The 227574-nt window shown below is 48.8% G+C and overlaps 11 protein-coding genes and 1 long non-coding RNA gene across 32 annotated transcripts; 7 read left to right on the top strand and 5 right to left on the bottom strand.

Moving 5' to 3' along the window:
* The first annotated feature begins 4980 nt into the window (after positions 1–4980).
* Positions 4981–21282, top strand: TFRC (transferrin receptor). 2 transcript variants are annotated; one of them, XM_083868930.1, is made up of 19 exons: positions 4981–5052; positions 6609–6679; positions 8648–8861; positions 9452–9671; positions 9869–10012; positions 10730–10823; positions 11204–11326; positions 12529–12624; positions 12783–12922; positions 13302–13471; positions 13780–13899; positions 14495–14580; positions 14695–14758; positions 15090–15157; positions 15525–15592; positions 15944–16025; positions 16923–17147; positions 17576–17716; positions 17998–21282. In XM_083868930.1, the coding sequence occupies exons 2-19, from the start codon at positions 6647–6649 to the stop codon at positions 18238–18240; spliced, it is 2331 nt and encodes a 776-aa protein (XP_083725056.1). In that variant the 5' UTR covers positions 4981–5052; positions 6609–6646; the 3' UTR covers positions 18241–21282. The 2 variants fall into 2 exon arrangements, with proteins under 2 accessions (XP_083725056.1, XP_083725057.1); XM_083868931.1 differs by lacking the exon at positions 6609–6679 and having other exon boundaries at positions 4982–5052.
* On the bottom strand, positions 20949–22480 carry LOC310913482. The gene is made up of 2 exons (XR_014590825.1): positions 21961–22480; positions 20949–21461 (listed from the first exon to the last, which is right to left on the bottom strand). It is a non-coding gene; the product is annotated as an uncharacterized lncRNA (long non-coding RNA).
* A 921-nt stretch (positions 22481–23401) lies between these two features.
* On the top strand, positions 23402–43901 carry TNK2 (tyrosine kinase non receptor 2). 2 transcript variants are annotated; one of them, XM_083868672.1, is made up of 16 exons: positions 23402–23513; positions 32680–32857; positions 33002–33072; positions 34256–34468; positions 34559–34711; positions 34908–35185; positions 35262–35388; positions 35480–35626; positions 35980–36074; positions 38805–38999; positions 40435–40526; positions 41033–41077; positions 41290–42605; positions 43048–43143; positions 43233–43360; positions 43467–43901. In XM_083868672.1, the coding sequence occupies exons 2-16, from the start codon at positions 32695–32697 to the stop codon at positions 43471–43473; spliced, it is 3126 nt and encodes a 1041-aa protein (XP_083724798.1). In that variant the 5' UTR covers positions 23402–23513; positions 32680–32694; the 3' UTR covers positions 43474–43901. The 2 variants fall into 2 exon arrangements, with proteins under 2 accessions (XP_083724798.1, XP_083724797.1); XM_083868671.1 differs by lacking the exons at positions 23402–23513; positions 41033–41077 and having other exon boundaries at positions 43467–43899.
* A 1582-nt stretch (positions 43902–45483) lies between these two features.
* Positions 45484–60014, top strand: MUC4 (mucin 4, cell surface associated). 2 transcript variants are annotated; one of them, XM_083868962.1, is made up of 28 exons: positions 45484–45682; positions 49136–49780; positions 50095–50234; positions 50429–50593; positions 50675–50830; positions 50944–51074; positions 51303–51391; positions 51705–51881; positions 51974–52117; positions 52215–52334; positions 52537–52739; positions 53450–53528; positions 53765–53935; positions 54125–54226; positions 54431–54667; positions 55054–55188; positions 55278–55456; positions 55581–55740; positions 55820–55918; positions 56489–56671; positions 56760–56833; positions 57154–57218; positions 57509–57708; positions 57915–58083; positions 58168–58341; positions 59153–59190; positions 59273–59370; positions 59563–60014. In XM_083868962.1, exons 1-28 carry the CDS (start codon positions 45619–45621, stop codon positions 59617–59619), a joined length of 4254 nt encoding a protein of 1417 aa, XP_083725088.1. In that variant the 5' UTR covers positions 45484–45618; the 3' UTR covers positions 59620–60014. The 2 variants fall into 2 exon arrangements, with proteins under 2 accessions (XP_083725088.1, XP_083725087.1); XM_083868961.1 differs by lacking the exon at positions 45484–45682 and having other exon boundaries at positions 46392–49780.
* Positions 60015–60501: 487 nt separating this feature from the next.
* LOC310913479 (uncharacterized protein) lies at positions 60502–73513 on the bottom strand. 3 transcript variants are annotated; one of them, XM_083868927.1, is made up of 12 exons: positions 73318–73512; positions 66387–71429; positions 65571–65710; positions 65117–65281; positions 64681–64836; positions 64081–64211; positions 63150–63238; positions 62556–62739; positions 61993–62141; positions 61664–61783; positions 61316–61357; positions 60502–61192 (listed from the first exon to the last, which is right to left on the bottom strand). In XM_083868927.1, exons 1-12 carry the CDS (start codon positions 73376–73378, stop codon positions 61176–61178), a joined length of 6297 nt encoding a protein of 2098 aa, XP_083725053.1. In that variant the 5' UTR covers positions 73379–73512; the 3' UTR covers positions 60502–61175. The 3 variants fall into 3 exon arrangements, with proteins under 3 accessions (XP_083725053.1, XP_083725054.1, XP_083725055.1); XM_083868928.1 differs by having other exon boundaries at positions 67059–71429; XM_083868929.1 differs by lacking the exons at positions 60502–61192; positions 61316–61357; positions 61664–61783; ... (2 more) ...; positions 63150–63238; positions 64081–64211 and having other exon boundaries at positions 64681–64833; positions 65113–65281; positions 73318–73513.
* Positions 73514–77384: 3871 nt separating this feature from the next.
* MUC20 (mucin 20, cell surface associated) lies at positions 77385–84271 on the bottom strand. Of its 3 annotated transcripts, none has more exons than XM_083868572.1 (6): positions 83940–84251; positions 81821–82861; positions 78848–79219; positions 78513–78632; positions 78139–78224; positions 77385–77914 (listed from the first exon to the last, which is right to left on the bottom strand). In XM_083868572.1, the coding sequence occupies exons 1-6, from the start codon at positions 84211–84213 to the stop codon at positions 77840–77842; spliced, it is 1968 nt and encodes a 655-aa protein (XP_083724698.1). In that variant the 5' UTR covers positions 84214–84251; the 3' UTR covers positions 77385–77839. The 3 variants fall into 3 exon arrangements, with proteins under 3 accessions (XP_083724698.1, XP_083724699.1, XP_083724700.1); XM_083868573.1 differs by having other exon boundaries at positions 81821–82795; positions 83940–84249; XM_083868574.1 differs by lacking the exon at positions 78513–78632 and having other exon boundaries at positions 83940–84271.
* A 54-nt stretch (positions 84272–84325) lies between these two features.
* On the top strand, positions 84326–87973 carry LOC310913281 (deoxyribodipyrimidine photo-lyase-like). Of its 2 annotated transcripts, none has more exons than XM_083868575.1 (10): positions 84326–84433; positions 84601–84883; positions 85063–85208; positions 85350–85532; positions 85693–85851; positions 86199–86397; positions 86483–86635; positions 86864–86985; positions 87086–87241; positions 87422–87973. In XM_083868575.1, the coding sequence occupies exons 2-10, from the start codon at positions 84652–84654 to the stop codon at positions 87497–87499; spliced, it is 1428 nt and encodes a 475-aa protein (XP_083724701.1). In that variant the 5' UTR covers positions 84326–84433; positions 84601–84651; the 3' UTR covers positions 87500–87973. The 2 variants fall into 2 exon arrangements, with proteins under 2 accessions (XP_083724701.1, XP_083724702.1); XM_083868576.1 differs by having other exon boundaries at positions 87086–87245.
* A 440-nt stretch (positions 87974–88413) lies between these two features.
* RUBCN (rubicon autophagy regulator) lies at positions 88414–118738 on the bottom strand. Of its 4 annotated transcripts, none has more exons than XM_083868538.1 (22): positions 118690–118738; positions 107840–107993; positions 105958–106041; positions 104852–105011; positions 104575–104681; positions 103863–104003; positions 103495–103651; positions 102705–103253; positions 100158–100253; positions 99869–99984; positions 99416–99617; positions 98954–99055; positions 98096–98170; positions 95345–95405; positions 94701–94833; positions 94200–94345; positions 93817–93881; positions 93030–93268; positions 92567–92628; positions 92228–92381; positions 91756–91849; positions 88414–90980 (listed from the first exon to the last, which is right to left on the bottom strand). In XM_083868538.1, exons 2-22 carry the CDS (start codon positions 107876–107878, stop codon positions 90817–90819), a joined length of 2946 nt encoding a protein of 981 aa, XP_083724664.1. In that variant the 5' UTR covers positions 107879–107993; positions 118690–118738; the 3' UTR covers positions 88414–90816. The 4 variants fall into 4 exon arrangements, with proteins under 4 accessions (XP_083724664.1, XP_083724662.1, XP_083724665.1 ...); XM_083868536.1 differs by lacking the exon at positions 118690–118738 and adding an exon at positions 114028–114093; XM_083868539.1 differs by lacking the exon at positions 118690–118738 and adding an exon at positions 113843–113863.
* Positions 118739–118809: 71 nt separating this feature from the next.
* Positions 118810–131694, top strand: FYTTD1 (forty-two-three domain containing 1). Its single transcript, XM_083869045.1, has 9 exons — positions 118810–118935; positions 121992–122123; positions 125136–125281; positions 126037–126149; positions 127096–127192; positions 128081–128142; positions 128991–129065; positions 129872–129998; positions 131074–131694. Exons 1-9 carry the CDS (start codon positions 118833–118835, stop codon positions 131167–131169), a joined length of 951 nt encoding a protein of 316 aa, XP_083725171.1. The 5' UTR covers positions 118810–118832; the 3' UTR covers positions 131170–131694.
* A 2232-nt stretch (positions 131695–133926) lies between these two features.
* Positions 133927–195720, top strand: LRCH3 (leucine rich repeats and calponin homology domain containing 3). Of its 9 annotated transcripts, XM_083868826.1 has the most exons (23): positions 133927–134340; positions 158223–158367; positions 159474–159600; positions 160139–160244; positions 160421–160557; positions 161512–161621; positions 165755–165848; positions 166711–166831; positions 169362–169510; positions 170849–170925; positions 173606–173701; positions 174120–174171; positions 174307–174444; positions 175624–175671; positions 176779–176832; positions 179799–179879; positions 181216–181287; positions 182134–182182; positions 182681–182794; positions 183369–183487; positions 185003–185140; positions 187235–187312; positions 189614–192731. In XM_083868826.1, the coding sequence occupies exons 1-23, from the start codon at positions 134130–134132 to the stop codon at positions 189812–189814; spliced, it is 2517 nt and encodes an 838-aa protein (XP_083724952.1). In that variant the 5' UTR covers positions 133927–134129; the 3' UTR covers positions 189815–192731. The 9 variants fall into 9 exon arrangements, with proteins under 9 accessions (XP_083724952.1, XP_083724953.1, XP_083724947.1 ...); XM_083868827.1 differs by lacking the exon at positions 173606–173701 and having other exon boundaries at positions 133928–134340; XM_083868820.1 differs by lacking the exons at positions 179799–179879; positions 181216–181287 and having other exon boundaries at positions 133958–134340; positions 183420–183487.
* A 2711-nt stretch (positions 195721–198431) lies between these two features.
* Positions 198432–219734, bottom strand: DRC9 (dynein regulatory complex subunit 9). 2 transcript variants are annotated; one of them, XM_083868278.1, is made up of 11 exons: positions 219693–219734; positions 217666–217700; positions 215758–215905; positions 212047–212273; positions 210866–210994; positions 208907–208988; positions 202725–202886; positions 202030–202104; positions 200399–200530; positions 199094–199195; positions 198432–198613 (listed from the first exon to the last, which is right to left on the bottom strand). In XM_083868278.1, the coding sequence occupies exons 3-11, from the start codon at positions 215881–215883 to the stop codon at positions 198485–198487; spliced, it is 1164 nt and encodes a 387-aa protein (XP_083724404.1). In that variant the 5' UTR covers positions 215884–215905; positions 217666–217700; positions 219693–219734; the 3' UTR covers positions 198432–198484. The 2 variants fall into 2 exon arrangements, with proteins under 2 accessions (XP_083724404.1, XP_083724403.1); XM_083868277.1 differs by lacking the exon at positions 219693–219734 and adding an exon at positions 219519–219586.
* Positions 219735–219953: 219 nt separating this feature from the next.
* RPL35A (ribosomal protein L35a) lies at positions 219954–223422 on the top strand. The gene is made up of 5 exons (XM_083868249.1): positions 219954–220012; positions 220342–220384; positions 221401–221553; positions 222389–222533; positions 223364–223422. Exons 2-5 carry the CDS (start codon positions 220374–220376, stop codon positions 223385–223387), a joined length of 333 nt encoding a protein of 110 aa, XP_083724375.1. The 5' UTR covers positions 219954–220012; positions 220342–220373; the 3' UTR covers positions 223388–223422.
* Positions 223423–227574: the final 4152 nt, after the last annotated feature.

Genomic DNA, 227574 nt, shown 5'->3' with positions numbered 1-227574 from the left:
TTTTCAAGGAAGAGACCCACACGACTGTGTCCCAGCTCCTGTGTTCTCTCCCTGCTGCTTTCTTTTCCCTTTCCAGTTCCCCTCACTCAAACCCTTGGCCCCTTGTGCCGGGGCCGGTCTGTGGGTCGCCATCAAACACAGGGGCTCTTTCAGCATTGCAGAGTGCGAGGAGCCTTTGATGTGCCCCAGGGCGGCCACGCTGCATCCCCCTGCTTTTCAAAGGCAGGTCCCTGGCCATTGTGTTCACATCCTGAGCTTGTTTGTACACTTGCTGGGGGGCCCAGCCCCGCAGCCCCCCTGCCACAGCCGCAGCCGCCCTGACCCCCAGATAAAAGCAGCCAGGCTCATGGGGCAGAGCTGCTATCAGAGCAGGGGCAAACGGCACCGGCTGAGGTGCAGTTGCCAAGATAGGGAGCTCAGCCGGGTCAAGCCCGCAGGGGTGAAGGCTCCAGGTCAACAACCCAGCCCCAGAGACCGGCACCGGCCGCGGCTGCTGCCACGGGGCACTGGGGCTGTTGGCAGGAGCGGTATCAGTGCCATGCACGCCAAGGGATGTCCTTGTGCTGCTGCTCTCCCCCTCGGCTGCATCTGGGGAGGGCCAGCATCTTGCCAAAAGAGGTAACTGCCATGCGGGAGGGAAGGCTGAAGTGTTGCTCTTTGATCACACCTCATGGCTCCGTGCCCTCTGGGCGGGCATAAAGCGGGATAACCGTCAACCCTCCTCCCTGTAGGTGAAGTCGGGTCATGCAAGGAGCACAGAGAGGTCCCCAGGACACGGTGGTTAAAACCCCAGTGAAACCCAGTCTTTGCAAGCAAGGAAGGCCCTTTAAAAGAGCTAGACTGTTTTAGTCCCACTGGGGCAGTGTCCAAGGATGAGCCTCTCTGCTGGGCCTCCATGCCAGCCCCTGGTAAGCAGAGCAGCAGTAATGAGCATCACTGCATCCACATCCCTCCTTGTGTGATGGGAGAGATGGGGAGATGAGCCTCCACACTGCAGCAAGGCAAAAAAAAGTCCCAGATGACTTTAAGGGGGTGGTCCATGGGATACCCCAGGTCAGCATCTTTACAGGAGTAAGAGCACACACTGTCCTCAGGTCCACATCTCTCTTCCAGGTGCTTGGTGCTCTGTCTCCTCTCCAGCTAACTGGAGGGAGTACCAGGCCAGCTGTGGAAAATGTGGAGACCAGCCCAGCCCCAGGTGCTTCCTCAGGAAGGATGCAAAGACAGGTGTTATTTTGAAGGGACAACAAAGCTGTGGCCAGCAGTCAGCTTTTACCCACTGCATTTTGATTCTCCCAAGTGCTTTTTCCCTCACCTCCTCCACAGCCTCTTTGCTACAGGACAAGAGGCATCAGATCCTCTCCCAGATGCCAGTGCCTGTCACAGTCCCTCTCCTTCCTCAGCCTGCATGCCAGCACATGTCAGGGTTGTGGCCAAGGAAGAACAGCTCTCGAGCATGGCTGTGTGTGCCTGGATTGCTGGGAGAGAGCAGGATGGAATGACATCCTCTAAGGCAGCATGATGGCTTTTCCTGAGAGGATCATACCCAACTACTTCCCCTACATTTGTCAGGGCAATTGGGAAATGCAGCAGTAAAGGCGAAAACACGTGGTCTTCTGGAGGATGGGGGTACTCATGGTGTTGTGAAATTCTTGGCAATTGCACTCTTGGCTTGGTGAGACAGGAGCAGAGGGCAGGCTCTCCTGGGAGCCATGCCTGCCAGCCCTAACCTGGAAGGTTATGGTAGTAGAGGGTAGATAGATTAGTAGGGTAGATTAGTAGAAGATAGATTAGTAGAGTATGATTCTCACACTGAAAAAACTTAGAATTCTCAGCTTTCTGGGACCTATAATAGCTGACTGCACCCATGAGGTGACCAGGGAGCACAGACAGTATATGCCTCAAACCTGCTCCCAGGAAGGCAGGAGCTGGCGCTGTCTCTCCCATGAATAGCTGGGATCCAGAGGAAGCAGTTGCCACTCAGAGCAGAAGTTCAAAGTCTTTCTTTTGTCCCCAGAGACTTGCTCTGGCCCTGCACCCTGGGGTGCCTGGAGTGCCCCACAGCCCCTGTTCCATGGAGTGCACAGCCAATGGGAGCCCTATAACCACCTCCCACCTCACAGACCACTGCATGTCCCACAACCCTTGGCCTCAGCCCAACAGCAGATTCAATTTAGTACCACACTCCAGAACTTGGTTCAAGGCTTTTCCATCCCTTCCAGACTGAAGAGCCACATTAGTCACAGTATATCTTGCCATAGAAGTGTTCAAGTCACCTCACAACATTGTTCATGATAAGCTGCTGGAAAAGCAACTTTTCACAGAATATTCTGAGTTGGAAGAGACCAACAAGAATCACCAAATCCAACCCTTAAGTGAATGGCCTGTGCAGGGATCAAACTCACACCTTGGCATTACTAGAACCATGCTCTAAGCAGCTAACCTCAGAGCTGCATGTGTTTTTAAAAAAAATAAACAGAGGAAGGAACCCTGCCACATCATGAGATATTGTACAAAAGCATGTGGAGTCATTTGAGTCGAGTCAGAGGACTCACAAGCCCCCCAGGAGTTCAGAGGACAGAAGATGTCTCCTAAAATAGCCAAGCCACAATGAGGAGGAACACCCTGTTGCTGGGAAGACAAATCAAAACTCAGCAGTAAACCAATCCGACATCCTCTTTCCTCTTCATCTATTTCCCAGTTTTTGTTCTATGCTCCCCGGAGAGATTTTTGGTTGGGCTGGGCAGCCTGAGCTCCTGGGCTCGGCATTGCCAGCAGTACAGGCACCTCTGTGTGGACAACAGGTGTCCCTGAGAGAGGTGGCACAGCCACAAAGCACCAATGGCCAGCCAACTCCCAGTCACTTGCAAGGTGCTCCACCGCTCATGGGTACACAATATTGACTTTGAATAAACCTCATTTTAAGGTATTTCACTGCCAACACCAGCTGAGGTGCAAAAAAAGTCTGAGTTTCTAGAACATCAGCTTTCTTCTCTTTTTCCGGGCACGTGTAGAAATGGGGAACTGAGTGCTCAGCACACGCGTGTTGTGATTGGGAACGGAAAACACCTGCAGCAAGTCCCTGCCAGGGCAGGTCGGGGCTGGCACGGCATGGTGCAGCACCTCCCCTGCTATAGCCAGAAGGGAGGCACAGCCAACCGAGGCCACGGGGAGGAATAAATCCGACTGCCGCCTTCCTTGCTTGCATTGCAGCATTGCTCCAGGGAACGTCCAGAACCTCAGCTCTCCTGCAAGTGTCTCTCCTTTGGCAGGACCTCGGTGTGGAACCACTGCCCTGCACCTGGCACGGTGTGCACAGGTAAAAGAAGGTGAGGGCTTGGTGGGAGGAGCCCAGGAGGAACATAAAAAATAGGGCAAAGCCGTGACTGCTTTCCCCAGGTTACACTTTCCTGAGCAGCAGGCTGCAGCCAGGCTGTTGTGGTGAGAAACGATCAGAGCATCTGGCCTGCAGGACTGATCTAAACTTTTTCTGAACCCTCTTACACCCTGGGCTTTCACCAAGGCACCAGCCAGCACCACAACCCACGGGTCAGTCACACGCTAAGTGACAATAGTTTTCCTTCCCATGACTGGCATCACCACAGCTGGTGAGGGATGACTCTGGAGGACAGAGAGCCTGGGCACTGGAGCCTGGCTCAGACCTCCTCTGGTAAACAGAACTGGCAGGTCCACCAGTACAACTGGCCTGAGAGATGCTTTAAAGACTTGTCTCCAGACATCCGTGCCGAATTTCAGGTCTAGTTAATCCCCCTTTTATAAGCACAGGAAGGTATTGCTTTTCACCAAACGTAATCCTCTTTGCAATCATGTGTTCTCTCAAAGTACAAATTTTCTGCTCCCATTCTTTCCTGGGAGAGGATTTGAGCAATAATCCGGGCCAACTGATTTATTTTTCTAATGAGCAAGGGACAAATGAGCACAGTACTGCAGAACACATGCACACATGAACCTTGAAGCATTCCCTAGTTGTGACATGCTTTTGAGGGATACCCTGAGCTGAAGGACTGAGGCTGAAAGCAGTGACCTTCTCTCATGGTGGGCCACAGGCAGCCTGTGTCCTGATGTGGGCTGTCCATACTTCTTGTGTTTAGGAGCTGGAAGTCACACTTTCCATTGTACAAATAAAATGGCAATCTGTGCAGCCCAACACAAAAGAAAGGCATCTTGGGTGTCTCTGCCCATCCAGATCTAAAAAGGCATCCCTGAGCATGTGTGACTTCCTGAGGATGCTGAGAGCTTCCCAAGCCACAGCAAGTCCTGTGCCTGGTTTGCACCACCCAGGGAGGAAAATATTTTCCCTGTCCTCATCCCACAAAATGCTGAGAGGGTGGGAATGCTGATCCTCTGACCCGCTCCTGCTGCGGCACAAGCTTTCCCACGAAGAGTCGTTAACCTCATCTCCCTGCCCCACTTTCCTGGGGGGAAGCTGGGACTTGGTGTGGACCCAGTGAAACATATCCCACTTGGCAAGTGGCTCCTCCGTCGTACCAAGGGCACCTAAGGGCAATTTATAAAACATGCAGCTTCATTCTTTATAAAGGAAGTAGGTCTGGTGAGGAGAGGACCAGTCTCTTCTACCGTGCCTACAGGAGAGGACAGAGAAAATGGCCTTTAGTTGAGATGGGAGATTCAGATAAGGTGTTAGAAAATTGTTTTTCTCTGTTAAGGTGGTCAGGCACTGAAACAAGTTTCCTAGAGGGGTGATGGAGTGGATCTGTGGAAACGCTTAAAAGGTGCCTGGATCCGGCGCTGGGTCACACGGTTTAGCGGTTACAGTGTTGGGGCTGGGTGACGGATGCACTGGATGATCTTGGAGATCTCTTCTACGATTCTGTGCCTCTTTACTCTGCCTCTCCGCAGCAGGGACACGGACTGGCACCGCCGCACCGAACGTGCCGCTCCCCGCGCCCGGAGTGGCGCCTTTATAAATGGGGCGGGGCTGGGCGGCGATGGGGCGGTCCCCGGGCCGGGTCGGGCGGGAGAGGCTGAGGGCTCCGCAGAGGAGCGGGCGCGGGTGCGCAGCGGCTGCGGGTGAGCGGAGCGGGGCCGCGGAAGGCCCGGGAGCGGGGAGGGACGGGCGGGACGGAGGAAAGGACGGAGGGAAGGAAGGACGGAGGGAAGGGAGGAAGGAAGGCAGGAGGAAGGCGGCGCGGGAGGCGCTGCAGGAGGCGCTGCAGGAGCGGCGTCAGGCGCCGGGGCCCTGGCAGCACACGCGGCACTCCGCATGCGGCGGTGACCTTGGATGGGGAGCGCGGCCCGGCGCGGCCCCGCGCGTTTTCCGCGGCAGGGACGGACAGGGGAAGGACAGGCGGACAGACAGGCGGACAGACAGGCGGGCGGACGGACGTGCCCGCGGCCCGCGGAGTATCGCCCGCGCCCCTTATCAGGCTGTCCGCACCTGGGCCCTGCGGGCGATAGCGAGCCCGCCCAGCCCCAGAGCGAGCACTGCTCTCTTTTCTTCTCTTCGCCATATTTTCCATAGATTGGGGCCTGGCTGGAGGGGCTCGGGGAGGCAAAGCGCGCCCGGCCAGCAGCATCCCTACCGGGTGCGATGCCCCCAGGCCTTTTGTGCTTTCTCCCCTTCCGTCTGCCTGGCTTTTCTAGTAGCAAACCCTCCCGCCTGCTCAGGCCTCTCGTGCCCTGGGGGGGCCCGCGGCCTCAGGCTGTCACTGGGGAAAGGCTTCTCACGTCTGTCGGGGTTTCATCTCCGTGTGTTCTTGCCCTAAATAAAAGGTGAAATAAGCAACGGCCACCGTTAACCTTTGATCTCCAAACAGAACCTTGCAGAGCTCCCAGGTGAAGCGCTAATCCACGTGCACCTGAAGACCTGGGCCATTGCTCAGAAGCTGCTTGAGGGCACACTCAGGCTGCTTGCTCCCAGCCTTAACACCCGTCTGGTCACTCACTAAATTGCAAACCCTTTTCGAGAAGAAATGGAGAAGTAAATCAGTTGCAATTTGCGTTTCAGATATTCAGAGAACTGAGAATTTTAAAAGCTGCTGAAATGATTTTGGAGAGACGCTCTTAGCGGTTTTCAGAGATTTTTCAAAACAGAAATTGCCTTCACAAGGTTGTAGAGAACATAGCCTTCTAGGAGGTGTGTTCGTATTGGAAGTGTCGTGTCGAGGTTGGAATTTGTTCTGCTTTGCCTTATGGCCTTGTGCCGCTTCTCTCTTCCAGCTGGACTCCTCTGTCATTGAGACAGACCCCAGAAACCTTAGATATCTGGAGTCCATTGTCAGAGTTGAGTAAATGTCTCTTGCCAGCACTCCCTGAATGGAGATGTCCCCACCATTAATAACACCCTTAGCTGAACTTGGCCATTGGAGACTATTCCTCGTTTATACACCTGTCACTATACCCAAATGTCAACGGAAAGAGTTGGTGTGTTCATTGGAGCTTATAATTGCCATGGAAACTTTTAGGTTGCATTCGAGGTTTGTATAGGTTCACTAATGTAGTGACTTAAGTAGAAGTATGCACAGAAAATCCATGGGCAAACAGTGCAGTAGTGGCAGTAATTGACCTCAGGTGATGTAGTGGCAGAGGAACAGCCTAACCTGATTTGTTATGTTCTGAACTTCTAGGGCTTTGGTGAAGTTGGTTTACATTTGTCCAGGAGGCAATGGATCATGCCAGAGCAGCAATCTCTAACTTGGTAAGACACAGTATCCCAATGTTGATGGTCTCTTGGTGGGCTGATGATACTACAGAAGAAAGGTTCAATAGCATCTGTGTGTAAGATTGTATAATTTTCTTTTTTTTTCATGTAGTTTGTTATCTATTTGAACATACATGGATTGTAGAATTGAGTACAGCTATCCTGTGCAACAGGTGGCTGTGTTGATGGAACTGTATGAAAGATACTTGATGAGTTGTGAGCTATATTTATTTTAAAAAATATCATTACTTATCAGTATTGGAGAAGATGATGAATCCAAAGCAGCGCGAGGTGCTGCTGTGTGGGTGGTCAGCCAAATGTCACTGGAAGTAACTGCCCATGGTAAGCGAGTATCTCGAGCAGTTCAGTGCTGGTGGAATTATCACTAACTGCTATCGAGTTTTGGATCTCTGAGAGCTGGTAAGAAAGGGGGGCTGGGCTTGAACAAAGTTGCAGAAGGAAGTGCTGCTGAGGAAGCTGCTCATGCCTACTGGGACAATCAACATGTGTTCTATTGTTATTTGGGGAGTGGGAATTCAGCCATAAGTCCAGCTTTTGAAAGCAACCTGTCCTTGAAACCAGTGTACAGGAGGAGGTACTTCTGAACTTGTTCAGCCAAGCCTGCTGGTCCTAGAGAGTTTGGATTGTGAAATGACCTGAGGCTAGGACTGCAAGTGTGGTGGTTTGGTCTCTGAACAAGAATGGAGATATGTGGGGTTGGGGCATGTCCTCTGTTAGGACATGCCTCAAGTGTGAGGGAAGCCAAGCTGTGGAGCAGCTGAGCAGGGAGAGTGTTAGAACAGACTGCAGTGTTGCCCTTTCTGAAATATGATCAGGCAGCCACTTCATTGTGGGTAGTGTGGTGAAACTGCAGGTCTGAAATGACAGTGTTTTCCAAGGAAGCTGATATTTGGTCTCTTCGCTTCTAGCTCTGACATGTAGTTTGAGAATGAGCTGAGAACTGTGGATGAGCTGCTGAGGTTGTAACAGGGCTTGGGTGCTTGGTACCAGCTGCTTCTCCAGTACAGAGGAGAGTGCTGCTCCCAAAGCTATTCCATTGGCCTTTTAGCCAGTCTCACTCTACTCCCCAGTACAACCATAGCTGCAGGCAATTTCAGCGTCTCTAATGGAAGCTGAGTGGTTCAGCCAGTGCCTGGCTATGCCTGAAATTGAGTTAATCTGAGCAGCTGCCTTGTGCACAGGCTGCTGTTCTGTAGGGGGGCTGGGCTGTGCTTTGCATCTGTGTAGAAAAGTGGGCTCCAGACTCGAAGCTCTGCTTTGCACTGGTAAAAACCTGTCAAACAGTGCCAGTTTTTGGTGAGTGCAAGAGGTGTAGCCTCATCTTTCATGTTAGCTGAGGTAGCATAATGCCCATGGGTCAACTCTCTTCAGCCTAGCTGCTTTGTAATGCTACCATAATGTGTAATAGTGTAATTTAAGGGTAGCCTTAAGGCAGTTAAATACAGAATTATCCGGGTGCTGGATGAGAGTGTTTACATCAAAGTGGATGTAGCTCAAAGGCACAGCCATGGACGGTTGCTTTCCCTTTCCTCTGTCTTCATCAGAGTGTAAATTGTACACATGCAAGTCCGATCTGTGCTCTGCTGATTAAGACCAGGAGTTTCTGCTTGAATCAGCCTCAGCCATGGGGGTCACGTGGGAAATGCCGAAACCATTGGCTCCATCATATCTGTAACAGACTCCAGGCTAGACTCAGATCAGTGTGGCTCCAAACTTGTGCAGGGTAAATGGAATCTAAATAGACTCTGGAGACCCTGAGTAGGTCTGAGTCTTAACTGTGTTTAAAGTATCCAGCTTGACTTACTGACAGACCAGACGCTGCACTGGAGCAGATGCAGATGGACCAGCAGTGTTTGGGTTGGAACACAGGTGCAGCTGGCTGCAAGGACTGTAGGCTGGCATAGCCAACTTTTCCATCACATGACTGACTGCCTTTCCACACAGTTTGGTGGGGAACCAACATCCTACACACGCTTCAGCATTGCCCGGCAAATGGATGGAGACAACAGCCATGTGGAGATGAAGCTGGCTGCTGATGAGGAGGACGGAGGGGAAATTGGGAGACCAGAGCACCTGCATGCCAGCATGCCCCCTCCACGGAGGAATGGCAAGAACCTCTGCTTCATAATCTTAGCAGCTGTCCTCCTCCTTTTGATTGGTAAGGAAGAGTGGGAGGCAACTGCATGAAGTGGTCTCTAGTATTGAATGTGGTGTGAGGTTGTTAAATTTGAATCTGTATTGTTTTGGGAGATAATTCAACAACTGGGATCCAGGCCGCAGCCTCTTGTCACTAAGTATGTCTAGCTCAGACTTATGGTGCATCACTGGTACAAAGAATTGTGGAGTTTGACAGTGTAACTGTGACTTAGCTAAAAGGAAAACTGGTCCATGTCAAAGTTTTGGTTTTCCCTCCATTAATTCCTAACACTTCTGTAGAGATGTGAGTCAAAAGATGAGTAAAGCCTTTGGTACTTGTCTCTTAAGGTTTTAACAATGCCATTGGCCTAAAGTGAGCATTCTCCTTCCCAAGTGGTGCTGGAGGGAGTCTGCCAAGCACAAGATCAGATTTACAGTGCCCCTTAAAACATGCCAGCTCAGGCAAAATGTCAGGCTGCATATTTCTGCCTGTCCTTGGGTAAGCCAGCTCTTTAAAAATGGTGAGAGCAGAGATGCATCTTCAGTCTGAAGCTCTGTGGTGGGGTTCAGTCATCTTTCTGCAGCACAAAGAAATACCTGTTCTGTCCACAGGGATTCTGATCGGCTACTTGAGTAATCGTGGACGAATGCAGAGGGTTAACAGGTGTCTGGATGGAAGTGGCAACTGCGAGATGACTCCTACTGCATCTTACTTCTCAGATGAAGGAACGGAGGAAGAAGAGGTTCTCGGGCCACGTATCTTATACTGGCCTGAACTCAGGAACATGTTGTCAGCTAAACTGTCAGTCTCACGTCTTGAGAGCAACCTGAGGTAACAGTTCCAGGAAGTTTATCTAAAGCTTTAAGAGAGGCACAGCCTGTGAGCAGAACTTGAGCTCATTCGGGGAATAAGGGCCTTACAGGTGATGTAGGGTGGCGTGTTTTAAACTCAGGCTTAAATGGCTTTGCAGGCTGTAGTGCAACCTGGTGCTGTAGCCTAAGCTATATATATATACCTGTCACCTACAGGCAAAGAGAAGGTAAGAGTTCTTTTGAAGCTGGCAAGGGTGAAGATGAGGACACTGCCCGCTACATTCATGAGCAGTTCGCCAGCTTCCGCTTGGATGACGTATGGAATGATGAGCACTATGTCAGGCTGCAGGATAAAGGCCGGTATGTTAATGAAGGGATGCACATCTCCTCCATATAGCAAGGGATGCCTGTAGTCTTGAGCAAATGTGTAATTTCTGCTTAAAATGATGTGAAAATTGTGAGCCAGTTACCACTCTTCAATGTCAACCCCAGTCTAGCCAAGCAGTAACTGTTCCTGCCTCTTCTAAATCCAGCAGGTCTCGTAGCAGCCTCTCTGGATATTTTCTGGGGCAGCTGTTTCTTCCAAGTATGCTTAGGAAGAAAACAAACATGTGAAAACTCAGCTGAAAGGCAGATTCCCTGTGTCTAAAACTGCTAGCACAGCTGACTGTGTCTTGTCACCCAGACAGGCTGCACACCTGGCAGTGGCTCCTCCAGTAGCTCAGGAGGGTGTCAACAGGCATTATGTTGTCTGACAGCTCACACCTTCATGTCTTACTTGCTCCTTTTTGTCAGGGGAAATGAGTTTGCTTAGCTTCTCTTAAAAAGTGACTGAGAGACTTGGAAGCAGAGATTCTTTCTGCTACTTGTCCTAGAAATCAGCCTTCATTAATGTCTCTGACCAACTCCAGAGATTTTTGCATGGAAGTGCTGGGATGAGTCTGCCTGTTTCAGGCTCCGTTGACTTGATCAGAATTGTTAGAGCACAGACTGAATATAGTCAATACTGACTCAGAATACTGAGCTAGTTAAATTCCTGTTTGAAAGAGTATAATGCTGTCTCTCTATGTTTAACAGCAGCAAGAACCAAGTGTTCATTGTAGAAAATAGTGAAGAAGAGTTGGACAGTCCTGATGCATATGTGGCATACAGCAAGAACGGCACAGTTACTGTAAGTGACTCCAGGAGGATCCTGGAAATTTGTCTGAACACTTGAAAAAAATAAATCCCTTTAAGATACAGAGTGTATAAAGCCTTCCCCAGTTAAGAGAGCTGGGTGGGGTGGTCAGAGTGGGGAGAGGAATGGGCCCACATAGTATTCTTACTGCAGCAAGATGCAGGAGTAACTTTAAACTTCCCTGATGGAATCCAGGAATACAGGAGCCTTGGCAGAAGTGCTGCTCCAACAGGCATCTTGCACTGGATCAGTTTACATTGCTGAGCTTCAGCTCCCTACTGTTAGCAGGAGTCACTGTTACAGTGACTCTAGGCTGTTTCAGATATCTTACTGACTTAAGACTGCTGCACTCCTAACGAGTGTTTCTGTTGTAGGGCAAACCTATCTATGTGAACTATGGACGCAAAGAGGATTTTCAGAAAATACGAAATATGCAGGTTCCAATAAATGGATCTATAGTCATCTTCAGAGCTGGAGAAATAACCCTTGCTGAGAAGGTAAGCAGTGTCTGCCCCAACGCCTGGCTAGATTTGGCAAGGGGAAGCTATGCTTCCTAGTCTTTGAGGTGCAGTGGTGTGTCTTTCTTCAGGTCTGTAGAACTCACATATGTAGGACTGTTCTGCAGGCCTGTTCTTGCCTCTTTGCACTAAGGCTCCACGTGCAGGTCTGGACGCTGAGGCTGAGCAGAGCTTGTTACTACTGTTAATGGTGCCATTCTCCGTGGCCTCGGGCAGTTTGCTGGAACAACCAGGTCTCTGGTGTGGTGGGGCTGGGAGGCAACCTGGGAGCAGAGCTGGCTAATATCACTAGATACAGCCTTGCCTCCAGGATACCTCTTGCTGCTGTAGCCAGAAACTTTCAAAGCTTGGCTGTAGTGTGTCACTTGGGCCCTTGCTGGCTGTTCCCTTGGACCATGTGGCAGTGCTGGCACCGTGTGTCTAGCTGGTGGCCTTGCATGCTGCTGTAGAGTTCGTTCTGTAGAGAACAGAACCAAATAGCCAAGGAGCCTAAAGGATGCAAGTGTTTCTCTATACAAGCCTGTTCCATATCTGACCCAGAGCTGCCCTCAAGATGGGTGCTCCTGGGGGGACTGGACACAAAGGGCACAGGACCCTTTGCAGTTGGACTCAGTGTGTCTGCAGGCATCTGACAGAGGCGGTGCTGGAAAGTGCTTCCAAAAAATATGGTCACTGGTTCTCCAATCCTATTCCCACTTTCCAAACTGCTGTCTAGCCTTACGAGAGTGTTTGTACCAGGGGCATGCCAGAGCTGGGTTGTAGATGTGTTAAACAGGGACCTGGCTGGTCCACTCTGCCTCCATTTTCCATGTGAAGATGAGCCTCCAGTAGCTGCTTGTCTTGAGACTAACCTTGTCTTGGGAAGACAGATGGAGCATAATCAAAATTAAATAATATTATTTTTTAAGCTGCTTCAAGGAGCAAGTATGAGCTGAAAGAATCATAGAGTGAGACACTGCAGTGTGTCCTAACTGCTCAAAAGGGTGTTAGACACAGTTTGCCTGGAGTGGGGCTCAGCTGCTAGGATTTAGCTGCCTTGTGTATCTTTCAGGTAGCTGTTAAAATCTCTTGTGGAGCTGGGCACTGAGAAGCACAACCCTTTACACCATTACTCCATATTCTCACCTGGACTCCCCTTGCTTGCAGTGCAGATGTGCAGTTAATGTTTCTCTTTGCTGCAGGTTGCAAATGCCAGAAAGGAAGGAGCAGTTGGTGCCCTGATGTACCTGAGCTCCTCAAGTAACAAGAAGGCAGATTCATGTGCCCCCTTTGGACATGTGAGTATGTAACTGGTTCCCCTGTTTGTTCTTGAGAACCTCTGGCTGTGGGCTGCAGCCTGGGGCAGTCCTACAGGCCTCTGTTTCAGCAGTGCCTTTGTGTACAGGAAAACTGTTTGACTCCATGGAGACTTGAGGACTCCTCTTGCTTTTCACAGGCCCACTTTGGAACTGGAGACCCTTTCACACCAGGCTTCCCTTCTTTCAACCACACTCAGTTCCCACCAGTGGAATCTTCTGGACTACCTGACATTCCTGTTCAAACTATCTCTAGAAACGCAGCAGCCAAACTGTTTGCGTAAGTATTTTTCCTGTCTTGCAGGCTGAGGTGCTGTGGCCTCCTGCAGGGATGAGGATGGTGTGAGGTGCTGTGAGACAGAGCTCTCTGCTGCTCTCTGCTGTGTGTGGCAGGGAGCATGTTCTGGAGCTGGCTGGAGAAGAGTCACTTGTGTCCATGTCTCATGTCTTAAAGATTGAACTTAGTCTAGTGTTTGATTCCTCTTGGCCTCTGCATTCTACCCCTCCCTGCATAATTAGTGGTACAGAACTGCAAACTCTCTCTTAGGCAGGCCCTGAACAAGGCTGCACCTGCAGTTGCAGGTGTGCATTTTTCATACACTAGCTAAACAAGCTCAGAGCTGGATAATGAGTTCAAAGGCTCTTCCTTTTTCTCTCAGAAAAATGGATGGAGAAAAATGCATTCAGGAGTGGATGTCTGGTATCATGGGATGTAAGGTGACCGTGAGCAGCAGCAGCAAGATGACAGTGAAACTGACTGTGAACAACGTTATGGTGGATAGGAAGATTCTGAACATCTTTGGTGTTATCAAGGGATTTGAAGAACCAGGTAATTGCAGCTGCATTGTGGCTCAGTCTTGAGAGGAACCCTTCCTCTTGTGTGGTCACTGGAATGTGACAGCTGCTCCCAGAGAGACGCCAGTTCTTTCACAGCAGAACCAAGGCCTTCCCCTAAGGATCAAAGAGAAATCTGAACCGTGCTGCCAGGGAAAAGCTAAATGAAAGCACTCGGTGTGCCAGATTCAGGGATCAGACTGCAGACTCTTCCTAGTACAGAAGCTGAAAGCTGCTCTTCTCATAAATGGTATTTTCACTCTGAGGCTTGCAGCTCAGGTCTTGATCTTGTCTCCTTTACAGATCGGTACGTTGTGCTCGGAGCCCAGAGAGACTCTTGGGGGCCCGGAGCAGCCAAGGCTGGTGTTGGCACTGCCATCTTGTTGGAGCTTGCCCGTGTGATCTCGGACATAGTGAAATATGGTAAATACGTGTGAACAAAAGCACGAGGGTGGGAGGTGATGCAGGTCTAGCTCTCTGTGTGTTAACACTGGAGAGCCCAGTTGCAAAGCAGTCCTTTAGAAGGTGTAGGGAATCTGACAGAGCTTCCTGAGAAGCTATTAGTTGTCCAGTACAACTTGTCTGCAGTGAGCATTCATTTCCAAGGGACTGCCTTGCCTGTATCTGGTATGGCTCAAATGCAAAAGTGTCCTTGGATAACACAGGATGCAAACCTTAAACTTGAGCTGTCTGTTGGACAGCCAGGTCCAAAGGGGGAGAATTTTAAGTGTCTGGAGCAGTGGGGACTGACTGCATGGTGGCAATTAGTGTGAGAACAGTTGTCTCCAGGGTTAATTTTGTGCTCCGGCAGCTAAACAAAACAGAGTGGAAATGCAGACAGCATTGTTCTCCTGCACAGTTCTGCAGCATGTGGGGGCAGGGTACAGTGCAACGTGCACATTTCTCTGCAGCAGCGCTGTCTGAGGAGAGGGCAATTCATCATCCCAGGCCCGCAGTGCTAATCTGCATCTCCATGGGGGAAGGGCAGACATCTCAGTCAGTCTCTCTCTCTTCACAGATGACTACAAACCACGGCGCAGCATTATCTTTGCCAGCTGGAGTGCAGGAGAATATGGAGCTGTGGGTGCTACCGAGTGGCTGGAGGTATTGGGTTGTTTAATAGAGTTCTGCAGGATGGCTGTGCAGTTTTTCCTGTGCATTAAACATCCTGATGTTGGACTGCTACTGCACATTATTAAAATACTTGTTTTGTTCTAGGGGTACTCCACCACGCTGCATGCCAAAGCCTTCACTTACATCAACTTGGATACTGCAGTCCTGGGTAATCTGCTACTTTTTGAGTTCATTGAAATTGGGTGGGACTAGAACAGCTTGAACAGACATCCCTTAACCTCTAGGAATGGGAACTGCCAGAGGTGGCTGGTGGATGTTTGGCTGAAGACTGGCATGACTCCATTTACTCCCCTGCTGTCACTGAAGCTGGGAGGCTGATACAGCCTAAGCTATGAGGAGTCAGCTCTGCTAAATCCCAGTAGACTGTCCTGTCTCTGCTGAAGGTCCTTTGGCAATTGTAGCTGTAGATCAGGAGCAGGCAGCTCTAGCAGTAGTGGTTGATTGTGCCAGTATGTCAAATACCCTTTCATTTTCTGCAGGCTCCAAACATGTGAAGATTTCTGCCAGCCCATTGCTGTACTCATTGCTGGAGGCGACTGTGAAGAGGGTGAGTTCAAGGACCTTGGTCTGATCAAGGTGACTGGGGTTTTAAGGAGGAACTGAAGGCAGACAGAGCTGTGCTGGGTCACTTTGCCCACTTCACACCTTCTGAGGAGAAAGACCCATTTAGGACAAAAACCTGGAATATTCTGAAGGGCTCTGTCTGAAATCAGCTGGGCTCTGGGAATTGCAGTTCACCCATGCAGAATCCAAAATCAGCAAATGCTGCAGTTCAGTGGCGGATGTGCTAGTGTGGAGAAAGGTCGGGAGAGCACACCTGCCTCTGGCATATGCACAGCAGTGTAAGCTCCAGGATAGTCCTGGAAGCCCAAGCAGAGGTCAGAACAAGTGCAGTGACTGTCATCTCTGTGCAGGTAAAGGACCCCATAAAGGATTCGGAATACCTGTACAACAGAGTTGGCTCTGACTGGATAAAGAGAGTGTAAGTATTGTCATCCATCTCTTTGGGAAAGCACATCTCCATAAAGGAGCAAACTGCTGTCTGTGGTGGGCTCCACCTTCTGATGTGGGGTCAGGCAAGCATGAACAGTACAGCACTGACTGTGCTGCCCCAAGCTGTCTGAGACAGCCCCAACACCTTCCTGCAGGACAGGAGCAGCCTTTTACCAAGTCCAGTGGCAGGGAATGGACAAGTAGGACCAGGGATTTGGTTAGGACTCCTTCAGTCTTGTCTAGAGTTCTGTTGGCTCAGAGCTTCAATTGTAGAGCTTGTAGCTTTTCTCCTGGGGTTGCCCATACCAGTTGGTAACTACTCAGTCCTTATCTTCTGCAGCGTTCCCCTTGATCTGGATAATGCAGCGTTCCCTTTTCTGGCCTACTCAGGAATCCCAGTGGTTTCCTTTGGTTTCTACGATGTAAGTAATGTGTGCTTGCCTGGTGTGCTCATTCCATGCAGAGTGCTGTAAGGATATCTGCTCGCCAGGATGGCAGAGCAAAAACTGCTATCCAAGCTCAATGTCCTGGCAAGAGCCTTTCAGAGGGAGGATGTGCAGCCTCTGGACCTGGTAGCTGTGGCAGTACTTGCTGTCAAGACTGCTCCTGGGACAAGGCTGGCCTACAGTCTCTATTCTAAAGTACTGAATGCTTGCAGGTTTTTGGGGAGAGGGGTCACTTGTTTTTCTGGAGGCTCAGATGTCAATGAAACAGAAGCTAAAAGCAATAGAAAGATGTCAAGCTGTTGCTGCATGAACGACTGTTCCACAGCCTGCTGGTCAGCAAGCAGAGAGGGCATTCTGGAAGCAATATCATTGCCCGGAGCAAGTACTTACCTCAAACTGTTCTGGTCTGCTGCTACAGCTTGGGGGTAACTGCAGGTGTGCAGCTGGGAGCCTTAGTGATAGCAGCACCCTCTCTTAGGAATGCTTGGGGTTTGTTAGTGTCAGACGTGTTTCACAAAAACACTTGAGTTATCCTGATGGAAGGGTTGAAGGGTGCTGCAAGCACATACCAGACCGGGTGGTCAGATTTGCCCACCTGCACTTCTGCAGTGAACTGAGGGGATAAAGGTCTGTATGTCTTCAGGTCTAAATAACAAGCAGAACATCCTGCTGGTCACTGGAAGCTGTCAGGGATGACATACAAGAGCTTCATTTCCTTCCCAGTGCTTTGGAGTTTTGCCACTTGAGTCTTTGCTCCTTAGCAGCACAGGGAGATGGGATGTGGGGGAGGTAACAAGTAACCTGTGGTGGGGGATGAAAAAAGTCTAACTGGAAAAGCATTCTTGGCTAATTTCAATACCTTCTTTCCTGCAGCAAGATGATGAATATTCCTTTTTGGGCACTACTGAGGACACTTTGGCTAACCTGAAAGAGAAGACTGACATGTTGTATCCTCTCATGCATACTGCTGCAGAAGTTGCTGGACAAATAGCTCTCAGGCTGACCCATGACCACGAGCTCTTCCTGGACTTCGATAGATACACTGACGAATTGCTGTCATTCCAGGAGAAGATTCGGCACTTCGAATCCGATGTGAAGGTTAGAAGGACTCTGATTTTACCAAATCCTTGATGATTATGAGGCCATGTGCTAATAATGCCCCATGCCAGTGGATACAGCAGGATGGACACCTTTCCCCTTTAGACATAAAAGGGTAGTGAAGTGTGACCAGAATTGATGTTCCTTATGGAGCAGTGCAGGCAGAGTAGCTGTGGCAGACAGATTTGTGAACAGTTTCTTCTCTGGTTATCATTCACAGTATAGTGCAGCTTTGCATCTCATTTAAACCTCTGGTGAAAATCGACAAGAAACTGTGGGTAGGGAGTGACCTCAGAAGAGCCTGCCAGGAACTTGTTCTGCTACTTGGCCAAACTGCCAAAAAAAACCCCAAAAAGCTCAACACTTTATTTTGGTAAGAGAGCAGCAAAAGAAGAAAATCAGGTTTGCTAACAACTCCTCCCTTGCAGGCACTGGGGCTGACCTTGAACTGGCTGTATTTTGCCCGTGGAGACTTCCAGCGAGCTGCAGATGCACTGAGAAGAGACATCGCAAACAGTGACAGGGAGAACAGGATTGTCCGCAGAGGCCTGAATGACAGGATGATGAAGGTGGGTATCTTCAACTGGTTTTTCTTCCTCCACAAAGGAAGAGAGTACTGCCTGGGATGGGCCTTTCCCTAAGGGGCCATGGGCACTGTGCAGACTGGTGTCTCTTCCACTTGCTTAGTGGCAACATGATGACTTGCTCACAAGGAAGGGTCTGGCCCTTGAAGAGCTGCTGTGGGAAAGGGCTGAGTGTGGATCAGAGGTTGGCAGCTTGTGTTGGGGCAGATAAGGAAAGAAAAATTTCGGAGGTGAGAATATAACCCTAAATTTGCACCTCTCCTCAGGTGGAATACGACTTCCTCTCCCCATACCTCTCAACAAAAGATGCTCCCTTCCGCCACATCTTCTTTGGCAAAGGCAGCCACACCCTGAAAAGTCTGCTGGAGAACCTGGAGCAGCTGGGAGCCGACAACACCAGCGTGGATGTGAACGAGGTGAAAGAGCAGCTGGCCCTGGTCACCTGGACCATTAAAGGGGCTGCCAATGCTTTAGTAGGTGATATCTGGAATACAGACAACGAAATCTAGACACAGCAAACACCTGGATTACCTGTCTAAGGTACAGGAGAGCTGTGTGCTCTCACGGGGAGCACAGTGTCCTTCCTGGCCGCAGCCCCAGCAGAGGGCCTTGCTGGGTAGATCTAGTTCCACCTGTAGCAACACACACAAACTCCCTGTACCTCAGATTAGGCATTGGCATGATTTTTAAATGGCAACTTCTTGCAGACTTCCAGTACCTTATATATTGTGAAACCCAACCAAAACCCCCTGAAATCTAAATGAAACCCACTCCCTAACAGAGCATTACTTTCCTGCAGATATTCTGGCAACAAAATGTTTTTGACCAAAGTTGAGCATAAAATTTAAATTTCACCTTGACAAATTCACAGGAGGCAGTTTTAAAGCAGTACTAAGATTACCATGAAGTCTCTTCTGACCAGGCTCCCATCTAACCCAGTCCAAACCAGTCATGTACAGCTGCTTATGGGGTTTCCTGCCTCCAGTGTACTTAAAAACTAAGAGCTCAGGTGTTTCCTGAACTGGTACCTTGAGTGGGGAGGTACCTCATCTATTCAGGCTTTTAATTGTTGGCCGCCTAAACCTAGTGACAAAACAGGGAACGGATTCCTCTGAACACTTGTAATGAGGATCCCTTCTCTGGCAGGAAGCTGCAGAGAGCTGCAGTTCAAAAATTAAACTATGTAGTAATAGCCCGCAAGTGCTGGATTATCAACAAGCTCTGAAGTGCCCGGCCTGCCTTTACTTAACAGCAGGGTCCCAGTGACATCTTGCAGGCATGCTTCTGCCAAGGCAGATATCATTGCCCACAGAAAATGACCCAAAGATTATCCAAATCCATTATCCTTGATACCCTCGGCTGGCACCTCAGCGAGTCCTGCAACATTGAGAAATGGCTTTAGACTGGCACTTCAGACCTTGTTGCTCAGGGGCCTTGTGTGAAATCAAGTCTCTTGCTGGCCAAACCCTGTTTGACTGATGTCATTTTGCAGGTTGGCTCTTGTTTGGCACTGAGATATTTATTTCTTTATTTATTTATCAGTGACAGTGTTCACTATAAATGGTGTGTTTTTTTATAGAAGATAATTATCGGAAGCAGTGCCTTCCATAATTATGACAGTTATACTGTCGTTTTTGAATAAAGCAGCATCTGCTATTACAATCAAACATGATACTGGAACTTTGCATTTAAAATAATCAAAACAAGCCCCTCAAAAAGTTTTGGAAAACTAGCAATTAAGCTTTCTGTGGCGAAAACACCCCTCTGGAAGAAACTAGCAAATCTGCTAGTGAGTCTCCAGGTTGCACGCCAAAAGAATTATTGAAATGCTGAAAACCTGGGTGGAAATTCCATTACTAGAAATTTGTCTTCCTCGCAGGGTCTGTAGGCTTCAGACTTCTTCCTGCTCCCCTGTCTGGATGCTGTGTGCTCTCACAGGGAGCACAGCTTCCTTCCTGGCCCTGGTCCCAGCAGAGGGCCTTGCTGTGTAGCCCTAGTTCCACCTGTAGCAACACACACAAAAGTCCCTGTACTCAGATTAGGCATTGGCACGATTTTTAAATGGCAGCTTCCTGCAAACTTCCAGTACCTTATGTATCATGAAACCTAACTGACATTATCGGGGGCAGTGTCTCCCATAATGTGTAAAGAACCAAGGTAGTTTTTGCCTACCACAGTGTTATATCGGAGGCAGTGACCTCCATATGTTGCACTATGGGTGTACGTAATTATCGGGGACAGTGTTTCCCATAATTGTTCTATGCTTATCACGCAATGTCATCTGCGAAGCTTGATGGTTAGTATCTAACATGGATTAATTTCCTGCAGTTCTATTTTTTCACTCTCCTGTGGTGATGCAGATACAAACTTCAGTCTGTTATGTACATCCTTACACTTCCTTCTCCATAGGCTGAACTGTTTCAAATAGCTGTGCTGTCTTTAATTGGCTTCCTGCCTCCAGTCAAGGGAGTGGTGCTTGAGTGTTTAGTGGAAACTAGGCTAGTTAGACTGTGTGTTCTGTGGTGTAGTAAACTTCCTTCAAATCAGTTACAAAGACCTGAGGAGTTAAAGGTGAATGTAGGGCTTGGGGCTGACAGCTGTCCAGAGGGCTGTGGTCACTGCTCTGGATGGGTGCCTGTAACACTTGAAGAAGCTGGCCTGCTGTGGCACTGGAAGGGTGCTGGTTTGTGTGCACTCTCCAGTTCTCGCTGGAAATTCCAATCTTGCTCCCCTGGGTGTTGCAAGGAGGGAAGAAAATCAGTGGCAGCTTTCTCATGGTGCCACTCTGCTGCGTGACCTGAAGCTGAGCACTGCTGATGTGTGACACCTGCTAAACTGTGCTGCCTGTTCCCAGCGGCTGTTACCAACCCTGTACTTTGCAGTTTGATCTGGCATTTAAACCTAACATGCAGCTTAGTTCTAACCTAAACTCTGCAGTTTGATCTGGTGTTTAAACCTAACCTGAGCAAGTGACCTGAGCCCCAGCAGTAATCCTTGAGGGAAGGAACACTGTTCAGCTGGAGCTCCACAAGGAGTGGGCAGGGACTGGCTCCCAGCCTAGTTACTGAGCTCAGTGCTCACTAGCTTGGAGGGCTGGATTTTCATCTGTCCCTAAGAAACCTGATGCCCAGGCTTGTGCAACTTGTTGCTCTTCCTTAACTTTTCTTAACTCTTTAACTTCCTACAACCCTGTCTGTGTTAGTGTTTCCTAGTGACATTTTTCTTGATGGCATCTAAGAGCTGCTGTCTGGAAGTCCTCACTGTGGTGTTTGCATGCATCTTGATGTCAGAGTTAATCTTGTGTTTTGTAGCCAGCAGAGAGAGACAAAAGACAAAGTCCTCTTGCTAGGCAGCACGGCTGTGACTACTGGGATGTTGGGATGCCTTCCTCAGTGCTGGCATCTGACTGCTGTGGGGTGCTAAACTGTTTCTGGATTATCTGCCGTTTGCTGGAATAAAGTGTTTTTGAAGCTTGAACACTCAGCTTCTTTTTTGGAGTTCTGGATTACCTGCTGTCTGCTTTAATAAAGATTTTGAAGCTTGAACATTCACCTTGTCTTGTGACTTCTTGCAAAGCCATGATGCTGTTGTGGCATTGTGGCCATGGGTGAGCTTGGGCAGCTGGAGGGAGGCTGTTGTCTTGTTTCCATCAGGGCTGGTATGCAGCAGCTCCAGCACCACTTAGCTGATGTGCAGTAGCAAATCTCAGTGCTGCTCAGCTGAGTCCTGCCTTATCACAGACAGCTGGAATAAGGACTCTGGTGATGAGGTGGAGGAGCACAACTGTGTGCAAGTCCCTGAACCTCCCTCTCCTTTCATGCCTTACTTCCTGCCTCTCCATCACAGCACTGACTCTGAACAGCCTGCGCTGTACGGGTGAATGAATGATGGGAGAAGGATGAAATGTCAGGTTTTCCTCCTGGCCGTGGCCCTGCAGGTCTCTGCTGTTGAGAAGGTGGCTGGACAGGCCTGTGGGTGGCTGTGTCCCAGGAAGCCAGCACTTGCTCCTGCCTTGTCCCTGCCCCTCATCATCCTGGAGGTGCTGTGGGCCAAGGCAGAGATGCAGATGTGGACACTGCTTAGAGCCCGGGGCAGCTCTGGGGAGGGCAGGAGCTGCCTCCTCAGCCCCAGAGGCCTGCTCAGGTAAGACTGTATGGGTTTGGGGCTCTGCATTTAAATACGTTCAGTTTGTCTGTCCTATCCGCCCCCCTCCCTCATGCCGGTCTCACCTACTTTACTAACACCACATCCCGATAAGTCGCATTATTCGGATGAGTGGCAGGTTCTCCAGGATCCCAGCTCGCACTTTATGGGCTGTCCCGGCATAGCTCTGGTCCCTCCTCTTCCCCCGGGGATGATTTACTTGTTGGAGAGACGTCGTTTCCCGCAGCTCCTGCCCGCGCCTGGCAGGGCTCTCTTCCTGCGGTAACTGAACAAAGTGTCCCGAGAGGCCGGGCCGGGCTGCGGGAGCCCCGCCGGGGCAGAGGGCACAGCCCCTTCAGCTCACCTGGGAGCGGGATTTGGGCAGCGCGGGGCAGCCCGCGTCCCGGTGCAGCGGATCGGTCCCGGGGCCTGGCGCTGCTCCGCGGTGAGTCCGTCTGTCCGTCCGCCGTGCCCATCCATCCGCCCGTCCGTCTGTCCGTCCTCACCCCGCCGTTACGTAAAGCGGCGGGGCGGCGCCTTTAAGAGCGGGGCCGGGGGCGGGTCGGGGGCCGTCCGGACTCCGGCGGCGGCGGCGGGAGGAGCGGGGGGGCAGGAGGGGAGGAAGGGGCGGCGGAGCCGGAGCTCGGGAGCCCCAGGGGCGCGGCGCGGGGCGGGGGCGCTTCCCCGGCGTGCGGGGCCGGGGCGGGGCCCGCTCCGCGTGCACCATCCGGGGGCAGGGGGCGAGCGGGGCGCCGGGGGTGCCGGAGGGCGGGGGCTTGAGCCCGGCGGTGCCGGAGGGCGGCGGGGTGGCCCCGGGCGTGCAGGAGCAGGGGGGCTTCACTCGCGGCGTGCAGGAGGCGGGGCTGGGGGCGCTGCCCCGCGGGCAGGAGCTGGTGGCCGGCGGCGCGGAGCCGAGGGGCGGCGGGGGGCCGGGCCGGTGGCACTGGGTGCCGCTGGGCGAGCGGACCAGCCTGCAGGAGTGGGGCGAGCGGCCCGGGCCCGTCACCGCCCTCGGCGGCCCCAAGGCGGGCGCGGAGCCGCGGCGGCCCCGGGAGCGGGGGGCGGCCCGGGCGCGGCGGCGGGCGCGGGGCGCGGAGGAGGCGGCGGCGGGCGGCAGCCCCGGGGCGCGGCGGGCGCGGGCGGCGGTGCGGGGGGTGCAGGAGCACGGCCCCAGGGTCCGGCAGGAGCAGGGCCTGGCCCGGCGGGCGCAGCAGGAGCGCGGCGGGGGGCGGCGGGACGCGGGGAGCCCCCCGGGCCGCGCCCGCTGGTGGGTGCGGAGGGGCCGGCAGGAGGAGGGGGAGGCCCGCGGCGGGGTGCAGGAGGAGGGCGAGCTCTACCCGGGCGAGCAGGAGCACCCCGGCGGTAACCCCGGCACACGGACCCCGGCGCACCGCCCGAGCCGCAGGAGGTCCGCCCGGGTGTGAGGCCGCGCCCCGAGCCCGCTGCCCGCCGCCCCGGGGGGATCCCAGCGCCTCCCGGACCTCCCCGGCGTCGATCGTCGCACCCCGCCCCGGCAGGTGTGCGGGCTCGTCCCGCCAGCTATGCCGGCCGTCTGGAGTGCCGCCGTGCCCGTCCTCGCCCTCCGGTGACCGCTGCAGACTCGGCGCAGGATGCGGTGGCAGTGGCGGTGAGCGCACAGGTAAGAAACGAGGCGCGACCCCGCGGCTGGGGGTGCTGCGAGGGGCGGGGGGGTTCGGGGCTTGGCGCTGTGTTGCTGCCCGGGTGACATGTGAGCGTGCCGGTGTGTTGGCTCCGTGCCCCGCGTACCGCGGGCTGCGGTGCTGCCCTGGTGCCCGGGCACTGCGGGACTGCTCAGCCCCGGCCGGCAGCGTGCCCGACCTCCCGCTCCAGCTGCCAGGACAGAGCAGGCGGCAGGGGCTGGTGTGGGTGGGTGCCTGGTGCCCTTGAACTCTCCTAAACCACAGCGGAAGCTGGGGGAAGGTTATTTTTTCTTTTCCTGGAGAAAAGGCAGCTTTGCTCTTCCTCTTCCCTGGGCTCGTGGGAGCTGTGGCACTGAACAGAGGACCCTTGTCCTCCGGGGCCAGCCCTGTGCCTCGGGCTGTTGCACTGCGGCCGAAACCCCGAGCGGCAGTGAGGTCCAGGGAGCCTCTGACCACCTCATGCCCGGCACGCAGCACCGTGGCCGTGTCCAGCTGTGATGTGGCAATTTTTCTCTAAACAGCCCAGGATCGTTGGGTACATTTGGTCTTTGTCGGTTTTGCTTTTTAAAATAAAAGTTTTAAGTTAAACTTAAGGTGGTGCTGACAGTCCAGACAAGGATCCCACCGTGCCAGGCAAACCCTGCTCGGTTTCTCCCAGCGTGATCAGACTCCTTGCCCACTCTGAAGCAGCAGCTGGGGAGGAGGTCTGGAGGTGGCCGGAGGAGCCCAGGCAGGGACAGTGTCTCTGGCGGCAGTGCTGGGGCTGGGCTGTCTGGGCAGGACAGGCTGGGGCAGAGCCTGGCGCTGGCACTTCCCCACGCCCTCCCCTCCCTGGGGCCGCCTGGTGCAGCGGGAGCACCGAGATGTCCCGGTGCTGCTGGGCCGGGCACCAGCTCAACACGCTGCAAAGGGCGCCCCTCCTGCCAGGTGCTGTGGGCTCTGGAGGCTGTGCATTCCCCCCTCTCACTCAGTTGTTCATTGAGCTGGCTCAGGGCAAAGCTTTGAACAAAGTTTCTTCACTCTGGGCTTGAAAAAGTCTCCTAAAAACAGGACCTGCCTCGTGGGGTGTCTTTGAGCAGGTCTGTGCTACCAGGAACCTCTTTAGGGCGAGGGTCCGTGTGCTGCCCACCCATCCTCAGCTGCGGCCCCGCTCCCCCTGCCCGCCCCGAGCCCGCTGGTCCCCGCAGGGAGTGGGGCGGTAAAGCAGCTTCCGCATCCCCCGCCGGCCGCGCCGAGGCCTGGGGGTGCAGGGTGGGGGCTGTGCAGGCTGTGCAACCTGTTACCAGCCCCTGGAGCTACCGGAGCCTCGTTAGCCAGGTATTTGTTAGTGCAGGGTGGGGTGTAGTGGGTATGGCTGGGGGGGCTGGCGATGCCTCCCTCCTCCTCGGGTCGCTGCCAGCCTGCTGTCCCACCATGACTCAGCCTCCCCGGGGCAAGGGGGGCCCTCATAAGCAGAGGAGCAGCCCCCACGGCACCATGAACTACTGTGAGCTTGTAGCAGAGCCCTGTCCTAACCAACTGCAGCCTAGACTTGACGCTATGCCTCAGTTTCCCCCCAAGAGGTCCCATCCTGCTCCTGGAGCCACCTGGGTTATGACTTCAGTTGTGTCCATGAAGGATTGATAGGTGTCAGGGGAAAAGTATCCTGAGGGGCATTGTCCACTTGTATGGGTTTTGGGGGACAGGAGGAGGCTCTGCTTCATGCACAGCCCCTGCCAGGACAGACTGGAGGAAGTCTTGTTCCATCCCTGTGTTGAGCAGCCCTGGGGGGAGGGCCACTGCTCCCGCTGCAGTCTAGCTAATTAGGGTGCTGTCAGTTAGTGCTAATGACCGGCAAAGACTGAATGGTCTGGCCAGGATACTGCGCTGCTCTGGTGCTGGCGAACTGCAGGGAATGAGCCTTCATTCCCACTTCCAGCTCTAGGGGTCCCAACTCGCCTGCTCCCAGCCTGAAGGGAAGATGCTGCTGTGTGGATGTGGCTTTGTGCCAGTCTGGCCTGAGACCTGACAAACTCGTTTTGTGCCAGCTGCAGCCTGGCCCAAGTGCACATCCTGAACTGGGGGGGAGATGGGGGTACTGCTGGCAGCACGCCCGGGGTGGAGGGGCTGCTTGGACTCAGGGCTCAGGGTGGTCCTGGTGCCCCCCTTCCCTGGCAGGGCTGGGGACAAAGCTCACTTGGGGGGTGAGTCCACAAAGGCTCTTCCAACTGCCTTGGCAGAGTGGGTCACGACTCTGGATGCAGAGAGACTTCCTTAACCTTTCCCTGGAAATCTGGAGTGTCTGGGGTGGACAGATGGGGGTGCCAGGTGGGGAGGCCTATTCTGAGCTCTCCCACTTCACCCCAGGGGAACCCTGTGACTGGTGTCACCTGAGCCTTGACAGTTTGACCCCTCACACACTGCCCATTTCGCTGTGACACTGGGGCTGGCACTGCTAAGGGACCCCACAGTGCTGTCCCTGTGGCCCAGGTGAGGTCAGTCTGGGGGGCTAGCAGGCACAAACCAGCCTTGCACTGGGGCAAGGTGACAGGTCCCTACTGTGGCAGTGACATCAGGGCTCAGTGATGCCAAGCCTGCTGCCTCCTCCACCTCCCCAACAATGAGACTGCCAGGGACTGTTGCTTTGCATGTTTGTCCCCCAAAACACTGCACTGTGACCCTGCCGTGGTGGGAGAGCTCGGGGCTGGGGTGAGGATCAGTTATGGGGTCAGCAATTGCTGCCCATGCCGGCGAGCTGGGAGGTGCAAGACAAGCTAAGCCCGCCCCAGCTCGACCTGCGGAGCGGATTTAGCAGAGGAAAGAGGCTTAGGGAGAGGATTGGGTTGTGCCAGGATGGGGGGGCCCCCACATGCCTATGTCTTTCCTGCCCTCACAGCCACTGCTGCAGGCAGGGGCTCAGAGCAGGGGATGCTCTGTGCTGGGCAGCAGGATCAGGCCATGGGGCCAGGCTCAGGGAGCCCAGAGATGGCAGCAAGGAGGAACCTGGCACCTCGGCCTCCCCGGCCACCCCTGCCACGGGGGTCACCAGCCCTCCATGCTGGCCCCCTGAGACCTCCTGCTTGCTCCATCCAGCCAACCAGGCAGCATCTGGTGCCTGCACCGAGGGAGGTAAAGCACCCACTGGTATGGGGGTATGTGGGGCAGCACAGTCTAGAGAGGGGCTGGGGATGGTCCCTGGGGAGCTGGGTGGCAGCAGATCCCACAGGTGGGCAGGATGCAGGCGGCAGCCGTGGCTCTGGTGGGAGCAGGATGTGTTTGTACACATGGATATGTGCGTGTCTGCACACCTGCGCCGTGGCAGCCGGGCCGGGGAGTGTGTCACCACAATTTGGGGCCGCCCTCGGGGCCCTGCCAGGGCTGAACAAGCCAGCCCGGGGTGACGGCGCGGCTGCCCCGCTGCCGCCGCAGTCGGTGAGATCACTTCCAGGCGACACAGCTGCCAGGAAGGTGGCAGGCAGGCTGTGACAGTGAGCAGGGTGATGTGATGGAGGTGAGTGGGGGACCCCATCCCCCTCTGGGAGCTTGTTTCTGGGACTCAGCACTTTCTGGGGCCCTCTGTGCGGGGTGGTGGGCATGGGGGATGCTGTGGCACTGGTCCCAGGGATGTGGGGCCAAGTGTGGTGTCCCAGAGGGCTGGGGAACGCCAGTGTCCCCACAGAGGGGAGGGACACCTTGTGTTCAGTGTGACTGTCCCACCCTGGAGGGTAGAAGACAGTGCAGCCCATCCAGTGGTTGTCCTTGTGGTGGGACCCCCCGCAGGGTGGGGAATTGCAGGCAGGTGAGTCAAGGCTGGCAGGGCACAATGCCATTTGTCCCCTTGTGAGGTACCTAATCATTCTGGTGTCAGTTAAGCCTGGGCAGGCCAGAAGGACCCGACGTGTGGGTGTGTGACCCAAATCCTTGCCTAGGGCTGCGGGGACAGGGGCCGTCCATACTCGTCCCCACAGCATCGCCTTCACTGGGCAGGCCGGTGAGGGTTTTGGGGTGGCACAGGGCGGTGGGTCCGGAGGGAAGGTGGCATAGCACGTGCATCAGTCACCGTCCCGTGGCGTGCCAGCGCGGTGACGCCGGCGGGCCGTGCGCGGGGGCGGCTCGCTGCTCCCACGCCGCAGGCTCGGCCCGCCTCGGCTCCACGGCTGAGCTCACCTCCGTGGTATGGCAGGAGGAGCCGCCGAGGGGTGTCCCTGCCCGGCCCCTCAGCCAGGGCACACGCCCACCGGGATTGGGGGTGTTTGTTTCTCCGGAGCAGGGAGAGGGGAAGGGGAGGCAGGACACGCTCTGGCCCCCTGCCTTGGCACGGTGACAGCCCGGTGTCACTCCTGTGGCTGCGCCAGGCTCTCAGGGCTCTGGGGGGGAGCAGTGATGGGTCATGAGGGTGCTTCTGGGGGTCAGAATGGGGCATCGTGCCCTGTGGCGTTGGCATGAAGAGAAAATTGGTCCCTGGGGACTCTGCTGTGCCCCAAAGGACAGGCAGGTCACAGGGGTCTTTGAGGGAGCTGCAGCCCCCCCTCCCCCCCTCCCGATTTCAAACTGCTTTTGCAGCTCTGGTCCGGAGGCTGGGAGAGGGACTGTGCCTGGTCACCGTGGGGGCACAGGCCAGTCCCGGTGTGCACGAATTGGGGGTTCCCCATCCAGGGGGGTGGGTTCCTGCTGGGGGCTGTGCCAGCTGCAGCAGCGCCTGGAGAGGTCCAGGAGACCCCCAGCCCCCTGCGAGGAGGTGGGGGGAGAGGATTGATCCTGGCGTGGCTCTCGGACCCCCATCCCAGCGGCACCCCCGGGGCCTGGCTGCTGTCCCAGCCGTGCCGTGCCTGCGCCAGCGCCGCCGGTCGCCGCGGAGCAGCCATCTTCCCGGTGCATCCCATCCCCCGCCGCCTGCGCAGGGAAACGGGAGGGATGCTGGGGATACTGCCAGCGCCAGAGCACCCCCATCCCTCTGCAGGTGCCTCCCTACCCATCCTGCCTGCCATCGAGCCCCGGCTGCTTGGCGATGGTCCCCCCTCATCCTCCTCCTCCGCCCGGCTGCCTGGTGCACCGCGCCGGGGTGCGGGGAGAAGGGGGCAGCGAGCGCGGCGCTGGTGGCGATGCCACCACCTCTCCACTCAGGAGCCGGAGCAGGGACAGAAGGTGGGCGGTTGGGCTGCCGCGCCGGGAGGAAGACGGTGGTGCCAGGCTGGGATCGGGGTGAGGACAAGCGCTCAAGGAGCTTCTCTTTTCCCTTTTCGCCTGCATCCTTCCATCCATCTTCCCTCCCCCCCAGCCCCCACCGTTGCCATCGCGGTCACCTTCACCCTCTCGCTGTTTTCCGGAACTGCAGCAACTTTCTGCCATGTGATCCCAAAGCCGGCTCCAGCCCTCGCCGCCCCCAGGCAGACGCGGGCGTCTCCGCAGAGCCCCCCGCTCGCCGCTGCGCCGCAGCCGCCGCCTCAGCCATGGGCGAGAGATGCGACTACCAGCGCTTGAGCAGCGCCGAGGAGGAGGAGGAAATGCACGGCCCCTTGCCCCACAGCTTTTCGGACAGCACCGGGCAGCGGGCCCTGCGGCTGGGCAGCAGGCGCCCCACGCCGCCCCCCCGGCAGGACATCGCCCCGGGCACGGCCCGGCGGGTCAGTGCGGGGGAGGCGGTGCAGGGGAGCAGCGGGGGGCACCTGGCTCAGCTTGATGGCCCCAGGATGGGCATGGCTCGGCAGCTGGCCCGGAGCACGGGGGCTCCCTGCATGGCATCTCCCCTCTGCAGTGTGCCATAGCCCGCAGCATCCGGGGCAGCATGACACCCCCGCCTCGCTCGGCTGTGCTTCCATCCTGACCCACGGGAGGGGGCCTGCCTGCTGCTTCTTGCTGGGGAAACTGAGGCATGGGGGAATGGTGTGAGGCACCCAGGCTCAGCCAAGCCTGACACAGCTTGTGGAGGGGGGGCTCGGTGCCCAGCACAAGATGCCATCCCCCAGCAGCAGCGCTGTAACCAGACAGCGGCCCCGCAGGCTGCCATCCCCACATGGGGGTGTCCCTGGGGGATGTCAGGCTTTGCAGGGATATGGGGAATGTGTAGGTGCAGCGGGCTTGAGGTGCAGGACAGGTATTGTGGTGTCATTAGAGATAGATGTAATGGGGGGGATGGAAGGGGGAGAGGCGGGAGGCCTGACCTCCCCTCCATGCCAGCTCGGACGGGCGTGTGCGCTGCCGGGCAAGCGGAGAGGCGACCAACACGCCACGGCGGGGGTGGGCACCCGTGGGCGCGCAGGGGGCCGGCGGCTCCAGGTGCGCGTCGGGCGGAGGCGGGAGCGGGACGGTGCCGGCGGCGCCGCGGTGTTTGCGCACGTGCGGCCGGGCAGGGCGGCAGCCGGGGCCGCGCGGAGGGGACGGGCGTGGGGGGCGGCTGCGGTCGTGCAGGTGGCGGGAGGCGCGGGGGGATTGCTCCTGTGTGGTCCCGGGGTGCACGTGAGCATCCTCAGCACGCACCGTGCAGGAGCCCGGGTGCACGTAGGGTGGGTGCACCCCTGGCGCTGCAGGGATGGGTGTGCGCGGCAGGGGCGGGCAGGGCAGCAAGGGCCGAGCGGCAGCTGTGAAGCGGGTCTGGGGGGTTTGTGACTTCCCACCTCAGGACGGGAGTTTGATGGCAGGATTCCTCGCCCAACTCAGAGTCGAGGTTGCAGGATCACTCCCTGTGCCTGTGGGTCTATTGTAGACAGGGAAACTGAGGCACAGAACGTCCCCTGGCATGGTGGGCAAAGCAGGGTTCCCCACTTCCTTTTGGAAACCTGTACGCCCGATGTGAGCACTGAATTGGGCAGCCTCACCTGGGATTTGTGGATGCAGGAGGCAGTGCACTCGGTGCCAGTCCCAGTGGGTGCCATTTCTGTGTGATGAGGGTGATGCTCTTTCAAGGCAGGGTACCCCCCCACCCCCGGTGTCCCCTGAGCTGGGACGGGGGAAGCTGGCGCGTGGCAGAGGTTGGTGCCGAGGGCACTGTGCCCAGTTGTCCCCAGTCAATGGGCTCTTGTGCCCGGTCTTTCTGCTGCCGGGTGCCAGCTGGGATCCCAGGAGCAGTGGAAGCCCCAGCGGAGACTCCTCTTGGGGATGCACTTAGCTCCCTCTCAGCTGCCCCTGTAGCACAGCAATGGCCACGGACTGGGGGCCCAGGCAGGCGGGGGCTGTGGCAAGAGGTTGCTGTGGGTCTTTCCTCTCTCACGCTGTGGCTGCCAGAGTGGCCAGCTGTTCTCCCTGGGGAGCCTGCGGGCGGACAGCACTGGGGTGGGGTGCCAGCCCCACCAGGGAAGGGGAGCGAGCCCCAGGGTGCTTGTGGTGCCCCCGTTGGGGCTGGCAGCTGGGCAGCGGATATGTTTGCCGGGCCAGAAACTCCCCCCGCAGTGCCCATCGCCCTGGCATCATGCCTGTGGCCTCGGTTGGGGAGCAAAGAGCCGGATGTCTCTTCTGCCTCCCTCCCTCCCTGCTTCCTGGGGGGGAAACTGAGGCCTGGGAGCTTTTCCCAAGGCCGGGGCGAGTTTCCATGGCAATGGGAGCGGGGGTCCGGGCTCCCAGCTGCCGGCGACCGCCGAACAAGGGAGAAAGCGGGACATTGATGGGAGCCCGGCCCCTTGGGCGCGCGTCCCAGCCCGGCTGAAAATAACCCTCCTGGGCAGCGCTGCGGGCAGGCGGCCGGGAGCGAACCCCGCTGGCAGCGAGGGGTCCCCAGGAAGCGGCTCCAGCCAGGGGAGTGACCCCCAGCCCTGCCCGCCGCCACCCCCCGCCCGGCCCCGTTGCGTTGGGGAAGGGGTGGGCCGGCCGGCCAGAGGATCGAGAGCCGGATGGAAGGAGGGGCAGAGCCACAGCCCGCGTCCGGCCGGCGGACAGCCCGAGCCCCCTGCCCGCTCCAGGGGCGTCTATGGGGCGGGCGAGCCCAGGCCACATCTCTGTAGCCAGTGAAGGGACCGCCGGTGCCCCGGCTGCGGTGAGCGGGCTCCGCCGTGCGACGCCGGCACCGGGGAAGGGACATCAGCGGTGCCAGGGGCTGGCAGCCAGGCAGGATGCGACGCTTCCAGGCTTTGCACCGATCCTTCCCCTTCCTCACCCGCTTCCGCCTCTACCGAGTAAGTGCCGACCCTCGCCCCGGGCAGACCCTCCGCTGGCCGTCCCCCGACCCTGTCCCCGTCGCCTGGGGCAGGGGAGCCGCGTTCCCTCGGCCCCGTGTGGCCCCGTGCGCCCCCGTGCCCAGCTGCTCGCCGCGCCCGCCGTATTTTTAGCCCGGTGCCGAGGACTGTAATTGCGGTGACGCGGCCCAGGGAGCCGAGCACAGCGGGTGAAGACGCCAGGGGCCATGTCGTCTCCCAGGGAAGAGGAGAGGATGGAGAGGGCTGCCGCGCTGTGGGGCTGGGATGGCGGGTCCCGACCTCCTGCCCGCTCTCAGCAGGAGGAGGCAGAGCCATATCCCTTTCCAGAAAGGTGGTGGTTAAAGTGGGGGAGAGCAGGGACGACAGGCAGGGATGGGGAGTAGGGAGGAACGTGGGGGTCCAGCCCTTCCTCTGTGTCCTGGCACGGCTGGGGGCTGATGCAGTACTGATCCTGGCAGTACTGGGGTGCTCTGTACCTCAGCGCTGGAGCAACAGGACCCTCCAGAGGCCCCGATGTTCCTGTCTGCCCTCTCTCTGTGTCTGCCCAGTGAGGTGCCACCACCCGTGGCAGAGGAGACCCACTGTGAGTCTGTACTACAACTCAGCCAAGTGTGCAGGCATGCCAGGGGGTCAAGGTGGCTGTCCCTGCTGGGGACAGCTGTCACCTCCCTGCTCAGACCTTTCAGCTGAGCAGAGGGAATTGGGCAGGCACATCTGTCCAGAGATTCTACTTCCTGTGTCCTGGGCACTCCTGACCAGGGGATAGCCTGTGCTGGAATGCAGGGGTGTGCTGGTATTTCTGTGAGCAGGGCAGGGCAGACTGGGGGGCCCTTCCTGTCTCTGGGGGTCCTGTTGATTGGGGTGCCTCTCCCGGCCTCCCCCAGAGAGGGGGTGACAGGCTCAGGAGATGACTCTACTAATATCCCTCACAGCAGCACCCCAGCCTTGGTTCTGAGCTCCTCTGGGTGACTCTGCAGTGGGGATATGGCAGAGGGGAGCGGAGCAGGGTTGCCCCTAACCCAACACTGTGTCCCAGCAGAGGCTGAGCTGTAGCATGCAGGCAGAGGAGGGCACGGACTGGCTGCTGGAGCTGCTCACGGAGCTGCAGCTGCAGCAGTACTTCCTGCGCATCCGAGACGAGCTCAACGTCACACGCCTCTCCCACTTCGAGTACGTCAAAAATGAGGATCTGGAGAAGATCGGCATGGGACGCCCCGGTGTGTACATCCCCCCCACACCTCTTCCCTTACCCCTGGCTGGATGTGCAGCATCTTTTGGGAAGCCCACAGGAGCAAATGGGGCTGGAAGGGACCCCTACCCCAACTGGCTTGTGACGGTCACTGTGTCCCTGTGTCCTGCAGGCCAGCGGCGGCTGTGGGAGGCAGTGAAGCGGAGGAAAGCCATGTGCAAGCGGAAATCCTGGATGAGCAAGGTAGGGATGAGAGAGGGACAGGTGTGGCAGAGAAACTCAGGTAGACAGGAAAAGCTGGACCCCTCCCTGTACCCTTCCAGGGTGCCTGGCTCCCCCACATCCCTGGAGGCTGACAGGGAAATGGGCAGAAGCCCCTGCCATCCATGCCCCACCTGTGGTGTCACCCTGCCAGTGTGTGCCCCAGTCCCCCTCAGACTCCTGGGTCACGTCCCAGCAAAGGACAGCCCTGCTACCCTAGCATTTGGAAAATTCATTCCCCTCATGTTATTTGCCTCTTTATCAGGAAACTTGCAGCGTTTGCAGCGAGTGAACCAGAGCCTTCTTCCAGACAGCTCTGTGGGCAGAAGTCGTGCCCAGGACATTGCCCACCCTGCTGCCCCACAGCAAGGGGGCAAAGCTTTGAACCTGCAGGCTGGGACATACTGTGATGGGATGCTCACATATACCCTGATACCATCCCATCCAAAGCTGGTACTGCTGACACCCTATGGCAGCTGGCAACCCAGAAGAGCAGAGTTTGGCAGAGCCCAGTTTGCCAGCTGGGCACTGGGCCACGGTCTCTCCCCTGAGTGGGACATGATGAGGATGGGCTTTTAATAGAAGGCTACTTCTATTAAAGAACAAATAGCAGAAATGCCACCTCCCACCCCAGACACATGCTGGGCCCAGCCCCCACGCACCCTGCATCAAGACTGGGATGGACCCTGTCCCATGAGGCACATCATTCATCCCAGCTGAGGGAGATGGAAAGAGAGCCCATCCCCTCTGAGTGGCCAGCAAACATTGCAAAGCCCACATCGCTGCAGGGATGTGTCACCACTCTCAGCCCAAGCTGGAGGTTTTCCTTGGCCTTGTGCCCAAGCACATTGTGTGGCCTCAGCCTAGCCAAGGAGTGCCCAGGGCCCTCTGGCTACTGGCCTGGTTTGTTGTGGCTGCTGGGGAACTGCTGCAGAGCTGCAGCAAGAGGAACAATCCCTTCCCTCCTCGGGAATCACAGCTCAGTACGCTGGCAGCAGGAGGAATGGAGCCTTCTCCCACAGCCAGTCTTCTCTGGGTCATCACCAGTTAGGAGTCATCACTAGGTTCCAGTGTGTACAGCTGAGGCAAGGGCTTGTGCCAGCACTTCTCACTTACAGGTGGGGTGTTTCCATGCCCATATTTCACCTTCCTCCGTGTCCCACAGGTGTTCAGTGGGAAGCGCCCAGAGTCAGAGCTGCCACCCCAGCCCCAGAGTACCTTCCGCAAGCCTCCCACACCACCACCCCCTGAAGCTGGGGGCCAGCACTCCCTCACCTGCCTCGTGCGGGAGCGAGACCTCTCAATCTTTGAGAAGCTGGGTGACGGCTCCTTTGGTGTCGTGCGTCGTGGAGAGTGGTGCACACCTGCTGGCAAGACGGTGAGGGGCTGCTCTGGGGGGTGGGGAGCCAGGCAGGGGGACCATGCACAGGGGAAGACACTTTGGAGCTCATCCCTGCTTTGGCCATAGCTGAATGTGGCAGTGAAGTGCCTCAAGACAGATGTGCTGAGCCAGCCGGAGGCACTGGACGACTTCATCCGGGAGGTGAATGCCATGCACTCCCTGGACCACAGGAACCTCATCCGCCTGTATGGTGTGGTGCTCTCCCACCCCATGAAGATGGTGAGTGTGGGGGGATGGGGCCCACCTCAATGATGCCCCCATAGGGGGGTCCCACATGATGGCATGAGCAAAGCCAGGCTGGGTCTGTACCCCAAGCCCTCTGCTGGCATCCCCATGGGGCATAAGAAGGCTGGAAAGCAGCCCAGCCAGGGTGGCCCTGGACTGACCTGCTTGCTGTCCTCTTCCCATGGCCCAGGTGACAGAGCTGGCCCCACTGGGCTCCCTCCTGGACCGCCTGCGGAAGAACCAGGGCCATTTCCTCATCTCCACCCTGTGCCAGTATGCCATCCAAGTGGCCAAGGGCATGGCCTACCTGGAGTCCAAGCGCTTCATCCACCGTGACCTGGCTGCCCGCAACATCCTGCTGGCCTCCAATGAGCTCGTCAAGATTGGGGACTTCGGACTGATGCGGGCACTGCCCAAAAATGACGATCACTATGTGATGCAGGAGCACCGCAAGGTCCCCTTTGCCTGGTGAGCCTTGGGGAGGGGGAGACTTGGAGGTGCAGCACCCATGGCCTCTGTGATGCTCATGTCTTTCCCCCTCTAGGTGTGCTCCTGAGAGCCTGAAGACACGCACCTTCTCCCACGCCAGTGATACCTGGATGTTTGGAGTCACCCTCTGGGAGATGTTCACCTATGGTCAGGAGCCTTGGATTGGCCTCAATGGCAGCCAGGTAGGTGTACAGCAGGGACCTGCCCCCTCGCCTCACCCTGTTGGTGCTGAGGGGGATCTGGAACACCCTGACAGCACACCCTGTGTAACAGATCCTGCACAAGATAGACAAGGAGGGTGAGCGGCTGCCGCGGCCTGAGGACTGTCCCCAGGACATCTACAACGTCATGCTGCAGTGCTGGGCACACAAGCCCGAGGACAGACCCACCTTCGTGGCCTTGCGAGACTTCTTGGTGGAGGTGGGTGAATGGAGAGGGGGACAGGAGCCCCAGCACCCCATCCTGCCAGCTCTGCTCAAGCATGGATTGAGCTAAGAATATTGCTGAGGTGGGAGGTGACATGGGGGAGCTTAGGCCAGGCAGCCCTGCAGGCTGGGAGGTGGAGGGTGGGGACATGGTCACAGCAGGAAGCACCTGGTCGCTGCCCTGCCATCACACACCCCAGGGATGTGACAGCTGAGGAGGGGCTAGTGGTGATGCTGTCTCTTGATCCATTTTTGGGGCCTGCCTGCCTTCCTTGGGGCTGGGCCTGGCCTCAAAAGAGAATGGACATGGGGGGCTGCATCCCGTATCCTCACCCACCTCTCCTCCAGGCTCAGCCCACCGACATGAGAGCGCTGCAGGACTTTGAGGAACCGGACAAGCTGCACATCCAGATGAACGACATCATCACAGTCATTGAGGGCAGGTACTGCATGGGAGGGTGGCAGGTATTGTAGAGGGGGAATGCACTGCCTTCCAGCCTGCATCGGGATAGGGAATGGGGAGACTGTGGGCATTGGCAGAGCAGGGAGGGGAAGGGGTGGCTCTGCCCTCAGCACACTTGGCTGTGTACCCCGTGGGTGGGTAGAGCTGGTATGTTTGTGGTCTCCCAGGCAGCACAGGATCGTGGGGCCGCCCGGGTGTGGGGGGCACAGCCCTGCCCACACTGCCCACAGCCCTGCCCGCACCATCCCTGCTGACTCACCCCTCTGTGCCCGTGGGTTTGCCCCGGGAAACTGCACGCCCCAGGGCCGCTCCCTGCTGATAGTGGTGGGGACGTGCCGCCAGCACCTGGAGACGTGCTGCTGTCATCGGGCTGGGAGAGGCACCGTGGGGCTTGGTACCGCGCTGGCAGAACTCGCTGAGCTGTGAGCTCCTCGGTCCCTGCCGACCACGCCAGGCACAGCCACCCCCTCCACTGCCCCAAGGACCTGGGACTGGAGTAGGGGGCCCTTCAGCCCCTGCATCCCTATCCCATGATATGCCTGTCACCTTCCAGCTGAGGGAGAGTGGGGACCTCCCAAAGAAGTTCTGTGAGCCGGCCTCCCAACCCCGAGGGGAGGAGGAGGAGGAGGAGGGCTCTGTCCCCGTCCCTCCCTGTCCCCCGCCCCAGGCCGGCTCCCCGCGGTTAGTCACAACCCGGGGTGAATCAGGCTGGGTTTGTGTGTCTGCAGGGACCGGCTGCTCCCGGTCCGCCGCCGCGGGGATGACTCTTGCCCAGGGTCTGGCGGTTTAATTGCAGGGAGGGGAGGGGAGGGGAAGCAGCGTCGGCGGAGGGAGGGAGGGAAGGAGCGGCGGAGGGCGGTGCGGCCGCGCCAGAGCGCCTACATCGTCCCTGCCGCCGCATCGCGGCCGGGCTGCGGGTCCGCGCCCCCCGCCCCACCGCCGGCCCCAGGTGAGCCGCGGAGGGAAGGATGGAGCGGGAAGAGGGGCTGGAGGTTGTCCGTCGGTCGGGAATTGCCGGGAGTGGAGCAGAGCCGGGGTGCAACTTCCACTGCCTCCGTTTCCCCGAGGGACGCCGGTCCTTGGTGACCCCCGGTGGGTGGGTTTTGGGGTGCGGACTCGGGGCACACGCGGTGGGTTCAGCAGCCGGGGGGTGGCGGAAGCCCCAGCGACTGCCGGTACTCCGGGAGGGGAGCTCCCTCCCCGTGCCTCAGTTTCCCCGGCAGCAGGCGCCCCTCGCTGCGCTGCTTGTGGGGATGCCCGGGCAGAGCTGGCGGGGGGAAGGGGGGCGCTCCTGCCGGGGGCCGCATCCGGCCCTGCCGAGGCCGCCCGGGGCACCGTAAACACCCCCCACCCCTTTTCAAGCCCCTGCCTGTCGTTTCGGCGGGCGCCGGGTGTGCGTACGTGTGTGTGGGCAGGGGCAGGGACCTCCCTGAAAGCCCCCCGGGGACCCAGCCGCTCGTGGGAGGGGGCTGTCGCGGGGAGAGGAGCCAGGGCAGCACCGGAGCGGGTTCGTGCCGGGGGTCCGAGCTCGGGTTCGGTGGGACCGGCGCTGGGAGCAGGGAGCGTGGAGGGATGGCCCGGCTGCAGCATCCCTTCGTCGGGATGTGGCGGTGAGGGGCGCAAGGAGGGGGGGAATGGAGGGCACCTCCCGGGGAGGGGAGCGGTTCCCCCACCTCCCCCAGCCTGCCGCGGGTGGGGGAGGATGCCCGGTACCGGCTGGGCTCTGCAGGGCTCTGCCGAGGGGTCCCGACGCTGAGTAAGGCGGCTGGTTGGCGGCAGCGGGAAGGTAAACAGGAAAAGGGCTGAGCTGGTGGCCGGGGGTGACTCACAGGTGACTCCAGGAAACTGTGGGGCCCGTGCCAGCCTCGCCAGGCTGGCACCCTCACTGCCACTGCCCCCTGCCCGCAGCACACCCTGCCCATGGGGAGTGGAGGGCCCTGGCAGGCAGGGGGGTAGCTTAGGGTCAGAGCCCCCCCACCATTTATCGGGCACAGTGCTGAGTGGAGTACACCACTTGGGATGCCTTTCCGTGCCCCATGCCTATTCCCTCCACTGGTCCCTCTGGGCTAGATGATCACCTCATTTCCCCCAGAAGTGGCTGCGTGCTGGGCAACTCCTCGGAGACAACTGGGGACCAGTACCCCCGGGTGGCTTGGGCCACTCAGGTGGCTCCAGGACAATTGACTGCCTAAGCCCACCACTTATCTTTCTGCCAATCTCCCCCTGCCCGCACAAGCCTGCACAGGGCTCATTGATAATGTAGGAAGAGAGTGAGGAAGACCCCACAGATGACTGTCCCCCATACGGGCCCCCATTAGATGTCAAACGTGTTCCCTGTGCCATCCTTTAGTGCATAGGGCACAGAGGGATTGGTGACAAAGAGCTTGGTGCAGGCATCACCCCAAGGCTCCTGCGTAACTTGAGGCAGCAAGGAGGAGGAAAGGGCATATCTTTTGGGACACAAGCATGGAGCTTTGTTCCCCACTACTTGCATTCCTAGCACCACCAGGTGCAGGGACCAGGTGGGGTGGGAGCCAAAGCATACTGCGGGTGTAGGGTTGGGATCCTGGGCACCCAGGGTCCCTTCCCGGTTGTCACCCTATGCCTTCGTGCACTCGGACAAGTCACCTTGCCTCCTCCCCATCACTGGGGCAGGCATGTGTCAACCTCCCATCCCCTCATCAGTAACAAGGTCCTTTTTATTCCTTAGGGCCGAGAATTACTGGTGGCGGGGTCAGAATAAACGGACCCTAAAAGTGGGCCAATTTCCCCGAAACACGGTGACCTCGGTGGCAGGGCTGTCAGCCCACGACATCAGCCAGCCGCTTAAAAACAGCTTCATCCACACAGGCCATGGAGACACCAACCCGCAGCACTGCTGGGGGTTTCCCGATAAAATTGATGAGTAAGAAACTTTTTGTCTTCTCTGCATCCTCTGCCTGCTCCCTCCCTTCCCTGCTGCCCACTGGGCTCGGGAGCAAAACGCGGCTTGGCTACTGCCCCTCTTTCCCTCCATGAAGCATCTCTTTCTGCCCCTGCTGTATTGGGAATGGTGGTTCTGGGTAGGGTCCCTGCAGCTGGACTAATTTCCTTGCCTCTTCCTACTAATGGGCTTAGGGACGTGGGGGGCTGCTCTGCTTGTGGCTCTCCCGGGAGGGGACCTTTATGGCTGTCCCAGGGGGGGACCTTTGTGGCTGTCCTGGGGCAGGAAGACATCAGTAAGCACCACCCTAGAGGTGGCCACATTACCCCAAAACACTTTTGGGTTGTCCCAGGGCTGTTAAATGTGTGCGGCTTGCAGCCTGTCCCCACGCTTCCAACAGCATGAGTCTTTTTGAAAAGCAAAACATGAAAAAAATCTACCAAAATGATTTTTTTCTCCACCCTGCTCTATCAGAAGACACCTGGCTGGACTGTGATGGGGGGAAGGGGGGCTGGGTGCTTGTGCTCCAGTGTCCCACATACTCTCTGACCATCTCAAGGTGGGATTGGTTGTGTGCAACAGTAAGCAGAGCACCTTGGCAGGGAGCATGTGGAGGTTCTACCAGCACTGAGCTGGAGGGATGTGGGAGGTCACTGTGGTGGGGGACAGGATAGAATTTCAAATCTGGAAAGCTCCTGATGGGCAGGGCCAGCTCCTGCACTAGGCTCAGTCCATCCCCTGGGATCATAATCCCAACTGCCGTTTGTTATCCCAGGCCTGGGACAGCTCTGCCGGTGCTCTCAGTCCCAGCCTGACCCCTCCACAGCACCCCGTGTCACGGGCCGTGCCGGCGGCCCTCGGAGGGCTGAACCAAGGCACGCGGCTCTGGCTCGTGCCCCGGCAGGCCTCCCCGCGCCCCGCTGCGTGGGCACGGGCGCTGGGTACGTGCTGCCCGGGCTGCCGAGAACGCACCGAGCTCGGCACACGCCCAGGCCTTCGGGCTGCACCAGCTCCCGCCGGCTCCCTGGCTTGCGATGGCTCGCCCGGGCCTCCTGGCACCCACCGGCACCGGGGCATCCTGCCCCAGGCGCAGCATCGCCCGGGTGCTGCAGGAGTGTCCTGGGCACGCTGCACCTTGGACACGGTGCCCTGCTTGCAGTCCCCTGGGCACGGCACAGGCAGCCACAGATGCACGTGGAGCCGGAGATGGGTGGGATGATGCTGGGATGGCACCAGGCTCTGTACCGTAGCACTGGAAGCCTCTGGGGTGTGTTGCCCCAGCACTCACAGGAACGGTACTCGCCGGGCATGGTCGTGTGGTGGAGGAGCTGGGAGGTGTCCCAAGGCACAAGCCTGAGGAGCAAGGGGTCCCACGTGGCCCCTGCTGACTCCCAGGCACTCTCCTCTCTCCCCACAGGCTGTACCTGGGAAATCCCATGGACCCTCCTGACATTTTAGGTGTGGACCCGAGTGCTGCCAGACCTACACAGCTTCCAGGGAGGGCTAAAAGTGAGTGGCTTTTCTCCTTCCTCCTGCCCATCAGCTGCTCAAAGCCTCCATCCCTGTACCTTGCTGCCGGGGTGATGGGCTGGATCCTTTCCTTTCTGTCTCTCTGCTGGCACTTGCTTTTTGCAGAGCAGAGGTGATGGGGCATGTTGTCACCTGGCTATACGCCACTGCCAGCAGCATGGGTGGCTGGTGGCTCTGCCTGGCTGGACTCTGCCCTGCTGCCCTTTGTCCGAGTCCCTTGTCCCCTCCCAGCCTCCCATAGCTGGGCTCCCCAGTGTGGGGAATCTCAGCGGAGCTGCCACAGGGAGGGAACTCAGATGCTGTGCATATGCCCCAGTCCTTATAAACCTACAGGTTTTCCTTGGGGGGCTTCCCACCAGCATCCTCCTCATGCTCTGCCAGAGAAGGGGGACACAACAAAGCATGCACCCTGTTAACAAGCACCCTGGCTGCCGCTTCTGTGTTCACCCTATGCTTCCCCTTCTCTTGGGTTCTCTCTTCTGCAGGGCAGCCTCCTCCACGCCCACCTCAGCCTACCGTCCTGCTTACCAGTAAGTTGGGCTTCTTTGGGTGCTACTCTCCCTTCTTCACACCCTCTTTCTTTTCTTACCTGGGTGGCCTGGGGCAGGTGCCCTGGTATGCCTTGGGAGCAAAGAGGGCTGAAACTATGGGGTAGTTTGGGGGCTTGGAGATGAAGATGCCCTTTCTTGCACCCTAGGGATGGGTGCTGAGACCCTCACCATCCCTCTTTTTCCCCTTCTAGAGCCTTGCTACGACCCAGTTAGTGAGGAGGAGGAGGGTCTGCCAGGGGGTCTGCGGAAGCTCTGCCTGAAGAAGCCAGGCACAGGGAAGGGTCTGCGACCGGTCAAGCCATCAGCACGAGTACCGGGCACCAAGGTGGGCGAGCGGCAGCCCGGACGGCTGGCAAGCGAGGGGCCGGCAAGCAGCGAGGTGACCCTCATTGACTTTGGGGAGGAAGTGCCCCAGGGCAGCCCCTCTCCAGTGGGGGAGCTGACAGCCCCCTCACTAGCCAAGCTGGCCATGGAGGCCTGCTCTTTGCTGGACAAGACCCCACCACAGAGCCCCACACGGGCTCTACCTCGGCCTCTCCACCCCACGCCAGTGGTGGACTGGGACGCCCGGCCCTTGCCCCCACCGCCTGCCTATGATGACGTGGCACAGGATGAGGATGATATTGAGGTCTGCTCTATCACCAGCCCCCCAAGCCGGCGGGGCAAGACCAACTATGGCTTCGTGGATGAGGGTGAACGGGGACCAGTACTGGAGGACAACCTCTTCCTGCCCCCCAAGGAGACCAAACAGCCCAGCATGACGCAGACCACCGAGCTCTTTGAGGAGCTGCAGCAGGAGTGCATGAAGAGGCTCAACGTCCCTCTGGGACCGGCTGCACCAGCTGACGACAAGCCCCAGATCCCTCCCCGTGTCCCAATCCCACCCCGGCCCCTTCGCCGCAACGAGCCTGGGCGCTGGTCAGGGGACCTTTCCCCAGCTTCGGGGGGCGAGGAAGACCGGCCACCCCAGATCCCCCCACGGGACCCACTGTCCCAGCCCACCTCCCGGACACCCAGCCCCATGGCTCTGCAGGTGGGCTCCCCCCAGCAACGTGCTGCCCTCTGCTCCTGCCTCTCCACCTCACCAGGGAAGCCCATGCCCACCACACAGAGCTTTGCCCTCGACCCTAAGTATGCCACCCCCAAGGTCATCCAGGCACAGGGCAAGGACTGCTCCAAGGGACCCTGCATCCTGCCCATCGTGAAGGATGGGCAGAAGGTCAGCAGCACCCACTACTACCTGCTGCCTGAGCGCCCTGCCTACCTGGACAAGTATGAGAAGTTTTTCAAGGAGGCTAAAAGCCCTGAGGAAATGACAACGTCCCGCCAGGTCACCACAGCCACTGTCCGTCCCATGGTGCAGCAGCCACTGGCAGACTGCAAGGCTAACTTTTCTTCCAACAACAGCAACCCTGGGCCCAAGTGCCTGGTGAAAGCCTCCTGCAGCCTCCAGAAGATCGTTTATGATGGGCCAGATGTTTGCCGTCCTGCTGACAAGATCCGGCTGGTAAGTGTCATCCCCCAGCATCCATGAGGAGTGGGCTCACATGGGCAAGAGTAGCCATGGCTCACTTGGGCTAGAGCTTTTCCCATCCTGTGCCTCAGTTTCCACAAGTTCAACCCAGGGGATTTGCTACAAGAAAGCCCAGATGTGCAGGGTGACATAAATAACACTGCCATGCCAAAACGGGAATTGAAGGCCCTGGGGAGGGGGAAGGTGGCTGCAGCTATGATTCCCTTGGTCTCTCTAGGCTGGGGATACTGTGACCCACCCAAGCCCAGGAGAGATTTAAGATCCCAGGGATGAGAATGATCCCAGCTCCAGGTTGATAGTCCTCCCTGAAGACAGGACCAGGGATGGGGGGCAGCCCTGGTGGTCCTCTGCTTCAGTCACAGGCTTCTTGCTGCCCAGAGGTGGCAGCAGACAGTGACCACAAGCTCCCCCCCAGGTGCAGGACACGGTGCACGGTGTGACCACCGAGGAGTGCCAGGCAGCCCTGCAGAAGCATGGCTGGAGCATCCAACGGGCTATCCAGTACCTGAAGGTACAGCACACCCTTGTTCCCTTGTCCTGGCTCCAGCAAGAGTGGTGGCACCCCTGTCACCCCTCTGGTCATACCCTGTCCCCTTGCAGGTGGAGCAGCTCTTCTGCCTGGGGCTGAAGTCCCGTGGTGAGTGCCAGCGGGTGCTGGAGATGTTCGACTGGAACCTGGCACAGGCCAGCTCCCACCTCCTCGACCCCTACAGCGCCACCCGCCAGAAGTAGGGACATTGATGGTTGGGAGGGGACAGTTCTCTGTGCCACACTGCTGTGGGCAGAGTGGCACTATCACCCCTCCTGAGTTCATGTCCTGTCCTCTCATTACAGGTGGTGACAGCGGGGATGGGGCGAGCTGCGTCGGATCCGGAGCAGGCATCTCGCCATTGGGCCAGTCCTGCTGCTTCCACCCACACAACCTGCTGCAGGACTCTGGACTGAGCCCCCACTTGAGGGTGGAGACACCCCAAAAGAGACCCTGCCTAGCACTACAGACTTTCCAGGGTGCTTGTGCCCTGGCCTTGGCAATGGGCTCCATCCCCTGGCCCCTTGTTGAATTGTTTTTGTAAAGAGAAATGTAATTTTAATATATATATATATTATGTATATATATAAAAATATTCTATGGAGAGGAGGAGGGTGCCTATGGCCATCTCTCAAGTTTATCCCTACCAACACACAGGGAACAGGCCACATCTCCACGGATGCTGGTTCTTCCCTGCAGGCTGCTGGGACTATGACCCTTGGGATCTGGCGTGGGATGAAGCTGGAGAGGGGATGCACGGACTTTGAGGATCCCCATGAAGCTGTGTGACATGTGCACCTATAAAACCTCCTGCTGAGTCTTCCCAGGCTGCTTTAGGGTGCAAAGTTCTCGCTATCCAGGGCTGCTGGAGTTAGTGACAGTTTATCCCACCCCCAGGCCCAACGATTGAGGGCTGGGCAGGGTGTTGCGTGCTCTGAGTGGGCAGTGCTTGCCTGCAGGGCAGCCCCCCGCAGCCGGGCCCCCCTTGCCCGGTGCCCCGCGGCTCCCGGCTGCCGCCTGACTCATGCCCGGGCAGGGAGTGGCGGGACCGGCGTCGCCCCCACCCACGCGAGGGCTGTTGTGCAACCGGTGCCTCCGCCACAGACGGAGCCGGGAGCAGGTGCGGGAGTGGAGGGGTGGCTCCTCTGGGGTCACAGCCGGTGTCAGTGCTCACTCCCCCCTCCACGGGGGTATCAGAGCCCCTTAGCTGGGTTTCCTGCAGTGCTGCCTTCTAGCAGCATCAGGAAGGGATCTTGGGATCAGGTGGAGGAGTATCTTGGTGCCCAAACCCACCAGCCCCATTGATAGTGGTGGTACCTGCTCCACAGGATACTCTGCTCCAGAGCTGGTGGCTTCAGAGGAGAGACCCTGCCCTACTTCAGTGAGGAAGGGCTGCCTTGGCGTGACCATGGATCCATCCCTGTGGCAGATGGTACCTGGCCACATCCTGTGCACCCACAGCTCCCTCAGCTCTGGTCCCCCCGGCCCCCTCTGAGTGTGGGGACAGGGAGCTGGTGCTGCTGTGAGCACGGTCACACGTCACTGCTTGGGACTCTGTGCTTCTGTTTTCCATGTGAGGTGCAGCCACCGTGGCAGGACTGTCAGTGAAGCGAGGAAAGCACAACACCATCCCTGACTCACTTCCCTCTCCTTAAGGGATCCTGGAGCTGGGTGAGACCCTGTGAAGAAGCAAATACATTTGCTGCAGTGGCCTCGCTGTGTCTGTTCGTGCAGCCGGGGCCATCCAGCCTCTATCCCTGGTGGAAGGTGACCTGCAACCCAGGGCAACTCCTGGCCCCGCCACCTCGGCGGGAACAGCCCCCCCACGCCATCCGGGTTTGTGTGGGCGTTTGCCGCGATGTGCAGATAGCGCCTGGGACCGGCAGTGCCGGAGGGCAGGGTCAATACGTGGGACCCCAAGGCACCAGCGGTAGCCTGCTCCTTCCTTCTTCCTCCTTGGTGTTGAGCCAACCCCTGCCAGGGGTTATCGGCCATGCAGCCAAGTGTGGAGGGACCTGACAGCAACCAGGAGGGTGGGTGGGGGTGCAGAGCCCAGGACAGACCCGCCCCTCACAGAGATGTTTGGGACCCCCGTCCCCACCTGCCGTCCCAGCGCCTTTAGGCCAAGTGACTTTGAACCCCCCATGTGGCTCCCCAGGGGTTGGGGACCCCAGCCGTGGGCTCTCAACAGTGGGGTCAGCCTGGGAAGGACCCCAAAGCTTCCCATGGCACAATGGGTGTGGCCCTCAGCATCAGCGGGTCCTCAGAGTTGGGACGCTGCCACCTCAGCTCACGCTGCGAGGACACAGAGACGTCAGTGCCCCAGGCAGGGCACGTGGTGTCCCTGTTCCCCCCACCTGGGGGAGTGCTCACCGCTGGAGCCACCCGTTGCGCGCTCCCTTGGGACAGTGAGAGCTGCAGCCCAGTCGCCTTCCTCCCTGACACCGAAGAAGCACCATGGGGTGCTGGGGCCCGTGGCCGCTCTGGAGATGGGTGCTCTGGGGGTTCTGGGTGCTGCCAGGTAAGTGCCAAGGTGTCACGCACCGCCGCCGGGCTGGCCGGAGGGCCGATACCACGCGGGCGATGGGCTGCGAACAACCCTCCGGCTGCTGCGGCGCTGAGAGGTCGAGCCCCAGTGCCCGGCCGGGGCTTGCCCTGTCTCTGTCCGCCGGTGCCAAAGCTGCAGCAGGGGAAGGTGGCGGGAATTGTGGATCGTATGCAGAGATTCACCCTGGGGCAAGGTGCCTGTCCTGTTCGTGGTGTTGGTCCTCCCGCAGAAGGGAGGAGGGGTGGGGGTGATGGCGACTCCGGGCTGGTTTTTCCCTCATCCTGCCCTCATCCACCTTCTGTACAAGCCGGGGAGATGAAGGGGCAGCCCCTTGTCCCCACATTGGACCCATCCGAGTCGGGCAGCATCTCCCATGTGGCCGACAGCACCAGCTCCGAGCTGCCTTCAGACCTGGGCATGTGCCAGGGGCTCCCCACGGCGGCAGCTGCTCGGGCAGAGCTCCCCTCTCCCTCCGGCCCGACCACCGCCTCCGCGGGCAGCCAGAGCTCAGGTAAGGCCGGCAGGCAGCTGGCCGCGGGCAGGTTCCTGCCTGCTGGGGCCGCGGTGGGGTTGATCCAGCTGGAGCTGCCTTGTTTCGCTCCACAGGCATCCTGGTGCCACAGGCAACAGCGAGAGGGCTGGTCCCAGCTGGAGGTAGTGGTGAGCAGGAGGGGCCTCCCAGCCCAGCAGCTCTCCCTGGGGGTCCAGCAATGCAAGGCAGCCCCCAGGCAGGGTCAGGGGCTGGGGTCTCCTCTCCAGGTGCTGCCGGCGACCCAACCAGTGTCCCTCCAGCTCCCACCACCACTTGGCACATGCAGCCTCTGTCCTTCAAGCCAACGAGGCACACAGTGAGTCTTGCCCTGAGTGTTGTCACCGTGGAGCAGATACTAGTGACAGCATGGACCACAGAGCCACTGCTCCCCTGGGATGAGCACAGCACAGCCACATCATCCCCCAGCATAAGCAGGAACTCTGCTGAGCCACGTAGTATTGCCGTGCTCGTGTCCCAGGAGATCATACTGGGGCTGGATGAGGCCACCTCACCTCTGGCCACAGCTGCCAGCATCTCTCAGGACAGGGCCAGCCCCATGAAGATGGCAGCAGCTGCAGCCAGTCCCCCCACCACAGTCACAGAGGGAGCCAGCACGGCAGCCCCACCGTCTGCAGACCCCTCAGGTGCATCCTTGGCCAAGGTCACCGTTTCTTCTACCACCATTGGCACCAGCAAGGTTACAGAGCCAGGGGCACAGACCTTACCCAGCACTGACTACGAGGCCTCACAGGACCCTGCTGGGCCTCCCTCTCATCTGCCTCCAGCCCTTTTGTCCCAGCTTCCTGATGATGCTGTGCTGGGCACAGGGGAGACGCTTCTCCCCAGCCACAGCGCAGCACCAGGCACTGCTGGACATGGGCTGCCTGGGGACAATGCTGTCATCCAACCCCAGGCCACCACACAAGCTGCAGGCACACTGGCTGCAGTGATGAATGTCATAGCTGGAGAGCACATCCCACTTCTTGGAAGCACCAGTGCTGAGCTGGTGTCCATCAGAAATGAGGCCAGTACCAAAGCCACAGCAGGCACTGCCATCCTGGAGACCAAGGAGTCACCAGGGGGGCTCAGCGTGAGTCTGTTCCCCCATGCAGCTCTCAACAACCCTGATGGTCCCTCTCCAAGGCCCTTTGCACTCTACATGGGCTCTCTGCTCCCTCAGTCTCTCTCAACAAGCCTTGGGACCACCACAGCAGAGGCAGCTGCAGACGGATCTCCTCCAGCCACTCCCAGCACGGCCATGCCTTTGTCCTTCACAGGCACCAGTGGAGCAAAGCCAGACAGGGCCCCTCGAGCTGCTGCTGCTGCACCACCTCCCATCACTGCGTTTGGCACTGGGACTGTGCCAGCTACCCATCCATCCTCCTTTGTTAGCAACACTCCAGTTAGTGAAGCAGGGACGGGATCAACATCACTGGCCAGTGGCAGTGCCACCACAATGTCAGGAGACACTGAAGCCACCCTGCCTGCGCCTGATGCCACACCCAGATCTGCATTAACCCCAGTGCTCCGGGCTGGGCCCCAAATTGTGGAAGTTCCAGGGACAGAGATGCCATCACCCAACACTGCATCTGGCACTGGCAGAGCTGTATCAGATACCCCTGGGGGACCCAGAGCAGCCACTGTCCCCATGGCACCACAAGCAGGCATCTCCCCACTCCTGGAAGGCAGAGCCAATATAAGGATGGCTCTGGAGGTGTCCCCATCCAGCATCCCTCAAGAGATGGCAACAGTCATGTCTCCACCATCCATGGCTGCCCCACTGCAAGCAATGGGAGCTTCAGGTGACCCCCAGCCCGATGGCAGCACCACAGGGCGAGCAATGGGGATGGGGTTCCTGGAGGTGAGCACAGAGGAGAACCCAGGTGCCAGTGCAGTGGGGCCAGCTCCCAGCCATGTGGTTGTCACTGCCAGACCATCACCAGAGCCACCTGCCACTGAGGACAAGCCCACAGCTGGGATCACCTCACTGGCTGTTGGCCACACAAATGTGCAGGAGGCTACAGCTGCATCCAGGACGGGTGCCACAGGTACCACTGCTCATGTGGACACCACCCGCTCTGAGAGTGCCACCAAGAGTCCAGCACCTTCAGCCACCACCAGCAACACCCGTGTCCCTGACTCCAGTGCCACTGGCAGAAGCCTGGCCACCACACCATCCACCAGCACATTCCCCAGCAACATTAACCTGCCAACCACCTCAACAGGCTGGGAGACCTTTGTGACCAGGGTCACCACAGCCATGCCACCTGCCACAGCACAGAGCACCAGCACCAGCAGTGCCCCATCCCTTGCTGTAACACACAGCGAGACAAGCAGAGATGGGCAGCCTGTCTCATCCCCAGCAGCACGTAACCCCTTGGTGGAGACAACTCTTGGATCCTGGGACGTCCTTGGTCCCAGCACTGCTGTTGCAGTGTCTGATTCTCCCCTCCCCAGTCTGCACAGCCCAACAGAGGAGGCAACAACAGCCCCCTTGTCCCTGCTTGGTGTTGGTGCAACTGGGGTGACAGCAGCTGGACAGACTCTCACCGAGTCAGCAACAGGCACCACTTCTCCTACATCCACCAGCTACCACAAGATGGGACAAGCAGCAAGCACGTCACCTCCTGCCTTCCAGACATCTCCAGGGACACCTGCCTGGAAGGAGAAAGCCATCAGCATAGGCAGCACCACAGCCACTGCTGCAGGGAACACCATGGCCAGCACCATAGGCAGCACTACGACCACTGCTGCAGGGAACACCACTGCAACAACTGCCACCACTGTAACCACTGCCACCACTGCCACCACTGCCACTACTGCCACCATTGCCACTGCTGCAGGGAACACCGCTGCCACCACTGCCACTACTGCCACCATTGCCACTGCTGCAGGGAACACCACTGCCACCACTGCCACCACTGCCACCATTGCCACCACTGCCACCATTGCCACCACTGCCACCACTGCAGGGAACACCACTGCCACCACTGCCACCATTGCCACCACTGCAGGGAGCACCATTGCCCCTACTGCCACCACTGCCACCACTGCCACTACTGCCACCACTGCCACCATTGCTGCCACTGCCACTACTCCCACCACTGCCACCACTGCCACCACTGCCACTACTGCAGGAAACACCACTGCCACCACTGCCACCATTGCCACCACTGCAGGGAACACCACTGCCACCACTGCAGGGAACAGCACTGCCACCACTGCCACCACTGCAGGAAACACTAATGCCACCACTGCAGGCAGCACCAAAGCCATCACTGCAGGAGGCACCACGGCTATTGCATCCACAGCCCCAGCAAGCCCAGGCAAGGAGTCAGGAAGTCTCCCAGGCCCAGGCACCACAGCACCGGTGAGACCATCTTTCCCAACACCACCAGCCACCACCAGCCCTGCCACCTCCCTGTCTCATGCCTTTGGGACACAGAGAGGACCATCCACCGAACTGACCACAGCTGCCCACACCACCACTGGGCACAGAACTCCTGCACCTGAGCCTCAACCCACCCATAAGCCTATCAGTAAGTAGATTTTCTTTTTCCAAAAGACAAGAGTAGGAAAGGGGTTTTCAGCCAGTCAAGCACTGTAATGGATGAGGGTATAGCTGGTCCAGGGTATCTCATCTGCATTGTACATTGAGCTGCCAGATTCATGGGAAAAGGCAAAATAGGACATTTGGCACCATCCCAAAAGTCAGTTGAAAATTGGGTTACAATCCGTCAGAGCACAGGCACAGCATCCTGGCAGCAAGCAGGTTGGTTTGTCCTGGCTGCAGGATTAATAAACAAACATTAATGATTTTACACCTTTTTCATTGATCTCCTGCCCATGGCAGAGCCAGCAACCTCACTCTACCCCTTTGGCGTGGAAGGAGGGGACCAAGAGTACGTCCAGAGGATGGTGGATTTTAACTCACCCCTGTTCAAGCCAGAAATTGGATTTCCCTTTGGGAAGTCACTGCAAGATACTCTCTATGTGAGTGCACCCCCTTGGTGAGCACATAATGGATGTGCTGCCTTTTTGGTAAAAAAACCAAACAAACATGCAAATGGAGCAGAAACCAAATTTCATCTGAATATCTTTTTTTTGCACTAAAAATGGTTGGCTTCTGCTCACCCATGGTGGCTAAAAGCTATCCCAGTCAGTAAATAACAAGTTATTTTTGTTAGTTTACAGATAATGGACAGATCATTTTTCCACCCACGGACAACTATGTCCCATCCAACCCCAACCCCCCTCCCCGGGGCTTCATTGGCCGGGAGAGCTTGCCAATGGTGGCTGCCTTTTGGGATGATGCAGACTTTTCCAAGGGTGTTGGCACCACTTGGTACCAGGTGAGGGACACCAGAGGTGTTCTCATGGGAGAATCCAGTTCCCAGCTCACTCATTTAATTCTCTCTCTTGCCATCTGGCAGGAGTACTCTACACTCAGCTCTACCCATGATGCTGTTGTCCAAGATGTGGAAGCAAAGATTGAGAAATACCTGAAAATCTCCTATGTAGCAAAATGGACCTTGAAGGTGACATGGGAGAAAGTTCCAGCATACCCATCTCGGAGGGATGACACTCAGGTGAGCAGTGGGGGACCCAGGTGACAGAGAGATGTGTTGGTGGCTGTTTCAAGTCTCACTGCCTCAGTCTGTGGGGCTGGGGAGTGCTAAGGGGGTGCCTTGGATTTCTCCAGACGAACACCTACCAGGCAGTGCTCACCACGGATGGGATCCGCTCCTTCGTCCTGCTGCTCTACCAGGATGGTGGGATGCGCTGGGACTACACCAAGCTGGCTGCAGCCAACGTGCTGATCGGCTTCTCCAGGTGCTGCACACATGTCACTGGGGTTTGGGACAGCAGAGATTTGTTCCAGCACTGTGTTGAGACTGTCGGAGGGCATTACCCCCAGGAGAGCCCAGCTCCCGCCCCTGGAGCAACCCTGCCCCATTTAAACCCTTTCTCCTGAAAAACTGCAGCAGTTCCCACCCTATGGTGGGGAGAGGAGGAGGGTTGTGTTGGAAGGATGACCTCAAACCTCCTCTCTCCACACAGTGGCAAAGGCTATGCCCAAAACAACGAGCTGACTCAGAGGCCAGCATCTGTCAAGTACCGACCAGACCAGCACAGCAGCAATGGCTTCGGTATGGCACTGGGGGGGAATTTGGGGTGGGTGGGCATGGAAGGAGCTGTGTGCTCTGTGCCAGGAGCATTTCCCCAGCACCCACCCCTGGGAGGTGATGGGCCAGCGAAGCCACTGGGCAAGAGCTGGCTGCCAACAGCAGACTGTGGGTGTCCCATGTCCTCCTGTGGCTTGCCACAGCCCTGCTGGCTCTAGAGGGAGCCTGGAGACCTCGTGTGAGGTCAGTGGCCAGGGACAGCTGTCCCACGGGATCCCTCAGCACAAGGCGGGACCCTGGCTGAGCGGTCGGTGTTGTTCTCTGGTTGCTCCCCCAGATGTGCGCGGGCTGTGGATTTACAGGCTGGACAGTCGCTACCGGGTGAATTACAGGCTGCAGTGCCTGGCGTGGCTGGACACAGAGCCAGCGCCGGCCACCTGGAACAGACAGCTGCCACCATGCCCCTGCTCCCGGCCCCAGGCAGAGCTGGATCCCCGCTACCACTGGAGTAGAGGTGCCAAGGACAGCCCCCCAGGACCAGCTGCAGGGTGGAGGGATGGTCTCCTCCTGCTCTGGGGGTGGCTGTGATCCCCCCCACTATTTCAGGCCCAGCAGACACCTCCGTGAGGATGCTGCGCACTGTGTCCCCCAGCCCAGCTGGAGCTGGGGTACGATGTCTGTACCAAGGTGGGAGCTTGCTCGAAGGCTGGCAGGAGAGAGCATGGAGCCTCCCCTTCCACACTGCCACTGGTAAGTGGTAACTGGCATTCCTTCACCCTAAAATACCCCAAGCATCAAGCACAGGCAGACCAAGGGCCCTGACACAGCCCATCATGTTCCTCTGCAGACAGGGAGCTGGAAGCATTCGACTGGTGCTGCCGGCGTGTGGGGAAGCCCCTGTTCTGTGCCAGGTTTGCTGAGAAGAGACCGAGGGTAGGCTGTGAAGGATATGTGCCACCCACCCCTGGTGAGTCCCCAGGCTCTATCTCTGCTGTGCCAGGGCACTGAGCTGTGCATGGATCCCATGCATCTGCCACACTTTGCAATGTGCCAGTGGGGACTGTTGAGCCACTACTGAGCAGCTCTGGGGCTGCTCTCCTCCCTGAAATGACACCAGCATTTGCTCTTCTTCCTTTGCCCAAAACATCTCCATCTTCTTTGAACCCCAGCTGGTGCCTTCGGGGACCCTCACATCACCACCCTGGATGGACTCACCTACACCTTCAATGGGCTTGGGGACTTTGTCCTGCTGCTGGCCAGTGATGTCCAGACCAGCTTCATTTTGCAGGGGCGCACAGCACAGACTGGCACGGCCCTGGCCACCAACTTTGTGGCCTTTGCTGCCCAATACATCTCCAACACCACCACAACAGTGAGTAGGAGTGCCCTGGGTATGAGTTTGAGTCTCTAATGGGAAAGACCTCTCTGGCAAGTTGGGCATCACCTCTGCATCACCTACAAGTGGGTGGGACCCAAGAGGTATCCCCTCTCCTTTTCCTGACACCTCCCACCACTCCAGCAAAGTACTATTAGTGGTAGGATGAACTAATATTCACCAGGCACAGGTCTAACACCTCCTGCAAACAGGCCAGCAAGGGTTGGAGACTCTGGAGGAACATGGTCTGCTTCATCTTTTTCATTGCACATTCTTTTTCCTGACATTTCAGCACAAGTGACTCCTGTTCCTGACTTTGCAGAATTGCTCCCTACATCCATTTAGCTTTATTAAGCAGAATGTCCTGGTGTCACCAGGAACAGCCATTGAATAGCATGAGGAGGGAACTCAGAGCTGGGAGGCCCCCAGCACAGCTCTCCATGCTGACAAGATCAACTGAGCACTGGTGGTGGGCTGGGTGTGTCCCTTGCCAGCAGTGACAGGCAGCTGGCTGTCCTCCTCTGTGCAAATATCAAAGCTGCTGTATTGTGTGTCTGCTGGGGTGAAGAACACACCAACACAGGCCCCAGGGCTGAGCCTCTCTTCCTAGGCTGGAGGAGACAGACTTAGTAATTGTCCCCAGCATGGAGGGACAGCAGGAAGGGACAAGCAGAAGGGCTGATTGAGACATCCACCACAATTTTCAGGTTGAGTGGACCTTGGGGAGCCAGGATGACATCCAAGTCCTCCTGAACAATGAAACCATCCCGTTTTCCTATTCCCAAGGTGAGCAGGATCTGCTGTTAAATGCTAAATGTATGTGGAGGGGTCAGAGATGTCCCCATTCCCTGGGACCAGCCCAGCCAGTGTGAGGGCAGCCATCCTGAGATCCATGAAATGTCTCTCACCTCCACCTGTCTCTGATTTGGGTGGGGTGGATGGGGACAACCAGGAATCCCTGGTTGTCATTTCAGATCCCAGCCTTGCATGGACTCTCCCTCTGTGCTCTCCTTCTCTTGCAGACCTGGGTGACGAGGTCTACTACAGCCCTGGTGTCCTGCTAGTCAATGCCTCCTCTGTCACGGCCGTTTTTGACGGGACCATCGCTGTGTCTGTCTCGGCCACCTCAGGGATGCTCAGCGTGGTCTGCAGCCTGCCCGACTGGTACCGCAACAGCACCCGGGGCCTCCTGGGTGAGGGCTCCTGGCACCACCCCACAGCCGTGGTGCAAATTCCCTTCCCACCCTAAAGTAGACTGGAAAACTGGGGAATTGTACTTGTGAGGGCAGGGACACCTGGGTATAAACTAATCACTGTCCAGCAACAGAGAGGAGGTTAACCCTGGCACAGGGGATTCCAGCACTCTGGTGATGCTCCACCAGGTGTGTGGGACCATGACCCTGCAGATGACTTCCAGATGCCAAATGGTACCAACATCCCTGTGAACAGCAGTGAGGAGGAGATCTACAGCTATGGGATGACCTGTAAGTCCAGGCTTAGGGTCCTCCTTGATGGTCCTCTCCTTCCTGCACCTTCTGGCCATGCTTTGGCTTGAGATATTTAAACAACTGCCTGAACAAAAGCAATGCCAAGGGAAGGTGTTCAGTGTCCTCACTGCTCCGTGAAAAAGAATCCTAAAATACAACAAATCTTAAAATGGCCTGTACCCATGGCATGCTCTCTTGCAGGGGCTGTTGGGGAGCACTGCCTGTTCACTCAGCCTCTGGACTCACCAGCGCTGAACTTCACACCCTTCTTCTTGTCTCGGCTGCGGCAGGAGAATGAAAGCCAGTACCAGCTGGCAGCCTTGCAGTGTCATAGCAGCAAGGAGTGCATCTACGATTCACTGAGCACAGGGAACTTGGCCCTGGGCCTGGCCACCCAGAGCCTTGCAGCCGACTTCCAGCAGAGGAAGACAGCACTCAGTAAGTGGAGCACATCCTCACCTCTGAGAGGGCATGGCTTGGATGTAACTGGGCAGTGCTCTTCTCCTTTCCTGGGCTCTTGTGCTTCCTATGAGACAGAAGAGAAGTCACCAAGGTCTTGGATTTGCACTGCCCAGCTGGCTTGTCTCCAGTCCCGGGAGATGCCATCAGCAGGACAGTTGCCACCAAGGTTTTGGAACTGCATTTCCTGGAACTGCATTTCTGGCTTCGCTCCAAACCTAGGAGATGCCACCATGCTGTGTAACATAAGGGCCTTGTTGGTGGGCAGCCATGACAGCATCTGCCTGGGGTCCCATTCTCACCAGGAGGGACTCACAGCCAAGGGGTGACAAGGCCACATGTGTGCTGGGCTGCTCTTTCCTCAGATGCCTTCCCTCCCATCATCACCGGTGACTCATCAATCACAGCCTTCAGGACACAGAAGGTCAGAAGGCAGTTCCAAGCTTTGGGGGCAGGTGCACGCTTCATTCCCCATCTCTCACCAGAGCTCAACATATCAGGTAAGGAATGAGAGATGGAGCAGGTGGGATGGGAAGGAATGGGATGGAATTCCTCTGCCACCTCTAACTCCCACCTCTCTTCTTGGCAGAGAATGGCACACTGATCTGGGAGCCCCACAGGATAGCCCCATTCACCATCAACCTGGAGGCTGTTGGGTCCAACAACATCTCTGCACTCCTCCAGCTCCGCTTCATCCTTTGCAGATGCAGCAGGAGCCAGGAGTGTGACTATAGCAACACTATCACTATCAAGGAGTCTTCCTTGCAGGTAGTATGCCAGAAAGCTCCTATGGCAACACACTGCCTGTCCCCATGGCAGCTGTGCTGGCTGTCTTTGCTGTCCACCCATCCTCCTCACCTTCCCTAAGCCAGTGTCCCTGTCCCTTTCCCAGCTGGCATCCTGCAGATGTGAGAATGGCTACCTGGGGGCCTTCTGCCAGGTCCCTCCAGACCCCTGCTCCCAGGGATGCTTCCCTGGTGTGGGATGTGACCCTTTCAATGGCTGTGGCCCCTGCCCAGCTGGCCTGACAGGGGATGGACAGCACTGCTCAGGTGACAAGGGCTCACCCCATGGCCACTGGGACCCCAGGCAAGGTGTTTGTCCCGGTGCCATGGTACATTGCCCCGGCAGATATCGATGAGTGCGCCCAGGGAATGGAGTGCCCGGGGAACAGCACCTGCACCAACACTGTGGGCAGCTACCTCTGCTCCTGCCTGGCCACTGAGCAGGGTGAGTATGGGATCCCTGGCAGGTGTGGTCCTCGTCCTCACCACCCCTAGGTTCTGTGGAAGAGAATTCCTGAGGGCCCCAGGCTGGCTGGAGAGGAGAGAAGGGGGAGCTGGCTGAGCTCTGTGCTCAAGCCTTGCTGTCATTAGCAGAAGGGACCAGAGTCCAGCCACCACTTATGTTCCCAGGCTGTCGATCTCACTAATCCACTGGGAAGGGAAATTTTTCCCATGCAATTTTTCTCCTTGAGACAAATATTCTCATCCCAGCAAAGTTCAAATGCACATGCAGAGGTTGGGGGCTAAATCAAGCCCTGTTTTCAGATTGCTTTGGTGGGGTTGAGTTGATGGCTTTTGCTCTTTTTCTAATGCTGGGATTTAAGAAGGGTAAATGGCTCCAGCTGGAAGGAGGGGGAGTGGGGCTTTTCCTTGAATTTATACTGAAACTCCTAACACATAAAAGAAAAACAAAACTTGGAAGAAAGGCCACACAGAGCAGCTGAGGATGGCTCAGAGAGCTGGGGCTCTGTCCTGCAGCCAGGTTCATGCCTTTACCATGCTCTCCATTGCACAGGTGAGAGGCCAGGCTGTGGCTTAGCCTGTGGCTACCACTCCTGCCCTGAGGGCTACTGCAGCAACGGGGGACGCTGCCACCTTCACCCCATCACCTGCACCCCCACCTGCACTTGCCCCCCAGCTTTCACTGACCAGCACTGCCTGGTGGCAGGAGGGGATTTTCAGCCTCTGCCCAGCACAGGTGGGTACCTGTGCCCAGCATGGGGTGAAACCCAACCCCACTCACCCTGGTCCTGGCCAGAGCCACCACTGTGGCTTTCTCCCAGCAGGTCTCCCTCGGAGAACCATCCAGATGAGGATCAAGACACTGCAAAACACCACTGTTGAGGAAGTCAACAGCACTGTATGTCACTGGAAGGGGTGGGCTCAGAGCAGGGGACACACTGGCATACTGGGCAGCATGGCAGCTGGGGGTGCCCATGCCTCTATATGGCCCCCCATGGGATCTCTAGGGGTCCAACAGATCCACAAGCCCAGAGGGAGAAAGCACCAATTGCATGATGATGGCTGCAGCCCTGGCCCTGTGCCACATCCCCAGCAAATTAACCAAAGGCCAGAGCAACTCTTGGGACTTGGCCACAATGCCTGTATCACTCTTCAATCTTTCCCCATGTTGGTGTCATTCTGCCTTTCTCTAATGCCTTCCTGCTGCCCCCACTGCAGGTCTCAACCATCCTGGACTCCCTGGAGGTAAAGGCTTTCCAGAGCAACACCAACATCACCGAGATGTGAGTCAGATGTGAAGCAGCCCGTGGCCACTCCAAGGATCTGGTGGGGCAGGGCTGAGTGTGGGGCCAGAGAGTTCGGTGCACAAAGGGCATTTTCCCCCAGCTCAGAGTCTGTTTTTCCAGCGCTGATGCTGGTGAACCCTTGGAGACACAAGCCAGTTGGCACCTTCCACTCCTGCCTCATCCCTTCTTTACCACGGCCTTTAAATGGGAATACTGAGGCACGGTGAGGCTCAGTCATTCCGAGAGGCAGCAGCAGCTCCGCCAGCAGCCCCCTCTTTTCCCTGCAGGACAGACAGCGATGGCTTCACCTTCGTGGTGGTGTCGGAGTTTGCCTACAACAGCCGCGGCACCGTCATCCGGTTCCTGAACGAGGAGCTGCCCGCATCCATCACCGCCGCCTTCAACCGCCGCCGGGAGCGCCGGGAGACGGGCACGGGGCTCCGCTTCCAGCGCCTGCACCAGGACAACATCACTGACCTGGTGAAGCGTGAGTTGCTCCTGGCACTGAGCTGGGGAGTGTGGGAGGAGTACCCCCTGTCCCCATTGTCGCCATAATCCTGTGTGCTCCAGGGGTCGGGTCACACCCATGGGGGTGGTGGGTGGGCAGCCTCCCAACCCCAGGCATAGATCCAGCTTGGGGAGGCATCAAGGGGTGTTGCTGCTAGGCCAAACCCATATGCTTTCCCTCCTCAGTGACAGTGGATGAGCTGAGGGACTATTTCCCCTGCTCTCTGTACGGCTACAAAGGCTACCAGCTCCACTACACGGGGACCATCGGCTTTGTCTGCATCTCCCCTTGCAAGATAGGCTACTGCCAGCACGGTGGCCAGTGCCAGCACCTCCCCGAGGGACCCACGTGCAGGTAGCAGCAGCCCCGGGGTGGACAAGGTCACCCTGCACAGCTGCTTCTCCCACGGCATCACGGCTCCTCCCTCCCCATCCACAGCTGCCTGCCCTTCTCCATCTACTCCCCGGCCGGGGTCCAGTGTGAGTGGCTGGCCATCAGCCTGGCTGCCTTCCTCGGCATCCTGCTGGGGGCCCTGGCTCTGCTCTGCCTCCTGTTTGCCATGGGCTGCCTGGCCCTGCACCTCTCCCGCCAGCACCGCCGCCAGCAGCAGGGGTGAGCCACGGGCTGGGCTGCACAGGGGTGGGTGCTGGGCCGTCAGAGAGAAAAACTGATCAAAAATCCACATCTGAAAGATCCAACACTGGTAGGACTCATCTGGTTTGGGCAGGGGAACCCTGCCTTGGGAGAGGGGTTGGGTGATCTTTTAATATCTTCCAGCCCTTTTTCCAGACATCTGCTGCTCAGGGGTGCAATAGCATCAGTGGGTTGAATGTTAGCTTTCCTTTTTCCCCCATCTTAGAGAGTGTTTGCATTTCTTCCTCATCCCACCCAATACTTGGTTAGAGATGGGCTTTGTATTTAATTTTAATTTGCATACCACCCAATTATTTCTACTGCAATTCACATGGGTCTGGAAAGAGCTGGTCTGGAGTGAGGAAAAGTGGTTTAAGAATTGGACCTTGCGCTTCTGCAGAGCAATTAATTAACAGAAGAATGGCAAAGTGTAAGGCTGGTGTGGAAGAACGAACCTCTCCTTCCCTCCTCTCCATCCCTTGGTCCTGTAGTGGCATTCACACTCAGGGAATCTCCCAAGCCCCTGGCTCTGGTCAGAGCTGTGTCCTGCCCCTGCTCCCAGCAAGCCCTGGAGCCAGGGATCTCTGGGAAGTTCCTCTGTTCATTTGCACTTGTGGCAAGGCAAGAAATTGTGTGTGCACAACTGGGGCTTTTTCTCCTCTTACAGCCCCATTTCACCCCTGCAATCAGTCACTGCTCCTCTTTGCCATCTGACCCAGACACCAGCATCATGCAGGGATTCTCCCAGCCTCTGCTGACATGTTCTCCCTATTCTGTTACCCCCTCTCAGGGCCAAGGAGACTTTGTGGAGGACACGGCCCTTCTCCTGTGAGTACATACCTGTAAAACTCTCCCCACTAAGGCCCTGCTTCACCCCAGTCCTCAACTCTGCTCATCTTCCCTGCTCCAGCCTTAACGATGGCAGGAGAACAAGCAGAGCCCACCATCTCCCACTCCCTGGAACGGCACTGGAAACTGCAGCTCCAGACCATTGACCCTTCAGCCCAGGTCTGCCCTGGGGTTACTGTTTCCATGGGGTGTTGGGGTGGGGAGCTTTGGGCTGGGCTCTGAATCCTGACCCTGTGCCTCATCCTGAAGCATCACTGATGCTTTGGCCAGCACTGGGATCTGTGCCCGTCTGAGCTCTGCAAAGCACAGAGCCAACACCACACTGACATATAGCCTGTTCCTCCTTTACAGATAAGATTCCAGAGACCCCATGTTATGCCTCCAAGCCAGTCTCCCCAGGAGCCCTAACCTGCCTCTGGTCCTTTTCTGGCACCTCCAAGCTCACGGAGGAGCCAGACACTGCTGCCTGCTCTGCCACTTGCTCTCAAGGTCTCCAGGAGCAGCAACACATGGAAGCAGGGGACAGGCAGCTGCCTTTTGGGTTCTGGGAGGATTCACTCTGGAGGAGGTGCTTTTTTGAATGTGTGTTTATATTGGGTGACCAAAGCAGGAGGATTTCACCTTCCCCTGAGGACCTGTGGAGACACCTGGGATCATCCTTGAATGTGTCTGCACCAGAGTGCTACTGCAATATAACCAGACCCTGCAGACCCCCTGAGAGCAGGGTCAGGTGGGCCAATGCAGTGATTGTAATCCCTTAGGAACCAAATAGAATAAACCAAAAATGTTGGCTTGCTGTTAAATTGTCTGCACCTCAAGGGTCCCTATGCCAGCCCTGCTTCGCTGTCATTGAGCCCTCAAGTCCCTGCATTCTGCTGGTCCCATCCACAGAGCCAAAGTGAACATGGATGTAAATTTTCTGGTGGCTTCATCCTCTCATTTTCCCTACACACCTGAAAGTCTTCTCACACTGCTTTCATGGACACTGCTTACAGTGGTTCAGATCACACAGGTTGGGCTTTGGTCCCCACAAACATCCCACAGCCCTTCAACCCTGGTGATTGGGAGATGCTGATCCAAGGACGGTATATCAGACCCCATCAGACCCCCAAATCCCACCCCATTCATTGTCCTAGACCCTGGCTTAGCTGTATCTCCAGCACTAAAGCCAAGAACAGAAATATCCTGCAATCCTGCTGCTCCAAGCCTGCCCCATCACTGCTTCCCACCCCAGTTTGGCAGAGGACTTGGCTGCTGCAGGATCAGTGTTACTCAAACCCTTCCAAGGTCTTATTGAAACAAGATTTGACAATGATTTATTTTTTTAAGAAAGGAAGATGCTCTCTTACAGACAAAAAAATTACTTTTCTTCCAACATTTCTGATCATGGGGTTGCATTTTGCCCTCACACACCCAGCAGATTTATTGATCTGATTCTGACTTGATCTGGAGAATTGTCCCTTCTCCTGAGCACAGGGCCTGGGATCACTCAGTGAGGGATGGCTGGGAAACAGAAGTGGGGGACCAAACAGGACTGGCTCACAGGACAAGCCTGGTGTACCCTGGTATTTAAGGGCTTGTCCAGAGTCAACCCATATGTGGTGTTTAACCCTTTCCCTGGGTGCCAGGGGTCCAGCCTCACCCTGCAGCATGGGAGCACAGTGGGATGTAGGAAGGACAAAGGTGGTGTGTGCAGTGGGGGGTACCTGCCCACCTCCCCACCAGTTCTGCCCCCAGCTGCAGCTGGGAAAGGGCAACTAAAGCAACTGAATCCTTGGGACTTGTCTGGGTTAGAAATGTGAACTTGTGCCAGGGCAGGCAACTTCAGGCACTGGCCAAGTGAGCTGCCTTGCATGATGGGCAGGGGTGATGGGTTCTGTAGGGGGACACAGGGGAACAGCAGATCAAAGGGCTTGGAGGATCAGCCATGGCCCAGAATGTGCTGCAGGTGTACAACCTCCCAGTTACTTGTCCTCTCCATCTGCAAAGAAGAAATGAGATTTGCTCAGCCACCTTCTCCCTGTGGGGCAAGCTGGGAGCCCCAGGGCATTTTCTTGCAGGGGCACAGGGACAGAAGGAAAGGAGACCCCACAATCCTGCTCACCTATCTGCTCATCTGAGTCATCCTCTGCCTCCTCCGAGGAATCTGTTGAGGGTTGCAAGAAAGCCCCACATCAGCTTACACCATAACCACATTTGCTGTGGTCCTCCTCACCTCCCAGCACCATTACCTCCAGACTATGCTGTTGGTTATGTGCTGAGGGAGATCTCCCCACAACCCCCCACAGCCCAGAGCATGGCACAACCTGCACATGAGCACCCCAAAACCCTTCCCCCATCTGCTCAGGGCTCTTGCTGCCTTAACCACAGGGAGGCTGGGACATTCCCACTCCCCTCCCAGCCCTGGGCACCAAGACAGCATCACCCCAGCACACAAGAGCTGCAAACCCACCCGTGCTGGGTGACTGGTATCCATCACAGCCAATCTTCGGCCTCTTCTCGCTGTAGCGGGCACAGAGGTGGGGACTGCCCGCCCGGTTACAGCACCAGTCATACAGTTTCAGCTCCTGGTCTGGAGGCAAAAAGGAGAGTAAGGGGCTGAAGGGAAGAGGAGGGAGATGGGCCAGTTCCAGGCGCAGCTTTTTTCAGCTTTTGGCAGCCCCACACTCCCTCCAAGGGGAACAGCAAATCAGGAAACAGGTTGGCGCAGAGATTAAAATTATTTACAGACTACAACAATGCCAGCCTCAGCCAGGGGATGCCAAGGCTGGCTGTGCTTACCACGGTAGGGTGAGGCCTGTCTGGAGGGCCTCCAGTACCTCTCCTGCCGGCCCTCGATGAGCTGGCTCTGGCCGTCGTACAGGCAGCGCACGCCGGCGCCGTGCTGGTTGGGGGAGGCCGAGTGCAGCATGGAGACACGGGCACCCCACCTGCCTGAAATGGGGCAGCAGTGAGCCTGGGACAGCTCTGCCCAGCCAGCACACCTGCCTCAAGGCAAGGATCGGGCCGGAGCTGGCTCCTCATTATCCATCACTCCCATCACATCACCCACAGTGCTACAGGGGTTTGGAGGAACTGATGGAGACCATCCAAGTGGTCCCCCAGGGTGAGACCCTGGTCCTCAGTATCCCCATGCAGATCAGACCAATTCTGGCCAGTCTAATCAGAGGAGGTCAGCCCTCAATCCTCGTTACTTTTCCTGTCTCTGAAGGGTAGGCCAGTTCCCCTCTCCTTGTCCTTAGGGTCGCCTGCCCACCTTGCCAGCTGGGACCCCAGCCCTCCATGCCAGAAAGGTGGGGAAGAACAGCCTGGGAATGAGGAGGGTGGGGAAGCAGCATGTCCACTTGCCTCCACGGCTGCTCTTGAAGCGTGGGTCCCTCTGTCCTTCCTGCAGGGAGCAGGGGCAGGAGGGCAGGCCCTGGCTCCATGCCCTGGGCTCCTGCTGCTGCCCCGTCCACGCCAGGCACTTCAGCCAGTAGTTGTTGCCCACACGGCTCTCCAGCTTGTAAATCCACAACCCACGGAGGTCTGAGCAGGGAGAGAAACCATGAGGCTGTCACCTTTAGCCAAGAAGGGGATCACAGGGGCTGTTTTGTCCTGAGGTGAGAGTCATGTGGTGCTGATGCTGGAAGCTAAGCCCACAGTGACCTCCAGCCATGGGACCCCATGTTCAACAGCCACACAACAGAAAGGAAACAGGGAGAGAGGCTCTTGTCAAAGAATAAAGCCTTGGGACAGAGCCATTGGCACAAAAAGTGACCATGGGCACAACAGGGATGTTTCAGTCTTAGGGCATAGCTGGTACCCAGGGGAAATGTGCTGAGGGGGAAAGCCTGGCCTTGAGAACTCAGTGAGAGCCTCACCACAGTGGCAGGCTGGATTTCATTCCCTGGGAATATTCCCCTCCTTGTGAACCCACCCCAGCTGTGTGGCACTACCTGTGTTGTAGCCCTGGAACTGGTCAGGGCGATATTTAGCAGCTGGAGGTCTCTTAGTCAGGTCATCGTTGTAGTAAAAGCCATCCCCACTGAGTGAAGAGGAAAGAGGAAAAATCAGGGGTTGCTCTTCCTGGGTGGGATTATCCCAGCCCCAGCCCCAGCTTGCCCTCCATCCATCCTAATCCAATGCCAGTGGAAATGCAGCACCCACACGGCAGCTCTGGGGACAGGAGGGCAAAGGCATGAGCTGCCCCAGCCTGCTTCCTCCTCTATGTAGGTACAGTTCTTCTTGGCTGCTGCAACCACTCCTGCTGCATCAGGGGCTGAGCCCACAGGCATCTGAAGACCCCCACAAGCAGCTTCCATGGTTTGCAGGATTTTGCCAGGTGATTTGGAGCAAAAGCCCACAAGTGGTCACACACACACACAGACACTTGCCTGTGCCGCTCACACTCCCCATCCAGGCCACCTTTTCCTTGCCCAGCTGCAGCAAGCAGCTAATGAGAAAACCCTGGAGACAGCGTGTGCAGGGCAAGACGTAATGCGAGGAGGCAGGAAACAACTGCTCCGGCCAAGCACGGAAATCCCTTCCCTCGGCTGGTGCAAAGTTCAGCAAACATCCCCTATTTCCCACTCCTTCCACCCAAACCGCCAGGATGCTGGGGGCCCAGGACTCCAGAGGGATTTGTGGATCTTACAACAAACACAGCCCAGCAAGACAGCATGCTGCAGCATGATCCAGTCCCTAATGGGGCAAATTTGTTTGTGAGGCCCCTACATGCTAGGACATATGGTCATGCAGACCTCATCTGGGCTGTCCCCATCCATGTAGGTCACTCCCTGGGACATGGGGATTCAACCAGTGAGAGCTGTGGGTGAGAGGCATCCCAGTGCTCAGAAGAGGCAGGGATGGGGTGCTGGGCTGCTGTACCTGGTGTAGCCAATGAGGACATTGGTAGAAGTAAGCCTGGTGTAATCCCACTGCATGCCTCCGTTCTGGTACAGCATCAGGATGTAGGACCTGAAGCCATCAGTGGTCAGGACAGCCTGGTATGTGATTGTCTGGGGAGAAGCATTGCAGACAGGTAAGAATGTGAGTGAAGATGTGGGGCAGCGCTTGCTGGGGAATGGCCAGACTGAGGTCTGGAGGGAAACAAGGCAAACACAGCCAGGCCTGGTTCACATTTCACATGGAAAATATGATGGTTTTACTTTGAAACTGTTCCATGACAACCTTCAAATTCACCCAATTTTATGCCTCTGAAAAACAGCATTTCTGGTGTGCAATAAACTCCCACCACCTTAAAGAGAAAGGATTTATGGAACGGGAGAAGTTCAATTAAAGGTGTCCCTCAAAAAACCTGAAAACCACCAAAACATGGGCACAGCCCAGTCCTTCTTGGCAAAATTCTTCAAGACTGCCCTTTGTCACAAAACTGGCTCCTATTTTCAGGCACAGAGAATGTCACTACCTGTGGGTCTTGGGGTTTTTTGACAACTCAACAGTGCCTGTGTTCCGTCAGTCCCTTACCTTCCGGGTGTCAGTCCATGCTGCGTAGACAGGTGCCTTCTCCCAGGTGATTTTCAGGGTCCAGGCTGCAGAGTAGGAGGACTTCACGTACCGCCGGATCTTTGCTTCCACATCACGGACAAACGGTGGCTTGGCTGTGTTGAGGGTGGAGAACTCCTGTGGGTTGGGAACACACATGTCTGTGTTAACTCCCAGTGGGACAAAACAGGTCTAGACTGGGGTCACACACAGACCCCTGTGACCAAAGTGCTAGATGGGGTTTGGATGGTTCAAGAGGTGACATAGCATCAAAAGCTCTTAGATCTGGCTCAGAAAAGGGAAAAACTTTTCATGGGCTCCATTAATTACACATCTCAAGAGGCATCCACAGAATAGATGATGAGTTTATAATCAGAAGGTGTTTTGTGTAATCATGCTCCCAGGTGGCTTCACTCACCTGGTAAAAGGTGGTGCCAACGCCTCTGGAGAAGTCAGCGTTGTCCCAAAATACAGCGATCATGGGGACCTCTTCACGGCCATTGAAGCCATTGGGAGGAGGGTTAGGGTACGTGAGGACGCTGTTGTCTGAGGCTGGGAAAATGATCTGTCCATTGTCTGTAAACTGAGCAGAGGGATCCCTCCATCAGGTGAGATCAGGACCAGCAGCACTCCCTGGCGTGGGGTGGCAGCCCTCCCATTTCTAAGTCCATTTTCAGCAATGCCCAAAGAAAGCCACCACCTGCCACTGCTGAAATGGCCACAAAGTCACCTCCTGCTGCAAACAGACCATAGCAGCATGCCAATAGCTTTGGCCCACAAGAGTCCCCTCCCAGACACCTGGTCCATGGTGCCTCTCCCAGGCTTTTGAGTGATGGCTGTTTGCCCAACAAGTCAAGCCCGAGTAGACTCACGTAGAGAGAGCTGCGCAGGGTTTTCCCAAATGGGAATCCAGTCTCGGGCTTGAAAAGTGGAGAATTAAAGTCCTCTCTCCTTTCCACATACTCCTGATCATTTTCCCTTGCTCCATACCCATAGAGGGGCACAGCTGGAACTGGAAAAGAAAACAAACAAACAAACAACAAACAAACAATAAAACCAAACCACACTTACACCAAAGCCTTTAGTCTCTATTAAAAATTTTAAAGGGCTGAAATTATCTTGCTTCTACTGGGACAGAGCCTGGGCAGCAGAAGGATGGGGGGACACTGCCTAAAGCCTCCAAGGACACTCTGCATGTCACCTTCCCTTGCAGGAGCTTGTTCCCCCGCCTTTCACTGCCTTACACAAACACAGCTGTCCTAAACCTGCTATGATGGCCTTTGTGGTCACTGTCCCCTGTTTCAACCAGCCCTGTTGGGACACTGCACTGAATGACTGCCATGAGGAGGGGAAGAACATTGTACAAGGACTATGGCAGGAAACAGCACAGAATTAAACACCTACAGCTCTTTCTAGAGACTTTTACAGCTTCTAGCTCCCTATTTATGTCTCTTAAAAAAAAAACATTTGGCAGGGATAGGTTTTCCAGCTGATGGGACTGTACTGAAGGAGGCTCAGCCTGCCAACAGTGCAAGCTCATGTGCCGGGGCTCCTCGTGCCACGTCTCCCCCAGGATCCTGCTTTCAAATAGATCCCTAGTTTCCTGGGCACTGAATGTGCCTGAGAATGGTCCATCAGGAAACTGGACGTGTTAGTCCCACCCAGGCTGCTCTGCGAGCATCACGTACCTGCGGGACTGGGCAGCAGGGCTGGGGCAGCTGCTGGCACTCCTGGTGGAGCTGGAACCACGGGGGACGATGCGCGGGAGGTGACAGTGGCTGCTCCTGGCCGGGGAAGCACCTCGCTGCCCCTGGGCAGGGGTGCTGGAGGGGCTGGGCCGGCGGGGGCCGGGCTGCAGGATGTGGCTGGGCGTGCGGTGGCTGGGGACCCGCCCTGAGATCCCCCCTGGCCTGGGAAGGCTCCAGAAAGCCTCGACCCAGAGGTGGCCGGAGCTGTGTTTGCCAGGCTGGTGCTCAGCTCCCTGCCCGGGAACGGCTGGGGAGCAGCAGGTGATGAGCCACCAGCAGGTCCTGGCCCCAGGGGTTTTGCTCCAGGACTGCCAGCAGGAATCCCAGCGGGAGGAAGGCCAGGGAGCCCTGGGCTTCCCTCAGGTGGGGAGGGAGTCTCCTCATGTGCCCCGGGTCCAGCAGCACTGGGAAGGAGACGGGTTACATCCCCTTGCCCTGTCAGAGTTCCATGGAACACAGCACTCCCTTCTCCAGGAGCAGGGCTGTCGGCATCCCCAGACGGGGCCCCGGGGCTTCCCGGCTGTCGGGGAGGCAGCAGCAAGGCAGGTCTCCCTGGCACAGCAGCCCCCAGCTCGCCCTTTCCCCCTGCAGAGGACCCCACTATCGACTCACGTGCCGAAAGCCCAGGGCTGGCAGACACCCCCTCTGCAGGATTTCCTCTCTGTGGAGCAAAAGGCAGCACCGGGGCAGCGTTGGGGGATATGGGAGCCTGAGGGGACACTTCTCCCAAAGGTGCTGGCAGGCCTGAGGCCACCTCATCTTCAACAGACCACGACTGAGCACCTCCAGCTGCTTCTGGCAGCCCACTTGGTGACCCTGGCAGCAGAGGGCTGCTCCCACTCTGGGTGCTTGGTGCAGAGTCAAGGTCCCCATTGGGTGCCAGCCCCGAGCTCAGCCCATGTCCAGGGAGGAGCAGAGAAGCAGCTGCCGAGGTGGTCCTGCCGTTGGATACTTCACTGTTGTCTGGAGCCACTGGGACCAGGCTGGTACCAGGGGAAGGTCCCCCATTCACTGAGTCTCCTCCAGGCACCTCTACATTGACTTTGCTCAGTTTTCCATCAGAAAGTTCAGTATTGGCACTGCTTTGGGTGCCAGGAGCAGACACAGAGGCTTCTTGAGGGCCAGCAGCCTCCGAGCCTGTGTTCAAGCCACCACCAGCTGCAGCAGCTCCAGGAAGGCTTGTTTGATCAGCAGCCTCACCTGTCCTCACAGGTAATGAAGGCCCTTCTGCAGACAAGGAAGAAGATGCAGACTGCAACACACCTCCTGTTTCTCCATCAAGGGTTTCTGAACCAGCTGGTCCATTTCCAGTAGGAGCCTGGGACTGCCCTGTGGACACTCCAGCCCCTTCACTTGCCCCTTCTCCTGCATCAGGAAGAACCCCAGTGCCAACACCCAGGGAGGGCTGAAGACCTTCAGCAGCACTGTCTGCTCCTTTGAGTGCACCCAGGCTGGATGGATCTGAAACAGAGGATGCTGCAACATCACCACTGGGAGAGGCTGAACCAGATGAGGAACCTGCACCAGGCAGTTCACCCTGCTGAGGGCTGACAGCTGAAGGACTTATCTCCATGTTGGCATTTTCACTCTCTGGGTTTCCTGCCTGTGCCACATCCCCTGCACTCTCAGCCCCCTGCACCAGACCAAACCCTGGGCCAGTTTCACTCTCTGGAGAGGCTGGGGACAGACTGTCAGGGCCAGAGGCTGCAGATGAGATGGGTCCTGCTTCATCACCCCTTGACACAGAAGGTGCTGCCACATCACTGGCAGAGGCAATATCAGATGGGGAACTGGGCAATTGATCCGTCCCAGCTGCTATTCCATTCCCTGCAGTGGAGCTCAGGGATGGCTCAGACTCAATCCCACTGCCTGCTCCTTCCAGTGCTGGCTCTGCTCTGCTGGCTCCTTGCCCTTCTGCTGCTGGCAGCCCCACATTTGTGCCAAGCTGATCCCCAAGGTCAGGTGATGGGGGTCCTACTGGTTCATGAGCTGCTGAGCTGGGGGTATCCCAAGCTGAAGTCGAGTCAGTGTCTGGCCCTTGGGCCCCAGGGAGACCTGCTCCCACAGGAGCACCAGCTGCTGTTCCCCATGGCTGTGACCCATCAAAGGATGGAGACCCAGGTGCTCCCTGGACACCACTGAGGTCAGGGCTCACTGGTGTCTCTGCCTCAGAAACAGGGCCAGCCACAGATCCCAGGGCTGGGGAAACAGCCCCAGGAGCACTGGCAGATTCACTGGGCAGGGCTCCTGGTCCTTCAGCTCCTGAGAGATCAGGCTTAATTCCAGCATTGCTGAGAGGTGCAGGGCTAGATGAGGCCACTTGTCCCAGTGCTGGGGCTCCTCCTGTTCCTGTTCCTGTTTCATCTCCAAGTGTTGATGGAGGGGAAAGTTCAGCATGTGCCATATCCCCTGTTTCTTCTGCTGGCAGTTCTCCGGTGTTAGTGAGGTCCTGCTGAGGGCTGACAACTGAAGGACTTGTCTCCGTGTTGGCATTTTCACTCTCTGGGTTTTCTGTCTGTGCCACATCTCCTGCACTCTCAGGGCCCTCCACTAGACCAAGCCCTGGGCCAGTTTCACTCTCTGGAGAGGCTGGGGACAGACTGTCAGGGCCAGGGGCTGCAGATGAGATGGGTCCTGCTTCATCACCCCTTGACACAGAAGGTGCTGCCACATCACTGGCAGAGGCAATATCAGATGGGGAACCAGCACTGGGCAGTTGATCCGTCCCAGCTGCTATTCCATTCCCTGCAGTGGAGCTCAGGGATGGCTCAGACTCAATCTCACTGCCTGCTCCTTCCAGTGCTGGCTCTGCTCTGCTGGCTCCATGCCCTTCTGCTGCTGGCAGCCCCACATTTGTGCCAAGCTGATCCCCAAGGTCAGGTGATGGGGGTCCTACTGGTTCATGAGCTGCTGGGCTGGGGGTATCCCAAGCTGAAGTCGAGGTGGTGTCTGGCCCTTGGGCCCCAGGGAGACCTGCTCCCACAGGAGCACCAGCTGCTGTTCCCCATGGCTGTGACCCATCAAAGGATGGAGACCCAGGTGCTCCCTGGACACCACTGAGGTCAGGGCTCACTGGTGTCTCTGCCTCAGAAACAGGGCCAGCCACAGATCCCAGGGCTGGGGAAACAGCCCCAGGAGCACTGGCAGATTCACTGGGCAGGGCTCCTGGTCCTTCAGCTCCTGAGAGTTCAGGCTTAATTCCAGCATTGCTGGGAAGTGCAGGGCTAGATGAGGACACTTGTCCCAGTGCTGGGGCTCCTCCTGCTTCTGTTTCATCTCCAAGTGTTGATGGAGGGGAAAGTTCAGCATTTGCCAAGTCTTCTGTTCCTCCAGTCAGCAGCTCTCCATTATCTCCATTAGGAGATCCTGAGGGCTGCAGGGCTGAAGGACTCAGGTCACTCTGGGTATCTTCATAGGGACTGGCATCCCCTGGACCTCCTGCCTGTGCCGTGTCCCCTACCCCCTCAGCTCCCTGACCCTGGATCCCAGCAGTGGGCCGTGCCAGTCCATCAGGTACAAAAGGTGCTAGGCTGGGGGCATCTGAATCTGAATTCAAGCCAGTGCCAAGTCCATCAGCTTCCTGGGGAGCTCCAGCTGGCATCTCCACTGGCTGTGACTCCCCGGGATATTGAGACACGGCTGCTTCTGGGCCGGTTGTGAGGTCAGGACTTGCTGGTGTCTCTGCTGCACCATCAGCTTCAGGCAGGATGCTGGTTCCAGCCTCTGGGGCTGGGTAAGCAGCCCCAGGAGCACTGGGGGTGTCTGTGGAGGATGTCAGAGCATCAGGAAGCAGCAGTGGCTGTTCTCCAGTAGGGGTCTGCCATAGGGTAGGCTGGAGGAATGGACTGGCCAGATCCACAGCTCCCACATCCTCTGCAGGCAGTGCAGTGGCTGAGACTGGGAGATTTGTGTCACTCTGTGCATCAGTGGGAACCTCTGGTGCCAGCAGTGAGGTTGCAGTGTCCTCTGTTTCTTCAGGTGCCACTGGTGCCCTGCTGGCTTCAGGTGACAAGGCTGAACCAGAAGCCTCTGATGAGACCCCGGGAACTCCCTGCCCATCCCCATCCCCACTGTTGGATGGTTTCAGTGAAACGTCTGGGTTCAGTTCCTGGCCAGGGAGGAGGGAGGAATTCCCAGGGTTTTCCACTGTTCCTGACATCACTGGGATCTCTGGAGGTAGAGGGGATGAGCTGACTGTGCTGAATTCACCATTTATTTCATCTCCTGTGTCTCCAGATCCTGCAGCCAAAGGACTTTCCTCACCAGCTGGGGCCATTTCTCCTGCTGGCTCTGGGTTAATGCCCTCAACCTCACCCACTGCTCCATCCTGCTGGGTTGAAAGCAGCTCCTTGGCATCAGGACTGGGGCTCGAGGAGTTGGCACTGGCTTCACTTTGAATAGCTTCAGGCAGGATTACGCCTTCCTCGACTGCTCCCTTGGCTGTGGTCAGCCCTTGGCTCAGCAGCACAGTCACACCAGCAGTTGGCTCTGCCAGCCAGGTGACTGCCAGTGGAGAGGTGGTGTGGAAGGATGTAGTGCCAGTACTGAGCTCTGTGTCTTCTCTGTTTGCAAGGATGTCCTCCTTCACATCCTCAAGGACAGGGGTGGTCCCCAGGGGGACATCAGGAGGGACCTCTAGGTCATCCTGCACTGCTTCTGGGGTGACAGCAGGGTGCTGTGCAGTGATGGCAGCATCAGTTGTGGCTGCATTGGGAGCTGCTGAATTTCCCTCAGTACTCTCAGTCGTGTTTGGAGCCTTGGTTCCATTCACCAAATTTGGCACTGAAGAGCCATATTCACTTGTCACCGTCAGTGGGTCCATCTCAGTCCAGGGATGGAAGGTCTCAGCATCAGCTGCTGTGGGGCTCATCTCTATAGTGAGGGTAGTTTGGGGCCACTCGTCCTCTGTTGTCAAGGGGAAAGCTGTCCCCACAGCAAGGGACCCATCGGTAGTGACAGGGACAGCAGCAACAGCCCCAAGCCCTGCAGAGAAGCACAAAGTGAAGTGTTAGGGTGGCAGCTGGAGCTGGCAGCCTGCCAGGCTCAGACACCTCTTAGTGAGAGTCACAAAGCTCCCACCACTTCTTAAACCCTTTCTGCCTTATCCCACAATCTTACAAGGCCCTGATTTTAAAGCCAAGGAGTGCAGTCTGGCCTGCCTTGGGTATAGCACTGCACAGCACCTCTTGCATCCTCAGCATCAGCAGCTGGCAGCTGAGACAGGACACAACTCATCACAGGTCAGAGAGAGACACTGGTGCAAGCATGGAGGCAAAAGCACCTGCTGAAACCCAGTCCAGTCATGCTGGGGATGGTACTGGGATGCCTGGCCACCGGGTAGAGCTGGAGCCCATTAAGTCTAGTTCATAGCCCTGGGAGTGTCTGTGGAGCTCTGCCACCTCAGGGCAAGCCTCAGCCCTCTTTCCATCACTACAGGGGCAGCTCTGAGCATAGTCACTTCTGCAGAGCCTGCAGCGTTCTGTGATATTTTCACCTTTCAGGTGTCTGAGGGACATTTAAATAACTTTACCCAAAGCCCTTTGTCAGACAGGAAAACGAAGGCTTAGGGAAGCCTTCCCTGACTGCAGATGGATTCTGATCTACTGCACTTAAAGCAGGTTCAATAAAACTCTCCTTAGCTGGGCACCTGCCTGCTCCTGCCCCCATCCCTCTTTCCTCCAGCTGACTGAAGGCATCAGGGGTTCCCCACCCATGGAGGAAATATTTGCAAGCTACCAGGACCAAGCCCTGCTTGCAGTTCTCTCCTCTTGCTGCCAAAATCCTAACCCACATCCTGGAGCTCTGCTGAAAGGAGGAGACACCTGCCCACATGCCAGACGTGTCTCCCAGAACCCACTGGCACCCATGGGTGGCGTTTCACACGGTCTTATTTTTAGGACAGGGACACAGGCTCTGGGGCGACCGAGCTGCCGCCGTCGGCTCCGTGAGGAGCCGGGTAGATCTGCTGACGCCTGGCTTTAGGGAGCTTCAATTAGGGGAGACGAAGGGCACCCCGATGGCAAGATCCAGCAGGGCTTTGCCACAGCCTGACAGCCCCAGCCTGTTCCCAACCTGGTGCTCCAGTTCATCAGGTTCCCCCTGACAGGCAGCCAGATCTCCCTGCAGCAGAGGTGCCTCCAACCTCACCGCCGGCTGAGCTCGTTAGCTCCCAGCTCGTTTGTGCAGGGTCATTAATGAATATTAACTCCTGTGCCAGACCAGTCCTCGAGGGGTCCATCCTCTGCTAGACCCACATTCCCTTTCATGGCAGGCTGCTTCAGTGTCATCTTCCCTGGCTGGAAAAGGTTCTTTGTACCAGCCCCCTCAGCCAAAGGAGTTCAGCAGCTTCCGTCCCCATCTCAGGGAAAAAAAGTATGTCAGTCGAGTCACCCCAGTTTAGCATGGCCCACTCACCCCCATAAATCCCTGTTTTATCTTAATTCTTCAATGCAGAGCAGGAAACACCATCTACTCCACACACCCATTCATGGGAAGTTTGTGCAAGAGGGGCCCCAGCATGGAGCACCAGCATTTGCTCTTCCCTGGGATGTGGGAGGGATGGAAGCATCCCTGGGTCCGGCTCTGCCAGCTGGCTTCCCTTGGCTCCTTTGCTGGAGGGGTACACAGCTGCCTGCAGGCTTCCAGGCTGGGCTCCCATCTCTCCCACGGCTCCACGCCTGCAACCAGCCCCTCGGGGTGATGCCTGCCCTGTAAAATGCTTTTCCAGCTCTTTGGCTGCAATGCCTTGCAAGGACTGGTCGCAAGAGGAGTTTCCAGTACAGCCAGGAGTGAAAAGCATCTCACAGTGTACCTGCTGCACCCCAGCAGGGCTCGGGTAGCACATGGGCTAGCAGAAAAATAAAGGACATACCGTACAGAATCCATGTGCAGCATCCCAGGAAGGTGGAGAGCGTCCATCGCCCGGTCCCCATGCCTCAGGCCTCCACACAGGCAGAGCACTAGGAAGCTCAAAGGGAGGAGAGAGCAGCAAGGAGCAGCTCCCTCCGTCCCTCCCTGCCTGCCTCTCCTGAAGGGCTGGAGTCCCACAGGTGCTCCTGCTCCTGCTCCCTCCTATTTATAGGGATGGCAGAAGGAGGCAGGTTGCCGACGTCCTCTCCCGCCCCCGGTCCCTTCCCTCCAATGTCCCTGTCACCTTTCTCTTCCGGTCGAGCCCTCCCCTTCCCAAGGGCTGGGTGCCCTGTTCAGCTGGGGCATGGGCTGGGGTGTACCCAAAGCCCACCCTGCAGAGACCCACATTCTCCCCAGGGACCTGGGCTCAGCCTGGTGCAGCTCCCTGGGCTGCCAGCACCAGAAGGTGAAGCTGAGCTCAGAGCATTTTGTGGCACTGCCAGCAGTGGCATGGCAGTTACCCCACAGACCCCACAGAACCTGCTCCACATGTAGAGTATGGGGCCACAGAGCAGTGTGTGGTGGTGACAGGGCAAGGCCAGCTGGTATCACCTGTGAGGACACCATGGACACTTAAAATCACCAGCTGAGCCGTGTCTCACCCCAGAGCAAGGCAGGACACAAGTCTCCACTTGGGTACCTGGGAGCAGAGGCAGGTTATAAAGCAAGGAGAAGATGACTGGGGTCAGGCCCCGGGGTGTCATTTGAGCTCCACAGTGCTCAGCTGCAACCTGAAGCACTGGGGATCCCTCTTCAGAGCCCCAGCACACCCCAATGGGGTTTGAAACCTGCAGCTCAGTCTGGGCACAGCTGGGAGGGGGTAAATGGTCCAGAGAAGCTTCTCTGCAAGGTTGGACCAGCATCCCTGGAGGATGGAGCAGGAAAAGGAACAGATCCAGACCCCCTTCCCTGCTGTGGGGATCCCCCGAGTCACTTCACCCCTACATCTCATCCCCCTCCTCCTCCTGGAGCAGCAATTCCTGCACGCCCCCTTGAAAGCTGCTGCCAGCTCCCCTGTGAACAGCATTATGCAAACTCCCACCACTACATGGTTTTGTAGTCAATTAAACACTCCTTAACCAGAAATGCCCCCAGGCAACTCCTGCAAAGTGTTTTGAGGGGTGTTAGGCAGTACACAGTGTCCCGCTGGAGCTGGGCAGGCAGCACATCAAGTGACACCCCGACCCACCACGGGGCAGTGTGGATGGGGAAATGCCAGGGGAGGCCAAGTCACGGCTGACCAAACACCATCCTGTAAAGCCCACGCATCACCCCGGGCAGTGGGAACAGGGCACAGACGATAAACCGGGGCAGGGGAAGCATTGCTCACCTGGAACTAAACTCCTGCCCACCAGAAATGCCACTATGGGTGTACAGCTGGGGGTGAACAGTGCATTGGGGATCTTGGAACCAGCACTGCAGATCATGGGGTGACTGACCCATCAGTGACAACCTGAGCAATGTCCACACCAGGGCTGATGGAGGATTGGAGAGATGTAAACCTGCCGTGGGAGAGTGGTTCCTGCCCGTGCTGACGATGCTGTATCACTGTGGAAAGCAACCCCAACAGGGAATACATGCTGACTCTAGAGAGTGTTGCTCCAGATGGTGTGTTTGAGGTGAAAAATGTGGTGAGAACCACAGGGATTGTTGCAAACATGCTGCTCAGTGTAGAGGCAAACAACACAGCTGAAACAAGATGTCGGCCCCAGCCTGCCTGCAAGATCCTGTCTGTGCTCCACAGAGGCCAGCACTCTCTGGAGACCCTTGTGCTTGTGACTCCTGCCCATGCTGTCCCCCAGAAATGCCCATCTCCCAGCAGAGTCACGGGACTGACAAACCAAATTCATCCCTCTGCTCAGGCCTTGGCACACCCTCCCAAGAAAGCCCAGAGCCACCAAGGGATACCTCATCTTGAGAACAGTACCCTGTTCTCCCTGTTACCACTCTAGGAAGGGGCCTTTCATTCATCTTTTTGCTATGTCTGAAATCAAGGTCCTGGCAAAGCACTAGTTCCTGTAAGAGCCATTAATCCTCTGTTACCAAAGACCAAAGCATCACGTGGGCACTGGAGCCCTTCAGGAGCCTGTAGCCAGGGGGCAATTCCTTGAATCCCAGCACCCAGGGGCTCTGCACCATCCAGCATGGCAGAGAATGGCCCAGCACAGTGCCTTATCAGCTTTCCTGGAATTAATGGGCTGGTTGTTCCAGTCCTGTGGAGAACACAGCATCTCCTACTGGCTCCCCTCCAGCCTCCTGGCAAGGGCATTTGGAGAGGGCTCAGGGGTAGCAATGGGGAAAACCAGGTTATCCATCAACCCCACAGGTTCTGGATGACTGGGCATGCTGGGTGTGTTGCAACACCCTCCTGCCAAAGAGTGGGAGCTGGGCTATAGCCATCAGTAGAGGTGAAGGGAAGGGAGACACTGCAAGGGACACCTGAGTCACAAGGGACTTGAGACACGCCCCGTGATGCTGCCAAGTCCTCTGAAGGTGATAGTCATGTTGGGCACAAGATTTGCTCCTTTGGACAATGCTGAGAGATTGGATTGTATCACAGCAAAGAGGCTGAGAACTCTTTTGTGGACCAAGAAAGCAGCAGCACTTGGATCCAGCCTCCCAAGCCCCTCTGGTCAGTGGTCTGTGGCAAGCAAGCAGCCATGGGGTGAAGGTGGCACCTCAAGGACAGTAGGCACAGAGAGTGTGGGCAGTGTTGGGGGCTTGTCAGAGCTCTGTGCCACCACTGCCTGGGCAGTGACACCACTCCCATGGGAGCCACATCCTCCCACTGTGCCCCTCTTCTCCCTCCCAGGCTGGTGGCAGAGTGGACCAGAGCATCTCCTCCCCCCATGGCCCCTCAGCCACAATAACGGTGGAAGGAGGCTGTGCCAGCAGAGAACAGTGAGTACCCTGGTCACCTTTTCATCCCAGCACTTCAGGACCTTTTCCTCCCTTTGTGACGCAGTTTGGCTCCATTACCCCGGCCTTGGCACCCGGCCATGTCCCGGGGTCTGAAGTTATGGATTCAACAGCCGGAGAAAACAGCCCAGTGGGATGCGACGTGGGAGGACTCTTGGCCCAGCTCCAAGGCGTAGGCAGACCACAAGGATTTCTTTCCCAGCACCCCACCAGGCAGCCAGCACAGGGACCCCTTCCAACAGCCTTTGCCCTGCTCCCCAGCTCCTTGCCCAGCTGCTAAGGGACCTCTCTCAGTCTCAATGGGTCCAACAAGCCCACAAAAGCCAGGCAGCATCCTAAAGAGCAAAGGAGCTACCCTGGAATGCAAGGGGCACCTCAAATGGGAGCATCCTGACAAGCTGCCTGGGCACAGCCTCCAGCCCAGCCTCTCCCAGGCCCTGTGAACTGGCAGGCAGCTGGGTGATCCCACAGTGTCTCTCCCCATCCTGTCCAGCTGCTGGCTCCTTCCCAGCCGGCTGACAATCCAGGCAGCCTGAGAGAAGTCCCCAGGTTAGGAATCCTACAACCCCACACACCCCCTCCCAGCCCTCCTTGTGCCGGGGCAGTGAGGGCTGCCAGTGAGAATCAGGGATCAGCCAAAAACAACCCCTGACACGCAACAAGGCTATTTTGCTAATTATTTCAGTTTTCAATCTCCAGGCAAGGTGGCTTGCTTGGGCTAATAATTGCTTCAGTTGGATTTTATCAGGCTAATTAATCAGTTAATAAATGACTTTGCTGCAGGGGGACAGATGTTGCAGCCGTCTCCTTAGTTGGGGACTGAAAAAAACAGGGAAGGAGCACAGCCCACGGGATTTCCACAGCCCCACAGTGCACAGGGCTGCCCCTGCAGCTGTGGGGTGTCATGGGGCAGAAAGATCCAAAGCAGAGACCACCAGTCTGCCGAGCCATCCTTGGGAATGTCTACAGCAGCCCCTGGTGGGAGGGGACAGCACTGAGCCCGTGTCTCCACGCAAAGCTCTTGGGACTCAGTTTTCCTCACCGGTACCTCCAATAGATGGCAAAACTGAAAACTGGGAAAGGCAACTTGGAAAATAAAGAAGTCATCACTTCAACACAGAAAACATGGAATTTCTATTTACTGCCCGGCATGGGTGTTCTCCTCTGTCAGCAATACCACAGGTGAGCCTTGGGCACAGCAGTACTGGGGCTTCAGGTCTCCTTCTTCTCCTTCCTCTATCCTCAGGGTGGCTTTGATGGCTGAACCAGCACAGTCCCAGATGTAAAAGCCCAGTCCCGTGGGGTTCCCTTCTCCCAGCCCCCCAGCAGAGCCCCGTCCCACCACAGGAATGGAGCAGGGTGGTGGGAGGGCTCGGGCTCTTCAGACTTCAGACTGTGGGAAGGGGCAGGAGGGGCACTGGGGGTACAGAGTCAAGGATAGGAAGCCCCAGGTTCAAGAGGAGCTGTATGGGGATTCCCCAGGGGCCTGCACCACCACGGAGTGAGGAGCTGGGAGCAGTTGTCTTGGCAGTCCAGGTGGGAGCAGGCTGGGTGAGGGGCAGCAGTCAAGTCCTCCTCTTCCCTCGCCACGCCAGTGACAGGCCAGCACATGGGAATGCTGTCTGCAGGTCCTCACGGAGCTGGGGGGAAAGAACAGCCATCAAACTGTGCCAGAGGGGGTTTCCTACCCCCTGACCCCACATAGAAACAGCCTGATCCTGGACTATGGCAGCCAAAGGAGGGTCTCCCCTTCATCTGAAAGGGCTCTGGATGACATTCAATGCAAGATTCAGCCATTCCCCTCCCTGACTGAGTGAACCACAACTGGCAGATGCAGAGTGGGATCTCCTCCTGCACACCTCACCTTGGACAACACCAGCTCCTGCACCGTGGTGTTCCCCAGGTCCAGAGGGGTGGTTAGCCGCAGTGAAAGAAAGAGGTGAGATGCATCTAGGGATTAAAAATAGGACTCTGGTTATTGCCCTGGGCTGTGCCAGAGGACCTGGGGGTCTCTCCTCAGGGTTGATGGCACAGACATGGAACATCCTCCCAGGTTAACTGTGTCATGGACACTCCATGCTATCAGAAGAAGCCTCTCACTGTACTGCAAACCACATGTACAAAGCATCAGCAGCTCCACACCGAGAACACAGTGAGAGCAGTGGGGCTCCAGGACCCCCTGCACTGGCCTCAAGCACTGATGCTGGGGGTGGTGATGCCCACAGGCACAGCACTTACTGGTGTTGGACGAGCCAGAGGGGCAGACTGGTGTCAGCGTTGGCAGGTCTGTAGGCATGCTGAGGGTAGCGGCCTCTGAGGCCTGGGCTGAGCTGGTGGCAGGGGAAGAGGGCTCAGTGCCTGTGCAAAGCAATGTTAGGTTAGTGCTGTCTGCAGAGGTACAAGGTGCTCCTGCAACTGGGGACAAGCCTAAGTGAAGCAGTCTACGTGAAGCCACCCAAGTACATGGGATTCCTATGGGGATTTGTCACCCTGACCATGTTCCTGCCTTCCAGGTTCCCGCCAGCTGAACCCACCCATGGCTGCACTGGGGGTCCCAGATGCTGTCAGGGTACCTGAAGTTGACTCCATAGTTGAGGGGAAGATGTTAGGGGTGGTCCTGTCTGGGTAGCTTGAAGAGGGGGTGCTCATGGGGTCAGATGAGCTGATAACAGGGCTGGCTGTGGTGTCTGCAAGGGCTGACGAGGACTCCACTGAATCTTCTGTAGTTGTGGCGAGAGGAGGCTCAGTGGGAGGTGAGGTGTTGCCAGTCTCTGTGAATGTGCTGGACTCCTCTGAGGTGGAGGCTTCTGTTTCAGGGCTGGAGGAAAGGAGGGTGGCTGTGCTGGTGGAGTTAGTGGTAGGCAGCAGAGTTGAGGTCTCCATAGGTGTTGAGGAGGTAGGGAGAGCTGGGGACAGAGTTGCTGTCACACCCATGGGAGTGATCTCTGCAAAGAGTTGGTACAATGAGATTCAAAGGGTTGGTGGTGAAAGGCTGAGTCCATGGCTATGCTGGGGATGGTGCAGCATCACCACTGCAGTGAGCTCCCCAAGGAACTCAGAGCTGCACATCAGCCATGGAGCATCGTGAGTGGCAGTTCACTGTCCTGCACAGATCAAACACACAGATCTCTTCAATGGGTATTAACCAGACATAAATCCCCAGCCTGACAAAGCAGGAACAAGCCATGGCCATTGCTGGTTTCAGGACAGAAACTCCTCTCGGCGCCAACCCTAAGACCCATTCCACCATCTTCACCCATCCCTGGAGGAAGTCAGACAAACCCATCTGACAGGAAGAGCTGAGCAGGAACTGGTGACCGTGAGACGGTCTGGAAATGCAGCAGCAGCAGTTTAAACAAACCCTCTGTGCTGCAGATAGTCAGGAACTGATAGCGGTGGGTGTAAATAATGGCAACGGGGGAAGCAGCCCCACAAAGGAACAAATCCCAGCTTGCAGCTCAGGATGAGCCGTTAGAGACGTGCTGTGACCCACAAAAGCTCTGGGGGGAGGGGGTGGGACGCAGGAGGAATGCCTTCTCTTCCACTATGGACTGTACCAGAGCATTGTACTGTCCCCAGAAAAGCCCAGGGATCTTTAACCCCCTCCAAAGGACAGGTAGGATAACCTGCCTGCCTGGACCTTTGTCAAGGGGTGATGGGAGGTGGTGGCTTTGGGATACCAGAGTGGATTCCGCAGTGATCCCAGCACAAACCCAGTCAGTCTGGGGCTCTGCTCACATGAGGATGGGAAACTGAACCACAAGTGCCATCTGCTTTCAGCCAACCCATCCAGAAACTTCCAAAGCCCCTGGCAGCCATGCTCTCCGGACACACAGCAGCTGGTTAAATAAAAATACAGAGAAGAGCAAAGGTCTGACCCCAGCCCTTGCCAGGTGAGTGTCTGCACAGAAAAGCCTCATCCTCACAAAAGGAGAAGTAGCAAGTCCACCTCTGCTTCCCATTTAAGAAGCAGGAAACACAGCATTCTACCCCACAGCTTTCCACCCCCCTGCACACCACAGGTCCCACCCCTCCACCCTGGGCAATGATGCTCCCCGCTCACCACCCACCCTGTGGAGAGAATTGCATCCCACTCAGCCCTTACCCAGAGCCAGGTGCAGCACAGCGAGGCAGGTGAAGCTCAGCAACAGCAGCAGCAGCAGGGACCAGAGCAGGGGCAGGGACTGCCCTCCTCTCTGCCCAGCCATGTCCAGGTGAGCAGGAGCTGACAAACCCCTGCAGGCACCACTCTGAGTGCTCCCCACAGCTCCAGCACTGGGGTTTCCAGGTCTCCTTCACCCAGCAGAGGAGGAGCATCCAGATGGGTCCTTTTACCCTCCAGGTGCTGGCAGCAAGGCAGAGGATTCCACCTGACACGGACACTCCCAGGGACTGGTGCAATGCCCAGCAAACATCAACTGCACGGCCGGACCCAGAACAGCCACAAAAAGTGCGTAGGGCAGGCCACCAAGGCCACCACTACCACAGACCTGGCTCCTGCGGCCTTCCTCTGCCTGCCGTGGGGAGGGTGACAACGGAAAAAAGCCCAGGGATGAGCCAGGCTGCCTGGAACTCCGCACTTCACTGCAGGGGTGATATTTGGTGGTGGCTCCCGGCACCAACGCCCTCAGGAGACAACAGCCAGCTCTGTCTGAGCGCGAGGAACCGGCCAAGAGAACAGGCGGCGCTCAGGAAGGGCGTGCTCCAGGCTGAGGGTTTGTCCCCTGGGCTGTCTGTACAGGCATCACTTCCCCGTGTCACAGCGTATCACAGCCCAAATGCACTGCTGACAGCTGGGGCTGCTTCCTTCTTCTCAGGGTCAGGGACAAGAGCACTTGGAGGCGCCTGCAGGCACTGGGCCAGGTATTGGCATTCCACAGGCAGGCAGGCATGCTGGAGATTGTCAGGGCATAGCCACCCTGCTGCTGAACAGCTGCATGGGGGCACTGCCGGGGCACAGGCACACAGAGGCATCACCAGAGTACTGGCACCCTGATGAGGTGCTCTCACACAGTAGGCATCGGGCCAGGGTGCAGGTACTCTGTGAGGATACAGCAGCTCTGCTGGGGTACAGTGACACCAGGAACATGTGCATGGCCAGGGGTACTGGGGCAGGGTACAGTCTCCCTGTCCTGGTTGAAGTGCAGGGAGTGGGCTGTACTTCTGTAGTCCCAGGATTAAGGCTTCTGCAACAGCCACCAGGATACAGCCACACTGACAGGACACGGGTGCCCAGTAAGCAGCACTGCCAGGGGACAGCTGCCTGGGGGAAGTGCTGGGGTACAGTCACACTTTGGGGTACAGGGTACATAGATTTTCCACGGAGTGTGTGCATACAGGCTCAGTGCTGGTGGCACAGCCACAAGGCAGTACTGTCACACCACAGCACAGGTCCCCAGCCTGGGACCCACCCACTGACCTGCAGAGCCTGGAGATGAGGTGGCCCCTGGGGGAAGAAGCCACGTGCCTGGCTGAGCAAGACAGGAAATCCCGTGGGGATTTACCACCCTGATCCTGCCCTCTGAGTACCCTGTAGCTGTACTCACCTGCAGTGTCACTGGGGGTCTCTGGTTCTGGTGGGGTGGAGGTCTCAGGGGTGGTGCCAGGTGTGGTCCCAACTGGCTGGCTGGGGACAGAGGTGCTCCCAGAGACTTCTATGGTGATATCAAGGAAGGCTGTGGTGTCTGATGGGGTCATCAAGGGTCCATCTGAAGTGTCTGTCACTTCTGGGGTGGTGGAAGAAGAGGTGGTGCTGGTCCCTGGGGATGTGCTGCCAAGCAGCGTGGTCATGGCTGGCCCTTGGTGGGGGCTGGTGCCAAGCGTGGTGCCCACCCCGGTGGAGGAGAGAAGAGCAGAGGTGAGGGGAGGCAGTGTGCTCATTTCAACTCCAAAGGAGCTGACAGCCAGGGCCATGCTGGTCCCCACAGATGTGAAAGTGGTAGTCTTGTCACAGTCGGGTGTCATGGCCACGGAGGTTGGAGCTGGTGTGCTGGTGGTGGTGAGCCCCAGCCGTGCTGGGGTACTGCTGGTGGTGGCTTCCAGCCCTGCTGGGGCACTGCTGGTGGTGAGCCCCAGCCCTGCTGAGGTTCTGCTGGTGGTGAGCCCCAGCCCTGCTGGGGCACTGCTGGTGGTCAGTCCCAACCCTGCTGGGGCACTGCTGGTGGTGAGCCCCAGCCCTGCTGAGGTACTGCTGGTGGTCAGTCCCAACCCTGCTGGGGCACTGCTGCTGCTGGTGGTGAGCCCCAGCTGTGCTGGGGTGGTGCTGGAGTTGGGTTCCTGCCCTGTTGGGGTAATGCTGGTGGTGATGGGTCCCAGCCCAGGTGACACAGGAGTGCTATGAGCTGTGTTGCTCCTTTCCTGTGGTGTGGTGATGTTGGAGGCTGCCAGGCTGCTCCGCTGAGCTGTAGAAGGACTGGATATGAAGGCATCTGTTGGCATCTCTGGGGTGGAGGTTGCAGGACGAGAGGAAGGGAAGGTGGCTGCAGTGCTTGAGCTGGTGTTGGGCAGCATTGCCACGGTCTCTGTGTGTGTCAAGGAGGTTGGGAGAGTCAGGGATGCAGGGTTTGTCATATCTTTGACAGTGGTCCCTGCAAAGAGGTGGGGGAGAGCACACAAGGGCTGGCAGTGAAAGGCTGGGATCACAGCTGTGCTGGGGATGGTGCAATATTACTTTCACCATGAACTGCCCAAGTCTTGCATCAGGAGTGGGGATTCCCTGTCCTGCATGGATCAAGCACGTGGATTCCCTGAATAACAACATGACAATCATCCAGGCAGACCACATAAATCCCCCGCCTGACAAAGCAGGAACAAGCCATGGCCATTGCTGGTTTCAGGACAGAAATTCCTCTTGGCACCAACTCTAAGACCCATTCCACCATCTTCACCCATCCCTGGAGGAAGTCAGACAAACCCATCTGACAGGAAGAGCCGAGCAGGAACTGGTGACCGTGAGATGGTCTGGAAATGCAGCAGCAGCAGTTTAAACAAACCCTCTGTGCTGCAGATAGTCAGGAACTGATAGCGGTGGGTGTAAATAATGGCAACGGGGGAATGCTTTGTGGAACTAGCCCCACAAAGGAACAAATCCCAGCTTGCAGCTCAGGGCAAGTCCATGAGAGACCTGTTGCAACCCACAAAAGCTCTGGGAGGGGGTTGAGGGGTGCAACAGGACAGAACCTACAGCTGTAGTTCAAGGCTCTCAGGAGGTATAATCTGCAGATTTATTCCCAGCGCTCCACTCAAGACTGCTCTGACTTTGCATCAAGTGCAAATGTTGGGATGGCATATGAAGTTTTCCAGGCCGAGTACATCCCAGTGAGGTTGCCATCTGGGCAGGGCCATTTGGTGCTAATTGGGCAGGTTGTAGCAAAGGGAATGAGCCCAGCAAGGACCAAGGCTCAGCAAGGGGGTCCAGCTGGGCCTAAGGTCATCTCTCCCCAGACAGAGACCCACATCAGAGGCAAAAGAAATAGAGCTTGTTGCTTGTGTTCTATAAAGCACTGCCCTGCTTGCTCACAAGGACAGGCCCAAGATGTTGGAGAGCAAACACCCAAAGTGTTTCATTCTGTGGGTGAAGTCACCCCAGGGCCACCCACCACCCTGGAGAACAATGCCCCTCACTCACCCCCCACCCCACAGCTCCACATACCGCTCAGCCCTTACCCAGAGGGAGATCCAGCACAGCAAGGCTCAGCAGCAGCAGGGGCAGCCCTCCCGTGCCCCGAGCCATGTCCAAAAACAGCACCCCAGCCCCCTGCAAGGTGGGGGCCCTGAGGACACAGGGCGTGGGGAAGGTGCCAGCAGGAACCGCGCTGCCGAGTGATGGCTGAAGGGAGCTGGAGCTGCTTCCTTGTTCCTGGGCACGGGGAGGGGAGGCAACAGCGGGCACGGACACCCCTCCCGGGGCAGGTGCAGCCCTTGGGCGCGCCGGGGACATCGGGGCAGCACCTGCGGCCGCGTGCGGGGGGCGGGGCCGGGGCGGAGCCACGCCCCTCGGCACGGCCACGCCCTTCGCACACGCCCACGGCTTGTGTAACGCTCCAGGGCCGCGTGGTGCCGGGTGGGGATCGGGATCGGGATCGGGATCGGGATCGGGATCGGGATCGGGATCGGGATCAGGACCGGGACAAGGATCAGGACTGGGACAAGGACTCCAGGTATCGAGCCCAGGAGCGGATCGCCCAGGGACCGTACCGCCGTTATTCCCGGGTTCCCGAGGAGCGGGATGGGCAGGGGACCAGCATCCCCCGGGCTCTGGGGGCGGACCGGGGCCGGGATTCGCCGCGGGGCGCGGGAAGCTCAGAACGGCCTATTCTGTCTGCAGAGGCCGCAGGGAACCGCGGAGCTGCTGCTGCTGCTGCGGGCGGTGCGGAGGATGCGGCGGGGCCGAGGGAAGAGAAAGGCCGAGGTGGCGGAGGCGCCGCCGGTGTCGCGGAGCAGGACGGAGGAAGAGGAGGCGATACAGCAGGCCCGTCGGAGGGCGGCCCCGTCCGTTCGAGAGTTCAAGTACAACAAAAAGCGGGTTCGCCTCGTCTCGCAGGGCCCGGACCTGAAGGATGATGCTCGGTGCATCCTTTACTGGATGTGCCGCGATCAGCGAGTGCAAGGTGCGAACCAGCTGGTGGAAGGGGCTCGCATGAGTGGTAAAAAAGCACTAGTTCCTTCCTTCTGTAGCTTTGGTGCTGGTCCCACTCTCTACAGGGGGATCTGTAGTGAAACCTCCTGTGAAACCCCATCCCCATCCTGTCAGTGAAGCACCCTCCTGACTTGTGTACTTTCCCCCCAGATAACTGGGCTTTCCTCTACGCCCAGCGCCTGGCCCTCAAACAGGAGCTGCCTCTGCATGTCTGCTTCTGCTTGGTGCCCAAATTTCTGGAGGCCACCATCCGCCACTACAGGTTCATGCTGAGGGGCCTGCAGGAGGTAGCAGAGGTACAGCCGGGGGATGTCTGTGCTGGGTGGGACAGGGCTCCTGGGGAAGGGGGGAGACACATCCATCCCTTCAGCAGGTGGTGGTTGGGTGGGGTTTGCAGAGCCATGAACTGTCCCACAGCCATTTCCCTGTCACTGCAGGAGTGTGCAGAGCTGAACATCTCCTTCCACTTGCTGCTGGGCTATGCCAAGGATGTGTTGCCCACGTTTGTGGTGGAGCATGGCGTGGGTGGGCTGGTGACAGACTTCAGTCCCCTCCGCCTCCCCCGGCAGTGGGTAGAGGACGTCAGGGAACGGTTGCCAGAGGATGTGCCATTTGCACAGGTGGGTGCCAGCACTCTGGGAATGGAAATCTGACTGGTGAGACGTGGGACAAACTTGTCTCCTTGTGTCTTGCGCAGTGGATTGATGAGCAGAGAGCATGCCTGTCATGTTGTCAGGATTGTTGGCTTCTCACACCCTTCTCCATGGCTTTGCTTCACAGGTTGATGCCCACAACATTGTGCCCTGCTGGGTCGCCTCTCCCAAGCAGGAGTACAGCGCCAGGACCATCCGGGGCAAGATCCATGCTCAGCTCCCCGAGTTCCTCACCGAGTTTCCCCCTGTTGTTCGTCACCCACATCCACCCTCCTGCCCAGCAGAGGTACCAGCAGGAGACATTCCAAACCCATTCATGGGCAGGTCTCAGAGTGTTTCACAGAGTGTTTGTGATCCTGGGAGGGGTTGGCAAGGCATGAGGACAGTGATCTGCCTGAGGTCACACACAGATGGTGTGGAGATGAGGATGCCCTGGGGAAAGGGAGGTTCCCACCTCATTCATTCAGTTCCCTCCTCATTCATTCGGTTCTCACATCTCTGCCATGCAGAGGGCTAGTTAAGAGGAGGAGGCCGGCTTAGACTTGGGATTTGGCTGGTTGGGGATGTAACACTCAGGGCAACCTTCCCTGAAAAGATTCTGCAGATGCACTCACTGCTTGATCTGCCGCCCAGCCCATCGCTTGGGAGGCCTGTTACTCCAGCTTGCAAGTGGACCACACCGTGAAGGAGGTGGAGTGGGCAACCCCTGGCACAGCTGCAGGGATGGCTGTGCTGAAGTCCTTCATTGCAGAGAGGCTGAAATCCTTCAGCACCCACAGGAATGATCCCAACAAGGCGGCTCTCAGCAACCTGTCCCCGTGGCTTCACTTTGGTGAGTATGGCTTCCCACTATGCAGCAGGGGTGAGCATTGTGGCTTGGACCAGCAGCCTGACTTGCTCTTTCCCCATGTCCCCAGGCCAGGTTTCCACCCAAAGAGCCATCCTGGAGGTGCAGAAGCACCGTCGCAATTACAAGGACTCAGTGGATGCATTTGTGGAGGAAGCTGTGGTGCGGCGGGAGCTGGCTGAAAACTTCTGCTACTACAATGAGAACTACGACAGTGTGCAGGGTAACATCCTGGGTCAATGCTGGGTACCCTGGCAATCCCAGTTTTGCTAGGAGAAGGGCTGTGGGGGCATTTAGGTGCCATCATTTGGTCTCTTCTGGAGGTAGGACAGAAGCTGGCAAGTGCCCTCTTCAAGAGTGGTGCCTCCAGGGCACAGTGCCCTCAGTAGCCTGGTTCTCAGGACCCTGCAGAACAGGTTGCTCAGTTTTGCTCCTCATCTCTTGCTCACAGGTGCCTATGACTGGGCACAAACCACCCTGAAGCTCCACGCCAAAGACAAGAGGCCTTATCTGTACAGTCTGCAGGAGCTGGAGCAGGGCACCACGCATGACCCACTCTGGAACGCTGCCCAGGTAGTGCCCTACATCTTCCCCACAAAATGCTGAGCTTTTTTCCGAGGCGCAGAGGTGACCTGCCATCGTCTGACCCTTATGGCTGTCTCTATCCCCGCAGCTGCAAATGGTCCAGGAAGGCAAGATGCACGGCTTCCTGCGGATGTATTGGGCCAAGAAGATCCTGGAGTGGACACGGTCCCCTGAGGAGGCCCTGCAGTTTGCCATCTACCTCAACGACCGCTACGAGCTGGACGGGAGGGACCCCAATGGATACGTAGGCAAGCTGCAGGGTCAGGGCACAGGGTGGGAGGCCTTAGCTGTGATGGCCAAGGCAGCAGTGGGAGATCTCTGCAAGCAACTCCAGTCTATTCTGCTTTGCACCCACATCCCACTAGTTCTCTGGGTGCCTCTGAGCAAGAGGGAGAGCTGACACTTGTGTCCCTGTGCCTGGCAGGCTGCCTGTGGTCCATCTGTGGCATCCACGACCAGGGCTGGGCAGAGCGGCCCATCTTCGGGAAGATTCGCTACATGAACTACGCCGGCTGCAAGCGCAAGTTTGATGTTGACCAGTTTGAGCGTCGCTACGCCCCCACACACTCCCAGTGACCCTCTGTGCTGGGGCAGATATGCCTTTGCCAAGCTGCCAGCTTGCAGGGATTGCCCTGGGATGTTGAAGGGCTCCCTGTAGCAGCAGCAAGCTCCAGGGTTTTGCAGGTCTTTGCCATCACCCACTGCTTGAGTTGCCACATTGGGGCAGCTGCTGGAGCCCTCGTGCTGCCAGGTTTGCTGGCAGCTGTGAGAGCCCATCCTCAGCATGCTTGTGCCTGCCAGAAACCTTTTCTACAACCACTGTCCTCAGGAGTAGCCCAGGTTCACCACTGCTGCTGGTAACCACAGCTGAGATTTGGGCTGAGCAGAGTGTTTCTAAGGAAAAGCCCCCAGGAAGAGGCTCTTTGTGGAGCCAGTGCTGGGCTGTCAGAGATCTCTTTCAACAGTTGTTTTAAAGTTTACAGTTTCTATTAATTGTGTTGATGGTGTTTATGGGGAGATGCACAACACTGCTGTGAAGGGAGAGCAAGGTGACATGGAATGGGGATGTAAGCATGGACAGGGCAGCCAAGGCCAGGCCCCTGGGCCCCTCTGCCAGCAGCAAAGGCAGGCTCTGAAGGGGACAGGCATTACAGAGAGCCTCTCACTCACTGGCTTGTACCTCCTGCTCTAAGTCCTGTGGGAAGTTGGTAGGGGGAAGCCACAAGCCAGATGAATTAGTCAAGGGGTAGTGACAATAACCCCTTCCCAATGACTGCATCACCAGCTGCATGAGCTGTCCCTTCCATTGCTCCTTGCCATCAGCAGCACACCCTGCCTGCCCCATCACCTCAGGGTGCCATACATACTATTACCCCACCTGAAACAGTATCACAACACAACCTGAGTCCTTATTAACTTAGTTTATTAAGGACGGCATTTTAATTGCTGTGCAATAATCATCCCATTGTGAGGGCTCCAGGCCAGGGCAGCCCCCAGCTCTCCCTCCCAAAGAGCTCCCTGTCTTGGCCAGTTCCAGTGTTAGTTGTAGCAGTCAGTGCTGGGCAGCAGTGTCAGTGCTGGGCACAGTCTTGCCCTGGAGACCTCTGCCAGGTTTGTGAGTCCTGCTGCTTCCACACAGTCCATGGCAGAGGGTGGAAACCACAACTAAGCCAGAATTCCTTCCCTCTTCTCAAAAAGTACTCAGTGCTTCTAGAAAGGGATCTGGGCAGCCTCTCAGCTGCTGTCCCATGACATTAAAGTGCTTCAAACAAAATAGGGTGGATGGAGGTGTGCTGCTGAGGCAACTCCAGGGAAGAAGGTCCCAGGTCTGAGCAGCAGCAGGAGGGCTTGGTTTGGGCCTGGGGACAGGCAAGACCAAGGCAGACCAGCATCTGGCAGCCCCAGGGCTGGCAGAGACAGAGTCAGCAGAAGAGCAGCTGCTTTGATGGGGAAAACAAGCAGAAGCAAGACACAAGGCAACACAAACCCCAGGGGAGCAAGTGAAGAAGTGAACCCTGCTTCCAGGACTTGGTCAGGATGCTGCAGGCAGGGCAGAGATGCTGCTGTGCAGCAGCTTGGCCCCCAGCAGCAAGGCTTGCAGCCACCCTCCATGACCCAGCCCTGCAGCCACCTCTTCTGGTCCCAGCCTCTTCCTCTTTCCCCAGCCCTGCTACCCCCACAGGGAAAGTCCATGAGGGGTCACATCCTAGCCTCAAATTAGGGCATGTGCTGAAAGAGCCACTGCCCCTTGAGGCCTCCTGCCAGTGCATTGCTCTCTGGTTCCTCAACACCCTCCTTGCACGTACACAGGCCACTCCATCCTTCCTAACACCACATCCCACCCGTGCTGAGGTGGTGTTGGACATGCCATGGCTAAAGCACCCCCAAGATGCAGAGCCACCTCCTCGACTGGGCACAGAGCTCAACCTTGTCCCACTGGGTCTGACCCTGACCCTGCACAGCTTTCACTTGTGGCAGGTGGCTCTACACACAAGAGGAACCAGTCCTTGGCATCACCCCAATGCCAAATCCCTCCCCTCTGGGTATCCCCACTGCAGCCAGGCTGCCTGACCATCCCACAACAGCGCAGCTGGGAAGCTTGAAGGCTTTGCCTGCCTCGGGGACCCTTCCTCCCCCAAGGGAAGCAGGAGATCCTGCTGGGAGAGGGGACCAGCTCCATCCAGGGGTGAGGAACCAGGAGCAGGACAGCCTTGGAGATTTCATACTGGTGAGTGCCAAGAAAATCCAATGCCCCCTAAGAAGGCATTTCAAGCAGCACCTCCTTGAGAGGGAACACACAATTAAAAATACAAACGAGCACTTTAAAAAAATAAAACCAAGTCCAACAGATTAAAAAAAAAAAAAAACCTAAAACAACAAACCAAGACAGAGGCTTGGGGATGCAGCTGGAGGGATGAGCCTTCACCTGCATTCCAACAGGTCTCAGGCAGAGAGGCAGCTCCACACAAGGCAGGTCCTGGTGCCACCAATGTGAGGTCCCATATCATCCTTAAAGGAGGACATACCTCACTGGTAGGATAGATTGGCAGTATGAGGAGGAAGTAGGGTCAGAAGCCTCACCGTGTCCTGTGGAAGCAAATTTCCATAGAGCCATGGGGATCTGCCTGCCAAAAGTCCATCAGCACATCCACTTGTGCAGCTGCTCCAGGGGCAATGTCCCTCTGTAGCACAGGGAAATCTGCATTTTCACCATTGCCACCTCCTCCACTCTGATTCTGGAGTGAGAGCAACTGCTCTCCAGCAGTGTCCCACAGCACATTTGAGAAAGGGAGCTATTAAATATACAACCAACCCCAAATCCCACCCTCCCTCCATGCACACGACCCCCAGCAGCAGAATGGAGGATCAGAGGACTGAGTCCTGATTCCCTCCTCCAAGGAGCAGATGTGACCAGAGCTTCCTAGTATACAGCTGATGAGCAGGAAGTGCTGACCCTTCAGGGGACCCTGCTTGGCTCAGAGCAGGGCACAGGGATGGACAGCACAACCTTGCCAGGTCCAGCATGAACAGCTGCTCAGAAAATGTCCCTGTTGTACCTGCAGGAAAGGCAGGAGCAGCTGCCTCCCCACCAAGCAAAGGCATCAGGGAGTGGGAGTGGTACCTGGAGCAGATCCACATAGTGGAATATGCTCCTTTCCCAGCCCAGCACTACTGCATGAGGGAAAAGAGATCCCTTCAAGAACAGTGCTCCAGGCCTCCCAACAGTCCTCCTCATCCCCAGTCTGCATGGCTCGGTCTCTGGTGATGAAGGCCATGCACACAAATAAACCCATGATCTGCTCCTTGGCTGCAACATGCTCATGTGGCTGCCACTGCCTCTGGCTGCTCCAGCTCATCTTCACAGTCCGAGATGTAGGGTTCTGCACTCTGCTTGTCCATCAGCTCCCTCCGGGCTTGAAGTCGCTCACACCGGGGACAGTGGGTGGATTTGAAGCAGGATTTGTGGTAGCAGGCTTTGCACTCTGTGAGGGAGAGCATGGCTGAGTGCTGGTACAGGCTGACAGACTGCCTGACACTCCACACCCCAGGTCCCTGCACTAGCTCATGAAGCTTTGGAAGCACAGGAGGGAGGATTTCTGCTCTGCACAAGGTCCCTCCCCAAGCTTTTTCCTGATACTCAAGCAAACAGTGACTTTTCCCCAAGTTTTCTCTGGCACTGCACCTGCCAAACCAAGACTTGCATGTTGTCAGGAGCCATTTTATGTCAGTTCAGAGGCTGGTCCCAAGACGTAGGGCCAAGCTCTACTCAGCCATTAACACTGGGCATTATTGAGGATGTCTCCTGAAGGGGCCAAGGGATTTCTTAGCAGGCAGGAAGGGCACAGAGATAAAGCCTTCAGGCTCTCTCTGCTCTGCAAGGTCAGCTCCAGCCATCCAAACAGGGGCAGGGGAGCTGTGTGCAGGCTGCAGCCTGTCTGTAATTGCAGCAGGAGGGAAGCCAGGGCTCCCAGACACCCACTCACTGCAGTGACAGCCTGACTGCCCACAGCTGCCAGGGCAGCCAGCACACAGAAGGGTCAGGAAGGGACCTACACAGTTTACCATGCCAGCAAACACTGTAACAATTACGATTTGCTGCTGTTGTAACATTTTGCAGGCACAGGCCATGCACAGGGACACTCTGGTCTGGCTAGCTCGGGTTCTGTACCTCTTGCTAGCACAAATGCCACTCAAACTGGAAGCAGATCTTGGTGGCCCCAGGGTCTGCCCTCTCCCTGTTTTTCCCTAGAATCTCACCTTCACAAGTTTTGCACTTGTTCAGCTCAAAGGGGAAGATGATGTCATCCTCATTCTGGCAGAACTCACAGATGAAGCCTTTGGCTTGGCACAACTGGAAGGAGAAAAGATGAGGAAAAAGCAGCTAAATGCTCATCTCCCCGGCAAGTAGGGCAGAAGGCAGAGCAGAACAGGACAGCAGGTCACAGTGCCCTCCTAACTATGTGGACAGCCCTCCCCCAGCATGGAGCACAGGAAGGCTGAATCAGCCTGTGTCAGGGGCAGGAGAGAGTCAAATTGGGTAGCAAATAGCCCATTTGTGCTGGGTAGGAGCTCTGTGAAGCAGGCAGGAACAGTTAGCATTGAATCAGTTAATTTGGTGGCTGCCCTGCACACCAAAGCTTCCCCATCAGTTATCTTTGCAGCAAAGCCTGTTCCTGAGGCTGGTCCCAAGGGTCCAGAGCCATGCAGGAGGCAGGAGAGCAGGCCTTACCATGCATTTGTCAACGTGCAGGCTGCCTGCCTTCAGGAGCTCTGTCAGGCGAGGCATCAGGTCCCCTTTCTTGATGGCACTGAAGTCACTCAGTGAGTAGAGGTGCAAATCCTCTGTCAAGTGGCCAGGCACTGTGTCAAAGGAGTCCAGGAGGCTGCAAAGACAGAGAAACCAGAGCTCAGGCAAAGTGACTCTATTAAGACCCTTCCCTTCACTCCTTATGCTTTCTCTCCCCCTCCAGCCCCCTCCCTCCCTAGGGCTCAATGCACAAGCTGCACAGATTCCCAGTGCAAATTGACAGAGAACAGAACCAGGAGAGCAAAACATCCCAGGACTCACTCTTTAGCTAGCCGGCACGTCTTGAACATGTTCTTCATGTGGAAAAGCTGGATTCGGAGCAGCTGGAGAGGAAGAGGGGACAAAGAATCAGTAAACAGAGCCATGGTCCTCAGCCAAGCAGGTCTGCCCCATTCTCTGTGCTGCTGAAATAACTGCTGCTCCTCAGCTGCTGCTCTCCTATTTCCAAAGTGTTTACATCACACAGGGCAAGGTGAGCACAACCATCATCATGTGCTCCAAGGGATAAACTGAAGCCCAGCTGGATACCAGCCTGAAATTCCTTCTGACATTCCTATGCCACTGAAAAAATCAGAAGAGGTGAATGGAAAGACACAGTGATAAGGTTTTCAGCTTCCAAAACCAAAATATCTGCTTCTCCCCAGCTTCCCTGAAATACAGTTTACAGTTGGCAGCCTTCCACCTCACCCAAACTCCCCTCAGGAAGGCATGGAAAGGGTCTTACCCGCACTTGGTTGAGAGCCTTCACTTTCTGGTACAGGGCAGGATTGATAGCTTGCACGTTGAAGAGTGGGTCACTCCAGATCTTGCTCAGCAGGTCTTTGGAGAAATTGCTCACATAGTACTTGCTGAAGTCCCACTTGCGCAGAATGTGGCTGGGGATGACGGTCTGGGCGTTCTCATGGCAGCACTGGCAGAAATACTTGCCCAGGTACTCGCAGTACCGCATCCGCTTGATGTAATCTGGCCAAACCCAGGCAGACAGGCAGGGTCAGCCCAGGCACGGCCTCTGCTGCACTCCCAACACTGCTCAGCATTTCCAACAAGCAAGGAACTCTGCCTTGCTGGCATCTCTGCCAGCCCAGAATGCTCAACACTGGGGTCTGCAAGCACCCTCTGACTGCAAAAGCCTTTGGGACCAATAGTCCAGTCTCATGCAGCCACATCTACCTACATATTCAGGGAAGAGCTCTGCAGCTGCAGAACCTGCTGGGAGCTTGAGGACCCAACAGAAAACTTTGCCTTACAAGAGTCAACATCTGAAATACCCTCTAAAGGACAGACTGGCTGCTCTTTACCTCCACCAGCTCTGTGACCTCCTAGAAGAGGAGGCTCCTCGAGTGTGGATGGTGCACACCAATGTTCAGGCAGAGCTGGCAATAGCAGTGTAGCACTGCTCCAGGGACCTTGTGCTGAGCTCTACCCACCACCCACTCACTCAGCATCTTCCCACTTGTTTGCAGGTTCTTCCCAACCACTCTCCAGCTACAGATCAGGCTCCCAACACTCACCAGGATCAGTCCGGATGCCACAGCCTGCACACCGGTAATTCTGCTTGGCCACAGCCACCTTCCTCCTGCCCAGAGACAGAAGATAACATGCATGACCCAGCCCTGATGGTGCCTGGCACCAGAAGATGGGTACCAGCACAGGCCTGGGAGGTTTATGTGGACAACACATCCAAGGGAAAAAGCCCCGCTGTGTCCTGGGTCACGCCAAAGGCACTAATCCCGGGCACTGGCCATCTCACCATCTCACAGTGCTGACCACCATGGAATTACCAGGCTCAGAGCAGGGAAAACCCCAGCAACAGGGGACAAGCAACCTTGGTGTTGAGGGAAAAGGGATGGAAAGGGCAGGTCCCCTGAGAGCCCCCAGGCACATGGGTCCTTACGCTGGGGCTGAGTGAACATTGAAGATGATCTGCGGTCGCGGCGGGGCCCACTCCAGGTTTCCGCGCACTCGAATCCTCAGCTTGTAGATGTCAGCGTGCTCTCCATCATCGGGAGAGATAGGCAGAGAGTCAGGGATGGGCAGGAGCTGCGAGAGGCAGGCAAGAGGGTCAGATCCCTATCTTGTACTGCAAAGGCAGTGCACCTGGCTGGACTGCCAAAAACCCACAACTGCAGCCCTCCAGAAAGCTGCCAGGCACCAAGTTGCCCCTCCAGATGAATTGGGGGCTGAAGAAGGGCAGTCCCCATGGATCTGGACACTGCTGTAGGAGGCTGCAGTGGCACAACACTGTTTGGTTGCATCCATCTCCAAAGCCCAGACAACCCCCCTCCTCAAGTTCCACAAAGGGAGCACTGAGACAAGCAAATGCCCTTCAGCAGTGCCCTGAAGCCAGGGGTTCAGGGAAGATCAAATTAAATATGACAAGAACTCACAGCCTTACCTTCTGTGGGGCGTCATGCTCAGGGACCAGCCACTCCAATTCAGAGGCAGCTGGGAGCTGCATGCCCTCAAACTGCTTCAGCAAGCCCATGGCCACTGCCTCTGCTGAGTTTGAATTGAGGAAGGAGTGGGATCTAGACAGGAAAGGAATTGTTAGTACTGGATCTCACAGCTGTGTCCTCCTTGCAGCCCCATGCCAGTCCCAGCTCAAGTCAAAGATCTTCCCTCTAACTCTGGTACCTTAATTCTGCACTGCTACACAGGCTTAAAATTAATACACGTGATTGATTTCCATCTTTGCAGCTGTCCCCAAGCAAAGCTGGCTAATGGCAACACAACAACTGTCCAGAAGAGTGAGCAAAACTTAACTCACTCAGCAAAACTTGTGCCTGTTTGCAGGGGAAGCTACAAAGTGATAGCCAGTGCCTGTGTAAGTCAGAAGCAACTGCTCTCTCAGTTTGAACCTACCCAAGCAGCTGCCAACCACAGACACAGCTTTGTATTTCACCACACAAAGCAAAGGGGTCCACACAGAGGGAGGATCTACTCCAGTGCAAAACAGAAACTGATGCACATGTAAGAGCAGAGTTGGGTAAGAAAGAGAATGTGATACCAAGATGTGTCACCATGAGGTTGAAGACATACATGGAGTCCGAGGAGAGAAAAGACTTCTTGCTGGAGTCTGGGTTCCTCTTGATGTCTGCATCTGAATCACAAACAGACAAGGTTGAACAGATGGGACAGGGCAGGGGGATACACTCATCTCAAACCAAAGCTTCAAGGTAAAACTCATCAAGCTGTTCAAAAGCATGTGAACTACAGCATCAACTTCTACCAGTGGCATTGAGCAGCAAGAAGGGGTGCAGTCTAATCAGTCAGCTGTCAGAACTACAAGGAAAGAACTACTGGTGGGATGCTGTGAACAGCCAGCCTGAAGTCTGGGGGAGACAAGTGGCCGCTGGTACAAGTCACACACCAAGTCCTAGCAGTAACACGGCCTGAAACAGAACACACACACAGGGGGCTGGAGAGCAGGACTGCAGGGTTAGCAAGAAGGTTTAGTAGCTCTCTACACACAGTATAGATGCTGGAAGGGATTAGCAATGGGATGCAGAGCCCTTCTCTCTACTTGAGTGTAACCTGTAAGATCAGACACTGGCCATGCCACAGCCTGTCAGTGACTGCAGAGCCAGGGCTGGCAGCCTGTGCCCAGCACTGCCCAGACACATCAGCATCCCTGCAGAGAAAGGGCCAGCAGCCACGAGGCCAGCCCCCTGCAGAGTTCACAGACTCATCTCCTGAGGAGGGAGGGATCCAAGATAAGGGGAAGGACACTGCAGTCCTGCTCCCTACACCCCTCTATCAGCTCCCAAAGAGCCCTGGGCTGCCCTGCAGCTCGGGTACCAGGCAGTACCCAGTGGTACCTTCACCACTCATCCTTCTTTCATTCCAGCAGCTTAAATCCTAACAGGAAATTCATCTCAACAGCAGAAGACTCCTATGTCAGGACATTTCCAGTCATATAACACAGACAGAAGCAGGCAGAAACCTGCTTCATGGCAGATAAGGCTCCCAGAAAAGGGAAGAAGGCATGCAAGGGGAAAGTACTACAGGTCAGGACAGAAGAGTGGCCAAAGCCACAACTTTCATCCCAGTAGGTCTGCTGTTTTGTACCTCTGGGGAGCTCTAGGAATGGTCTGCAGTGAGCACACCACCCCCAAACAAAAGTCTGTCGGTTCCCCTGCCCCAGTGCCTGGCACAGGGATGCACAGCTCAGGGTTCCTGCTCCTGTACCCCAAGCAGGTTGACTAACATAAATCTGCAGAGAGCCCACATGATCCCAGCCAGGCACCAACTGCACACTGAGGCCAAGGGAATCACCTTGGAAGGAAATCACAGGCTGAGCAAAGAGTGTCCCCTGCCCCAAATATTTTACAGAGAGCAGGACTGCCCTAGCAACAAAGTGAGCAAGTCCTGCAAATTTACAGACTCACAATACTGGAATTCAGTTTGGACACTTGACTTCATTGTTTGACATCCATTGCTAAAACAGTCACAGGAAAGCACCCTAATGTTAAGGAATCCACATATCTACGTCATGCAAACTGAATTCTAGCTGCAGAAAACAGGAAATTCAGGCAAACAGCCTCATGACCTTGTAGGGCACCAGCCAGACACACCTGCGATGCTCTGGTGCCTTCTGCTCTGCGCAGGAAGGTCCCGCATGGTCCTAGACTACCAAGAACATGAGCAAACAGGCACACACAGCACAGAGTGGGCCAGGTGCTATGGGGAGGCAGAGCCAGCACACTCAGGCATTAACATGGTCTCAGAGATGCCAGAGGGAGCCAGATCTGACCCTAGGCTTCCATAGGAGCTAACGCTGGGATCCTGACACCACTCGCTTCCCAACATTAACTCCAAACACACCCCAAATCCTCATTAGCTACCCAAAACATCTCTGCTGCCAATGCTATCACATGGGATAGTCTCTAGGAAGTTTGTAAACAGCCTCCAAATCTAAGGACATCATCCCACACCCCGTGTGCCAGCTTCAGCTGGGATCACAGCCTGGTTTGTGAACACAACAAGGCTGACAAGAAAGAGCTGAGCACCAGCAAACCCAGCAGGAGCAGCCTGCTGGTGCTGAACACCTGACAGGATAGATCAGCAGCAGCCCAGCAGGCTGCTCCCTTGCTAAAGCAAACAGGGAGCACATGAAGGTTATTTAAACATGGCCAGAAGACCAGAAGGATTACTTAGTACTACTGTAAACAACAAAAACACTAAGCTGCATGTGATCTCATGCATGATTAGGACCTCCAGCATGAACAAACACAGGCACAGACAGCCTGTGCCCTGTCTGATCTCATTACTTCTCCCTCCAGAACTTATTTCTAGGATTCCAGTCCAAGTTGAGTCTGAGCAAAACAGGAATGCTGTGGTTCAGATCACAGTTAAGGCACACCAGCTCTGCCAAGTCAAGCAGGATAATGCTCTCTAAGGCACTTGAGATGGAGACCCGGTCCCACATCAAAGAGGACTCTGCTCTCATTCAGCCCAGGCTCAGCCTTCAACACCTACAGAGCTTCACTGTCCTGTGAAGTCCTACCCCAGGCAAGACAGGTCTTCACCATATCAGGCACTTTTGATACATCCAAAATACTGCACAGCAAAATGCACTGGGGGATGGAACCCACAGCAGAACTCTGCATCCGCTCTACTCAATCCTGCCACATCATCCTGCCACAGCTTTTCTTGCTTACATCCGGATGACACTGGAACTAATTCCTAGTTCTGAAGACAGGCAGATTTGGAAGAAGTGTGCCCGTGCACACACACACACACACACCTTGCACACACACGCGCGCGTGCCCAGGGAGCACTGCAGGGTACCTGAGAACAAGGAAGCCATTGACACTGAGAGGCCGTTCTTGGACATTTGAATCAGGTTAGATCCATCGTTACCATCTGTATGACATGGTGATGACAAAACAGTTGACTTCAGTGCTTCAGCCAGGCCAGAGAGAAAGGGCATAAAACAAGAGCAGCACTCACACAAGGAGAGCCCAGAACTGAATTCACACACTCTTCCATGGGCTACAAAACTGAGCCAAAACCTCACCCTCATGGACTGAAAGGAGAGGTTGCCGTCAATAGCCAGGAGACAAGAAGTCTAAAGCTGAAGACTGGACAACTCCATCTTCTTTTTAAGGCAAGAGAGATGGACGTACTGCTGAGAAGTAAGTCATCCACTTCAGAGGATGAACAAGGCTCTCAAGGAAATGAATACCCAGGGACTTGGGCTGGTCTCCTGTGGGTGATAAGCTCAGCCAACCAAGCTGCCAGGAGCTGAGATTAGAGGTACTCCAGGTGGGGATGTGACCAATACCCACCATCCAAGAGATAAATGGTCAGAGCTATGGCTCCTTCTGTCTGAGGAGGAGAAGAGAGGATGGCAGCTCTCCCACCTCTCTAGCTGTGACAGTAGCTATGTGTACCAGGCAATGAAATGGACACTACATATCAGTCAGAGGCACAGAATGTGACCAGGTTACAAAAGATTTTGAAGGAAAGTCATGCCACATGAGGGAAACTGATTGCTTTGCTTATACTCAGAATTCAGCCATTTGTTTGGAAAAGCTATCCTGAAGGCCAGAGGGACAGGGTCTTCTTCAGCAGGACTGACCCCAACACAACGACACCAGGAATTCTGTTTCTATGAAAGAAGCCAACACGGCCATTCCCTCCTACCTCGGATCTCATACTCTTCCACATCCTCTGCAGAGCCAGAGTCAGAGAGCCGCATTGAACCGTGGGAGCTGAACTGGGACCCACTGTCTGTTGCCAGGAGACCTGGGAGAAAGGCATCACAGCCAGGTCATTAGTGGAAGTGCTCCAAAGCGTTACTGACAGTTATGGGAGACGGGGATAGCCAGGTATGGCCAGGGAAAGGAGAGATGGAGCTCAAGGATGGAAAACACAATGGGTTCAAAATGAAATGACATTCCATAACTCAGTGCCAGCAGCGTTATCAATGGATGGTATCTGTCACATTATGGTCTTCAACAGCAGAAGTTTCACACATCTTGGCATCACCTTGGTAGCAATTAAACTGTTTCCAAGGAACAGATAGGAAGGCAAGCAGCTATAGGATAGGCAGTGGATAGAAAACCCGCATCCCACTAGCTGATGAGCCCAAAACACATCACTCACTGTCTGAGCCCATCTCCTGGCAGGTAGGGAACAGGTGCCTGGTGCGGATCTGCTGGCGCCGAATGCGAATCTTTTGTTTAAGCTCCTGGATCTCCTTGTCACTGTCTTCTTCCTCCTCCTCCAGCTGCCTGCTCATCATGTTGCATTTCATCAGCTCAATGGCAGCAATCAAGGACTCTGAGATGCTGAAGTGGGCGTTCTCCTGCAAGAGCAAAAGCATTCAAAGCTATGCCTTGGACAAACTAGGAAGACTTGGTAAAAAGTGCCATGTATATGAAAGATGGACAGATCCCAGCTATCAGACACCACCAAGGAGCTCAGCCTTGGAGTTCTGTGCACAGCTCTACAGCAGGCAATACCATAGCACAATCCTCCCCATGGCAGGAAGTATGACACTGAACCTGCAGTAAGATACATTCTCCAATACACACAGGCTGCTGCTGCTTCCCTCACCTTCTCCAGGTCTGCACAGCTGCCAAAGTCCTGCTCAGAGAGGTAGCTGATGAGGGACTGCCCTTCCGAAGGTCTCCTGAACATCCCTTCCCCTGAGCTCAGGTACTGCCCAGAGTCTAGAAAAGCAAGAGACACAGATATGAGGGAAGGAGCTGCTCTCTCCATGCCACCAAGCCCTGCCAGCACCCAGACAGCATCCCACAAGCAGGTGCCAGCACTTGAGGCCACTGCAGCCCATGGAGGAACCTGACCAGGACTGAGTGTCCCCACTGAGGCTGGCTGTACTCACCATATTCCATGTAGAGGGAGCTGGGTGTGCTCAGTTCACTGCTCTGTGTGGAAGCAGAGACCGGCCCTCTCCCTCCACCTGGATCACCATGGGACTCTGAAAGGGAAGATGACATCAGACACACCTCAGTACCTCAGAGGTGCCCTGCCACTGCACAGGGTGAAATGAAAGTGGCTTGGCATCACACACACAGGCACAAATGGACGGAAATAAAGAAAGACATCTTCCTGCTCCATGCCACAGCTGAGGGCAAGCCCAGGAGGAGACAAAACTAGAAAGGCATTTCAGGCAGGAGAAAGGGGAATGAAAGAGAGAATATCATGAGAGATGTGGAACAGTCACGTCCTGAGCCTTCCTCTGTTTACCCCAGAGTAGAGCTGGGGGACACAACAGGCTCCAGCAAGCATCTCCTGCCAGCCCTTTCTTCCTGAGGGAGCATTCTGAGGGCAGAGTTATCCCCCAGAACAGAGAACAGGGGACACAGCGAATCATAAGCAGCCAAAGGATCTGTGTGGGTCCCTGCCCTGCAAAGCAGCCTGGACACCAGTGTAAGGAAGCATCTGAAGGACATGCCCTGCTGCACTGTAAGCCAGGATTCCCCACACACAGCGCTGGAGCCTGGGTGCAGTGCTCAAGGTGACCTACACAGGCTGTGGGCAGGGCTCTGCCCCATGCAGGCACTGTGGTGCAACTCCCTGCCAGACTGAGCCAGTGGAGACTGCCAGGAGCTGGCCTGACCAGAGACCAAGAACAGGTGGTGCTCTACAAAGAGCCATGGCCCCAGGGAGCACCTGGATGGAGTGGCTGGGTGACAGAGGACTGCTGAAGGAGACTGAAAACACCCTGCCTGGAGTGGGACAGGAGCATACAGCTCTGAATACAGGGCAGGTGCCAGCTGAAAATCCTGAGCATAATTGAAGGGGAACCCTGTCCTCTCAACCTCCTACTTGCTTTTGTTCCCAGCTTTGTGCTATAACTCTGATGGAGCTGGAGGCTCCTGAGCCCATCAACACCAGCCTCTCCCTGTCAAGGCCATGAAGCAGCAGTCACCAGGACGGAGCCTGGGATCAACCCACCCCACAGACTGGGAGACAAGAGACTTGTCAGGGTAGGAGACTCTCACAGCTACTCACTGCAGCCTGACAGGGTGTCCAGCCACCTCAGTGCAGAAACCACCTCATGGGGTGGATGCATGGGGATGCCACATATGACAGAGCCTACTGCTGGAAGGTAAAGCAAGGCAGTGCTCAGCATCATCTGTTGGAGCAGGAAATAGGGCTGGACACATCTCTTTGAACATCCATCACCCCCAGGGAGGAGCCTTCCCAGAGGGAAGAACCCTCAGCACCTAGATGTGAGCTTAACAAACCCAGTGCCACTGTTCACTAGATGCAAAACAAAACAGCCCTTTTTATTTGAGCTGGTGACTTTTTCTGCAGATGGGGCAAAGGGATGGCAGCACCCCACTATTTCTGCTCAGGGTAAAGCCTGCCCTGAGCCCAAATCCAGGAGCCTCAGTTGTGAATACATACACTGGAAATCAGCCAACATCAAACCTCCCTGTACCACAGATCCACAAAATAAAAGGAAAACCATGCCTGGTTAGCTGCCAGCCCATATTCACTAGGCAAGAGACAAAACCTCTCCTGGTTTTTGAGGCAGTGGGTGGAGGGAAGGACAGAGGATGCAGCTCAGAGACTCGATGGCCAGCACTCCCTAACGCCATGCAGGGGAGCTGAACACACTTCCGGGTCTGGTCCACTGCTTCCACAAACCAAGCTGGGATTTCAGTCAGGTCACATGCATAAACCAGACCACGCTTCAAAGCATCAGCTGGGACACAGAGAAGATTATTTTTTTGGTTTTCTAAATGAACACTAATGGATTGATGGCAATCCTGAACTTGATGCAATGATCACTAATGAAGGGCTGTTATACTGGCTCCCAAACCTGCCACTGGATCTTCTATTATAATGGTGATATCCCTGAGGCCTCCTAGGCAGACAGAGGAGGAGAAGGGCAGCATTAAGGGAGAGAAAACAGAGACAGACTAGTTACTACTCAGCAAGGACCTCCACTTCTCCAGTGAAGGCAGCATCAGGGCAAACTTCCACAAACTGGTTGTCCCCTCACATCCCACTCTCCCCATCCCCATGTATTCACTCATTCAAGATCACAGGAGAACCCAGCAGGTTGCCAGTGGGATGACATCCTAAAAGTTGGAGGAGCCCAGACCCCAGTCCCATATGCCAGGCAGGCAAGGCCAGTGGAAAAGAACAGCTGATGCCACAGCATTGCTGCCATTTTCTAAGATTTTAGTAAAAGCTGGCAATACCAGTAACAGTCCAGCCCAGGGCATTCTGGGAAGCAAGATGTCATCCCATCATTCCAGTGTGGAGCTGAAAAGCTAAGGGAAAAGACCAACCACTTGTCCACTGCCCCTCTACCCTGTGTGATCCATGGAATCAAGGGAGTGGCCAGCATCAGCCTCCTCATAACCAGAGACTCCCACGCCCAAAAGCCATCCCAGAAAAGCTGTCCCATTACCGTGCAACTTCCCAGAAGTCACATTAGTGTCAGAGTGTGAGCGCACGTGGCTCTTCTTGAGGATGCCTTGTGGAACTGAAGACTGTCCCTCTGAGAAGCTGGACCGGCGCAACAGGCTCAGGCCCCTGCTGCCACCTCCACTTGCCCCCTGCTCCCCCAGGGATGATAGTGAGTCCAGTTTCTGGGAGCTGCTGGAGGAGAAAAGTTTGGAGCTACTGCTCTTGGTGCTGCTGGTGCTGGTGCTGCTGCATGCCCGGCCCCGGCGTCCCAAGTTCCCAATGGCCAGGTACTCCGGCCCATCGTTAACATCACTCTGTGGATCATCCTGACTCCCTGTCCAAGTATCCTCGCTCTGGCTGGTGGTGCTGGAGCTCATCTCGCTGGCTGGAGAGAAGGGGTCTTTGGATGAGGGGATGTGGAGGTGGGTGACAGAGCTGGGCTGCTCCAGAGGGGACTTGCCCTCGCTGAAGGAGGAGGACCGGCTGGACGGGCAGCGCTCCTGGGGCTGGCTGGAGTTGGAGCTGCCACAGGAACTCACTGGTCTCCTGTCTGGACAGAGGCAGGAGCATGATTTCACACACTCTGGCACAAGGACACAAGGAGACATATCCTGTAGCAATAAGCTTGTGGCTTCACACTAACATGCCCACCCACCACAGGCAAATCCCTCCCTCCCTCCCATCATGGGCAGAAGTCTTCCATACCCATTTACCCCAACAAATACATAGGCAGATAAAAAGGTAAAGTCTTTTCTGGGTCTACCCTAAGCTCCCCAGCCTACCCTTGATACCTGAGAGGCCAGAGGAGGCTGGATGTTGGAGGCTGGAGAAAGACCCAAAGCAACGTTGCTGTGTGCAGGTGGCAGCAGGGACACACGGGGATGCAGGGAGGGCAGTCAGGCTCTGACTCTTGGTCACTGGAGTTGGATTGTCACTCTTCCTGGTAAGCTGAAGAGAGGTGGCATCATCAATAAACCAGCATCTATGGGGCTACATGTCAAAAGAGCAGCAACAGAAAGGGATCAACATGCAAATGCCTGGTCACCAACCACAAACGATGTGGCAGCCCTGGGAATATGAGACTGGGGAGGGAAAAACACGTCAGCACAGAAGGGAAGCAGCTCTTTGTTCACAGGACAGATTCCCACTGGAAAATTACCAGGCTCTCAGTGAAATGATCCAGGCACCCCAGCGCTCCTGGCAGATGGCTCTTGTGTCCCTCACCACTGTGATCACACATCTCTCTTGTCCCAGCAGAAGGATCTGATGCACACAGGGATGGCAGTGACGTGCCGGCAAGCTGAAAGAACACAGCTCCCATTTAATGAAGCTTCACTAATTGGTCTCCTCTGGGGACTCTGTGCAAAGAAGGCAGCTGCTGTTTCCCTCCTCTGAAGCGGAGGTAGCTGGCACAGGGCTGCACAGGGGGTCACTGGCATAATGAGCAGGAGTTGCCATGCAGGTGTCCTGGGGTGTTGCCCATCCCCTCAAGAGGGTGACTGTCCCTCATGACCAGGCAGCTCTGTGTGCCAGCCCTGAAGCCTGGGACTATTGGAGAGGGCTTTAAAGGTGCCTCTTACAAGGAACTGGTCCTCAGGTCCTCTACTCAAATCCTTGGTCCAAGCCTGAACCAAGGTGTCCCACTACAGGCTCCACACTGCCATTTCCCCCACCCTGACCCCTTACAGGTCATGCAGGCAGGATAAGGACCAGTTCCCCAATCTCCTCCCCTCTTGGAGCAACTTTTACTAGTTCCAAGTCCCGCTCCTTGTCCAAGAGCTCTGCATGCCCTGAATGTGACCTTGAGGGAGCAGCCACAGCCAGTTGGCATCTGGGGAGAGCCAGATGTAAAATCTGGGATCCCAACTCACCATGGAGGTGTCGATCTGAGCCAAAAGCCTGGGGTTGTTCTGCTCAACAGCTTCCAGGCACTGCAGCATGGCCGTGACGTGACCGTCACTGAGCAGGAAGGCAGTATCTGGGGAGAAAAAAATGCTGCTCAAGGTAGTCCCTTTCACCCACACACTTTGACACACCAGTTGCTCACATGCAAACCAACTTTTCTGCTGTCCTCCCTCCCACACAGCTTAGAAATGCCACCAGCTAGATATTTCCCTAGTAAGAAGGAAAAGGCCCATTGCTCTTTACCTGTGTAGAACTTCCTGATGTACTGCCGGTTCCCCAGGAGTGGCCTCAGCTGTGCTGACAGGCAGTGGCACTGCAGGCTGTGCTGCAGCCACAGCTGTGCAATGGCCTGGTCCTCTGGGCCCTCAGGGTCACGCTGGCCACTCTCCTGCAGGCTGATGAACTGCAAAGGGATGTCAGGCACAGGTTAGTGCAGGCAGAGGCAACAAGGGGAGCAGGGCTTGTTCCACCACATGGCTTTGGTCCCCTTAATAACAGCAACCTTCCTGTGCCAGTCACCATCAGCAGGAAAGAGGGCATGTCCCAGCAGCTTCCCAGCCACCAGGGAATCAAAGGCACCAGGCAGGAACAATGCTTCAAAGGTCAGCCAGTGACCAAAGTCCTCTGGCAGCCACCAGCACAATGAATCTCTCATGCACACTCTCCCACCAGGAGCCTTGCCCCTGGCCTGGAGGGACCCCATGCTCCCAAACCCAATCTGACCCCGGTGGTGACAGTAATTTTCTTGCTGACACGTTAACTGGGAAAGGCTATGGCAATGCCTGAGCTGCTGCAGCTTGCAGAGCTGGACTTGATTTACATCCCCATTCCCCCAGCAGCAGGCTGGACACAGGGACCACCAGTGGCCAGCCCTTTATGCCCATCCACAGCAGGAACCATGGATGTCAGTACAGGGCAGCCGAGGACCAGGAGCATCCCCACATGCCAGTGGTTGGCACAAATCAGGAATGGGAGAATAAATGCACGGTGAAGTCACAACCCAGAAATGGGACAGCCCAGACCCTTAGAGATCTGCACAGACACATGAATCGCCCCTGCACACACACAAGCACTGCTTGTGCCAGTTCCCTTGGTGATGCCTGCTGCACCCAGCCCAGCAGAACTGGAGACTGGCCTGGGAGAAATAAGCAGCCAATTGTCTCAGCCCAAGCCACACTGAGCTCCCAGGACACGGCTTGTACCCAAAAACATGTCTGTGTCAGCCTCCACAAGCCATGGAGCCACTTTACTCACAACAGCCCAGGCACCACTGTCCCATGGGTGAGGCTCCAGCCCAGCTGCCCTCTCCCCTCCCCCTGGGCACAAAAGGCCACCCCACCAGAACCCACCTTCTCCAGGTGATGAGCAGAGCCCGGACTCAGCCAGCGAATGTCCTTCACAAACTGCCAGTAATCTTTCTGTCTGCAGCACACCTGCCCAGGACAGGCATAGTCAGGTACCATCTCCCAAGTGCCAGTTAAGTGAGCACATCCTCATTAGTCCCTTGCCACCATGAGAGGCCATGCTGTTTGCCTCAGCTTTATTCAAACAATGAAGGGTTTTCTTAGTTATTCTTCTCCTTAGAGAGGAACTGCAACAGAGTTTCTGTTTTCCTCTCCATCCTATTGGTTGTAAACACAGACCCAAAAAGTGTCTCGTCACCAAAAAGCTGATTATTTTTACTTCCATCCCTATTTCCTCTTTCACAAGTGACAGAGGAATGGCTTCTGTTTTGGTGGTTTATTTAGTTTGGCGGGGGAGTAGTTTGTTTTATAAGACTAAAAAACTAACATGGCAATTTTAGTTTTCTAGACTGAATTCAGTTTTCTGGACAAACAAAATTAATTTCAAAGTTAAAAAATCCCTTATCCTAGTTTTCTTAATGTGTACATATGGATTTTTTTTTCACCATTTTTTAAATTCCCAACTGTAGGCAAAAAAGTTGCCAAAAAAATAAAAAGTAAACAGAAATGTTTTGCTGGAGCAACTATGAGCCAACTGCTGTTTGGAAGCTGTATTTTTACGGGCTTCTATTTGCAACTGCTATTGCTTGATTGGTGCCACACATGCCTGATCAGGAGAAATTCCTGAGTGGAAGAGCTGTCTTTGCCAATAGTAAAATCACTGAAGAAGGTAACACACCATCCTGCTTTGCAGGTGTGGCATGAACTGCTACCAACAGACAGATGAGTATAAAGCATTTAAACCTCACTTCCTGAAGCCTGTGAATAGCAGGTCTGTCAGAAGGGAGCACTGCACTCCTCACATGGAAAATGTAGCTCCTCTCTCTGTTGATCTCCCAGAGAGGGTCCCTGGTTCATGCAGCTGGGGACTAATAGGAACAGAGCAGCACCTCAACTAATGCTGTCTGCAAATGTAATAAATCCAGGGAGCAAAGCTCCTTGCTCAGACAACCTGCCAGTCTGGCTCTTCCTGGAGGTTTATTAGCGTGGGTGCAGCACTGCATAGGTCCAGTTTTCCTGATCTGGGACTCAGCTGGCCTGTGCAAGCTGCCTGGGGCTCTTCTGTGCAGAACTCTTCTCTCTGGGTGGCAGAGCCACTGATGGGAAGCCTGTCCCCAGGCAAGCCCTGCAGCCTTGCTTCAGCTTTCCACTGTAAATTAATCGTGCTGGTAATTGCAAGCTGAACGGGAGATCTTCAAGCCTCTGCACACAAGTGGGAAAAAGAAATTCTTCCAGGCAGCCATGGAAGGGGGGAAGGCTGGGTGAGCAACTGCAGGCACAACAAGAGCCTGGAAAGAGTGATCCCATTCACGCAGAGCGCGGGGTTGGCTGCCAGCTCCTGTTACTAACACAGCTAACCAGAAACAGTAAAGATGCGAGGTTTCTCTTGCCAGGCCTCGCTGGGGACTTGTCCAAGTGCAGATGATATGGGGCTGACTCACTGCAAATGCAATTTAATCGCTTGGCTGCAGCAGAAAGGAAGGAGAGAGGGGATGGCCTCAGCATGGGAGGCACAACTACTTAGAAAAAACATACTGAAAGTAGATGAGATAGAAAGAACGTGCACCCAAGTCCCTCTGACAACCACAGGAGTTACCAGGCAAGCTTAGTCCCTGCTTGGATCACTTCCCACCCACCCTGTTACAAGCGCTGTGCCCACTTTGCTATGAGCACAGAAGTGAGCTACAGCACCTGCTTGTGACAGGCACGGAGGCCATGACAGACAGACAGACAAACAGACAGTTGTGCTGGCAGGACAGAGCCATACCTTGTCATGGATGAGCCCATGGTAGAGGATGCTGTGCATGTCTCTGCAGAGACGTTCCAAGCCGCCATACTTGGACCAGACATTCGGGTTGCTTATGGACACCAAACCTTCCACTGTGGTCTTCAGGTTGCCAAGGAGCTTCCAGTGCTCCTTCCTGCAGAGGAACACAGCAAGATATATCAGAGATACAGCAAGAGGAGCTTCACAACAGGAACATGATATTATACTCTCTCAAAGGAAACTCTGTTCAGGCTGAAACCTTTGGTGGTCTCCCATACATGGTTTGTGGACATCAGGTCATATTGCAATGATTCTTCTGATGAGTGGTAGCCATCACCAGGAGACAGACAGAACAGACTGATGGCTCCTGCAATGTATTACATGCCCTGTCTGGCCAAAAAAGCTGGGGATTAACTTTTCTAGCAGATTCTTGCTTCACTGACATGTTTTCTCTAAGAGAGCAGCAGCCCCTCAGGAGCACAGCAGCTGTGTGGAAGGGTGTGAGGGCTGTCACATTGAGCAGACCCTGTGTTTACAGAGCAGCACTCTCTGAGCAGTGCTTACCACATCTAGATCCTCCAGCCCTGTCAGGATGCAGAGGTGCTCCTCTCCCAGGGAGGTGACACTTCATCTGCATCTCCAGCTGTACAGCTGCTCTCTGTGCCCTGACCTGCTGCAGGCACAACTTGGAAAAAAAATACCATGTTATGGACAGAGATTAGCAAACTGCTGCTGAACTCTAGAGTACACACAACAGTTCATTACTATCATCCCCTCTGGCTGCCCTGCACATAGCAAGAAATCACCATTGTCTACCACAAAGCAGGAGCAATGGTGCAGAGAGGTAAAATCATTTGACTAAGCAAAAACAGCTTTGGGGAAGGAAGCTTTGGATGACTGAGGTTCCCACTCAAGCTGCTTGACAATGTCGCCCAATGAACAGCAGCTGTCAAAAACACATATTCAAATAGGAGACACTCTCTCAGAAGAACAGGAATGTTGCAAGGTACAGTTAGGAGTGTCAATAACAAAAAAAAAGTCTCTGCAGGGTTTGTAACAAGAGCACCCTAATTGACACCTTAAAGTGAAAGTTCAGGTTTTCAACTGGCAAGAAACTGGCAAGTGAGATGTTGTTTCAGCAGTTACTCCCTGCCACAGCCAAAACTAAATTGGATTTCCAAAACACAAGGGGGAAAAGAAGGAAAAAAACTTAAAATAAATAATACTATTTAAAACAGCTCTCCTTGGGTATCAAAGTGCAGGCCACATACTTCTGGATATTAAAACAAAGCTTTTCTCACCAATATTCTCTTTTTGAGACTTGCTCACTACTGCCAAACTGATTAGTTGAACAAGCAGATCATTAATTATTGGCTCCGCTTCAAGGTCCCCATTCACTTCCCTTCCTCATGAGGGAAACATCACCACTTTCAGTGCCCACCTAAGCTTAAACCACACAGAAGCCAACCCATCCCACCAGCAAAGCCTGTCACTCTGACAGCACCAGAGCTATAACCAGACCTGCAGTGCACGTGGCAGCACGTGTATGTTGATGTTGCACTTAGACTAACAGACACAGGGCTTTATCTCAGAAGAGACTGAAGAAAAATGCACAGATATAAATAAAAGACAGCTTCCTGAAGGAGATACAGCTTGGGGAGACATAAAAAAATGTTCCAGCTCTGCTGAATTTATGGGCTTTTCCCATCCCTGCCCTGAGAGATGCAGATATTCGTTGTCTGTGGATGCCCAGAGAGGAACTGGCAGTCCCTGGTCAAAGAACACCTGCAGCCACTGAGCTCAAAAGATCAGCAGCTCCTCCCTAAGATACTCCTAACACTCAAGAGTTAGGAAATGCAAGTGAAAGCTCAGCCACTCCACTGATATTCCAAGTCAGTGAGTCAGGGGAACTCCCTCCCATGTTCTTTCATGCTATAAAAAGCACATGATGCACACAAGGATCTGAGGGTAGCACATGCGGAGATGTGCCTTTCCAAATGAATGGTCTCATTAAAGGACTTGTGCAGCACAAGAGGTAGGAAACCAGGATCCATGGCTCTTTCCTAGCATGGGGAAACTAAGGGTAAGCAATCCTTGAACAAAATAAACTCGAAATGTTAAATCATTGGACACAGAAGCACATAAAGAATAAGCCACATAATTAAAGCACCTTTGCAGAGATCTTGAACCCACCAAAAGTGAATTAAATCCTGGTAGGACAGTAAGTATCCTACGGGACTTGTTGGCCTAAAGCAGGTCACAAGTTGGACACACAAGACCTTTCTAATACCCAAACCCCAACTGTTTCTGGGCTGGAACATGTTGAAAAGCACACAGTGACACAAGGCTGAAGAAATGACAACCCATACAGTTGGCTGCAGGTGGCAGGGAAATTGAGAGAGCACAGCTAACCACATTTCAGCTTTCACTGGACTCTGGGGCAACCCTGAATTAGCAGCAGGGTTTGCTCCCCTCCCACTGAGAGCCTGGGTTTCAGCTGCCAGGAGGGATGGAAAAAGCCCAAGTTCCCTTTTCTGCTGGTGTTCAGAGCATTATTAAGAAATCTGCTTTTTTTTCCTGAATAAGGAGAATTCTCTTTTGCTAGTGCTATAGAAAGTCTGGCATGGGATAAGGCCAATTCATATTACATTATGAAAACACCCCAAATTACAATAAGGGCAAAGTGAGTAATACCCCAGAGGGTATTAAAGAACAAGACCAGAGCCTCCCCTGCAGGAACCACACATGCTTCTGCTCTCCTGATCTAGCAGAGCTTGATTCCCTCAGCCAGAAGGGCCAAGGGTGCTTACAGGGGCTGTGGAGCAGCAGTGAGATCTCAGCTGCATCTCTCCTCCCTTAAAGACAACCTCTGATCCAGCCTCCAATTTTAGCTACTAGTTCCACAAACTTGGCACTGGATCTCCTTTCTTCACCACAACAAACTCCATCTTCAAGTACATCAACATCAACCTGCCTCTGGGAACTGTCCCAAACATAACTGAACTTTTTGCACTGGAGTGATAAAAGACAGAATCAAGCCTTGTAGCAAAAAATGGCTTAATGCTGCCACTACTGACAACAGGGAATACTGCTTGCTCTTCCAAAGCTTTCTCAGCCCCTCCATGGCAGCAAGGGTAGGAACTTCTTTTGGTCAAAGTCAGCAAATGTGACTCACAGCAGAGGCAGGGAGCCATGCTGCTGACTCCTTCATTTAAAATAAAACCAAACCCTGATTACTTTCTGAAACGCAATCACACAGGTAGCCAGTGTTCAAAAATGAAAAACAAAACTGAAGCTCAACTTTCATGCCAGAAACATCATCTACTGTGTCTCTCCTGTGCTCTGCAGGAGGCACCCAGCAATGGCTGCTTCAATCCTGATCTCCACCTGGAAGACTCTCCTGATCCTTCTCAGAACACTAAAGAGGTTGGGCTAAGGATGCTGAGGTTATGGAGGGACTTCCGACAGATCTCCAAGGACACTCATTCCTGTGCTGGCTGTCAGTTCCTCCTGCAGAAATCGAAGATGCCACGTAACCTGCCCTGCACAGAGCCTGCTCCCGCCTCGTTGTCCCCAAATCTCCCAGACAACCAACAGCCCCTTCCCTGGACTCCCCCGCCTGCTCCTCCTCCGGCAGGCTCAGCGCTGCTGGGAAAAGGGATTAAAGAAAGCCAGGCTTCGTACAATTCATCTGCAGTCACAGGGAGTGGCTGATGAGGCAGAGGAAGCCAGAAGAGCTCTGCCAGCCCAGCAGGGATGGGCAGCAATAGCTGAGCAGGCTGGCTGGAAAAAGGACATACAGGGTAACTTGCATCCGTGCCAAAAGCTGGCACTGATATAAAATGGGGGCACAACCACAAAAGATGCCCCCAGCAAACACAGCCCAGAAGTGCTGCTTGCTGATGCATTTTTGCTCTTCACTGGCAAAGGATGAGGAAAGAATATATGGATTAAAGGTGTTTTTTTAACCTTCCCATGGCAGATAGCTTTACCTGCTCATCTGGCTAAGTCTCTCATAAGCAGATGACCACAACCTGTGGACCCAAGTCCCTTTGGCTTCACACTGCACAGGACCTGCCTGTGACAAGCGTGCAGGCAGCGAGAGGCAGTGACAGGCACAGCAGATTCCCACAACAGCCCACGTCCCTGAGAGCGGCTGCTCACATCCCTCCATTGCTCACAGCACAGGCTTCCTTTACGAACCCTCTCCTCTGGCCCTGTTGTCCCTGAGGGTCTTGCTGGTGCCAGAGACAAAGGTGGCAGCTTTTTGCTAACCTGCCCAGCTGACCACTGGCCCATTTGCTCCCCCTAGGACTGCTGTGTCCTCTGCAGCACCCCAAGAGCCCTGTTCTCTGCCCAGCAGGACAGCACTAACCCTCCTGCCTTCAAGGACAATGTCCTCCCTGGACACTGGCATCACTGCCCTACCACTCAATGCATTTCAGACCTGCTGCTAGGAGGAAAAATCCAGCACAAGAGCCTCATTTTCCTCTCCTGTACTGGCAGAAGGATGGACTTCAGCAAAATAACTTTTGCTTCTGCATTTTCGTAATCCATGGGAAGGTAGATCCAGTGATCTTTATCTTATCACTATCAGTAACTGCCACAATCCAGTGTGAAATGGCATCTCACTGGGAATAAAAATGCTAAGCACATCACACAAAGGACAAGGCAGTGTAAGGCTCATGTGGGATGCTCCCCAAGGATCTGTGCCAGCAGGAGAACAAGCAGGCTCCTGCATGTGCCAGCTCTGGTGGGGGGACGATGCCCTCCTTGTCCCTGGGGGAGTGCTGGGGATGGCACCACCCCAGCCCTATTAGTCACACGATGGCAGAGTCTGGTAGTGCAGGACTTGTGCTTGCAAAGGCAAGAAACTGCACAAACATGAGCCTGGAAAGACAAAGCAGTGAATGCAGTCAATTCCTTTTACCTTTTGGAACCTGCTGTGTCTGAAACATTAGTAAAGAGGGAGAACAACCCCAACCGTGCAAATCAGAAGGCACCCCAAACCTGTGCTATAGCTTTAAAAGCACCAGTAGCATTTTCCCAGCTGATATGGCAAACAGGAATAGAGCAACCGGCTGAACCCCTCAGATAAGGAATGCTTCTTGCCTATATCAAGTTTCAGCTGCTCCTTGCTCCCCAGCCAACACTTCCAATTTCCCTCCAACATTCACCCTGGGCTTGTGAGCGCCAGGGCAAAAACCAACACACATGTAAAAACCTGAAGTAAATAGGACTCGCCATCCAAACACCTCCAGGAAACAGCCTCTGCTGCTCAGAAATGCTAACAAGAAAAACCAGGCCTGAAGCACATGGGAAGACCACACAGCCGAGGTCACCATGCTCACCACCAGCCATGTGCCGGTGCAGGGCCTCGCCTTCAGGAATAAAGAGATAATAAAGAAATGTCTATTCAGCACCTAGAAGAGGGGATGCTGACGACTTCCAGGAAGGGCAGGAGATAAAATTCCAGAGCCACTGGAATGGTGGCAGTGCGGCGTTAGGGCGGGGTGGTTTCGCCCTTAAGCTCAAGGTGTGTGAGGCAGACGCCTGGCAGCTGCTGTGTTGGCCATGGGTGATGGGGAACAGAGTGGGGCACAGCATCAGATAGGGAGGATACACATCGGTGGCTGTCACTGCCCCTCCAGCGGCCAAGACTCCTCCCCAGGGCATGGAACAGAGCGATGTGCTGGCCGCGGGTGGGTGACGGCCCTGACAGCCCGGCCCACTGTGTCCTTCCTCCCACGAGAGACCGAGCCGGGGGCAGTGTCACGCTCTGCAAACAGCGATCCCACTCACGAGGGGTCTGTTCACTCCCTGCTCGCCCCCACGTCCCCTCACACCTGTGCCCTGGCGCTGTGTGTGCACACCCTCCCACACACCCACGCAGGCCGTGAGCGCTCCAGGAGCATCCCCTGTGCATCCCCACGGCTGCCCGGGCACCACGGGCACATACTGCCGCCCGCCCTCCTGCCCGCACACCCAGACACACTTACAGACACACACACACACACACGAGTGTGCGCCACCCCACGCCGGCCGCTGCCGCCCCCAGGCGCGCACCCGCCGCCCCACAGCTCGGCACCGCCGTGTCCCGCCTCCGACGGGCGCCCACGCGGGCCGCGCCCCCGGGACGCGCGCACCCGCCGCCGCCCCCGCGCGTGTCCCGCCGCGCGCGACCCCACCTGCTCTCTGCGTGCCCCGCGTGGGGCCCGATCTCCATCCCGGGCGCGCGCGACCCCGCCGCCGCCGCCACCGCGACACGGTCGCGCGGGAGGGGCGAGCGCCCCCGCCCCGCCCCGCCGCGCCCACGGACTACAGCTCCCGGCGTGCACCGCGCCTCCCCGGCGCACCCAGCGTCGCGGCGGACTATAGCTCCCAGCGTGCACCGCGGCGTTCGGGCGCCATGATGGGCGGTCAGCTGCAGCCTCCCGCGGCCCGGAGCTTTCGGTGTCCCCCTGACTTAAAAGCGCTGGTAAAAAACACAATGATTGCTGAGATAACCCTCACCAAATCCTGCCTTGGGCGTGATGAGGAAAATGCGGCGGCAAAGGGGAAAAAACCAAACAAACAACGTGTCCCTGAGGGACAGCTCATGCATGGGTCACACCTGCAGAGACAGAAACGGAAAGAGGGTTCTGTTCCACCGCCCACTGTGAGGAGAGTGTGAAAAAGACAGCAGAATAAGAGGTGCCTTCCAACTAAATGCAGTGAAATGAAACTTCAAAAAGGAAAAAGTGATGCTGCTGTCTTTCGAATGAGAATAGTCAATGACAAATTATTATCGGAGATAAAATCTAGATATGTCTCTGGAGTTGTCTGATGCTTCAGAAACCAAAACCAAGCGTCTGTACAATGGAAATTCCCTATAACTGTTACTTGAAATGAACACTATATGCTGCATACATGAAAAAGCACTCCTTGACCTGACATTTTCTATGTGGTTTATTTTACCAGTACAGCACACAGTTCTATACTGCTGTTCTTGATAACAACAATAATTACGTATTTTTCCGAAGGTGCTTAATGAAAAGATCAGGACTCCTCATACATCATAATTGTATACAAGTGTGGAACAACTTGGATCCAGTCATCAGGCAGAAATTTCCTTTAATAGAGCCTCCTGCACTGATTGAAAACACTGCCTGTTCGTGGCACGTTAGGTCTCAGAGCATCAGACTGTGCTGACTCTCACAGTAAACATATTGGAGGAAATCAAGTCATTCCGACTATTGCGATTGTTAGAAGACCATGTCTGGTGAAATGGAGCTTGCAGATAAAGCATCTAACAGATCTAATTTAGCTCTTCCATCAGGAATTGCAAGATTCTATTAGCTCCCCAAGTTAGAAATAGCCAGGATGTTGCTCAGCAGCAACTTTTTAAATTTCTTAAAGAAAAAAATTCTCCATTTCCCCTGCTTCATTATGTTGTTTTGCATATGTTACTTATAGTCATTGTTGCTTAACTATTGTCAATGCCCACATCAATTTAGAGAGCATATAAAAAAAATCAATAAAAAGCTTGTGGTCACACATGGACATGTGAGCTTCTGGGTCTGCACTGAGGTTAAACTGGACATTAATCCTCCAGGTTAAAATTTAAGGAGTGCCAATAGAGGTCAACAATTGTAAATGTATGTTATATATCTATAAATATGGGATCAAAGCAGGTGTGATATTCCACAGCTCACAGCATTCAGCTTGGACTAGACAGTCCCTTCTGGCTTTAAATCTTCGAGTACACTTAGCATTTGATCCTTTGGGTGTTGTTTCTGCTTGGTAATTTTAACACTTCATCCTGGGAATTTCTGCATGTTCAGCAGGTGAAATCCTCTGCAATTCCTTCTAGTGAAACAGCAGAGGTTACTGGGCAGACAAGCCATGAGGTCTCATTTCTGTGAGGAGACAACTGGTGCTCAGAAAAGGTGTGGGAAGAGCCCGGGAAAGAACCAGCCCCAAAATTTACTACAGCCTGTGGGTGCTTTAGACACACACAGTGTTACACAGCACAGCTGAGTCATACTGGACTTTATGCAGTTAAAATATTGGTTCTTTGTAGCTCTCAGTGCCACGTGGAAGCTTTGTCACTTGGCTGGATGCTGACACACTCCCCAGAGCCACACAGCAAACCAAGAACTGATGTTTGCATGGTTGCCTTCGTGAGCCCCAGGCATTCTGAACACAGAAAGAAAATACTCTTCAGGATCACAACTTGTGCCTGGTTTTCTGTTGTGCTGAACAGCAGACACCTGGCATCCTGTTGGTATAATAAACACAACTCATGGATGTGGATCTGGACAAAAAAAATCTGGATTTTGTCTGATTTCCACTTGTCACGAGAACAGGTAACATCTGCCACCTTTGCAGATCATGCGTTTGTTTGGGGTAAACAGAGCATTTGTTTATTAGTGTGACGCAGTCCCCAGATGGAGCTGGACCCTACAGCCTCATGGGAGTTTGACATAATGCTTTTTTAAAAATACATCTTTTGGGACCTCTAATTTTAGTAGCTCTTGATAATCTGGCAATGGCATATTTGCTTTAGAAACATATCCTGATTATAAGAACCTCCTACTCATCATCAATCACTTGTCATCCAGTCTCACCTGGGGGAAAATGTTATGAAAAGTTTTCAGATCTGTGGGTTCAAAACTCCATGTCTGAACTTTTGCTGCCCATGGAGAACAGAGAGAAGAAAACAGGGTGGAACTGTCAGCCTCCAGCACCGTGGTCACGAGTTTCTGCTGCCTGAAGGGAAAATCTCTCACCAGCTGGAGGTGTCCTGTGACAGTAACTGAGCCATTCTCTTCTAGACAGTAGGAAGCAGCAAGGGGAACATCCAGAAACACATTTTTTGCCTTATTTAAAAAGAGATGGATAAAGAGTGTAAATGGAGAGAGCAAGGCCTTGTCAACAGTCTGTAGTACAGGACACAGCTGAGGACAGAAAGCCTCAACTCATTCCTCTTATTCTTGCCTTTCACAGTAACACTTCTAGAAATATCTCTCATTCTTAAAGCCTGCACAGTATTTCAGTGCAGGTGGCTCCCAGCACTGCAGGACAGAGCTGTGACAGGGAACACAAGCACCAGAGCTCATTGTGTCTCAGGTACTCGGGATATTGCACTTGACACAGAGTGTTTATTTTAGCAAATGCACATATGGAATATGTGGGCAATTAAAGAAATGTGGGAGTGTTCCTGCTGGAAGGAGGTGTGTGCAAGGTCATGTATGGAAATAATTATCCCTACCCAAGGGCATTTGCAATACAGTCCCTGCAGTCTCGAATGGAGCTCCCCCTCTGGAGGCAAGCAGGCAGACCCTAAAACAAGGTATCCTTTGGTCATGGTGAAGGAAGGCACCTTTAGGATGGCAGCCTCAGCACAGCTCCCAGAGAAAACTCGGGGAGATATGGACAGTAACGACTGTGTAATGACAGTAATAAAGGTGACTGTTGTGAGCAGGGAAAATGGATGTGGATTTTCCTATCAGCATTTACTGCCTGGCTTCTGAAGGAAGTTCATCCTCTGTGATCACCCTGTCAGTCCATCTGCTCCTCCCTTTTCTGTCTCTGGAACTCAGTGACCAATTTCAACCAACCATGAGCAAGACGTATAGATTCCAGAGATAATTACTATCCCTTAACTCTAACAAGAGTATCAAATGAAGAAAGTGCTGTTGTGTAAAAGAGCCCTGTTACAAGTAACCTGTTTAGCAGCAGTCAGCTGCCACTAGGCACCTGTGTACTGCTGACCCACCCCAATACCCACAGCTCCAAAGAATGCAGATATACAGGGAGGAGGGAAAGGCTTCGCTAGATTCCATGTTTCAAAAAACAATTTCTCTTCTGAATTTCTCAATCACATGATTCTGACCAAAAACTGGCAAAGATAACAACTCCGAAAAAAACCCAAAGAGAACAAAGTCTCTATGGACACACTGTTCTGGGTTTAAGTAGTAATTTTAAACGCCACAGGGTATTTTGAAATAGGAACCTAGTTTGACCTCTGCTGTTTGACATTTGAAAACATAATTCTGCTCAAAACCACCCTGCATTGGTCTTGTTCACAGAACAGATTATTTCTCTGAATTGCAGGGGGGTCACAGGCAAAGGTATCTCATAGTCAGCTTCTCAGCTGAACACCCTTCCCTACCCTGCAACACAGAATGCTTGGATTGGAGGGGACATTTAGAGGTCATGTGGTCCGACCCCTGCCATGAGCAGGGACATTTTCAACTAGATCAGAGTGCTCAGAGCCCCATCCAGCCTGACCTTGAGTGTTTCCAGGGACAGGGCATCCACCACCTCCCTGGATAATCTGTGCCAGTGTTCTACCTCTCTCATTGTAAAAAAAATCGTCCTTATAGCCAGTCTAAATCGACCCTCTCTGTTTAAAGCCATCACCCCTTGTCCTATTGCAACAAACCCTGCTGAAAAATGTCTCCATCTTTCCTAGAGCCCCCTTCACCTACTGGAAGTCTGTCATGAGATCTCCCGGAGCCTTCTCTTCTCCAGGCTGAAAACCCACAAATCTCTCAGCCTGTCTTCATAGTAGAGGTGCTCGATGCTCGATGTTTCCAATCCCCTCCGTGGCCCCTCTCGGCACCCCTCGGGTCTGCAGCCAACGCAGGATTCCGTGTCCTACGGCACAACGCCCTGTCCCGCAGCCCCTGCACCCTGCCTGCAGCTCTGCTTCCCCCCGCCACTCCCCGGGCCCGGGCCGATGTGCCCCTCATTCCACCCAAGGACACTGTCCCTGGAGAAGCCGCTTCTGGAGGCGGCCCCAGCCCCGAGCGGGTCCCCGCGGCCCCCGCCTCGCCCCCCGCATCGCCCCCCGCCCGCTGTACCTGCTCCTCCCGGCCGCCAGGAGGCGCGGTGCCAGAGCGGGGCGGCGCCGCTCCCCGCCGCGGGCGTCTGCGCCCTGGGCCGGGCGGAGCTGCTGCTCATGCGCGGGCCCGGCTGGGGGCGGTCCGGTCTGAGGGAGGCGGCCATGAACGCGTTCGGGGTTGCGGCACCGCTCCCGGGCTCCTCGGCCGCGGCGGGGACCCGGCACGGCGGCGGCGAGAGCCTGGAAAAGATTGACATGTCCCTGGGTGAGCAGCGGGGCTGGGGCGGCCGCTGTGGGCAGCAGAGCGGAGGGGTTCGGGCTGAACCAAGCGCCGGGGACGGGGAGGGGCGGAAGGAACCAAACGGGGCTGAGCCGGGCACCGGCGCGGGCGGAACCAACTGGGGCGGGGGGGTGGGGAGGGGAAAGGACCGGACCCTCCCACAGCGAGAGCGCAGCGGGGGCGAGGGCGGCGCCGGGGGCTGGGCACGGGGGCGAGCCCCGGGCCTGTGTCCCGGGCGTGTCACCGGGAGCAGCGCGAATCCGGGGGTCGCGATCCTTGGCGGGGAAGAGCCGGCGCCCCTTTGTGTCGCTTGGTGGTCTCAGCCCGCCGCGGACCGCGGCACTGCCCGCGTTCGGCCCAGTGAGGCCCTCAGGACTCGGGCCTCAGGCTGGGGGGGCCCTCAGGAGCGTCCCAGGGCCTCGCCTGGCGCTCATAACTACAGGGATGGGTGAGGTTTGGTGGTCTCTCAGCTGGCCTGGCCTTTTTATTCTTCTCAGGTGTGGAAGTCGGCAGTGGCAAGTCTCCCGTCTAACCTCTTTGCAGTATAACACCAGTCACACCAAGCATGACGTCGCCTCTACCGCGTAGTTTCCTGTGACTCTCTACCCCGTTGTCCCCTGCCCTCCTGTTGCGGGGGGGGTGTGTTAGGAAGTTGCACAGACTCATTACAAACCTGCAGAGCTGTGTCTCTCCAGCGTGTCCGAGAATCTGACATCCACACTGTAGATACTTCAGTGAGGTATCTCAGAGAAGTTCTGTTCTGGTGCTGTGTGCTGAGTCCCCTTAACAGTCAGGGATAATTTGGTGTGTTCCTGGACTGCATCTTCCAGTTTATTTATGTTAGGAAAAAAAAAAATTAATTGGTTTTGTACACTCCAAGACTGCTCTGTGAAACTACCAGAGCATGATAGATTGGTGCTATCAGGAAACTTTGTTCAAAATGCAGAATCACAGTGTGAACTGAAATTATTAGTGGTGGATTTGGCCTGTTTGTGGGCCACTGTAAAATAAGAGGATTGGTACAATTTCTGTAAATACTTCAGTGGAGTTCTTTGTTTGGGCAGTGGAGGTAACTTGTGAAATGATGTTTAGAGTTTGTTTGAATGTAGACTAGTGTTACAGCATTCATTGAAAACTAAATCTGTTTTTACCTATTGCACACAATCTTTGTTTTCAGGATTGCTAGTAGAGTTATTGATCCTGTCTTGTTGTATTTTCACGTATTCTAATGTTTCCTGGCTGAGTTAACCTTTCAGTCAGTCATTGCTACATGTCCTGACCATTAACTGATAGCAGACTGCAAAGGACAGTTGTAGTGTCACAAGGATGTTGTTTTAGAGTGGTGTTGTGAAGTGGGTGCATCCCCCAGTTTCTTTGGGTGTATGAGAACATTTTCAGCCCAGCTGCTGTCCCCAGGTAAGAGTTTTGTGTCAGGTATAACCAAAGAGAAGATGCAGTCCCACATCACAGAGTGTTACCAAAGAAACTGACATGACCTTAATCTGGGAAATTTTAAGATTGAGATCATGACATTGAGTAAATTCTCATGTAGTAATAAAGATTAAACATGTTTTAGTTGTGTTATGTGCAGCTGAGCTTCCAGTTTGATGCTGTTCCCACATAACTCTTGCTGTTCCAGCTGTAATTGTGGTCTCTGATCTCACACAAGATAGAAGACTGCTTCAGTGTGGCTCCTCTAACAAATGCATGAAATCCCAAATGTCCTTCATTTACCCAAATAAGAGAATAGCTGCAACTTAAGTCCTTTTGCTTAAAAAGTTGTAACCTTGTGTGCAGCAGCTTGTGAAAATTGGATTTAAGATGAAGCAGATGAACTGTGAAGCAACTGTGAACTGTGAATCCGTGTTTGAAGTGGTTTTGGTTTCCTTTGTGTATAAAAGGATAGTTTGGAATCTTTGTTCCAGGGATGACCCCTTTGGTAAAGAAGATTGTGTAAATAGCAAACCCTGAGTGACCTGTATCAGAATTCTTGTCCTAGTAGATTTTTGCAGCAAAGTGAATTAGTTTTCTCTTACCTTTCCTCTGACAGCATGCAAACCATTGGATAACAGTGTTGTGATATTTGTTATGTATTTTATGCTGTTTTTTCTCTGTCCTACCCCTTATGAGTCCTTTTGAACTCAGCCACAAACACAGTAACCATTTCCATCTTCCCTTGACTGAAAAAATACTTTCCACGTATTTAGGGAGGCTCCCTATTGAAACATGACATTTTTAGTCAGTTGTGCTCTCATGATAAAGATGCAGTAAACACAGTTTGACAGTTTCCTTTAAGGTGTTTTTGTGACAGCCAGATAAAAGGTGCCACACCTCTTGCTTTGCTCTTCTCTCCTGAGCTGGCTGCCAGGTCAGGGAAGGAAATCAAACTGGTGTAGCGTAATTTACACTGGACAGACCTGCTGTTCACTTTTCATCAGCTCATTTTTACACATGTTTTTGAACTGATTAATAACTTGTCTGAGATTGTTTCCATGGATTATAGATAAGGTGATTACTTTGGATTGTAGATTCCTGAGGAGAGGTGTCTTGCTTGCTCTTTTTCCCCGTCATTTCAGTCTTGGTGAGCATCTGAAGATAACTGGTGGCCTGAGTTGTCTCTGTGTGGTCTTTTTCAAGTAGCTTAGGATGAAAGAATTAAGGCTGGAATTGACATTTTATCTGAACTCTGCAAAGTCTGGGCATGAGATTTGATTTACATTTTTTTTGACAGTGTACAAAAAGTAATGGAGTCATTCAAATTAAAATTTAATGCTGGGCTGAATGCCATGATCTTACATGTGTCTTGCATTTTCTGGATATATGCAACTGCTTCCCTTTTGCTAGGACATTTTATTGTAAGTTCTATAAGACTTAACAGGGCCTGGATGTTTGTAGTGCTAATATTTCTGGAACCTTAACTTGTATGTGCTGCTTTTGCAGGATTGATTGGTCTGTCTCCTGTGACTCCAGGCTGTTTGGGGTTTTTATTCAGTATGTTAAATTTTATACAGCATGTCAGTTTTTCTTTTTTCTTCTTGTAGATGATATAATCAAGCTGAACAAGAAAGAAGAGAGAAAGCAATATTCTCCCAAAATAAAAAGAGGGCTTCAGCAGAATCGAGCTCAACAGTTCAGTTCACAAGGCTCCAAGTGGGGAATCCAACAGCAGAAAGGTGTGTGTCAAACATAACACAGATTCTACATTATCTTTTTTGAGCTTAAAGATAAAATAGTGCAATTTGTGGATTGACGTGGTCAGTTCACATGTGTTTCAAACAGTGTCTTTTGATTATAATTCAGGGTATTTTTAACCTATTTATACTTGATTTTGTTTCTGATTCTGTATGAGAAGACAACTGACGTGTTTGGCCACCAGGGAGCTTAGGTGCTTGAGGGACTGTCTTTGACTCAAGGAAGAGTTGGCTTGCTTTCTGATTCTTCAAATTAATTTTAATTGTGGAAATTGTGATGATACCTTGCCCCTTCTCAGAGATGGATAGAACAAGTGCTTATGCCAAAGCCTGCGTACTGGGAGATGTGGAGGCCTTGCCAGAGCTCAGAGCTTTGTGCAAAAGAAAAGAATATTTGCTGGTTAGAATTCTCTTTATAGGCCTCCCCGAAGTATCTGTTACTGCAGACTGTGGTCCTGGCTCAGGAACATTTAAATGGATAGTGCAGTGTGAGTTGGCTTTTCTTGGTAAGAGTTTGAGATGCAAAGGAAGTCCTGGGTCAGCCTTCTTAAGCCAGTGTTTTTACAGTGGAATACAGAAAGGGGAAGCCAGTGTTTTAACAGTGAAATACAAAAGGGGAAAAGGTCATATAGGCAGGGAGCGAGGAGAGGAAAAGTGTGCAATAACAGCTTTGTTGTAGGTTCCCCTGAGTAACTCACAGTTCTTTGGATAAACAGGAGACGTTTTAAAATTATTCCCAGGTTTTAGTTGAATACACGGATGGCTCCTGCTTGAAGTGCAGACTGGTTTTGCTTGCAATTAGTTTTGAAAAGTATCTATTTAGTACAGGATGATCAAAATAGAGAAGAATACTCTCTGATAAGAAAGGTTACCACCTCAGTATGAGCTAATTAGGTGTTTAGGTTAATACATGTAATTTCTTGTTTAGTAGCATTCCTTTTAAACAAAGACGCATCTGTCTGGTGTACTCACAATGATCCCTGTATTATCTTTGTCTTGCTTAGTGTTTGTTGTAGCAGCAGCTCCTCCTTTGTGTCTTAGACACAGATGTCTTTAGGGATCAGTGGAATGTTGTGTTAGTCAGGGCTCAGAGGAGTTTTGGTTTCTGTGCAGGCCCACACAACTGTGTTACTTGTACGTCTCTAATAAATTGGTGACAGGGCTGGAAAAAAATTTACATCTCTCAGCCCAAGTGTGAGAATATTTGTGTGGGTGAAGAGTAAGTGAATTTAAGTTGTAGATTATCAAACATATAGGCTCTGTTTATAACTGCAGTTGTCAAGTGCAATTTTTTATCATCAAAAGAGCAGAAAATAAACAAGTATTAGGATTTAGAATTTTAGGAGAAACTTGATCTGTAAACATGAAACCCCAAATACTACTGTTTTGGGCAGTTACTTTTCTCTACTGGAACCTTACCAGCTTGCCTGCTTGTGTTCTAGGAAAAAGCAGAGAATTTCTTTACAAAATTGCCAGGTTCATGACATCTTGAAACATTGCAAATAGTTTCAACTGCTTCCTCCTATATAGCTTGGGATATTTTCTCCCATTGAAAACAAATCTCTTACTTTGTTTTTAAGGGGAAGGTGTCATTAAATACTTGTGAGCATTCTGGTTATTAGTAGGTTACCAGTAGATTTGTTGCTACTCTGTTGCTATTGAAGTTACTCTGATAAGTGGCAAATTCTCTGTGGACAAGTGCAGAAAGCACAAATGATCCACAGTGCTCAGCTCTTTGTGGTTTTAGAAGTGGCTGCCAAACTTTCTGGAGAGAAGCGAGGAACTTGAGCTTGGATTCTATTCAGCTTTTGGTGGTAAAAACAGAGAGATGACCATTGTGCACTGAAATAAAAGTTGTCCTTGGTGATAAACAGAATGCAACTGCACAAAGCCCTGTGCAGCCTGAGATAACTTGGTGGTTTTTATTTATTTGAGCAGAGGTTGGTTTATAGAGCTCATAAGGTCCCTTTCAGCCTAAGCAACCCTGTTTCTCAGCTTTTCTCTTGGAAAAGCATTTGCTAACCAGACACAAAGTGTGTGTACGCAACGGTTCTCCAGGGCAAATTTATCTGAACTGGGTTCTGACCAGTGGCTTACCTCATGTCATGGCTCCTGGCTCGTGAGGAAGCACAGATTTATTATCAATGCTGTTAAGTCAGATACGTTAATACTAAATGTGTCTGTTGCTGGAGAGCTGACTCTTCAGTCTTAAATTTGTTTTGCATTCTGAGGTTCTAGAGGGGAGGGTGCCTGGGAACAAAATTAGAGCATGGTTTGTATTCATAGCATGAAGCTAAATGACTCCAGACAGGGTTAATCAAACCCTGGTAACTGGAGATACTACAGACCTCAGACTTACAAGCCTTTTATATTCAAAAGCTGCTTTCACTCCTCAGTTTGGCTGTACTGCCATGCAGACTTCTAATTGAAAACTCTTCAAATGTGATATAATTCATATGCTGTTTAATGTGCTTTTGTGGGCCCAGTTGTTATGTTCTTTCCTCCTAAGTCATGTCTTGGGAACCACGGATTTCAATAAATAATCTTTGAAGCTGTTTTAATTTTTTTACTTTTAAATTTAGCAGGTAATTAGGAGTTTGCTGAATGGGTAGGAAGCTAAGGGACTCTCTGGTTTGATTTTATGTTGTTCAGTGCTTGATGAAGTTCCATTTCAGAGTATTTTGATAGTTTTCTGTGCTAGGAGACTCTTTAAGTTCTCCCTGCAGACATGTCAAATAAGAAATTTTCAACAGAAATTAATGCAACGAACTAGAGCAAAACTGTGCTGTGTATGAGAAGCTGATCATTGCTGTGCTGGGGCTTGGGCCAGACCTGCTAAACAGCTGAGTGACCAAATTGTCTTCAAGTCTAGTGGTGGCCTCTGCCCTAAGGCTTGAAGTGTGCAGCCAAATAACTTGTGCTGCCTGCAAGGCATCTTAAAGCATTGATCTTTTCCTTCAGGAAGAATCGTTGAGCTTTCTGTGCTTATTGCAGGTTATGGTAAGAATCGTCTGGGGCGCAGAAAGAAGATAGCAGGGAAGAAACGTTCCTATGGAGTTATAACTGGCCTGGCAGCCAAGAAAGCTGTGGGTTCACACAAAGGAATCAGTCCACTGAACAGACAGCCACTGAGTGAGAAGGTAATTGATGCAACCCTGGTGATTCGTGTCAGAACAGGTTAAAAAAATGAAACACGAGTGCTTCAGAGGAGTGCTGCTGAAATATAAAATGCAGATAAATGGTACAAGCTTTTATCGAATTGGGAATGTGTTAGCTGAGTTCTTGTTTGTTTTGAGTGGGCTGGGTAATGACTAGGTGTGAAAATAGTTTTTAACACTTAATTGGGTTGCAAGTTGTGAGAATTTAAGTACAGAAGTATATTCTGTGAAAGTATGGAGGGAGTTACTGTATTTTTACAAGGAAAGTTGCTTTTATTACAGACCAATGATTCAGCCAACCTGCAGGTGCTAAGCATGTGCTGTTACAAAAATGAAAGTTTTTGCAGAATACTAAACTCCATCAGTAGGCTCCATTCTCTGCACTGCTCCAGTGCATTTTTGCCTGCTTCATCTCATTAAATATTGTAGAATGGGGGTTGCCTTTGGATTTCTGAAGAAGACTAATTTTTAGACATGTGGAGCATGGATTTTTGTCAGTTATGGGAGATATGATAATGAAAAAATGGCTGCTGAGGTCTGCTGCTTTTTGTTTTCTCCTGAGGATGTGGAGAATGTAGAAGTCACGAAATTGTAGAAGGTATTTTCAAATTACAGTAGATTGTGAAAGGTAGCCAAAGCCAATTGTATTCTAATCACAGTTTGTAAATGGAAACTGAAAGAAAAATATTTGTGTGTGCACATATATATTATGCTGTATATGTTTATTGTTTTTTAAGAATGCCCAGCGGAATTACCAGGTCTTGAAAAGGAAAACAAACCTGCAGAGACAATCCGAAATGCAGAGAAAACAAGCTTCTGCCCTCAGGAGGCCTACCCTGCTAAACAGGAGGTAAAATACCAAGTCTGCTTTCTGAACACTACTTGGTAACCTTCCATAGTGAATCTTGTTTGACAGGATTGAGGCTAAGAGAAGACAGTAGGTACTGGCAGTAGCAATATAGTCAAGACCCCCTTGTATATGAAGTTCTACAAATCTGGACGCCAAGAATGTGACAAACATGGTCTCCATACAAAGGCAGATGTTTGTTATGATGTAGGGCACTCAGGAGGTATCTCTATTTGTGAGCACCTAATATTCTGCCTTCAGTTAAATCACAGGCAGCCTATGTTTGAGCAACCTAATCTTGTGGAAGGTGTCTGTGCCCACAACTGGGAGATTGAATCTGGGGGATCTTTAAGGTTCCTTCCAGCCCAAACCTTTCTGTGTTTTATGATTCTATGTGGAAGTGGCCACTGTGGATTTTGATAGCTCAGAAGTGTCAGCCATGGTTTAGTGAACTTTCTAACTGCTTTTGTGGAAGCTGGTGCCATCTGCAGCTTCAAGGAAGCCATTGCATGTTTTATTTGTGCTGGAATTAATACATTATAAACTGCAACTGAAATGGTCTCCATGAGAAAAGGTTGACTGTATTGTGAAAACTATAAGCCAACTTCCTTTATACGTATCAATTTATTTGTATTTTTTACCTAACCAGCAATGTTTAAAGTGCTGGAAGATGCTGAGCAAAGTGAAAAGCAGAATTAATGACCATATTGTCCTGTGATGTATAAACATTAGGCTTCTATATACCAGCAGTGATTTCTCCATTTATGAGTCATGTGTTTCATTCCTAATGGGTGAGGAGCTTATCCCAGCTGAAGCATTCAGCCTCAAAGAGGCAGCATTACAGATGTCCTTATGGATGTTTTGGGCACTTTTTTGACTTCCATAGTAGTGTCTCTAAGGTGTTCCCTGTGGAGACTTTAATAACTATATTTTTTAATAAATATTACAGGAATAACATGCCATCCACGTTTGTCAGAATTGGAAACAAACTAAATCAGCAGAAAGATACTCGTCAAGCAACTTTCCTCTTTAGAAGGGGCCTGAAGGTAATACAAATTTTGGAAAGACCAAGTCTGTTGGGCCACAGGTTCTAAGCTTACCTGTAACACTGATAGCAATGAATCAATTTCAAATATCAGATCTGAGTAGAAACTTCAGGTACACTGGGAAATAGCCACAGGTTCTTCTAGAGAAGTGCACTCATTCTCTTTAGTTACTGTAATCCATGGAGTCTTGCTTCACTTTCCCATGTAATTGAGCAATTCTGAGGGGCATGGAACTTGTCAGTATTTGAGGGTAGTTGCAAGGTATTAATTTTTCCTTTTAGAAGTTAATGTTAGAAAGCATTGTCCAGCTTTCAGAAGTTGCCTTCAGATGAATGATAGAGCAGAAACACATTTTAGAATCTGATTATGGTTTGGTTTGCTTTTTTAGGGTTATTTATTTCAATTATTTTAGTTACTTAAGGATTTTTTAGTTATTTTTAGTAGTATGGAGAGATTAGAAAGTACATAGCAAATGAAGAGTGGTGGCTTTGGTTTTTATTTGTGCCCTCATTCTACATCTGCCATCGCTGTGACTGTAAGTAGCTGTTGTCTCCCTTCCAGATGGATTGCAAAATTACAGTCAGGATCAGGAACTAGACAGACTTTTCTTGCTAGTGTAGTAACATTTTGATGTGTCTTTCAAAATGTTGCCATTGCTCTGTTGGCAGTTTTGTTTAAATAATTTTGTGTTCTTAAAGTAATTTCTTTGAAATGTTTTATGAAGGTAATAGTACTCTTATCTTTGAAGTCCATCTGAAAGTACAGCCCTGTTTGTGCAGAGTGTACAAACAGCTTTAAACTTCTGGTTTTGAACTTCTGTATTTCCAGCTGCTACAATAGGAATTGAAACAGTATTCAAATCTGGTGTCTGTGTTGATGTGTTTTCAGGTGCAGGCCCAAGTGCAGTCAACAGATGATCTTGATAATCAGACAGTAAAGAGAACTCGTCAGTAAGTACCTAATTTGGAAAACTTCAGTTTTGTAACACATAAGATTCTCATTTTAGCTCAGACTTCCTGGCTATGATAATAGAAGGGGGGTGGATTTTTTCCCCTCTAGGCACATCAACTAGAGTGACAGTGATCCTCCCCCTATTCTCAGTTATTTCCTAAATTATCTTCTAATTTAACCAGGAGGAGTTGGTTTGCATAAGATATTTGCAGGAATGAGGGGGGAACATGGTAAGAGGATCAGACTAATCTCTAGCACTCATGAATACTGCATAGACCGGAGGAAAAATTCAAATGTCAGTGTTCTCCCAAGCTTTTGTTGTAATTTTCCTTTTATTTAGTATGGATATAGGCCTGTGAAGCAGTTTAGAAATTAAAAAGGCAGAGCCCAATGAGGCCACTTTGCTCTTCCCCCACATACTCTGCCCATATCATTCTGTGCCTGCTGTGCTCTTTGCAGGCTGTTTCTTGGGAGCACAACAGGCTGAGGAAAGCAGCAGGTGCCACAGAGCGCAGTCTGTCACCTCCTGAATTTGCTGTTTGGGCCATTTTGGCCCCATCTGTGGCAAGGAAACTGAATGCTTTAAAAAAGTGAACTCTTGGGTCAGTGCTGTAGTTCTGGTGTACCTCGACAGGGTGTGATTTAGTTCTCTCCTGAATAGGTGTATGTAATGTAAAAGCTACAAGAATCAATAGACAAGTGTCAGTAGCATGAGATCTTCCTACTGGCCAACATTCCAAAAGCTTGCATATTCTTTGCTGGCCAATATTTTGGACATACCTTTAAAGATACCCTGACTAAAATCTCTGCACAATTTTTGTAAGTGATTTTTGTGTTTTCAAACTAGATGGCGAACTTCTACCACAAGTGGAGGGATCTTGACTGTGTCTATTGACAACCCGGGAGCAATCATAAGCCCAATGTGAGTTTTCAGTTAAGTTCTGAACATAAATGAAATTGCTGTTTTGAACCATTTAGTACGTTCCTTGCAGGTGGTGTTTCAGGTGACCTCAAAGTCACAGCTTCTTGTGAAGGCTTTTAAGTCTGGCCCCTTTCTGAGTGTTTCTGAGCAGTATTTGAATAATATCACAGCTGGATCTCACACATCATCTCCCACTTAGGAGCTTGATGTGGTGTATGGAGGGAAGAGTGGTGGGCTGGTAGATTTTCATCTTGCCTGTCCCTTGCAAGTCAGGCCATGTCACAGCTGTTTTCCATCTCTATTTGAGTAAAAATGAATGAGCACCTACTTGATGAGTGATGGTAACAGTTCCTCCCTGATTCACAAAAATACTACTGGAGTTACGCTTAAAGAGAGCATTGCTGTATTTGTGTTTGGGGAGTTGATGGTACTTGTGTTTATAGATGGTATATTTTAAAAATGTCTTGAGTAGCATTTCCTTGGTAGCATTTTATTAGTAAGGAAGACTGTACAAATTGTATTTTTTTTTTGTATTTATAGGATTAATTAATTACAAATTACACATTTGTCAGCAGAATTACAGATAAAAAATAAGATGGTTTCCTGTTGGGACTCTTCCTGTCTGATAACAATAACAAATGATCCTTTTTCTAGTTCTGCCTGACTTACCTTGAATTTATGCCTTCCAGCTCTTCAGTCAGCCTGGTCAAATGGCTTGATGAAAAATTCATACCTCTATCAGCATTAAGGCTTTCTTGCATAGAACACATGCTCATCATGTCCTTTGTAACATTCTTCTTTCACAGTTCCCAGAAATTACGATTGACTCGTAGTCCTGTGCCACCGTTTCTGATGAAGAGAGACCAATCTGACGAGAAGAAGATTCCAAAAGGAGTTCCATTGCAGTTTGATATAAATAGTGTTGGAAAACAGGTAAATGCAATTTTTTTCTCATAACTCTGGAAGTGGTTTCAAGAACAATAAAAGCCAGTGAGGCACTTTCCTCCTAGACTTGCAAGTGACAGAAAGAGAGAACTAGTGACTGCTTCTTGTTTCCACTTCCAGTCTTTCCTCTAACTCACTGTGTAACTTCAAGCAAGTAGCTGAACTCACTGTTCCTGTTCTTCTAGTTCATGCCTTCCATGCCCACATGATTTAAATGGGATTTAAAATTTTGAATATTTCTAAAAGGCTTCTGGTGTTCCTGCTGTGCTTGCATCAGCAGTTGTGAATAATTCAGGGATTAGCTGCTTTCAGCTGTGTGACCTGCCTGGAACCCTGGCAGCCAAATTTGTAAGGCAACTTTTGCATTCCATCTAGGAAAAATAAATTAAATGTGATCATATAAAGGCTTGAAAGATGAAACTTTCAAAAGTTTCATGAAGACAGGTGATTTGGTGCAGCAATCCTAATGCTGTCATTGAAGGAATTCTTAAAAGGTGACAGAGTTAGATGCTGTTCTTGTAATCAGCTCCTTAGTGCCAGCTGTAGAAAACTACGTGGAATCAAGGCATTGATCTGCATTTGTTCCATCCAGGAATAAGAACTATGTCAAAAATAGTCTAGTACTGAAGTGTAAAATGAATTGAACTTCTGGATTAGAATCTAGCTGACTGCCTTAGCTGAGTGAACTGGAAAGCAACGTGCATTAAAACAGTGAATATGTTGCATTTGTTGAAGTTGCAGAGAATCTGTGTGGGGAAATGTGTACTGAAAGTTCCATTTTTCAGTCTGTCTGTCCTCAGTTGAACTTAAAATATTTTGTGTAGACTTTGAGTATTACCATTATATACCATGTGTTCTTAATGAATTCTGGAAATGCAAGCTCTTGATGTGTAGTCCAATCTGATTTTTAAATGGTGTGGGAAGTGACAAAAAAAACCCCAAGTGAGGCAACTAAGGAGTCAAGTGTTGTTACAGACTGAAGAAAAAACTATTCCGTCTCCTTTACTTCAATTAAATTAACCAAGCGCATTTAAAGTTGTGGTTAAATTACTTTGTTTTTCAGACAGGGATGACGTTGAACGAACGATTTGGGATCCTGAAGGAGCAGAGGACAGCCCTGTCTCAGAACAAAGGAAGCCGTTTTGTAACAGTGGGCTAACCTGCAGATGGACTTGGGCACTGAGCCCACCTACCTGAGACCCTTAGATAAAAGTGGGCAGAAGAATACAGCGTATGTCACTAGAATTCTCCAGACATCTTGCTAAGACGGTGGCAGAACTATCTCTCTTTATTACTTTTACTTGGAATGGTAAAAGACTTGGTGCCCTGAGAGGAAAAAAAGTGGAGAGAAACTGATCCAACGTAGTGGCACCATCACCTGGTTGGAAAAGATTCTGTTGCCCAGCTGAGTTCTTTGACCCCTTTGTTATGGTAAAGATTGTTTAAGTGTTTAATTACAAACCCAGTTCTAGGGTTTTTTTAGGGACTGCCTTTGAGCTCTCTTTCAGACTCCAGTTTAGCACAGAGTCTCAGTCCATGGATACTTTGGTAGCGATGTAGCGGCATTTTTCATGGGAGCATTGGTTCTGTACTTCTTTGTGCTTTTAAAGTTCCATTCTTTTCCTTTCTTGAAAACTGTTTTGCATCCTCACATTCACAAATAAAGCTGTTAGCTGAGACCCAAAACTTGTAACTGGGATGGAGACTATTCTACTCTTATCCTTAAAAGTGGTCCAGATCATACACCATATTGGAGGAATACTGCAGAGGCAGTGTGAGAGTCATTTGTATTCCAAATAGTGCAACTTCATCGTCCTCCTCTGTAAATGAAGTTTATCTGTCTCCTTTTCTTCTTCAACTTTTGATTTTTATTTCTTTTCAAAAGGTTTTTCACAAACTTAACGCAATAACTTCACATTTTTGAATAATATGATCAGAAAAGATAGAGCAGTTCACAAGGAAGTCAGCAGTGTGGTAGAGTTTCTTACCCTCCCAGATACAGGATTCTCAACCTGCATGATGAGAGGATGCCCCAGAGGGTTTTCTCTAACTCTTAAAATAGCTGGAGGCAAGCCATCTCATGGCACTTGTTTGTTTTTACCAAAGAGAGGTAAGATGTGAAACTGATCCGAAGTGCTCAGACATCTGGAAATTGTCTGAAACTGAGGAACATTGCTGGAGGAAAGGTCTCAGTTTGCCAGCATGTATAAGGCATTAGGCAGGACCATGTAGCCACCTGCTTTAAGCATAGCTCTGTGCATCAGAATCTGCAGGACAGTAACAACTGGGGCATCCTCAATCTATATTTATATAATCTCTAAAACAGAGGCAGCTCTTCAGAATTGCTTCCAGACCAGGCACTGATGATCTTGGCACTGCTTTTGGCGAGGAGGGTTAGGTACAGACAGGTAGGAGAGTGGCTGGCTTGCTGCATCCAGGAATGTTTATGGTGTTTGAAGCAGGTTTAACTCCTTTTCATGTTCTTGAAGAATTTACATTTGACAGAGTTGGTTTCCTTGCATTTTTATCTCAAATTCCAAGTTAACTAGCATATACTGGCAACTTCAATCTTGAAGAGCACTTGACAGCAGAAGGGCTTTTTTTTTTTTTTTTTTTTTGTATAGTTTTGAAGTCAGAGTGCACTCTGATGCTAAATAGGACTTAAACCCTTATTTTTAATGTTGAAAAATATACCTTAGCAGAAGAAAACTAAATGTAATGGTGTTAAGGTTTCTTTCTCAATTACTAGTAGGATTTTTTTTTTAATAAATGTCCCACTGTTAGGATTTGAGTAGGTAAAGTGTAGTCAGTCATCCTGTTTCAGTGTATATGTTTTCCATGTGCCAGGATGCAACAAAAGAAATTCTTTTGCATCAGCCTAGATGCAAAACATTGATGCAGTGCATCAAAAATGCTAGTTTGTATTTAATGAGAAGATGCTTTACACTGTACCTTTTGGTATTTTTTGGAGAAGTTATTACATTTGATCTATTCTGAAGCTGTTAATTTTTTTTTTTTTTTAATAAAAAGTTACAGGTTTCATATTGTCTTGTTCCTGTTATAACCACCTGAGCAATATACTTATGTGACTTTTCTGATAGCCTGCAAGGGGTTCTCATTGATCAAATTCTTATTAAATATTCTGAAGACAACAGCAGAACACAACCTAATTGAAAAAGAGGGTTCACACTCCCTGCCCAGCTTAATACCCTGACAAGGGAGCACTTCTTGGAGTGGCTCACCTGCGTTTGAATGTGTCAGCTACTAATTAATACTTGAGTAGCACTGCCTAATGCCATGGTTTGGTGTGGTGAGAGTACCAAATGTGTCAGCCCAAGCGCCGATCGTTGCTGTGACACGTTTTGATAGCGAGAATCGCTGTCATCAACACCTTGTGCTGCAGGAGCCGCTCCCGTGGGAGCGCTGTGCCAGCAGGAGGCACAAAGCGGTGGAAATGCTGCTACTAATTGTCAGTGCAGGACAAAGCAGTGCCTGTAAATATACTTGATAAGGTGTTAAATACTGTGATTGTCTCGCTGCTTTGATTATTGACAGCTTTTGTTGTTCATCATCAGCTCAGGTGTTGGCTGCAGCTGCAGCATCAGGTGGGTTCAGTGGAAGCAGCTGGACAAGATGGCATTTATTACGATGTCGCAAAGGATGTGGCCTTTTAATGTCATCAATCCTTAAGTTAAAAAATGCGAAGCGGTTGTTACATTTCCCACTTAGCGGAGATCTGTGCTCTCTACCCTTGTTTTGCTGCTGGAACGGGCCCGACACCCAGCAGCTGCGAGCGATGCTCACCCAAAAACCAACCTGTGCCATCCCGCGTTGGCGGGAAAAATATAATTTTTAGCAGTTTCAGCAGGTGTCCGGGCGTGCCCGGGGCGGCGGCGCCCCTGGCGTGTCCCGAGGCGGGCGGGGCGCTGCGGCCCCGAGGGGAGCTCGGCCCGGTTCGGCTCGCCCGGCTCGGCCCGGCCCGGCCCGGCTCGGCTCGGCTCGGCTCGGCTCGGAGGGACGCGAGGCCCGCGCCGGTCCCGGAGCCGCCGGGCGGCGGCCGCGCATGCGCCCCTGCCGCGCGCTGTGGCATGCGCCGTCCGGCCGGGCTGTGGCGGGGAAATGGCGGCGCCGGAGGGCGGCTCTGCCGCGATGCCCGCGGCTTGTCCCGCTCCGCCTGGTCCCTCGGCTCCCGGCTCCTGGAGCCGCTCCTTGGACCGAGCCCTAGAAGAAGCGGCCGTCAGCGGCACCCTCAGTTTGAGCGGCAGGAAGCTCCGGGACTATCCGCGAGCCAGCGCCGCCAACCACGATCTCAGCGACACCACCCAGGCTGGTGAGGGACGGGCGTGCGGGGAACGGGAGCGGGAGCGGGGAGCTCGGGGAGGCTCTGGGGTCCTGCCTGCCCAGCCGAGCCCCGCTCAGGACTGACTCTGAGCTGTCTCTTCCTTAAATTGGAGCTGGTTTCGCCTCCTTCCCTCGCTCTCCGCCCTTCCTCTCCCGGGCTGAGGCAGGATGGAGGAGCTGTGGCAGGGTTCTTCCTCTGCCCCTCTGATGAGATCTCTCCCGTTTGTAGGGGCTTTTTCCTTTATCATCTGTCCTGTAAAATATTTCCCTTATGGGGAACTGTTTTAAAGAGCGTTGTGAGGTTTTTCTCGGTATTGCTGTTCGCTGCTGTGGTTTTAGCCAGTCTTGTTCTTGTTCTGATACATCTGTATGTGGATGTGTGTATATACACACACGTAGGCGCCCTCATAATCTCTCATCTTGTCCTGCTGACACGGGAAAACAACTTTCCAAGAAGGGCTGTCAGGTGTGTGTATGCTAAAGAAACTATTTCTTGTAAGTTCTTTTGCTTCTATTATTGTGATTTCAAACAGCCTTAAGAAGCTATGAAAGATACTGTGAATATAATCAGAGCACTTTACTTTTTTTTTCTCCTGTATAACATGGATTTAAGGATATTAAAGATTATTAATTACTTTACAAGATGCAGTAAGCAATAGGGCTCTTGTTTTCTCTGTTCCTTAAATGTATTCATAAGAGTAGACTAAAAAATGTATACTTTGACTGTAAGTACCTTGATCAGAAGTGAAAACATATTTGTGTTTGCATACTACTCTACTAAATAGAGAGGTGAGACTTGGGAAATGAGAGTTTGTACAGGATGTAGAAATCTTTTTAATACATGATATAGATCAAAGTCAGTTTATTTTGATTGTGCAGTTGGATAAGGGAAGTCAAAGTAACTAAAAGGTGTCAGCATGTCATCTGCTTGTAGCTTTGAAATCTAGTCATTTAGACATTTTAGTATTATGTTGTAGCTTGAAAGCTTAGAAATAAGCTTCCATCATCACTTGTTTTTCAAGTTACTGTGCTTATTAGTAAGTGTGTTGGCTACACTGTCAGTTAAGTAATTAAAAATGGAACCTTCTTTGAAATTGTCTTGACTTCATATTCTGTCCTGTAACACCCTACTTATGCAAAAATCTGTCACTGACAAAAGAAACACTCATGAAAACACAAGCAAACCTTGAGACAGCAGTGATTTGCTTATCTTGAACACATCTATACATAGAGAACATTTCTTGTAGGGATATAAATGTTGGGGGTGTTTTTTGTTTCATTTGTACAAGTGAGTTGCACAATGGATGTGTAGGGGACTAATCTGTAAGCAAATGCATCATACACGTTTGTGAGGGGTTTGGGCTTTTTGTTTATAACACTATTCATTTACTGTACTCTTAAACAATTTGTGGGAATTCTTGTTCCCACCAAGGTTCCCATCTATTGTGATGAATATTTGCATTGTAGTTGTTCAAGAAGCATTAAATGCTAATAAGCAGCAGTGCATGCCATACACTTTTGTGCATTTATCATCACAATGAACCTTAGAAAAAAGCTAGAACTGTTCTTAAGTTGTAAAAAGCAAAGCTTATTGAGTGTGTGTGGGGACACACATTATGTTTAAATTCTCTGTTTTGAAGGCTGCTGTGAATAACTTCATCTTGTGCTTGTTTTTTTAGCATGGTCTGTTCTGTGACTTTTTTGTTTTAAATAAGGCTGGGGACAGTTTTGTTCATGGGAGACTTAAAATTCTTTGTATGGGACTAGGCAGAAATAATGTGATACCATGTATTTGTGTGGTAGGAGTTGTAAACATTTTAAACAGCACCCCCACACTTTAGACTCCCAAGAGCCTTCCCACATGCCGTGCCACAGACTCCAAGCCCATGAGCTGCTGCATGTCTGTGTTCTATAAAAATGACTGGAATTGCTCACAAATTACAGATTCAGTTACAAAACTGAAGATGAAACAAGGATGTACAAACCTTCCTCCTCCTCACGTGCCTGCATAGACACCTCTCTGGTGTGAATCAGCTACTGATACAGCTCGGTTTTATTCTTGTAGCAATAAAAGTAACTGCAGTCAGTGTAACCACACTGATGCTTACGAGGTGGGAATGAATCACATCCCTCATTAACGTAACTCCCCTGCCGGAAAACCAGGATCTCGCACTGCCTGAAGCCCCAGCAGAGCCACTGGCCCTGCCTGGAAGCTGCTCTCAAGGCAGGTGAACCAGCAAAGCGGGTCAGTAGGAACAGGGTGTCAGAGATCAGAAGTTTGATCAGGTTTACTTGGCTGCTCTGTGCAGATTTTGAGGTTGAAGGTGGGTGATCTCAGCCATAAGGTGCGTTTCCAGATGCTACATCAATGGGAAGATCACATTTCTTTGGACCTTGTATGGGTTCAGATTTGACTAATACTAACCCTGGTGCTCAGGCTGTAACAGCTTCTAGGTACCTTTCTTAACCACTCACTAAACAGTCACCAGAGCAGCAAAACCAGGTCAGGTTTGCTGCACTTTATTTTTGAACTTAATACAGCATTTCTGTTCCTCATTAATCATTTTCTTCAGTCCCTAAACTTTTCACTGGAGAGTGGATTCTGTAGTCCTGTCAGAGCCTTGCCTGCTTCTGGGCACTGCTGTCTTCCAGATGATGGAAACCCACATGTGACTTTTTAAACCAAGATCAATGCTCAAGGTTACTCTCAGAACTGAGCATATAACTTCAGCAGCAGTAAAGCAGTAGTGAGTTTTTAGTTGTTTTGTACTTTGACTGGAATTAAGATCACGTTGTAAAAAATCAGTTTGAAGATGGGACAGTCAGTGCTGGAAAGCCTTGGCATGGATTAGCAGGAAGGTAACTTCCTACAGTGTGTGATGCAGTTTCCACCTCATGTTCTCATGTGTGAGGGATGGTTCATGTGTAAGAAATGCAGAGTAGTAACAACTAATAACTTAGATACTGATAAAGTATCTCATTCATTCATATTCCTCCCTTACAGCTTAATTGGACTTTTAGGAAGTGACTCAGGTTTACAATGCTCATCAATGGTGAAAAATGAGCAAGCTTCTTCAGTGTCAAATGAAGGATATGCTTTCATACTTTTTCTTTTAATTTTCTTTCATGCTTTCACTTAACATTCATTACCTCTCCCCATTTTATCTGAGTTACAACCCATTTGTTCATTCCACTCATGTTCTTGACCACAGAATAGGAAAAGGAAGGGCTATAAACCACCTGAGTTAAATGTGAAAGGAAGCACAGTTGCATTTTGCCAGCGTTAATGTAGAGTCTGATGTCATTATTTGACAGCTTTCCCAGTGGCCTAAAGCATACATTGAGCAGAAAAGTTATTTGTCAAACCCTCCGTGACAGCTGTAATTACTTAAACCACTCACTGTCTCCTTTTTTAAAGGAGAAGATGGGAATATGTGGGTTTATGCAATAAAAGAAATGCCCGTTGTATGGAAATTGAGTAAGATAATTACATGCAGCTCACTATGTCTTGTTTCTGGAATATATTAGTAGTAACAAGGGATAGAAGGACTCTGAACAGGAAGAATAAAATGTGCCTTTTCAATGGCTTTGCCAATAGGGCATCTCTGTAGCTTTGTTCTTCCTAGCTCTCCATAGAAATGGTAAAATCTGACCATAGTGTCACTAAAATTTCTATATGCCAAGTGCTTGTGTGCATCTAGAAGGACTGCAGTGAGTATGTGAGTGTTCTGCAGTAAAGGGTCTCACTGGTGTTTTTCACTCCTGCTGGAAGTTCAGCTGATATTACCTAATTAAATGTAAAATGGCTTGAGAAGTGCAGCATGGCTCAGATAGCAGTGGCTCTGTTACCCAAACATTTCTTCTTAAAGCCACAACAGCACAGTCAAAACCAGCCTAAAAGTAATTTTTTTTTTTTAATCTCTTTGGGTTAATGTATTTTGAATGTAAATTTATTGTGATCTTTAAGGTAACTTGGAAGGAATTGGGATTATTGTTTGCTCAAATCTCAGACTATTTGTCAGCAGAGTTTACAGTTTTACAGATTAGATAATCTAAGTAAATATAATATTAAATAAATAATATAATATAAAATAAGTAAATTAATATAATATTAAACCCCAAAACCTTATATGTCAGTAGGGTTATTCAGATCACCCTTGTGATTGCTTTTGTGTCCTTGCCTCTACCCTTACCAAAACCCAAAGAGAAATGGCCTGTCCAGAGGTTCTAGTAGCTGTAGGAGTGAGAAGGAGAGAGGATCACAACCCTTCCCCTAACTTTGAGCACTCCTCCAGCTTGTTCCATTCAGCTGCATTTTTTGGTCTTAGCTCCTACTTGTGTCAGTTCTTGTTTAATTAAATTATTGCTGCCTTTTGGTTTTGTTCTTGTCGTGTTCCTGTTATTGGGAAGTCTTGATCTCGTGTGGTTTGTGTATAAATACTGGCAATTCTTGGTCTGATGGAATCATCTGAGAGTTGTGCTTTGGTAAATTGCTAAATTGAGGTCAGTTCTCTGGGATTGTTTTTTTTGTTTGTTTTTTTTTTTTTTTTTTACCCTGAAAACACAGAGAGCAGTAGACTGTGGTAGTTTATAGTTCATTTTTGTTAGATGTGTTGGGTTTGGATGGAGACCTGAAGACTGCAGTAATGCTCAACTGTTCTTGGCACACAGGAAGTCTTTTTGCCTAATGTTTTATGACAACTGGGAAAATGCAATCTGAGTTTGTAGTTTCTAATCCTTGTGGCAATAAAAGCAATACGTGACATTCAGAATGCCTTTGTTTAGTGAGTTTATCTTTTAAAACAAACAATAAAGTCCCACCATTAAATTTTACTACCAGTGAACTCTTGTAAGTAGTGTTCAGTGGTGTTGCATGTGTTTCTAGTTACTTCCCTGGTCTTCCCCTTCCTTGACTCCATCATCATCAGACTTAATTTATTTTTAATACTGTCCTGTCTGCATAAGCCCTTGTAGTTATATTTTTGGAGATAACTGTAAGTACATAAAAAGTAAAAGAGGATAGGGATTCATAGTTGAATATATTAAGCCCTGCAGTCACATGAAGGACAAATTAGAAATTAGGAGAAAAAGGAAATATCTATGTTTCTTTCATGGTGTTTTCAGCTGTGTTCTCCTGTGGTTATACCTGTGCTTGGAGGTAGAAAATTTATCCTGGTTAAATGCTTCCTGAAGACCATCATAAATATACAGCCTAATGTGATCCAAGTTCTGTGCTGATGCCAAAAGGGGAAGTTCTGTCTTCATCTCCTGCTACACAGTCAACACCAGCAATCCTAGTGCCTTCCAGCAAGCTGTTTCATACTTATCTGGCTGAAAATCCAGCCAGCAACTGCTTGTATCAAATCCTTGGACATCTCACTACGTTTTCAGATGTGTGTGAATGCCAGCAAATGGAAAGGGTGGAAGCATTGCATGGATGATGAGAAGGAGAGGGTCTGTTTAAGTGTTCACTTAAATTGTCTTGTGCCAATTGTGAAATCACACCTTAACTCTGGTTTGTAACCTTTTACCACTGACTTGCTGTAAATTTGGTAATAATTTCCTGTCAAACAATGTGCTGGCCTTTGACAAAATGAGTGTAAGACTTTTTTTATTCTACAATATGGCTTATAGAATTTAATTTCATTCAGTGAAACTTTACTACTGATAGGTTTGGCTCTTGTGCATTCATTTGGCAAAATACATTATTTTATGTAAGTAGTTTTAAACTGATGATTCAGGTTTAGAACACAGTAGATATAATTATTTTATTCAGTAGAAGAACCAGCAGTAAAGAATTAGTAACAACAAACACTGCAAATTATGTAGCATGTGTTAAAAATAAAATTACATGGTAGCTAACAAAAATGCTATAACTCAATTGAAGGGTTCTTCTCTCAGTAAATGCAAATCAGGCTTGGATCTCATGATTTCTGATGTTGGCCAAACAGCTTGAATGAATTGCAGTTGTGTATTTATCTGAAGCCATGGGCTGTGCAGGGTGCTTCTTCTTCATCTGCTCTGTTCTTCTCTCCGAAGTGGAGGAGTGGAAATCCATTCATGTTAGAAATGTCTTGTGGTTTGATTTATCAGTGCATCAGAGTTAAAAGTATTGCCTTAATTCTCTGAATTACAGATACTTAGGGAAAATGCAAAAGGTCTTTTCTTTGCAGGACTGTTGTGTCTAAGTGAGTACTTCTGTATACGTGCAGGAACAGGGTTTAATGTTTCAGCTTGAAGTCCCCAAAACTGTCCCGATAGTCCTCGACTTCAGCCTCACTTAACATTATACACTACAAACTGCTCCTTCCACTGACAGTGAGGAGTCTGTTCTCTACAGCTGATAATGCTACTGATTTGAAAGTTTAAAGTATTTACCCTCATAAGCTTCTCCCAATGAGCTTCAGGCACTCCAAAATGAGGATATGCCAGAAACCCCAAACTTGCTGTGCAGCCCAGGTGTTGGCTGCTGGAACATATGGTTTGTAACCATAATGTGCTCTGTGCAGAGGGCAGGAGGATTTGGGATCGACTATTCAGTTCCACCCACCACCCCCACATTGTTCAGTGACCCATGTGAATTTTAGTTTCTTTATTCAGCTTATTGTTGAAACTTAGCTTTGAATACAGAAACGTGTTGTTGTTGCCTTGGGGTTTTGGGTAGTGCTCCAGACTATTGAGAAGTTTTCAAACACTATTTTTCATGTAATCTCTGTGCAGTGAAGCATGGTAATGTTACTGCATTTTATATATATGAAGCTTGGAATGGTACGAAGTTTGAAAGCATCTGCTGATTTGAGGTACCAAAATTTAAAATACTTAGTGCCTGAACTTATAGGCGTTATTTTTAAATGTAGCTTTTAATACCTTCAGATTCTTTGGTGACTCCTCAAAAATACTGGGAATCGAGCCCAACAACTAGAAAAAAATGTGAATAATTATTATATTTTTGAAAGATTAGTTTAGAAAATCTGCTTAGTATTATGAAAGAAATATATGGTACTGACAGTGCAATCAATTTTTCCAAAGCAGTGTTCACTACTTTCAGGTTAACCAGCCCTTTTTCTTTGTGTAATTCCCTGTGTTTTTTCCCTAATGGTTTTTCAACAACACTCTCTTTTATAAGACTTTGACTATGATCAGTCCTGATTCTTACAGTAATTTCATGTTGTCTGAAAAAGTCTATTTGAACAGAAAAATTTTGAAGAAGAATGAAAAGTGGTATGTGGTTTTTAATTAAAGACATGGACAGATATGCACAGGAAACGAGCAATTAAAGTTCTGTGGGCATCTCTGATGATAGACTTGATCATCCTTGTGCTTGATTTAGCAGTGTTACGTAAGTTTTTAACTGAGTTTTCCCTTTATCAGTGTGTTTTCCAGGTTGCTTTCCTGATGCTGAATTCTAAATTCAGGCTGAGTTTTAGTCAGAGATGCAGTCTGAATTTTCTAGAATGGTTAAGTGGAATAAAGCTGGCATGTGTGTGGCTCATCAGGACAGTTCAAACCTTCATGTTTCTCTTACATGAGCCAGCAGGATAGCAGGAGGTTGTCATCCCCTGGAACCTGTTTGTGGGATGTGATTCTGTACTTCCAAGTTGTACAGATGTTTGAGGGCAGAGGTGATGGTTTGAGCAGGTCTCAGGTCTGTGTTTGGGTGTTCTGGAGGTGATTATGTTCTGCACAGGTTCGTCCCTGTGTTTGTGTCATGTGTCTTGTTCCCAGCAGTGTTTGTTATCTCAGTTCTGTCACTTCTGGCCACATTTTTTTTCATCTCCTTTATCCCAGCTTCCATGTCTTAACACTTTGTACTTTTCTTGTTAATCTTGCCTGATCTCAAATGCCTCTCTCATCACCAACTCTAGTTTTTTCTCATCTAAATTGTCAGCATGATAAGGGGAAAGTAATTTTAGGGTGCTGATGAGCCAAGTAATAATTTGAACGTGCTTAATTCATTCATACTATTATTTATGGTCACATATATTACCCTTTAGTTCAATCATAGACCAAGGCTTCTTCTGGTCTTTAAGCTGGTGTCAGTCTTGCTGTTCTCAGGGACTGAGTCACTTGGGCACAATAATAGCAGGACAATTAGGAGCTTGTCATTACATTGGTCCCAAGCTCAGCTATGGAATAAATGTTTTTGTAGAGGGCCACGACTGAATGTGGTTATGAGCCATAAAATATCTGCTATTTCCTTTCATTCTGCTGGCTTGCAGAGGACTGGGGAGATTTGTGCTTAGCAAGGTAAAAAAATTATCTTTGGAAGCCATCTATGCTAAAACAGCAGGTCAGCCATTGGAGCTGTAAACTTCCTGCAAATATTCAGATGTTGAACATTTCATGGCTCTCTTCTGCTGGGTGCAAATTATGTCACATCATTCAGGGATGGCTGTGTGTCAGAAGATTGTTATAATTGCCATTAAAAGTTAGTGTGGAAATCCCAGGAGCTTCACTGTTGGTAACAGTCATCAAACCTTCATTGGTGATTAGCTCAGAGCTGGCTTTGTGTTCTGAGCATGGTGGAGGAAATCACACACACACATTTCTAAAGATCATGGTCTGGCTGTGAATTATGTAACTGAGTAATACAGATGTGATATTTTAAACATCTGCCATCTCTGCTTTCATGAATATGGTAAAATGAGAAACCCATCTGTTAGGTTCTTTTATCAACATTATTGCACTGCAGTTTCTGTTCAAAGCTGCTCTATTGCCCTGTAGCAGTTAAGAAATAAGTCTCTGGAAATTCCATTTGAAAAACTTGTTATCAGTTTGAAACCAGACTGCTTAAGTAGATTTCCACATATAAGTAAAATCAAATACTATTCAGTTCATATTCCTTTCACTGAAAACACGGTTTTCCTCTTTGGATGCATAAAACAAAAGGGAAAAATACAGATTTTCATCAATAATGCAGTTGTTGCCCCAGTGCTGCCAGGTTTGCAGCATACAAATGGAAGAAAAACTTTTAACAGTTTTAATAACAACTGTTATTGTTTCTAATTAGATTTTCAGACAGAACTGTGATTAAAAAAAAAAAAAGAACTAACTAACTAACTTCAGCTTTATCCTTGCCATATGATACAGTTCTTTTCAATTCCTCACCATGCTGAAAATGTTATAAATACAAATACAAGGGTTTTTAGAAGTAAGCATTGCTTCCCAAATGAGTAGATTCTGGGATAATTCAAATGAGGTGGTGTTCTCTCTATTTTGGGGAAGGGGTTTCCTTTTCTAATGAATGTCTGCAGCACAGACATTCATGTCCCTGGGGCTTTCTCATTTTAATCAGGAGAAAAGTGTCTGGTACCTGACAGTTGTTAGGGATAACAGAAGTAAACAAACAAACAGACCTGAGTATAACCCTGAGATTTTCTGTTCTCCAGTCTGTGGGCTGGCTGCCACTTCACCCTTGGAGAAGCACTTTATACTTCTGTTTTCCTCAGCTGGAGGTGTTTCAATCTGCTGAACACTGGTGTGTATTTTTAAATCAAATTAGAAGAAAGTGTGTTCATATTTACAGTTTGCGTTTTAGATTTGCCTGTTCTGTTTCCATTCTGGTTTGGACCATAAAGAAATTCTTCTATCACTGCATTTCCCAACTCTTTGTGTGTTGCTTTCTCTATTTTGTGTGGCACATTCTGCTTCCTTCCTTTGTGTACCATGACACAGCCTTATGTCAGAGGCATTTAGAGAAGACCTTGTTTGGTGTATTGTTTTACTTCTCAGGCAAAAGCATATAACATTAAAGCTGGAAAGCGCAGTTTGTGCTCCATGAAGAGAGGAGGCAAAAAGAAATTATAAGCCATCCACCTTGTGTGGGAGACTTTTTTAAAATCGTATTTCAAGTTTTATATCACATGTAAGTGAATTCATTGAAACAAGTTTTTCATATGCCTTTGTATTTTATTTCCATGCCAGATCATTTGAAGCTATGTGACTACATTACGTAACATCATAAAATTGCAAGTTGTGCAGAAGAGTCATTCCGGGTGTAATGTTGATATTAATTTTTTCAGGTGATGTCAAACTTTCATTACCAAGTGGTTTTTTTTGTCAGTTTATGGCAACTTGTCTTATGATCCTGCCATTCTTGCTATCTTACTCTGCATCAGTGAAATGCAGTACTCTCTATTTCTTTTACTTAGCATTTCTTGTCACAGTTACAACAGTTGTTTCTTCCTTGGCTGTAGGTGCTATTTAAATAAAAAAAAAATCTTGTTTGTTAAATAGTATCAGGAGAAATAAAAACTAAAATAGTTTTATTTTCAAATATAGTTTGTGGTGAGACTTTTCACAAGTTTCTCATTTTTTCTTTCTAGTGGCCAGGGAGTTTTATTTTACTTCTGTTAGAAGCAGAGATGCATTTCTTTGCCTCTGCTGATTTCAGGATAGATTTTCTTCATCATATTGTGCTTACAGTAATGAACTCAATATTACTTTCAGGGCAAGAGAAATACCCTGTACTGACACTATTGTTAGTGCTTTATCATAATTTTTTATATATATATAGCTTCAAATATCCTGCTTGACTCACATTTTCCTACCCTTATTTCTTTTTGCTGATCATTTCCATATTTATACTAAAATTAGATGAATCTTTTAATACTGTGCCATTTTTCTGATGTTGTTCAAATATTGCATATCAGGGCCAATTATTTTCAGTGTATAACCAGCCCTTCCAGTTTGCTGAGTGTGGTTCAATGGCTTATTTGCTATTCAGTGAATATCAAATCTGTGATTTCAAGACTAAAGTTTTCCAGTGCCCTTGCTGCATCAAAGCCCTTGTCTCTTATCTCCCCCTGTGCAGACTTAAGGAAGTTGTTAAAGCTGAGTTATTTCTAATAAATCAATTGACCAAAATCCAGGGAGTGATTTTTTGCATTGCACTGTTGTTTGTGGCTAGATTTCTTTGGGATTTTTTTGCAGTCTCTGACTATTGATTTGCCTCCTGTTCACCCAAGTTGGAGGCTGTTGACCCTCTTTATATCCAAGCCTGTTATCCTAGCGAGGTTTTGGGAAAGATAACTAGATTGAATAAATAACAAATATGTGTTTTAACAATTCCCATAATTTTTGATAGGAAAAAATAATAGATGGATCCAGAGGTTTGCACATGGACTTACAATCTGGCAATAGTTTTAGCTCTATTTTCTAAAGCTTTTTTAATGTATTTTGCTTTAAATTGATGTTTTTAAAAGTTGATACTTTTTTCAGTTGGTTAATTCCTTTTGTACCTGAAGGAACTTTATCTAAGGGGCTGGGGGGATGAGTTCATCTACTGCACACTCTCCCTCACTGCCAACTTTGTGAAGCAGTCTTGGAAAATGAAACCCTGCTCTGCTGGAACTCAGTCAAGTATTTCAGGAGCAGCGGGCAGAAGGCAGTGTCGTGTTGCCGAGGAGCACTGAAGGCTCTCACACATCTCGAGTGTCGTGTGCCCCTCTGTTCGTGGGGGTGAGGCAGTTTCTCTGTAACTTGGAGATTTTTCCACTCGAAATTCTTACATGCTTTCAAATGAACACTTTTTAAATTACAGTTTTATATACATGTATGGCTAAGAATACCAGCAGTTGAAATAGTCATTATGAAATGGAATAATAGAGATCTCTGGAAGTGGAATTCTCATCGTTGTTGTGCAGTGTGGGCAGTGGCTGCACAGCTTCTCTTCTGTGGCTCAGTGTTTGTCAAGAATTTTCCTAGCAAGGCAAAAAGCTTTCATTTTTATCAGTTTGCACTGAGCTGGTATAGATAAAAGTTGTCACAGAAAACTGTTTCAGAAAACTGTTTCACTGAAGGAGCTGGAGGGGTAGAACAAACCAGCCAACAGTTTTCAAGTTGACTACTGCAGTCTGAGATTAATTTTCATCATGGCTTCTTAAGAGCAATGTTTACTGTTAAACCTCAGCTTAAGCATTTCCCTGAAGAGGAATCAGTTTGTTTTGGATTTGGAAAAAAAATTTGTTGTGCTCAGATGAGTTTGGTTTTGTTTTATAAAACGTGTTTGCTTTCAGCATTCATAACGTTAATTTTATTTTCTGAAAAGAAGTGCATACTATTCACCTCAAATACTAATTGGAGAATGTAACAATCATTTTGATAGCCTTGCTACTACTTTTTAGCTAGCTTATCTTTTTATTTTAAGAAGTGAAGATGTATGACATAGTGACTGCCAGTCTTATAGCCCTTGATCCCTGGTAATGTCTGCATGGTGTGTTTTTGACTGAAGGTGACTTTTATAGTTTCCAGATTCAAAATTTATTTCATATTTTAAACATATGTTTTGGCAGTTGCTGCCATTTACCTCCTCGTTTGGCTGTTCCCTCTGATATGGGATATTTTCCATGCATATCCTATCCCGTTGTTTTATTTCTTGACACTGAAACTGCTTGTACTGCAGAGATGACTTTGTAAGACTCCAGTTCTCTTTCTAGAATTCTGGCAATAATTGTCCTATTGAAATTGAAACACTGGATGTGTAAAGTGTAACAGGCTTTTTTTGTTAGAGATGATGTCAGCATGAGAGATGGCCTCAAGGAGCCATTAAAAGAACATAGGACTTTTGACTGTTGGACTTTATTGACTTTTCTCCTCAGTAAAACACAATTCTGCAGAAGACGATCAGTGTCTGCAGTGATATGAGACATATTTGGTGACTTTACTGTGCAGTCTGATTAAGCTATATCTGAGTGCCATAAATACAGAGGCACTTTATTAAGAGTGTCAGAGAAATGCAGTAATAACAGGCATAAAATTTTATAGAAATGCTTGCCTTTCTCTGAAAGTAATTGGCCTTTTTATGTGAAATTACTCACTTTGCTTTTTAGGACCTTTGAATTTTCAGTTCTGGTTTGTTTCTGACTCTTCCCTTAAGACATTTTGAAATGTATTCACAGCTAGCATTTTTTTCCTTTATTGTCTGTCCATCTATTGCAGACTTAATTCTATCATTCTGTTTAAACTGTCGTGGAAAAAAGGACTACAGTGTACATTTTGAACTGATTGGTGAAATATATTGGGGGAATATGCAGAATTGATGTGACAATAAATAAATAGCCACTGTTATATTAGCTGACATATTTATATGTGAAAATACTTGTAGATGGAGAACTTTGTCCAGTATTAAGATAAATTGAATCTTTTAGTAAAATAAAGAGATGAATGGTAGAAATAAGAAGTCTTTGTTAGTTGCATTTTATGTTTCCAGTCCTCCTGACTGACACATTCCTCCTGCTTTTATTCCATGCCAGGATGTCCTTGCCCAAGTTACAGTTTGCTCTCAGAGCTGTTAGAATGGCTGAATATATGAGATATTTTACTGATTGAGATGGAAGCCAGGGCAGAACATCCAGCAAAGTGACAGCACCAGACAATCTTCCTCACTCTTGATCTCTTCAGGTGTGACTCTGACAGCCATGAACAGATTGTTGAGGGTCATTTATCAGTGTTGTTGATGTACCTGGGATGCCTTAGCTGGGTGTGGAAGGACCACCTTGGACAGTGTAAATGTATTCAGAAGGCACTGTGCTCCCCTGCAGGGTTTTTCTAGCCTGGCTCAGTCCTTCCTAGAGGTCCTTGACACTCTTCTGTCAGCAGTGTCATTGCCTATGGCTGTACACTCTCTGCATTAGGTTTTATATTAACCTGTGGTATTGCTTTGTCCTGCTTATCTGACTCTTCCTTCCCCTCCCTTTTATGAATAACTGAAGGTTGACTATGGATTTTAAACTACAAACTGTGGTATCTATTATCTGAAAGTCTTATCGTGGAATGGAGGAACTAATATTTATCACATTCTTGATTTCCTGTCTTTCCTGTGAGGAGCTGTATGTGCAGAATAGTTTCTTGGCAGGAGTCTTTTCTGGTGTTCATATCTGCTTCTGTGCATTGCCTTTCGTTCATACTGAGTGCCCCATGTTTTCCATGTAAAATTGGAAAAGAGAGAAACAGGTTTGAGGAGATGATAATGTGTGTGAAGCCCTCTGAGTGCTTACTGACCAGTCTCTGGACTATGAGAAAAGTATGGTACTTCAAACTTGTAGAAGTAAGGAAATGTAAAGTTGCCCCATAGAACACAGAGCCTTCTCTCTGGCTGATAGCAGACATCTCCCTGTTCCACTGGTTCAGCCCTTCTCTGGAGGTGACAGCTTGCATTGTGTCCTGGACTGAAGTTTATTTTTGAATACAATTTACCATGGTGTGAGGACAAGCAGAACAACATTAGCAATTGTTTAATTGAAAACAAGATAAAAAATGTATTAAGTGACTTGACTTTCAAATTCATCATTCCAACTCGAGCCTGCAAAAGGATGTCTTCAGCTGAAGTTTTTTGCAGGCCTTTGCCACATTTGTTCCTGTTTCTGCATGGCAGCTCAGCTCCCCTCTGCACTGCAAACCAGATCACTGAGAACAAGTTGCTGTAAGTTACAAACTGACAGCCAGGTTAGTTCTGCCCCTGTGGACATGACAGATTATACTCAAGTCTTGAGCCATCAGTTGTCTTAAAGTGTTCATGGGAAAGTGAAGAGGTGTCAAAGAATATGAGGAATTGTTTCATGATTGGGAGAGTCCATAGAAGGGAAGTATGTTGATGTTTTTGGAGGGAGTATGTCCATGTTTATTTATTTATTTATATTCTCCATGGTCCGGAGTGTGAGAACTGAGAAAAGCAGATGTCTAAGATAAAAATAGATGATGAAGAAATACAGAAGAGGTAAATTTTGGTTTTTGTGTGCTGAGAATCAAAGCAGCAAATCCAAACCATGTAATGATTTTGAGTGATTGTGTTGTAGTGAGACTTCTACAGAACGAGCTTAGTCTCCTTTGTTTTTAGCCAAGACGGTTGCATAATGCTACAAGAAAATGGAATGATTAAGTAATAAAGACTTTGATCTGATTTAATTCAAAGTAATATCTGCTTAGAATATCCTGATGAAAGATTTTCTTTCAAAAGTTGTTTTCTTACTTCTTCTTTTCTCAACTCTTTTCTCGTCTCAAAGCAAGATGTCAACTTATTTGTCAAAGTGCTGATAACAGCTAATTTAAGGAAATTGTGCTGCCAAAGGAAGTCACTGCCCTCATATATCCACTAGAGAGACAGTTCATATAAGCCCTCCCCAAGTTAGCTTCAGGCAAAATTTGCAGGAGTAGTTTAAACAACTTCAAGAATCATGTGAGCTAACTTGACGGTTTTTCTGCCTGATGTGAATTGGGAAATGCTCACACAAGCATTGCAGAATCAGTAGCTTACAGCAAAGAGCCAGTAGGGAGGACCCAAGAGAGGGGATAATTTTAAACCAGTAAAGTCAGATCCCAGAGGGTGGGGATCTCCAAGGCTTTCACATATCATTAAACTGTCTTTGTTGCACTGTATGAAAGGCTAGACAGGAGGGTTTCACACTATGATTTGATGTTTTGTTTTTTTCTTTTCTAATTTCAAAGCAGCCAGGAGTAGGTTTGGGTCAAACCTAAACAGCTCCTTTTAAACCAGTTTTATCAGTGAAGGGGTGTATGCTGCCATACCAGCTTTGTAGGTGTAGTCCAAAGGCTGCTTTCCTTGGAGATAAATACTGTGTCTGTGTTTCTGCATGAAGAGAGCAGAGGGGCCTGCATCACAGCTGGACAATGAGGAACTGAGCTTCCTCCGTTTAACCAGCCTTGGTGAGCTGGAGACTCCATTTACTCAGTGATGGATCTTTTGCAACATTGTTTCTCCAACTTTCTCTTAGTTTAGTTTGTTTGGCTTTAAGTTTTAGAGCTGTTTGAAAGTAATTGTGCTGTTGGGCGAGTGCCAAGTTCAGTGAGGAAAGGCAATGAAATTGCTAGAAGAGAAAAGGTTGGGGGGTGTCTCTGTGAAGTTGGAAGCAGAGCGCATGTAAAAACTTCTTTAACCGCAAAACCCACGTGAAGGGGTTAGAATTAATTCCTGTTTTCAGACTTGGATAAACAGTTCCACTTTGCCTCATCTCTGCTGTAGCAGTACATGAGTTGCAGTTTGTATTCTGTCTGTAATCTGTCCTGTTGTTTACTGGCCAGTCATAAGGCCCAGCTGGCAGGTCACCTGACTTCCTTCTGCCTCCCTTTTAAAGCTACTGAAAATCTCTCCCTGCTCATCTGAAAAGTGGTTTCATCTCATTCCCAGAGTGTTTGCTTTGTTCCGTTGTATGCCATCCCTAAGACACCGTGGTGTGCACACAAGGACATACCATGCTTTGTACTGAGGTACGTATCCATAATGAGCAAAATTTGGGAATGAATCTGTGATCACAGCCCTGTATTTACTACTCTGAAAAGACCTGTTTTATTAGAAGTGTTTGTGAGTTAAAGAACTAAAAAAAACCCAAAACACTTTCATGGTTGTTATTAACCAGTTAGTCCAAGTCCCAGCTACTGCCAGAAGTCCTGGTCTTAGTCTTCAATACTTGCAAAGCCACATTCTCGTCCTGTCCCTTGTGTTGATGTTAGAGGTTACTCAACTGCAGCAGGAACTGGATCATGCCTCTGAAGGGCTGAAAACTATTTGTGGCTTTGTTTTTTTTTCAGGATTTGTACTCAGTAATGAGACCCAACTGGCAGTGTGGTTGCACAGTTGGGAGTGCTGGTGCAAAGGAGAGGATGGTAACACATGGCCAGTAAAGAATTGCTCCGTGGGTTGGAGTGGCTGACTATGAAGCCAGGGTCTATATTGAATAATGAATAAATAATAGTTGACCTAACAGTTTGATCCATTCAGGCTACAGATTTTTTTTTTTTGCTCTGGAGCCAGTTAGAGGAAAAGCAACTGGAGTTGTTGGAATATGAAGAGTTTTCAGTTCCTTGCAGTGACTGGAGCTTGTTACTTGCCTGCTCTCCATTAACCACACAAGAACAACTATGTAATGGTGTTCTATAGTTGTCACTGTTTGTTTTTTGTTTTTAATAAACAAACAATATTCTTCCTTGCAAAAAGGAAAATATTTTTGCAGAGGAAGTGGCATTGTATTCCAGTTGTTACTCTCGTCACAGTGTTTATCCTCTTCTTGCACTCAGGTGGTTCTGCTCCAGTGAGACATCACACTTTCCTTAGAAAGGTGCTTTTCTTGTCAGTGGTCATACAGCAGTTTACATTAAGGGCAGGACTGTAAAATACATGCTTGTCAGTGTTTTTTATGGTGGCACCTCCAAGGTTTTCCTTCATGTATGAAAGAGAAAGCTAAGCTACAGCAAATATGCATTAAAATCATGTGGAGAGAAAAAAGGGATTTGGTGTTGGAGTAGTGTTTAGGATCTTGTTTTCTTCTTTGATCCCAGGTATGATTGAGTCTTCTTATTTAGTATAATAAAACTTCTTACAGATCTTTGTATATAGATTTTTCTAGTCTTAAAAGCAAATGGTGAATGTTGCAGAGACTAGACAAGGTAAGAGAGTTGTACTTGTTTATTTTTTTTTTTGGTTTTATGTGTTGTGTTTAACAGAAAAAACTTGCTAAAAACCCCTAGTGTAGTTCAAGTAACTTGGAAGCCAGATTCTGCAAATCTCCCTTGTGTGACTGTTCTTAAGATGCTCCCGAGTTAGAAAATTAAAAAGCCAGCCAGGTTTCATCTGGTAATCTAGGTGTTGAAGGAAAAGAAAAGGTAAAGGCTTTGGCCATAGTTCTCACTTCATTAAAATTGCTTAAAGCAAGGGATTTGTGGGAGTTCTTCAGACAAGTGAGGGGTTTTCTTGTTTTTTAAAATCTTTGGCAAGAAGCTTTGTTATTTGTATTGAATGTTCCAAAATAAAAATGTAGCCAGAGGAAATAGCATCTGTGAAACCTTGATTTGTACATGTGAAACTTGACAATGATTTGGCAGTGATTTGAAGCAGGTTTTATAAAGGACAGTTAAGGAACCTTGGTTAAAAGCTGCAAACCTTGTCTTTAAGCGCTCAGGGCAGGAATCCAGAGGGCCCATTTCAGTGTGATGTGTAATCTTCCATTTGTGTTTCATGTTATGCAATGAATTCTCAGGTTGGTGGGGTAAGTTTTGGTGGTCACTCTGCATTCCAGATGTGGCACCACCAAGTCAACATTTGGAAGAAACCAGCAACCTTTACCATGTTGTCTGGAACTGCAGAAATCACAGCCTGTGCATGGTACCAAAACCAGCAGGTTGGAGATTCCTGGTTACAAACTGTTAGTTCATGGAAATTATTAAGGTGCAGTTTAATGCTGCTGGTGCTGCTGCTAAGTGGGAATGTGATCATGCATATCAAACATGGATCTGCTGAGAATTGAAATGTGATAAGTGTGTCAAGGATGGATCACGTCTGAACTTAATCTTCCTTCATGAAATGCTAGAAATTGAAACTGGTAATTCCATATTTCATTACAGGGCTGCAGACATAATGCTGATGAAAACAGTCTTCGTTAAATCTCTTCTGTGGACATTCTGGCTTAGGCAGTGGGGCTGTCCGTGGCAGCTTACCTGAGGGAAGCACAGAAGGAACAAATGCATTTTGGTTCAGTAAATGCCACCTTAACTTAATAGTTTTACACAAAGGGTATCTTGATGCCTGGGAAAAGTTCAGGTTTGACAGGGCTGGCAGGTAGGAGGTGAGTCAGGAGACGACATTACTGAGGTTTGTTTTATTTAGGGTATGGCAGAAGTGGTAGTCTTGTATCACAGCAGGCAGGAAGAGGTAAAGTCACCGCTCCTGTGTCAGGAAATCCTCCAGGTGTGAAATGAAGCTCTAAGGATGCCAACATTTCCAGTGTTTAGAAAGAAAAACACTCCCAGTAACTGAGTACAGGGAGCAGCAGCATCAGAAGTATATGGCAGAGGTATTCTCTTATGATGATTTCTGGTTTCTTTGTGCAAGCATAGTCAGTACCATAATACCAGTAGCTCATCTGCTGAGTCCATGCTTTCATTATATTAATTTTCTCTTAGTAGCTTTATGGGAATGTTTCCTGAAAGTCAGCAGAGTCACAAGGATTGTTGCTCTTAGGTTATCAAGTTCTGAAGTGTTTGAGAAGTGAAAAAAAAAAACAATTCATAAACCCAGGATAAATATGCATGCATTTATTTAGCTAATAGAATGAGTGGTAGGCTAAAGGTGGAGCTGAGGTTTGTATAACAATAGGCCTCAAATCCATTTGGAAATGTTGTTCTAATAGAGTTGATTCTAAATGTCAGAATTGAGCAATCAGATGGCATCAGGTTCCTCAAAAGAGGGTTTTAGTGACATTATCTGGGACATTTTCAGGGAGCCATAGCTGTAAATGAGCTTTCCTAGTGAGCTGCTTCCTATGTCATCAAGACTACATCACCCAATTGAAGAATATTCTTAAGTGCAATGGTGGTTTTGTTGTTATCAGTGTGAAACTGTGGAGTTTGCTTCTGGTCTTTAAGTTGTGTATGTGAAAAAAAAAAAAAAAAAAAAAAAAAAAAAAAAAAAAAAGCTGTTTACACAGTTCCAGATTCTGGTATGAATTCTTAAACAGCTGTGCCTTCTCCTCCTAAAGCAGTTCATGCTGTCTTTTGCCGTCAGTCACTGTATTGGCTGTCAGCCTCCTGGTCATTGATTTGCTTCTTTAATTATTCATAAGAAAATATATTTTCCTCTGTCAGTTGCAAGCTCATATGTCTTAGATTTGTCTGATACTGAAGGAAGACCATGAATGTGCTTTCAAGCTGCAACACATCTCATAGATTTTGGGAAAACAGGACATTTGCTTGCCATACAAGTGAAGTCATCCTAACTGAGGGCAGTCTATGGCCACCAGTGTCACCATTGGGATTCAGATCAATTCACAGATCCCGGGGTTGTTGCATCACTGCAGCAAGTTCCTGGCTGACATCACCCAGCTGCAAAGGGGTTGTTCTGGAGCCGTGTTACATAATGGGTGGGAGCCCACAGCTGACAGTGTCACAATGTCTCTTACATCAGCGTTGTGGTGGTTGCGGACATTTGGTTTTGAATAGACAGCCAAAATCTGGGCTTTGCTGGTTTAAATTTAAAAAAATAAAAATTCAGAGTGTGTGGGGAACACGTGCAGATCTCTGATGACAAAAGGCAGATTTTCATCAACAAAACTTTGTATCAAAGCCCAGGTCTAGAGCTGCCCATCTTTGTCGTAGATAATTGGAGTGAGAGCAGAAGCCATATTCCCATCACAACAGGATTAGTGGACCGATCCCATTAGCATCTCGTGATGAATTGGAATTCACCACCACCCAGCTGGTCTGAGTGCAACAATTGAGCTGCAGCTCCCTCTCTTTGTAGTGTATGCAGTGGGTACCCCACTGTGCATACCTTGCTCAGTACATCTTTATGCATCACTGATTGTCCTTTGGAGATAAAATTTGTGTTACAGCTGAAGTTAAAAATGTGTGAACACAGCCCTGCTAATGTTTGATGTTAGAGGAACATTCTTCTTTGAGCAGCAGGAGTTGCATTTAATGCCAAATGATGCAATTTGAGGCATAGTGTATCTCTAGTCACATTCAACATTGGATTTGCTGGCTTTCTCCACAGAATCCCAATTAAGATGGAAAAGGTCAGTGATCTGACTCTGCTCAGAGATTTCATTTTGTATCTGTACTGTTGGCTTCTTTATCTTTCACAAAGAGCTTAGTTTCAAAGAATGCTTCCCCTTTGCCAAAATTCCACATGATCTTGCCTTCAAGGAAACACATCCATTTTTAGTAAACTAAGAAGAGACTCTTTTTTTTTTTTGTAAAGAAGATTTCTGGTAACAGTGATTTTAACCCATGAAATGTGGACACAAATGAGTTAATCCTAGTTCAACTTATAACAGCTATATTTCATTCATATGATTATTCATAGTGCAATTCAGTATCTGTGCTTTTAGGGGAGAATTAGTAATTTGTTTTTTGCATTTTAAGGTATGAAAAGCAGCAAGGGTGTGCACTTACATGTTAAGGAAAATAACCTGCATCACATCAATTACTTCTTGCTTGTTAAAAAATACGAAAATTTAAATAATACCTCACTACAACATCTGTTATTTTCTCTGAGAAAACTTTTCTGGCATGGGAGAGGATTCTAGAGAAATTGAACAAAATAAGAAAATGTCACTGAATCTTAGGGATGCTGTGTTCTGGACTTTGGGAAATTGAAATACTTACTGAAGGTTGCAGCGGGGGACAGACAAGACAGGGATTGCAAATAACCAAAAGCAGTTCTTGAATTTGGGAGAATTCACACTATATTTTGTCATATGTTGCTTCTGTCTAGTTCTCAACTCAATTCTCAACTCTTGTTTTAGCTTAGTTGCTCTTTTCCTACTGCTTGCCTGTTTTTATGGTCCTGGCTGACCCTCCCTCTTGACTCCCTTTTTGGGCACATGAAGTCACAGATTCTGTGTATAAGCATTCTTGTGGCCATCATGAGTAAAAATGCTCTAAACTTATTAACAAAACTTGCAACTGGTTAGACCCATTTTGAATGATTTAAGAGACTGTACTGCAGCATCAAAATTCAGATGATTTAATCTGTTTTCCACTGAATGACTACTGCGAAATAGGAATGCCAAGTTTTAAAAATCACTGTAGAGTGAGAGAAGTCTGCAAAAATCTATGCATTGGTGCTAACCAGCTTTGGTGTCTCTTTTCTATCACACTCGGCTCATTTGTTGCTTGAAAAAATGTCTTTTCATTTCTTCATACCTAATGTTATTTTTGCAGGGAGTTATTTCTGTAGCAATACTAAATCATAGTTCAGAGTATGTGAAGTTCTTGACTAATTCATGCCTTATGGTCTGCACAGTGTGTAAAAATAGTTTTAAAATGTTCTTTGGTAAGGTAAAATGAAACAAAAAGCAAATGAGAATTGTCATATTTGTGGTTAAACCCTTTCCAAAACAGAGTAGAAAGAAACTTTTTGCCACTTTTCTGCCAGAAAATAGGGCTCACTAGCTAGGAAGCCTGTTTGTCTGTTAAAATGGGTAGAATTCAAACTGCCTTTGCCAGCACAGATGTGTGAAGGAGGGATAAAGCAGTGAGCTGAAGGATGCTTGTATCTTGTGAAATTCAGAAACTTTTACACCTTATATATAAAACAATGTTGTAATAATTCTTTAAATAGGTGGTTGGACATCCAATCAGTGTCAGATATAAGTAGCTTTTCTAAATGACTCTTGCTTGTTTCTTGTCTTCCCTGAAATAATTTGCATTCTTTTCTCTGTCTTGCATAGTAACATACAATTGTATTGTGAAACCTCTTAGCAAGTTGTGTGGATGGCAGATAATTCCAGTGCGGTTAACTACACTTCGCAGAAATGTTTCAGGATACATGACTTACATTGGGACAGTAAGATTGAAAACCTCTCTTCTCCTGTTAACGTTTTACAACAATGTTGGCAGAGAGTTCCCACTAGGAATGTCACAATTTTGGATACCACATTGTAGCACAGCACTAAAACTCTGCTTTAAATCTGCTGCAGCTCTACAGCTTGGAGGGGAGGGCTGGAGTGTGCTGTCATTTCCCCAAAATGGTTAATTAAAATTAAACTATGGAAGTAAAGCAGAAGGGCCCTTAGGACATACTAGAGCACTCTGGGAGATGGCTGGTGCAAAATAAATGTCCATTGCATGAATTCTTGGAAGTGTAAGCTGTGTTCTGCAGGATATATGCCATTACTTTATTGACTCCTTTGTTACCCACAGGTTCTGATCAGTCCAGTTAATTTGCAGCTTCCACTTAAGCTGGAGTTCAGTGAGTGCTTAAAAATGCCAAGAATATTCTCTGCCACCAAAACAGGGATTCTTTGGCCTGCACCAGCATTTTTCCCTGGTTCTGGCCCAGGGTTTGTGGGAGAGGTGATCAGAACAGCGCTGTATTTCTGATCAGTTTCTCTGACACACTCTGGCAATGCAAAGCACCCGGGACAAACTGTAGAAGTAGGAAAATTCTGCTTTGGCTGTAGCAGGAGGCGGGATCCATCACAGTGATCTTTCTTTGTATTGATGCACTTATCTGATGTTTTATCTGGATTAGCAAATGGTAGGATCAGGATGTTTATACAGCCTGTCTTTAGCAATCTGTAAATGCAGGTTTTTCTTCACTCTTGGCAAAAAAGGGGGGGGAAGGAAAAATGTTTTATTTTTCACAAAAAGTAGAAAAGTAGGGCAAAGATCTCTAACTGCTTTCTGTTGTAAAATAATAAAACTATTCTAAATATGCAATGCAAACTTATTGCTGACTTGTATAATTTTGTAGTTTTAACTCCCACTATTAGAGCTATCGGAAACATTCATTTAAAGTTTTGTTTTTTCAAAATGAAGTTTGGACAAGTTGAAGCTGAGGTCATGTTTGAGTCTGATACCAGCTGGAAAGAAGCCCTTGGTGTTTGTGTATTGGGTGGGGAGGGGGGAGTAATTTTTAATTTATTTCTTTTTAAAAAAATTTATTGGAGAACAGACAAGGGTTTTGTTATGTTCCCCAATAATTTTTTTATTGGTGGATTAGAAGTCTCCATTACTTTCATGCTTTCTTACCTGTGTGCACCCTGCTGAACTTTATATCCATTATAGCCCCTGTTGTGAGCTTTTGTCATACCTGGAGGTTGGGTAATGCTTCTATCAGAACTCAGAACTTTGGCATTTATAAGCCGCAGCTTTCCTTGACCTTTAAAGAAAAAAGAACCCTTTGCGACTGTATTCTTCATCACAGTGCAACTTGTGAAGGAGAGTAATGCTTATGGATATTTTGTATCCATAGACTGGTAATTGGAACTGTCCAAGGAAAAATACTGATTCTTCAAGTATAAACGTTTGGTAGACATTTTGGTTAAACTTCTTTAACCAGAACAACCTTGCCAGGCCAGGAACTTAGTGAAGTTCTAAGGCAGCTTTACTGAATCTTTCTTTCTTCCCTCCCTTCAGACCTGTCACGGAACAGACTGTCGGAGCTTCCGGCCGAGGCCTGTCACTTTGTCTCCCTCGAGATCCTCAACCTGTACCAGAACTGCATTCGGCATATCCCAGAGGCTGTTTTGAACTTACAGTCATTGACATTTCTAAATATCAGGTAACGGTTGTCTTATAAATTTTGCTTTAGCATGAGTAGTCTAGGTTTATACATTTTGGTGTATCCCTAAATAATGCTAACTTGTTATGTTATATATCGTTTGATCAAAGCAACCTGAACCAGTCTTACCCACTTAGGGTGGATCAGGGAACATGAGGATTAAGCAGCAGCTTGTAGAAGAGGAGTAGGAAGAAGAAAGCCAATTCCAGCTTGAAGGAATAAATAAATTCCAGTAGTTTCCATGTGAAGTATCACCATGCAGACTGAAAAGAGATGGTAGAGCTTTTACATAGTCTTTGCAAAGCAGCTGTCAGCAGCTGAGTAAGGCTTATGCAATATCCCTTTACCTTCACTGTACTGGTGGCTTTGGAAGGTCTTTCTCAAGCATTAACACTTCTCTGCCAGCATTACAAGCAAATTGCTGCAACTTGGCCTCTTGATGAAATCCAAATGTGTACAGCATCCTCCATTTGTAGAGGGTCTTTTAGTAGATGTGGAACATTTCTCTTCAGAAATTGGCAGAGATACTAAGAAAAAAAGTCTCAGACTATTTCTTTCTGGTGTTATAAGCACACTAAATTGACAAAAGTGTATTTCTTTATTTTCTTTTTTCTGTTGATGTGAAAATTGAATAGGATATGGATTTCCTAGTGCTGTATCTCTAGTGGGTGCAGTACCATTATTGTCCTTACTTAATTAGAAATACACTTTAAATATTCAGTGTCTCATGACTTTCTCTGTGGCATTTCATGTGTGCTGACCTGCAGTGCTACCTATGAGGAAAGCTTTTTCTCTCAGCCCAAATATGCTCCTTTGTGATAGAGCATGGCTAGTTATCAGAGGCACCTGAAAGAGCACAAAAACATCACATTCCTCCACACTGAGTTCAGAAGCCTCTGATCAGCCTTGATACTTGATATTCAGAGTTTGTTCACACATAACTAGATAAAGCAAGTAATGAAGAACAGTCTTGTGAAGCTGCTTTTGTAGTGATTGCATAAAAGCTGATTTGATCATCTAAATGGAGTGTGCTTTTTGTATGTCTTTCATTGCATGAATATTTCTCATTAGATTTCTGATTATTTTGTTTCCTTTCTGTCCAAAAGTCGAAACCAGCTTTCAACATTGCCAGTACACCTTTGTAGGCTACCACTAAAAGTTTTGATAGCAAGTAATAATAAGTTGGTTTCAATACCTGAAGAAATTGGACATCTAAGACAGCTGACAGAGCTTGTGAGTATGCCCTTGATTTCCAGCTATTACTATTCTCCTCATGGCCTAAGGGTGATCTGTGTCTGTCACAGTGTCTCTAATTGTGTTTGGTTTCATGTAGAGGTGTTAGAAAAGATTTTTAAGTACTCTGAAATTTTAAAAAAAATTTATGTGAGGGAAAGATGCCCTGGAGAGCAAATGATCCATGTTAATTTAAATGTCGTCTCTATTCTAGAAGGGAAGCCTGGTGTATTTAGAGTTCTTGCTATGTTTGTTTCTGGCAGAAAGCTTTTATATAGCAAGTTGTGCTGTCTGAAATACTATGGAATAACTTGAAATAAATTTCTACAGCTGAATGCCTAATCTTTTAAAGCTTTTATTTCCCCTTTTCTTTAAAATGAGAACAATGCTTCATATCAGCAGTGAGATTGAATGAGTATACAGATCTAAGGTGTTATATAAAATAGCTGTCTTTTTCTTTCAGTCCCTAAATAAAGCTGCATATTTGAGTTATCAGAGACTTAGACAGGGGTAACTCATTCTTTGCTCTTCCTTATAGGATGTGAGCTGTAATGAAATACAGACAATACCTCCACAGATTGGCAATTTGGAATCCTTGCGAGACCTAAATGTCAGAAGAAATAATTTGGTGCGTTTACCTGAAGGTGAGAAAACAGCTGTCAGTTATAACAGCAAAAGCTTCAAACACTTCTCTATTTTCAGTCTCTTTTTTCCCTGAGAGCTAAAAGCAGCTTGTTTTGTGAAATACATATTTTTATACTTTTGCTTTATATCACACACTTTTAGTCTTCTGAATTGTATCTTTGTTTTCTATCTCCAGAGCTTGCTGAGTTGCCTTTGATTCGATTAGATTTCTCCTGCAATAAAATAACAACAATACCAGTCTGTTATAGGAACCTCAGACATCTTCAGACCATCATGTTAGAAAACAACCCTCTCCAGTCCCCCCCTGCACAGGTAAACTGCAGATACAAAATCAGACGACTAGTTCAGCTGTCAAGGGCAGAACTAAGTTACAAACTGAAGGATTATATTACATACTTGTTGTTTAAAAACAAGAGAACTTTAAATAAATTCTGTTGTCTAAAATTGTTAAATATGCAGCACAGCTTGAAAAATCCCTTTTATTCTCTTTTCTGTATTATTAGTATCTGCTGTGGAATATTAGAAAAATTCCACTGATGTTGGCTTGAATATTTCTGCTTTCAGCATAGGAGAGAGGAAGTTAGGCAAGACTGATTTTCTGCCATTCAATTTCAAAATTTTGACTGAGGCCTCAGTGCAGCAGGTTGCTTATCTGCTTTGCAGCAGAGTACTTAAATTTGCCTTTGAGCTAGAAACTGCAATATTGTTAGTGACTAATTTGATTTTCAGTGTGGGTATACAGGCCCCCGAGTATTACAGGTTCTACTGTGAGCTGCTGCATCAGAGTTGAGAGGGGCCCTTGCTGAAACTTGTAGTTTCAGTGGGGTTTTGCTTCCCTTGTGAAAGCAGAGACAGCTGTTACTGCCTTCATTGACTATAAATTTGAGCTGGCTTTGGCAGTCTGCCACTGCCATTCAAATCTGGGCATGGGTGGGATATGCATCTGTTCTGATGCCAAGGGTATAAATTCTAGTACTTGTAAATGCTCATGTCTTGTTTTCATGATGAAATTTCAGCATCCAGCTGACAGAGTTGCCTGCAGACCAGATGTACTTGGAGGACAGCTTCCATTTGTCTATTACAGGCATCCCATGATGCTTCACTATAGCTGTTCCCCTAAAATACAGTGAGATTAGAATGAAAGATGCATTGTTTGATGTAAATGTGCTCATTATTTTTCTAAACTGCATCTTGAATGTTTGCAGTGTACGTTGAAAATGTATTATCAAATTATATACTTACTTCTTTTTTTTTAACTTTTTAAAGATATGTATAAAAGGAAAAATTCATATATTTAAATACCTGAACATAGAAGCATGCAAGATAGCTCCAGACTTGCCTGATTATGATAGGAGACCCATGGGATTTGGATCATGGTAAGTTTTACACAAGCCACATTCCCAGTTCTAATGGCATTCAGGAAAATTTTGTCAGTCCACCTTGAGTTTATTAAAAAAAACAGATCAAGGATTGTTCTTTCGCACAAGTGTATTGAGGTGGCTTTGAAAAATACTGTCTATGGTATTTCATGGTGCATTCTAGCAAGGTACCAGTGTGTGAGAAGTGGTTCAGGAGATGACCCAGGCAGTGTCAGAGCTGATATGAAGTAAGAAGAGAGTAATAATAAACAATACAGGGAGTATACTCTTGTGTTGTTAACATGTATGTGCAGTTTACAAGATCTTAATATTTTCCACAGACTTAGTGGATCATATCCCAGCTGTGATTTTTAACCTTTTGTACAGAATTTTATAACGGTTGTGCTCAAACCGCAGGTGTAAATGCTGATCTCCACCCTGTTAGTAAACTGTTATTTTTGGCAAGCTTTCACTTGGCACTGCTGCTTGGCATTGTAGCACAAATATTGGAACAGTCAGCCATATCAGCTGCTAAATTAAGATGTCTAGCAAAAAGCAGGAGTTAAGATTTATTTCTGTTATGTGATACAGAAGAAAGGGAGTCAGTGAAGTATGAAGCTGAATATATATAAAAATTACTTCAGTCATCTCAGAAGGTAGTAATAACGTGTGGAGGAGTAAGTTGCTGAAGGATGTATTGCTGCCTTAGCAGCAATAAAAAGAAATCAGGGGGTTTCACTATAAATCATCATGAGTCAGATTTATGAAGAAGAATTTGCATGAGGGACTGACAGAGTGATTCCCCATCAGTACTGAATGTCATAAATTACTGTTCTAGATGAGGTCAACATATGAGCATGTCGAGGGTTAATCAATTTCCAGTACAAGCTGTTGCAGATGGTTTCTGCATAATACTGAAGGTACTGTCCTTTTTCTGGAAGGAAAAGGCTCTAAATGAGAAAATGTCATGATCTGTTTAGCTCTAACATAGTTTGTTTATTTTTAAGAGGAATTCAAAATCGAATGGACTGTGTGCTTACTGATTTATTGTTGTCTGTGGTTGTATATTGCTCTGGAAATTTTCATAAATTGCTTTAGTGAAGTAAGCAGAAGAATTAATGTATTTTATTCATAGCTTGGAATTGTAAATGTTAAAATAAGAGCTGAAGTAGCTGAGGATGCTTTCTCTAGAATTTTACCAGACTCAGCAGTATGAAATGAGCTTCAACTGGCTTTGCCTTAGCTTTATTTCTGTACCCAAGAGGAGATAAGAGTTGGTGATAGAATTATTTGTTGTTACTGTGCTGTTTAGGGCATTCAGTGTTGCAAGTGATTCTTTCCTATGGAAGAACCTGTCCATGGAGCAGAGCACATATTAGAAGAAAGTAATAGAATGACCTAGTGAAGGAGGGCATGCCCAGTTATTATACTTTTATGTAAGTTGAGATGAAAGAAATAAAAACCTTCATCTGTGATACAGCTAACATTTCCAGGCAAGGCACAAGAGCTTTGTGTTGTTTATTGTCAAAGGTGACCAGTAGAAATAAGGTATCAGTCAGTCCACCTAGACTTTGTTGCTGGTTTATCTGATCAGCTTGGTGTAATACTATGGAGGTTGAGAGTCTCAGTGGTAGAGACTCTTAAAGTTTAGGAAGTTTGTGTCATGCTGTCAGTTCACTCTTGATCAAACATTTTTAATAGTAAGGCTATTGATCCTGCTAATACAACAAGATACTCTGAAATGTCATGGCAGAAAATGTGGGTTGGAGGTTCTAGCACAGCTATTTTGTTGTTTTAGCCTTGTCAAATTACATCAAACTGTTTAACCAGGGTGAAACCCTGTACGTTTCAATCCTTTTCTAAACATAAGCTATGTGAAATTTATCTCGCAGCAAGTTTTGTTCAGCTGCAACAAGCCAGTCTCATTTGCAACAGTGAAACTCAGAGCATCTCAGGTTGGTGCTGGAGGGAGTGAGATTGAGAAGAGGCAGAACTGTCAAAGCTGTGCAGCAGTTGTTGGCAGACTGGCATAGCCTGGAGCTAGAAGGTTTAAAGTACTCACAGGCGAACCAGTGTAGTGAATATTCTGAGACTTGGGCAACTGTTCTTGCTTACAGGAGGTAAAGATACGGGTTTTAGTATGACTTGGAAGTGGCAGCAAGTATTGTCCTTCATTGTTGGTCTTAGCAGGGACTTGGCTTCTCAACCTTTGATTTCAAGCTTATATTATACAGCTTCCTATAAGCTGAAGTTATCCCAAATACTCTGATCTGTCCAAATGCCTAATGGTTATTCCTTGTAGCTTGTTGGTCAGGGAGGAAGAAAAGTTTTAAGTCTCATCCGATTTTAGGATGTCTGCTGTATGATTATAAATGTGTAAAATGCATAGCATTGGATAGGTGGGTTTAGTTGTGAGAGCTGGGGAGACAGAAAGCAGCTTTCTTTTTAAAAAGGAGAAGTCCTGGGCACAGCATTTACATATTTTTTGAGCTTCCAGCTAAGTTTAGTGTTAGATATAAAGCTTTTCAAATTCTCCAATTGAAAAGGGAGGCTAAAAGAAAATTTGTATCAAAACACTTCCTCATTTTTGAGCTCCTTAATTTGCAGTAATTGTTCAATTTACAACAGGGTGCTCAGGAGATGCTGAAAATATTGATTCATTTAAAATGGAATTATAGTGCAGATGGATTTTTCTTTGGCCCATGTTTTAAAAATATATGTAAGTTCTATGAACTGTAAGTATAATTATGGTTCTATTGTCAGTTATTCAAATTAGTAGCTCTTTAACTACATTGGGTGACTTCATGGTCATTCTTTTTTCTTCCCACCCAGAAGGGAGTTGATTTTTTTCTTTGGCTTTTTTTTCTTCTTTCTGATGGTTTATTATGCAGATGATCTTCCTGTTCAAATACAAGACTGTAAAAGTGGAACTCCTCTGAGTTAATCAAAACTCCATGCAGATTGCAAGAGCTTGTCTTCTGCATAGAAACAGATGCATAGCTTAATGTTTCTCATCTGTAGCCTCCATCCCTCCTGGTACTTTCTTTGCTATTTCATGTCTATCTGAAAACTAAAATAGGCCTTGACAGTAGTCTGTCAGTCTTCTACAAAGATGATGATAATAACAATAATAATAATAATAATAATAATAATTTGAAAATAAGTATTTCCTGAAAGTGGAATTTCAGAAGGAGCAGCAACTTAAGAGCAATTCCAGTGAGAAAATGACCTGCAATTTAGTTATGATGGGGTAAAGCAATTAGCTTCCTGAAATTCATTCTTCCTTGTGCATTATGTAGTAATTACTGCTGCAGTTCTCCCTGGGGCATCGAGTGCCAGTAGGACAGTTGAGCCATTGTGAAATGCCATCTGCAGTGGATCAGACAAGTCCCATTGTCTCTTTTACTGTAGCTATCTGCAGCAGTTGCCAGAGTTGACATCTGTGATGGCTATACTGCTGAATTACATAGTTTCTAAGCCCAGAAATTTAAAGAACTGTATAGCTGTTTGGTTATATGTATTGTAACACTGGGCGCATGTCAAGTGCCTTTGTCTAGACATGTCATTGACAAAGCTCTGTAAATGGAAACTGTACTTCTACAGTTATTATATTATGATGTATCTGAAATACTGTTCAGCTTACTGCAGTTCCTTATGTAATTGTGATATAGAAGGCATTCATGTCATGCTGCATACTTTTGAGTAGAAGTAGTATATTCTGTGTTTTTAGTGATTTTGTCTATACTTATGCTTATTTATGTAAAAGTTTGTTTGACACTGTTTTCCAACCAAAACATATGAGTAGTAGAAAATGAAAGTTTAACTTGCCAAACAGAGAAATATGAGACCACTTTGCAGTTTGCTTTGTCTTAATTTCTCTTTGGGAAACATTTAAAGAGTGCATCTATCCTTTGAATCAGCTTCACTCTGAAGTCCAGGCAGTGGCAGGTGACAGCTGACTGACAAGGATGATGAGCTGTTACCACCTACCTCCTGCTCTATTGTAGCAAGTGCAGTGTGAGATTTTCAGACATGCTGAGCTTGTGAACACGCTGCAAGTGTGCTTGGTGGCTTATTCTGCTTTTTCTGTAATAGCTGAGAAGCTTTTGGTGGTGTTTATATCACAGTAACTAAAGCTGTGTGTTTGACAGCCATGAGGAACTCTATTCTGGTCGTCCATATGGAGCACTTGATTCTGGCTTCAATAGCGTGGACAGCGGAGACAAAAGATGGTCAGGGAATGAAGTAAGTGTTGCAGCTTTATTTTTGTTGAGTGGAGTATTGTACAGGAAAGAGAACTAAATGTATGCATTTGGAAGCACATTCCATAGGTAACATGCATGTGCTGGTGTGCAGGTTGCCTTTAGCCAATATTACTTGTTTTATTGGAGAAAAAACAAGGTTAATTTTATAGGAGACACCCAAGTTGGAAGTATTAACAGAAATGTATAGAACAGTGCATGAGAGGTTAATTTACTGGAGCATAAGAAATGAGAAAAATAGGGTTTCTAGTTTTAAAAACTTTGTAACAGTATCATATTACAATGCTGAGTCAACTGTAATTATTCATGAAAAGTTGTTTCAGTAAAATAAATCTGAACATGAAAATTCAGCTTTGGAAATCAACTGGAAATTTTGTCTTCTTCCTTTGTTTAAAATGTTAAAGTCTGTTTGCTATTTAGAAGAGAGAGAATAGGATCTCTTGGCAAAAAAGATTGTCAATTATTATTGCCACAAAGAAGTTCCCTCTTCCTCTTGGGGCAGCCAGAAAATAGCCAAGACCAAAAGTATCTCAGTGAGCTATACTCCATTCTTGCACTCCTAGCTTGATTTTAGAGAAGATGCTAGGATGTTCCATCCTGGGATGTTTTTAGTCATGTGAAGATACTGCAATCAAAACTGTAGGCAGCTGGTTTCTAAAGAAAGCTCAACTATATGTTTTTTTTTAAAAAATACATTATAGCTGTCTTTTGCTTTAAATTAGTGTTTTGTGGTTGTAAAACAGGGCAATTGAAGTACAAATCAAGGACAATTCAAGAAGTAATAGATTACAAAATTATGGTTCTGAAGAAAAGTGTTTCCAGACTTCACTGTTTGTTTTCCACAGCCAACAGATGAGTTCTCAGATCTCCCATTACGTGTGGCAGAGATCACCAAAGAGCAGCGACTGAGAAGAGAAAGTCAGTACCAAGAAAACAGAGGGAGTGCAGTTGTAACTAATGGTGGAGGTAAGTAGTGACCTTTGGCTAACAGTATTAATTGTCATCATTATTAAAGTTCCAGAATGTTTCTTATAGATAGTAGCTTGTTTAAAGAGATAAAAACCAGAAAGGTCTAGGTGGAATTACACAAAAAAAAAAAAAAAAAAAAAAAAAAAAAAAAAAAAAAAAAAAAAAAAAAAAAAAAAAGTCTTGGAAACTGCAAAAATACTGTTGTTTTAAGGATGTTAAAGGCAAATCAAATAGCTGCAGAATTGGTATTTTCTTGAAAAATTTGTCAGCTTTTGCCTGTGTCCTATGTTAAAGTCTCCAACTGCTTCAAATGGTATTTTGGAATATTGAATTTCAGTGCATGGAGTTTTGCTGTTCGAGCTTCTGGGATAAAATTTACTGCAGTAGTAAAATTGTTAGTGCTCTGTGCTGACTGCTGTCAGAACAGGATGAGCAATTTTGTCAGGGAATTTTATATTTCCAACTAGTACAAGCAACTCATTCCGGTTTTGGATTTTAATCCAAATTTTAATGTCATCCAGGAGGGGCTGGTGTTTGTGAGTGTTTTGTTGCACTTTCTCAGTTGGTATCCTGCACTCTTACAGGATCATCCTCAAGGTTGTTCAAGAGGTGATTGTGCTTTCCATGTTTCTTGATCTCCACAGCCCTCCTTCATTTTAATTTCTAGTGATCTGCTGCTACCAGTGTCTCCTTTTGTTTATCTGCCTTAATTTTAACAGTCTTTCTGGTTTGTTTTTTCAGTCATTCCTTCTTCTCCATTGTTCTGCACTACTTTTTATTAGATCTCATCTGTGTATACTTCTATTGATTCTGCTTCTTTCTCAGCTGCTCCCTGTTTTTCCATTTTCCCTGATGGCTGCAGTTCATTTTTTCTGTGTCACTCTTCCCAGCTACAACTAATCTCCTGTGCCCAGCTCCCACTTTGTCTTCTCTCTTCCTCCCCACCTTTATCTTTTGCTATCTTCTTTTCTTTGCTCTTAGTCTTGTGTGCCCCCATTTTTTGTTTTCTCTGCCACCTTCTAGAAATATCTGAAACTTTTTAGTTGACTCACACTCTTTCACACATTAATGGGGAAAAATTCAGTTCAAACAGTTAAATTCTGGCAGTTAGAAGAATTGAAGTTATGGTGTTGTGGGGAACTCTGGGCAGACTTAATAACAGGTAGTGTTGCCAGCTCTGCCTCCAAGACTAACTTTATTTTGTTGTTTGAGTTTTGTACACCAGGGATTTCAAAATGCCTCACAGACTTTCAAGCTGGAGCCTGATCAGTTTGAGTAGGTGTATCTGAGAGGGGCACAAACCATAGCATGTGGCTGTCAGAGATCCAGATGCTTTGCAGTTTTTGTTCCTATCACAGATACTAATATCTTTCACCTTTTTCTATATTATTGTTGTTATTATCATCATCATTATTTAATAAGCAAGCCTGGAAAGAAGGGGAGTTGGGGTTTTTTGGGGTTTTTTTTAAGATTTGAAACTTAGATGGAGATTTAATGAAGCCACAGTATATAAGAATGTAGTTTTGGATGGTTGTAGTAGCAGAGGGGGTGGCTTTGGCAGTAACAGTTGCTAGATTGTGTAGTGAGGCAAAGAGAAGTCTGTTTTAGACAGGCAGGAAAGGGACGGGGGAGTAAAGAAGAATGTCTGCAAGAGTCTGGAGCAAGTTTGGGGAGAGTGTTAAGAAAAAAGAAAGCTCTAGTGCTCTGAAAGAGAATTTATGCTCCCCCTGCATCCCCAGTGCCGTATTTTTCACCAGGGGCGTTTGCTCAATGTCATGACTCTCAGAATCCCTGGGCAGAATGTGGAAAAGCAGTGACAAGTGAAAAAATTGCCCTACATAATATCTCCCACACAAAGGAAAATCAATACCAGCCAAACTGTGCTGTTTCTTGCTCTCATTTCAGCGATTCCTAATTTCTTTTTTCATTCTTCTTTTAAAATAAAATTGCAGGTACCTTATATTGTTTTAGAGGGATTTTGTTGTTGTCTGTAATGTTGTTCATTATCTACCCATACACTTCTTATATTTATTGTATTTGCATCCAAATAACTTAGACATGCTGTTCTGTATTTTGTTGTAGTAGTAATTCTAGTAGAAGGATCTGTCATATCCATTCTGATTTTTCTGACAGAGAACTAAGAGAAAATATTCCAGAGTGTATGCAGGTCATTTTACAGTTCTGATACTAGCTAAAAATTTTGATATATAGTTTTCAGTTTTGAAAAGGAAATCACAGTATTTACTTTTTCAGTCACTGCAAAAATACCTGCAGCCAGCAGAATAAAACTACTTGTTTGATACATGTTCCTCATTACTTTTTAAAAGGCATAGATTGTATCATTATTTCAATTTTTTTTTTAATCTAATGTTAGTGGGCCTGATAAAATCCAAGAGCTTTCAGGCTGAGCTTTCCCAGATGGCAGAAAATGCAGGGCCTTAGTTCCTGACCTTGGTGTCTTGTTGAGTTTTTCCTTCTCTTGTGGGTTATCTAACTGTGGGTGTTTTCTCTGTGTATGCTTGTCAAGTGGAACACGATCTGGATCAGATCGACTACATTGACAGCTGTGCCACAGAGGAGGAGGAGGAGGAGGTGAGGCAGCCCAAGTGCCTGGACCCAGACAGCCTCAGCTCCCAGTTCATGGCGTACATCGACCAGCGGCGGATCTCCAATGAGGTGCTGCTTTCACTCCCAGTCATTCAGTTCACACACCCCAGCAAAGCCCTTGGGAAAACTCTTCCCTGTTAAGTCGTTTGGATGTTACACTTCTGGAGAGAGTCCTTGGAAACTGAACCTATAGAAACAGATTTTTTGACACATCTTCTGTCTCCTTCTGTGTTCTGTCAGTCTTAATTAATACCTCTGTACACATTTACACAGTTCAATGGCTCACTGTACAGACTACATGAATGACTGTCTGAAAAAATCTCTGTGGCTGCTCTGCTTAAACAGTTACTATGGTGCTGTGATTCAAGTGTGTCCTTTCAAAGTTCTATGTATTTTGAAGCAGAAAGATACTTGCTGTTTGAAGAAAGAAGAAAAAAAAATGTGGATTTTTAGCTTTAGCTTGGTCTCTATCTTGTGAACTTTATATTACTGTGTTTGCAATCAACCACACAGATATGAGATGCATTCATTTTGCAAAGCTCGTAAATTCAATATCAGATCACAGAAGCTGAAGCACAGACACAAGAGCAAAACTCAGAAAAATCTACTGTAGTGCCAACCCAAGGACTCCTTGCTGTAGACAGGGAAAAGGTGTTGGTCAGCATCACAACAGCTACTCCTTGGGGTTTGTCTTGTCATAAAAACTAAACTGCATTTAGCTGAAGGAGTGGTTTCTCTAAAGACAATCCAAAATACTCTACTGCTTAGGAGGGCTGACTGCAATATAGCATCGTGCATGCAGGCATGAGTGGAATTTGGCAACTTAATCTTGAAAAACTTCTATTTTCCTATGTTCATGGGTGTCAATGGAAGTTTTTAAATAACACCAAAGGCAATATGTCTCTGTTCCCAATAGGGTAAATTATTTCATTGATCAAATTAAACCTAAAGTGTTCTTATTAATCCCATGTTTTGCTTTCTTTCTGGGACCTGTCTTTAAAATGTCATAAAACCATCAGCTTCTTTATTCTGTAATTCTGAGAATTCAGTCTTCACTGCTGTACACTTGCAGAGTTAAACTCCAAAGAATGTGTTTACATTTCAATACAAATTTTATACCCTCATGAACTTCTCTGCATGATTCTTAATACTGGAGATTTTAAACTCCTGAAGTTATCAGCAGGCATATTTAATTTTGAAACTATTACTTATTTAAATTGGAGAAGAAAATAAGAGTGAGCTTGCTTGGTTCGAAATGAACATCCCTAACTTGTATTTTGTGCTTCTTTGTCAGGTGTTTTAAATACCAGTAGTTACAAATGAAGCTCTACAAAGAGATTGTTTGGCATTAATGTACAGTTTTCTGAACAAATTGCTAGCTTAATCTTTTGTGGTTTTTTTGCTTAGAGCTCGCCAGTAAAGCCTGTATCCATCAGAGAATTTCAGAGAACAGAGGATACAAGAAGACATTTGCATCAAAACAGGTAAGATTTACTGTGGTAACAATTTTATCCAGAATTTCATGAGGAATGCAGAGGATGTATTTACCGAACGTGTTTAGAAAGTGACATTGTTTTCTGTTGCTTCGCCAGAAGTGTGTATGGCTTTTTTTGATAAGTTATTGCTCCAAATTAGGAATTGGAATTCTAATAATGGCAGTGAGTGGCAAAAAGCATAACTATTCTATGCCAATGCTTCACTTAAAATCAGTTGGTTAAATAAATCTGCATAATTAAGATGTGTGTTTTTAAACTGATTTAATATCTGCTTTTTGTGATTTAATTTTTGCTTTGATTTAAATAGTTGATTTAAGCTGTATTACATAGAGGACAAAAAGGATAAAAGTACTTGCAGGAAGGATAGAGATATTATGGAGTAAATGATGTGCCATAAAGATACATTCTTGGTTGACTGTTTCTGGTATTGTAGTAGATTAATTTATTTTTAAAAGTTCCTTTCTGGGCCATAAGGGATAGAATGGGAATCAATTCTGGAAACAAGTTGCTTATTTTGATGGAGTATGCCTATGCTCTTTAATGATTACTTCTCTTGTTGGAGAGAATGCTTATCTGTAAAATAAAGGTCAGAATTGGACAGAGAGTATCAATGAGGGGTGGTTAGGTTTCTGAAAAGAATTTTGGATGTCTAGTTAAAAGTAGATAAGCAAATAAAAAATAAAAAGCAAATTCTAGCAAATGAAAATTGATAGAACCTTTATTATACTATTGAAGCATTTCATTATTCTGTGGAGTGAAAGGGACTCCACAGAAAACCAGCCCAGTTGTACTTGGAATGTTTGGGGGGGCAGGGGAGTAGTGGAAGAGACAACTGCTAGTCCTAAGTATGTCATTACTTATGCTGTCAGTAGAAACCAATTTTTAATGGATTCTGAAATGGTATTGAAAGAGCAAATGAAACCAAGATTAGTGTGTAAATTTTCCCAGAGTTTTGGCAGCATTTTAATAGGCATTCTGAAATGTGCAGAAAATGTGCAGATACAGTAGCAGTACTGATACAAGGGAGGGTAACTATTTCAGCATATGTCAGCATTCCTTACCCTGTCCACAAGTCAGGTATAAAGTGTTATAACAGTTCTGCCATGTTCTCTGCCAAAAAAGTGAGTGCTCTTGGTTTGAAAATTTGATTTTTTGCTTGTTTGTTTACTTATTTTTTTATTTGAACATTTGTGGTCAACATGGAAATAACTAGACTTTACGAACACTGGTTTCCATGATAAATCTGAAGGAAATAGGAGAAGGCTGGTTAGCTGGGGAGAGCTGCTGTTTACACAGACGAATGTTAATGATAAAGGAAGTTGAAGTTCAGTAAGATATCCAGTGAATTCAAAATTTACCTTAAGGATAGCAGCAGATCTCCACGCAGAAGCAGTTAATCAGGGATCTGAATGAATTGTAGCTTACTATACTGCAGCAGAATGAAATTATTAAGGCACTAAAACCAGATCATGCCGTTATTGCCTTCAAAAGTGTGTAGAAACAGGCACATGACAATGAGTAATTTTTTGTATTTTAAGCTTGTATTAGTCAAATATTTTATTTTGTGGCAACCACAAGCTGTAAAGTGCTTCCACAGTAATTCCATGGAAATGCCTTGGCAGGCAGCCTCTTTTTCTTTTTTTTTTCTTTAGCATGCTGGAGCCATTAAAACTCTGAAAGTTGGATGTAACACAGACTTCATCTCAAGAGTACTTACATTAGTTGATTCAATTAAATAAATACAGTTTATGCCTCTGGACAGACTGTGGTGCATTCCTGATGCAACAAAGCTGTGTATACTCTGCTCTGAACACACTCCTTGGCACTGAGCTGAACCCAGTCCTGTCTGTTCAAAACAGCTCTAAGTAATGGGTTTGTCATGTGCTTCAGTGCTAATTTAAGTAACAGAAGAGACCTGTGACATATGGGTCTCCCACATCTCATCCCCATGAGGGAAAGGCCCTAAGTGTGCACACAGCCAGCTGGACTGACATTTTTTGGGAATGCATGGTTAAGTGTGTCTATGTTCCATGGCTGCCCCAGGAGCAAAGGCCACAGAGTTTAGGCTGTCAAGAGTAAGCTCCTTGATTTCCATCAACTTTTTTTCTAAGCAGCAACATGTCAGGGTACATGCTGTAGAGTGTGGACCTTGGGAATTGTTACAGTGCTAACAGCTGCCTTCTAGCAAAGAACTGACTGCAAAATTTCTCTCTTATGGTTGATGTGATGGATAAGAGCCAGATGGGATCTTGTTTACCTTGTGACTTTGAGGGCTTGTGTCACTGGCACTCACCTGATTGCTGAGGTGAGCAGGTTTGTGCTGAAAATATCAAAGGATTCTGATGTTTAAAAATAATTCTGCTCTTTCCAGAGCAGAATAAGGCCTGCAATAACCCAAATATTGTCTTAAAAGAGAGAATCCATCTTTGTGTATTTTGAAAACATTGTTAATTAAGCAAGTCGTGTTTAATTACAAACTGCAGTACTTGTAATCTGACTTGGTATCACAATGTGATTTCTTTAGTCCAAATTTCACTTTTGTGATTAAAAGCTAATTTTCTGGACATTTCTCTCACAAAAACAGTTGTGATCTAGAGTAGAATTAATTTGACAGTAGTCTATATGCATCAGTGGCCAAACCCCCTTCCCCCTGGTGTCTTACCTGCAGGGATACAGATGAATTACGAAGACCTGAAACTCTAAATTTGATGCAGGACAGAGAGCATCACCAAGTACTAAGGAGTTATGTGGACAGGACAGAGAGGTAGGGAAAAAGAAACTGAGTGTTTCTGCTGATTCATTTTATTTTTTCCCCTCCTTCAAATAACCATACTATCCAGTTGTTCCTCTAAATGAGGATGATCATGTGAAAAATTCCTGGTCTGGTTAGTCTTAGAGAATGGGTATGAAGTACTGAGTATCTCAATGTAGTAGGCTAAATGTACAATCCCACTGGTACCTCTTGTGCTGTAAAAAAATTTTTATTACAATTCAGGAGAAGAAATAGAAATGACTTCACAAAATCTGTCATTCACAGTGAGTTAAGTCATCATCACAGCTGTTAGTAGACAGTTATTCTTCTGATTTGATCAGATACTTGAGTGTAACTGGTAGTTCATGCATGCAAAATGTTTTGATTTAAGAATAAAAGTCCACTTACTCTCTGTTTTTGCATTTGCCAGACCCCTGCCTGATTCACCTTATTTTCTCTCGCTATCAAGTCACCACACCCAGGTAACACACAGAATTTGAACAATTTTGAATGAGTCTGATGCAAAACCAAACTGATGTTACCCATAAGACGTGGGCTGTTTGTCCATAACCCACCTGCAGCTCTGACTCACAGCCTGATGCCCTGTTTGACTGCAGGTGCCCAACACGGATTCTGAGCTGCACCGCCGGCACATCGAGCGCACCCGCCGGGAGGCCCAGCTGGCAGCCCTTCAGTATGAGGAGGAGAGGATGAGAACTAAGCAGATGCAGAGAGAAGCTGTCTTTGACTTTAAGGTGCCTCCTTTTAGTGCCTACTCCATATTTTATTTTTTCTGAATCCCTTAATTATAACTAATTGCCATGGTAATTACTGCTTGTAGCACTTTATAAAGAATTTGGACAAAATAGCATTTTAGTCCTTTAAATGTTGGTGCTGTAGCTTAACACAGGCAAAGCTAGAACTGGGGAGGAAGATAGAACATTTACCCAAAATATGATTGTTGCAAAGAATTCTGATTCTTGCATATTTCACCTCATTTTCTCAATTTTCATTTGATAGATATGATGGGATTGGTTTAAGAAAGGAGAGGCCTCTATTTGAGCAGGCATAGAGGCAGTTTAATTCTGAAGACAAATTTGGCAGGGAGGAAATAATCCTACACATAAAAATATTATGCTTCCTGATCTATTTTGCTATTTTGTGATAATAAAATAAGTTAGTTCTGGGTAAATCATGGATGCAGACCTATGGTACATCACCACTCACTCTGAACTCTGAGTCTTCTGCTTAACATGCCAGTCTGTTTATATGATAGTTGATTTAAATTTGTTTTTCTGGTCACTTACCTGAATCTCACCATTACAAATTTAAGAAATGTTATGATTAATATTTATTTTGGCTTTAGGGTGGTCTGCAGAGGCAAAGAATGGTTTATTGCTTATATTTAATGTATAAAGTTAGTTTAGGAAAAGGGTCTTAACTGCCTGAAACTAGGCTTTTCATTAGCAATAACTATTGTTAGGCTCCTGGCACTATTTTTTAGTAAAGCTGCTTATTAAAGATTCAGCTCAGTCTTCTAGTTACAGATTAAGCTTATAGGACACATGTTCATTGATGAGTCTCCTGGGTTTTTTGGTTTGGGTTTAATTTAGGGATATTTTTATTCTGTTTCCTTTATTATTCATGACCACTTCTTTCTCAGCAGTTAAATTCCTGCCTTGGGTTGTATTTTGGGTTTGTTATGCATCTTTCATATGCATAATTTGATATTTTTTTTGTTTGAATGTGGATTAAAGGCTGATTTTTTTACTAATATTAGGGAAGTTTTAGCTCGGTGAAATTTGTGCTTTCCCCAGTGCATGTTCTATTTAAAAACTGAGACTTCTGATTTAAAACACTTTAAAATTATGCTGGTTTGTTCTTAGCTTCTGTCTCTCTGTGACATTATTTTAAATTTATTTTTTTCTTTGTAGCAAAAAGCCTCCTTAAGTCCTCAGAAACAAAGTCCAATGGACAGTGAGGTAAGAATCCAGTAAGAGCATTAGCAGGGATGTCAGCACTTAAATTCTTAGCTCTCCATCAGAGTTATTTTCCTCATTGTGGAAAACGCCTCAAAACTGGGTTATAGCGTAGTTTTTTCACGTATTATTAAGCCTTGCTTTGGATTTTTTAAATGAGGTCAGTCTAGTATTTTCATCTGTTCATATAGATTGCCTGTCCAAGTGTGTTGTTTTATTGGTTTTTGTACGTTTTCTATGTTTTCTGCAGAAAATACATTTCATATTCCATTCTAACCTGCTCCTTGTGAGCAGTACAGTTTATATTCCAACAGGAGTGTTAAGTCAAGTTCCAGTGTTACAGTCATTCTTCACTGATCAGTTTTTTACCAGTTTCCTGTTATTAGATCACCAGTTGTCCCAGAAATACTAACCTTCAGAATTTTGAGGGCTGCCAGAAAAAGGAATAAATATTTTTTAAAGTTTTTTCTACTATATTTTATAATAATATAGTTTTTATAATCAAAACCAGGAACACAAATCATACAAGGCTCAGTCTTCTAGAAAATACAGAGCTGAGCCAATGACATCTGTTCACTCTCTGCATCAGATTTCTGCATAGTGACAGTTTTTCCACTGCTTGCCATCCCCACTTTTGAAAAGAGAAATATAATTCACTTGGTAGTGTTAATCAGATCAAAATTTTTAATATTATAATGAATATGATATTTCTCTAGTAGCATTTTCCAACTAACTCTTCTTGTTAGAAAACTACCAAAACATGGGATAATTGAAATAGTTTTTGCTCCTTTTTCTGTTCTTAATTTATTCTTCAAAAAGGTTCTTTGTTCTGCTAGAGTAAGCGCTATGAATGCATAGTGTTCTGTATTTGCTTGACACAACACAGAAAGCAGAATAATGGATTCCTTAAGTATTATGACTGCACTGTAATTCCTGGGTCATGTGGCTCTGTATTCCTACAGAGTTATAGATAGTTCATGGATTGTTTTAAAGAGTCTCACAGTGCTACAAGCAAGCAGTACATGTTCCAAAATGTCTGTCTGTTCACATACCGTGTGTTTCTGACATTGTGTGTGTTTCTGACATTGCTCCATCTCTCCCACCTCCCAGTGTCCCTTTCCATCCAGAAGGTCTCAGCATACTGATGATAGTGCCTTGTTAGTGGTAAGATCCTGCACGTAATGGCCTTTTCCTGTGGCAGATTCTAGAGCATAGAAATGACAACATGTTATGATTGTCTCAGATTAGACCAACTGTTTTAGAGCTAATCTAAATAGCATAAAACATGACTGTCTCATTTGAAAAGTAGCTTAGCTGTGAACTATGATGTTATGAATATGTTGACACTTTTGCTGACAGACATTTGCTAATAATACAATGATGTTTTTCCACAAAATAATTAAACTTTATATTTTTTTGAGACCAGAAGAAAATTACTGATAGTAAAGAACAGTTTCTAAAATGAAAAATTCACCTCTAGTTGTTCTGGTTTGATTTCTTCTCCATTCAGTTTGCTTCATAATTGATGTGCTCTTCAGTGTCAAGTAAGCAATTTTAATGCTTAGTACACCCGTCTACTTTAACTTGTCTTGTCCTGCACATGGGGGTTAGAAATACTTGGCACAAGAAAAAAGTGTTCTACTTACAAGTGCTACAAATCATGAAATACTCTTCATACAGTTTTATTGTTTATTAGTCTTAAAATTCATTTATTTTGAACACTTATCAAAAATAAAAACATGTATGCACGTAATTCATGTTTTATGCTATTTCTTCCTTTGTGGCATCTTAGCATTGTAGCATAACTAAAAAATCTAATTAATGTCATAATCCATGTCTAGAAGATGAAAAATACACCTGATTTGCCTGCTGTTGCATGACTGCATGCCCAGAATTTATTTTCTTGATTTATGTGCTTCCATTATCTGCCTAAATTTTCTTTAGACAGTGCTCTTGGTTAGTGTGTCTCTCTCCTGAATGTGTTGTTCAAGATATTTACTGTGTGTTTATTCAGACTTGTTGGATTTTCCGCTTTCATAAGACTTTTTGGGTGAGAAAAAAAGCTTAAAATGTTAGAGAGAAATTTAATAATCATGTGGCTGTTTAGAGAAATCACTATCAATGAGCATATTAAAATGTGCTTTCATAGTTAGGTCACAAAAAGCAGAAGAACAGCAGTAGTTTGGGTTGGGATAATTCCCTGTTGTCAGTGAATTCATCTTTGGAATATATTTTAAAGACACCTGTAAGAACCCCATTTCTATTTGATTGTGTGATCACATAACTTTTGTTGTAAATTAAGACACAGAATTTTCAGAAATTACATTGAAACTGTCTTCCATTGCTATTTGTTTCCTTTTTTTGTCTTTAACCAAGTGACGTCCTTTTCCTTCACAAAAAGAGTGACCAGGCTGGTAGAGAAGAATTGAAAGCAATAATTTCTCTGTTCATTTTTCTTTTGGTTCCTCATGTTTTTCAGCAGCACTAAATTATAAGAGTTTATGACACGCTGGGGTTTCTGATCTGCAGCTCTCTTCTGTGGTGGAAATCCACCAGGGCAGCTGTTTTTTGGCAATTACTGTAACTGGAACATTAGGCCCATACTAGCTCATGAATTCATATCATTTTTTGTTTACACAAATGTATTTTACAAGTAAACAAGTAAAAACTTGCTGAGCATCAAGGAAATGGTCATTAGTTTGCTTTAAAAACAATCGTAAGAGTTTACATTGCTTTTACCTTTCTATATTCTATTGCATTTCCTTTGACATTTTTCCTATCCTTATGGGTTTGAAATTTAGCTAGGTCTAATTTCTGAGAACATAAAGAAAAGCTTTTAAAAGTACTAAATCTAATATGTAGTTAGAAAGCAAGTGAGCTTCTATTTTACTGCTTTGCTCCTCTGGCATTGTTACTGATTCAACAAAAAAATTAGGTTGTGAATCTCCTTTATAAAATCTTTAGTGTTTCTTTTGGTCATCTTGTTGTTGTCTTTAATCACTAATTAAAATGAAAATATTCATGTTGCACAGGTTACTCGGACCATTTTCTTCTGTTTATAAACAACATCAGGACTGTTGTTTTGGAGTCCCAGAATGATTGCCCATACCTTCTGTGAATGTTAATGGCTCTGTTTAGTTGTAGTTCCTCCTGCATACCTGTGATTTGAAGTGGAGTCTGGATGTACAACTTCATTGCACACTGTGGTGGATTTCTTTAGGTTGAGCTGTGATAGATAACTAGAATAAAATGTTGTTGAAGAAATGTAATCACTGGCCTATATAAGAAAATAAGTTTTATGTTAGTCAGAACCTCTTGCTGCTCTCACAAGGATAGTTCCATTCGTTACAATGGAGATTACTTGAAGAGCTGATCTCAAGCTTTCAGACTTGGCTAATGATTTCAGCCTTCATTGCTTCTAAACCTCATTTTTCTTCAAAAACCTTCTTTTCTCCTATACTGTCCCTTACAAGGTTAGTACTATCAAAGGGGAAAAAAACCCAAAGCATCCTTTCTCAGTTTCTCTGTTGGGAAGCCCACAAGATACTTCAGAAGCATCAGGGCACTGTTGTGACCTTTTCCTCTTACAACCTTTGTGTCATTTCTGCCTTGTGCTCCCTTCCTTGTGTTGTTTTCTTGTTGTGGTCTCAAATGTGGCCTGGGGCCGTCATATTACTGCTAGCACATAGGATGTCTGAAACATTTAAGTTAAGACTAAGTTTAGGTTAAGCACCAGAGTGTTACAAATAATAATGGTATGGGTAAAGTAAGCAGGGCTTGACTTACGCAAACTTGTACCCTGGAGTTTTCTCTCAGACCCTTGGTATTCATTTGTGTATTCAAATGTTTAATAACTGAATTCTCTTAAAATATCCTTATTTGGTTCATGCAGAGTTCTGGTTGGGCTCTCCTTTGGCACTCCCTGTATCTGCAGTTGTTTCTGGCACAGGGAAATTTTCATGACTTCAGTGCTAGATCTAAACACTGCGTGCAGCATGTGCAGAGGGTGGTGTAAGTCTGAACTGCAGCATCCTGGCTCCTTTGGTGTTGTGGCTGCCTTTTCTCACAGTCGTTCTTTGCCTCACTTCTTCCTTTCTTACCTCTCTCTCTTTCCTTACTGTTCCTGACAGAATGGCTTTGAGCCTCTCTTTGTGTTTGAGATTGACAATAACACCAATACCATTAAAAGGAGGCCAGGCACTCGCAAACAGGTGAAGAGCATGCGGTGTGTTGGTGTTGTGATTGTCCCTCCCTGTGCTGTGCCATGTCCCCTTCCCTCTGCCCACTGCTGGGTGTGTGCATAGTGACCACTTCTTGTTAGTCTGTGTCAAGCTTCCCCTGCTCTTTTCATACAGGAATAAGCAGGTACATTGATATTACAGCCCACCTAGTTCTGGTTTATTTTACTGTTCTCATGTGCAAGCTAATGTGTTCTCTAAATCAAGTGATATTTGAAACTCATAAAAACTTTAAAAAAAAAAAAAAAAAAAAAAAAAAAAAAAAAAAAAAAACCATTATGGCTCTGTTCTGCTCTGGCAAAAGAGGCAGTCTTGAGGATCAGCTGTAAGTCTGTACAGGGCCTAAAAACATTTGTGTTTAAGGCTTGCCCTGAGTGCAAGCCTTCCCTTCTAGTCCCTCTGGCTGTGCTGTTCTGAAGTGGCAGAATAGTTGCAAATGTTTTAAAAACTAACTCCCAAATGTGTCTTTCACTACCTGTAGGGTTTCTAAATGTCATTTGATGTTCTTTCCTGTACTGAACTGTCACTTTGCTATTTGAATGCTGTTTCAGAAAGCATAATGAGCCATTCAGTCCTCAATCAAATGTTAAAGTTTTGATAGTGCTTTCAGTAGGACACAGGATCTGGCCTTTTAGATCCACTTGTCAGTGACAGATGGGCACAACTATAGCCCCTGTTTAATAAACAGGAAAAGTTGTTTATTTGGCTGGTTTTTATATTGGTCATAATTGAAATGTGACTGCACTTTATTTGTGGCAACACTGTCAGTCCTGACATTGATCTCACTTCCCCAAGAGTGAGATTCTACCCACAGAATCTCATTTACTTTGTGTGTAATCACAAGGACCAGTTTTTAGTGTTTGTGGCAGATACAAAGTGTGTATTACTGAGCCTCTTGTATATGGGTTTCTCTGATTTTTCAGACATGCGTAACATCCTCAAAACATTAAAAATAAAGCTATTTATTTTTAGTGGTGGCCCAGGATGGACTGTTGTAGGGTAAAAGTTCCTTTTCTCTGACGACATAAGTGTTACTAAAGAAGCTTTTGCCTCATTTACTGTTCCTTATTCTGTTTTCAATGTCACTGTATTATATGTAAAAGAAGCACTGTACCTCCCAGAAACCTCAGGAGGGTAGGAAGGCTTTAACTACAGTTCAGGAAGGATTTATGTGTTGCTTGTTGAGTGTTTCTGAGAATGTGATTGTGATCACCCTTTCGTTTTTAACTTTGCTGCATTCCACCTTTGTGTACGACCTGTCAGCTACTCACTAACTCTGCCACTGCCTTCTCTTTCTTTCTGCATTCAGTCACTCTCAGGGTTGACCCAAGAAAGCTGTGCTACTACCCTGCCTAGTGCCTCTACCTTCAGTCCTGTCAAGGTATCTCTTGCTATTCTCATTCACCACTAGAGCCAACAAAAAAATCTTGGATCCACACATCGGTTTTAGCAGGTGTTAGTCTGTCAGCGTCTAATCAAAAGTTCAGGTAGGGTATGAACCTGATTCACCTGATTAAACTGTAGTAGGTATTATCTCATCTTAGCTTTAGGCTGTGTCTACAGAAGGCCTGATCTATAAAACATGGTAACCAGTCTCTGCTCCACAGGGTTCTTGGTTGTCTTTGATGTTGTTTTTTCTGTACAAGATGATTTACTCTTGGTCAAGTTGTGTTCATCAAAAGTACTTGAATTCTTTGCCTGTTTCTTTCTTTCCTGTGGAAACTGCTGTGCTGAATGTATTCCTCACAAATCATTAGTCTGTGTAAGCACTGTGATGAAACCACAGTGTGTTTCACTGGGGACAGATGGTCAGTAAATAGCAGTTCTGCATTAGCAAAGGTGTCAAAGAGGAGTATCTTTGTTGGGTCTGCTGTGTTGCCAATTCTGCATGTTGCTTAATATCTGGTTTTTCGGTGTCCCCTTTGCAAAGAGCACTTTTCACTTTGGGTTGGAAGAGTTAATAATGATCTGTCATTTCATAGTCAGTGCTGTTTCATCATTTTTCCTAAGGAAAGAAAAACAGTTGTGTCATTTCTGTAAAAGAAAAAAACTGTCTCTGCAGAGATAAGACTTGGGAAACAACATACAGTGGTTTTTCTTACTCCTGGTTATTTATCTGAAACACATTTAGATGGATGGAGCTTTTCTTAAAGCACAGCAAATTAAAATGTAGTTAAAGCTTTTCCAGATTAGGACTATTCATGCTCTTCTACTTTTTTGTTCACAGAGTGATGACAGATCTACCATCTCCCCTGGCTCACCTACTGCTCAGACAGGTAACAGGGATGGGAAAAAAAAATCTGAAAAATAAGATCAAAATGCCTGCTTGCTTATTTGTTCTATGAAGAGAGGGGAGCATCTGTTCCCACCTCTGTCTGTGGCACTGCTGTGTGTGAGAATTTGCCCAGTTACTTGGGTCTCCTTAGAAAAACACAAGGGAAGAGACAACAGGGATGAAGCATGTCCTTAGGCAGAGCACAGCTTTAGGCTGGTTTGGGCCTTCATAGAGGCTTTGGCACACAGATGCATTCAGCAAGAGTCAGAACAGTTGTTGGAATTGGAATGTGGAATGTGCTTTGCATGCAAGTGTCCTTGGAAGTGCCTTTTCCTGCTCTGCTTTTATCATGCATGGCTGTAATTTATTTTGTCATCATTACATTAAAATTTTTGGTTTGTTCTTTTTAATTACCACATTGCTGTACCCATTTCCTATTTAAACTCTAACCATTTCCTTCTTCCTCCTTCCTTTCCTGTGCCGTTCCACATTTGTTTAGTCCACCTTTCCCCTCCATATCCTGGCCATGCAGCCCCGCCTTCCTATAGAAACCCTTCCCAGCGACCTGAGAGTTTCCTTTTCCGAACAGCTGTCAGGGATGAAGCCAAGAAAGGTAGGTTATATAGCTCAGAAATCAGCTAGTTTTGCTACATTATGTTGACATCTGCATTAACTGGGGCTTGCAGTGGTTTTTATCATCAAACTACTTTTAGAATTCCATATCACATACATTGTGAACAAACAGGGGTTTATTTGGACCTGTCCAATATTCTTCTGTCATATCTGTGGAAGTGAGAGAATTCGCTCATCCTGGTCTGCACTTACACCTTTGCCACACAAGCCTTCAACAACTTGATAATTCTTGCATTGCCCAGTAGCCTGTAACAGAATTGCAATTTCTGGAGAAAGACAACTGTTTCTACATACTCCATGTGGCAAAACTTTGTCATCATTTGTGCACAACTATTATCCAACAGAAAGACCAGAATCTAAACAATGAGGTAATTGTACTGACATCTCATTTAGGTTGGTAGACCATTAGTTTGATTAATAATGAAAAGTAAGAAAGAAACTTGTGAAAAGGAATGTAATGTAGCCATTCTGGAACTTTGTGTGCAGTGCAGTAGCAAACAACACAGAGCCAAATCGTGCTTAGTGATTTTCTTTCCTTCATGCTGCTGTTTTAGCTGTTGCTTCATCCTCTACCTGTGCCTTGTCTCCTGCTAATGATTCTGCAGACCCTCGAGTGAGACAGAACTCCAAACAGCGGGAGGAGGAGCTGGAGCTGATCGAGCAGCTGCGCAAGGTGAGTGCTCCAGGAACCAAAACGTGGACAGAGCAGGAAATGCGTTTTGTGACCCTGCTAAACCTGCCTTTGTCTTATGGTCTAGTTTCACTGAACTAATACGGGGAACAGTTGATCAAAATTAAATGGTGTGGCACAGTCTATGTACTTCTTTCAGATGGGTGCAGTGGTGTTCACTTGATTATTTGTGGTAGATAAAGTCAGCTTCAAATTCTGTATAATAAACTATGTCAACTCCTGCTCAAAAATGTCTGGTGAACTCTGCTTTTAAATGTGCTTCCTATCTTCCTTATCAGCTTTCACACTTGTAAGGAGCTCCCTGGAAAGTTGCCTTTACTGTCCCCTTTTAATGTCTTTTTTTAAAATTCTTTTTTGCTCTAAAGCTGACAGAAAAGCAGATGGAGTGCAGAGACTGCTGCCAGTCATGCTGCCATCATGCTTTCCTCATGTTTTAGATCTGTCTGTTGATTCTTGCCTTATCCTTAGTTAAGTGCAGAACATTTGAGCCATAAAAGTTTCTAATATTTATGCTTTTTGTCTGCCCAGGAGCACCACACTTGTGGTTTGTGCCCAGGTATCAATTAACAGGAATATTGGAAATGCCACATGGCATTAAGGTACTGCTCTGCTTTGCCCCAAACTTATTTCTGCAGAGCATGAAGGGATTTCTTGAGGTGCTGTAATTAATTGTTTGAATTTTTCCAATAAATAAGAATGAACTTATTGAAGCTAATCTTAAAAGCCATAAGCATCCCAGATAGGAAAAAAATCTCTCTCTTTGAGGGGAAGTGTTGAAGTAAGGACACTCCTCTTTCTCTAAAGGAGAAAGGCTACCTTAGATAAAACAAAGGTGATGTTTGCAGACCCTCTCATGTTATCTCAGATTGCTTTCTGTGTAGTCTGTCTCTTGTTCTGCTCCATAGGTAAGCTTAATTTTCTTTTAATACTTAAAAAATTAGATACTGTATTAAAACTCAGTGACATTCACACTGCATTTTAAATTAGTTTGAAAGTCTGAATTGAATTTTTATTCATTCTCTTAAAAAATGCTAACTACCTTCTTTTTAAAGGACTGCTTATGTCAAATAGTTCAGTCTTTATTTAAAGGCAAAAGTATTGTCTTGATTTCTGTTTATTGTGTTGTCCTCCAACCCACAAAGACAATTATTTTTACTTCCCTCAGCAGAACCATTCTCTGAGGACATGCAGGGTTAGGAATACTGTTCCTAAATCTTGATGTCCATTATTTTTGAATAATGGTTGTGTTAGTCCACTGTGCTGTACAATGAAAACTGTTTTTCATTGAACTCAATTGCTCCCAGACTGTGGCCAGCCCTGAGCCACAGTTATGCGCAGGGCTTTCCTTGGGGTTATTCAGAAAGCGGCTTGGAAATGCCATGAGGAGGGACAGAGCTGTAATGCAGGAACTCTGCCTCGTACAAACTTGTGCAGAATGAACCATCTGGAGGAATGCAGCTCTGAGCTCCTCGTGTGTGTCCCTGTTGGTTCCCACAGAACATCGAGTCGCGGCTGAAGGTGTCTCTGCCCAGCGACCTCGGGGCGGCTCTGACGGACGGCGTCGTTCTGTGCCACTTGGCCAACCACGTGCGGCCCCGCTCTGTCCCCAGCATCCACGTGCCCTCACCTGCTGTTGTAAGTGTGTAACAGTGGCACTGCTTCATAGCTGTCCAATGTGACATCCTACCAAAGTCCTGTAATCCAGACAGATGCTAAACTCAGCATTCTCCTCAGTGAATGTACATGACAAAAAATAACCATCTGTGCTGTTTAAAAAAGGTCTGTAGTGTCACTAAATGAAATTCTGTTCGGTTTGTTTTATTTAAAGGAAGTTACTTTTTACAGCTTGTAAGCAAATGTTAACATTTTCATGTCCTTCCTAAGCACATTAACTTCAAAACTAGTGAAATATGAGACAGTTCAGCATGAAAACTGAAATAGGATATTTTAAAATATCAAAATGTCTGAGAAGTTCGGGAAAACATAGTGGGGTATTACGATTAGGATCCCACTACACAAGACGGTGAAACCAGGCAGAGACCAAGTTGATTTTTCTGTCCACAGCACAACAAATTCCTCTGCTTAGGAATTTTAGCAGAACACACTCAAGATACTTGAAGAACAGCATCTCCTGAAACAAAACAAATCCCGTGATACCTTTGTGATAACAGGAAAAAAAACATGGCTGTGTCAGAGGACTGTTGAGAGCAGGGAAGTATTGCAGTCTATTTTGCAGGGAAAGCACAGAATTAGAGAGAGGTCAGAATCTGTGAGATAACAGATTATTTACCCATTTCATTTTTATGGAAGTCAGAAAGTTCAGTGAAAATATTTAGGATCAGCTACTTGAAAGTAATATGGATAGGCAGATTGCTTGTTATGCACCTTTAAATTGTACGAGTAAGGAAAAAAAATCAGAGATTGTTCCTTGGGGAAGAAGTTGAAACATGCACATAGTCTTCACTTATCCTTCTTTTGGAGTGAGTTTTCATGTTGATTGGAATCTGAACTGGCACTTCCAGGGCTGCCAAGTGTGTCATTGTGGTTGTGTCCTTGGGAGTCGATGTGACCAGGCAGATGGCCCCGTTATTTTGAGAACAACTGAACTGGACACACCAACTTTTTAGGCAGATTGGGGGATCATTCTAAGCAAAGGCAGGGAACCACTGTTCAGGAGACTTTTGTCAGTGAGATCTTTTCAATGGCCTGGGTTGATGTGCAGCTGAATGTTCTGTTAGGAATTAAATCATGGCTTTGTCATGTGAATCCCAAGGAAGAGGCAGCCTGGAGTCACATGGCTCCAGGAGCAGAAGAGGCATCACGTCATGCCCCAGGCACAGGGTGGTCTTTGTACTCCCTTGGTCCTTCCGGAGGAAGAAGCCAGTGCTGGCCTTTAACCTGCTTCCTTGGTGGGGAAACACAGCACATGAAGGGGACAGAAGAAACCCCATCACTTATGGAACTGTTTAATACCTGGAGATGCTGCCCGCTGCTCCAAAGTGTATTCATAGGAGCAGGGAGCTTGTGTCTCTTGAACCAGAGGAGAATAAGCTTTGAGAGCAGGAACAAGACAGAGCCTGTGCTGTGGTATGTCTGAAGAGGTGTGAAAACTGACTGCAGAAAAAAGCCTCAGTTGAAAAAATGCCAGTGAGTGTAATTCAGACAGCTCCATTAAACACATCTACAAGAGGCTGACAAGCAGCAAGTTCACTTCCAATTTTCTGACATTATTTTTTGGTTTCATCTAGCCTTTATTTTTTTACCTCTTTATTAATTGAAGTATGGTTTGATATTTATATAGTTTTGCATTATAGTAATCCAGAACAGACTCTAGTTTGCTTTATGTCATGAAATTGCTTTGAAATCACAGCGTGGAACCCATGGATGTGTATTTCATCAAAAGGCATTTTTAAAATGATTATACTATACTCACTAAAAGTGTTAGCCAGTTTTATAGAACACTGTGTATATAAATATTGCATGGCTTAGATCTGTCCTTTTTAAAAATCATCCAGCATTCATAACTTAGCTTTTATAAAACAGCTTTGAAAACTGGGATGGTTTTCTAAGAAAAGCAAAGTTCAGGAGAGCCTGCTTCGAATTAGACGAGCTTATGTCAGTGCAGTGTTTTTGGCAAAGAGATTTACTAAGAGTTTAATTTAAGTAAAAAATAAAAATCTTTTAAAACCTTGCCAGTTAAGAACACTGTATGCCTTTGCTTCTTTGCAGCCTAAACTTACAATGGCAAAGTGCAGACGAAACGTGGAGAATTTCTTGGAAGCTTGCAGAAGAATTGGAGTGCCTCAGGTATGTATTTCTTCTGTCCTGATATAATGTTTCAGATGAAGTTTTGCATTGTACTTCAGAAAATAAAACATTCTTTGGAATATTGGATTAAAACAAAATGATTAAAAGTTCAGAAGGTTCAGGTGCAAGCTGTCCTGCAGTATAGATCAGACTTACCTTGCATGGTCTTCCCAAGAAAAATGAAGCCAGATACAGTTTATTGGAGTGTAGTATATAGATCTTATAATTTAGTACAGATTCACTTAAATACTGTGCATCAAAGTCATAATAGCTGATGGACTTTGAGTCTGCCTTTAGAACTGACAGGTTCTATAAAACCAGTTACAGTTTCTCAATATTAGGTATGTGACAGCTTAAAAGTGGAATAAAATCTGGATGATGGTTTGCATGTGGTTGTTTTATCCCAAAGCTTTTCATGTTCCTTCGCAGTAATTCTCTTACATGAATGTCTTTACTGTCATACCAACAAGTCACAGAATTATTGGCCTTTTCTTTGATGGTAGCTGTCTTTGTATAGTTTCTACTTCTTTTGTTGTGTACCAATAATAGAAATCTGTCTTTCCTTGCCCCCTTTTGAAACTTTTAAGGTCTAGGAGGTGGACACATATTAAATAGTCCATCTTATCCTGTTGGTCCAGTTATCCTGTTTTATGCTGTTCTGTCCTTTGCACTTTGTCTTATTCAGCAGCTGTCTCAGTACAAATAGCTTTAATACATTATATTTTTCCTAATTTCACTTCCAGTGCACTAATTGATTTGGGGTTTTACATTGCTGAGCATTGGTGTTTCCTTTGTAGGTGCTGGTTTCTTTTGTATTCTGAAAGGGGGAAGTAGACCCTGTGACTCATTGCCCAGCTACCTCTAAAGGCAGTTCTTGAGTCAGTCAGGCAGGATTTTTTGGTGTTTTCAGACCATTTGCAGACATTTGAGCCACTGGGATTTTAGGATGACTTATTTATTGAACAGCCTGGCAATTTCACATGGCTCAGTGGTGAATTGTGTTGGAAGGGGCTAAGGGAGTTGTATGTGATTGTTAATGCTGGGAGATCCTGATCCTGCACTGCTTTGGTCCCCTAAAAACCTTTGGACTTTCAATCCCAGCAGAACTGCACAATATAAATTCATCTGGGGCATTGTGCAATTCCATCCCAGCTTCCCTATTTATAGCTCCCTCAAGTATGAAGATACAATTTTTATGGGGTTGCAGTACCAGGAAGATCACTGGAATGACTCACAGCCAAAACCAAACAAACACAAAAGCCAATCAAGAAAAAGTCCCCTGTAAACCCAGGCTGCTCCATCTGCTACCCCTACTGTGTAGGGCCCTCCTGTTTTTCTCATATATCTTGTTTTTCTCATATATCTTGTTTTAATGTGAAAGAGTTCAAGGAAGGTCTCTCTGGGAAAACTTAGTAAAATACCCCCCTGAACTCCAAAGCTTCTCTCACATGTCTGCATTACCTCTCTACTGAGATGTGAACATAAGATACCTGTATGTAAGAATGGCATGGCAGCCTAGTATATTTTTCTTGAAAAGTTGCCTGCAGGTTTTTCATTTCATTTCCATTCTAATTACAAAAATAATAGGCTTTCTGAAAGCATGGATCCATGTAGGAGTACTTGCCTTTTAAGGGGAAGGCTACTTTCAGAAAAGGCTAATTACAGGCACCACAGCAGAGCAGCAATTTCTGTAGGACTTTGGTGGTTTTAAAGCCCTTGGATCAAAGGAAACCCTGAGCTGAACAGGTTGATCCATGCATCTAGATTTCACTGATTATTAGCAGTTACCTGTGGGAAAGGGAGACAGGAGACACACAATGGGAATAGTTGTAGAACTCTTAAACTCTAATTAGTAATAGATATTTCTGCAGGATGCTGCATTCAAGCATCAGTTGCACATAAATAATTCCTTGTCCTGCTGTTTTCATTAAGTTACATGTGGAGGCTGAACTTTGTTGAATACTCAATGCCAGCAGCATCTCATATACCTGTAACCTCTTCACTTCTGGAGAAAAATGGGTTTCACTAAGGCTTGTGTAAACTGCTGTTTTTAACAACAAGAAATAGTTACGAGTTGGAGAGGTGACAGGCACCTCACTGAACACTAAACACTGACATTGAGTTCTTCGCAATGGGAGTCTTGGAGATTTCTGTGTGAGAATTAACCAGGTGTGATGTGCTTCTCAAATGTGTAGGTTGTATCTGAGATGTCTGATAACTGCTTCGTGGATGTTGCTATGGCTAACTGACTGACCTTTTTTTTCTGTCTGTTTTCCCTTCCTGCTCACACACTCTGGACAGGACAATCTTTGTTCCCCTTCTGACATTCTCCAGCTAAACCTCAGCGTTAAAAGAACAGTTGAGACTCTTCTTTCCCTGGGGACAGATTCAGAAGAATCCAGTCTTGTGTCCCTTTCCGTTCAGCTCTGGGGCTTTGTGGTGTTTTACTGTACTCTAATGCTAACGCTCTGTATGTTCTATCGCTGGGTCTTTTTTCTCTAGTGAAGGATAGTGGTGCTGCTTCCTCCCTCCGTCACTCCAGTGCTTGGGAACAGATTCTGGGCTTTGCCAAGACTGTGTGTATGAAGTGCTTTGTTTCCCACGGATGGGACAGAGGTGACAAGTATGAAGTGCAAACACGTTGGTGCACCCACACCACCATCCGTGCCCCAATTTCCATTTGTATTTGCTGTGTCACGTTGAGCAGATGAAATGCTTTCCAAGGGAGGAGGTGCTGTCCCTGGGCTCGAGCGAGGGCTGAGGTCAGGACACGTGGTGCATGCTGTAGTCTGCTGACCAGTGGTGTAGTGAAAACAGCAGTGTCAGTTTGTGCCTCTGTTCTTCCATCTGTATAATGGGAAATACAACCACTTTGGTAAATTGCTTGAGGATTATCTGATAAAAAATGTTAAACAATGTGAAGTATTTTTTCAATGTCAATGTTCTTGATGCGATCTCACAGTCTTAGGAGACATGGTCTGGTGTTGTCCACAGAACTTTCTAACTGGTTTGGTTTTTTACCCCCAGTCCTTTATCCTGCTTCTGAGAGCATTTGATTTCTCATATTTATAGACTCTGTGGTATTACTTTGAGTCAGGATTTTTAAAACAACTGTCAATGAATCCTGAGCTACTTGAACTTTTATAAATGTTCAAGCATAAAAATTTCAGAGAAATTAAACTCTTCAACAGCTTTTAAGAGAAAAATTTTCAGGCACAGAAAGAAAAATCTTTATGATCCTGTCAGGTGCTACAGAATGTCATAGCATTTTACTGTGATCTGGAAAAGACTTACCAAAAACTTGTTGAATTGTCACTTGATCTTGGGCACCCCACCCCAAGCTTGTTCCATGCTCATTCCCTTCTTCCTCTTATCCTGTCATTTTCAGAAACACTTGTATTATGGAATTGCACAAATATAAGTCCCAGCTGCAGAAGCACTCTTTGCTGTTTTACAAAACTCAGGTAGTCTTCCATAAAGCTTCACAGCCTTTCCCTCCCCAGGGAAAGCATCCTGGTGCTTTAATGCTTTAATGTCTCAGGGACACCTCAGAGCTTCAGGGCACTCCCCGTGTGTGTAACAGACCATGTCTCCTCAGAGTGGAGAGCCATTCAGGGGGCTCTGCTCAGAGACCAGTGACAGGTAAGTGTTCAGGAAATGGCTGCTCCAAATGTGTCTTCAATAAATTCCTGTTATATCTGCAAGTGCAGTAAATGTCTTGGAAGCCCAGTGCAAGTGGTATTGGCATTCCAGCCATAACCTGGAACACATCTGAAGCACAGTTTAAGGTACACAGGAGTTCAGCTGCAAATGTGGTCACTAGTAGTAAAAATGTGTTATGTGTATGTGGGTCTCACAAGGTCTTGTACTGTAAAGTGAGTATTTATCAAAGGAGCAAGTAAGAGCTGCTGCCTTCTGTCCAAGTCACACAAAGTGTTCTGTCCAAGCCAAACATCACTGAGTAAAGAAGGGACTTTTGACAGGAGGAGATTGTTTTATTTTTAAGTAAGCTATTTTTGCACTGCTTACTGGTATGAACTAAAATGAACTCGGTTCCTGTGTTTCTTAACTTCTAATGAACACTGTGATAAAAGCTGCAAGGGGTTTTACACTAACAGTGCCTTCCAGTTTTTAAATTTTGTTTGTCATTACTGTCTGTGGTATGGAGTCATTCCAAAGCCTTTCCCCCTTATCCTGTTTGCATACATAAAAAAGAAGATAAGGCATATTTACTCAAGTTTACAAGTATTTTCTCAAAAAGCACAATTTTTTCAAAGTAATATACATTTGCTGGAAGAAAAACGTATTTTAGCCTGAGCATATGGTTTTCTATGAGAGTTGCAGTCAGGGCTCACTTGTTTTCTCTCTACTTGGAGCTTTGTGGGAGGAATGTTGGCTGCCACTGTTTGTGCTGAAGGATTTCATTACACTCAAAAATCAGTAAAGACTCAAGGAGTGGAGAAATGCCAGTTGATGTGAAAATAACACATGAAAAATAGTCTCTGTAGCTCTATAGGAAGGACACACTTGGGTTATTTTCTGCAGATACAGAGAACTGTTGGACATGTATCCTGACTGTTGTGGAGTGAGGATGGCCAGGAGGTGCCACGGACTTGTGTAGGATGAGGCTTTAAATACATCTTAGACTGAGAATAGCACAAGTATTAATAAACACTTTGAAACCTCTTTTTGCATGTTGTGTATTACTGTTACTCCTCAGGATGATTTTGGGGGCTGCCCACTAAGCAGGGGCACTTTGGGGAGGTGAGTCGTAGTGACTCATTCCCTGCTCCCCAGCAGGGCTTCCCTCACAGCTGTAGCTGAACAGGCTTGTCCCAGGAGACTCCAAAAGGTGTGATTTGGAAAGGAAGCTGTGGTTCCTCTTCTGCTCTGGGTTGTAGCACATTGATCGTATTGAAGAAAAGCTTCCCCCTCTTCATCTACTTTGGTTTCATAAACTGCTGCCACCTCCATGTGGGCAGAGATGGAGGACAATTTGCTATTCCCCTTTTCTCCCACAATCCTTTTTCAAATTCTTATTTGTAGAGTTTTCTATTTTAAAAAACACAAGAGATTAGCCCAGGGCCACCTTTCTTGAGTAGTCAAGGTCGTGGTCCCTTTGTGACAAGCAGAAATCTCATGTCCTACCCCTATGTGTGTGTGCTGCCTGTCCATAACATTTCATATTTCAGTCACCTTTTGCTTAATTTTTTTTTTCTTTTCAGTTGAGTGGTTTTCATCCATTTTGTTTTTGTCTTTGTTTTGTTCCCCATTCAGGAGCAATTATGTTTGCCTCTGCATATTTTAGAAGAGAAGGGTTTGACACAGGTAGCTGTGACTGTCCAGGCGCTCCTGGAGCTGGCACCCCCAAAGCAGCAGCCACTTCACCACTTGTCTGCTGTGTAAAGACCTCCGGGACCTTTTGGGTTACCTTGGCTAAGCAGAAGGACCTGAAGACTTTACTGCCCATGCAGTGCATCCAAACACTCAGAGCTCTGTTCTAAGGAAATGAGTTTCCGTGATTCCTGACAGGAATGTTTTACTTCATTTCTCCATTTTTTTGGAGATCACAACAGTTTCCAGTAACATTTTTTACTACTAATATTTTTGCCCCTTATTTAAAATAAATGAGAGTTCATTGGGAGGAGGGCAGGGAATTCCAGTGGCTGGCTGTCAGAGCCAGCTATAGAAACTGACCTTGCAGGATGAATAAATGGGTTTAGAGTTTGGAAAGCAATTCCTAGGGGAATTTGTAAAAAAAAAAAAAAAAACGGTGTTGCTGCAGTGGCACACAGGGAATTAAATTTCTTTCCTTACCCACAAGGTGCAAAGAAAGGGAGTTTCTTTGCCTCCAAAGAATGGCTCTTTCTATTATAATAATTTAAGAATTGCATCACACAATCTTGGCCTGCAGTATTTGATAGCAAGGTTGAACCTCGTACAGCTGTCACTTGCCTTGTCAGGTCTTCATTACTAAAAGTCAAAGAAAAAAAAAACACTTTTTTTTCTCCCCCAGTGGAAAAATTACTGCATGTTTTCTCTGCCAGAAACACCTTAGTAAAAGATGCTAAGTCAGATCTGTTCAAATGGGATTAATCCTATCAGCATTCTTGCTGCGTTCACTTTCAGTTTGGGTTTTAACATGTCTTTATCTGAACACTTTTCCAGCAGCAGTGGAGGGAGGTTACCCCTGTCCTCACATCCCCTTCTGGTGGTTTTGTGGGATCACCAGCATCCCGTGCATTTCCCTGCAGTGGGAACTGTGCCAGGCTGCCCTGCTGGTCGTTAGAAGCCCTACCAGCTAACACGAGGGGCTTAAGCATCCCCTGCAGGCACAGAACGGATCATGTTATCATGTTACGAGCACAGTTCTCAAGTTCCCCAGGTGAGCTGGGTGTTGTCAGAGCAGCGTCTGTGCTAAGGCAGCTCTGAAGGGTTAGACAAGGCTTTAAATAAAGCCCTTTATTAATTGGAGTTTATGTAGAGAGATGTGCTGGTTTTACAGAACTGCTATTACTTCATTCCTCTTCCCTTAATGTAAAAATGGAAGTTTACTGTATAGAAGTGGGAGAAGCAGCTGACAAGTTTTGCATTTTCCTGGAAAGCTGATAATGCAAAATAAAGACAGAGATATATGCTCTGGTCCTAGTGGCAAGGCCAAGCTCACTACCACCAGATCAATTAACAGTATTTTTTTTTCTTTCCCCCACAAAAAGGCCTCACAAAATCCAGCCCGTTTCTTACTGGTGTTGGTTGGTCACATTCCAAGTGAAGAACACTTGGAAGATGTTAAGAATGCCTGGCTGCAAAGAGAAACTTCATACTGGGCAAATGCAGTGCCCTGAGCCCTGCAGGGAATGGAAGTGCCAGGAACTCACAGGACCCACAGGAAGAGCAGCTCCACACAAGCATTGTCACCCCCTTAAGTATTTTTTGTGTTTCACTTAATGCTATTGGTGAGGAGCGTTTGTAATTCCCACAGGGTTACACAGAGGTGTCTGAAGTGTCTGCTGCAGTTTGCTGAGGGGAAGATGCTGCCACTCACAGGCAACACCAGGGACATAGAGTGTTCCTGGTGTGTTTGTCTCTGCACGTTATTTGAGAGAGGGAGGCACTGACTTAATCTTGGTTTCCAACATTAGGTCACCTGTTGTTACAGGGATAGTTGCATTTAGCAGCACACCCATCATGGGCTATTTAAATATCCCTGTTTGAAGAAAACCATTCCCTTCATGGAATTGTGAGGTTGTGGTGATTGCTCCAGCACTTAAGGAAAATGAAACTTAGCAGTATTCAGGTTGGTGGAGATTTCGTTATTTAATTAACAGTAGTTTTTAATGGGGTGGGGGCTCAAGTCTGGCTGCCATTTCCCATTGCCACGTGTGGCTGGAGGCCAGGCAGGCAGAGGGTCCCTGGCACCAGGTACTTTGTTGTGAGCAACATTCCCTCTGACAGTTTCAGTGTAGGTAATTGTGTTAGTTTGACATTTGTAATCTTATGTTTTCAGGCTGGCAAGCACTAAATCTTGTCCAGATGCTTAGGACAAAAATCCAAACCTGAAGTTTCATCATACGGTTTATTTAACGTGTTACACCAAACCCACTTCAGTTCTCTCTTGCAAAATGGGTTGGGATTTTTCAGTGTAATTATGTGCAATTTTTGTTGTATCCCATGAAAAGAGTATTTGAAAGAAAGTGTATAAAGTTCTAGTCTGTGTGTTGAAGCAAAGAAGATACACTCTTTCCTCTTCGGGGCATTTGTGTTGGAGATTGTGGAAGGGATCCATCTCAGTGTTGGGTGCTGCTGGTGTTCACTGACTCCACAGGGTCACACTCCATCCTCAAACCTGGCGAGCCCTGAGCAGTGTCTGAGGCTCTGCGAGGTCACACACTCCAGCCTGAGCGGCCCAGGCACTCGGGAGCCCCTAATGGCACTGGGACAGAGCAGCTGCGGGTCCCTCCTTTGAAAGGAGAGGCTTTTTTAAAGGCCCCACCCGCTGCTTAAAATCCAGCAGGGACAACTCTACAGCACCAGAGCACCTCTGTTCTTGGTAGCAGCAGGATGGCAAAGGGTATTCATACCTCTTTTTGATTATAAATGGTTCTTTGAAAAACTGTTCTAGAAACAGAGGACTTGTAAGGTGAATTTGGACATCAAAAAATTCTTTTGTGTAGATATTGTGATGTTCTACAAAGTGATCTAATTTTGTTATTTCTGAAAACAGTGTAAACGTGTAAGTAATAGAGTAAAGGATTTTAAAAGCTTCATCCCATGCTGTATGTCTGTAAATACATTCCATAATTTCTGTTACATATAAATGTGTCTAAAAATTGTATATTTTAAATCGCCTGTATTCTGCCAGTAGTGTGAACTTCTAGCACATTGATAATATAAAAGGAAACCATGGGTATTTGAAATAAAGTTTTAAAACTTACATGAAGTGCAGTATTTCTTCCTGCTGTTTTCTGTTGCACCAACGAATGTCACATCATCTGTGTCAGGTGTTTATTCCCATTCCACATCATCCCAGTTGGCATTCAATGGACCCACTTTGATTTTCTACTTTTGATAGTTAACCAGGACAGGAAAATCTCAGTATTTTTACACATATTTTGCAGCCACATCAGAAGCTTTTTCTTGGGAGTATTTTTAACCCTCCCATATTTTGTACAGAATCCTTTGCTCATCCCTCCACAGCCTCTTGTTTTTTCCCTCTCTGTGTAAATTATACATTCTGGATTTGGGGTTTCCTGCTACCAGTCCCATTGCTCCTTGTTCTCATCCTTTGCTTTTGGCCTGTCTTGGGTTTGAAGTGTAAAACTCTCACCCTTGCTTCCTGACCTTGCTTTGAAAGGTTTTTTTAATCCCTCCTCATGACTAATTTTTTTTAATATAAAAATGAAAAGCCTAGAAATTTCCAGAGATCCACAGACCCTCCTGCTTGTCTTACCCTTGTGATGCTCTTCCCTGCTTGCCAGGCTGCTCCAGCATCCTTGTCTGACCTGGTTACTCTGTCAGGCCTTGGGGACAGCTCCATTCCTGCCTCTCTCAAGGCTGCCCAGCTCTTTTCAGATATTTATTTCTCCCCTTCAATCTAAAGCTTCCTCCTAACCAGCTTCCCAATCTCCAGCCTTTATTCTGCATTTAATTCCCAGGAAAACCCTCTCCAAAGGGCACGTGATTTCCCTGAAGAAAATTCTATGTATGTACATCTTGATCCCATTTCCACAGCAGGAAAAATGGAGCAGTACCAACTGTGGCACAGTTCCTCAGAAGCGCTGGGTTTGGGACTCTGCTCCCATCCCTGGATGTGCCAGCCTGTTTGCCTGGCAGCTGCACAGCCCAGACACAAACTCTGCTGTGGTTTCCACAGGGTGAGGGGAGGCTCATACAGAGAGCAGCCCACTGGGATGAGCTGGTGCAGGCCAGGAGGCCGGGAGGAGCTGAATGGGTGGCACTGTGGCCACAGTCCCCATGCCCAGGTGGGTGACAGGTCACAGGGCTCAGTCAGGTTACACATCTGTGCCCCTGTCACTACCCTGCAGTGGCCTTGTGGGAACCTGAGGTTCAGCACCCCAATTGCATGGGAAAACCCTGTTCCACTGTTACCTCTTTGTCTTGGTTTCCAGAGCTGCTTCATTCTCTGCTGAGAAGCAAGTGCAGCCCAGCGTCAGATTTCAGTTGTTTGGTTGCATTAATAAAGTGTGCCCGGAGCTGGACATAAACAGCAGAGATCTGCTGCCCTCCATCCCATCCTGCTTTCCTTAGCTCAAAGCCTCTGGAGAGTTTTATGATCAACTTCATTCCTTCCACCCAAGCAGGTCACCTGTTAACAGCCCCATCACACAGAAAAAACATAGGTCTCTGGTGAAATGTACCGAGTCAGCAGCACGTGAAGAGTTAAAATTAGGAACTAAGTCCCGGGTTTGCACTGAGGCACTTCCTGCAGGGGGGTGTAAGCACAGTCCTGGCTCTGTTCCTGCCAGCACCGAACTGGAGTGATCCCTGCTCTTAGCACTGCGTGGGGAGCATGAGAAGTGAGGGAATTCGTTCAGGACCAGTGCTGGAATGGGAACTTGTTCAGGTTTCAAATAAGCATCCATGCTCCAGTGGGAACACCAGCACTTGTAATGCAGTTTGTCTGGAGCATCTGAAACTTCAGCACTGCCCTGACAACCAAGTCTGCCTTATGAGGCACCAGCAGCACCTTCTGTTCAGAGTTTGAGCCACAGGCTCTCTGCTCATGGTTTCACTCCTCTCACATGAACTTCAGAGCTTTCGGCCCAGTTCAGGTTGGACATGAGGAGGTTTGGATGGGGCTGGCACAGGCTGGTCACAAAGAGCAGAGCAGACTCTATGGTTTGAGATCATCTCCCATGTGAGAGAGTCAGAAACCAGGCAGCTCAGCCACAGGGCTTTGTGCACAGACCTGCATGTGGACTGACACTGGTGTCAGGAGCAGGGATTCCCTTTTGGTCAAAAAGCAGCTCTGCTCCCTGCCTTCAGCCCTGTCCCACTGCACAGTGGCGCTGGTCGTGGCCGTGGGGACAGCTGTGACAGACCAGCTCCTGTAGGCAGCATGGCTGGCTGGCTTTTCCTTTTGTTCCTCCCCTTGGTCAGAAGGTATGTGGAGCTATTCTGTCTGTGCACTGACACTGTGCAGGACTGTGGGAATGGAAACCTGCGAGCTCTGACTGCACTTGTGTTTACACTGCAAACTGCCCATGTTCTCCCCTGCTGGCCTGATGCCAGCACTGGAGACATGGAGAGCACAGAGGGAGCCCAGCTGGGGGTGCCTGGGCCTCCCTGCCTGACCCAGAGCCACGACCTGGTGCTTTGGGGTGGCAGAGGAGGTTCTGGGTGCAGAGCATCCCATGCTGGGGAGTTACTGGGCTGGTTACAGGATTACCTCCCACTGTCTTGTTTCCATAAAGCACTTTGCAGGGGATATAGTGTTTCTCACTGCTTTGATGCAAATCCCCTTTCTGCTGGGTAAAAAGGCTGTACAAGAGCAGCTTTAAGATCTTTAGTGCAGCTTCACCATAACTGTGTCTGTAGGAACTGGGTTCTCCAGAATTGCCCAAGCTCTGTTAAAAGGTTTATTTTGTCCTATCAAACATACCACAGTGCCCTGCCCAGCAACAATCCTGGAGTACATCTGTGGTCACTTTCTTATTTCTTTTTTTTAGATTTTTCCTTGCCTGTTCCTTTCTCAGCTGACTGTTCCTTCAGATACTTCTCAAGCTCCTGGTATGGGCCAAGGAATCTGCGGACCATTAAACCTTTCCACCAGGCCTGCACCTGGAAGTGAGAGAGAAAGAGAGGCCTGAGGGGAAATCACTTGCTGGGGTGCCTGGTTCAGCTCAATGCCTGGAGAGTCTTTCCTGTGCTCCCCAGCCACAGAAGGGAATCCCCAGCCCATGCAGCATCCTTTGGGCCTGTGCTGGTGGTGCCAGAGGCATCCACAGCTGGGCTGAGGGCACCTGTTGCTGGTGGCAAGGGACAAGCAGGGATAGTGCCCCATGACCCTCCCTGCATCACCTGTGTAGTGATACTTGCAGGAGACTGGCTGCTCCCCTTTCATTTCCCATCTCAAACCTGCAGCCAGCTGCTGGCTCTGAGTGTGCCCCAGCAAAAGGAACAGCCTCTGTCCTTTGCTTGTGCCACCGCACACCAGCCAGATTTCTTGGGCTGTTTTCTGCCTGGACAAAGTCTATGGCACAGATTATTAAATCCCAGCTGCTGCTGGAGCAACACTGCCTCAGCTTTGCTCCCCTTTACCTTCACAGCACTCTTCAGCTCCAGGGCTTCCTGCTCTCTTTGTTTTCTCTTGGCCTCCTTGTCTGTCCGGTCAATGATGATGGTTGCCTGGAATGTCAGGCACTGCAAGGAAGCACAGGGGTGGAAAAGCCATGACAAACACATCCCCTAAATTGCAAGGCCAGCCTTCAGGGGTCACTGTGCCCAGCCATTTGCCAGGGCAGGGCTCACCTGGGCCCTGGTGCAAAGATTCTTTTCCCTCTGCTGCCTACAGGTCTCATCGTTGCTACACACTTCCCAGAGCCCTGCCAGGACAGCTCAGGCCCGTGGGTTGTGGTATGCCTCCGCACCAGGGAGCTCCAGGGCAGCCCAGGGATAATGTGGGGGGGGGGGGCTTTCCTCCCCCACCTCCATTATTTGATCTTTCCTAAATCCAGATGGCAAATGTTGTTCATTACCACCACCACCGTCAGTCCTCAGGCACTTGGAGCTGCTGCCAAAGTGAAACCTCTCACGGCCTGGGTGTAATTAACCCCCTGATCCTGTGCTGTAAAATGGCTGGCTGATGATTTCCCAGGCAACAGCTGGTGGTGGGGAAGACACTTGGTCCCTCAGGCTAAGCAGCAGATGATGTACAAACACACTTAGGACACTGAGATGACAGTGTACAGAGTGAAAAATGAGCCCACAAGCAGGGAAACATCCAGCTCTGTCCCATCATCTCCAACCCACAAACAATAAGGAATGTTTACAAGTAAATTCCTTCTGGTTTTAAAACACACATTTTTTCTAGATGCTTTTCTCTGTTCTGTGCTGCTGTTCTGCTGTGATCAGAGCCCAGCAGTTAACCAAGAACCCAGTGGGGCAGGAATGATTCTACCCAAAATCAGCTCCCTGATAACAGAGCTCTGTGCAGCTGGGAATGTCTGTCTGCAGGGAGGGATGAGCTGCCTTTTCCAGTCTCAGCCTATCTTACCCTGATCTTCCCAGAAGGAGCAGATTTGTCCAGACTCAGGCAGAAAAGTAAGGTGAGGCATACTGATGGGATGGGACAGTACCTCTGCCCCTCACAAAGACTGTCAGTAGCTCTCTCATTACTTGCTGGTATTTGAAAATAGGGAAGCATCATCATCCTTCCTTGATGTCACAGGTGGCAAATAGAAGATGACATCTCAGCCGTTGTCTTCCCAAGACAAGTGCTATAATCACAGCCTATGCCTCAAAATTACTGATTTTTTTCCCATGGTCCTGGTTCCTCATCTGAATGAGTGTAGGAAAAAGCCCAATTTTGCATGGCTGAACATTGAGATGCTGCTGATGCCTTACCTCCTTGGCATATCTCTGCATGGTTTCAAAGTTCTCTGCCTTTAATGATCTTAGATCATGCAGTTCTTCATCTTTTGCAGCAGTGTCTTTATTATACTTCTCTATCCAGTATTCCAGCTTCTCTTTCACCATCTGCATGGGGAGAGAGTGGTGCTCAGCATGGTGCAAAGAGTGCACAGGTGAGAGGTTTGCTATTACATGGCCTGCTTTCAGGATGGTGGTGAGAGTCCTGTACATTGTCAGTGCTGGTCAGTGCTTCCTTCTAATCTTGAAAGGATCAAACCCCTAAGACTATTCATAAATTACTGCAGGGCTAGTTTTGTGCAGTCAGCCCTGATGAAGCAACTGACAGCCAGAAGCCATTCTTTGTGTGTATACAGAAGGAGGGAGTGTTAAAAAGCACAATTTGTCAGTGGGAGAGCTTTTATCCTCTGCCTGACTCCCTACCCACTTTCTAGATTAAGCTCAGCACACCAGGAATAAGGTCCCAGGGGACAGCACTTCACACTATTTCAGGTTGTGAACTTGGCTTTGTGTTCATGAATAGGGCAGGTGTTTCTGAAACAGTCACCCAGATGACTTCCTCCTATTCACCAATAACGTCTCCATAGCAACCACCGTGATTGCTTCCATGGAAAAATAATCTGAGGAAAAGCATCAATCTCATTACAGCATCACAGCTGGACACACAAGGGGGATGGAGGGCATGGTCACCCTCCTGTCTGCGGGCCCCTGCAAAGCCACCAGCTGCTGTCTGAGCACTCAGGGGCTGCTGCTGGGCCGGCTGCTGGAGGTCAGCCAGGCTCAGCATGTACTTGGGCAGTCCCCGGGCTGGGAGCATTGATCAGACCAAAGCTCTGGAGTGCAGAGCACACTGTTGAATTGCTCACAAGATACAGCACTGGTTTGCACTCAAATCACATTTTTAAAAACCTATTATCTCCCATTAAACTCTGTACTGGCAGTGACGTCAGGTACCTTGCAGTAGTCCAGGTTTTCTTGCCATCATACCATTTATGAGTGGCTTTGCAGCATTATTCACTGTAAAGTTATTCACTGTTAATGACAGGAATTCTCTGAACCTCTGAATGTCCACAAGGACATTTATGCTGCTGAAAATGTGTACAATAGTTGTGGAAATATGTGTAGCAATGATCCAACCCCAATTCTTCCTCAGATAAGTCTGGACTGGGGCCTTTTGGCCAACTGGACAGGCAGTTTGTGTCATTCCCTCCTCAGTGTCCCTCCCCTCTGTGCAGCCCTTGGGTCTCTGAAGCTGCTGCCCTTACTTTAGGCTCTTCACTGGTGTGCTGGGAGCCCCAGTGACTGCCAAGGAGGGCCTAAATAAAATTCCAGTTAGCCAAATACAGCTGAGAGAGAACAAATCCATAACGCCTGAATAAACAATGTAATTCATTACATGAACCCTAATTTTAAGGAAATATATGTAGCAAATCCCAAGCCTGGGAGAGTTAAGTTAATTAAGATTTGAGGACAAATAATCATTCAAACTGCAGCAGTCATGAACCTGGCACATTTTATGGAGCAATAACTGTTTTCCTTTAGGCACTAATAGATGATATGGTGTTTATAGGTTGCTATTTTAAGCATTAGCTGACAGTCACACATACCTGACATTGTTGCATGAGGAAATTTTCAGTCTCCATGTGGAGTTGAATCTCCTCGTCAGTTTTACTCTTCCAGTTCTGTGATCAGAGCAGAGAGAACACGTGAGACAATGTTGATAAATATGTGTGTGCACACACAGCTGCTGAAAGCTGAGTAGAAGTACTGGAGCTCTGTGTAGTCCACAGATATTTTTTTCCAGTAATAAAATCAGCCAAGGCACTCACTGCTCCTGAGCCATCCATGAAAAAGAGACAATTAGATCAGACCTTGATCAGTCAAAAAAAAAAAAGATGCTTGCAAAACCAGAACAGTTTTTCAGTCCAGTTCACCTTATGGCCACACAAGCAGCTCTATCTGTATAATCTACTGGAGGCACTGCTGGGAGCTCAGGTTGCTAATACCTTTGTAACCACACCTTTGGAGGTGCTTCTGGGTCTGGTTTTCTGACCATGGCATTACTTTAAGCATTCCCTGTCTCCTAAAGCCATGCCATCCTTGTTGTTACTGTTTGAAGCATCATACAGAGAAACAATAGAAGAGATAAAGGTGTCTAACCCCAATGAGTTTGCTGATCCAGTTCAAACGGCCTTGCTGCTGACTATAATGGAGAACAGAGAGGACATCTGGGGAGTGAGGGAGAGCTCTTCCCTTACTAGATGGAGGTGCCTTCCAGTATGAGCCATGGGGAAGGGTTTACCTGGATTTCCTTCTCCAGGGCATTCTCTGCACTGCTGCACCTTTTCTGGATCACTTGGGTCTGGAGATCCATGTTTCTCTTCATGAAGTAGCTCTCTGTGTTCAATTTGGCTGTCCTTTCTTGAAGCTTATCTTTGAGGCAATCAATAACCTTATCTCGGTCCTAGTGGAGACAAAAGTAGCAAAAAGCAAGCCTGGAGACTGAAGTTAGCTCACCCACTCCCTGACAGGGTCAGAAGAGACAAAGCTATAGGCTTCACTTTCACTAAGTGTTGCTCCATTTCAAGGAGCATTTCAAAGGTTAGTTTGATCTGTAACCCATATAGAGAACAATAAACCCATCTGCAAGGAGTGACTGCCTCTGAAAAGGGTGGAGTGAGGAACAGAGTGGCACAAGAAGGCAATCCTGCTTTCTGGTCAAGAAATTGATTTAGTCATGCTTAGGATAAATATGAAAAAAAGCTAAAAAAATTTAAGCACTTAAAGTTAGGCTTTACTTTTATTAACACCTTTCATTAGACCATCTCAGTGAGTAATCATCTGTAAGAGGAGGATAATATCTCAGCCTCACAAAAGCCAAAGTTTGTTATCCTAAAGTATACTCTATTCCTTGGAATTTTTTTTTCTAGTTATGCAGCAACTGTATAAACACAGCCTCAAGAACAGGTGTAAATCCAGTCCTGATTTGCTCCTATTTTCAAATAGTTTTGTCTTGAAATCTTACCAGGTAGATGGTGCCCACTTCATTATGAAAACATACACCCAGGGCAAGGAAACAGTGTCAAGGAAAAGCTGGCTATGAGATCCCAGCCTCTCCCCATGCCTCTCCTTGTAATGGAGCTGAGCTTTCCTGGGGCAGAAAGCTCAGATTTCTGTTCCCTGGAGTTCTCCCATAGGCCAGAATCCTGAGTGGTTTGTCCAGCTTTTGGAGCATGCTCAGGAAGCCAAGTGCATTTGCTTGATTTGGGATTGCTGTGTTGTTTACTCCTTTTTAATTAATTTATTTGAATAAGAGATAAAGGTTCATTACCCTGGGGTTGGAACTTGGGACAAATGTTTGTAAAACGAAGATTTTTTTATCAAGTTAAAAAGGTCATCAAAGCTTCCTGTAATTATGCAAGATCAATGTGAATGCACCCAACTGCTCCATTACAGCCTTTCTCTTTTCTTCCCTGACATGCTATGGTGGGTTTGATATTCATCAGCCAAACCTCTGCAGCTGAAGATGAAATACCAAAGTGCTGGCATTTTTTGAAGCCCACATATCTTGTCTCTGAAGCACCTCGCATTCCTTAGCTGTGTAAACATGGAAAAATGCCACAGGAAGAAGCCAGCTCAATAGTGCTGTATTTGAAAGCCCTTGCAGCATGACTCATTTGGAAAAAGTCTCTTTATAAGAAGAATTTGGAACAGTTAAAAGGAAAGTCCTTCCTTCTGCACTCCTTGTCACATATAGGAACAGTAGAGTACATTTATGAGGCTCAGGATAATTGGGACCTTAGCTGATGCTGTTTTGTAGGTTCAAAGGTGTTCAAATGTTTCTGAAGGTTTCAAACACCAGATACTATTTTTAAGGCCTTATCATCATATGACTGCAGACAGCTACAGACATGAGCTGTTTTGCCTTATTAAGGTTTCTGGTCATGGTCTTCATTTTCCTTGGCATGAAGTTTTGGTGGCCATTGGGAGGAGTTGTGTTCCTGGTCAGCAGACAGAGGACGTGAGTGTACCACTCTATTTTGAGATTGTCTTCCTGGATCATAGTGGAATTGTGTCTTAATTGAAGAACCAGCAGAGAGACTGAGGAGATGCTAATTAAAAGAAAGCAAACCCATAGCTTTTTGTGGCACTGAGGCTCAGGGAAGTCAAGCACTGCTGATGTCTGTGTGTTACTGCTATCTGCTCAAAAACTGCAAACTGGCCAGAAAATAAGGGTTAAGCCTAGGTTACAAAGTACTCAGAGAGTTGGGGCAAAGCATGAACTTCTCACCAGGTTATTTCCTTTTCCATTTCACATTTTAGTAAAGAAAAAAAGTGCTTTTGATTCTTGTGCCCCAGGCCTCAGCTGGGATGGGGGCCCATCTGCTCTGTTGTTTTCCCAGTTGAATGGCATGTCTGTGGTTTGGATTTGGTCTGTGGTGTTGTAAAACATCCTGGTTAGAGGTGAGGAGTCTAGGGGCTTGGTTACACAACCCAAAGCAGACGGGAAGTGAAATGCAAAACCTACTGGTGGTTTATAGCAGCGTCTGCCTGGCCAGGGAAAGCCAGCTGCAGGCATGAGGGCACCTCCTGCTGCAGGACCTGGTGCTGCAGAGCTGGGCCACGATTGGGATTTGGCTGAAGGTAGTAAATGCAGCAGAAAACGCCCACAAGCTGTGGGTACCATCTGCAGAGTGTGCTGTTCCCTGAACTTCAGGGACAGTAACTGGAAAAATGAGTTAATATTTATTCATTCTGGTTTATCATAGCAAAAGTCCACGCCAGGACACGGAATGCTTTCATAGCTGATGCAGTAAATCTCTGGGCTGCTTATTTGGGATGACTTCAGCATTGGATCTGCCAAACCAAATCATCCCTCATGTCCAAAAGTATCAGAAAACTGGCAGAGACCAAGATCAAAACCCAGGAAATAGTTGTCAGGAGCCAGTCTGCTTCTCAAACAGGTAAACAAGCTGATTTTCTCTGATCTCTCAGCTCACAGACATCAGCTCAGGGGCCTGTCTGCTGTCACCCAGTGCCACAGGAGTCTTCCCCACAGATGCTGTTTGGCTGCAAAAGCAGCTGCACTTAGCTGGAAACCTCATCCACACTCCTGTGTTTTCATTTACTTTGATTTATCTTTCTTGTGAGTGCCACCAAGCTCTCCCAGCTCTTCCACAGCAATTAGTGTTTACAGTCATAAAATACAGCTGGTTACAAAAATAGCCCACAGGAGTAAACAGTCTGAGGAATTCTCCAGCAGTCCAATTGCCCATTTGGCAGGGGAAGGAGTGCTGTGCTCTGTACTGACAGAGAGCCCTGCTCTGCCTTGCTCCCACACCGAGTGCTCAGAGCTCAAGGCTCTTCCTGGCAGCTGCAGCATCTCAGTTTGCAGGGCCTGGAGATGTGCTTGGATCCACACACCTGCTGCAGCCTCCCCTGAAACCACAACAGACAGCCCTGCAGGCACTTCAACAAGGCTTTGCCTGCATCACTGTCCCAGCTCCAGAACACCCTCAGGGAATGTCTGTGCCCAAGGGACAGCAGGGCTGGCTGTCACCTGGCCTTGACAGAACAGCTTCTGCAGCCCTTGGCCAGCTCAGTGCCGACACCAGCAGTTGTGGCAGAGCCCCAGGAGGGGCAGTTTGCTGGCAGAGGGAGCAGACCTGTTGGCAGCAGCACTCCTGTGGAAAATCCTGCCCCTCTGGAGCCAGGTTTGGATCTAGTGCACCAGCTCCAGGTCCTGCAGTGCTCCTTGGGGCTCTGCCAGCAGTGAAGCTCAGGACCATCACAAACCTTGTGCCTTCTACTGTAATCATCCTGTGCATATCCCCAGTAGAAACATGCATCAGTGGGTGTGTATACGTGTTTAAAACATTCCACAGAACACTCCATTGATGCATTTGTCCTCCTGGGAGAGGAAAAGGGATAAAACATGATGGGTTTTAATCTTAGTATTAAAAGCATGACTGAGTGATGATGCACTGATACAGTGGATCTGGGTGTGTTATGACAACTGACAAAGAATTAAAGTTACAGACCAGTTCTACTGGTGCACTGGTGGCGCAGTGGCTTGGATTTCTGTCTGTTTGGTAGCTGTGATATTACTGCTTCTTATAAAATGACACCACTATCTGCACACATGTATGACATGAGCACACTCCAAAACCTACAGGACATAAAAAGTCTTCCAGTGAAGAGAAGTGCAGGAATGCTAAATTTTACACTCTTAAATTTTTATGTTAGGTGGTATAATCTTATATGATATTAATCTGCTTCAAAACCTGCACAGAATGTTGTTACTTATCCAGGAAACCAGAGAAAGTGAGTATTTTTATAGAAACTAGAAAATGAACACTGCAGCAGCAAACAGACCCCCTGCAGCCAAACCTGAGCTACCAGTGCTGCTCCTGCACAGAGAGGTAAGAGCAAAACCAGATGCACCATTTCAGCTCCTTTGGAGACATCAGTGCTTTCCAAGAGAAAACAAAATGAAGAAGAACATTTGGCATTTGATTTGTGTTCCATTAGAAAGAAAAATGAGCTGAGCAGGCTAATACACTATTAATTAGCATCTTATTAAGAGGTAGAAAGGCTGAAAATACAAATTCACAGTAACATGAGTGAGACAAAGGCCATGTTTTTCTGGTTCCAGAATTAGATTTGCTCACTTTTGTTTTCTCAGCCATGTAGGCTTTTGTCTACAGGTCTGTGTATTATTACTGTTGTTCAAAGTACTCTAAAGTCAGCGAAGCTGTATTTTTATTTTTAATTAGTTGGCAAGGTGACAAATCATGCAAGTGTCTGTAAAACTGCCTATGGGGAAATCCCATATGAACCAAATAGAAATTATTCTCCTTTGAGAGACAGAGTGAGACACCATTATTTTTGGCACAGGAGGAAAGCAGTACTTTAAAGTAGTCTTGTCTTTGATTTGTTATCAAAGCTGAAACTATAAGGAAGCTCAGAAAAGGACTTTTAAGCTTGAAATATTAAAAAAAAAAAGAATCCCAGATGAGTGCAAATCCCACGTGATGAGGCAAAACCCAAGAACTGAATTAGCACTGAAAGGACAAAAAGAACAGCCCCCTCAGCACGGGAGCCACACACATTTTTATGACTGCAGGAGGTAGGAGAGGTGCAGTGCAGGACAAAGGGAAGTGCCTCCCTGACTGCAGAATGCCAGGCCATTGCTGCTAGTACAAGACAGGATGATTACAGCCCCTGGGAAGGCATTAAACTAGGACTGGGTACATGTATTGTGTGCATGGACATTGAAGAGCACTATACAGATGGAGAGCTGTCAGACTCATCATTCACCAGCCTGGGGACTGGGAGAGTAAGAACGTCCAAGGAGCCATCAGGGTCTGAGAAGGGACAGTGTGAGAAGTAAATAGGTCCTTCATGTTTTTACAACTGTCCTGTATTTGCAGTTAAACTTTCCTCTGCTCATGCATCCAGGCTGCCAACACAAAACCTTCATGTTCTACAAACCAAATTTCACCAGCATGTCTGGGGCTTAAAATTCCTTTCTGTAATCAACTATATCCTGGCTTGATTACTATCCACACTTTTGTCCAAAGACAAAACTCAGTAACATCAATTCTTTCCTCAGATGCCCTTGCTGTCCTCTTGCTCACTACTGAACCAAGTGTCAGATTCTTGTTTCTTCTCCCAGCCCCTGTACAGCTCTGCCCCAGCTTGCCTTGTGCTTGTTTGTTATCACATATCTCCTGCCTCAGCAGGGCCAGGCTGCATTTCCATGTTGAATGAGCATCAAGTCTGAGCTGTCTGGTGAGCATCAAAGTGACCAGTGATAAGCCATTCAATTGATCTGCACTTGTGTAGCAAGTCTGACATTTCCAGAATGCCCCATATTTACTGTGCATGCACACACCCTTTGCATGATGCAGACAGAAGGGCTGAAGCTTTCCAGAAAGATTAAGTTGACAGCATATGTGCAATAACATTGATCTGCCCTTGTGTAGGCATGTTCGGGATTTTCTGATGTCTGGCAGCCTAGAAAAATAGATGATTAGGATGACACTTCCCCCACATGAAAATGTAGGTAGAAAAATGGCCTGCCCCTATGATAGGTGTCTGTCTTTTCCTTCTGTGCCAAATGATCTGCCATGACTAAGTATGACAGAACCTTAGATACTCTTATCTAAAGATAACCTCTTTCTTACTGATTGCAGATACCTGTGCTTTGTCACTCCCAGCAGAGCTTTTGGGAACTTCTAATTTGACCTGGCTTCTCATGATTATGACCATTTTGAGCTCCCATTTGAAAACCATCTGACACTGCTCTTGATGTCATTAGTGGGCTTATTCCAAAAACAAATCTTTATTGTAGCTTTTCTACTTCTATACTCCTAAGTGGTGGCTCATTGTGTATGGCCATGGCCTCTGGAGTGCTGGTTCCTGGGCCAGCTTCCTAACAGGCTTCCCCCTGGCAAGATGCCCAGTGCTAAGTGTTCTCACCTGAAGGTCTTTATCAGCTTGTGTCTTGACATCTTGCAGCTGTTTCTGGAGTGCCTTTATATCACTCTTTCCTTTTTCCTCCCTGAAGTGGGAAAATACAATCACTTGGATATATCAAAAAAGACAAGAGCTGTTTACCTAGAAGGGGAACTTCCTGTCTCCTGATACATTGTGGTAAGATAAACAGAGACTTCTCACCAAAACTACTGACTTGGTCAGTAAATCCTGAAAGAAAAGGTGCACAGACTGAGCAAGGCAGATGAGAACAAGTAAAAAAAACCAGGATGCTCTTGTTGAAAGCCTGGAATGCGTTTGAGGATGATGCAATTACAGGGACAATGCCTATCATTGAGTCACAGTTTCTACATTTAGGCAAAATGCCCACAATTCTATGCAGAAGCAAGCCTGAGCAGCAGAGAGTGCCAAACTGTCTTATTATGTATATGAGAATGTTGTTTCTTTCATATCAGACCTAAAATCTTCCAAAGAACACTGCCCCAGGTTCTGAGATCCATGAAGGGATCTGAGTGAAGACCAAAAGTTAGAGAAGTGTTCATCTGTCTAAAACAAAACAGATGCAGTAAATATTCTAGGTATTATTATCTTATTTCACTCTAGAGTGCTTCTCTAAGCTTTAATGCTTATTAGCTTTAAAACCAATAAATACTACAGTTGGCTCCTGAAACTTTGTATCCTATTCTAACCTTACAATCACACATGCATTTCATTTTTGGAGTCCTTATCTGGGTGACTGATGAACAAAAGCTCCTGATAAGGAATCCCTGTTGTCTCGCTGCAGATGGCTTTCAGAACAGTATATTTACAGAAAACCGGGCAAGTATTTGTTATCTTGAAAGACAGATCAAGTTCATTCCATGAAAAGAATGTATAGTACAGCATGGCTAGACATGATTGACAGAAGGGGATAAAAAGGATTATGTCCTTTCTGATTATAATTTGTCTGCTCTTTTCTACCTTTCAGTATTGGATAGTTACTCCACAGCCAATTGCTAATCTCATTCCTGCTTTCTGTCCCTTCCATGGATAAACAATAAATCCCTTGATTTTAGGCAGTGAAAGAGTTTGGTTTCATGCTTGAAGTCACACATTCCACTGAAGCTGAGGATTTGCCCTAGAGGCAGATCCCTGAGCCACCACAAGAGCTATTCCAGTAGGTTGGACTCCTGACAAATCATGACTGAGAGCAGCTTTGCTGAGCACCCTCAATGATGGGCCCGAGCTGCTGCACTGAGGTAGCTTTAAAATGGTCAAATATTTGTGCGATGACTGCAATTCTGACAGTCTTGGGATTGAAACAGAGCATTGCATACTAAAAAATCACCAAGGTCTAGAGCTCAAAAATTTGAGCTAAGAAATCACCAGTTTGAGCTGAGATGATAACAAATGTGTACCCTGAAAGATCTGGGACAGAAGAGAATCACAGCACAGTGGCTGGTGGATTAGCCTTAAAGACACCTCTGTCACCATCTGTGCTAACCCCTCACTGCTGCTACTGCTGCTGGGAAAAGGGAGCTTATTAGCAAATGGGTCAGAGCAGATTCTCCTGGGCATCGGACAACCTAAAGGCCATATGTTGCTGGCCCTGATTTGAACAGATTCTCTGCTGCTCTGGCTTTCACTGAGGACAGGAGTTAAAGATCAAAGAGCTTCTACATCACATTATGTTTTAATTGAAATGAGGCATTTGCACTAATTCAGCCACTGGTGTCCACCGTGGTCAAAGCTCAGGCAATTCTTAGCTCACATCAGTATCAGATTCATCCACTGCTTCTTTCCAAAGGGGAAAATTGCAGTTTGCAAAGCAAACAGAATAATCCAAGTTTTAAAAAGTATCCCTTCTGTATTTTGGTTTTATTGGGTTTTATTTCCTTTTCAGCATCTACTGAGTGGGAATGGCTTTCAGCATCTAAACAGGGAAGAACTGAACACAACACTGACCTGATGAGGACGTCAAGAAACTTGTTCTTTTTTGCCTTCTCTCTCTCATTAGCATCTGTTAGGCTATTAAATGTTCCCAATTCCTCCATCTTTTTAATAGTGATTGTAATTACATCACTTGCATACTGCCTGCCAGGAAGAAGAGAAACACAACAATACTTTACAGGTGCTGGTAGTACTGAGTCTGGCACTTTTATCCATTACTGTTTGCAGTAAAAAGTAAAGAAATAAAAGATCCATTTCTGGCCTTATGTCCTATCAAACCCAGGAGTGCTTCTCCCATGGTATCTGCTTATTGTACGCCTGGAGAACTCAGTAGTAGGAGCTGGTTGAAGTTTATGATTTAAAAATTCTGCCCTGCATGCTACTCTGGGAAATTGCAAAGAGGCACAAACATATCCATGCTGTGTTGCCATTAAGAAGGCTGCTGGTCTGAAGTAATGATGACAGGTGGATCTTGGAATATGAGACCTGGCAATGCAGTACGTGGGCTAGTCCAGTTTATTGAATGTCATGATGGATGTGGCATTTACATTTTAGCTGCATTTCCCTCATTTGTGTCAGAATCTTCTTCAAACCCACTGTTGAAATTACATTAAATGACAGAAGCCAGGATGCAGAAAAATGCATACTGAGCATTCAGCTCTGTAATCTCTTTCAAACCAAAGGCTGCTGGTATTTCTGCAAATCAGGGCACTGGTTTAGGTGCAGAAATAAAGTTTGTTTTTTTAAAAAAGGAAAATCTTTATATACCTTACCTTTTCAATAATGGCTAGAACTGCCACAGAACTACTGTGTGCTCTGTAGAACGTCTGAGTTCAAAAACAAGGCTCAGATCTCCTTTTGCATGTAGGATCTGCTAAAGGAACCTGACTCCAGATACCAGAACATGAGCACCAATTGGTGCCTGGTATGATTTCTACCCAGGCAACCATTATCAAGGGGCTAATGTTTTATAGCTCCATTCAAAATAAACTGCTGCATTGGGTAGTCCCAGAGGCAAGCAAAGGCCAGAACCAAATTCTCTATGAAGGACACCACTGCTATCCTTAGAGGGACTCCTTCCAGACAGAGACTGATGCACTCTAGCAGTCAGAGAGTGAAGAATTTGTATTTTTGCTTTCAAGAGATAGACTGAGACCTTTACAGCTCTGAGCATCCCTCATAAGTGCTTCACTCACCTGTCAGCATAAATTTTTTTGAGCTTCCGTGCGGCACGAGTGGTGCGTTTCTTGGACCTTTTGGAAGAATGGTGGGTGCTTTTTTGATCTTCAGTTTTCCCCTGCTGCTGCTTGTGTTCAGTGTCTTGCAGGGTTGTGGAGGTAGCTGTTTCCCCACTCTCTTGCTCTGCTGACATAAGCTCTGGGGAGCTAATATCCAGCTCCTCCCGGAACATTTCTTTCATTTCCTGGATGGGAATGAAAGGGGATAAGGGAAATAAGAGAATAAGGGAAGAAGGAAAAGGGAATACGAGAGATCTGCTTGCACAATGCATAGCAGAACTAAGCCCTCTGCAACATTATGTGAGAGGAAGGAAAATTATTAATAAGCTAGAGAATTAAGCCATCCTGAGAGCAGCTGATAGTCCATGTTACATTCTGCAAAGAGTGGAAGATCGGAAATATTTATGTTGGTTAGTTTTGAACACACAGTGTAGCTCACTGAAGTTTATGGGCTCAAAAGTCCTAAGTGACAGGACTAGAAAAGGCCTAAAAAGGTGAATTCATCCACTCCAAGAGATGGTGGTCCAGACTGTTCTTAATCTGACATGTTCTTAATGGCCTCCAGCAGTGGAGACTACACACCCTCCTGTCAGTGCCAGCACCTCACAACTTTCTTTACCATAAGGAAGTTTTTTCTCCTCAATAGCATTTGAACCCCTGGCTTGTTGTCCTGGTCTCTGTAGGCACAGAGAACAAGTCGTTCCCTCCTTTTTTTGCAGCAGTTTTTACAAACTGGAAGACTGTTAGCCTGTTTCTCCTCCTCTTTCTTTCCACCTTAGACATTTCCCACTGCCTGTCACCACAACCTTTCCCTACAATATTATTGTTATAACTAGAGCTGTGTGAAAAGTAATAAAAATATTTAAAATATTAATTTAATACTAAAATATTAATTTAAAAATATCTTTAAAGTAAAAGCAGACTTTATGTCTGCTATCTGCTTAGCAGCAGGTTTTTTGAGAGAGTAACGGCAGAGGAAATATTACATTAATTCAAAGGATAAATTCAAAATATTGGCAGCTCTCTCCTTCATGGAAAGGTATCTTGTGATAGAGTACAATTTCATTAAAAAAAGAAAAGCCTTCAAAAATGCAGAAGCACATTATAAAATCAGCTAAGCTCTTGCTTCTAGAAAATTCTTTGCTTTATGTGTTATGGATAAAATGCAGGTATATACACTGGGACATTAAAAGAGAACATTTTCTTGCCTGCCTACCAGCATTTCTGTGGCTGAACACTTCATAACAGCCCTGCTGACAGCAGCTAACACAGTCTCTGCCAGCCCATCCCTGTCCACAGCTGCCTGCTCCCCACCCCGGCTGCTTGGGGAAGTGGACAGAGAACTCACTGTGATGAAACATTTTCCAGCAAAAAGAAAAAAAAAGAAGTTATTTTTAGTAGCACCAGTTCTCAGTCCAGATCCTTCCATAACCACACACACATTTGTGCCAGCAGGGCAGAGAGAGCAGAGTTAAAACAAGTGGTCAGGGCAGCAGCTGCAGATGCCAGGAGTACTTCCAAAAATTTCCTTGTCAGGCAAGTCAAGCAAGGCTCTGTCAGAGGTCTGAGGTGCTGCTGCAGTCTGTGAGGGCACTGCAAGGACTGCTTCATGCTGAGTGTTTTGGACAAGTCTGGATTGGGATGGATCAGCCTCTGGCAGTGCCTGACTCATCAGTGACTAGAGAAGGAGGCTAAGTGACTATGTGCTTAATTTTTGGACTGTAAAATTTATATTAAATGAATCACATGAAAAGCATAGACAGACCAGTGAAAACTGCATTGTTAATTAGTAAAGAATTTTAATAGCTGCTTGGTGACAACTGTACTTCAGAAAGAACTAATTTTGGCAAACAAACTGCTTTAATATCATGTAGATTTTATGAACTGATAGATCTTTTTAATGTCTGGGAAAGTTCAAGACAGGCAACAACTGAGTAATCTGTAAACAGTAGGGACTTACACTCCATTCAAAATAAATCAACATTCAAAATAAATCAACTAATAATCAACAAATAACTATGTAAAAGCAAGAAGTTTGTAAACTGCATGTGTTACCATCTGTGTAGTCTGCTAAGTGCTTGTCTGTTGCCCAAAATTCAGCAAATAGAAAAGCTGCCTCCCTCCAGGGCATGCACTGTGTGAAGCAATGTGCAAGAGTATCCAGTCTGGAAAATCAGTGAGGCTCTGCCCAACACTGTGATTAATCCTCTCAAAAATGTCATCAACTGAAATTTAGATGTCAGTCTTTGAAGATGCCATTGATTTGTCTGCCTGACAGAACTCTAGGGTACTTTGCAAATACAGATCTTATACGAATACAATGAAAACAGCCAAATGTAAACTGAGAAATAGGGAGGAGTAGCAAATTACAGAGGACCAAAGTTAGCAAGAAACTTCCCTAAGCCATTTTCTTGTTTCTAAATTGTTTCCTTCTCGATTCGTTTTGACATCTTTAAGAACACAAGTAGAATTTATAACCTGTGAGAAAGTTGTGTTCTAAGAAGTGACTTGGTGAAAATGAGCCTCTGTGATTGAAGAGAAAAGAGAAGGTGTTTTCTCTGTAATTTACATGTACCTTCAGTTGGTCTATCAACCTGAGTCTGTGTGTCTGAAGAGGACAACTCCTGCTGTCCCAGAAATATGCTCTTTGTGTTTTGCTGCTGGCACCTAAGAGAGGGAGAAGCATCCTGTGGGAGCAGATGAGGCTGGCTCTCAGGAGTCTTTCAGGGGAGCAGTGCCCTCTACGGCACAATCTCAGCATCGTTCCTGCCCTGAAATTCACCGTAACTCCAGCGGCTGCTGCTGAGGCTTTGCCATGAGTTTTTTGAAAAGGTAATATGGAAAGGAAGCACGTAGAAAAACATGATTTAACTTCCTCTGTCATTCTTAAGTGGTACATCGGACAGAGTGAACATCATTAGATGTCAAAACTCAGATCCCAGTTTTTATTTTCATCCTGGTAGTGAACTTTTTTCTTGAGTTCATCTTAAAAAGGTTTCAAACCTGCTAAAACTGGAAAGAGCCTGCTGTGTCACTTACAGACCACAATACTTCAGTTACCCCTCAGGATGGTCCCATCCTGATTCCTGTGTCTAACAGCTACCAGAAATGTCACAACACCTTTCTCCACAGCAACAACCCCCTGCCTGAGCATTAGGAATTCTCTGTTCTCCATGTCTCTGCCCAACTGTCTTAGCTATGATACCTATTAGAAATCAACTAATGATCACTGAGAAAGGGTAGAAGGAACTTTGGCATGGACTTAGAGAGGAATAGAATTACCCTGGTTTTGAGTACTTTGAAATAACCTATACATTTCTACCTTTAAAATAGCTCTGTATCTACCAAAGGACCTACACATGTTTTCCTTCCTCTTCCCCAATTCTTTGCTTGTTTTCTAACCACTGAGATTTTAAAATTATAATCTCAGGAACCTCATCTTGGATCAGAAGGATCCTTTGCACAAATTCTTGACCAAGGCTTCTCAGTGATGCTGCAGTAAAAATATTAAAATTAGGTCACTTTTATTGTGTTTCTTCACCCATGAGTCATAGAATAACAGAAAATATATTTGAGTTAATTTTTAAAAAATGCTGGTAAAATATATAAAACCAAGACAAAGAAAAAGAAGAAGATATTATATATATCTTTTTAAGCAGTGGCACATACATGGTCGATTTCTGTCTTGTCCTCATGTGAAACTGGCATGATATATCCAAGAATTGCAAGTTGATCCACACAGCTCTCCAGCACAGCACTAAACATCAGAGCTTCCAGATGAGTGATTTTTTCCATTTGTTTAGTCTCTCTGTTCTTGCTAGGAGGAACAAAGATAAAAGATACCAATCAGAAAAATGCTATGGTTTAGTAATGCCAGTAACAGTAGTTTAAACTAAAGGTAGACCCGAAATAGCCTTATTTGCAGCCTTACATATACTTCCCTGGCTTTGTTTATAACCTTCCATACACTGTTTATAAGAGAAGCTGTGCCCTGCTAATGGCTGCATTCAGGGACAGTGGGAATGTTTAGCTTTCACAAAACAAAGAGGTCCTGGTCCCTCCTACAGCAGATCTGAGCAGACAGGCAGAGAAAGGAATGGGTATGGAGGGCACAAACTGGGTGAAGGGTCTCATTATTCAGTTCAGAGGGGAGCACTGGTTCATGGTGGACTTTGGGAAATAATAGAAGAAAGGTGCCTTTTTAAAAGAAAAAAAACATCCACATTGTGTCAGATGGTGAACCTTCATGCTCTAATCATTCCTCAGTATTACTGTGTAGCCTTCACACTTTTATGATCCCAGTCCCCTCTCAGCAGGAACTGTTACTATCTTAAGATGCTGAAAGTTAAACAAGAACCTATACCTGGACTGAGTAAACAATCTTTAACTTTCTGTACTATTTTAACTTGCACTTCAAATATGAAACTCTGGCATACACTTATGCACCCTTTGCCTTGACTACAGATGGAATATTGTGAGAGCATATCTAAGGAAAAGTGAAAATTCACTATTAATCAAAAAATACCTAAGAAAAAAACCTGCACAACAATGGAAAAATTCTCTGAGAATTTTAGTGTTTTGATATATCATTGGACAATCCCTCCAATGCCTGTACCTACAAACCAGGTATTTCTTGTACAACACGTAGCACAACTGCAGTCTGAGGTGGGTGAGATCCTGAGTGTCATTGCAATGAAAGTATCAACAGCCAGTAACAAAAGTCTTCATTTGGCTGCTCTACCTACAACTGGATTTGTGCCATCTGTAAAACCCTTGCAATAAACATATCCTAAGCCTGCAAAATATTACAGCCCAACCTCTAAGCATGCCAAGGAAACACATCAGGCAGTCCCTGTTAGCACAAGACATGGCCATATTCTATGAAAATTAAAGAGGTTTGGATGCAGCTGTGCTCTGCATCACTGGAAATCTGTGATATTTCATAAGCAAGTGTTTAAAAATATTCATACTTGCTCTGAAGCTGTTATCATTTGTCCCCCTCCTTTTTTGTTGTTTTTGTTGAAGAAAATACATAATTTACAGTTGGACCATGAAGTTAATTTCACTTGGCAGAAAAGAAGGGCCACTTTTCAGTGCAGGTTTATTTGATGTCTGTTAGTACAGAATAGGTAAAACAAACAAAAGTAACTCAGATTTCGCACTTTTATTTCCTGATGTCTCTGTCTGTTGCAGGAAGTTGTTTAATTCAACATGTGCTCAAATGTGCTGGAAGAGGACACGGCCCTTCCTGGGGATAAGATTAGAAAGAGTGCACAGGGAGTGACTGGGATTGCCCTCAGTAAACCCATAGGAAGGGCAGATACCAGGGACAGAGGTATTTGAGTTAAAGGATAATACTGCTCTGGGTCAAAGGAGAATAACTCCTCCTAAGCCAGGCAATAAGGTTTCTAATTCCTGAATGGGAAATGAAAATACAGAACAGCCTTTCAGACAAGGTAATGGTAGAGGCACTCTAATTTATTTCAAGAAGTTTGTTTAAATCATGGCAGGAGAAGATAACAGGAAAGGGATTCTGAGCATATGTTCACTAGACATGTATTGTTTGTACCCACTTACCTCTAATTCCTCTGAGCAGAGCTTTTGATAGTCACCTAGGATAAAGAAGGAACTGATTTCATACTTTTGCTTCTGAGATTTTTTCTTTTATCTTAATTATTAAAAAACTGTAACAACTTGAGATAGGAATCTGATAATAGCGTTAACAAAAAAAAAAGGCAAATGATCTGTATAACACACTAAACCCATCACTTTTCTTTTCAACCTTGGAATAAATTACAGAAGTGGAGATGCACCATTTTTACATCAAGAAAGTCCGTGTCTCCAGGCACTAATAAAATATTTTTCAATGTTTTACTTATTTTTATCTTTTTCAGAAATCCATGGTCTGTATTTTGAGTCTAAACAACCTAAGAATAATCTATTACATGTGGAGTCCTAATGCTAAAAATATGGTGAAAAAAGATGTGATGGGAGATAGCTGTGACAGATGATTACAGCAGCCTTTTTGGAAGAAGAAATAACACATGCAGCTCTCACAGGAAAAAGGGACTTATTTGGAAACAAAGGAGGATGCAACAGCTTTTCCTCTTTTCCATCAGCAGCTTCTGACCAGGAGAGAATTAACTCAGGATATTAATATGTTTTAAGAAAGCTGGCAGCTGGAATGTTTCTCTAAAGCCCCTTTGCTGCTTTGCTCTTCTTGTGTATCTTCTCTTACATCCATATCCTTGCTCAGGAGATCCATGTGCCAAGCCAGCAGGATCTGGGCTGTTGTTAAGATGGAATTGAGAAGGGAACTACTATCTGGGGTATTATCAAACATTACAGATATGAGCTGCTTCCTCTGGATTTTAGTGTCAACACAGTGCCCTCAGACCATCCACAGCACTGCTGTTTGCTGAACTCTCTCATTAAACTCTATTAATAATATTTTTTAAAACAGAAAAATAAGAAGTATGTGAAGGATTCAGCTTTCCCCATGAGTTTTGGATGACATTCTTTCCCTGCTGATCCGAAGGGAAAGAAAAACATGTCAAGTAATAATTTTTAAAACAACTGTATAAAAGGTCTGGCCTCCTGTTCCTTTAGGGATTGCAACTCCCTCTGCTGTGTGAGAGTCCTGGATGTACATTTCTCCCACCCTGCTGCCTGATACATGAAAATGGACTCAAGAGCAGCATTTCGTGCAGCATGCCTTGTAGTCAATGAAGAGACTCCAGTGAACTCCAGTGAGAAAATGCATAGCTGAGAATGTCACATCTCCTTTAGCTCTGTTTGGCAAATGATTGGCAAGGAGACATTCTGAATATCCACAGAAGCAGCAGCTGAGCCAGAATCACAAGTAATTTCATTTTCACCAAAGAAAGGACTCTTGGAAAGCAAAATAGGTGTGGCCTTACCTTACACAGCTCTGCCTACTGCTAGAAATATTAGGACAGCGAGGTGCTCATTTTGAAAAAAAAAAAAAGAGGGGGGGCAACAAAAGGAGAGAAAAGGGGAGGAATGGAGAGAGGAAGAGGAAGGAGAAAGAGAAAGGCAAGAAAGGGATGAGAAGGAAAGGGAAAGGGAAAGGGAAAGGGAAAACGACTATCAAGGTTCCTCAAGGTTTCCCCTCCCCTTTCTTCCCCTAAATCACTTCAAGTGTTCTGAAAATGCACCTGAAGTTCTGGCAGTGTGAGGGAAGTGACAGAAATCGGGAGTGAATAACCATGACGTGACCAAATGGGTAAGTACATGCTTCCAGATCGTTTTTAGGAAAATAAAGGAATGTGAGACTTGGTTACAGGGATTTCAGTGTCGAAATATGGGGGGTTTCGCCTCCAAGGCGATATCGGGAGTAAAATAAAAGTCGAGATGATTCATTGACTCAGGGTGAGAACAGAGGACGACGGGCAGGGCCCGGAGCCCACCCCGAGCACCAAGGGCTGCGCTCTCCCTCCGCGCTGCCTCTCTTCGGGCTCCGTTTGCATTCGCCCTGCCCCGACGTGCTCGGCCTCCCCTCAGCCTCCCACCGGGATCTGCCCCCATTTCCCCCGCTCCCACTCCCACTCCCGGTCCCGGTCCCCCCCCCGCCCGGCCTTCACCGGGACGCGCCTCCCGTCTCCACGGCAACCACCACGCTCGGGGCCTCGCGGGGCTGTCGGGCGGGTGCCTGTGCAGCGGGGCTTGGGCCGCCCCTCCCGGGATCGTTCTTGCGGGGATCGCCCCTGGGGGACGCGGGGAAGGAACGCGGGACGCGGGACACGGGACACGGGGCGGGCGGCGGGGGCCGCGGCACCACCTCCATCAACTCGGGGCTGGGCGCTCAGGCAGCGCTCGGGCCGCCCGCTCGGGGCCTGGCCGAGCGTTTCCCGGAAGTCGGCGAGGCGCGGGTCTCTTTCGCCGCCATCTTGGGGCGCCGGGGGTGAGGCGGAGCGGGGCCGCGGGCCGGGAGCGGGGCCGGGGGGCGCTCACCCCGCTCTGGGGCCGCCGGCGGGCGGGGGGCTCTTGGGGCGCGGCGGATGGCGCGGTCCGGGGCGGGGGCGAAGCGGGATGGAGCCGATGCGCGGCGGATGGTCCCAGTGGCTGGTTGGGGCCCTCGGCTGGAGCGGGGCTGAGTCGGCTGCGCTGTGGGGGAGCGGAGGGTCCCGGAGCTCTGGGTGGCTCCCGGGTAACCCCCGGGTGTTCGGGGTCCCTCTCGCCCGGCCGGGCGGAGATGCCGGCCCGAGGCTCATGGCTGTGTGTCGTTTCCAGGCCTGCCGGGACCGGGTCTGCGAGAGGACACCATGACCGGGAGGTGAGTGAGTGCCCGAGGTGGCTCTCGGCTCGGTGCTGTAACGCTGTTAAAACATCCCTGAGAGTGCTCGTTGAAGCAGTAGGCAGTGAGCAGTGTTCCTCTGGTCCTGCTGGGCCCTGCTGAACGCCCACATTGTGTGTCCCTATTCTGGTGTCTCTTGAGCTGGTTGTCGTTGCTGTTGGGCTGTGCCACGCTCTCCCTGGCCTGTCAGTAAATATCAATGTACAATTTATGGGTTTGTTAACACAGTGTTTTGACTCTCCAGTGTACAGTGGAGCTTCGACATAAACTGTTTCCTTGAGTAAAGGAAGCAAAGTGGTTTTCCCGTGGTTAAATTTCCAGTTTTGCCACCAAATTTTCTTAAAGATGTAGGGATTGAGTTTGTAAGGAGGGATTAAATCTGAATACTCTGGAGTTGCTTGGAGAAGCTGTGGCTGCCCCATCCCTGGAAGTGTTTAAGGCCGAGCTGGATGGGACTCTGAGCAACCTGATCTAGTGTGAGGTGTCCCTCCCCATGGCAGGGGAGTCAGAGCTGAGTGGTCTTTCGTGTCCTTTCCAACCCAAACCATTCTATGGTTCTGTGAATCACAACTTTATGTCTTACTCTTTATCTCTGGAGTTGATGTCCTGTTACACGTGTGGCAGGTAGACTGGATATCTCAGTTTGATAGGAAAAAAAGCAGTGTTTACTTATCACTGTTAGTAGACATTTAGAAGCAATATTTGCTAATGCTGAAGCATTTGAAGCTTAGTATGAAGCCTGTACTGTACTGCCAGGTGTTTACTGTTTTGCCAGGTGACAAGCAAAAAATGCAAAGTTCTCATACATACTTCATGTTGCACCTACTCAGCTTTCCTCTGTTCATTGAACACTCTGCAGTGATTTGTAAAAGTCAGCTATTTCCTCTGCTGATTTCTACAGGTGTGGAATTAGTTTCTGCTGAAACAGCCTGCGATTTATTTTTACTTTTGTTACCTTGGAGTGAATTATAATTTGCAGTTTTCCATGTCTTTAGGCTGTGGTGCAAGGCCACTTTTGCTGGCTACAAACGTGGCCTCCGAAACCAGCGTGAGCACACGGCCCTTCTGAAAATTGAAGGTGTTTATGCCCGCCAGGAGACAGACTTCTACCTGGGCAAGAGGTGTGCCTATGTGTACAAAGCTAAAAAGTAAGTAATGTTTTATTCTTGTGCTGAATTAGCCAGTTCCTGTATCAGCTTTTGCAGATGCTAAGAGATAATGATATTATTTGATATGTTAGAGAGCAAGTGGGATGGGAAACAAGTTTTGCCTACGATTGACAAAAACTGAAGGTGGGTTGGTGGAGTAAATTGAACTGGGTGAATTTGTGTTAAATGCTGTGAACTGTTGAGTTACTTAAACAGTAAAGTGATTTTGTGAAGCCTGGATGAATTTGTATCCTGACTTGTGTGCCCGTGTCTGAGCACTGTCTGTCATTTCTGCTCTGCTGCCATTGGTAGACACCTTGGGAACAGCTGCTTATTATTTCCACTTTATTTTCCTTGAGTGCTGTTAGAGTTCAGAATTGCTTTGAATAAAATTGATCAGACTGATAACTTGACCACCATCATTTCCAAAATGGCACATGGCTCTTCATTTAAGGCAATTTCTGCCATTTATCCCAATGGCCTATTCTCCTCCTGCCTTCAGTGTTTGGAGAAATAGGGTGTTGGCAATTTCATATTATTCATTTTTCAGTTTAATCATATTAGCAGAAGTGTTTTCCAAATTTTTGAGCTTTGTAAGCTGTTAATAGTTGTCCAGTGGAACTTCTGATAAATTATAAGCTGTAATTTCCAGTTTAAAAAGTTCAGTGAAAATCCCAGGCCTGGAAAATTTCACAATAAAAGTGGATATTGGTCTAGTTAAAGATGGCTACAGAGCTAAATTAGTGAGGTGCCTTAGAGAGATGACATGGTCACTGCTGGTGGCAGCAGAGCTGTGACTGCCCTGCTCAGCTGTTCTTTGCCTCCTTTTGCCCAGCAACACGGTGACCCCCGGAGGCAAACCCAACAGGACACGCGTTATCTGGGGGAAGGTGACACGCGCCCATGGCAACAGTGGCATGGTCCGGGCCAAGTTCCGCTCCAACCTTCCTGCCAAGGCCATTGGACACAGAATCCGGGTGGTAAGTGCATGTGTTTCAGCAACAAGATATTTATTGGCATTTTTTGGGGTGCCTTTTAATTCCACATACTGCGAGGGAATATTTGAACTCTGGTTTTGTTCTGTTGCTGTTGGTTGTTCAGCATGGCTCAGTGACTCTTCCTTTTGGAGCCTAGAGAGGTATTTTCCTGGCTTCCTGTGCTGAGGGGATTTGTCTCGTTGTCAGGGGTTCGTGTGCTTGCTCAGATTGTCTGGAAAGGCTCAAGTTCCAAGACTCCTTTCTAAAGCTGCCTTGATTTCTTTTCCACCAATCTGTTCTGTGTATTTTTGCACCCTTCTACTCCTCTACCCATTTGATTTTTCAAACATTTTAACTGAAGTTGGTGCTGTCCTGTCATGGCCACTCCCACCTGCTCCCACAGTTGACATTTTAGCCACAGGGCTTCAGTGGGACTGTCCCTTTAAGTCTCTCACCCAGAGTTGTGATGTAATATTTTCTTAGTGGTGATGTCAAAATGAGTACAAGAGGGTTGCAGTCCTTTCCTTCTGTCTTTATCCTGTACCTTAGAAAAAGCACAGTAAGAGCAGCACAGGTAATTCCTGAAATCCAGAGCTATGGGAAATCTTGTTGGTGCACAGGAAGGCTGGTTGCCATGAAGTCTGCCACTGGTGCAGTGCTTCTGCAAGTCACTGAACCAGCTGTTGGGCTTTTCCATTCTCACACCTCTTCTGTATAAACTGGAGATTGCTTTTATAGCAGTTGAAGTGATTCATGGTCTATATTGTAACTGCAAAACTCATGTTTGAATACAAGATTTCTAACGTAATTTTGTCTGGTTTTGTGTTTTACAGATGCTGTATCCATCAAGGATCTAAATTTTTATTGAAAATAAAATGGAGAATCTGTTTAACTTTTGTATATTTCTGGTTTTATTGCCTCCACCGATTTTGAGAGACATTTTTCTCAGTAACATATCAGAGGTGACAGCACAAACAGGGACACTAAATCCTGGCCAGGTGCAAAGCCTCTTTCACATCTCACAATAGTAGTTCTGGTAGAATCCCAGATAATGAGCCCATGTGTGCCCGTAGTGTCTGCTCTGTGTAAATTATTTAAACAAATTTTCATTGCATGGCTCTGTAGCTCCCTACTCTTAACACTGTCTTCTCAGCCAGCCTTATGTCAGCACATCATGTAGGGCACTGAGCATCTTCATAGCCCTTCATGGTTCTTTTAGGTTTGCTGAACAATCAGACAGTGAAAAATGAATTTACAGTCTTGAAGTGTGAGGCTCAGAGTTTCTTATCTCTGAAAATCCCCACAAAATATTGGATAGTTAAAGGGAAGTGTGAGGTAGTTACAGGTTGTCATGGTTGCTGCTGATGTCACAGTCCCACAATGACTTGTGGATACCCTTGTGAGGGCAGTTCCACATATACCAAGTAGTTCCATCATTTTCAATGCATCCCTAGTTGGTCAGGCAGGTGAGTTTGTTGGCTCAACCACACCCCGAGCCCACTCCAGTGCACTCCCTCCTTCTCAGGGCATGAGAACTTCCTTCTCCCTGCCTGGCCCTGCTGCCAGTGTGTGTCAGGGAGCCCTCTGAGCTGTTGGCTTTGCACATCTCCTGCAGTGGGCTGGTATTTCTATCTGGCTAATTCTCTTCTGAAAGAGGGGGAGTAGTTGTGTGTGTAGAATACATTGTTGGGTAAATCAAAACTTTACTTTAAATTGGAATTAAATTACCCAACTACTTAGCTCTGGTATAGAAATTATTTTGCTGGACATAAAGACCTAAGCCTGCTGCCAGTGCTGTCCGTCATAGCAGGAGAGCCTTTGCCATGGAAAATTTTTTTTAGCATGTTGCACCTTATGGGATATTGGGCCAGGTCAGGTAGGGCTTTTAGTCTTCCACAGCTACCAACAGGTTGGACACGTTGATTTCAAGGAAGGATGGATGGGATAACCAGCTTTAAGCGTTACAGAGGAAAGGGGAGGAAATGTAGTAAGCAAAGTGGACTGTAACAACAGATTTGTAGGCGTGTGGTCATTATCATATAGTTGGGTTCTGCTGATGAAAAGGTAGTAAGTCCTTTCAAGTTTGATACAAGATGCCAAAAATGTGTAATCACCCCTTCTTTCTCCCCTGTCACCTCTTTCCATTGTACTAGACTGCCAAGGCACAAAGCCTTTTTCTGGAAGGTCCAACCCCAAATAGCACATGGCTATTTGTGAATCTTTGTAGCAAAACTGCTATTTTCACATTGATTTGGTCCTATCCAACCCAGTGGTGGCTGCTCAGGGCAGCACGTGTTGCCTGTTTTGGGCCTGTGCTGTGCAATTGCCTTTGTTACTTCCTTTCCCCAGTAAACTGACGTGTGAGAGGAAGCTATGGTATCCAAGGAGCCGGCCTCTTTCGTGGACAGAACCACCTGGGATTTCCTCAACCTACTGGACATGCTGGGGAGCCGGAATGGACGGGTGGGTGTGATGGAGGTGGACCACGCTGACTCAAGAGCTCCCTCGTTGCTGGTGGATTTTACTCGGGACCTGTGTGGCACAGGGGACATCAAGCACAAACCACAGCAGGCAGAGAATGAGGGAAAGGAAGAGGAGGACCTGGTTCCCCCACATCTGATTTTTATGCTATGGCAAGCCAGTGTGTTGAAAAGGCTCATGCAGTGGGATCACCTGGAGGATGCTGTCCGGGATGTGAGGAACCTCCTGCCCTGCCTGCCAAATGTGCTGGTGCTTGTGATGATCCGTCCTGACTCGCAGGAGCAGCTGGACCAGGCAGCAAGAGCACTGAGGAGAATGCAGTGCGTGCTGGATGGGGCCCTGCAAGTGACTGTGGAGACTGCAATTTACAGCCCAGGCCAGCCTGGAGGTGTCCTGGAGGCAAAGAGAGCTGCCTGTAGGGCACTGAGAGAAGCCTTGAACTACCATGAAGGTAACTGGGTAACACAGCTAAACACAGGGGTGAGGGACACAAAAGCATGCCCAGGGCAGAGACTGAGGGACAGTGTAGATAGAAGTGATGCTTTTCAACTGGATTCAATTACAAGAGGGAAGACAAGCTGGACCCTGCAGGGAATATGAGCCAGAAATGAGAAAGAGGGTTTACATGCTGGGATGGGGACGGACAATGTGTCCAAGCCAAACGTGTTCCCTCTTTTAAGTCAGATGGTGTTGGCTCTTCTTTGCCCCAAAACACACATGGCAGTGGAAACGCTACTCAGTGTAAGAGCTGCAGTTCTGACTCCCTGCTGGAGCTTTCTGTAATGACTCTACAGCCTCACTGACACTGAGTTCTTCACTGGAGGGATGTGCCAACCTTTTTGGGTGGCCACAGCTTTGAAAGGATGATGCCAGGTGTTCTGCTATCATTTGTGTTTCTTCTCCTAGAAGTCGACTCCCAGGAGCCATTTGTTATTTCGCTCCCAGAGCTCAGATACTGCCGAGTTCTGCCTGAATGTAGGCAAGAGAAGGTATCAAAGACAGATGGAGAATGAATTCCCTTGGGCAGCAGAATCTGCCAGGTTGGTTTTAGCTCAACTCTTTGCAGAACACTTCCTTCCTGATAACTTCCTTGTCTGCCCAGGCCTTCTGCGTGGATGAGATTCAGTGTGTGGCTGCTGCCAGAAGGGGCCACTGCACCCTCAGCATTGCACTGTCCTTGCCACAAAGCTTGGAGTTCTTTGCTGCATTGGCTGAACAATCTGCCCCAGGAAACTTTTATCAAAAATCACAGAGTTTCTGCTTTGCATTAAATGCCATGCTTGATTATCAAAATGTCCCTAAGAAAACTGTCAGCAGAGAAGGAATCAGAGCAGGCCACAAACCTCTAGATTTTAAACTGTCCCAAAATTGAAACAGTGAGAGAAACACAAGACTAAGGCCTCAGACCATGTTTTCTCAGGAGAACCTGGATGCAGGAGCCTTTGGTACATGGTTCTCATAGGAACAAAGCTCCTGAAACTCCCCAGGGCTCTTTGTATCAGGGAGTTGACCTTACACACAAGTGGGTGCGCATCCAGCAGATTGAGTTTCTGGGATGGATTATTTTGGATGGGAGGAACTGTGGGAGCAGTAGAATATTTTAAAGTCCAATTATATAACAGCCGACCTCATTTCCCATCCTCTCTGGACATGGCAAAGCACTATAGGAAGCTGCACATTTTGCATTGGGAGTTTATGTGTATTTTTTTCTGGTGTTTTTTGTAGATCTTTTATCATCCTAAGATCTTCATTATCATCAAAAGAAGGATTAAAATCTGATATTTATCTCATTTCTCTGTGTTTCTGTGTATCTATAAGCTTTAAAGTTTATATCTAAGACTGCAAAACTTGGTGATGCTCAGGTTTATGCAGCATGGTACTGAAGGGGTGGGATTTAAGGGCAGCACAGATCCTGTAAACTAATGTTGGTCAGAGAAAGGAGTCTCCAAGTTATTTTTCAAATCTGGATTCTTTCCAGATCCTTAAGGATGTGGCTTTGCAAAGCAAAACAACCTTCCTGTAAGTGTTTGGGTGGTGCTGGTGCTTGGCAGAGTTTTGGATGGGTGACCCAATTGCTCTGTTGTGGAAGAGACTTTCCATGAGCATTTCCACAAGATGAATTTTGCCTTTCATTACTGAGGACACTGGTTTTTGGTCAAGCCAATGAAGAAATAGCTGCCTTGAGTCAAAGCAAGACATGCACATGTTCAGGCTGTTTGTGAGTGAAGAAAATTTGAATTTAAAAGATCAGCACATTAGGACATCCTTAAAGCAAGAAGCCACAATGCGTCCTGTGTCCCTATTATTTCCTGTACTGAAACACAAAGATAACTGCCCAAGTCCAGGCATAGTCCATGCTGCTTTCAAGTTTCTCCTCTGGCAGCATGCTGGTACTGTGTCCAGGCACTTCTATGCAGGGTGGTGTGGGGCACTGTCAAGATGAAAGGGGGAAGAAACTCTGAGATGTGGCTGAAATCCTGGCCAGGGCTTGGGAGCACAGGAATGCCTGGCAAGGGCAAGTGATGTAACCACAGGGATGTGTGGCTGGGACAACGAGGAGTGT

This window comes from Zosterops lateralis (genome assembly GCF_965231275.1).
Source record: "Zosterops lateralis genome assembly, chromosome: 10".
Lineage (NCBI taxonomy): Eukaryota > Metazoa > Chordata > Aves > Passeriformes > Zosteropidae > Zosterops > Zosterops lateralis.
The sequence above is the reverse complement of the archived record's forward strand: the minus strand, read 5'-3'. Positions and strand labels throughout refer to the sequence as shown.

What these genes read in the sequence shown, in the direction of transcription:
- TNK2 (XM_083868672.1), top strand. Translation starts at nt 32,695, where the DNA reads ATGCAGGCAGAGGAGGGCACGGACTGGCTGCTGGAGCTGCTCACGGAG. An exon ending in CGCAAGGTCCCCTTTGCCTG is followed by an intron (nt 35,186 to 35,261) that starts GTGAGCCTTGGG and finishes TTCCCCCTCTAG; the next exon opens with GTGTGCTCCTGAGAGCCTGA. An exon ending in GCTTCCAGGGAGGGCTAAAA is followed by an intron (nt 40,527 to 41,032) that starts GTGAGTGGCTTT and finishes TCTCTTCTGCAG; the next exon opens with GGCAGCCTCCTCCACGCCCA.
- FYTTD1 (XM_083869045.1), top strand. Translation starts at nt 118,833, where the DNA reads ATGAACGCGTTCGGGGTTGCGGCACCGCTCCCGGGCTCCTCGGCCGCG. An exon ending in GACAGCCACTGAGTGAGAAG is followed by an intron (nt 125,282 to 126,036) that starts GTAATTGATGCA and finishes TTGTTTTTTAAG; the next exon opens with AATGCCCAGCGGAATTACCA. An exon ending in CCTACCCTGCTAAACAGGAG is followed by an intron (nt 126,150 to 127,095) that starts GTAAAATACCAA and finishes TAAATATTACAG; the next exon opens with GAATAACATGCCATCCACGT.
- LRCH3 (XM_083868826.1), top strand. Translation starts at nt 134,130, where the DNA reads ATGGCGGCGCCGGAGGGCGGCTCTGCCGCGATGCCCGCGGCTTGTCCC. An exon ending in CAGCGACACCACCCAGGCTG is followed by an intron (nt 134,341 to 158,222) that starts GTGAGGGACGGG and finishes CCCTCCCTTCAG; the next exon opens with ACCTGTCACGGAACAGACTG. An exon ending in AGACATTTGCATCAAAACAG is followed by an intron (nt 170,926 to 173,605) that starts GTAAGATTTACT and finishes TCTTACCTGCAG; the next exon opens with GGATACAGATGAATTACGAA.
- LOC310913479 (XM_083868927.1), bottom strand. Translation starts at nt 73,378, where the DNA reads ATGGGGACCGGGCGATGGACGCTCTCCACCTTCCTGGGATGCTGCACA. An exon ending in CCCTGCGCAGCTCTCTCTAC is followed by an intron (nt 65,282 to 65,570) that starts GTGAGTCTACTC and finishes CCCTCTGCTCAG; the next exon opens with TTTACAGACAATGGACAGAT. An exon ending in AAGAGCAGCCGTGGAGGCAA is followed by an intron (nt 62,142 to 62,555) that starts GTGGACATGCTG and finishes CATTTCAGGCAG; the next exon opens with GTGGGGTGCCCGTGTCTCCA.
- LOC310913281 (XM_083868576.1), top strand. Translation starts at nt 84,652, where the DNA reads ATGCGGCGGGGCCGAGGGAAGAGAAAGGCCGAGGTGGCGGAGGCGCCG. An exon ending in CCGCGATCAGCGAGTGCAAG is followed by an intron (nt 84,884 to 85,062) that starts GTGCGAACCAGC and finishes CTTTCCCCCCAG; the next exon opens with ATAACTGGGCTTTCCTCTAC. An exon ending in GTCCCCGTGGCTTCACTTTG is followed by an intron (nt 86,398 to 86,482) that starts GTGAGTATGGCT and finishes CCATGTCCCCAG; the next exon opens with GCCAGGTTTCCACCCAAAGA.
- MUC4 (XM_083868961.1), top strand. Translation starts at nt 46,420, where the DNA reads ATGCAAGGCAGCCCCCAGGCAGGGTCAGGGGCTGGGGTCTCCTCTCCA. An exon ending in CCCCTTCCACACTGCCACTG is followed by an intron (nt 52,118 to 52,214) that starts GTAAGTGGTAAC and finishes GTTCCTCTGCAG; the next exon opens with ACAGGGAGCTGGAAGCATTC. An exon ending in CACCGCCGCCAGCAGCAGGG is followed by an intron (nt 58,342 to 59,152) that starts GTGAGCCACGGG and finishes ACCCCCTCTCAG; the next exon opens with GGCCAAGGAGACTTTGTGGA.
- DRC9 (XM_083868278.1), bottom strand. Translation starts at nt 215,883, where the DNA reads ATGGAAAAAATCACTCATCTGGAAGCTCTGATGTTTAGTGCTGTGCTG. An exon ending in TCCTCATGCAACAATGTCAG is followed by an intron (nt 200,531 to 202,029) that starts GTATGTGTGACT and finishes CTCCCCATGCAG; the next exon opens with ATGGTGAAAGAGAAGCTGGA. An exon ending in AGCTGAAGAGTGCTGTGAAG is followed by an intron (nt 198,614 to 199,093) that starts GTAAAGGGGAGC and finishes TCTCACTTCCAG; the next exon opens with GTGCAGGCCTGGTGGAAAGG.
- MUC20 (XM_083868572.1), bottom strand. Translation starts at nt 84,213, where the DNA reads ATGTCCCCGGCGCGCCCAAGGGCTGCACCTGCCCCGGGAGGGGTGTCC. An exon ending in TGTGCTGGATCTCCCTCTGG is followed by an intron (nt 82,862 to 83,939) that starts GTAAGGGCTGAG and finishes ACCTCTTTGCAG; the next exon opens with GGACCACTGTCAAAGATATG. An exon ending in AGGAGCTGGTGTTGTCCAAG is followed by an intron (nt 77,915 to 78,138) that starts GTGAGGTGTGCA and finishes CTTTCCCCCCAG; the next exon opens with CTCCGTGAGGACCTGCAGAC.
- TFRC (XM_083868930.1), top strand. Translation starts at nt 6,647, where the DNA reads ATGGATCATGCCAGAGCAGCAATCTCTAACTTG. An exon ending in CATGTGCCCCCTTTGGACAT is followed by an intron (nt 12,625 to 12,782) that starts GTGAGTATGTAA and finishes TGCTTTTCACAG; the next exon opens with GCCCACTTTGGAACTGGAGA. An exon ending in CTTGGATACTGCAGTCCTGG is followed by an intron (nt 14,759 to 15,089) that starts GTAATCTGCTAC and finishes CATTTTCTGCAG; the next exon opens with GCTCCAAACATGTGAAGATT.
- RPL35A (XM_083868249.1), top strand. An exon ending in TATGTGTACAAAGCTAAAAA is followed by an intron (nt 221,554 to 222,388) that starts GTAAGTAATGTT and finishes CCTTTTGCCCAG; the next exon opens with CAACACGGTGACCCCCGGAG. An exon ending in TTGGACACAGAATCCGGGTG is followed by an intron (nt 222,534 to 223,363) that starts GTAAGTGCATGT and finishes TGTGTTTTACAG; the next exon opens with ATGCTGTATCCATCAAGGAT.
- RUBCN (XM_083868536.1), bottom strand. Translation starts at nt 114,065, where the DNA reads ATGGAGATCGGGCCCCACGCGGGGCACGCAGAGAGCAG. An exon ending in GACTTCTGGGAAGTTGCACG is followed by an intron (nt 100,254 to 102,704) that starts GTAATGGGACAG and finishes CTTCCCTTTCAG; the next exon opens with AGTCCCATGGTGATCCAGGT. An exon ending in CAAGTGCAAAACTTGTGAAG is followed by an intron (nt 90,981 to 91,755) that starts GTGAGATTCTAG and finishes TCTCCCTCACAG; the next exon opens with AGTGCAAAGCCTGCTACCAC.